General features: G+C 36.0%; 1 protein-coding gene and 1 long non-coding RNA gene across 2 annotated transcripts; both read right to left on the bottom strand.

Annotated features, from left to right (window-relative positions):
• Positions 1-56,355: 56,355 nt before the first annotated feature.
• Positions 56,356-57,323, bottom strand: LOC149566109 (uncharacterized). Its single transcript, XR_016362120.1, has 2 exons — positions 57,203-57,323; positions 56,356-56,889 (listed from the first exon to the last, which is right to left on the bottom strand). It is a non-coding gene; the product is annotated as an uncharacterized LOC149566109 (long non-coding RNA).
• Positions 57,324-66,258: 8,935 nt separating this feature from the next.
• On the bottom strand, positions 66,259-245,004 carry LOC149566108 (NAD(P)-binding Rossmann-fold superfamily protein). Its single transcript, XM_089819539.1, has 10 exons — positions 244,925-245,004; positions 214,668-214,788; positions 214,396-214,484; positions 179,054-179,109; positions 178,845-178,900; positions 150,601-150,694; positions 131,831-131,910; positions 67,255-67,297; positions 66,869-66,960; positions 66,259-66,762 (listed from the first exon to the last, which is right to left on the bottom strand). The coding sequence occupies exons 1-10, from the start codon at positions 244,975-244,977 to the stop codon at positions 66,592-66,594; spliced, it is 855 nt and encodes a 284-aa protein (XP_089675665.1). The 5' UTR covers positions 244,978-245,004; the 3' UTR covers positions 66,259-66,591.
• Positions 245,005-288,358: the final 43,354 nt, after the last annotated feature.

Raw genomic sequence — 288,358 nt, 5'->3', positions numbered from 1 at the left:
GGTCGTATTTCCCCTATTAGATTAAGACTTGAACTTTTTATTTAAAAAATAATATATATTAAATGAATATGGGAGGTTTATTTTGAAATAATAAAATTTTTATAATTTAATTTTTATTTTAAATAATTTATTGAGGGAGGGGGTTCTACCCCACCTCCCCCTTTCCTTTTATTAAAGCGGCTCTACCAGTGATGCAAGCACTGCGGTAGCCGCAGAGAGGCTATGGCCAAGGTCGATGGGCCTTTAAAACAATACGCCTTTTTATTATTATAATGTTTCTTTTAATATACATTTTATACTATAATTTAATTTAATTTTTTTTTAAATTATTTATTAAAAATTAATAATATTTAATTTTAAATTATTATTTATTTAATAAATTTAATTAATAAAGTTGTTAATATTTGTTACTTTTAATAAATAGTTAATGAAGGATTAAGATGATATTGTATACATTTATTAATTAATTTAATAAAAAATAATTTAATTAAGTTTAATTAATAAATGGAAGTTGTTCATTAAATTTTTAAAAATTTATTTAAATATTATTAATAAATCTAATTTTAATGAAATTATTAATTATTTTATTTAAAATCAATGGGGATTATTTTTAATATTTTTAATAAATAATTACCCTTAAGTCATTTGGATCAATGGACTTAAAAATTGAATTAGGGTAATTGTATAATTATTTAAGTATAAGAACGAGTTTATTTGTAAGGGTAAACTATGAATTTTATCTGCTTAAAACATATGTTAAACTGGAAACTAAAACCTTACTTTTAACTCAACCATGTGTTTTCAAAATCAAACCAAACTATGAAACCTACACTTTGTTTATTGTATGTTGTCTATGTTTTGGGTTTGGGTTGACTACAGTGTTGACCAATTTTAGGATGTCTACCAGAGGCTTGGGAGTTTTGTGATTGTGTTATTATGTTGATTTGATCTTTGATCTTTTAAACTCAACCATGGTAATGTGTTGGTATGCTCTATGATGAGTTTGACTATATTGTTGGTTATTATTTTTATTGTCATTATGGGATGGTGAGATGAATGCTATGATATATTTGACTTAACCTTTTTGAGTCTTTGATTAGTTGTATTTGGATTGTGTTCTAGTCGCTTTTATAGGACTGAGGTGTTTGTATGATTTGTTCTTGGTAATGTCGTGCTATGACATATTTGACTTAACCATTTTGAGTCTTCGATCAATATTTTTTTTAGGGATGCTTTCCAATTGCTATTGGAGAACTGATGTGTTATTGTGAATTGTCTTTTGATGCGTTCCAATCACTTGTATAGGGCTAAGGTGAAATTTTTGATTCTTTGATTTATACTTTTATGAGCCTAGGGTAGGTAATATGTATGTTAAGTCAAGAAGTGGCTTGCAATGGAGGTCGAGGCCCAAAGTGGCTGCTAGGGTAACCCATTATAATTAGTTTAATAAGTGATAACATTTCATTAAATGGGTTAAAATGAATTAATAAGATATTGTTACCATAGAAAATCACTAAGGGGCCATATGATTAAAAGACTAGCCAGGTAATGTTAGAATTGACTCATTAGCATGCCTTGTTAGTACAAAAGGATACTAGTGCCACATAGAATCACTAGGGGGTCATAGGATTAAAAGACTAGCCGGGTAACCCTAGATTTGGTTCATTCAATGACACTTGCCCACTATTAGTATAGATTTTCTTCATGTCTTTGTGTGCCTCTAGGTCTAGATGTCAATTTATCTTGGAACCTTTGAGTTAGATTACTTTTAGGGTTTCCTGGACTTAGATATTACTTTTGATATTTGGATTGATATCTTGTTTGGGACTTAAGACTATCTCCTTAGTGCAGTGGGAGTGGGCTTTTTTGGGTTACCACATGGTTGGGTGGTAGTGTTTTTTTTACTCTTACCTTGAGATCCATCTATTGATACCGTGGCTGGACATTCCTTGTCTACATTTCCTTTCTTTCTATCTCTGTCTATTACGATGGATGGTTGTATCTTTATGATGGATAGTTATATCTTTATGATGGATGGTTTTGTTTATTGTATTGTACTTGTAGCATGGATCCAAAAAGGATGATGTAATATATTTTTATAAATGTATATTCTTCTAGCCTTTCATATCCTATGACATGTACAGTAGATGATTGAGCATTTCGAATTTTATTGCCAAGTGGCATTCAGAACAAATGTATATTATTTAAATGGACTTTGGACTTTTAATTATTCTTTCATGTGGATGTGGTAATTGTTAGACTTAAAATTAATTAAGTTTAAATGTGACTCAACATCTTGGGATCCTTAAGGAATGTAATCTGTGATGTTTTCTTATTTATAATTGTATGTTATTGCTTCCGGTACTTTGTGTTTGACTTGTATGTTATTCTTTCTTTAAAAAAAATGTTTGGAAAACTTAGTAAAACTTTAGGTTAATTCTTTTGGATCCCTTGGTGGGGCATTACAAGTTAAATAATAATTTCGTAAAAAAAAAAAATTTCTTTAACCCATAATTACCCAATTACTGATATACTTTTTTTGCTTTGTACATTGCCTTTACTAATGTTTATTGCATAACTCCTTTCATACTATTTGTATAGACTTGCACACTTAGTAATGTCATCCTGACATATTGCACTATATGTCCTTAACCGTGCACGTGCCAATTATTACTATGTCTATACACATCAAAACTATTTTTTTGTACTAGATAATTATCTAATACTTAGACAATTTTCTACATCTAATTGGATAAACTTTATCTATACAGAGTGCCTTCTTCACATAAGATATATGTTTCCATAAATGACAACCCAATCACTATACCAGCTTACACTAATTAGCCATATTTCCAAAAATATGAAGTTAAATCATCCCTCTACAGAACCATATGCATTTGACTTAGAACTAGATCCATACCAATCCACACACAAAGCAAAAACAATGAATTTGGCAAGAAAACTATGTATCTCAATTGCATTCAAACTTCAAAAATTGCAACCACAATCCCAATTTGACCACCATGAGTATATATGGTCATATTCTAACCCACACAACTTCTCATAACCAAAATTTGAACCAAATTTGGTCGTTGGGGATAATTTGCCTACTTTATGCAAAAGTTTTTAATGTTGTTAGGCAACATTTTAACAACTTTTACACCTTTTGCAATCTAAATCCAACCCATTCAAGGACACCTCCAAGTGATCCCAAAATACTCAAAACCACACAAAAACACTATCCTACCTTTCTTTAGGCTCCTACCAACTCATTGACCAAGTTTAACCAAGTGTTTTATAGATTCCTATCAAGGTTAGATGGTCTTGCAAAGTGTCCAAATTTCTATCAAAATGACTTTCTAAATGATGCTTAGGATCTCTATTACATTTATTCCAACTCATGAGCCTTCTAGCTTTTATGATGCACATAGGTGCCCCTACATCGCATTCCCCAAGTAGAAGAAATTTTAAGCTCCTGTTGAGATTAGGCCTTCTAAATTGGTTTTATGCTTCTAATTATCTTTCTCATCCATCCATACTATTCTAACTCTAGTAATCCCTTCCAATTGACTAGATACTACTTGTAAACATTTAAAAAGGTCTTCTTCACAACTTTGGTGTTCAATATGCATTCATGTTGCATAGGTCGATTTGGTGGAAGGTCCTTGAGCCACTCCATATCTTCCTCTACTAGTAGACTATTTCAATAGCTACAAAAACATTACCTTCATAGGGTATAAGATCCATAGGATTAAAAATGATGAGACATCTATTTCAAGGGGTAATTCAATCTCATAGTATTACAAGCAAATTTGTTAACAATTACATTTGGTCCTATCTTTTTCATTATAAGTCTCATGAATTTCCCTTTAGGTAACCTTTCCTTCTTCAGATGTGTGCAAACGAGATCTCCTACTTGGTATTGTACATCTCTCCTTTTCATATTTGTTTGTTCCTCATACTTAAGGGAATTTTTTTGAAGTGTGTTCTTCACTTGATCATGAATATCCTTGTTTGCTTCTACAAAACTTTCTCCTTATACATTAATCCTTCCCTCATTAGATAACTCCCCAAGCTCCATTACTTTTCTAGGATCCATTCCATACACTATTTTTAAAGTTCTCTCCCTAGTACTCCTATCAACTAAATCATTATAGGTGATATTTGCTTGAGGAAGGATTGTACCCCATACTTGGCCATGTTGCTTAGTCAAACACCTCATATTGATAATTCACATTACTTGGACAAATTATTTTAGAATATTGATCATATAATTTGGCATATCATTAGATCTTCACAATCTATAAACTTTGGAAACAATACAATCATCTCTAATATATCATAAACATGCAAAGTTGGGTTGAATCCAAAGAAGTGTGTATCTTCAAGGTTAGATCAGTAAAGTTTCTAGGTTTATTGTATCATATTGTGGAATAGAGTTAGATGTTTAAAAGGTCAAAAAAATCATTAAGAAGCCTTGTAGTTAAATATTATTCAATTAATAAACCTCCAAAGGAGACTACTATGTAATAAAATTCATAGCATAATTGTAGACAATTACAATCCTATTCAATATCTACTTCTTTAGGATGTATCTTTTAGATGGGTAGAACAAGGTTGAGAAGTATTTAAGGCTCTAGAGCTCTATCTTCTATTAGAACCTATCTTAATGCCACCATAAGAATTCAAGACTCTAATACTTAATATCATATCAAATACAACTTCTTCAGGTGTCCTTTTAGCACAACATGATTTTGAAGGTAGATGGAAAGCTATCTATTACATCAACAAAACTCTTTTTGGATATGAATTAAATTATTCTGCTATTGGAATATATTTCTTAGCAGAATTATTTTCTTCTAAAAAAACTTAGACAATATATTCTTGCTCACAAGACAGTACTCATAACTAAATTTTACCCACTCAAATGTCTCCTAAGAAAATAAGCATTGGTAGGAAGGTTAGCTAAATGAGTTATGGTCTTAGTTGAATTTGATATAGAGCATGTTAACAAGTGAGCTACAGAAGGGCAAGTAAAAGAAAGATCAATTGGTCAATGTTCCTATATGTGTAACTCATCCCATCTTGTTACATTTTGGGGTATTCTTAATTGATACAGTTACACCATGACACTTATATTTTGATGGATCCTACATGTAAAACAAACTCTGGGATATACTATAATTTATCATACCTCAATATGGATCCTATAAGCCTCCTGATATGCTATCATTTTCAACACCTTATATAGAAATATTCTAGATGAAATCCTCCTTAGATGTCTTGGTTTTGAAAAAAAACAAATAATGCTAAGTTAGGTACACAAGGATAAGTATGGGGATAATTCTAGTTTGCCTACTCTATAAAAGATGATCCTAAGGATTGGGAATTAATAGAAAAAGATGACTAAATATCTAGTCCACAGAGTTCTCATACATACACCAATACAATATTTACAACCAATCACATATCCATGGTCATTTTCATAGTGGGGACTTGACCTCATTATCCATGCTCCTAAATACATTATTACTTCTACTAGGTATTTTAAAAAGTGGATAGAATCTATTCCTATGGCCTATATTAACAATAAAAAAAATCCAAGTTCATTCTAAATTACCTAATTTTTTATATGAAGTTTCACTTTTAATAGTCATAGATAGTGGTACATCATTCAAGAGTCAGGATGTATGTCACCATTGGGCCACATTTCTAATCAAAAACTACTTTTCCTCTAAATACCATGAACAAGAGTAAAGGTCAAAATTAGGCATCAAATAAAACCTTAGTCAGAATCCTAATGAAGATTATCAATGATATTAGTTGTGACTAGCACCTCCAACTCAATCTTGTCGTATGGTCCTACCATAGTAACACAAATACTCCCATTAGAGACATACCATATTCTTTGATCCATGGATCAAAATCTATTTTACAAATAGAGGTTGAGTTACCTTTGTTAGATATCTCATTGATGAGAAAAGTCATAATTATAGGTAATCATTTGCAAGCCTATCAAAATAATCTCTAAATAAGATACAAAAAGAAGGTATTGGAAACTACAATTGGAATAATTGTTATGTTGTCATTGATGTCAAACCTTGTTGGTAAGATAGTTTCTATTTGAGTAGAGTGTCATATCAAGATGGTTGATGAAGAGGATTTGAGAAGAAGAGATAACAAGAAGACCCAGTGGAAAGGTTGAGTTATGTGGAATTAAAATGGGCACTTAATCAGTTAGAAGTTGACAAGATAATGTGTTGTTTAATCATAACATTAAGTGGAGAAGATAGTTGTGTTGAAGCCTAGAAGAGATGATCAATGAAGAACAATTATTTAGACATAATCAAGCTTCAAAGTAGAAGATTAAGGAACTTATAGTTGAAGATGAGTTGTGCTAGTATTGATCGAGTTAATAGTAGAAGCCAAGAAAATTTAGTGTTGACCAAGCGCCAATAAAGATAGAGTAATAGAAAAGTTGGACGAAGCGCCAATAAAAAGACCAAGAAAAGAGAGTGTAAGTCGAGAAAGACATTTGAGTGATTATTGAGTTATCTAGTGATGACTGAGCTTGAGGAACACAATATTAGTCGAGTGACAACATTTTATAGTCTATGAAGGAATCTCAATTCCTAGCTGATAGTTGAATTCTTGGAATATGTAAAGTGTGTTGAAGATAAGGATTGATGAGCTAGAACATTTAATGCAACATAAACTATGTTTAAGCATTTCTATGCTTGGTCTCAAAGCAAAGTTTCAAGAAGAGGAAGTAGAAAACGAAAAGATGGAAGGATTCAATGAATTTGACCTAACCCTAAGATCAAAGGTGGTGTTTAAGAGGCAAGAGATCAAGCTACCTATTTAAGGAGGCATACGGGCTATAATCTAACAAGGTTGGTAGAGGTGAGTAGATTTGAAAAGGTTGGACTAGTTGTTGATTCTGTTGATTGACAAACTTGACTAGAAAGGTCGAATAGTGAAGTGTTGAGGTGAAGAGTGATTTCTTGAAGGGTTGCCAAGTGAATCAATGATGGAGATGATAATGTGATGCAGAAACATTTTGGGTGTAAGAGCAATCTTGCATCACCCAAAAATATTTTATTTTCAGTCTTTTCTATTTTAATAAGGACTAGTAGATAGGGTGGTTACTATTTATGGAAACTTATTACTTTTAGTAAATTTTTCATATGAGCTCTGAATGTTCTCATTTTCTACATGAAGGTTCATCTTAGAGTTATAAGCCTACCATAAAAATCCCATTGCTCCATCTTATTTATTAGAGAAGTTATTGCAGATTTTCAGTGGAAATATTTGTAGAAAAATCTTCAGGATCACCATTGGAGGTATTAGAGTGCCTAGATGAGGTCCGAGAAATCAATGGAAGGGCGCTTGCACCTTTTTGAGCCTATAGATCAAGAGCTAGCATTTTCAAAAAGTGGTTATAATAGCCAATCGGAGAAATGGTTCATGAGTTATGGTCTTTCAAATTTGGGCTACCCGAAATATCTAAAATAATTGTCAAAGATGTATTTGGCCAACTCTATATGTACTGTTAGTGTCAATTGGCCCTAAGTATTAACTTTCAATGTCTAGAACCTTCCCGGGCGGCATAAAATTGCCTATTTAAGAAAGACCCAAACATTGTCTAGGACAACTCTAGGTGATAGTTCACATCTTAGTCTTACAGTTTATTGTAATGAAGGTACCCATTTGGGTTAGCATTTTGTACTTGTGAATTTTGTAATTCCACATTTGCGGTGCAAATGAGAAGTCCATATTTTGTTCTCACATTTTCTATTGTTTCTTTGTTTATGTTATGAATTTATGATTTTAAGGGGAGCACCCTTCATCATAATGGAGGGTAGTCAATGAGTTAGTTGTTGGACCAAATTTGTGATCTGCATTTTCAAAGTGAGTTGTATTTATTTAGATCAACCTGTTATTACTTTCTAACCATTGTACCAATTGAAATCCTTTAATCAAGGTTTACCTAACTGTCATTTGTAAATCCTTTAACCAAGGTGACATTCTAATGGAATGTTCTTAAGTCATCTAACAAGGCCACTGCTAATAGGGTGATTAAATAAGAATTGGTCACATGTTGCTGGTGGTTTTTCCCAAATTGGGTTTTCACATTTAATCACGATGTCACACTTGGTTGGATTCTATTTGAGATGTTTTACATTCTACAAGTTTTGTTATTATTGGGACAATGGACTACAAGTTTATGTTACTGGTATATTTCTATAGAGACTGAGCTACTTAATGAATATATCTAAGTTGTTTGATGATTGATGAATAGATCTAAGTTGTTTGATGAGTAGAAAAGTTTAATTGGTACATCTAGAATTGAGGATAATTAATTCAACCCCCTCTCAGTTATTCTAAATCATTCTAACAATTGGTATCAAAGCTATTGGATCTTCTAGAGATAAGTTTGAAGGGACTTAAACCTAAAGATCAAGCTATACAAAAAGGGGATACCCAAGTTGAACAAGGAGAACTTCCCTGTAAGTAAAAGTCTGATGAAGCTGCACATGTATGGAATTGGAGATTCAATAGTATTCTATTTGAAAAATGAGTATGTAGTTGTACCTACACCTTTGATAGCCTAACAAATAAAGGAGAACGAAGAGCGTAATCAAGAAATATTGGAGATTGCATCTTCCCTAAGCTATTTAGATTGTAATGATATTAAGGACTGCAATTCTACAAAGAAGATTCAGAAAAAGTTGGCAAAGATCCATGGAGGAGATTAAAATGTACTAAGAACCAAATTAGAAAGCTTGAAAGGCAAGTTTGATGACATGAGAATGGTAGAAGGTGGGAACATTTCCCAATATGTTGAGACAATCAAAGAAGTTGTGAATTCTATCAAAGGAATTGATAGAAAGATAAGTGATGAAACTGTGATCAACAATGTATTGAGAACTTTACTTCCTATTTATGCTATTAGAGTTTTTGTAATACAACAACTAAGATGTACTCCTAGTAATGACCTAACCTTGGATAGTCTTGTTGGTAGAATTACTACTTTTGAATTGTCAAATTTTGATAATCTTAATGCCCCTTCTATTGAATCTTCTTTCAAGTCACAATTGGTTTGCATAAGTCTAAGAAGAAGAAAGGAAAGTATGAAGTTAGTGAGAGTGATCCTTCTAATGATGACCTTGAGGATCTTGAAGAATTAATGGTTAGGACTACCAAGAGGAAAGGAAAATACAAAGGCAAACTCCTTGTAATCTATTTTTCATGCAATAAAGTAGGTCATATTTCTAAAAGATGTCCTCATATGGATGACAAGGATGAAATGAAAGATAAAAAATTCAAAGGAAGAAGAGATGGAAAAGAAAAGAAAGGATACAAAGACTAGAAAGGAAAAGGTAAGAATTCTTTTTACATTGTTGAAGAAGAGAGTGATAGTGATTATGATGGTAATGATGAAGAAGTAGTTTATGTTTCTATGAAAGATTATTTTGATGAAGATGATAAAATTGAACTTATTTCATATGTGAGTAAAGGTGATAGATGGAAACTTGATAATGGTTGCTCACATTACATGATTGGTGATAAAAGTAAGTTTGAAAACCTAAAACATTATAAAGGATGTAGTGTTAAGTTTAGTAATGATGTACCATGTATTGTGAAAGGTAAAGGATCAATAAAATTGACTGATAAAATCATATGTGATAATGTTTATTGGGTTGAAGGACTTAACTAAAAAAAAATTGAGTGTGGCACAATTGAGCAGTTTAGGCTACAAAGTTGAATTTTAGCACAAGAAGACTAAGATCTACGATAGTTCAAGAGAATTGATTGAAAGTGGAGACCGAACTAGAGGTAACTTGTTCTATCTAGACCTATCTAATGAGACATGCTTGTTTGCACAATGTGATGATATATGGTTATGGCATAAGAAGCTATGTCATATAAACTTTAATAATTTGGCAAGCATTAGTAAGATGAAGAAATTAAGAGTGTTACCAAAATTGAAGAAACATGATAATGTGATGTGTAAACAATGTTAGTTAGGAAAAATGGAAAAGTCTATTTTCAAGAGAAAGACCTATACTTTTGATGTTATTTTAGAGTTTGTTCATACTGACCTTTATGGACTTATTAGTGTGCAAAGCTACTATGATGACAAATATTTTATTTGATTTTTTGATGACTACTCTAGAATTATGATTGTTATGTTTCTTAAAGAGATTTTTGATGCATTTCAAATGTTTAAGTGGTATTTGGCTAGAGTTTAAAAGGAAACGGGTAAGAGATTGAAGTGTCTGAGATCTGATAGAGGTGTTGAATTCATATATGGGGAACTCAATACATTATACAATGATAGATGAATCAAAAGATAAATGTCTGCACCTAGGACCCCTCCACAAAATAGTATAGCTGAAAAGAGAAATAAATCAATCATGGACTATGCTAGAACATTGATGATGGAGAAGAATGTTGCACCTAAATACTCAAGAGAAGCTATAAGTACAACTATTTATACCTTGAACATAGTATGAGTCAAGAAAGGTACACACCTTACACCTTTTGAGTTATGGAATGGATATGCAACTAATGTGAAATACTTCAAATTTTTAGGAAGCAAATGCTACATATTGAAAGATAATAGAAATGGAAAACTTGATGGAAAAAGTGATGAAGGTATATTCTCAGGATATTCCACCAAGAGAAAAGCATATAAGTGTTTGAATACTAACACTAAAAAAGTTGTGGAAAGTGTAAATGTGCAAGTTGATGAAGATGTAAAAAAGAAAAAAGTTGAATATAAAAATGAACCTAAAGATTATAGAAGCTTTATATACATTGAGCCCAACACCTTACCTGAACTTCAGAAGAAAAATGCCTAACAACAACAACTAGTATATGATGAGTTACAATAACAACATGCTGAGCATCGAGTAGTTGGTCCTAAGCATTAGGAAATGCATGTTAAGTGTTAGGATGAGCATGCTGAGCAACAAAAATTGAATGTTGAACAATCAGAATAACAAGAAGAGATACATGAAGTGCTACCTAAAGTAAATCTGCAAGATGAAGCTGAAGAAGAAGAAAGAAGAAAAGAGCCTACATCAACAAAATATGTAAGAAGACCTCATGCACCCAATCAAATCATTGATAAAAATACATTGGAGTTATAAAAAGAAAAATAATGAGAAGTGACACATGTTTGTTGAAGTTGATGAAAGATCAACCCCACAACTCTCAAGAATAACCTACATGCAAACACATGTCACAAAAAGAGAGAAGCAAAAGCTATGGATGCTAGAATTCTCAAATTCATAAATGAGACAATCTTGATGAGAAAAAAAAGAGATTGCTATAATCAAAAGTGAATGAATAAATTACAAAGAGATCAATCCTTAGAAAAGGAGATCAAAACCCTAACAGGGTAAAACCTAGGTTGCATGATAATAATTAACAAAATAATTAATTATTAAATGCCTAAATTTTAGCTTAAGTAAACTAGAGATAATAAGTGAATAATTAAATCAATATGATTTAATTAATAAGAAAATACTTTATTACTCTAACATCCCCCTTAAGATAAACTTAGGAAGTAGCTAAAAACCTAGAAACTACTACTAAAAGGAAATTTGGGTCCCAACAACAAGGCCTGATGAGGTACCTAAGCACAACCAAATCTCTGAAAAGAGGAGAAATAGAGAAAACCACATGGGAAAAACTCCACTCCAAAAAGAGATGAGAATAAAGATGAAAGCACTAGTGAAGGATTAAAGAAGCCTCCAAACTAGGGAAAGTCCCAAAAGATAGGAACAAAAGATGATCATGAAGAACACCTCTGAAGCATGAAGCTACAAACACTGCCAAATTGTTGATCTGAAGAACATCCACTCTATAGAACATGATCAGGTAAAGAAGACTAAGCTCGAAGAGTTGATCAATCAAAGATGGAAGATATCTTCATAACCTCCAAAAATAGGAATGAAATAATGTTTATATGGTAAATGATCCATCTCACTGAAATGCATAGGTATCCAGTCACTACAATCACCTAGTAAATAGGATCAAATATTGAATACATAGCTCACTCCATCAAACCAAGAAAGAAATAGAACCAACATAACCCCCCTCTAATGTTGAGAGGTGAGATATGGAAATTGAAATTGAATGCAATATCTCCTATAGAAAGAACTAGGAACATCGAGAGTGCAAAAAAAGTACAAACACATATAATGGTACATGCCATCGACATATCATGAGGCTAATGTTGTGGAAGGAACACTCACTTGAAAAAGGAAGATGGTGAATATGGCCAACATGAAATTCCTCAAGGCACTTTATAATGTGGTGTGAGTACAACAAAATAGAAAGATGTGCAAGATCTTGAAATGTAATAGAGTGGCACTTTATCTAAGTGTATTTGAAAAAATACTACCAAAGGATGTCAACAAAGATCAAAAGAGACATAAGGTTGATACAAGAGATAGAACAACCCATGAAAATTCAGCTAAAATAATAAAATGGATCTTCAAACTTGAAATAACCAAAATATCCACTAGAATGAAAATAATAATAATAATAATAATAATAAATTGGATGTGCCTAGAGGAAAATCTAGAAAATAGAATGTCTCAAGATATGTCTCTTGAAGTGCAAAATAAAACTCTTGAATTTGACAGCCAAAACAACCATCAAAAGAGCACTAAAATTAAAAATAATTAACACCACTAGAATAGGCTTAGAACTAGCTTTTTGGTAATATCTTGTTTGCAAAAAATAGAGTTTGAATGAGAAATTTACAGCCAAAAACTATAGGTAGGTCAAAAAAGCACTCAGGAAGTGTGCCAGTTTCGTACAAAATTTGACTTGAGTTCTATGCAAAAAATCTTGATTTGTGTGCCAAAATCATCGATCTGCGATGCCAATAAATCTCAATCTGCGTTCTTAAAAATCTCAAATTTTGTGCCAAAAATCTTGATTTTTGTGTCAAAAAATCTTAATTTCCATGCCAAAAATCATCATATCACTGCCTCAAAAAATGTACCCAATCTAGGAGCAATATGTTTTTGACTTAGAATCCAACTGTGTCCAAATTGGACAAATTTTAAATGAAAACATGAACTTGTGGGTGCTCTGAGCTCAACGATGAGGTCCGTTTGGGCTCAAAGTGGACTAGTGACCCTCCAGATCCAATACAAAAATCCTCTAAAAAATGAAAACCTTTGAAAAAAATGCACAAATCTAAATGTCAAGCCAAAGCTCTCATAAAGAGAATAGGGGCATGAAGATCTAGAGCTTTGATACCATATTGAAGTTAATGAAAGATCAACCCCACAGCTCCCAAGAATCACCCTCATGAAAACACTTGTCACAGAAAGAGAGAAGCAAAAGCTATGGAGGCTAAAATTTCTAGATCCATAAATGAGACATTCTTGATGAGAAAAAAATGAGATTGCTATAATCAAAAGTGAATGAATAAATTACAAAGAGATCAATCCTTATAAAAGGAGATCAAAACCCTAATAGGGTAAAATCTAGTTGCATGATAATAATTAATAAAAGAATTAGTTATTTTATGTCTAAAGTTTAGTTAAGTAAATTAGAGATAATAAGTTATTTAATAATTAAATCAATATGATTTAATTAATAATAAAATACTTTATTAATCTAACAATAGGTTCAATGATCTCTTCCTTCATTCCTTTCAACAATTTCTTGATCCACACTATGTTAGAATAATTAATTGTTGTAGCTACATATTCATATTAAGTTGTAGATTGTGAGATGCAATTTTCCCCTTTCTTTTTCATGAAACTAATCTCTTTCTTAGAAAGAAAGCTCCACCACTTGTACTCTTTTTGTCATCAATATTTTTAGCCCAATCTACATCATTATACACTTTCAATTCAAACCTGTCATTCTTCTTGTAGTACAATGCATAATCCTCTATTCCTTTTAGATATCTTAGTATTCTTTTCACATCCATCTATGATTCTCCTAGGGTTTGTAGAAAATCTTCCAACAATCCCAACTTCTAGTGCAATATCTAGTTTATTGTGAACAACATATTACAACTTGGCTATCATTGATCTATACAAGGTTTGGTTCACATTAGTAGAATCATCATTCTTTGAAATTTTATTTCCAGTAGCCATGGGTGTTCCAACTGGTCTTGAGTCTTCCATACCAAAAGTTTTCAATATATCCTTGATATATTTTGATTGAGTAATGTAGATACCTTTCTTCATTTGATACATTTGCAAGCCAAAGAAATTTTGATCTCTCTCAACATACACATCTCAAAATCCTTTCTCATTTGATTTGAAAATGATTTACACAATGAATCCTTTCCTCCAAATATAATATCATCTACAAATATCTCATCCAAAATTATCCATTTTTAGATGCAACCTTCAAGTATAGATTTCCATTGTCATTTTTCCTTGCAAAACCAATCTTCACCAAATATGTATGCAATCTTTCATACTATGCTCTAGGAGCTTGTTTCAATCCATACAAATCTTTGTGCAACTTACATATCATATGACTTTTGTTTGGATCAACAAATCCTTTAGGTTATTCAATGTAGACTTCTTCGAGAATTCCATTCACATTTGCAAACTTGACATCCATCTAGTACACTTTGATTCCTTTGTAAGAAAAATATGAAAGTAGAGTTCTTACTTCTATTATTACAACAATGGAAAATTTCTCCCCATAGTCAATACCTTCTTCTTGTTAATATCCCTTAAAAACTAGTATTTTTTGGTTTCTTTTTACTTCACTTGTATATAGCTTGTTCTCTACCTTATCCTCAATTTGTGTCTTTGTGATCGACCATAAATAAATTCCTGTGAAGATTAAGTGATTCAACTTGTTTCTGAATACCCACTTTGTCCCAATAACATTCTTTTCTTTTGATCTAGGTACCAATAACTAGGTTTTGTTCTTCTCTATCTAGTCAATCTCTTCATTCATTGCTTGGATCTAGTGTTCATTATCCAAAGCATCTTTCACTGATTTAGGCTCATATTCACATAGTAAACATCGTTAGATTAATAAAGTATTTTATTATTAATCAAATCATATTGATTTAATTATTAAATCACTTATTATCTCTAATTTACTTAACTAAACTTTAGACATACAATAACTAATTCTTTTATTAATTATTATCATGCAACTAGATTTTACCCTATTATAGTCAATATTGCTATCAAGTATCATTACTCAAGAAATTTAGTACAAGACAAAGAAGTGAGATTGTAGTATGTGAATAATGTAAGGAAACTTGCAATAAAGAATATAATTGTTTCCACATAACCCATAATAGATATGAAATAAATATGTAATTAAAATCCACATGAAAGAAAATAGACAACATACCCACAAAATTGTGACATAATATATACCCTGAAAAACACTCATTGAGAGAAAACCCCATCCTCCAAAAGCATCCATCACCATGTATTATTCAACAAAAATACCATTGCAATACAACCACAAAATCTTTCAATATCATCTCCACAACCGAGCAATCCATGTGAACAAGCATGAATCCCCACATCCCATGTCATGCTTCCAACCTTCACAAATGATCCCTTGGCTGACTTGTCAAGGCTTGTCCCACTCGACTCTTTCCCTTTTTGCCTTTTTCTTCTCACCAAACAACTACCCTTGTGGCTGCTTATATAATAGCAAGTCCCACAAAACCACCAAGGGGTATTACATAAACCATGTTGCTCCCTAACCCATTGACCCCATATTTAATATTCAAAATTTAATTATTTTTTCCAATATTAAATAATTACATGAAATATTATCACAATGCTACAATACAACTCATCAAGTATATCCCATGGGAATCTTTACATGTTGCACATCCATCTAGGTGCAATAGTACATAATAAAATAAAACAATACAATATAACAATATTATGCAATGTGTGCAACACCCATTATCTCAACAAATAAAAAGGAACATATAGCTGATATATTCACAAAATATTTACATAAGGATGCACATGAATATGTAAAAGGCAAATTAGGGGTGATTCCCCTAATCAAGGCTACTTAAGCTAAGATGGATCTCTTTATCAAACTTTTTGATGAAGAATATCTTAAAAATTAATACTAAAGGTCACACTTTAAGACCTACCTAAAGTTGTGAAGTGAGAAGCACAATGTGTTGAGTTAGTAATAAGAAAGATGATAGAAAAAGAACCTAGTTCAGAGAACTTATCAAGATATATCTACATGTTGAAGATATGTGAGGAGAGTTAACTAAAGATGTTGAAGTATATTGTTGATACTTGAGTATGGAAGTGTCTTTGGCATTGTTCTCAAAGAGGGATATATTATATAGTTACCATCAATAGTAAAAAAGAGGGATAATTGGTTATGCAGTTAATATATGAAGAAGAAAAGATGGGGAGATTATATAAGTCACACATGTAATATGTAAGAGGGAGAAGTTCATAGTTACCTATGCAATATTCAAAGAGTGAAGTGTGTCATCAAGAGTGACAGTGAAGAAGTTTAGAATCTTATGTATATCAACGACTATGTTTTGATATGATAGAAAGAGTCTATCTGTTATTATAACTATCTGCTATTATAAGTAGAGATGTTGCATATAAGAGATGCAAGGATGAGAACCAAAATGAAACTAAAAGGGATATTGTTGGAAAGATATTAGAATCAAAATAAAATTAAGGATATTAATGAAGATTTGATACTGAACACAGAGGGAGATGCTTGAAGCAATTCAAAAAAAATTAGATTGCATGGTAACTAGAGTTGTTTCCATCAATGACAAAGAGGGAGATTGTTGGAAACTACAATTGAAACAATTGTTATGTTGTCATTGATGTCAAACTTTTTTGGTGAGATAATTGCTACCTGAGTAGAGTTCCATATCAAGATGATTGATGAAGATTATTTGAGAAGAAGAGATAACAAAAAGACCTAGTGGAAATGTTGAGTTATGTGGAATTACAATGGGCACTTCATTAGTTAGACTTTGACAAGATAATGTGGTGTTTAATCATAACACTAAGTAGAGAAAATAGTTGTGTTGAAGTCTAGAATAGATGATTAATAAAGAAAAATATTTTAGTATTAACCAAGCTTCAATGCAGAAGATTAAGGAACTTATAGTTAAAGCTGAGCTATGCTAGTGTTGACTGAGTAAATAGTAGAAGAGAAAATTTAGTGTCAACCAAGTGCTAGTAAAGAGTAATCAAAAATTTGGACTGAGCACTAGTAAAAAGATCAAGCAAAGATAGTGTAAGCCAAGAAAGATAGTTTACTGATGACCAAGGCTGAGGAACAAAATATTAACTAAGTGACAACATTTTATAGTTTATGAAGGAATCTCAATTCATGGCTGACATAGTTGAATTCTTCGAATATGTAAAGTGTTTTTTAGATAAGGACTAATGAGCTAGAACATTTAATGCAAGGTTAAGCGAGTTTGAGCATTTGTATGCATGAATTCAAAGAGAAGTTTCTAGAAGAGGAAGGAGGAAATGAAAAAATAGAAGGATTTAATGAATCTAACCTAACCCTAAGATCAATAGTGGTGTCTAAGAGGCAAAATATCAAGCTATGTATTTAAGGAGGAAGAAGTGATAATTTAACAAGGTTGGTAGAGGTGAGAAGACCTAAAAAGGTTGGAGCAATTGTTGATTATGTTGATTGGCAAACTTGAGCAAAAAGGTTGAACAATTAAGTGTTGAGGTGAAGAGTGATTGCTTAAAGGGTTGCCAATAAAATCAATGATGGAGATGATAATGGAGGCCAATCAATGAGTCAGTTGTTGGACTGAACTTGTGATCTCTATTTGCAAAGTGATTTGTATTTATTTAGATCAACCCATTGTTACTTTCTAACCATTGTATTAGTTAAAATCCTTTAATCAAGGTTGAGCTAATAGTCATTTGTAAATCCTTCAATCAAGGTGAAATTCTAATGGAATGTTCTTAAATCCTCTAACAAGGCCACCCCTATTAGAATGATTAAATCCTTTGACAGGGTCACACCTAATAGTGTGTAGTGTAACCTTTAACAGGGTCACACCTAACAATGTGTATTGTAACCTTTAATAGGGTTGGCTCCTAACAAATCTCACTTCAGAAGAGTGAGAAATTGGTGACATATTGCTAGTGGTTTTTAATAAATTAGGTTTCCATGTTAAATCTTGGTATCATACTTATGTGAATGTTATTTGAGATATGTTAGTGTTGATGTTTTACATTCTACAAGTTTTTTATTATTGGGATAGTGGACTGCAAGTTTATGTTACTAATATATTGCTATAGAGACTGAGCTACTTAATGATAGATCTACATTGTTTGATGAGTAGAAAAGTTTAAATGGTACATCTAGACCTAAGGATAATTGATTCACCCTCCTCTCAGTTATTCTAAATCATTTTAACAAAAGGTTCATGTCAAATTCTTTGAGATCAATGATCTAGCCTTAATGAAAAGTTAAAAGAATTTGGTTGACAGAGAAACCAAAAAAGTCTTACCTAACTTGGCTAGGGCCTTATATGATTACATCATTGTTTAGTTCTAGTGCTTACTAATTGTCTACATCTAAGGGAGATCCATTCCCTAATCATATTGATACCTTCCATGTTTACAAGTATTATACATAACTCTCATAACATCTTTTTCAACATGTCTAGAAAAAAAGACAAAAAAAAAGTCAAACAAATACAAAAAATAAATAAATAATAAAATAATTTAAATACAACAGAAACAAGTTTTCCTAAGGTAAAAACTACTTTGATGCTTCTATCAATAAGTACCATGGTGAAACCTAGCAACATGCACCACATGTAGATTTTTCCTTAACTTTCTATTGTTACTCTATCCTTTTCCACTCATATTTCCTTGGTCATATGCACATTCATCTCATGTATAATAAATTCTTTGACACCATCTATGGTTTGCAATAAATTACTCTCATAAGTTACCTCATTGATCCATCACATAAAAAAAAATGTAAAATTATTCTATTTGTCATTGTCAATAAAACCATCATTTTCCCATGACAAACATTAGGGGCAGATGTTAAACACAAAAAGATCACTATTCACAAGTCGCACATCAAATAACATTTAGCAAGTAGTCCTCAAATAAATTGGCCATATTTTCTTATCTATTAGTCACATCCTATCAACATTAAATCATATGATCTCAATCTTAGATAAAGGATGGATATATTCAAAACTTGATAGGTCATTATTAAATGAGGGAACACATTCTTGGAACTAGACATCATCATCAATGTCATTGACAAAGAAAACATATAATGCCAAAAATAAAAAAATGTTCTAGTGGTTGACATGTTGTCTTGGTGAGTAATATCTTGAATCATTATTTTTATGATTTTATTTTCTTTGTCTTATGTTTGTGTGGTGTTTTTTTGAGATGATCATTTTGGGTGTCTATGAAAAGTGCATTCACACACGGGAAAATTATCTAGACCAAAAATATTACCAAGGATAGTGATACTTATGGATTTCACACATACCTTGACTCTTCACACTCATAGTCTTACATAGATTGACTAACATTACTTATTTGTTATTACTTCTTATCTTAAATGCAAAGGGAACAAAACCTACCTAAAACTTTCATATTCTGGTGAGGCATACTCATATTGCTAAATTAAAATAGCTCAATGATGAATATACTTGTAACCATGTTTGAGAATATAGAAAAGTGTCAAATGGTTAATTCTAGATATTAATAGATGGTTACTTTAAATAGATTTAATCAATTAATAGTTAACCATTAAATGCTAGTAAAAAGTGTTCTATGTCTATCCTCATTCTTTCTCATTGAGTCCTAAAAATTATTTCAACTATCCTATATAGTGTCTATAGTCTTGTATTCTCGCATATCTAGAGTAATGCATCATGCATAAATGCCACGTTAGTATATATCATATTCATAAGCACAATATTATATGCATCACATGATATCATAAATACATATAAAATAAAAAAGCATTAATTATTGTAAAGGTGTGTCACATAACATATAGCACGACATTCATTACATGACAAAAAAAATAGCGGGTATACATGTACCTCATAAAAATAAACATGATCATATAGTCGTCATCATATAAGAGTATCATGAGAATTAGCATCATAGAAATAATAATAATAAAGAATCACATAGAATCACATCATGATAAAGTATACATGAAACGAAAAATATGATATAGTCCCTCAGAAACTACAACTCATATATAGCTCATAATGTTTGTGTGAATACAATTTCATCAAAGTTTGTTAAAAAAAAATGAGCTTGTAAGCTCACTAAATATATGCAAAAGGTGTTCGCAGCATGTCAAATGGTGCTACCCTCACCCTCAGTTTTATTCATAGGTTAGTGGAGGGTCCACTTTTAGGTTTTGAAAAATATGTACCCATATCTAGTTGTGTGTTGGAATTAATGAGTGGGAAGCATCCAATTCTATCTAATGAACATGAAAGTAAAGACATGCATGAAAATAGACAATGCACAAATTTTGGTAATGCAAAAACCCTCCAAAATGAGAAGGTAAAATTGAGGTGGGGATGACACCCACAAAATATCACTGCAACAGGGAATGACACCCACAAAATATCACTGCAGCAATGTGTAACTATTCAAGGTTACAATGTTTGACCACTTCCAATGGTTTTCCCTGTAAAAAGCCTATCTTGTTAAAGACTTTACACTCTGTCAAAAGTGACCTGGTTAAAAGATTTCACTACCCTTCTAAAAGTAGGCTTGGTTAAAAGACTTGTGTACATTCACTTAGAACGCCACCCTGTTGAAGGATTTACAAATGGCTGCTAGGCCAACCTAAGTCCATAGGATTTCCATTTTCTAATACAATTGATAGAGAGTATTAGAAAGTCTTTGACCTAATAGCTTTACAATCTCCAATTGCTGATTCCAGATCCTTGTTCTGCTCTAACTGACCTGATCCTTGCTTGATCTAATATGTCACTCTTCGAAGTTTTGATACTCTATTCTTCTTCAACTAGATGTTGCAATGTTGCTCTATTCTTCTAAGTCTTTTAACATTTCCCCCTGAATTTTTCTATAGTTCACCCATACACTGCTCTCATTCCCACATACAATGGGGTTTCATCCTCCTTTTAAAAATTTCAAAGACTTAGGGTTAGGTATGAATCTACGATCCATATTAAATCTTTATTTCTTGCTCATTCCTTGCTCTTTTCTTATTGGTTGCATGCCTTCTCCATTTTTCTTATTAGCTACATGTTGATTGCATAGGTAATGCAAAAGATTCATTCTTATAGTTAATATCCTTCAAGATTCTTCTATGTTAGCTCAAAAATGGTTTACATAGGTGTTTGTCCAATTACAAAAAACTATGTCCAATCTGTTTTACTTGGTACTTGTTACCTCTAATGATCGACTCATATAGAAAAATTGGCTCACTCAACACCTATAGCAATTCTGTTCCACTTGGCTTCTATAGTGACTCGACACCTAAACTTTGGTCGGCACTTGATCTTCACTCAACACATGAAGATTGCTCGACACCTGAAGTTCTATCTGGCTTGACACCTAAACTTACTCAGCATCAACTATTTACTCGACATCTATACATATTTTACTCAATATGTGTTACTAGCTCAGCATGAACTTAGTAAACATCTTAAGTGTGTTGACACGAAATAGTCAAAACCTAGTCCTAGATTCAACAATCTCCCCTTTTGACATGAGTGTCAAAAACACTTAGCAGTATATTAAATTCTAATCTTCTCAAGTAAAATATGCATACAATTCGGCATATATACAAAACTTCTCAAAATTCTATAAAAACTATATATATATATATATATATATATATATATATATATATATATATATATATATATATATATATATATATATATATATATATATATATATATATATATACCTCAAAAGTTTTGTAACTATACCTTGTACTTTTTATCTTTGTTTCCTTCCATTCTTATTTACAACTCCCCCAAAACATTATATCTCCCTCTTAATTATTTTTCCCCCTTAACTATATCTCCCCCTTTTTGAGACTTGTGTGAAAGGGTTCTAAGGATTAAGACGATATTTAGCCAAAAATGTTTTATTGACCTCCAATGATTTATGCTAGATAGTTGTTTCTGCTACAAGATGAACAAGTCCTTCCAAAGTAGAAGGATTAAGATCTTTCTTGAGAACATTCTCTACATAGGCGTGTTCCTTATGGAGTACTTCTAGATGTGGGGTTATGGAAGACTAAATTTGCATCAATTTGGCCTTGATGTTCGCCTCCTCTGCTGTCAACACAGCTAGTTCCTTCTACATGTGAAGTCTTTGGGCAAAATGCTTCTCACTCTCAGTTGGATCTTTTGGTAGCTGAGTGCTGCAAATATTTAGATTTCTCTCCAAGCTCATTATTCTTTGGCTTGTCTCCTGTGTGAAATATGAGAAATCACACAACTTTTTGTACAATGAGAATATATTCTCAAGTACCTTCTTTACTTTTTCAATTTTCTTTGCCAATTCAACCTGTGAAAGTGTTATTTCACTGGATATTTTCTCATTAACTTTTCCTTGAAATTTCTTCTCAGACCATTCCATGAGTTTCACATTGGTTTCCTAGTCTTCATTAGTCACTTGTTCTACAATATCTGTCAGTTGTTCCAATATAGGCTTGGTTGCATCAAGTATCTGCAAGCTGAATGCATCAAGAAATATTTGTTTTATTTCTACCAGTGCTTGCTTCTGCTTATACTCATTTCTGAGTATCTCTTTTCTTTTCCTCTTTTCTAGTGCCTCTTACACTTCATACATCTATTTCAGGTTTATTGTCCTTGATTCATAGCTTGGTATGACTATTTCTTCATCTAATGTAGGGTCTCCATAATGAAGTACCCTTGTAACCTTAGTAGAGCTTGAGCCTAGTGTGGAAATTTGCAATGGCATTGCATTAGTGCTCGACGTCTTCTGAGGAGTCCCTGAGGTAAGAAAGTTTACCAATGTTTGTACTGCCTCTTGCTCCTTAGGGGTTTTCTCTACTTCTTTCTCCTCTCCTCTACTACCTTGATCAATGATGACAATTTGAGTAGGTGCACCTTGTGTTTGTGCTACAGGAACATCTTGTCCTGTTTGTTCCTTTGATTGCTCCTCGGTAGTAGTTGTCACCTTTGTTGTAGAGTCAACCTTAGCAATTTTGTCTTGTACCTCTTTCTCTTTAGGTTTCTCTAATGTAGCTATGGGAGGTTGTGTTGATAGTTCTTATGTAGTTTTATTTTCCCTTGTTATTGCTGCTACAACTTTCTGCAGCTCATCAACACTCACCAATACTGGGTTCATGCATAGTTGTCCTTGTAGTGTTGATTGGTGAAGGATCTTCTTGAGATCCTCTACAGTCAAGGGGTTGATGTTATGAGAAAAAGTGTTAGGAACATCCTTTACAATGATTGTAACTATAGGTGTTGTATGTGGAGGACTAGGAGGTGGCAATTGTGTATCTTGTACATTATGTTCAGTTTGTTACTCCTCTTCAGTTGTTGCCGTTTCTTTTTCTTTTTTTGGATCTTTTTCTCCTTCATCCTTTTCTCTTTCTTCTCCTTTCTTACTAGACTCAGCCTTATTTGCATCTTTATCCTTTTCAGTATTATTTCCCTCAAAGTGATCTTCTTCTCCATCCTTGACAGTAGTCAAGCCATATATCAACTTCCACATTCTTGTTGATTTATTGACAACTTCTTCAACTTTATTATGCAAGATGATGAAGGCTCTATATTTCAGTGCAAACTTGCTCCCATATTTCTTATTTTCCTTAGTAATTTGACCTTTACTCAATTCTGGCATTATTTGTGCCAATGTGGATTCTCTTATCTCTTTTTCAATTTTTAAACAATAATGCCACTTATTTTCAACAATTTTATAAAATTCCTTAGGCATTGTACTATCTAATTTAAGAGAAGTGTTCTTGAATTTTGCCATCATGGCATATACTGATTCTTCAACTTTATTCTAATCTTCTCTACTTAATTTATTAAAATCAATATTTTTCAATCCAAAAAAAATTGCATTCTTCCTAATGTTATCACAAATTTTATTAATATTTGAGTTAGGAGCATGGCTTACCACTCTAAATTGGTTGATATCTTCAGATCATGTCCTTTCCTCATCATCTGACTCTAGTTGTGCAACATATTTTCTCCTTGGTTTCTTCTACACAGGACTAGTCTGCTCAGTAGCCTTCTTCTTTTATTTCTCTTGCTCCTTGGCCCTTTGAGTTGAGGCTCATGTGGTGGCTCTTGTTACTAGTATAGTTGGCTTGGCTTGGGTTGTGTTTGTAACCTTCTTTTTTTTAGGCTGGGCTATAGGCTAAGTTTTGTCCTTTCTCTTCTTAGGCTTGGCTTGAGCTGGTGCTTCCTTGGCTTCTTCTTCCTCAGCACCTTCTTTCTTTTCTTCATCCTCACCTAAGACTTGTGTCAATGCAAGAGATTGATGTTCCTCTTCATCATCATCATCTTCCTTAGCTTCAACACCTTCTTCTTCTACTTCTTCTATAGTGCCTTCTCCAAACTTTTCTTTTAGCTTCTTTACAAGCTTGTCTTTATTCTTTAAAGTGGAGGCAATCTTCAACTCCATGTCTACCTTGGATCTCACCACATCATATGTTCCAAAATGTAGTGCACCCTCATCAATTTCCTCTGCAAGCAATGTCATGATTATTGTTGATGCTTCATCAATTTTTAGCTCATATCCTAATGGTCTTAGCCATCTAACCCTTGGAATTGATGCTTGGATATAAGTATAATCAATATCAACTAAGAAACAAATATCATTGATGTGTTGTTCCACTAGGGAAATTGGCATCCTGAGTCTTTGCTTCATGGATTTCTTGAAATCTTCAAAGTAACTAGCCATTAGAGACTCAAAGTTGTCTCCCATTTGCTCAATGTACTCATTGATTTGAGTAATAGCCGACCTATCTAATTTCCAGTTTAGTTTTCCAAAAGAGGGAAATTCTTCCAGAACATAAAAAAATATACAAATCAAAACTGATCCAAACTTACACTAAGCACCTTTTGATCTTCTTATTGCTCCTAGATTCTCCATGATCTGTTGTAATAACAATTCTGCAAGATCATATGTACAATCTTTCTTGACAATTTTGTAGGCCACATCCACAACAATGCATGGAACACTATTCAATCTACTTGGTTGATAAAACTTGTGAGATATGATTCTTACTACAAAGTCCAGAAGGGGATCTATGATTGTATCAATATTCATGCCCCTTTTGTTTCATTTTGCCTCGGTGTTCTTTTTAATAGCTTCCTTAGAATCACTTCGCAAGGTCTTGTACCAATCTAGGGTTGGAAAACCTATAACCGTATGCATGATTCTCTTTGTCATCTTGATAGGTCCTCCTTCTAACCATAAACAACCATTATGTATCCTACTTAGGACAACTCTTGACCATTTAGCTTTGAAAAATGTGGGGAAAACTAAGACACAAGTTAAGCCCTTTCTTTCAACTATTTGAAATTCTTCTTTTAGCACTCCATTTTCACATAGTTTATCATATGCTTGATGAATCTCCATGTCTCCTATTGCTCCTACCTTGAAATTGTAACATTTCCTAACATCTTGCACCATTATGACTTTGGGCAGAATAATGGATAGTGCACTGACAGGGTCGTTCTTATATGCAACTTCTGAAATCGGCCTAAAATCTGGTTATTTAACCTCATTGCTAACTAACTAAACCTCAAAGTATTCCTTTTCCTTAGGGTTTTTAGAATTGGAAGCCATATTTCAAATCTAGGGTTTCAAAAGATTTTAAACTTTATAACTACACAACTTGGCACTTGAGGAATACCTTGGATCGATGAAAATGGTGCTTGATTTTTGTTGAAATCCATGCAAGAGCTTCAATTGTTGTTCGTCAATCACTTATGTGCTCTTCTCATTCTTGCTCTACATTCAAAATGACGAGAAATGATAAAAAAAGAAACCTTATACTCTTCAAAACATGGCATTAAATGCTTAGTGCATATACAGTTCTAAGCTCAGCTCCTTAAAGATTTCAGCATAACTCAGTTTCCATTGACTTTCCATCACTCGGCTCCAACTAGATTTCCTCTTTGCTCAACTTCCATTGCTAACTCGGTTGTGACCAATCACTTAGCTCCTACTAGTAGCTCGACATATACTGACATTCACTCGGCATCTAAGGACGACTCGGCAATAGTGGTGAAAACTTTGAATTTCAACTTTGCATCTCTAATCATGCTGATCTCTTATTTTCAGTACTATCTTTTCTAGGACTGATGCATGATGAAACTTTGTAAATCAGTCGCATATGCCTTCTATCTTCTTAGTTTGATGAAGTGTGATCACTTGACCTATTAGGTGAAGTGATCCCTTCATTTGATGTGCTAACCTCATCTTTCTTCTTCCAAGTCTTGTTCATTTGTCCTTTGATGTGTTCAACATATACCTCCTCTTTTCTTTTGTTGACTTCTGACTTGGGTGCCTTTGACTTTGTTGGGCAATTCCTATTGAAATGACCAGTCTTCAAGAAACTTAAACATGTGGTTTGACTTAACCATTTGCTATAGTTTCCTTTGAAATGTGTCCTTATGCAGTTTTCAGGAATGTGTCCATATTCTTGACATTAATGATAGCTATACCTAGTGTTATAGTCCCAATTGTAGTGATAACCATGGTTACCTTCTCTTGTTGCCTGATTTGATGTCCACATAGGCTTTAATCTACACTCAAAAGATCTATGTCCATACTTCTTGCAATTGTAACAATGACCTTCAAATTTTGGTGTTCTAATAGTCATAGTCCTGCAGTTATGTGCTTGATGTCCTTGCTTTTTGTACTTGTGACAGTAGCTTGCATTATTAGGCTTATCATGCTGATGGGCATTCTTGCTCTTGCATATATTAGAATTATGTCCCTTTTTACCATAATAATGATAGGTAGGTTTAGTTTTCTTACCTTTGTTACTCCTTTCTTCTGCAGTCTTGGAGGACTCTCCTTGTTTAGTGTTGGTGTAACCAAGTCCTGAAGTATCCTTACTGGCCCCTGGTGATTTTAGTAGTTTCTCAAAGTACTTGATAGCCTCATTGGGTTTGTTGAAGCTCTTTGCAATCTCCTTCTCTCTTTTCAAATCATTTTGTTAAAGACTTTACACTTTGTCAAAAGTGACCTGGTTAAAGGATTTTGCTACCTTGCTAAAAGTAGGCCTAATTAAAGGGCTTTTGTACATTTACTTGGAATGCCACCCTGTTAAAGGATTTACAAATGGCTGCTAGGCCAACCTAAATTCATAGGATTTCCATTATCTAATACAATTGCTAGAGAGTATTAGAAAGTCTTTGACCTGATAGCTTTGCGATCTCCAATTTCTGATTCCAAATCCTTGTTCTGCTCTAACTGACCTGATCCTTGCTTGATCTGATATGTCATTCTTTGAATTTTTGATACTCGATTCTTCTTCAACTAGATGTTGCAATGTTGCTCTATTCTTCTAAGTCTTTTAACACTTCCCTTTGAATTTTTCTATAGTTCACCCATACACTGCTCTCATTCCTGCATACAATGGGGTTTCATCCTCCTTTTAAACATTTTGAAGACTTAAGGTTAGGTATGAATCTACAATCCATATTAAATCTTTATTTCCCACTCATTCCTTGCACTTTTCTTATTGGTTGCATGCCTTCTCCATTTTTCTTATTGGTTGCATGCTATTTGCATAGGTAATGCAAAAGATTCATTCTTATCTTTAATATCCTCCAAGATTCTTCTATGTCGGCTCAAAAATGGTGTACATAGGTGTTTGTGCAATTACAAACGACTATGTCCAATCTATGTTACTCGACACTGGTTACCTCTGATGCTCGGTTCATATAGAAAAATTGGCTCACTTGGCACCTATAGCAATTCTATTCCACTTGGCTTCTATAGTGACTCGACACCTAAACTTTTCTCAACACTTGATCTTCACTTGGTACCTAAAGAGTGCTTGCCACCTGAAGTTCTGTCTGGCTTGGTACTTGAACTTACTCGGCATCAACTGTTTACTCAACATTTATACATATTTTACTCAGCATGTATTACTAGCTCGGCATGAACTTAGTAAACATCTTAAGTGTGTTGACACAAAATAGTCAAAACCTAGTCTGAGATTCAATAGTTGTGGTGGCCTAGGTGGTGGTTTCATGACTTCTCTTGTGCCATATGATCTTTGTGTCTTATAAAGGTACATTCTAATATGGAGGGAAAAACTCTCACAATGTTGTCTCCAATATTACATCTCTCTACCCAACTAATATGTGCTATTCAAGGCATACTGGAGTTAACCTTGAACATTGTCAATAAATTCCTTAACATATATCTTTACCTATATGTCCCTAGACTATATTTCATGTTCTTGTGTCTTCATGGTATCCTTATTTATCTCCCTCCCTCCCTCTCTAATCATGCTATCTGCACCTCAAAAACCATCACCCTCCCTATCAAATAGTGCACATATGCATTAGATGTTTTCAACCTACCCTCCATTTCCACTTATCTAGATTATATTTCTATAGTCATTCCTTTACTGCACTCAACCCCCCTATCATGACATAACCTACTCTTGTAAAATCTATATATCTATCATAAGATAACTCATGTATTAATTATTTTGAACATCCTATATGAAGGGGATATCATGTAAATCTACTATTGTCTCATCAAAACTCCCCATTTCCAAATACATCAACCTAACATCCTCCTCTCTTCCTCTACAATGTCATTCTCACCATCCTCCTCCTCCTTATATTAGGTTAGCCCCTTGGAACTATCAATATCATTTCCATTATTTGAGATGTAATCTATCAAATCCTCCCCCTCCTTCTCCATCAACTAACCCCTCCTACTACCTTTGTATTAATATCATCACCACTCTCATCCTATCTCCTCTCTTCTCTACTACCTAATATTGACATTGTTAGAGTAGCTACTAGGGTATCACTTGTGATTTCCAATCTTTCTTTGTCACCTTTACAATAACCATAATCAGCCCATATCATTTTCCTCTATCTCTATCTCATCCTCCTCTACCTATACCTCCCCTATATTCATATACATGTTTATTTTATGGCTATTGCATCCTCCTTTGTATATATATAGAGAGACTGGAATGTTAGGATCTATGTAAGGCATCAATTAGTGTTGTGTCCACAATATGTCAAACTAAATTTTGTAATGGGGATCACTAGTCCCCATCCTTGGATGTCCTAACTGTAGGTAGAAAAATATGTCGATCCAAGAGGAACCCATTGTTACTCACCAAAATATTAGAGAACCCTATCCAATAAGTGTAACTCTATGGTCCTCTAGATTAAGGTCAAACACCCAATGTAATATAGATAAATATGTAAATTCATAGGTGGTTTACATCCCTATCTCATATTACAATCCTTATATATGATCTTTATGTGAACTCTCATAATGTACCCAACTAGTTTCTCCCATAAAAGGTGTGTACTACTCATCTCTATTGTATTTCCTCATAATAGTAAACATCTAGATTATCTCTAATGTGGGAGCATCTTGGGTTTAATGAGTAATCTTGCATCAACCAAAAACTTTTTTTTTCTATACCTATTTGTTGTTTGTTTTGTAGTTGTTACTACCTTTAGTTTGTATTGAGGACCTATTTTAGTCATCCTAAGAGCGTAGATGTTGATGTTCCATATTTCTCAAAATTTGTAGCATTCTTTCTAGTCTTTGTTTCCTACTAATTGTATCCTGTGAGGCATGCTATTTCATTTGACATGGTTTCCTATGATGATGTGACATCTTGTGCACTTGGGAGCTGACTCCTAGATTGTGTTTAGACATACCTTCAATAGTGCATAAACAATTGATGCATATTACTTGGGTTATGGTTTACATCTCCAAGACATGACCTATAATGATCATTAAATGTCTAATTGGATACCTCGTGGTCTAGCTGGCTATATAAGAAATTAGATTTGAGTAGGATACAAGGTAGGAGGAAGTAGTGTGATTAGTAGAAGGTAGTTAAAGACTGCACACTTGGAATTTGATGTTGTAATTCCTTGTATAACTCTTCAGCCCAAAAGGCCTCATATCCGGGCATGTTGGTTATTTTTTTTCATGTTTAGTCAATCAATAAATCTATAAATCCTATGGTCTCTTTGCTATAATTTTGTGTTTGGCTTCTATGTGTACTCTTGGCAGGGTGTTAGTAGGTTTAAGTTGAATTCATTTTTCTTACCTATCCTAACATCCCATGTGTCATGTGGTATCAAATCTTGAGATCTTTCTTGTGAGTTGGATGGTGGAGAACCTTAGTTGGGTTAGTTGTAAGGTGGAAGATCTGAAATCTAACCTATAACTTATAGAAGGTTACAATCTTGTAGGAACTATTGTCAAGATGGTTTGAGGTAGAGGAAATGCAAATAATACTATAATGGATATGTTGAGGTAGATTGCAAAAAGATTTGAAGCTATAAAGATAGCCTAGAGAAGAGGTATACATCTTGAGGATGTTAGTGATGATGAATAAGAAACAACAAACTTTAACCATGAACCTGAAGTGGAACATGATGAAGAAATACTTCTTAGTCTTGTCTAGGGGAAATTCTAGACATGTTGATGAAGTTGTTTGTTATGATGGAAAATTTGAGACTAATGTTGTATTGGATTGGATTTGTTAGATGGATAAGTACTTTGAGTATGAAAGCACTCCTAATAACAATAAGGTGAAGATATAAGTCACAGTTTTCAAGGTTCATGCTTCATTTTGGTGGGATCATTTGTAGACTGAAAGATAGGAAAAAAAGGAAATAAAAAGATCAAGACATGGGCAAAGATGTTTGGCAAGATGAAGAAGAAGTTATTTCTTGTAGATTACCAAGATAACCTATTGAGAAGAATACATAATCTAAGAAAAAAGGATATGAGTGTGAAGGAATATACTAAGGAATTCTACAAATTGGATATCAAATCTAGACATGTGAATGATGAAGTTGAAAAGGTAGCTGGATACTTGAATGGTTTGAGGACATCTATTCAAGACAAGATCGGTTATGTTAAGATGGATAGTGTAGAAGAAGCATACCAGTATGCCTTGAAAGCTAAAGAAATTTTGATGAAGAAGCAAGATCAAAAGACAAAGAGGTAGAGGTGGTAGATTTCAAAGAGGTAGAGGCATAACCTATGGAGAAGGTAGTAGATCTGACAATGCAATGTAAGATAAAGGAAAGATAGAATGGAAAGAAGAACCTACTGGAAAAAGAGGTAATTACAATAGAGTTAGTTATATTGGTTACTCTAGGAATAGTAATGGTGGTGAGAGAGAAGAGAGATCTTGGTTCAATGGAACTTGTTTCAAGTGTGGAGAAGAAGGACATAAATATTTTGAATGCAATAGTTCTGGTAAGAAAATTGGAGGTAGTAGTAGAAATACTTTGGCTTGTGAAGAAGTTACTAAAACACCTAATGAACTTGAGCATGTTGAAAATATGATAATAAGAAGAGTTTTGTGGAATAAGGAAGCTGATAAAGATCCTTTTTTTAGAAGAATTTTTTTCAAGACTAAGTGTAAGGTTGTTGGAAAATATTGCAAGTTAATCATTCATAGTAGAAGAAGATAATTTGGCATCTGAGGAGTTAGTTAACAAGTTCCAGTTGCAGAGATTGAGACATCCTAAACCTTATAATATTTCTTGGATCCAAAAGGAGCATAAATTACTTGTAAGTGAGCAATGCCTTGTTAAGTTTAAAATTGGGAATTATCATGATGAATTTTTTGTGTGATATTATTCCTATGGATTGTTCTCATATTCTTTTGGATGGATTTTTTTCAATGCCTTGTATAGAAAAGCCTGATGAGAATCATTGTACCACAGTTAGAGTATGTTTAGTTGAAGGAAATCAACTTGTTAAAGATGTAAAGGAGAAGAATGTTTTTTTTTTTTTTTTTTTTTTGATTCCTATAAAGACTAAGCAACAAGATGGAATTGAGCATGTACCTAAGATTGAATCTATGTTGGTGAAATTTCAAGACATTATTTATTTTTGATAATGTACCTAATGATTTACCTACTATGAGAAGTATTAGTCACTGTATGATCTAACACTTGGAGCTAATTTTCCTAATATATCACCATATAGATTGGCACCTACTGAAACTGCTGAATTGAATAGACAAGTGCAAGAATTTCTTGAAAACTGTTTTATTAGAGAGTTTGAGTCCTTGTGTTGTACCTATTGTATTAGCACCTAAGAAGAATAGGGAATTAAGAATGTATGTTGATTCTAGAGATATAAACAAAATCATAGTCAAGTATAGGTTTCCTAGGATGGATATCATATTAGATTGTTTGAGTGGAGCAAAGTATTTCAGAAAGATTGATTTGAAAAGTGGTTATCATCATATCATAATTAGAGAGGGGGATGAATGGAAAACTTCCTTTAATATAAATGAAGGTTTGTTTGAATGATTGGTTATATCTTTTGGTTTTACTAACACACCTAATACTTTCATGAGGTTGATGAATGAAGTTTTGAAGAAGTTCTTGGGTAAGCTTGTGATTATATACCTTAATGGCATTGAGATATTCAAAAAGACTAAAGAAGAACACCTTGGGCATATAAAAAATTATTGCAGAGGTTAAAGGAATAATAGTTGTTGATTAACTTTTAAAAATACTCATTCATGAAGGAGGAGATTGTGTATCTTGGCTTTTTAATTTCAGCTAATGGTTTGAAGATAGATCCTGAAAAGGTAAAAGTTATTCTTGATTGGCCAACACCTAAGAATGTGACAAAAAGGATTTCAAGTGGTCAAATGGAGCATGTAATATTTTTGAAACATTGAAATAGAGAGTAACATAATTACCTACAATTGCTTTTCTTGATTTCAGCAAAGTTTTTAAAGTTGATTGTGATGTTAGTGAAAATATCACTCGAGTTATTTTAAGTCAAGAAGGAAGACCTATAGCTTTCTACAGTGAGAAGTTGAATGGTGCTAAGAAAAGATATTCAATTTATGATTAGGAATCCTATGCTATTATTCAATCTTTGAAGAAATGGAGACATTACTTGATGCCTAAAGATTTTGTGTTGTACACTGACCATAAGGCTTTGCAATATTTGGGAAATTAGAAAAAATTGAATCAAAGACATATGAAGTGGTTTTAGTACTTGCAAAAGCTTTCCTTTGCATTGAAACATAAAAGTGGATAGTCAAATAAGGTTGTTGATGCTTTGAGAAGAAGAATAAATTTGCTAACAAAAATGAGAGTTAAGGCACTTGGTTTTGATGATTTAATTTATTTATATGAAATTGATCCTGATTTTGTAGAACCTGGGAAATCTTGTAAGAACTAGTTGATGAGTGAGAAGAATATGTGGATTGATTATTTCATTTGGGAAGACATGTTGTTTAGGGTAACTCAATTGTGCATACCGAGAGGATCTATGAGGGATAATATCATGAAGGAGAAACATAGTGGAGCACTTGCTAGATATTTTGGAATTGATAAAATAGTGAAGTGTATTTCTGATAGGTACTTTTGGCCTCAAATTTATAAGGATGTACAGAGCATGGTTAGAAGTAGCAGAGCTTGTCAAAAAATAAAGGGAGTTAGTTAGAATTTGGGATTGTATTCACCATTTTTGGTACCTAATAAACCTTGGGAAGATATCAGTATGGACTTTGTTCTGGATTTGCCGAGAACTCAAAGAGCCAATGATTCTATTCTGGTAGTAGTTGGTAGGTTTTTTTTTAAAGGCCCATTTCATACCTTGTAAGAAGACATCTAATGCTATACATGTTGTTGAATTATTCTTCAAGGAGATAGTGAGATTGCATGAGTATCCTAGAACTATTGTTTCAAATAGAGATACCAAGTTTACTAATCATTTTTGGAGAAAACATTGGAAGAAAATGGATATTGAATTGAAGTTTAGTTCTACATTTCATCCGCAAATAGATGGACAAACTGAGGTAGTGAATAGAAGTTTGGGTAACTTGTTGAGATGTTTAGTTGGGAATAAACCTACCAATTAGGATTTGATTTTAGCACAAGAAGATATCACATATAATAATTTTGTGAACAGAAGCACCAAGAAGAAACCTTTTGAGGACATTAATGGATCAAATCCTAAAGGAACTGCTGAACTAAGGGATTCAACTATTGGGTTGAAGAGAAGTGTTGAAGTAGAGGAATTTGTTGATTTCATCAAAATATTGCATGAGGAAGTGAGAAAGAATTTGGAGGATAGTAACCTCAGATATAAACATAGAGTAGACAAAGGGAGAAGACATAATTTTTTTGAGGTTGGAGATAAAATTATGGTTCATTTGAAGAACAGATTTCTACTTGGTACCTATAGTAAGATAAAGAGAAATAAATTTGGCCCTTTTAAAATTCTAAGGAAGTTTGATAGTGGAAATGCTATTGAAGTTGAATTACTTGGAGAAGTGGATATTTCACCTATATTCAATATTACAGACATCTTTCAGTATTTTGAAGTAGATGGGGAATTAAAAGATAACCTAGACTAACTTATGAAGAAGGATGATATCATTGAGAAGGTTTTGAATAGTAGAATAAGAAAGAATACCAGACGAAAGACTACACAGAATACCTTGTTCAGTGGAAAGATAAGCCAAATTAACATAGTTCATGGATAACGCAAGTTGAGTTGGATCTTTATGATTCAAATCAGAGCATCGAGATTTCCTAAACAAGAAATCTACAAGTTGAGTTGGATCTTTATGATTCAAATCAGAGCATCGAGATTTCCTGAATAAGAAATCTACTCTTTACTTTTCCTAGGTGTCTGATGTAGGAGCATCTTGGGTCAATGAGTAATCTTGCATCACCCAAAAACATTTCTTATTTTCTATACCTATTTGTTGTTTGTGGTGTAGCTATTTCTACCTTGAGTTTGGTTTGTGCACAATTAGAATGTTGTTGAGGACATATTTTTAGTCCTTCCCTTAAAAACGAAAAGACTAATGTGTCATATATCTTGAGTTTTGTGTCATTCTTTTTGGTTTCAATTTCATATTGTTTGCATCCAGTAAGGCATGTTATTTCATTTGGCACAGTTTCCTATGATGATATGGCATCTTGTGCAATTGGGAGTTGAATCCTAGATTGTGTTTAGACCTACCTTCAAGAGAGCATGACCAATTGATGCACATTGCTTGGGTTATGGTTTACATCTCCAAGAAAGAACCGATAATTGTAATTAAATACATGACTAGTTGAATTATGGTTTAGCTAGTTATATAATTCAAACTTGGATTTGAGTAGGATATGGAGTAGGAGGAAGTAGTGTGATTAGTAGAAGGAAGTTAAAAATTGTGCACTTGGAATCTCATATTCTAATTCCTTTTATAAGGCTGCAACCTAGAAGGCCTCGTAGTTGAGCATTTTAGTTTGTTATTTTTGATGCGTAGTCAATCAATAAATCGATAAATCCTATGGCTTCTTTGCCATAATTCTATGTATGGTGTGTGTGTACTCTTGCCATGATGCTAGTAGGTTTAAGTTGAGTTTATTCTACTTACCCCTCCTAGCATCTCCTATATCAATCTAAGTGCAATGCTTATCTATTAATAATAAGGTGGCATTGTGTGATATACTCTCATTCCCATACCAGGAGAATGTCACCTCACACCCTAATAACTTTACCATGTTGGGTAATGTCATGCATCTAAAATTCCAGAATAGCTATTACATATAATACCCCTCTATATTAGCATTTATTTGGTAAGATTTGGTAATCTAGGAAATGTCGTAAGAAACCTTATGCTTTTGATAATATGAATTTTTCTCATATGCTTGTTTATATTGTTATTTTTCAGCTATAATTAAATGATAACATAACAATGCTTTACTTGCCTCTACTTATATGTTGATGATATTTTAGGACCTTATATGTTAGGATGACTGCCTAAAAGACACGTGTAGCATTATGTGTTAGTGTTATGTTTTTTAATAGATTTTTTTTTTTGGTAAACTAATCACTTCGAACAAGGACCTTAGGATCAATGGAGGTATCTTGATTTAGTAGTCTAATTGATATTCATGTTTTATGTTACATGTTTAGGACTATGAGATCCTTAATGATTAGTTTATTTTCATATATTATGATTCTAATATGCATTATCATTATTATTTTTAATTTACTTTTACACGTTGTAATACCCTCTCACATGACCCTCATATATATTTCTAAATGCTCATTGTTATGATATTATAATCATTAATGGACTATATTTATGCCATGCTTTAGACATTGATATGATTTATAGATTATGCTTATCATATGACTATAGTTACATGTTCATTATCATATATGCTTATAGCCTTATTGTTTTGATTATCTCTTTAGTTATTGAATTCATTATGAGGCTATTCGTGAATATTTGTGTCTTCACAAAACAACTTCACAAATAATCCTTGAATGCCCAAAACAAGAAGACAAATTAAACTAACCATTGAGTGATCTCTGAGTCTTGATATGAAGGCTCAACTCCCTTCTTCGAATTTACAATGAATAAAAGAACACAATGTGTGTCTTTAACCTAAAGACTGTCATGACTCACTTTTTGACATGCTATTTATTAGGACATGCTAATATTTTGACTTTAAACTATGTTTGACTATTAATGACTTGAGTTGAGTTGAATGCTTTTATATGTTATTCATATTTATTTATTTTTTAAATTGTCGATGCAAATAGATGGGTGAACTTGCTTTATTGGTTGTTATTTAAATAATCATATTAATTTGGATTACATGAGATAGAGACATGATGTTTTGGTGTGAATATAATTAACATGTCATCTTGTGATTAGATTATGAAAATGATTGATCTTTTAAATCATGAACGAATTTGGTATTAATAAGTGATGAATTTTATAATTCATGTTATTAAATGTTAATGAGATCATGAATTCTATTTTAAGATATCATATTTGATTTCAAGATGCAAATCTTATTATTATGTTGCCAATACTAATGCTTTGGCCATTGCGAGTGTGCAGGTACTGAAGGCGAAAACATGGATAAGGTAGAGGAGTTTAGCTCCTTGGCAGGGTTGGTTCAGATGGTATGGTGTAGTTACATAGACACACGCTTAAATGAAATTTCCTTGTTTATGTTATTATTTTGCATTGATAGTTTAGTTTGATGCTTTGAAAGCAATTTAAATTGATAATAGGATAGTCTATATGTGATGTAGGTACGCTCTGATACCACTGACGAAGGGCCACACCACCCAATTACATTAACATTTCTACAAGATCTCTCAAGATCCAATCCAAACCCAAGCTAGCCCAGATCCACACTCTGGTAGAAACCTCCAAGATCTCAACTTGTGCTCGCAAGCCACCAAGCAACCTCCTTGTTTCTAAACCGTAGTCACTAGCTCTTCTCCAACCTTATCCAAGATTCAAGTGTAAATTGCCTCACATTCGGCACTTTGTCTACACACAAGTCTATCACAATCCTGATGTAAACTGCCTCACATTCGGCGCTCTGTTCACAGACTCGGGAACACTCACTCTTCACTTCCTCCTTCTCTTTCACACCTTGAAACTTTCCAAGCTTTCCAAGCTTCACCTTCCACAACTTTCACCTTTCCAAGCTTTCCTTCGAAAGCTTCTACTTCCCAAGCTTCTCCTTGAGCTTTCACCTTTTTCTCGAGCTTCTACTCCTCAAGCTTCTCCTTGAGCTTTTAGAAATGCTCATATGCCTTGCTTAAATAGGCACTTACCACCCCATGCATGACTTATCCACAACCTTCTAGAATTCCTCCACAACCTTCTACAACTTCCACAACCTTCTACAACTTCCAAAACTTTCTACAATATTCATAACTTTCTAGAATTCTACCCACTCACCTCGATAAATGGAATGACAACCATTTATTTTAGTTTATTTTTCTATTATGCCACCTATGCACCTTGAAAATAGAAATCACCTTTTCCTTTCTTTTCTCCTTTTTCCCTTTTTTTATTTTTTTATTATTTTATTATTTCTCCTCTAATTTTCGTCACTTTCTCTCTCCTCCACAATTTTTTTTTTTTTTCCAAATTTTTTTTTTTTTCCATGCAAGATCCTCCTGCATCAAACTCCCCCGGTAGATAGAAAAGTGTGTCCCACACTTTGACTCCACAAAAGAAAGATTTACCACCATCTTCATCTTCACCAAAGGTTTCCACCTCAACGGGGACAAGAAAACCACCATGCAAATCTTCCACATCTGCATTACTGTATCAAACACTAAAATCTCAACCATCCAATTAGCATGCTCACTCCCAGGAACAAACTGAACATAATTCTTCATCAACAAACCCTCATTCACATCAGCAACTAGTGAATTCACACCCATAGCAACAAACCCTGCATCAACAACAACAAACTCCATATCAACACCAACATGTAGATCACCATCAATACATGTCAAACTCTCAACAACAGCAACCTCATTGCTCACAACAAGATGCTCTGCAATACATGACTCACCTCCAACAACCGGATCATCCATGACCAAGTGCTCTGCAACATTCAAGTCACCACCAACATCAACTAGATCATCCATGACCAAATGCTCTACAGTCTCCATGTCAAACTCAACCAACTGATCATGAAAACCAACCTCTGTCCCAACATCAACAACATTAGGAATATCTTCAGCAACAATCTCTAGTTGCTCTGCAGGTTCTGCATTAGACTCCACAAACTAATCAGCAAAACCATCCTCTTCCACCTTGACCTTCTTAGCTTGATCAACCAATCTAGCATCCAACCGAGAAATCATCTTAGAAAAATTCCTCTCCACTATATCATGGATTTTTGCAATCATCTTAGGGTCCAATCCTCTTGGAGCCATCTCCCAAGATCTTCATAAACCCTCTGCAACAAATCCTTCCCACGCTCCTTGTGACAACCAAATTGTTTGCAAGTTAGATCGCAACCTGCCACCTCGCACGAACAATCAGGAACCACATCACAAGTCTAGGACCATGGATTTGCAATCCACAAGCTCTCTACAATCATGCCTCAACAAGTTTAGTCTTCCATCTCCGCATCCATCGATCAATCTGCATGTCCTCCCAAGGTCCTGGTGCAAACTGCCTCAGCTTCGACGATCTGTTTACACGCTCAAGAACTCCCACTCTAATAAACTTCACCCAACCAAGGTCCTGGTACAAACTGCCTCACACTTCGGCGATCTGCTTGTACACTCAGGAACTCCTCTCTGATACCACTTGATGTAGGTACGCTCTGATACCACTGACGAAGGGCCACACCACCCAATTACATTAACATTTCTACAAGATCTCTCAAGATCCAATACAAACCCAAGCTAGCCCAGATCCAAACTCTGGTAGAAACCTCCAAGATCTCAACTTGTGCTCGCAAGCCACCAAGTAACCTCGTTTCTAAACCGCAGTCACTAGCTCTTCTCCAACCTTATCCAAGATTCAAGCGTAAATTGCCTCACATTCGGCGCTCTGTCTACACACTCACAAGTCTATCACAATCCTACTGTAAACTGCCTCACATTCGGCGCTCTGTTCACAGACTCAGGAACACTCACTCTTCACTTCCTCCTTCTCTTTCACACCTTGAATCTTTCCAAGCTTTCCAAGCTTCACCTTCCACAACTTTCACCTTTCCAAGCTTTCCTTCGAAAGCTTCTCCTTGAGCTTCTACTTATCCACAACCTTCTAGAATTCCTCCACAACCTTCTACAACTTCCACAACCTTCTACAACTTCCAAAACTTTCTACAATATTCATAACTTTCTAGAATTCTACCCACTCACCTCGATAAATGGAATGACAACCATTTATTTTATTTTATTTTTCTATTATGCCACCTATGCACCTCGAAAATAGAAATCACCTTTTCCTTTCTTTTCTCTTTTTTCCCTTTTTTTATTTTTTTATTATTTCTCCTCTAATTTTCGTCACTTTCTCTCTCCTCCACAAATTTTATTATTATTATTTTTTTCCATTTTTTTTTTTTTTTTCAATTTTTTTTTTTCCATGCAAGATGCTCCTACATCAATATGTGTTTTATAGATAATGAATATAAAAACTTATTAATTTGAAGTTTTTCTTTATGTATTAAATTTAAACTTTGTAGTTCTAAAATTTAAAATGACAAAGTGGAGTTTGAAAAAAGAAATATTTCAATTGATAATCATAATTATTAAGTTTAGTTATTTATATAAAACTTAACTTGAGTCAAAGACCCTAAATGATGGAATAATTAAATGTTTTAGTTGATAATTTATGAATCATCCCATCAAAAAGCCAAGGATGAAGGAGCTGTAGTTGGGGAAGAATGGCTTTTCAGCGTGAATGGATTTTGTGGAGAACACACACGTAGCAGTAGACAAGGGAAAATATTTACATTGGAAGAGGGGGATATATTAAGTGTTCCAAAGGAGAGACCAGAAGAGTTGTTCTAGTTGCTAGGAAGACAACCAAATACTTTGCTGAAGGAAAAGAAAGAGCTTACGCAAGTTCCCTATTTTCTGTCATTGTAAGTTCTACACACACACACACACACACACACACACACACACATATATATTTGTTTCATTCATTGGAATGTCTTATATCTTGGAGTTGTGAAAGAATCTTTCTGATGCAAATCATCACACTTACTCATGTGCTTAATGGAGGATAATCCACTTCTGGTGGACATGTGCTTGATTGTAAGAATTATTAGTGTGTTGATTCATAGGCATTCTAGAAGCATTATGAGGCCTTTATATTCAAGCACTCCTAGTGTACTTTCATATCAATTGAATATCATATTGTTATTCGGATCATACTCTGTTGGTCTATTTTGTGCTAGTTCTTGTGCTTGTGCCTGAGTTTATGAATAATAATGGAGCCAATGGTTTTATAGTGTTGTTATGATTGTGCGATCTTTTAGTTCTAGTGTTTGTCTCATGTTAACGAATTTCTGTGACGTACCAAATTGGAGAAATGATCACCTATTGTTCTTACATAGTGTTTTATCTCACATTAGCGCACTTTCCATAGCCTCACAACTTGATGAAATATGAAACATCTTTTGGTTTATATTGAGTTCCTGTCAATGATTGTATTAGTGGAGTTGAGGAAGCGCTACTCCTAATTTCATTGGTTTCCTACCCAATCCTTTTGATGATTTAATTCACAGATGTGTCGCTACCATGGTTTATGTTTGTTAGGAATTTCCCTTTCAAATTATTATTTTTAATCTATTGTTACCCTATCTTCGTTATTTTCTTTACTAACACTTGGTTAAAATAGGAATTCATATAGTTGCATCGATAAATTGCATTCATCATAAAAACAAAAAATACCAAAAATATATCTCTTTTGTGGTTACATTGTCAAATAGCAACAGATCTAACAGCTTATCTGAATTGGTTGGAAGGAACCAGCAAAGGCATCCTCATGAACATACACATTTATCTTCAATTGAGCAAATTTTAGTAGGGTTGCAGGACCACCTGAAACCTTGGAGTTGATCCTTGATTAGCTTTTCAAGAGAGGAGTTCGAAAGGATTCATGTCATTCAACATCATGTAAAATGACAACCCATGAAATATCAAACAAGCTTTTCCTATCCTAGCCTTTTGGAATCATAAAATACAATGTCCTAACTTGCATTTCATCAAGTGGTGTTGGATTCCAATGGCGAACTTGCAAGTTAGCTACTCTCAAACAAAATATTGTAACTTTCTCCAACCAAAACCAAATTGAACCAAAATAAATGCAAATGAAAGCTAATGAAAGAATTCAACCTAACACAAGCTTTATTTGATTCAATCAATCTGTGCAAGGTTGTACAGAACAAGTTTTCCTCCAAAAAATAGGTTTTATTTCATAAAAATACTACCACAATCCATACAGTATGATGGTCCCCTATGGTAAGATGTCATATGCCTTAAAATGTCTTCAACTAATGGATTCATACCGAATTTTGGTGGTTATGAACGTTGGGAAATTGAAATGCACTTTCATGACAACTTTTCAAAAAGTTGTATTAACAACATTTTACAAAACATGGCAACTTTTGCATTATGACTCCTATTAGGTGCCAAATGGTTCCAAACCCTTAGGAATGGTTGAAAATATATATCTAAGTCAAAAAAATTGAATTTTCATTTATTAGTCTCCAAACCACACAAAAGACCAAAAAGAAAACATCCTAGTGAGCTAAGACCTCTTTTAGTTTATAAGATGACCCCAAAGATCCTTGTCCACACAAAAGGATAAAATCAACACAATACAAGAAAATGGTTGGTGCCAACATATCCTTATTACATCGATATCCAATGAAAAGACAACTCCTGAATAAGGGGATAGGTGCCCTGCACCATGCTACCAGGCTTGAAAGAAACTAAAGTCCCTTTGAGTAGAATGGTGGAAAAAGTGAATCCAACTTTCTCAATGGCTTCTTTGGTCATCCATGAAGTATCCTCCAAAGGTTTTCCTCTCCATTGAACCAAATGCTCATAGTAAGTCATCCTTCTTGTTTCCTTGACCACCCTTTTGTCCAAAATGCATTCAATCTCTAATGTAGGTGGCTTGAGAAGATTTTTCAGCAACTCGTCCTATTGAGAACTTGTGTCACCTGCAAAAAAAAATCATCTACAATACCTTTGTAAGCACAAAGGTCATAAACATTAAAAATGGGTGACAAATGAATATGTGGAGGAAGGTCACTATGATAAGCACTTGAACAACATTTCTTTAGGATCTTGTAGGGTCCAATCTTTTTCATCATGAGTTTGGTATGACATCCTCTTGGCATTCATTCCTTCTTCAAATGGACCATCACTAGATCACCAATCTGAAAATGCAACTCCCTCCTTTTTTTGTCGGCATATTCTTTATATTTCTTTGTGGTGTGTTGTAACTTATCTTTAACTTGTTCATAAATGTCCTTCATGACTGTCACAAAGTCATCATCCAAAGCACTAGGCTTCTCCATGTCTGCAACACTTCTGAGCTCCAAGACACCCCTTGAGTGAACACCATACACAATCTATAAAGGAGTTCTACATGTACTTCTATGGACAAAATCATTATAGGAAAACTTAGCTTAGGCAAGAATAGAATCCCAACTTGAACCATGCTCTTGGGTTAGACCCCTCAACAAATTACCAAGTGATCTATTGATTACCACAATTTGTCGATTACATTGAGGATGGTATGCTCAAGAGCAACTTGACAATATGTGAAGAATCATATGTGGTTCTACAAGGGATAAAGTGTGCCATTTTGGAAAACCTATCAACTACCGTAAACACACTATCATGATCTATTTTTGTCTTGGGTAGTCCTAGAACAAAATCCATACTAATTGAATCCCAAGGTTTTGATGGGATGGGAAGTGGAGTATAAAGTCTTGCATTAGAAGTATGACCTTTGGATTTTTGACAAACTACACAAGTTTCAACAAATTTTCTTACATCGGTCTGCAACTTAGGCCAAAAATAGAATCTCCTAATAGATTCCAAGGTCTTGTCCACTCCAAAATGTCCTTCTAAGCTGCCACAATGTTTCTCCTTTATGATATTTTCCCTTATGGAACTTCTTGGAACACAAAGCAATCCACCTTTTAACAAATAACCATCTTGAATAAGAAATTCAAAAAAAATTGTATGGTACATTTCTGTCATGTCCACACATACCTTTTAGGTATCTTTGAAGTCCTCATCTTCTTCATACATATCTTTGATAGCTAAAATCCCTACACTTTCCAAAGTAATATTCTAAACTGTCAAGTTTCTTCTACTAAAAGCATCAACAACCTTATTAGCAGTACCATTTTTATCTTTGATTATGAAGGTATAAGATTGCAAAAACTCCATCCACTTCACATGCCTAATATGAAGTTTTTCTTGCCTATGCAAGAAACTAAGAGCATAATTATCAATAAAGATAATGAATTATTTTGGTAAAAGGTAGTGCCTCCATTTTCTCAGTGATTGTACCATAACATAGAGTTCTAGGTCATGTGTAGAGTACTTTTGTTTGACCTCATTTAGTTTTTCACTAAAGAAAGTAACTGGCATTGCATCTTGACTAAGTACACCCTCTATGGCCTTGTTACTTGCATCACATTCTACCACAAAGACTTTATGAAAATTAGGCAATACTAGGACTAGTTGTTCTACAATTTTCTTCTTCAAGAACTGAAATGAATCATTTGCCTCTCTAGTCCATTCAAAAACACATTTTTTGCCCCCCTTAATGGTATTGATGATGGGTGTGCATATACCACTAAAGTTTCTTATAATTTTTTTATAAAAACTACACAAGCCATGGAAACTTTTTACCTCATGTGCTGAAGTAGGAGGTGGCCAATTCAATATGGCTTCTACCTTGGTGGGGTCCATCTTCAAGTTGTCTTTGGAAATCACAAAACCCAAAAATACCAATTCTTTCTGCAAGAAAGAACATTTTTCTAAATTTATCTTCAAATACTCTTCATGAAGCCTCTGCAAAACCAAATCAATATGATGAAGGTGCTCTGCCCTAATACTGCTGAAAATTAGAATATCATCCAAATATACCACAATGAACTTATTAAGAAAAGGCTTCAAAACTTCATTCATTAACCTTATAAAAGTGCTAGGGGCATTTGACAATCCAAAAGGCATAATTAACAATTCAAACAAGCCTTCAATAGTCTTAAAGGCAGTCTTCTATTCATCCCTTTCTTTGATCCATATCTAGTGATAACCACTTTTAAGGTCAATTTTGGAATAGAATTTAGCACCCCCCAGAAAATCCATGACGTCTTCCATTCTTGGCATTGTGAAATAGTTTATTATAGTTATTATGTTGATTGCTCTTGAGTCGGTGCATAAATGCCATGTCCCTTCCTTCTTAAGTGCAAGGATTGCAAGACAACACATGGAATAATGCTTTTCCTTATAAACCCCTTATCTAGAATTCCTTGGATTTGCCTAGAAACTTCTACATTTTTCTCTAGTGTAAGTTTGTAGGTTGCTTTATTTGGTAGGGTAGATCTTGGTATTAGGTCAATGCAATGACTAATCTCTCTAGGTGGTGATAGAGTTTTTGTTTGACTGTCTGCAATAATCCCTTTATACTTATCTAGAAAATTTGTAACCTCCTTTGGACCAACATTCCTCGAGGCTACTTGTTTTGTTTTCTCTTTTTCTAGGCATGTTCTCCTTAAGTTTCATTACAACAACAAAACATGGTACTTTATCTTCTTTAAGCTTTTTCAAGAATGCTTTCTCACTGACCATCATGACAGTACTAGACACATCCTTATCCTTAGCTTCTCCTACCAAAGGTGTCATAGTAAAAAAAATTCCATTATTTGTTAGGGTACATACATTGGTTTTCCCATCATGTTGTGTATTAGTGTCATACTACAAAGGCCTACCTAGAAGGATATGACAAGCATCCATGTCTACAATTTCAGACACCACCTTATCCCTATATTCACCTATTTGAATCTCAGCACAACATTTTTCATTAACCAAGGTGTGTTGCTCCTTACTTAACCATGAAACTCTATAGGGATTTGGGTGTGGTATTCTTTTAAGACCAAGTTTATTTACCATTTCAGTAGAGGCTAAATTCTTAGTGGAGCCTAAATACACAATTACTTTACATACATTTCCTTTCACCTTGCATGTTGTCTTGATAATAGATTTTCTTTGAGGAGGCTCCTTGTTTAGTGGCACCAAGAGTGACCAATTAAACATCAGACTCTCTTCACCTCCAGGGCCTGCATGTTTTAAAGATGTTGTAGTATGGAAGGAAGTTGTTCTTTGACACTCTTCATTTTGGGTTAATTGTATTCTCCTCTCTTCTTGACTATTTGTGCCCATCTTCTCTGGACATCTGAAGGATTGATGCCAATCTGATTGCAAGAGAAACACCTTTCAGTAAAGACATTTTCCTCTAGTATTTGGTTTTCTACCTCTAAAGGAACTTCTTCTACTGTTGTCATTTTTTTGCACCTTGACTGCTACTAGTTTCTCCTTGGTTCCTTGGAAAATTTCCTCTTCCATTAAATTTTCCTCTTCCCCTAAAAGAGTTTCCTCTTCCTCTATTGCCTTGTTTGCCTCTCCTTTTCTATTTTTTCTCAATACTGAGGGAAATTTGATAGCATTTATGGACTGACACTACTAATACCAAAGTTCGTTCATTTTGTATATTATATCTAAATCCTTTTATATACCTTAGAAGTTTTTGTTTCTCATTTTCATACATCTCACCCCTAAGAGTTAGGCTCATATGAAATTTGTGAGTATACGTACTTACATTCATATCCTTTTGCTTAAGGTTATGCAATTTCTTGTGGAGCATCACTTCATAATCCTTAGGAATAAATTGTTTCATGATCTATGCCATCATTCTCTTCCATGTAAAGATGGGTTGCTTATCTTCTTCCACTCTCTCATTTTGAAGGAAATTCTACCAACTTAGGGTTGGCCCTTTCAATTTGTCTTCTGTTGTCTTCGCCTTTCGATTTGTAGGTATGTCATCAGACTCAAAATAGTTTACAAGGGCCTCTAGCCACTCCATACATGCCTCCGGTTCTAGCTTCCTGTCAAACATGGGAAAGTCTCCTTCATATTTCTTTCCTACCCTTTCTAGGGCTGCTACAATAATTCTCTAATCTTCAAGTACATCAGGCAAGTCATCATCTTCCCTTTTCTTGTACCTCAGACTCTTCATGGTCTCCTTTACGCACTTCCCCCTTTGATTTTTCAATTTCTCTCCTCATGGTTATATTCTCCTCCCTGACTGCTCTACTCTTAGCCATCTACTCATTCACTATCTTTTCCAATTCAATATTGGTTATTCTTAAGGGAATATCTTCTCCTTCTACCATCTTGTTCTTCCAAATGGAGTCGTATTGGCTCTGATACCACTTGATGCAGAGTGCACACAACAGAAACTTCTATGGCCTTGGTCAATCTTTTAAGATGGACAAATGTACCATTGACTGGAACAATGATCACTAAATATACAAATCCAATATTTGTTCAAACTTTCACTTTTTCTTTCCTAGGTTTCCTCTTCACTCCTAGGGTCTGCCTTCCTTGAAAGACACAACAACACTCAAAGTGATGACTCAAGTCCTAGGGTGCCCTATACTTGTCCAAATGATGGATTTATCACAAATACCAACAATCAAAACACCTTGCAAAGTTTGGATACACAGTTTGCAATTTTGTGGCTTTTAGCCTTCCTTCCAACTAGGTCTCTCCTAGCAACTTTCCTCTAAAACAAGGGTAAGGTTGTGGACTCAAAAATTTTTGTGATGGATTCAACCTACTCAAGTGCAACACTTTCACTCCCCAAAATACCAAGAACCAATCTCACTCCTGCAACACAAACACTTACAAACAACACTTTAGCCTAATTGATCAAGTTAAGCTAGGGCTTGATCGAAATGCATCAAATTTGGTGCATGAAATCTATCTAGTGGCTTGGTGACCTTCTACCAACTTATTTTTATCCAATTTATCTAAATATTAAAACCCACAACCTTCTATGTTGATACCGCACTTAAAACAATTCATTTTAGGCTAAATACATGGGTTTAGTTAACCTAGGGCATCAAATTATAAGTAACAAACAAGATTTTCCTATTCTGGCCATTTGGAATCATAAAATATAATATCCTAACTTGCATTTCACCAAGTGCCATTGGATTCCAATGGTGAACTTGCAAGTTAGGGCCACATCTTTGTTTCAAACCCTAAATTGGAGGGTTTCAGACCTACACTCAGACAAAATGTTGTAACTTTCTCCAACCAAAACCAAATTGGACCAAACCAGATGCAAATGAAAGCTAATTCAAGACTCCAACTTAATACAAGCTTTATTTGATTCAATTAATTCGTACAAGGCCATACAGAACAAGTTTTCCTCCAAAAAATAGGTTTTCATTTATAAAAGTGTTGCCATGGTCCATACAATCTAGTGATCTCCTATGGCAAGATGTCATATGCCTTAAAATGTCTTCAACCAACCCATTCAAACTAAATTTTGTTGGTTATGAACATTGGGAAGTTGAAATGCACTTTCATGACAACTTTTCAAAAAGTTGCATTAGCAACATTTTGCAAAACATGACAACTTTTGCATTATGACTCTTAATAGATGCCAAATGGTTCAAAACCCTTAGGAATGGTGGAAAATACATAACTAAGTCAAAAATAACTAATTTGCATTTATTAGTCTCCAAAGCACACAAAAGACCAAAAAAAAAAAAAAAGATCCTAATGAACTAAGAACTCTTTTGGTTTATAAGATGACCACAAAGATCCTGTTGCTCACAAAAGGATAAAACCAACACAATACAAGAAAATGGATGGTGCCAACATATCCTTATTACATCAACATCCAATGAAAAGACAACTTCTGAATAAGGAGATAGGTGTCCTACACCACATAATATCTCACATCATAACATACTTTCATAAGAGACAAAATTCTTCCTTTATACTTTGCATTCAAGGAGTTCAAGCAGTCAAGCAAGGGGGATTTTTATCAAGCGTTAAAGGATCCTTTCTAGGCATTTTGTCTTCAAGATCTAGCATATTGTAGGCCATCAAGGGAGGATATCTACATTGATGCACAATTACATCCACGGTACCATGATGGGATTATGGTAGATCCGTTGCAAATTGTAGAGATGTCATACATTTACTTATTGAATCCAAGGTCTTCAACACTCTACAAGGAAAACTCCTTATTAAGAAGGGTTTTAAGCAAGGTGAATCCTAACATTTATCTTGTTTCGGTCATTTACATTTACATTTTTCATTTTAAGGTTTATTCATCAATCTAGGGCTTGACCAAGGCAAGCCCTCACCCACCAACAAAAAAAACCCTAAACTTTTTGTGTTTAGGAACATGATTATATAATTGTGCACGTAGTTCAAAAAATTACTCCCTTAGAGCTTTCAAAAGAAGTTGGTTCAATTTTGTTATAGTGCCCCTGATACACAGTGACCCTACTAGAATATGACTGGCCAGGTCGACCTTGACCTTTTTGGCTTTTTCGAAAGAATGATTTATGGGTTTTGTTTTGCTTTGTACTTTTATTCAAGAATTTGTAGTCAAATATTCAAAAATAGGATCAGATCCATGATTTTTGAGGCTAAAATACATCTTCTACTACATATTTTAAAGTAAGTTGCTCAAATTTTATTTCCTTACATATCTTTATCTTAGATCTATATCTTAATTGGGATAATTGTGTACACTTCGCACTTAGATCTACATTATCCAATCAGTTAGTTCAATTTTGCATTTCCATCATCACACACAGGTCAAAGAATGTATCTCCTTATAGTACATTCTCCTTTATAATTCGAATTGAGAACCGATGCTCTTTCTCTTTTGGGTCCTGCTAATCTAATTTGGGGTTATAAAGAGAAATAATATTTAAGGATTATCTCTTTTCCTCTCCATGTACATTTTGAATGGTTTAGTGAATAAAGTGGAGGCTTGCATCTCATTAAAGCACTTCCATTTTATCCCTAAACAGCCCCATTAGAAGTGAGCAATCAAGGGATGAAGATGACATCTTTGCCTCCATTATGGTCCCTTTTGAAATATACAATGTCTTGCATTTGACATGTGAAGGGAAACATAGAATTTCAAACTTCTACATCGTCTTTGGCATGGTAGATTAATGAACATGCCAAATTTTCTTTACAAAACTCAACATAATGGAAACTTGATCTATAAACTCCTTGTTATGAATTACTTACAATTTTAAGATTCACTAGGATACAGATTTACTAAAGATCGTTACTACGTTGTTTGTGAACTGAGCAAATAATACTTAGAAATGCAAAAAATACTAAGTAAGCAAACCATGCATCAAGAGAACAAGAGTCAAAGGATTCAATTTCGGAGTTCAGTAGACTCTAGCTATGTCTCTAGATCTACAAACTTGCAAGATCGATGCTATTATTATGATGCAAAACTCATACATCACCATGGTCATCCATGGAGTTACAATCTGCTTCCCACTTCCACATTGCAATGACAAGAACTTGCTAGCAACATGTTCATGTCTAGCTCCTTGATCACTTTTTACAATGCTAAGCAATAAAATTGCAACTCTCTCAATGGACATTAAGCCTTTACAATAATGACATAAGGTCATGAAAAAAATACGCTCAAAAAAAATTACTAAGTTGTTATCTCATAGTATGAGACCACTTAATTTTCTAGAGCATTCTCTCCCAAATTCTCCTCTATGAGAATTACAGAGACTTATCAAATCTCATTGTCCTTCCATGAGAAAATAATTCCCCTTTTATACAACATTATTTCTTATTATGACTCTAACCATAATATTTACCAAAATCTCCCAAATCACCCAATTTTACTACTATCCTTGAAAATAATGGCCCTTATAATTTTGGGCTTACATTATAATGTCCAAAAAATATGGGAACCCATTCAAAATTATATCCAAATAAATAACCTCCCTTTTTGGCTTTTATAATTTTAAGCCATACAAAATAAACCAACCCCTTGACAAATAACAATATATATCCCCATTTTATAAAATAATGATCATAATAATATATGGTTCATATTAGCCACATATTATATTTAGGAGTATACATTATTTTAAAACTTGTTATATTATTAAGAGCATGAAATGAGCATTATGACATCATCAAAACTTGCATTTTTCCTCCAATTTTAAATGACCGTAACTTTCACATATGAACTCTATTTTTAACAAAACGAACATCGTTGGAAAGCTCTCGATGAGCTCTTTAATTTAAAACCCATTGCTGAGAACTTTAGAGATGGTCAAGTTTCATGTTTTTAGTCAACCTATTTGACCAAACTTTTGACCAAGCATATCTTCAGAAAACAGACTCCTTTTGACACACTTCAAATTGTGTCAGGAATGTTTTGTTGTGCTCTATACATTGATGCCAATTTTGGGAGATTCTAAGTGGGCTAAATTTTTTAGGTCTTCAAGATCCCTTTGGATCAAAACCAAAGAATAGAAAGGTACTAGAAATTACTTTTCTCATCACTATTTAATTCAATTTATAGTTGAAAGGTCTCTAGTAAAAACAACCCAAGGGATGACTTTGGTTGATTTATTTAAGGTGAAAAGGGTTAAGTTAGTTAATGTGGGTCTTGTTGGGAATTTGGAAACCCTAAACCCATAGGGTTACAAGAGTTGGGGGGATTTTTAATTAACTGAAACTACTCTATAGTAATTAAAGAAACAACTCATACTTTTGACCCTACTCTAATAGAAACCTTTGTATCCAAAATCCTAACTAAAGAAAAGAGGAATTTAGATGACAAAAAAGTTGAGAGTTTTTACATTTTCAACTATATTGTATGTCACTTTATAAGTGTATATTTAGGAGAAGATTTTGATTAAATTATGATTGGGCAAAGTCCACTCTAAGCTACCACTAGTCTACTCTATTGCTGGTTGGGCTCACAAACATGCTAACTGAATAAGTTGTAGGTCCGTCACCAACTCCAGCCTCTAGAGTTTTGGTGTTTGGATACATACTTGCTAACTTGAGGTCTTATGTTCTACTCTCACCCCTCTCCCCATGTGGTGTTAATGCTGGGCTAATGCACCCTAGGACCCACATGATGGTGGGGTCCCCGCCCTATTGTCGGTTGGGCTCACAAACATGCTAATTGAATAAGTTGCAGGTCTATCACCAACTCCGGCCTCTGGAGTTTTGGTGTTTGGATACATACTTGCTAACTTGAGGTCTTACGTTCTACTCTTGCCCCTCTCCCCATGTGGTGTTAATGTTCGGCCAATGCACCCTAGGACCCATGTGGTGGTGGGGTCCCCAACCTATTGCCAGTTGGGCTCACAAACATGCTAACTGAATAAGCTGCAAATCCATCACCAACTCCGGCTTCAAGAGTTTTGGTGTTTGGATACATACTTGCTAACTTGAGGTCTTATGTTCTAGTCTCGCCCCTCTCCCCATGTGGTGTTAATGTTGGGCCAATGCACCCTAGGACCCACGTGGTGGTGGGGTCCCCAACCTATTGTCAGTTGGGCTCACAAACATGCTAACTGAATAAGCTATAGGTCCATCACCAACTCCGACCTCTGGAGTTTTGGTTTTTGGATACATACTTTCTAACTTGAGGTCTTATGTTCTACTCTCACCCCTCTTCCCATGTGGTGTTAATGTTGGGCCAATGCACCCTAGGACCCACGTGGTGGTGGGGTCCCTAGCCTATTTTTGGTTGGGCTCACAAACATGATAAGTAAATAAGATGCAGGTCCATCACCAACTCCAGCCTTTGGAGTTTTGGTGTTTGGATACATACTTGCTAACTTGAGGTCTTATATGTTCTACCTAGATATGAGAGGTTGAGGTGATAAACTAGTTAGTTTTATGTAATCCTTTATTATCCCCAACAAATCTTAGAACAGTAGGGATCGAGAAGAATATACCCTACTATCTATAGTTGTGGGCCCCACACCCTGCAGTAAGTGGGAGGATGATAAACGACTAGTTTCACCTATAGTCTCTTCAACACCATTGGTACCATATGTAGAGCAAATGAACAACTAACATATGATCCAGTTATTAACTTTGTTCACTCTAACCATATAGTATGGGCCCATAGCTACTAGCAGAGGTTACTGTTTCAATTTAGATTTGACTTTTTTATCCAAAAATTTATTTCTATTAGCAAGGTGTTAAATTGGTTCTATAGTCATTGAAGCTTATATATGCAAGTGTTCATGTAGCCAAAGCAGAGCAAAAAATGGTCTACTTACTTAAGGAATTCCTACTTTAACATAAGTTTAGGTTGATTTTTTCATAGGAAGTTTTAAAACAAGGTTATTTAGGCACTTTCCTTAAAACATTTAGTTCAAAATATCTTTGGTTAAACTATGTTTAGTTTGTCTTCCAAGCTAATTATAGCACATACTATGTTATACCATTTCAAGTATATGTACCTAGTGAAACAACTAAATGAATATTGATAGTTGAATTCAATAGCTACAAGTTACAACAACTTGTCTCGAGTGGAGGTATTAAGCTCAACTATTCACACAATTACAAGTGTTGGCTACAACTGAAAATGATGAAGAAAGGAGAGATTGCAACCGATAAATTGGTGCTATTGTTGGATCTAAGGGAGAGATTGTTGAATGATGCTAGTAAAGAACAAGGTCATAATTGAGCTAGAAAGTATACATAGAAGAGTTGGATCAGTTGTTATATTGTCATCAATGTGAACTTATTTGAGTGTACTAATTCACATGAGTTTCTAACATCCAAAGGCTGTAGTGTTGGATAGAAAAGTGGATGATAAAGATTGAAGATGTAATATAAAAGTGACGTTAAGTATGATATGATAACTTTATTGGGCAATTGATGAATCAATCTATGAAAATATAATGTTGGCTTGATTGTTTAACATAATTTCACAAATAGTTGAGATAATGTATAAGCAAGTTACTTTAGTCGATAAAAAAAGGAATGAAGGTGGAGAATGAAAAGATAAGGAATCAGTGAATTACAACAAGCTAAAACTAGAGATCGATAAATGAAGAAGTTAGAAGGTTAAAAAAGGAGGATAGTAGTCACCAAAGAAAGAAAACAGTTCATTGAAAAACAATATTAACCAAGCATAGTATTAATCGAGCAAGTATAGTGTTGACCGAGCAAGGTAAACGAACAACAATTTGTGAAAGATCGAGTTTAAGACCGACATGAAATGGAGATCTAGATGATTCTAGAAGAATCTAATTTATGAACAAATTTTGTTAGCAAGATCAACAATTGGAATAATTAAAAAAAGATTTGATGATGGAGATTTGAGGAGAGTTTGGTGATTCAAGGTGAAGGAAAAAGTTCGAGGTAAAAGTGTGTCCAAATTTAATATATCTATGTTGGAAAAGATCAATCGATGATTGTGGTTAAATGACAAAATCTATGGAGGATTTGAAGCGACAAAAACCTATCTATATAAGAGACAAGGGAGAAAGAAATCGTTGATGGTCTAGTTGATAGCCAAGTTGTTGTGAAGAACTTAGGAAAGTTCTAAGCAGATCAGAGTGCTAAGTTGAAGAAGATGTGATGACCAGTTAGTGAGCAAAGATATTGAGCAAAATGGAGATATGATCAAGCAAAGTGAGTTGTGATTTCTAACAAACCATTTCATTATTACATTCTAACCATTGTAGCGAAAAATATCTTAACTGAGTGGACATAACAATCTTAGTCTGTAAATCCATTTGTATGGTGACATTTCATTGAATGTTTGTAAGACCTTTAGAAAGGTCACTCATTGAAGGGTGATAAGGTTTAGATTATCTTTGGTGAAATCGCCTAACAGGATCACACCTAAAAGTGTGCTTGAAACCTTTAATATGATTGACTCTTAACCGAGCTCACTTCAAAAGAGTTCAAATATTTTAGGACTAGTACTAGGTGGTTTTTACCCTAATCAAATTTCCAATTTAAAAATCATGGTGTTAATGTGTGTATGAATGCTTTGGTCGTTATTTTATTTTACTAGGTAAGAATTTCATTGCTACTATAATTTGGTTAATGAACCTAATACTCACTATAGGAAGTGGAATATATTTAATCCATAAGTTTAATGTTGTTACCGAGTTGATTACTAATCAATTGAAGTTTTGATAAGTTGGTGAAAGACAGAGGTACTGAAGCTAAACAAGGAGAAGCTTCCATCTTGACAAAGAAGCATGAGGCTATACTTATATGCGACTCAAGACTCTATATTGTATTACTTGGACAATCAATACACATTGCCACCCAAATGATCTATGATAGTTGTATAGATGAGAGGGAAATAAGAACACAACTCTCTAATGATAGAGATTGCTTCTTCCTTGAATGATGTTCAATTTGATGATATCAAAGATTATGTTACTACTAAGTATATGTGGGACAAACTCACAATTGTGCATGGAGGAGATCAGAATGTGCTAAGGGTTAAAGCTGAAAGTTTAAGAGACAAGTTCAATGATATGAACATGAAAGAAGGTGAAAACATTATTAGTATAGTAACTGAATCAAGAAGTTGTTCATGCTATCAGAGGAACTGGAAGAACCATAAGTGATGAAGTTGTGGTATGAAATGTTCTTAGAACACTTTTACTTATCTATGCCACTAGAGTTTCTTCTATTCAAGAGGTTGAGATCTATACCTGGAAACAATGTTACTCTTGATGCTTTGATTGGTAGATTGACTACTTTTGAGCTAAATAACTTTGATAATTGTGTAGCACCTAAGATTGAGTCTACTTTCAATTCATCTCTAACTATTAAAGTGATAGGAAAGAGAAGAGCACTCATAACATTCAAAATGAAAGTGGTTGTGAATTAGATGATAAATCAAAAAGAGCTTGAGGTGTTGCTTGCTAAGAGGTTAACGAGAGGCAAAGGAAAGTATTAAGGTAAATAGCCTTTGATTTTCTTTAAATGCAGTAATATTAGTCATATTATTGCTAGATGTCCTAACAGGACTAGAAATGAAAGGAGTCATAAAAGAGAGAACATATACCGAGGAAATGGAGATTACAAAGACAAAGGAAAGAGTTGAGAAAGAAACTAGTAAGCAATTGAAATGTTTGAGATTTGATGGAGGAGAATTCATGTTTGATGAGTTTACTAACTTTTGCAATAAAAATGGAATTAGGAGACAGTTGTCTACACTAAGAACATCACAATAGAATGGTATAGCTGAAAGGATAAATAGATCCATTGTTGATTGTGTTAGAACACTTGATTGAGAAAGAGATTGCACAAATATACTAGAGATAAGCTATTAGTATTGTTGTTTATACATTAAACCAAATACAATTGAAGGGAGCAAACAAGACACCTTATGAACTCTGGTATAGACATACACCGAATGTAAGTTACTTTAAAATCCATGGAAGTAGGTGTGATATTATGAAAGATGCTAAAAATGATAAATTTGATTTTAAAAGTGATGAAGATATATTCCTAGGATATTCTACTAGGAGCAAGGCATACAAATGTCTAAAAAGGCTACTAATAAAATGGTTGAAAGTGCAAATGTGAGAATTGATGAATTTGCAAAAAAGAATGATGAAGAGGGCAAGAATGAAATGTCCTTTTACTGATTTTGTATGATATTTCCAACCTCTAATCAGATCTTTAAGATCAAACAACTAATATCACAAAGATCCACCAAATTTCTCAAGAAACCCCAAATCGGGTATGCTGAAAATAGTGCCAAAAGCTTCACAACTTCACAAATTATTAATAAATCTGAAAATGGACATTTTTACAGAAATTTCAGCAGGATAATAGCCTACAAAATGACATTTCCAGTTCCGTATAGCCTTTACACAATAGTTCACAAATGTAGGACAAAAACTATGCTCATCGGACTCTCGAAATTAACACAAAAATGCCCGAAAACACCACAAAAACACTAATAATCTATCTCAAAAGTTTAATCACATCCCAATACATATATTCAGCTCTATTTTAACACCTTAAAGTCTGAAATACAGCAGCAACCCAAACTGATATGAAATACTCAACTGTAAACACCAAACTCATACAAAAAACACACTCGAAAACCCACAAATCTGCACTGTTCAGCACAAAGGCAAACTCTGTATGAGCATGCACATGGAATGGCTTCAAACTCCCGTCCTTAGCCTTGTTGGAAACCTGCAAACTCCCGTTCTTGGGTCTCCCTGGAAACCTGCAAACTCTCGTTCTTGGGTCTCCTTCTCCACAAGTTTGACAGCCTCTGAAGAATAACAAAGAATGAGCAAAAATCAAGTTCTGGAACGAGCCCAGAATGCCTCCAAACCCCTTAAAAGAGGGCATAACCCTAACTCACGTCCAAGAGGGGTTAATAAAACATATTTTAATAATAATTTGTATTTATTAGTCTATTTGTTTCCAAAGATTATCCCCTTTTGATGAAACTTCACCTTTTTGGGCCTGCTTGCCTTAGCAAAGATTATTATTTTTAATTATTTGAAAAGGGGACATGGCAAAGAAAGAACCTGAAGATTATCAGAGATTTTTCTATGTTCAAGGAGGACCGAGTACTTTACCTGAGCAACAACTAGTGGTCACCAAGCAACAACATACACTACCCGAGCAACAACCTACTACCGAGAAACTTGTTGATCCCCCACTGAGTTAAGAAAATGTTGAACAATAGAGAATTGAACCTGTATCAACCAATATGTCAAAAGGAATAATTCAGTGAACTAGATTATTGGTGACAAGGATGTTAGACTTATGACAAGAAGTAAGTTGAGAGACAGACAATACATGCTTGATTTGTGAATTTAAGCCTAGAATAGTTAAGGATGCTTTGGCAAAAGAAGATTGGATCGATGCTATGAATGTGTTGGTTGTTATATGCTTTTACTGGTTGAAAATTGTCACTGCTACAATAATTTGGTTAATCAACTAGTTGATACTCGGTATAGGTAGTGGAATATGTTTAATTCATAAGTTTATTGTTGTTACCAAGTTGATTATTATTCAATGGAAGTTGTTATAAGTTGGTGAAATCATTTAAAGGGTCTGTAGGGTGACTGAGCATAACTGATTCACCGCCTCCCCCTCTTAGTTATCTAACAACAAGAACCAACAAGATGGATGAAGTTTGGTAATTTTACTTGTAATACCTACAATGGCATGTGTAGTGGATTATTTAATTCACTATCATTGCTTAGATGAAAATATGGAGAGCGTTGCGAGCAGTGAACAAATTTAAATTCTAAATTTTTATCACAAACCTATTTAAGCATCTCATGAACTAAAAAGAAGTAAGGTGGAACAAACACTCAGTGTAATATACAATCTTCATTAAAGGGTGGAATTTTTTTGACATAAAAAAAGATTGTAGTTAGTTTCAAGTTAGCACTTAAGAAACTTTCTTAAAAGGGATAAAATCATATTGCGTCACCTTCATAGTGACATGCTAATGAATTTGATTCAAAGTGTACTTGTTGAAGGCAAAAGGGAGAAATTTTAAAATCTAAAGCAAATGCTATCTAAATAATGATTGATTTCATGAAGGATGCAAAAAGGCAAGGAGAACTTTGAAAGAGTCAAACAAGGACAAAATCAAAATTAAAACTTATAAGCAGTTTTAGAGAAAGAAAAAACTCGGTATCATGATAATCAAACATGCAAAGCTAATGTCTTGGAAAAATAAGCTTAATTTGTTTTCGAAAGAGTGGTAACCAAGAAAAAAATGAATGGAAAATAATATTATTGCTTCTTAATTATTTGATTATGCAAGGCATCTTTATGAGCAGGATCCTAAGGTTGGCAATCCCCCTTAGTCAACATTTAATATTAAGCTTTCCAGTGTTCATGAGATTGAGATGGGTATCAAGAAATTAGGTGTTGGTAAAGAAAACAGACCTTGTTGATCTTTAAGTAGAGTATCTAAAATGGGATATTCAAGCTCTTGCACCTCTCATTAGAAAATTCTTCAACAACATTATCCAATAAGGACTCCCTTTAGTTGGACAACTAGTCTTGTAATTAAGACTAGCAATGTTAACAATGCTTCCAATTATAAAATCATTTTCATAAATCATTTGTTTGCAAATTTATTTTGAAGTGTGCTAGAAAATAGAATTACCATGTGTGCAAAAGAAATAGAAAAATTTTGCTAAATAACAAGCAAGTTTCAAACCTAAGCATTCTACAATTGATCATGGTATAACTTTAAGGCATGTCATTAAAAACGTTTGGGAGATAAAGGAACATGCATTTTGTTATTTTTAAGAGTTCAAAAAAGATGTCAACTTGTTCCTTCAAGACGAGATTTTGCAACAAGTTGGAGGAACTTGGGGTCCTTATACATCTTAGAGTAACAGTTCACAAGTTATATGATCACAACTTCAATTGACATCTCTAAAGTTTTCGTAGGTGCCAAACAAAACTACTCATTGTCACATACCCTTTTTGGTTTTATATATTGACAAACTTGAAGAGTGATTAAACATACAAGTAGATGATGGTGTTCATTTGAAGGAGACTTCTTTAATATGCAATGACCTTATTCTAATCTCTAATTTTGCTCCTATTTTACAAGAACATATACTTTCCCTTGAACAACTTAGTAGCTCAATGGGGATGCACGATGAAAGTGATGGTTTTCTCTAATAGAACAACTATCATAAGTTTTCCTTTGAAGGTAATACTCTTGAGGAAGTGACTAATTATAAGTACCTCAGAATAGGCTTCAATAAAAGATTTAAGTCAGGAAGAATGCAAAAAGAAGTGGACTTGGGGAGGTTGAAAAGTGTTTAATGTTTTCCAAAATAGATGCAAAGAAGTAGAGCTGTGGGATTAGAAAATTGCCCAAACTCTTTTTGGGCTTTTAGTGTTCTCTATCGTTGTGAATTGTAGGTCTATAACACTTCTTATTTACAATAGAAGGAAATTGGAAAAATAATTAAAAATTGCTTGATTACAAACAAGTTCAATCCCTTATAATACCTTGTTAAGTAAGATAGGGAGTTACCCCTATTGAAGCAATTGTCGTGGTTATTTTCAATGACATATTGTGGAAAAGAAAAAAGAATTAGATGAAACAAAAAAAAAATGGTTTAATAAATGTTCTATTTACTTGGATTCATCCACCACAAATAAGTAAGAGACAAAGGTTTTTGTGATGGATAAGTTCCACAAGCATTCTTAGGGTAAAGCTCTAATGAGGAAGAATGTTATATTGAAGAGTTTTTCACTCGCACTCATCATCAAAAAGCCTCCATTATGGTAAATATATCTTAGAGAACCAAAAATCTTATAGCTTAGTCAAGAACCAACTCTTATCAACTTCATTGTAACATTGAACATTGGAGAAAATCAAAAGACCTCGAGAAGAAAGAGTGTATTTTATGCATTTTTGGAAAAGTAAACACAAAAAGGTATTTTATTTTAGAGTGTAAACTATGTTAATATATTGACAACTAATTCTTGAATTGACTTATACAACGAGGGAACACTTGAGTAGTTGGGGCACTCATCATCAAGTTGCATAAGAAAAGGGTTGAGTTAACAAATTTAGTATCTTTTGCTGCACCAAAGTCACCTATTAAATTCAAGGAAGCATTAAAGAATAATAAAGACATGGAGAAGCCTAAACCAATCAATTGGCACATTTTGAAACCAATCATTGCCTTGGAGGCAATAATGCAAATGTGAAAGGAAATTATCCTAGAGGTCATGATAATATGACTAAAATAATCATGTAAATGGGATTATTGGGTCTAGAATAGTTTTATAATGCTTAAAATAAGGCTATGAAGCCATTGAATAAAATTTGATAGGTTAGAAGACTTAAGCTATGAATAAATAATAAGTTACAAATTCAAAATTTTGAATTGTAACGATTACCATTAGGAAGGAAAGTCTATTTTATTTTATTACGTATTTGCTTTCAACTGCTAATCTTTTGGATTCAATTTGGGAAATTGAAATATATTTTTTAATTCCCTTGTAAAGATGGAAAAGAGAGAAGAGTGAATATATACAGAACTATACGGCTAGAAGTGGAGATTTTGCAATAAACTTTAAGGTTTTCTCATGTGTTTGGTCTGTTACCAATTCTTATTGATTGAATCTCACATTCGAATTGTTGGAGAATATTAATATAGTCGTATTGTAAGTCTCTGAATGTTTTGTTGATATGATAATACATTAAAATCTGATCTATACTGGCAGGTGCAAGGAAACCAAGGTTTTAATTAACCAATTTTAGTAGAACTTTTCGTTTTGGAGTCCACTGCTTGAATGGCTTGTTGGTTCTCAAGGAATGGGCCACTAATAACATTTACATCAATGTACTAACACGTTTCATGCAAGGAAACTAAGATTTGCAGGGGTACCCTATGACTTTTGTGGAGTGAAGTGAAGGAAACTTGAGGCTAGCCTATAGCAACAAGAGTTTTCGTTGAAGAAGCCTATATTTTATGATTGGAGAAGTTGTAGGACATCAAGCACATGCTTTAGCATCAACCAATTAATCCTAGAAGTGATTGGGGTAAGTTGAATGAAGAAACTCTCATTGTAGACCCTGTTTAAGGAGGGTTTCCCGATTTTCATAGAAAATAAAGTCATAGACTGAAATTGATTGTAGAATCCTTCAATTGGGACCAAAATACAATACTATCCAAGGTTTGGTAGATTGCAGTTAATTATTTCCCAAAGTGGTGGTTTTTTAAGCTTAAAAAGGGGGCCATATTGGTATAGCAAAGACATGGTCCAAAACAACCCTACCCAGGTTTTTGTAATGTTGTAAATAAGTGAAATGGGTGTTCAAAAATGTAATTAATTTGTCAAGTTGTTTGGAACATTGTGACAAAACAAGAGAAAACAATCCCAGTCTATCATAATTTGAGCAAAACTAAGCCTATAAGGAGCAATTTGGAAATTAAGGATAAAAACCCTACCTAGAAGCCTAAAACCTATTGGAACACTTCATATAAGGAACAAACAAGTGATTCGAGTCATTTGGGGCATTGGGTAAGTGATAATTTGAGTTTTGACCTCCTAGAGCCATTTAGGTGTCATTAGGACTATTGATCAAACCTTGTATTTTCCCTATAAATCCATATATGTTTTGTCACCCACCACACATCTTTACATCATCTTTAGCCTCATGAACATTAAAATTTTCTTTCTATCATTCCTTTATTTTCTCAAAACAATAATTTGGAATGATTTTGTTTGGGGGAATTATTCATTACCTAGACTCAAATGCCATGCAAAAGTTTGGCTTCAAATCAGTGGTTTGCTCCACAGTGCAGACAAATGTGTCGTTTCTTCTCCCTGCTCACATGATCTACTCAGGCGCATATACTTGTATACTATCCTTTCTTTTCATTCCATTATCATGTTACAATCATTTTATCCATGGCATTGAGGCCCTTAACACCCAATCCAACTAAGACCTAGTATCAACATTTTCCCCTTGATAACTTGCTCATGCACCATCACTCACTCAATGATCCTTTCTTGTTAAAGAGTATATCCCCATTAAGTTGGTTGGCCAAATCGTTTCGTAAATTATTTTGACATGTAGCAAATTTGTTAGGACATCATTAAGTGAGCCATCAAATATCAATTTGGAAATTAGAACATTAGCCAATAGAACGTCATACAAATAAGAACATTAGCCAATGGAATATCGTAGGACCCTACGACACGACCATTAAGTGTAAAGATATATACAGATTGTAGACCACAATCATTCCATAGAACCCTACCACACAAGATGGTACAAGAGCGCCCTCAAATCCAAACATTGATCGAAGGCATGAAGGATCCAAGTAGGGTAGTAAGAGTATAATAAGCTCTCATCGACCAATTGGAAAAATAATGATTTGAGCAAGCAAGCTTGTAAGCCAAGTTTGGCAACATGGAAACCTATTAGCTCGGCCTAATTGGAACAAATTGAAGGAATCGGGTAAGAAGGGACCTTTGGTACCTTAAAATCTACTGAGGTTGGGTTCTTTTGACATAATGAACCTACATATAAGAGTTTTTCAAATGAATGAATGGTCAAACCTCCATATTGCAAACCAATCTAACCAAGGGAACAATGGTGAATGAAGACACTAGTCATGGAAATGTTATGTCCAAGGTCTTAGAAGGTAATAGAGACCCTAGAAGGATGTGAAAGATGTGCAAAGGAGCAAAACTATAGAGCAATTGTTGAGCGTGTTAAACTCACTAAAGACTAGATAGAGCCCAGAGGAGTATAGGATCATCCATCCTAATATTACCTCCTCATCACAAGACCACAATCCTCAATTTAGTGTTTGTACATCTTTTCAAAGAGTTCATCAGAATAACCCTTATTAAAGGTAAATACGGATTGAAGACCATCGTCGTTAATTTAATGCTTGTACATCCTTTCAACAAGTTCATTAGGATAACCCTTGCAAAATTTATGACATTAGCCATCAATCTTTAAAACTCTCAACTAATAACAAGTCCTTACCATGTTCAGGAACAGAAGGGGGTATTACACTTGGGTTACAACAATTATGTTTAAGAGTATTTAATGTTGGTTGCTAAAAAATTGCTCATATTCCAAACCCCACCTGTATTTAGATCATGTGAATGCGTTATTGTATATATTTATATTTTGTTAACTCAAAGTATCCCACTGTGCAGTGTCCATCCTCTCTACCTCGGCCTTACATATTGTCAAGATTCAAGAAGTGACAAGATAAAGAGACCAGCTCTCTAAAGAAAGAGTGCACACAGCAAATTTCTAGGTTTTAAAATATTATCTTTCAGTTATAAAGGGATTAAAAAGATCTTTCTGTATTTCTGGTTGTTTTAGATCAGTTTCTGACGCTCAGCTTTCTAGAAATGGAGATGGTGAAGCTCAGCTTTCTAGTAATGGAGATGGTGATATCTTATATTTTAAATGAGATCTGGCTATTGGCTTTCAATCAAATAGACTTCAGAGATGTTCTCAGAAAAAATGTATGGTTCAGACTTGGATTCAATTGACCATTATGCCCAACAGTAAAAAGAATGGGGAATGGTTGGAGAGATGAGGGTTGGCTGTTAGTAATACTTGGATGGCGATTCCCAGTTTCAGCATCAGAAGACGGTTGTTAGATTCCTGAAAATGGCTAAGAGTAATGTATAATCATACTTGAATAATTTGGGTCAAGGACTTTGTTTGTACGGGAGATGCCTGTTGGTGTCTCTACCTTCTAAAGAGTACTTCAAACATTAATTGCAGATAGTAGAATCGGATTTTGGGGAATGATTAAGGCACTACTTTTTTTCATCCATGACAAGCAGATACAGATTTAAACAAGGTCAAATCATAGAGATTTTCTTTAGATATGTAGCACTGAAGATGATCTCAGCAATTTAGTTCTAGGGGATTCAGAGAGAGATGGCAAAGTGAATGTACCCAACAGAAAGCAAGCACTAGACTGACGACACTACGGATCTCTAGAAGGATTATATATGTCTGGTATTCATGGTGTGTATAGGGATTTAAGGTTTGGCAGCCAGAACAGTCAGTAGGGTCAGCTTTTTGGGGGAGTGACTGATGCTAATTTCTTTTAGATCTCTGGTACTTAAATCATTAATTGACTCTAGATTATATAATCTATGTAGATGACATATTTTATATATATAAACTATTTCAGCTTAGGCAATTTACTGATCAGAGAGAAAATCACTGTAAATAAATGAGCTGCTTGAGTATTTTACTACTATAAATATTTCAATAATCCTTTCACCATTTATTTTCTACAAGCCTAATATTATTGAACATGTTTCTCTACAAAATAGAATGGATATATACTTCATATAAATATGAAGGATTTGCGATTTATGGAAGAACTTTGAATCATTTTGATCTTAGTCTTCCCATTTTTCGGAAGTCTTTCTCAGGTATAATCGTTTGCATAAATAATCATTCTATTCTAGAGCCACATATCATACTACTTGACAATGGATCAGTGATCTCAAACATTGATAAAGAATTACTATAATCACATCCAGAAGCACTCATTCTAAATAGCATGCACTGGATATATTATGTATCTGAGCTCTGTCTAGTTTAACCATAAAGATATACGCAGAAGGATATCAATGCACTGTCAGCTTCAGGCATAAAATGATTTGAAAATATTCCATGAGAGGATCAGGCTGACACACAAATAAATTGAAAATAAAAGGGTTACACTCAGAAATTGGTATCATTTGGGCATTACATACCTAAAAAGCATATACTCAGAGATTATTCTATACAAGGAGTTAGAAATTTATAAATTGAAATAAATGGTGAGTAAAAAAATTAAGAATTGGGATTCTTGCCGTGTATGGTCACTATGAACATATAATTATAGTATAAACTAAGAGTTTTGGGCATATAATTATGAACTATGAACATACAAGTTTTGGGCATATTATTAAGTTTTAATTATGTGTTCTCTTTGATTCATCATTATTTCTTATAAAAGTGAGGAGCCGCTGATTAGCAGGGCTCTCATGGTTTGTGAAAATTCTCCCAAGAATTTGGAACTTTTTTTTTGTTTGGTTTAAGAAAATTTTCTCAGTTGATTCCCTAGATCAAGATGTCATCATCAAGCACAAGGTTGGTAGGGAGTATATGGCCACCTCAGTAAACTGGACGAAGAAAACACCTGTGTATCATTTACAATTTGGTCTCATCAAATACTTTGACTGAAAATTTAAAATAGTATATTGGCACAGATTTCTCATGCTATCCCAAAGTCTGTGTACGTCCCAAATTGTGACATGTTAATCACAGCTATGAAGCTGACCCTGGCACAGGTTTCTCATGCTATCCCAAAGTCTCTGCACATTGCAAATTTTGACATGTTGATCACAGCTATGAAGCTGACACTTCCAAGTGGTCAGCCCATTATTTTGTAATTCATATTGATAAGTAATTTGAGTGACATAATTAATTAACGTGAATTTGTTCTAGTTGAGTCAGGAAGTGATAACAAAGAAATGTGGCAATGGAGGATGTCCCCAAGTTTATGAATGGTGTGATATTTATTGTTCATATTTCTCATTGTTATGATAAATAATTGAATGTGCAACCAAAATTCATGAATACAACTCTACAAAAGTTATATTGTCTAAATATCAAGAGTTCCTCTGGCTACTACAAGCTTAACCCACTTTTCTAACAGTTTTGAAGGCTTCAAAAATAGATGGGTCATTGGTTCATTATGGTTTGTACAATATAACATATTAGCCAGGTTATTCTCCAATTAAATAGAGGAAGAATAGTCCCACATCCCTTAAGCACACAATGGCTCAAAATTGTCTGGCCTAAGCTTTGCTCTGAAAGTTCTAATAGTCAAGTACAGTTTTTAACAGCTAATTCTTCTACTTAGTATGACTCTATTCTACCCATTCAAAACAATAACTGAAATTCAGATAAGCATTTCAGATTGTTAACTAAAGTTAGTATTCATTTTTGGAGATAAAACCAATTATAGATTCTCAAGTAATGTTACAGAATATATAGTTTACACCTTGCTTGAAGATAGTATAATAATTAATAAGAAAATAAATCCCCTGTTTTATTCTAATGGATGAATAAAAGATACTCCCATCTGTATGGAAAAAAAGATTGAATAATTTCATTGGCTTTAAGGAATAAATGTATGATCTAAAACAATTTATTGCAAAAGGAAGATTGTCTTAAATAGAAGTAGGCTGCCATTGTACTAGCTCTAGATCATCAGACTGGCTTTATTTTTTATTGAAGCCAACTATCAGAAAAAAGTAGGAGGGTATAAGCTATACAAATAAATTATATTGTATCCTAAACCATTTGGGCTGAGTTCTGCTCTTATGGATGGAACTTTCCAATGGCTCCATGAACTTTCAAATATATCTAGCATTTTAGCAGAACCCAGCAATAGGAATACTCCTGTTGGAAAGATTTTTCTCAGTGATCAGCAAGACGACTAATGCCCCATACATCAATTATCCCAGGAGGAAATGCAACATCTGTCGCTGCTCGCACAGCAACCTTAGCAACAGATGATGCACTAACAGGTGGCACAAACAGTGGTCCTATGACTGGGATTTGTGATGCAGATTTTGCATTTCGGAAGACCTACAAATATTTATTTAATGTCAAGCATGGCGGCCAATTAATTTAGCACTAGTTAAGCTTGAACAACAAATGCAGAGTCAACTTAACCAAAAGTAAGTGTGAATACCGTTTCAAGGGGAGCACCAACAATCCCCAGTGGAATCTTGAAGCTTCCAACCTGGCGAGTCCCATAGATGAATCCGGGTCTTAGAATAACACCTAAAATGACATTGTGCAAAGAAGTGGATTTGGATTATGGATCAAAGATTTTAATGTTTAACAAAGAGTTTTTGGAGATTGTTATTTAAAAAAGAATTATACTGAATCAGATTATTTTCATATTTAATGCACAAAAAGTGAAGGTGATATGTAATGGCAAAGAATCCCATTCCCATTTTCTATACAAGCATAACTTCTTAGCCTACTTTTTCTAGACAAGCAATTTTCCATACATGCCATGATAGATTGTATGATTCTATCTTCATCACCCCTTCACATGAACAAGAAATTTACCTCCATATGGAAATCTGTCAAGTAAAGCTTTTTCAGCAGCCCTCTGTTTCAAGTTTCAACAAAGCATATTTCACATCAATTGAAACAGAACAATGTCAACAGTAAGGAAAAGAATAACAAGCAATAAAAAATTCAATCTACAATTTGTATTAGTAATTTCAATACCCATGCTGATTCTGTTGCTTTAAAATAATTTTCAATTTGATAAGTCAAATTAGGTATCTGCTCTTATGATAAATTAGATAATGTAATCAAAGAGAAATACCACATATTTGTAGAAAAGAGCCTATATAAAAACTGCAACCTAACACTCTCAAGGATCTCTGATGTCACTTTAAGATCATCAAAGAGGATTTTCAGCAAAGAGAATGCTGACTTGCATAATGGAAATAAAATGTACTAGACTCTTAACCTTGAAGTTTCAACATTCATTTTCTTTTTAAAAATTTATGATTTCAAAGAAGATTCAAGCGGTAGGCAACGGCCTATAGCACAATGGTAAGTTGTGAGTCTCTCATCTAGGAGGTCTTGGGTTCGAGTCTTGCGAACTTAACAAAAATTAATAATTAATCTTGGCTTCGGCCCATTATTCATCCAAAAAATAAAAAGATTCAAGCAGGTACTTATAACTAGGGCCAATGTCCAATCTAAACTTCCATGCTATATTTTAAAATCTTCAGTTTTGCGCTATGTTACTAGATCCACCTTCCCTTTAAGATGTAAGATTAAAAAACAATTAATGTACCAGTCTAGTCAGCACACCCACTTAGCCTATGAGATGCACCTTGAGGGAAAAAACAAACATTTTCACCTCACCTGAAGTATATGTTGCTGAATTTTGTACCACTTTGTCTCAACCTCATCCCCGAGCTTGAAAATAAGCTAGGCAACAATGTATCACATGTCCATTAAGGATTCAGCCCAGATATGTATTTGAATACAGATATCTTCAGGAGCTACACTAGATATAATTGTTAAGGAATGCAAGCTATGACCAATCAAAGTTCTACAGACAAGAACATGATGCATAGACTCTTATATGCTAAAAGGATGTCTTGCTTGGTTGTTACCTTTAACTTTTTATATTTATATTACATGCATCGTATCCCAGCCATTATATTTTATCCAATGTTCTCAAACGACCTGCAACATGTACTAGATATTTCACCTTAGCATATCCTGTGCAACCTAACCCTTAAACATGCATTTAATCAACCGTGCTATGCACATCTTTTCAAATAGTTCATAGCCTGTCTATGAACACATACAAATGTTCCCAAAACAATAAATTCAGGGAAGAACAACACGGTGCAACCCCCAGGGATGCAACAATGAATCCTCTCTCTTATTCTTATGAGGCAATCATAGTTGGGTGTATTACAAGATTTTATTTTTGCTAATCTTCTTACAACAAATTGATTTCTTTCTACAATTTAAAAGTAACCCTCAGTTTTTTATTAGCCTTATGTGATTAACAGTACTTTTTTAGTACCGCTTCTGCAGAGTGTACCTGACTACAACTGCAAGAAAATGTAAGACAAAATAACGAATACGCCAAAATTAAGGGGAAAGAATCAGGTACATAACATTTGGTATATTATTTTTTGTCTTTTTGGTTAATAACAGAATCCTCAACAGCCTTGTCCCTTTTTCCTGATCAAGAAGCCTACTTCACTGTTCATCATTCAACGTTTTCAAAAAAGGTTGGAAGAAAGAGTATGAGGAGTTTCCCCTGGATGGAATAGGTGTCATTTGCCTTTGTGTTGAACATTACTTATCAATGCTGTGGGATTTTAGGATCGCTGCAAATGTAATAGCTCTGTCTGTATCTTATGTTTTCCAAATGCAGCATCTCTCTTGCATTTATATTGAGGATGAGGCAAGAAGAGACATGTCCCTTCATGGGATATGTCTATTCATTATTAAAAAATTAATATAATGATAATTGATTATGTAACTACATAAATATGTGTGTATGTGCACATAATATGTTTGAATCATTATTAATTTCTCCTAATAGTATATATATATATAGTTTAGTCTCATAGAATTTATCTGATAGAAGCTACAAAACATCAGCATTCCCTCTTAGCTAGAGAGGATAAACACGGGATTAGATATTACCTCAATGTAATATCAAGTTGGCATGATTAATGATATTTTTGGTCAGAAGATACCCGCCATTTAGATATCATTTCATGATATCAGGTGTGATGGCCTCTAAATATCAAGTCACATGATATTCACCAAATACTCAAAATGTCCGTAAGGATGTGCACACGTATCCTCAATAATACTTACCAGAGGAACATTATATTCATGGTATGTTTAAGGAAATTAATCCACCATGCAAGATATAATCTATCATAATCTACTTAGACATCATAAGATATCCATCATAACAGAAGATTGAGTTATTTTTAGATCATCACCTTCCAATAACTGTAATAGATACAAGTCATTATCATTTAGAAGTCGCCACTTCCTCATGATATACATAGGGGACAGGCCCATACACACATGACATCAAAAGATTACATGAACTCAACACGGATACTCTCATGTGGTGTTGTCATGACATCCACCATGACCCATATTAGAGACTAAGGGTTTTCACCTCAAACTTCTCTCTCATAGAGAAGAATGTATTGTGAGAGATGCATTTTGAACTTCTCCTTCACAAAGAAACACTAATGTTTTGACCTCCTCATCCAAGGTTACTTTTAATGACATGTCAAACTCTCTCTGAATCTGATATCAACTTTTCTGACCTCCTCGTACAAGGTTACCTCTGATGAAGTGTCAGACTCCCTCCAAATCTGATATCAATCTTCCTTTTCCTACAAGAACCTCTCTGCAAAGAAAAGAAAAGATCAAGGCAAATTGCTCTTATAGTATGTTTAGAAATACAAATAAGAGAGAGACTGTAGTGAGTAGATAAATGAAATACTTAAGGATAATAACTACTTATCTGTACAAGTTGCTCCAATGAAGGTCCATATGCATCAAATCAGAAAATGCCTCCATATAAGCATATGTCAAACAATGAGAATGAAACATTGGTCATTATTTCCCCCCACAATGTAGAGATCCCCACTTGTATCAACCTCTTGATCTCTTATAGTCAAAGAATCCTCTCAATGAAATATTAGACTTTCCACATGCACATGCATGTAACTCCTTTCAATTATAGAAAATATATATAATCTAATCACAAGATAATCAAACTCCCACTTTTATATCACTGAACAATTCTATATAACTTGTCTCCAATCTCCTCATAAAGGTTGTTGACAGTTACTACTCAAACTTTATTCTCCATAAATCTTCAATAATCTGTTTTACATGCAATCCTATCTCTGGCTGCGGAAGAACAATCTTTGATGCCCTCCATTTTCCCCACGTTGTTTCCTGCCCGGCCTTGCTGCTAACATGGACCTTCCGTCCTTATCAAACTGTATGTTTCCTTATCATTGCAAGATCCTACTCACCTTTTAATGGGAGGTCACGTGCCTTTTTGGGGGTCCTATTATCTGCTTGTCTTATCTTCAAATATCAATCACCAAATCAGATGCTGACAATCTCTAGATAAAACACTGAACACAATAACTATAAGCCCAATTCCTGGAGGTAATAGGATGTCAATTTTAGGGCTGTTTGAGCACCCAATCTTTTACACCTGGTTCAGCGTGACATTGCATTCTGTTTGGGACGTTGGCATACTAAAATTCTTGGCATCAATACCAGCTTGTATGCCTTAGTAATCTGCTGTGGTGATTGGTTTGGCAGACCTACAAATGCTTTTCTGAGGTATGCATTTTCTTGTTTGGGCCTATGTCCATTCCTGTAGAGACCTGCAATCAGCATATAAAAGCCTGCAATCACCAAATAAGGGCTTGCGATCACCAAATAAAGGCCTGGGTTTAACATTTGGGGGCCACATTACTGAAAAAAAGGCCCTGCATCAATATTCTGGGGGCTGTGATTCATTCTAAGGGAAGCTAAGTTCCCATTGACTCCACACTTGGTCTTAATTTTAATAAAGGTAGCAGCATTGGTTAAAAATAATAAAGATATTGCAATTGTTCTGCTGTTCAGTATTGGTTATAACTTATTGTTGAAGCTTGTCAATTCAATATTTCAGTATTTGGGAAAATTGATATGATATTGAGCATCCAAAATCTCATCTTCAGTTATGGGTAATAAACTGTGAATTCCTTTTGTTTACACAAGAAATCTGAATACCTTATCAATAGATGATTTATTTGGTTAGAGGAAATTCCTTCTAAAATTCTATAATTCAGTGTGTGGTATTGAAGCTTGCCTGCAAGTGTTTGACGAATTGTCAAGCGAATGTTTAATAAACAGAAATATCAAGATACATTTTGTGGGGTAGATTTTGTTATATACAATAACATGGAAATTATATTTATATAGAAAGGATCAAAGCCTGTATGTGCACCTACAGAAGATAGAACCAATATCAGGAGATAAAGATAACAAAAATATAGATGAGAAAAAGATGGGAGCAGAAAGAGTGTACACCTTATACTGCCTAAAAAGGCAAGTTATATGGTGTCCTTTTCTGCCTGGGCTGGTAATTAAAGACCCTTTTTTTTTCCTTTCTTCATTTTCACCAGACTCACTTCACTTGTGGATGGCATAGGAAGAACACTGCAATCTAAACCTATATACTGTTGAGATCACTTGGTTTTGGCATAAGTATGGCATGCAACGGGGAAAAGATCATCTTGTTCTCTTGGGATCACTATGGTGATTGACAATTTGAGGTTGAGAACAGTCACTCTTTCAAGCTTCTCCTCCAACTACTAGTGAGATGCATCAACGGGGATTGTATTGTTGTTGTGTCTTCAAAGACAGCTCCCAGAATGCCAACATTAATCGTTGCACCTGTCTTCCTAATATTGAGTTAAAGTGTGGGAAACGACTAAGGAAGAAAAACTGTCATGCCAATACCAATTTAGATAAGCATTATGTAGGCTATTTGCTGCAGATTACCTCTCATAGACCTTATTTGAACCCAATCTGACAAGCAAAAATTATCGTGCAGAAACCAATTTAGATAAGCATTATGTAGGCTATTTTCTGCAAATTGCCTCTAATTGACCTTGTTAGAACCCAATTTGACAATTTGAAGAGCTGGGGTCACCTCAATACTTTCCTCTTTGGGTTGAAGCACTTACGCCTACTCTAGGATATGGTGAGTCCTTTAAATTTGGGGGTATCTGCATGTTGTTTAGACCTTCTGCACGTATATATTATCAAGTGGTTTTTATTGGAGTGTTTGCGACCTGGATAGGAATGTGCCTTTGAGCTCACAAATATTCTCTTCTTTCCTTTATGTCCACTATTGCTACATTGTTGTGTGAATCTCATTTTAGAAGAATTTGTAAGAAAATTGTAGTGATTCACCTGCTGCATTGAGTATTAATGGAACATCTGTTGATTTTTTTGCATTTATACATCTCCCCTTCCAACAAAGATTGTCATTCCTCGATTGTTGAAGGCCGGGCCATTGAATTAAAAAAGGTGATATTCATCACTTGGGACAAGTTTGCAAAACAGGAGATAGCTGGAGTAAAATCCTTGATCCCTTCTACCAGCTGAGTCTCTCTTGATGAACCATTTAAACCTTTATAGAAATGATTGATTGTTGGGTAACCAATCTTCTTCCAAACCTCTATTGTTTGTGCAACCAGCGAGGAAATCTGATGCCTAGTTCTTCAATCTTTGGAAATGGTTGAGAGGAAATCTTTATAACAATGAAAAAATTACAATTATCACATGTCTATTGAGATGGCACCCTTCAAAGCACTATACAGGTATGAACCCCTCTCATTTATCGACATGGTCCTGGGTGATAGTTGTGCACCTAGGGCAAGGGACTGACTTCAAGAAGGGAAAGACATCCTGAGTCTTGAAGGAAAACTTACAAAGGGCACAAAATCAATAGAGGACCTACACCGATAGACATCAAATCCTAGAAGTTTCTGTGATGTTCCTGACCGAGCGGTGGGAAATTCTAAATAAGCCTGGAAGGATTTCTTCTGTTGGAATTGGTTGTCTACAAATGCAACATATGGACTACTGGAATGAGTAACCGTACACTAGGAGCAGTATGGAAGCAATCTCTAGATGTATGTACGGGGGTGGAATGGAAGCCGTATAGTGGGGAGGAAGTGTATAATGGTCGTATAGTAGCAAGAGAAGAGGTCGTATGATATCTTTAGAAGGACCGTACAGTAGCTTTAGAGGGGTCGTACGATAGCTTTAGAAGGGTCATGCGGTAGTATGTGGGATGTGATAGTGAGTCCATACAGCAATAGGAGGATACCATACAGTGATGGAGTTGAGCGTTTGGTGAGGAGATAAGTGGACGTGCTTGACGAGGAAAAGCAGTGCTTTGTAGTTCTTCCTATTCACTCAAACTAAGCCCTCCAAAATGGATTGAAAACTTCACAGCAATAATACAAAAGACACTAAAGTATATTGGAACAGTCACAGATAGATATAGATATATTTTAGATTGAAAACTATAAAGAAATAATCCAAATCGCATACCGACTACTACCTACATGTCGTGCTTAAATACACTTTGGAGGAACTTCCCGAAGGTTTACAAATATAGCAAACGGCCAAACCTACGAAAACAATAAAATAAAAATGGGTCCAAGATATACTAAATCAATTGGCTCATGAACAAATATTTGATTAATTAATTATTTTATGACGTAACATTATAGTCCTTCCATCCCAAACTTTACTTGTCCTCAAGCAAATGAAATGTCGGATGCTGCAGAATGTGTTCACCTTCCCAAGTTGCGTTGTCCAACGAAAAGTGTTTCCAACGTACCAAGTATTCCCTTAGGGTACAAATCCACCTTCTCACGTACATCAATGATCTCGACTAGTTCCAATACAAGCTTTCCTTCTTCATTCAGTGGTGGAAGATCTGTAGTTACTGCAATGTTCTACCCCACGGCTTTCTTCAGACAGGAGACATAGAAGACGTTATTGATGTGGCTCCCTTCTGGAAGTTCCAGTTCGTAGGTAACTTCACCAATGTGACAAACTACACGATAAAGAACATAAAAATGTGGCTTCAATTTTTCTTTCCCTTTTGCCTTTAATGAGGATTGCCTGTACAGCTGGAATCTGAGATAGACCAAGTCTCCCACTTCGAAACTTCTCTCAATCCAATGTCTATCAACATACATCTTTTGTTGATTCTGCACCCTTTGTAAGTTCTCCTTCAAGAATCTCAGAATGTCTTGTCCTACCTAAAGCCAATCCCTCGCCCTTGGTGAACGGCTACACCCAGTACCATGTTGATAAATGAAAGGGGTTCATACTTGTATAGTGCTTTGAAGGGTTCCATCCCAATGAACATGTGATAATTAGTATTGTAACAATATTCCCCTAGATGCATCCATTTGACCCATGCCCGTTGTTGTGCTGAAACGTAGTTTTGTAGGTAGCCTTCTAGCCACTTGTTCACAATCTATCTGTCCACCTGTGTGAGGGTGGTAGCTAGGAGTTGGTGACAATTTTGTTCCTGCCAATCGAAACAATTTTGCCAAAAAAATACTAATAAATCGCCCATCTTTGTCACTAACAATGTTTCGAGGTAACCTGTACAAATGAAAAACTTCTCTGATAAATAACTCTGTTATTTGCACGACTTAAAAGTCTGAAGGGATGGCAAAGAAGTGTACATACTTCGTCAACCTGTCCACCACCACAAAGATATAATCCTTCCCATTTACTTTCGGAAGTCCAATGATGAAGTCCATAAAGATGCTTTACCACTTCCGTTCTAGTATAGGCAAGGGCTGTAGTAATCCGGCAGGTGAAGTGTGCTCAGATTTGTTTTGTTGACAGACTGCACATTCCCGTACATACTGCAATACATCTCTTTTAAGTCCCTTGCATGAAAACCTCTCCCTAAGTTGTCTATAGGTTTTGAGAAACACTAGTTGTCTGGTCAAGGGTGAGTCATGTAATTCCTTCAGAATTTTCAACTTCAATTTGGATTCAGGTACCAGATATATCCGATCCTTATAGTAAATGATATCATCGACCACCTTGTATCCGTCATCATGAGTGTTGTCATCCATTAGCTTACATACAAATTTTTTTTTGGAATATTCCACCAATAAGTGAGCTTTCCAGTCAGTTGTGTTATCTTGCATTTTGTAGTTTCCAGTCAGCTATGTTGTCCTGTATTTTGTCACCACAAAATGTAGGTAACAGTACAAAACTTTTTCCTATTAGTTTCGCATTTCTTTAAGTTTAGTTCATTATTTAATTGGTTTGTATTGATTAACCAATCAATACCAATTGATATAATGGACTCTTTTACTGAAGGCTTTTGTGAAGTCTTTTTCGTTTTTCTGTTTGTCGAGCCTATGCTTGATTTTTGAGGCCTTCCTCGTCCTTTTCTTTTCTTTAGAGTGTGTATTTCTTGGTTTTAAATCCTTTGGTTTTGCTCAAGTCATTGCTTTCGGTTTCCCCTTTGATTTGATCTAACCTAGAGCTTAATCGAAGTTGTCAATCAAAAGATATAGCCATTTTAGTGCCCAAAAGTGGACCTTTTTGATGCAAAAGCACGAATTAAAAATATCATGTTATATTTCTAATTTGACATTCACTTTTTGAAAAATATAACTCAATTCACTTTATGTTATGTTTTTAAGTTACTTTATCAATTAAACTTTCGCTTAAAGTAACTATAGTGCACTTTATGTTATATTTTTAAGTTGAGTTTACTTTTTGATTTTTCACTTAAGTGACTATATTAACTATATAGTTCAATTTGATTTTTAGCATTTAAATCAAATGCTCTAGTAAATATTACTTTTTAAATGATATTTACATGTTATATTGATAAATTGATATGCAAAAATAATTTATGTCCCATTTAAATAATATTTTATTGAAATTAAATTGACATGTGCTAATTAAATCACTTTTAAGTCATCAAAAGTGGACCTTTTTCATGTCATTACATGTAAAATCCATCAAAAGTGGACCTTTTTCATGTCATTGCATGTAGAATTCAACTTAAAATGTAAAGTCATCAAAGGTGGACCTTTTTTATGCCATTGTATGTAAACTCACTTTAAATGTGCAATGACATCAAAAAGATGAGTTTTATAACTTAAATGTCATTGCAACAAAAAGTTGAGTTTTCACTTAAAACATGCATACACCTCCAAAAGATGAGTTTTTAAACTAACGGCATGTTTTAAATATGCAATGACATTCAAAATGTGAGCTTTTGCCTTAATATGTATGTGCATGTTTTTAAAATATGCATTCGCCTCCAAAAGGTGAGTTTTGAACTAAAGTGAGTTTTTAAAATATGCATTCACATCTAAAAGGTGTGTTTTGCATTAAAACTCATGCTCATGCCCTTCTAAAACCCATTTTGGAGAAAAATACATGCAAAGAGCTCTCAAGAACACGTTTTTGAGCATTTTGATTGATTTCCTTCATGGATTTTCTTGAAATCTTCTTCATTGGAGGCATTTTTGCAAATCTATGGGTTTTCAAACATTGAATGTTGAAGTTTCAAGCTAAAAATTGTTAGTTTTAACTCCATTCAAAGGCATGTTTCTGAGGAAATCACCAAAAATCTTCATTTTTAGCTCACATTTTAGCAAGAAGAGGAAACATTTTCGCATTTTTAGTGGTTTGCATTGCATCTTGGCTCACGTTTTGGTGTTTGGAAGCTAAAATGTTTTTGTTTCATGCATTTTATGAATCATGTTTTTTGCTAAAAAAAGGCCAGAAAATTGGGGTTTTTATGCACTTTTATGTGTTTTGAAATCACTTTTTTGCATTTGGATCCATGTATTAGCATTTGGTGAAGTTGTTTTTGCATTCATAGGTCAAAAATGACTCAAAAACTTGCATTTTTTTGCCACATTTTTGAAAAAACGGCCCAAAATTTTGCATAAAAAGTCACGTTTTTGTTCAAAAAGCTCAAAAAATGGCATTTATAGCCCATACCTTTGATCAAGAGGGGTCGTTTTTAAATATTAATGCGTGTTATTGTCTTTGGAGACCATGTATTTGGCATTTTTATGTCAAATTTGATGTAGGAGCATCCAGATGTATAAGGGCAATCCTGTGTCATCCAAAAAAATGTACTTAGACTTAGTCTTGTTTCATGTGTTTTCATTTCTAGATACCCATTTGGGTCAAATAAAAGTTCCAACCCTCACAGTTCCACTATCAATGTTCTAGGTCAGAGTATTTGAGCCCCTTGGGGATACTTGAAAAAGCCGAAAAAATAGGAGCATGTAATTAAGCCATCATTTTGGTGAACTAGGAGGTATAAATTGGCCAGATGATTGTAATTGTAATTTAGAGCATTTCAGAAAAAGAATCAAGTCAAAAGTCACCACGGTTTGAAAGTTATTGCAGTTTTCCGATTTCTGAAGACCTCCTAAGAATGCTTCAAAATCAGATTCAGGGCATTAAATGACCTCGTACAGGGCCGAAAAATGGGGGACGAGCGAAGCTGGTCCATAGGGCTATAGAGTGCTTTGAGAGCTTTCCGGAAATGTAAACAGTTCGTCAATCAGAGCTACGGTTCAAAAGTTATGCCTCTTGGAAGTTCGATTACCGTTTTTCGATTCTTCTAATTTTGCGCCAACTTCTAACGCGGCTTTTGGAACCTTCTATTTGGTCGGTGGATGCCAACTAGCACTTCCTAGAATGTATTCCTAATCCTTAACCCTTTGGGGTCTATTTAAGGACATTTCTGGCATTGTAAAAAAGCAGTTCGGAGTGGAATTTGAGAGAAGGAACTGGGAGAAGAAATTATCTCCTGATTTCTACTATTGTAAGCCCATAGGGCATGTTTTGAAGTCTGTTTTCTCTGCTTTGCATGTAATAGCATATTTTCATTGTCAATAAAATTTTTCCTTTCCATTGTGACCATTCTGTGCTGGGTTGTGTCCCCATCAAGTGGTATCAGAGCGGGTTTTCCTGAGTGTGTAGACAGAGCACCGACTGTGAGGCAGTTTGAATCAAGACTGTGTGGTTGTGGGTTTGAGTTAAGAAGATGCCTCCACGAAGAGAGCATGGTGGAAGGGCAAGAGCTATTAATCCTGAGGAGGTTAGAGCCCTCCAAAGGCAAGTCCAAGCATTGCAGGAGGAGCTCCATAGGGGAGCAAATATTCCTGCTGGTGACGAAAGTGAGGACAACAATGAAGAAGAATTTGGATCAGAAGGGGAAGTTGACAGGGAAGTTCTGAATCAGGAAGAGGAAAGGCTTTTTAGGGCCATTGCTAAGTTTGGAAAAAGACCTACAATTGATGTGGGTGTATTTTAAGGAAATCTGAAACCAAATGAATTGATCGACTGGATCAATGACCTGGAAGAGTACTTTGAATATGAGGATATCAGGGATCCGGATAGGGTTAAGTTTGCAAAGGCCAAACTAAAGGGCCATGCAAAGATCTGGTGGCAAGAGGTTCAATTGGAAAGAAATAGAAGAGGAAAGGATAAGATCACAAGGTGGGATAGCATGGTGGACAAATTGAAGAAGCAGTTCATTCCTATTGACTATGAGCTTGATCTGTTTAAGAAGATGCATGGGTTGAAGCAAGCAGGAAGATTAGTCCAGGAATATACGGAGGAGTTTTACCGACTTCTGATTAGAGCTGGGCATGCAAAAGCAAATAAAGAGAAGGTTGCTCGTTATATCAATGGGTTGCGACCTAGCATCCAGGAGGAATTAAGTCTGGTAAGAATGATCAGCGTTGAAGAAGCGTACCAGTTTTCCCTACGAGTTGAAGAGAAACTAAATAAAAGGTTTGAAGGAAGACAAAGAGGGCGCGGTCAAAGAGGAAGGGGCAGTGGTAGGTCATTGAAAGGTCGAAATAAGACCCAAAAGAAAAATGAAGATGTGGGTACCAACAGGAACCAGAGGAATGAAGGTTTCAACCGCTCCCATGATCAAGACTTTGGAAATCAAAGAGGAAGAGGTAGAGGACATGGACAAGGAAGAGGAGGCTTCCGTGGAACCTGTTTCCATTGCAATGAAGAAGGTCATCGTGCCTTTGAATGCCCTCAACGTCAAGGAAGGACAGATAGGAGAACTGAAGGCCAAGCTAGGGTTGCTCATGTGGATGAGGATGCACAATCATCACATTCAGAGGATGTAGAAAGAGGAGATACTTAAGTAAATGAAAGGGTCTTATTAAGTGGTGAGATTGAACCATGACAAAGGAGGAGTCTATTCCATACCAGGTGCAAGTGTGAAGATAAATGTTGCGATGTGATCATCGATGGTGGTAGCACTAATAACTTGGTATCAGAGGAGATGGTCTCTAAGCTAAAGCTCAAGAGGGAGAAACACCCCCAGCCCTATCGGATCGCTTGGGTGAAGGATGATCATAAGGTCCTGGTAAGTGAACAATGTTTAGTGAAGTTCAAAATTGGGACTTACCATGATGAAGTTCTCTGTGATATTATTCCAATGGATGTTTGCCATCTATTGTTGGGTAGACCGTGGCAGTTTGACAGGCATGCAGTACATGATGGTCATGCAAACACACTCTCTAACAAAGGATGGAGTTCGCCACAAACTGAAGCCCATGAAGAAGGAAGGTGAAAAGGTATGTAGCAGTGCTAGGATTTGTCTTGTTGATGGAAGGAAGTTTTTAGATGGCATGAAACATCAGCGTATGTGCTATGCTTTGATTCCTAGAAAAGATAAGGAAGGTAGTAGTGAAATGCCATATGAAGTTTCCGATTTATTAGGTGAATTTGGAGATGTCATCTCTGATAATGTTCCAGCAGGATTACCACCAGTAAGGCAAATCAGTCATCAGATAGATTTAATCCCAGGAGCTAGTTTGCCTAACAAGGCTGCTCACAGGATGACTCCTACTGAAATTGAGGAGCTAAACAGACAAGTTGAGGAGCTATTGAGGAAGGGTTTGATTCGGGAGAGCCTAAGTCCATGTGCAGTACCTGCAGTACTAGCACCAAACAAGGATGGAGAGTGGAGAATGTGTACATACTCTCGAGCTATAAATAGGATAACCATCAAGTATCGGTTTCCTTTGCCAAGGATGGATGATATTATGGACTGTTTGAGTGGAGCTCAGTACTTCACAAAGATAGATCTCAAGAGTGGCTATCACCAGATACGGATATGAGAAGGAGATGAGTGGAAAACTGCCTTCAAGACAAAGGAGGGTCTTTATGAGTGGTTAGTCATGCCCTTTGGATTGACGAACGCCCCAAACACCTTCATGCGGCTTATGAATTAGGTACTTAAGAAGTTTTTGGGAAAATTTGTTATTGTCTATTTGGATGATATTTTAATTTTCAGCAAGACTTTGGAAGAACATTTATTGCATATTCGTAGTGTCCTTGAAAGGTTGAGGGAAGAGAAACTGTTAATTAATCTGAAGAAGTGTATCTTTGCAAAAAGGGAGTTAGTCTACTTGGGGTTTGTTATATCACCTGAAGGTCTTAAAATGGATCAAGAGAAGCTAAAAGCCATCTTGGAATGGCCTACTCCAAGATCTGCTACTGAGGTAAGATCATTTCATGGTCTGGTTAGTTTTTACAGAAAGTTCATTAAGAATTTCAGTAGCATATGTGCACCCCTGACTGACACAATAAGAGGGGATAGAAAAGAGTTCAAGTGGACTGCAGCAGCTGCGAGAAGTTTTGAATTGCTGGAGAAGAAGGTGACAGAACAACCTGTGTTGGCACTTCCAGATTTCAGAAACTTGTTCCAGGTGGATTGTGATGCTAGTGGCAGTGCTATTGGAGTTGTATTGAGCCAAGAAAGTAAGCCTATTGCATATTTTAGTGAAAAATTGAATGATGCAAAGAAGAAGTATTATGTTTATGATCAAGAGTTTTATGCAATAGTTCAGGCCTTAAAGAAATGGAGACATTATTTATTGCCAAAGGAATTTGTTTTATATACTGATCACCAGGCATTACAATACCTAAATAGCCAAGGTAAATTGAACCAGAGGCATATGAAGTGGGTAGAGTTCTTGCAGAGTAATACATTTGTGTTAAAGCATAGAAGTGGAAAATCTAACAGGGTTGCATATGCATTAAGCAAGAGGCAGTTGTTGCTTACAGTTATGCAAGTTCAAGTAGTTGGGTTTGATGAACTCAAGAATCTGTACCCTGAGGATCCTGATTTTGCTGAAGCGTGGAAAGCTTGTAAAGAGCCTATTGCTGTAGACAGAACCAAGTGGCTAGACTATTTGATTCAGGATGGTATGTTGTTCAAAGGCAGTCAATTATGCATTCCAAGGAGTTCCATAAGGGAAAATCTGATTAAGGAGAAGCACAGTGGAGGGATGGCAGGACATTTTGGTTGAGACAAGACAATTGCCATTCTTAGAGAACATTATTTTTGGCCTCAGATATCACAAGATGTGAAGAAGTTTGTACAAAGTTGTCAAGTTTGTCAAGTGGCCAAAGGATTTAGTCACAATACTGGACTATATCAGCCATTACCTATTCCATCAAAGCCATGGGAAGACATAAGTATGGATTTTGTTCTTGGATTGCCAAGGACACAAAGGGGTAATGACACAGTATTTGTGGTGGTTGATAAGTTCTCCAAAATGGCACATTTCATTCCATGCCACAAAACTCATGATGCTGTCCATATTGCAGACTTGGTTTTCAAAGAGGTAGTGAGACTACATGGTCTCCCAAGGAGTATAGTTTCTGATAGAGATACTAAATTTGTGGGGTATTTCTGGAGGACATTATGGAAGAAGTTGAGAACAGACTTGAAATTTAGTTCCACACATCACCCGCAGACTGATGGTCAAACAGAAGTGGTAAAAAAAAGTCTGGGCAATTTGCTGAGATGTTTAGTTGGGGATAAGCCCAAGGGATGGGATTTGATTCTACCACAAGCGGAATTTGCTTACAATAACTCTGTAAATAGGAGTACTGAAAAATCACCATTCCAAATTGTATATGGAAATAGCCCAAGGACTGCACCAGAATTGAGGAAGATGGAGCAAGGGGAAAGGACAAGTGCTGAAGCAGAAGAGTTTGCTAAACATATCAAGCGTCTACATGAGGAGGTCCAAGCACACATTACCAAGATGAATCAAGAGTATAAAGCTAGGGCTGATCAAAGGAGAAGACATAAGGAGTTCAAAGTAGGGGATCTAGTCATGGTACACTTAATAATAGAGAGATTTCCAGTAGGTACTTACAACAAGCTAAAGATGAAAAAATTTGGCCCCTGCAAAATTCTAAAGAAACATGACTCAGGAAATGCATATGAGGTGGAGTTACCAGATGGAATTCATATTTCTCCTATCTTCAACATTGCAGACTTAACATAGTATCATGATGATGGTGCACATGAGGAGCTGATGTTAGAGCCATGTCCGATTCTTGCTTCTAAGAAGGAGGAGATAGAAGACATTCTAGATCATCGTGTGGGCAGGAGTACCAGAAATAGGCAGTATGAAGAGTATTTGGTTAAGTGGAAAGGCCAACCGATCGAGGACTCAACCTGGATATCAGCAGCTGAGGTTTCCCATTTGGGATTTCCTCTACCATCTATAAAGTGACAGGGTCACTTTTCAATCTACCCTGGGTGTCTAATGCAGGAGCATCCAGAGGTATAAGGGCAATCCTGTGTCACCCAAAAAAATGTACTTAAACTTAGTTCTGTTTCATGTGTTTTCATTTCTGGATACCCATTTGGGTCAAATAAAGGTTCCAACCCTCACAATTCCACTATCAATGTTCTAGGTCAGAGTATTTGAGCCCCTTGGGGATACTTGAAAAAGCCGAAAAAATAGGAGCATGTAATTAAGCCATCATTTTGGTGAACTAGGAGGTATAAATTAGCCAGATGAGTGTAATTGTAATTTAGAGCATTCCAAAAAAAGAATCAGGTCAAAAGTCACCACGGTTTGAAAGTTATTGTAGTTTTTCGGTTTCTGCAGACCTCCTAAGAATGCCTCAAAATCAGATTCAGGGCATTAAATGACCTCGTACAGGGCCAAAAAATGGGGGACGAGCGAAGCTGGTCCATAGCACTATAGAGCGCTTTGAGAGCTTTCCGGAAATGTAAACGGTTTTTCAATCGAAGCTACGGCTCAAAAGTTATGCATCCCGAAAGTTCGGTTACCATTTTTGGATTCTTCTAATTTTGCGCCAACTTCTAACGCGGCTTCTGGAACCTTCTATTTGGTCAGTGGATGCCAACTAGCACTTTCTAGAATGTATTCCTACTCCTTAACCCTTTGGGGTCTATTTAAGGACATTCTGGCATTGTACAAAAAGCAGTTCGGAGTGGAGTTTGAGAGAAGGAACTGGGAGAAGAAATTATCTCCTGATTTCTACTATTGTAAGCCCATAGGGCATGTTTTGAAGTCTGTTTTCTCTGTTTTGCATGTAATAGCATATTTTCATTGTCAATAAAATTTTCCCTTTCCATTGTGTCCATTCTGTGCTGAGTTGTGTCCCCATCAAAATTCAACCCTTCATTGCTCATTAATATTTGTTGAATGCAAGTATGGAAAAAGTCAAATTATTGTTTGCGAACCTAGATTTGGAGGAGAATTGGTCTTCTAAGTCTATAATTATTGCTATTTTGGCTCTTTGATCTCCAAGCAAGTGGACTTTTTCAAACTTGCTCATCAATTCATGCTTATCTTGTTATTTCCATGCATATTATGGCTTGCTATTGTACACTTGTTCATATATATGCCATGAAAAGTGCATTAAAAATGATGAAAACTCTCATTTTCACACTTTTGGAATTTCCCCGAATTCGAATTTGCATTTGAAAGCAACTTGCTTGTTGACATGTTTAAGTTTAAAACCAAAGGCACGTATTTGTTTTATGCTTGTTTTTCGTTGTTTGCTTGCTTCCTTTTTCGTTTTTCTTCTTTTAGAAGAAATTGCAAGTTCTTTCCCAAGAACTTGAGCACATCTGACTTCACTCCACTTTCTATTTCATGCAAGAGCATCATTTCATTCCATTTCCATCTTCCATATGCACTTACACCTCCATGAGCAAATACATGTTATTCCACTTCTTTTGTCATTACGCATTTCATCTCATCCGTCATCCGTACTTACATGTAAGCTCACCCTTCATCCGCATTCGCATCTCATCTCATTTTCCATTCCTCATTACATGTTGCATGTACATGTAATCCACTTTCCGTGCAATGACATATTGAAAGCCCAAGTCACTCTTTAAAAGTCAAGAGTTTTCATTCACACAGCATTCCCATGCATTCCACTTTCATGTCCCAAAACATATCCATCCTTCCAAGTCTGACTTTGGCCCTTTCCATCCAAATACATATGTTTTCCGGTTCATTTCCAGCCATCATATGTGTTCCATAAGTATCTAATCCATACTTTGAATATCCGCTCCTCATGGATTCGTCATTGTAACTCAAATCTCAAAGCTTTCATGGATTCAATCACATTGAAACTTTCATGTTGCAGCAAGTCAAGATATGTCAAGATTTCTACAAGGAATGAAAACATCAAGTAAAGAAGAGCGCTTCAAATCAAAGAAGCGAGAATTCTTCCAGTCTCCATTTTTCCAATGGTTGTCTGAGAACCCAAGTTTGTGACAGAATGCGCCAAGCACTTTACTTGAAAAAAAAAAGTGTTAAAAGGTGCTGATTGACATTATTCCGAGTTTACATCCGGACATCGTCAAGAAGGTTTTCAAAGTGTCAGAGAATCCAGAATGTGTCAATCTACAAAGGAGAATTTAGGACAACTTGAACGAGAAAAGCTTGATCACATCAAGATTTTAAATGACTATGGACAATTCATCAAAGAGAGTCAGAGGTTATCAAGAGATGCAAGAGCATGGTTATCAAGGTGAATTTAATGACACAAAATACAGGAACTCCCGATCCTATGATCATCCGGGATAGCATCGCCTAGTACAAGGCCTTTCAGGACAATCCCTAGAATTGTTTCAATTCTCTTCCGTCTTTCTTCTTCTTCTTCTTTCATGTTTGTAATTGAAGAGAATGTAATACATGAAAATGTGTAATTACATGTAATACGACTTACATGTGTAATTACATGTAATACGACTTACATGTGTAATTAAATGTAATGCGAGTGGTGCAGAGCACCACTCTCAAATTTAATATTTTAAGTCACCTTAGAATCCTATTAAAATCGTTGTCTAGTAAACTTGTAATGACTGATTATTCATCTATTCTTTGGAAAACCCTAGACATTGAATTACATGTTAAACATAATAGGATAGATATCAAAATCATTTGTATTACATATCAAATGAATCAGGTAGATGGGCAGTTTTATAACTACCCAAGAAACTCTTGTTAAAAAGAGAGACACTATTGTAAACAAAGGAGATAGAGAAGTCGATAGGAATTTAGAAAATAGTTGTCTTTCTTGGTGTACAAGAAAGTGGAGAAGATTCGGCTCTTTGACCTTTAACCAGAGAGCCATGCATATGTAAATTTGCAGATTAGTAAAATTAATAGAAGTATGTTTATATCCTATCTTCTTTGATCTGTGTTATTGTATCTGTTCTGCAAATACATTTTTGTATTTGAAACTATTATAGAACCCGAAGGAAAATGGCATCCTCAAGCATGTTTCTTGGTAATAACCAAAAGGTGGTGGCTTGTTAACAGTCCCGAATTGGTATGAGGAGAATTGGTTATGAGAACTGAAACACTCATTCTGGTTTCGAGGAAGGAACCCAAGGTCTCGTGTGGTTTGAACACCCCCTTGTATTCATAATTTAGTCTTGGAGGCTATCAAGGGTGGCGGCTCGTTAACACCATGCTCATGCACACCATGGCAACTCGGTTGCTAGTTGTATGTGGAAGAACTAAAGATCCTCAAACTAGAATCAAGGAGAAAGGTGGCGGTTTCACAAATCCAAAACCCGATAACATTAGAGGAACTCATTGTTTCTTCGTTTGTTTTGTGAACTCCTTTGTACTTGGATTTGGGGGGGCCAGCCCGACAGTACAAGAAGTTCCACTGCCACTATAACCCGGGGTAGCCACCTACCCTAGGCATTGAAACTGTTACAAATTTAGTATAGGAAAGAGGTTCAATTTAGAATGTTGCCCCCCCCTCCTACAATTCTATGGGCAGGCAAAGGTAACCCTAGGAATGGTCAGATAGCCTCCTATCCCAACTTGCAGGGGAACGAAAACTCCACCGCCCCTACTATTTAATGGGGCCGGCACGCCCATTAGAATAGTAGGGCCCTTACCTCCTCCTCCCACCCACCAACTATACAAGGCACCCAACAACTATTAAGCCGCAGGCCCCGCCATTTTAACGTCAAAGCTAGGGAGATTACTCGGGTTCTGCAATCGCCATGAGCCATGATAATAGAAGGTGGTGGGTTCGCTAGTAAGAGGAAGAACCTGATATGCCAAGTCATAGCATCGTATTAGCTTCAATCTTGAAGCAATTGTCATAAAGGTGGCAGACGATGTAGATGATACTAGGAAAAGGATGCAACATCTTCCACAACTCCAACCAGACTTGGCCTGAAGGCTTGAAATCAAGACTGTAACTTGTCTAGGGTTGTCCTCACATGTTCCCATCATTGTTTTGCAGGATGGAGTCCTAGAACATGTACTTCCTTTGTAAATGGAGGCCTAATTGCCCTAGTTGCCTAAGCGAGAAAGTGAACAAAAGCCCATTTGTTTGTGTCATCAAACCTTGGTGCCTTAGTATGTTTTGTTAAGTCCCAAATGGGTGTCCAAAACTGAATTTTGTTCCCTAAGTTGTGTGGAGATATTTCCTTTAAAATCTGATTTTCATCAAAAAGGGCTACTAGTCTTTTTGGATGACTTAACAAAGCAACTATGTGGAAAAACTTACATAGTTTGGTTTTAACCATTGTTTTAACCATTTGAAGAAGTTTAAGGTTGTTTTTACAAAATTGGTCAATTTGTGCATTGTGAGCAACTTGTGATAAGTTGTCTTGTTCATAGGGTCCCCTAGTGATTAGGGTTTTCCTTGTTTGGGTGTAGGGTTGTGATAACCTGGTATCATCCTTGTAGCACTTGTGATTGGTGCTTGCACATTTTATCATCTTTACCAAAAGATTTGGTTGAAGGACTTCAATGAAGAGGGTTTTTGGACCAATTGATCAACTTGTGATTAGTCCCACTAGGCTGCATTGCATCAACGAGTTGCACGTGCAATTGCATGTAACCCAATAATTTCTCTTTTAGTTAGACTAGGTCAAAATTGGTTGAGTTGCTCCCACTTTTTCCTCCATCTTTTTCTCAACTCCTTTGCCTATATAAAGGAGTGCCCCCCTCATTGTAAAATGATCTTTTATCATATATTGTATGTAAGAGAGCTCTAGAGAAATTGTGCCAGCAGAACTTGGTTTGTGTGGCACTATTTTGAGAGAAAAGTGAATACAAAGGAGCAATTCAGACTTAACTTTGATTGAGTGAGATTGTTACTTGTGTGAATAAGAAGCTTTGTCTATAATTTGAATACGTTATCTTTAATTCATGTTATTTTGTGCTCTTGATAATTGAATATAAAAGAGTTAAGAAGCAATTGGAGCCGAAGCTTTGACTAGGAGCAATTGTGGAAATATATAGCTAGAAGTTTTGTCTATAGCTTATATTTCTTTCTTAATTCGCAAAAATAGTTAAGCTATATTTACTTTTGGAAGTCTTTGTACCCTAATAGTAAAGCTTTTTCATATAGAAGTACGGCTGGACTTAGAGCCAAACTGATACACTTTCAGCTAGCCTTTGGGTTAGTGTTGGTTAATTGGTATCACCATTTCTAGCTTTAGATAGAAGTGTAGTTACATATTTCACCCTGCCCATTACTCGCTCCACGAGTAAGTGGATTCTTTCTTGAAAGTTAAGGAGAAAGAATATTGGTAACACCCTTTTTACAAAATCTCTCAACTTCTTGCTTACCTTGAGTTGATCCAAGGAATGGTAAGAAAGGGGAGCCTTCCCTTTGAGGTATGAGAGACTCTGTCTCACACGCTATGGCTGGTCATCCTATTTTGCGACTAAATTTTTACCCAAAACTCTCGGTTGCAAAATATCCACCCAAAAAGCTGAGATCTGAGATAGTAAACAGATGGAAGCTTTTCTTGACAGGGCATTTGCAACCACATTGTTCTTCCCCTTCACATATCCAATGTCGAAATCAAAAGCCTGAATCTTACTTACCTATTTTTGTTGCCTTTCATTTAGATCCTGTTGCTCCAAAAAACATATCAAACTATTATGATCGGTACGGACGACAAACTTGGCACCTACTAGATACTGCCGAAATTTGGTTAGTGCATGCACGATAGCCAACATTTCTTTGTCATAAATGGAATATAGATGCTCCACTTGCCTAAGCTTTCGACTCTCATAGGCTATAGGGTGTCTATCTTGCATCAATACCACACAAATTCCCTCTTCGGATGCATCACACTCTAGAATGAATGGTTGTTTGCTATTTAGTCAAGCGAGAACTAAACAAGTACTCATTGCTTTTTTTAAATTGTCAAAAGTATGTTGCACTCTTTCATTCCACTAGAAGGAGCATTTCTTAGTCAGATATGTTAATGGTGCGCTGAGCTGAGAGAAACCGTTTACAAACCTCTAGTAGTAACTGCACAGTCCTAAGAACCCTCGCAACTCAGAGAGCATTTTGGTGGGGGCCAAAAGATAGCTTGAATCTTCTCTTGGTGAACCTATACTCCATATTTACTAACAACGTGCCATGGGTATAATATTTCTGTCATTCCAAATTCACGCTTGGATTGCTTGGCGAACAAGGATTGGACCTCCATGATCCCTAGGACTTCATTTAAGTGTTGCAGGTGTTCTTCTCAACTTTTGTTGTAAATAAGGATATCATCAAAGAATACCAACAAGTACTTATGCAATTGTTTGTTGAAGAGTAGTTGATGCATTTGTTAATCCGAACAACATGACCAGGAACTCATAATGCCCGTAGTGTCAACGGAAAGCCGAATTCTCCACGACTTCTTCCCGCATGCGGATATGATGGTATCTAAAACAGAGATCTATTTTAGAAAAATAAACTGCACCATGTAGCTCATCCAACAATTCATCAATCCTAGGAATAGGGTATCTATTTTTTATTGTCTTCTTATTTAGTGCACGGTAGTCCACACATGCGCATCGTCGCATCCTTCTTTTTTACCAAAACCATTGATGATGCAAAACGGCTAGAGCTAGGACGAATCCATCCTTTCTCGAGCAACTCCTTAATCGTCTTCTTGATCTCATCTTTGAATTTCTTGAGATGACAGTATGTCATGGTGATAACTAGTTTGGCACCAGCTTCCAACTCAATGGTATGTTCAAACCCACAATAGGGAGGTATGCCCAGAGGAATGTCTATAAAAAACTTTATCATAGGCACTCAAGATATTTTGAAGATTCTCATCCCGATGGGGTGCCTGTTGTCCTTTTATGGGTTCCGCCAAAATGAAACAATGTGCAGCCATGAAATGACATCATGTCGAAAGATGGCCTTCATCCACTATGCTAGAACTTCCTTCAGTCCCTCACTGGTCATCCCACAGATAAAAACCTTCTTCCCATCAACAACAAAAGTGAAGTCCATCCATTTGAAACTTTGGGTGTACTAATCAAATGTCTCCATCCACTGTATGCCCAGAATAACCTCTATATCATCTAGGTCCACTATAAAGAAATCCTTCGTCACCATGTGGTTAGCCATGGTGATACTTAGCTAGGGAACAAGGTGCGTATAGGCCAAAAGTGTCCCTCCAGGGACCTTGAACTGGAATCCTACATGCGACTCAGTAGGTAGACCTATTCTTTTCACTAGAGATGAGTTTATGAAGTTTAGTGTGGCTCCGTTATCAAGCATGACAATGACCCTTTGTCCCTGAAGGGTTCCCCACACACGAAATACTATACATCTTGGGCTCCAAGCTAAGGCAATGGTTCCTCCATGTCGTACCAATGCAGCAATTCTCTTTGTACGATTTAGATTAACCATTTTGATGTCCTCGTGGAGATGGTGGTCTTTTGTGGCTAGATCCTCATGATCGTCCTCATCATTGGATACGACTTCAATGTAGTGTATTTTCCATTTACCGAGGCATCTGTGTCTAGGTTCCCATAGTCCCTTGCAATTGAAACATAATTCTTTTCTAAAAGCTCCAATCTGGTAGCTTCGTCCAATGACGGCTTCTTTGACAAAGGTTTTTTATCTTTGTCCCTTGAAAATACTAGCGATTTGGAGTGTGAGTACCCTCGAGAGGATGATGTTGATGATGATGCCATGCTTCGCGCTCTTATTATAGCCTTTGAAAGGGTTGCAGGATTGAAACCTTTTACCCAACCCTTTAGTGGTTCCATCACTCAATCCATGAAAAGCACTATCTATCTCCTTTTAGAAATGTTCATAAACAGAACAAGTCTCTGAAATTCTGTGATGTACTAGTCGATTGATCCAGTTTGCCTCAATTGTGTCAATTCTTTGAAATTGAGCTCCCGATCTTTACCATCAAATCGATCTATCAATCTTTTAGTGAATTTCACATATTTATTTGGTCATGCCTGAGTGTGATGGTGCCATGATGCCACCATTCATGCGCCACTCCTTCCAAGTGTAGCTCTACAAATTTGATTGCTTTTTCTAGCATTGGATTAAGTTAGAAGTAAGTATCAGCCTTCATTACCCATGCTTGAGCAGATATGGATCTGAATCCGTCAAACGGTGACAGATTTACGTTACTCAACTTTCTTCTAAGATCATCGTTAAAATATCTTAGGTTTTCGCCTCAGGAATATCTCATTCTAAGTTCTATGTAATCTTTGTAGGATATATCCTCCTCCAAATTTGCATTCTTCCAATCTTCTCTCAATTGTTCTTGAACTTCCTCAAAGGTTGTCTGCTTTCGTTCATGTGGTACCTCTGTCCGTAGAGGGAAAGACGTCATGGACAGCCGAGACCGTGTTGGATGAGGGTTATCCTTACCCGACACCAAGTTTGTGCTCTGACCATTTCGTTCACCGGATATTTTATTGTCTGTCAATTTCTTGAGAGCTTCTTCCATAAGTTATTGAGTATCACTGGTTTGTGCTTGATTCCTCCAAAGATCTCCTAGCAACGCCATGAGTTCGGCAACAATGGGTTCTTGATCCGCCATTCTATAAATTGAATGGGATCTTCTTCTCTTTCGGCTATAAACTTTCATTCACTATCCACAGGCTAGCAAGATTCTTGGCTCCGATACCACTGTAATGTTCTTGACTGAGCGAGGGGAAATTTTGAGTAAGCCTAGAAGGATTTCTTTTGTTGGAATCAGTTGTTTGCAAATGCAATGTACGAACTGTTGAATGAGCAACCATATGATAGGAGCAATACGGAAGCAGTGTCTGGATGTCCGTACGCAGGTGGAATGGAAGTCGTACAGTGGGGAGGGAGTGTATAATTGTCATACGATAGCAAGAGAAGATGTCCTACGGTATCTTTAGGACTATACGGTAGCTTTAAAGGGGTCATACGGTAGCTTTATAGGGGTCATACAATAGTATGTAGGATGTGATAGTGGGTTCGTACGACAACAAGAGGATACCATACGGTGATGGAGTTGAGCGTTCAGTGAGGAGATAAGTGGACGTGCTTGACAGGGAAAAGAAGTGCTTTCTAGTTCTTCATATTTGCTCAAACTAAGCCCTCCACAATGGATTGAAAACTTCACAAAAATAATACGAAAGACACTAAAGTATATTAAAACAGTCATAGATAGATATAGATATATTCCAGACTAAAATGGTGTTCTGGATTTGCCACATTCGAAGCAAAGAATGACAATGGATGGAATAGGGTGAGGGTTGATTCCCACCGAAACTGCGAGAGCCAAGTAGGGAAGATCTTTCACTTCCGTAATGGCGAACAACAAAGAAATAATCCAAATCGCATACCAAGTACTACCTATATGTCGTTTTTAAATTCCTTCGGAGGAACTTCTTAAGGGTTTACAAATATAGTCGATAGCCAAACCTACAGAAACAATAAATGTAATGACCCCAACAGGTTATAACTTCTTCAAACACCAAAAATCTTTATACTTCAGTTGTTTGACATTTTTGTCAAACACTTTGCAAGCAAGCTCTGATACCACTGTAATTGCCCTCCTCAAATCTGCTCTCAAAAAATGCTGATGAAAGCTCAAGGAATTTCATCAAACAATTCACATGCAAGGGACGTATGTCTGATATAGTATTTCAGCTTGCTTTAAATGACTTTTTTCCAATTTGCATCAATGAGAATCTAGTGATAGAAGATTACAATGAACTACACAATGACCTAACATGAGTGTGCTCCTAATTTTGACAATATTCAGTGCATATATTATGATCTAAAAATGGAAAAGAACACCTACAGCCAACTGGCATTTTTACAAACAGTTGGTATGCAAACTATCTAGCTGATAAATAATGAGATTGAATTGCTTAAATGACACCAGCAACTATTATCTTTTTTATTGCAATCAAATTTCTAATACAATGCTCATGAAATATGGCCAAAACTTTGGCATTTACAAGGATTACAAAATGATGATGCTGGTATAATGCACACTTACGGCTGAAAGCTTATAACACCCTAAAAACAATAGTAACAAAGAACCTGGTTGTAGATGGCTGAAATAATTTCCTTCTATGCTGCCCCTTCCACTTTGCTTTTTTCGAACTGCTTTTTCGGCCTGCTTTTTCGTACCTGCTTTTTCAGCCTGCTTTTTCGGTTCCGCTTTTTGAATTGCTTTTACGGATTGCTTTTTCCACCTGCTTTTTCTATTCCGCTTTGTTCAGGCTGCTTTTTCGTATTTGCTTTTTCAGACTGCTACCATGTTGAATCTCAAGACCATATCTCTCAATGGCGTCAAGATTTCCAGCTTGAAGGGATTTCGTCTTTCAAACTATTGAGATATAATCTCCAGAAAATTCTCCAATTTTTTTGATATTTCCAAGCCTGCTTAAAAGAAGCTCTTCCATTTCTTTTATAGTGTTCTCACAAGAGCTCAATCTTTCGTTTTCTCAATGTGGGATAAAACATAACTCCCTTTATGTAACTTATGTCTCCAATGTGTTATAAAATAAAGGGGACTCTTTTAATTTAAATATTTCCCGCAAACTATAGTTTATGCATTAATAAAGTTAAATATTTAAATTTAACTTTACAAAATAGCTTTATCAATGCAAAACAAATCTTATCAATGATAAACAAGTCTTCTTGCCGATTTTAAACAATTACCATCGACATACCGCTGCCACTGGATGTCCACCCATGCCCAAGATGACTTACTATAAATAGTAAATATGCCCAAAGTTGCCTCAAAACACCTCAGAAAGACCTGCAACTGAAACTATGTAGGCCAAATGGCCTCTAAGCCCCTTTAATGTGCTGGTTAGCCTATGGGACCGTGGGGAAATAGGCTAACGACAACATCATGCTATGAATGCTAAAAAGGGGACATTACAATAAAATAAAAATGGGTCCGAAATATACTAAATCAATCAGCCCATGAACAGAGATTTGATTAATTAATTATTTTATGACGGGAACATTACAGTTTCGAAGTGGGAGACTTGGTTTATCTCAGGCTCCAACCGTACAGGCAATCCTCATTGAAGGGAAAAGAGAGAAAAATTGAAGCCATGTTTTTATGGTCCTTATCATGTAAATCGCTGCATCAATGAAGTTGCCTATGAACTGAAACTTCCAGAAGGGAGTCGCATCCAAAACGTCTTTCACGTCTCTTGCTTGAAGAAAGTCGTGGGACAGAACATCGCAGTAACCACAAATATTCCGCCACTCAATAAAGAAGTGATGCTCATATTGGAACCAATCGAGATCATTGATGTACGAGAGAAGACTCAACAGAACCATCTCCGGAAGGAATACTTCGTACGGTGGAAACACTTGCCGTTGGACGTCACAAATTGGGAAGATGAACACATTCGTTAGCATCTAGCATTGCATTTTTTTGAGGACAAGCGAACTTTGGGATAGAACTATAATGTTCTTGTAATAAAATAAATAAATAATAAAAGCATTGTTTATAGGCTGATTGATTTAGTATATTTTGGGCCCATTTTTATGTTTAATTGTTTCCGTAGGTGTTGGTGTTGTCTATCTTTGTAAACCCTCGGGAGTTCCTCTGAAGGGTATTTAAGCATGGCATGTAGAGAGTAGTTGTCATACGATTTGGATTATTATTTTTGTATCGCGAATTCCTATTGGAATTCAATATTGTTTGTCATTTCAGAAGTGAAAGATCTTCCCTATTTGGTTTTCCAATTTTGGTGAGATTCAAACCTCACACTATTCCATCTATCTACTACTTGGCTCGGATCTGACAAGTTGGAGCACCATCTTTGTCTACAAATACAATTTGTAGTTTGTTTTTGAGATAAGTACAATTTTGTGTTTGGTTTACCTTCTCTATATTATCTCTATGCGATAGCATCTAGATATTTTATTTAATTCACAGATATAATCAGCATTGATCTCCCTCGGCATACATCTTCAGTACCATGTGCTCCATTCCCTCTTATCCCATTGTATGACCTTCCACTCACCACCACCATACGGCCCTATCACCATCACCGTACTCCACTCCATTTTGTACGACACTCCATTTCCCCACTCCCACTATATGGTATCCACACCATATGGAAAATCCCCTTCCTTCGTGCTACCTCCCCTCCAACTGTACATCATTTCATCCTACCGTACAGCCCATAGATTTCCATACCATACAGACCCCTCTTGATTTCCATGCAGACCATTCCTTCAAACTATGTAGATTGCCCTCTGTACAATGTACAGACTTCTACTGTCCACTATGCAGGCTACACAAGCTCACATTTAACCGACGAGTCTAGAATCTTTTGCATACAGACGGGAACGGAACATTACACAAGTGGCTTCTGATTGTTAAGGAACTCAAGATCTGAGATAGAGTTTTCCTTTTATTTATAATTCAATTTGTCAAAGATTTACTATAACAGATTATTAATGAATTCTTCAGAACTGTGATTATATGACTGCAGGAATGTATGAACAATGTTTGTATTTCTCTGATATTCAACTTTGTAACAATACAATCTTCTATTGTGATGGCCGTAGATATGAAGGAATTGCTGATCATTGCAGATGCAATAGATAATGATATTGCCTTGTGATTGATATGGTTTCTATTGCATTTAAATCAATACATATACAAGGTTGAGTACACATGTCAGCATAGAGACATGTCTCTATGGGACATGTCATTATTCATAACAACACATAACTAACAAATTTGTTAATGCCCGATACTTAATCTAGGCTATGATAAATGCAAGCCTGATAGCAATAATTGGCACTCATTTAAATCAAGCTCGATAATGATCTTGGGCAATAACGGCAACAAAAAGCCTTCGCAATATAAAGGTTGTCATTCGATGACATTACCGTCATGAATCAATGCTTGATGCAAGGGAAAATAATCACAGCACATAAGTATATATGCAGTCTGATCTGGACATGTTCACCAAGTGTTAAATAGCTTGTGATATTTAGTATATGAAGGAAGACAAACACATGCATATATGTATGTGTATGTATATACATATGTGTGTATACATATATATACATATGTATGTGTTAGCATGTTTCATATACAAATATCAGATCCAACCGAAGCTATATGTTAACACTCCCTCTTAGCAAGGGAGGATATGATTAATTTCTCAGCATAAACAATCTCATAATGAGTTTGCATCAAAAATGCTTATTCACAATTAAATTCTTTGAAGAATATAGACTATCTGATTTCCGGCACATTTTGAGACAAAAAATAGTCTATCAGATAGTCAGTCTTGATATCAAATAACAAGAATCATGATGTCCAGCTAACTCCAAGACTAAAGTAGTCTATGATGAATTACTTATTGCCATGACTTCCAGCACAGTCCAGGACAGCATGTTAATGTAGTCTATCATGAAAATGGATCAAGAACTCAAGAAACAACACAAGTAGCATCATGATTTCCAGCTCATTCTAGGACAATAACTTAATGGAGTCAATCATGATGCTTTTACTATCATAATTACCAGCTTAGTCCAGGACAACAACTTAATGAAGTCTTATATTAACAGGTCAATCTATTGTTAAGGTCGTCACCTTACAATAAAGACCTTACATCCAGTTCAATGAAAGATCATCACCTTTCATAAATAATACACATGCGCACAAAAGTAACTCTTACCAACAAAGACCTCCCATCCAATTCAAAGAAAGATCATCACCTTTCATAAATAGTACACGTGTGCACAAAAGTAACTCTTAACAACAACAATACATATAAAAACTGAGATTTAATCTCAAGAGTTACTATTACATCTTAGCCATACGAAATTTACCTCTAAAATATTCCACTTCAAATTTCGCAAGAGGTTTGGTAAATATGTTGGCAGTATGCTCTTCAATGTTGATATATACCAACTTGATAACATTTTTTGTCATGTCCCCTAATTTCTTATAGCAGAATTTAATAAATAAATTGATAAAATAATTTAAGTAATATTATATAATAATAAATAAATAATAAGTATTATAACATAATCTATTATTTTCATCAAAAAGATGTAATATAATATCAATTTATATATCATGGTAATACAATATAAGATGAATTTTACAATAGAGATATAATTAAATAATATAAATAACTTATATGATATATATATATATATATAAAATTCATGATTGAAATATAAGCTCTTTATAAATCTTTCAATTTAATAAAAACCAATATAAAAATACAAAGACACGAAATTAAGATGAATAGTCGTGACTATTCTCTATGCATTTATTAATAAGAGAACAATAGCATTAACGGGGGGAGGAGATGGTGCTCAATCCAGGTGGACATATGATTCTCCAACTGAAGCATCTGACTTGAAATATGGGTAGGCTTGAGCAGTGACTAAAGATAGATGGTGGAGTGTAAATGCATGTCCAACATCGGCAATAAGAAACAGGCCATCCACGCCAAGCATGGTATAGGCAGGTTATCAGTTTTTTACGGAAAGAAAAAACAAATAGGATAGAGGAGGACGAAAAGCAATGGAGAAGGGGAACATTCAATTTAGATGTCAAATCCAATAGGCAGATGTCATAAATTGACAATGCAAGGAAAAGACATAGTTAGCTCACTAAAACACGAATACATATCCGTAGCCACTACTTAGTATTGACGAGAAGATTAGACAAGGCTAGAAACCATGGAAGAAGATATAGAAAAGACTCGATGATCATAGATATTAGAAAGGCAACTATCGACGAAAAACAAAGTTATACACCAAACACTTACAACACGTATAACAGATACAACGAGCACCAGCCCACACACAAGTAATGAACATAGCACACTCACTCAAGGGATACAAAGAAAAGAAGGATTTTCAGAATAAAACAAGAATAGAAATTGATCATATCCAATAGGAGGAAGATTAATGGAAGACAGGATAAATATATGAAAGACAACATTATATTTAATCTATTTGATACCCATTAACTCTGAACAATGAATAAGAAATGTTCTAAGGAAATGAATTTACCGAATCAAAGCAGGAGAAGTAAATATACGATTTGTGATCCGGCGGCTGAGACTAGTCACGTTGAGATTAATTATAAGGAAAGAGACGATGTCCTTTTGTTTGCACAAAGTACCCTAACTACTATTCGCAGCCGCAATTCATGTGGGGATTTATAGTAAAAAGAAATTGAGGTGTCAAAGGAGATCAATTCATTCATGTAGACATGAAATCTTGGGAAAGCCTTATCTCATAACTACAAACATTTGTCAACATAAAATACCCTACTTAGCTATAAAATAACTAACATCAAATCTATATAAAGGAAACTCAATCATAAGGATGGAGACGGTAACTGAATATGGGAACTAGAATTAGTGTAAGAGAGAACAAAGGATGACCATCTATCACTTTACGAGCATTGATGAATATTAGAAATGAAATTAGCAACTATAAACCAAGGAGACCATTATATGCAGGTAGCAGAGACAGTGATTATACACCAAGTCCACCTTGGAGCTTACATGCACCGTTATCTCTATTTAATACCAAATAGACTAGATGAGCCATCATCGCTGCATTCAACAATGGTGACAAGATATGAGTTATGAAGAAGCTTTATCGAAGGTGATTCCATGGTAATTCATTGAGAATCCACTGTATGATTTAGAAATAAGGCACATACATGAAGGAGTGAATGCCACCCAATTATTGCATCATTGTAGAATATACTAATGTAGTGGACTCTATTGTGACATAGGAGTAGCTGCAAATGTTTATAAAATAAGACATTGAAGTTACTAGACAGAGTGTATAAGTAGACTACAGTCAAGACAATGATTTATATTCACGGAATATTATCAAAGGTTGGAATTGGACATTAGACATAATCACTAAGTAATTAGTGTCTCCTAATTCACAATAGGGGATATTACATTTATGTCCACCATATCTCTAATTTAGTGATAGGAAATTTCTATGTACTTGGACCTTTTTTAATGTAGCTTTGATTATCACAATGTATAACTGTGGAATTTAGGGGCTTTCCAAATAGTCCAACTAATAACTTCCATAACCATACTGCTTCTCACGCTCCAATAGATGTCGCTATACACTCTGTTTCAGTAGAGCTCTATGCAACTGCAAATTGCTTCTTGCTAAACCAAGATACCATAGCAGACCCAAGACTAAAACAACATCCTGTAGTGCTCTTCCGATCAATAGAACTATCAGCCCAGCCAGAATCTAAATATCCTTGAAGTTGTAACTCAAGATGGTCATATTTTAAAGCAAGTCCACTAGTGCCTCTTAAGTATCTCAAAATGTGCTTGGCTATCATGAGATGGATCTTATTAGGTTTACACATATATTGACTTTTTGTGTTTGTAGCATAACAAATATTAGGGCGCGTATTCACCAAGTACATTAGAGATCCAATTATTTGTTTGTAGTATGTAGGATCTCTGGCTTCAAATTCTAATGCTTCACTTTTGAGCTTATGAAGATTTGTCTCCATTGGTGTGGATAATGGTTTACAATCCATTATGCCAAATTTGTTTAATATGTCAATAGTTACTTGCCTTGGTTCAGGAAGATATATTCTTCCGTATGCCATACTTCTAATCCCAAAAAAATAGGGTAAGAGACCTAAATCTCTCATTTCAAATTCAGATGTGAGATCTTGTTTACACTTAACAATAAGGTGATCTTCCCCTGTTATTAGAAGATCATCAACATAGAGAACAAGTAGTAGCATTACCCTCTGATTCTTTGAAGTATACATTACGATCAACTTCATTTCTTGAGTACCCCAATTTATTACGGTAACTATTAATTCTCTCATACCATGCCCTAGGGGCTTGTTTAAGACCATAAAGAGTTTTCTTTAGTTTACATACATGTGTGTTCCTATCATGGATAACAAACCCTTCTAGTTGTTCCAAGAATACATCTTCATCGATGACACCATTTAGGAATGTTGTCTTTACATTCATCTGATGTATCTTCTGTCCTTTGGATGCAACAATTGCAATGATGGTTCTGACTGATATATATCGAGCAACACAAGAAAATGTTTCTTTATAATCAATTCCAGCCTTCTAGAAGAATCGTCTGGCCACAAATCTAGCTTTATGCTTTTCAAGAATGCCATCAGGTGCCTGTTTAATTTTAAATAGCCACTTTGTGCAGTCAACTGATTTGTCTTTGGGTCTTAGTACAATGTCCCAAACATCATTCTTTAATATGGATTGATATTGATCAATCATGGCATCTTTCCAAACTTGATATCTCAAGGTTTCTTCAATATTTGAGGAAAATGATTGAGTGGGCTCATTTATATGAGTGACATAACAAGAGTGACTTCTTGTTTTCTTATTTTCTCCAAAGATTTCATCAAGAGCCACATTATTTTCTTCAATCAATTTCCTTGCACATAATGGTCTTTTCTTGTTGAGTGGATTTGAGTCATACTTAGAGTTAGGGGTTGTGGGTCCATTATCTTCTGTACAAATCTCCCTCTCAATCATAGAAAATTAATCTAACTCTAGGATGGGGTCATCATTGAAATCTCTACTGATTTCAATTGTTCTTGACCTTGGTATGTATACTCTATAAAATTTGGAAGATTCACTGTAGCCAACAAATATATCTTTCTTTTTTGAGGACTCTAGTTTAGTCCTTTTCTCTTTAGGTATATGAATGTATACAACGCGCCCAAAGATTCTTAGGTGACTTAGATCAAGTTTGATTCTTGAGAAGACTTCTTCAAGTGTTAGATTTTCTAGAAATGAATGAGGACATCTATTTCAAATGTATAGTGCAATATTGGAGGCTTCAGCCCAAAATGTTATGTGAAGATTTTAATCATGCATCATGGTCTTAGTTGCTTCAATAATGGTTATGTTCTTTCTCTCGGCTACTTCATTCTATTTAGGGTTATATGGTACTATATACTCCTTCTTAATCCCAACAGATATGCAGAATTCTTTGAAGTTTTTAGAAATGTATTCTCCTCCATTGTCAAATCTTAGGATTTTAAATTTCTTGCCGGTTTGATTTTCAACTAAGGCTTTAAATTCCTTGAATTTAGATAGAACTTCATTCAACTCTTTTAGTTTCAAGAAGCATATCCAAGTTTTCCTAGAATAATCGTTGACAAAGATGATATAATACAAGTATCCTCCTAAGGAAGGTATTAACATTGGTCCACATAAGTCAATATGAATGAGTTCAAGAACAATCTTAGATTTATGTTCATAATGAGGGAAAGATGTTTTGGAGTTCTTTCCTAATGCACAGCTTGTACATGTTCCTTCATGTTCAGATTTTAGGTTTGGTATACCTTTCACAATCTTCTCTGTGGAGGGTAGAGCACAAAAATGCAGGTGACCTAGTCTTTTGTGCCAGATCTCATTGTTCTTTATAAGTTCATGATTAAAGGCTTGATTTTGAGAGTTACATAGGTTATATAGGCTTTCGTCTTTGAATCCAATAGGGATTGCATTTTTAATATTTGAATTTTTAGGCCATGATAGGACCTTATCTTCTTGGAAGGTGATGTGATACCCTTGATCCGCTAGGCCTGAAATAGAGACTAGATTCTTCTTGATACCTAGTACAAATAGAACATCTTTTAGTTGTAAAGTATTTCTAGTTTTCAGTTGAACTAAACAAGTCCCAATTCCTTGCACAGGGTAAGTGGAGTTATCCCCTATTGCGACTTCTTTGGCTAAGTGTCCTTCGAAGGTTTCAAATTGGTCTCTAAATCCAGTTATGTGTCTAGATGCTCCACTGTCAATTACCCAACAATTTTTATTGAAGTTTAGCTCGCTTGATAAAGCAAAAAAAAAACTAGTGAGTTTTTAAGGTTCCTTGACTTCAGATATGTTGACAAGGGCTTTCTTTCTTTCTGGACAATAAATGTGAGTATGTCCAAATTTGTCATATTTGTAGCATTGAACTTTTGACAAATCTCATTTCTTATAGTTTTGATTTTTCTTTCCGCTTTTCTCAAAGTGTCTCTTCCTTTTTTTTTGAGTTCACATGTAAAGCTTGAATTTCTTCTTCTTTATTAGGAATGATTCCTCTTGTAATCAATCGAGATTCTTCCTAAGAACAATCATTCTTGATTTGATCAAATTTTGTTAGAGTAGGATGAGCACTAACCCCTTCAATGAAGGATTCCCATGTAGTCGGCAACCATTTAAGAGCTATCAATGAAAATTCTTGACCATCTACCATATTTCCAAGAGTAGAATGTTGATCTCTTAATTCGGATATTCTCATGAAATATTATGGGACAATCTCTCCTTTATTCATCTTAATATGGAGTTGTGTTTTTAGGGTAAGCAATATGCTTGTATTATTGATTTCATATGAGTTTTGAATAGTCATTAACATCTCATATGTGGTTGTATATTTTGCTATAAATGAAAGAATGTGATCTTTTATAGAATCAATTATAACTTACATAGCTTTATAGTTATGCCTTTTATATACTGTTTTATTAGGCTCATTTTCAAGCATAGCTTTGTTCTCTTCCACATATTGCTCTAATTCGAATTCTCTAAGAACGATCATAATTCATATTCTCCGAGATATAAAGTTTGATACTTCATCAAATTTGTCTTCTAGCTTGACCCTGTTCACCGTGATTGCTCTTTAAATAGATTTAAATGTTTCTGAGATCTTTTGGAAAATATTTTCAGAAATTGCCTTTTAAATTCTATCTACAAACTAGGCTCAAATACCATGTTGAGGAATTTAGGATTTGAGATAGATTTATCCTTTTATTTATAATTTAGTTTATCAGAGATTTACTATAACACAATATTAATGAATTCTTCAGATCTGTGAATATATGACTACAGCAATGTATGAACAATGTTTGTATCTCTCTTATATTCAACTTTGTAATAATACTGACTATCTTCTATTGTAATGGCTGTAGATATGGAGGAGGAATCATTGATGATTGCAGATGCAATAGATAATGATATTGCCTTGTGATTGATTTGGTTTCTATTGCATTTGAATCAATACATATACAAGGTTGAATAGACATGTCATTGTAGAGACATGTCTCTACAGGACATGTCATTATTCATAACAACACATAACTAACAGAATTGTTAATGCCTTATACTTAATCTGGGCTATGATAAATGCAGGACATGTCATTATTCATAACAACACGTAACTAACAGAATTGTTAATGCCCGATACTTAATCTGGGCTATGATAAACGCAAGCCCAATAACAATAATTGGCGCTCATATTTAAATTAAGTCCGATAATGATCTTGCACGATCACGGCAACCAAAAGCCTTGGTAATATAGAAGTTGTCATTCAATGACATTACCATCATGAATCAATGCTTGATGCAAGGGAAAACAATCACAACACTTAAGTATATATGCAGTCTGATCTGGACATGATCACCAACTGTTAAATAGCTTGTGATATTTAGTATATGAAGGAAGACAAACACATGCATATATGGATGTGTGAGCATGTTTCATATGTAGATATCAGATCCAACCGAAGCTATACTTCAACATTGATATGTCAATCTCCCAACCATTTCTCTTCCCCACGCAATTCAATCTATCAATTTTAGTACTCAAGACTTCCTATATTGCATTTGTGCCCTCTGGCCTCCTTTGTTGTACGTCGTATGGTACTGGCCTATTATCTATATGCGTACATGTGGTTGCCTCCCGCCTGTACACTTCTGCCTTTCTCACGTACGTGTATCTCGCTATGGCTACCTCTCGTCCATACACTATTGCCCTCCTTCCATTCACTATTGCTCAAATTCTTGTATACGTACGATGAATGTTGTTGGATGCTTCGTTGACCCTCATCCCATTCACCCTCTGACGTACGAGTTATCTCCCTCTCTCATCCGTATGCTAAGGTACTCTCCTACTATTGGTCATATGGCACTCCCTTGTCTTTTAGCCCTGCTTGTTCGTACATGACTTCTTATGCCACTTCTTCATACACCACTTCTCTCAACTTCCAGTATAAGGGTTCCTCTCGCCTGAGCACTATGTTATGTCCACTGCTATTCGTTTTGCTTGACGACTTAATAGTTGAGCAATGCTAACTTTCACCTTTCTTATTTTTCTTTTTGTTGTTCTTTTTATTTTCCCCTCTTTTACTTCTCCAGATCTTTCCTATTTTATTTCCCTCTAGGGGCCTTCTCCCTTTATGTCTATGGAATAGATGCAAAAATCCCCCTTCCTTTCTCTATAAGATTTCAATTCAGCCCCATTTACTAGGTCTTTTAGAGGATTATTATCTAAGCTTGACAATTTTATAGCTTTGTTTACCCTTACTTCCACTATCCTAAATGGTCCCAGCCATCGTATATTGAACTTGCCAGCTTTATTTCATTCTTACCATTCTACTTACGTACCAACTATCCCGATGTAAATTTCATTTTATTCAGATGTTTATCATGAAAAAAAATGTCTCCATCGTGCCAATTTGATAGCCCATTGGTCCATTGTCCTCCTTTAGTCCAATTTTATTAAGGCATTAAGTTCACTCTCCATGTCTCGTAACTTATGTTCAAATGCTATTCTTAGACGGGGTACTGCATATTCTACTAGCATCACAGCTGTAATGTTCCCGTCATAAAATAATTAATTAATCAAATCTTTGTTCATGGGCTGATAGATTTAGTATACCTTGGACCCATTTTTATTTTATCGTTTCCGTGGGTTTGGCCATCGGCTATATTTGTAAACCCTCAAGAAGTTCCTTCGAAGGGTATTTAAACACAGCATATAGGTAGTATTTGGTATGCGATTAGGATTATTTTCTTTGTACTACAAATTCCTATTAGAGTTCAGTATTACTCACCATTTCGAAAGTGAAAGATCTTCCCTACTTGGCTAATCCTGTTTCAATGGGATTCAACCCTCACCCTACTTTGTCTCTGTATTACTTGCTCGAATCTGGCAATTCAACACACCATCTTTATCTGCAAATATAATTACTATTTGGAGATTAATTGCAAATATCTCTGATCTCTCTCTCTCTCTTGTGTACCAAGTTGTTTGTGCTCAATATATTATATATAATTCACTATGTGTTGGCGTCACCGAATTTCGTCACATATCTTCCATCATTGGCGAACTCCCCCAAGCATTTCCACTTGCTACACTCACCGTACATACAACTACCTTCTATCCCACAAAGGTACACCTCTCAAACCGCATGGCTACATCATCTACATCCATTGTACACCTTCAAACCAATGCAATACTACCCCCCTCATCTATATTGTATGACCTCTTTCCCCCCTCGCCGTACAGCCACTTCCCCATCACCGTATGGCCTCCCTCTCATACCGTACGGCCTACTTCCCATCCCATACAGCCACCCTTCATACCATCCATACGACCAACATACAACACCGTACGACCAGCTCATTTGCATCGTATAGTTAACAAACACCGTACACTTCCTTCGCATGATCCCTCCCTTCCGTACACTGCCATCCAACTACCTTACAGGGAGGGAATTAAGTATATAGAGGAAGCACATCTTCAACTACGAGGGAATTGGAACATTACAGTGGTATCAGAGCCAACAATCTTGCCAGCCTGTGGACAGTGAATGAGAGTTTATAACAGGAAGTGAAGATCCCAGTCAATTGATAGAATTGTGAATCAAGAACCCACTGCTACCGAACTCATGGCACTACTAAGAGATCTTTTAAGGAATCAGGTGCAGATCAATGATACTCAGCGACTTATGGAAGAAACTCTCAGGAAATTGGTAGACAATAAAATATCCAGTGAACAAAATGGTCACAATGCGAACTCGGTGTTGGGTAAGGAAAACCCTCATCCAACATGCCCTCGATCCTCCATATCGTCTTTACCTCCACAGAGGGAGGTACCACATGGAGAAAAGCAGACAAACTTTGAGGAAGCTTGAGAACAATTGAGAAAAGATTGGAAGGATGCAAATTTGAAGGATATATCCTACAAAGATTACACAAAACTAAGAATTAGATATTCCGGAGGCGAAAACTGCGGATATTTTAACAATGATCTCAAAAGAAAGTTGAGTGCAGTAAATCTATCACCGTTTGACAAATCTAGACCCATATCTGTTCAAGCATGGGTAATGAAGGTGGATACTTACTTCCAACTTAACCCAATGCTAGAAGAAGCAATCAAATTTGCAGAGCTACACTTGGAAGGAGTGGCGCATGAATGGTGGCATCATGGCACCATCACACTGGGGCATGACCATATAAATACTTATGCTGAATTCACTAAAAGATTGATAGATCGATTTGATGGTAAAGATCTGAAACTTAATTTCAAAAAATTGGAATATCACAGAATTTCAGAAACTCTTTGTTTTGGTCACTGACATTTCTGAAAGGAGATGGCTAGTGCTTTTCATGGACAGACTAATGGAACCACTTAAGGGTTGGGTAAAAAGGTTCAATCCTACCACCCTTTCGAAGGCTATTAAAAAAAGTGTGAAGCATCCTCATGATTACCAAGTCCATACCATTTGCAGAGCATCCCCCCACTCTGTCCTCCACTTTGACAGTCACGTCCCCATTCGTTACTTCTACATTGTATCATGGGTTTTCCCCTGGAGTCGTATTGAATTCGGCTCTTTGGAGTGTTCTTATTACTATTATTATTGCTACCCCTCTTTTTGTTTCAATACCTTCCAAGTGATGCTTCCATATTTGTGTTGTGTAAGGGAGTAGAGGGAAGTGTGGATGATTCTCCTTGAGTAAAAACTAATATGACGTTGTGTACTTTCAAATTGTAGGGAAAATCCTTGCTGGAGTGCCCCATTACTTGACATATGTTGCAAAATACCTTCCTGGGGCAAGTGTTCTTTGTGTGTCCTTCCCTCTCACAATCTATACACCATAATTTCTTTCCTTCCCCTTTCTCCTCCTTTCTTCCTGTTAATTCCTTCATCATCCCAATCGTGTATTTTTGCAATGCTTGGATGGTTTTAGATTCATCCCCACTTTCTTCAAAACTCTCGCTCCTGCTTTTGTGTCTCCTTCCTTTAGAAAATTTTCTTTCACTCTTTATATCCATCACCTGTGTACATACCTCAACAAATGATTATGGTGGGACAATTTTCATTTTCCTTCACTGGGACAGGGTTAATCCTTCAATAAACCACCTTTTCTTTAGCCCATCTAAGGTTTTATTATCCAATTTCCCTGTCAACTCCTTCAGCCTCTCACTATGCTCTTACAGATTCATTTGTTCCTTGCCTTTTGTTGTATTTCTCTATTAAGATATCATCATTATCCTCTAAGAGTTGAAATTCCTCCTCAAAGGCTGTGTGTACATTCCTCCATGCAGTCTTCTTCCCAACCTCCGACTTTGTGTACCAATCAATAGCCATACCCCATAGAGTGGCAGGAAATGCCTTTAGCAATTTATTTGTGTTATTTTCTCTATTCGTCTACCATATAGTTATGCAGGCTTTACAATGCCTTACAGGGTCTTATGTTCCGTCTCCTATGAACCTTAGAAGTTTTTTTTTCTGTGGCTTTCATTTTTCCACTCCTTTAAATATTCCTCCTATTGGGACTGTGTTTCCTCCTGCTAGGAGGGTTTCTTCGTTGCTTAGTCTAGAGACTTCTCCATCTCTGCCTAGCTCCTCCTCTCTATAACTAGAGCTTTGTTGCTGAGTATAATGGTGTTCCCTACGTGTCGGGATCTCAAGATTCGTCCACCCTTCTTTCCATTTGCATCCTTTTCAGATTGCCAAATTGGCAATGCCCTTTATTGTATTTTCAATTAGATTCTCTTCGAGTTGATTTGGCTACTAGGACTGATTAATAAATTCTCTTAAATGGCATTGTCTTTCTTCTTGTTCCCTATTCTATAGGAGTCGCCGCAAGGCAGTTTCCTCCTTGGCTGCTTCTTCTTGTATTCACCTTGGGTCCTTGTTTGGAAGTAGGGGCATGAATTAATTTATTGTCTGATAATCTTCCTTGGATTTTCCCTCATGAAGTTCCTATGTACTTCTTTCAGTCAATTGTCGAAGCACTTGTTGCCTTCTCCGCACTCTTTGTACTTTGGCCCTTTCTTCCTCCATGTGTACCAAGTTTCTTGCCAACAACCTAGGAATTTGTCCAAGGTAATACACCATTGGTGGCACCAAAATTTTGTCCCATACTGTACTTTATGAAACCGCTCTCTCAAGCTTCCATTTGCGCGTACTAGTTGACAAAGACTTCCCAGGTTACCACCAGATCTCATGTCACCTAATCCTCCCTTGTGATTTCCTCTTCTTTGTCATTGTTCGTTACTTGTATCTGTGGAAGGAATTGTCTACCCATTACTCAATTCTATCTAAAATATGACCTCCAAGATCAAACTTAGGCAATGGCACCAAAATGTGGAATGGATATTAACCAGGAAAATAAAGCATACATCCAATTTCAATAGAATCAACAAAGCATTTAATACAATTATCATGCATACCACAATTGGCGAGGGAAACCAGTATTCTTTTATTTATTACCAAAAAACACAAGTATGTCATTCAAGTTCCAATGTTCTTAAATAGAGGTCAGTTGGTTAGGAAGACCAACCAACACCATCTTTAATTACATCATTGTATTATTACACCCTATAGTCACTAATAAACTAAAGCGATCATGTTTCTAGAAGCTCAAAGTCTTCAAAAAACAAAACCGAATGCTCAAATGCTTCACAAAGCTAGATTATAAAATGAAACAAAGATAAATCGATCAATGCAACTTAAGAAAATAATGATTAATTCCAAGCCTCACAACACAAAGTTAGAGAAAACCTGCTTCTTTATTCAATTCATATATTTGTACCCAGAAACACAAAGTTTTAAAGTTACAAGCATAGCCTTCTTGTATAAAGCAAAAGATGATTATTTACAATGAGCTCTCTCCTTTATAAAGAAAAAGAAGAGAAAGGTTGAGAGGAAAGGGGAGACCCTTAACTACCTTGACTTATTGTTCTAACTAGCTTTGAATTATTCTAAGTTACATGCATAATGTTGTTGCAACTTGATTACATTAAGCATGTGTACCAGAGTATGTTTCTTGTATTTATAAAGTACAATTGCTTCTACATGCAATATGTCAATACTATTCCTACTTCTAAAAAGCATGAGACTAAAAAAAAGATGTGTCCTGAAACACTTAAAAGATCATTACAACATGTCCATGAATTCACTGAATTTTGCAACGATTCTCGTAGAACTGTCATATCTAGTTCTCTTGTCCTTCGTGCAACAATAGATAACTTGCACATGACATTTGTGTTCTCTATAGTAACATTGCTACACTCCTTATCTTATTTTGGAGATCATGAAGTGAGAATCTGTAGCTTGTGAGAGTATCAATCTCTCCAAAATCATAGTCTTCCACCCCAAGCTATAGGGAAATAACTTCCTCACACTGTATTATGGGAACTCCCTCATCAACGAGTTCTCCCTCTTCAGTGGTGATTACACATGTCAATTGTTGAAACCATTGTTGATCAAATGCTCTTGGTCTTGTAGATAGTTGATTGTTGCTTTGCCTTCAAGCACTAAGTTTTGCAACACTTTCTCTCTATTGTCCATTAGATGAAAGGTATTGTAGTACATCTCTACTAAAGAAAAAATACTATAATTACGCAAAACATCCAAGTCAACTTCACTCATACTCCTCCACATGTTCAAGTCCACATCAAGAGACTTAAGTTGATGAAATGAACTAAGAAGTTCTTTCAAACTTGTTGATATGTCTCATCCATGTTCAAGTACCCGGAAGATATTTCTGATCACATCTATTCCTTGGGTCACTAGATGATCACACGAATTGTCCATGGCCTTGGCTTTCTTTGCAATTTGCACCACATGTTCTTAAGATTCAGCTGTCAAAGAAGAAGCCTTTATCTTTTCAATAATGTCTTGCACTCTAGCATTCTCCATCTTAAGCCCCTTCTTCCTTTCCCGTAGCTTATCGTTCTTTTGTGTGAGCGCACTGAGAGCATAATAGGCATCTTGTTGACAAGACAAGTGAGATTGTTTACCAAGTTCAATGGTGGTGAACTTGTAATCACTAGTTTGCACCAATTCTACTAAATTTTCAATAAAGGGCTCAACTAATTTTGCATATTTGGTGTTATCAGCACTTACCACGATCCTTGATACCAGCTTGGCCTTCTTCCTCTTGGGAACCTTAGCCCTTGCAACTACACTATAATCATGGTCTTCAGGGGGAAGTTCCTCCTTCCTCTTTTGAGTAATTGCAATGAGCCAAGGAGGAAGAGTAAAGGAAGAGGATCCCATGTGTAATGTCCCCGTTTTCACCAGCATCAAAGTTTGAGAGATTAGCATATTATTGTAATCCTCGTAGACTAATTATTGTGGATAGAGGATCTTCTAAGGAAAAGACTTGGCTATGGGAGGCTCTTGTCTTCTTCACAATTCATTATGTTCCAGTTTGGTCTTTGTTTGACTTAGATTGTACTTCGTTTGGGCTTAGTTTCATGCACTTGTTATTTATGGCAAGTCGGGTGATGATTGAGAGGGACCCTTTCTAATTCAAGAAAGTGTATTTGCTCACATGGGTAAATAATAGGTGTGACTATTGTTTCAGAAGGCATATTTAGAAGACAAGTATCTTGGGAGTTATTATTATTTTAGCGGCCAAATTATTATTAAATTATTAATGAGGCTTTATTATTATGAAAGCAATTTATGTTATTTCATGTTATAATTTGATGTTGTGAAGTTGCAGCCTCTTAAGTGAAAAGTATTTTCATGAAGCCATGTGTCAAAAAGTTATTTATTTAAAAGAATTAGATGGGAGCTTCTAATTAAAAGATGTATTGATGAAGCAACTTTAATAAAAGATGTATGAGTGAAGTCAAGTTGCACTATAAAAAGAGGGCTTTGTGAAGATAGACCATCTCTTGTTTATTGCTTTTTGATAATTTTCTTGTGAGGGTTTTGAAGTTTGAGAGTTCTTGAGGACTAATTCCTCTTGATCTAGGAGTCCATTTGCTCTTGTTGTATAGCAAATTAGAATTGAATTCTAAGTATGGAATTTACGTTCAATTCATTGTTGAGGTATAGTGTGTTGAATTAATTATTCAATCTGAATTTTGGAGTGTCTTCCTCACCATATTACTATTTCTAGAGGACAAATTCTTGGTGTTGAGAGTTGGCGATTCATCTCTGTTATTATTTGCAATTTGCATTTGCAATTCAGTCATAATATATCTGCTATTAGGCATCATTATTCTCAATATTTTGGCATCATAAATCCTTATTATCATCAGCAAGCTGGTTGATGATTTAATTCTGAAATCTGTTTATGATTGGGCATGTCATATTGTTGTAAATCACTGCAATATTATAGAGAAGCGTTTTTCATATCTATAGCTGCATTTGTTTGTTGAAGAATTCTTTTGTTATTGATATTCTTTGTTGCAAAGGGTTTCAAAGCATATCTTACTTACAAGTTCACGGAGTGTAACTTCTAAAATTTTTGGGTATTGTTGATTTAGATAATACGGGATATTTTATCAACTGGGTTGTTGATATTTTGTGAAAATACTGAGTATCTAAGTTGATATTAAAATCTGGGATTTTCAGCTATGTATTCCCTATGTAATATCCAAATTTTCAGTTGAAATTATTATTGCAATATTTTAAATTTTGTTGCTATATTGTTGCATCAAAAATTGCAAAACCTCAAAAACAAAAACAAAAATCAATTCTTCAGCACAGATTGTTTGAGATCAGCAGGGCTCTTTATACCATGTCAGCAGTTGTAACCAAAGTGGAAATGGGATCAGCCTGTGCAATTGTAGCTACAATATGTTGGGCCTTGAAATTAATCACCACTGAAGTTGGGTTGTTATGTGTGATCTCTACAATGAACTTCTCAAATTGTGTCGATGAAGTATCCATCAATGCCATGGAGGGAACCACAACATTTGAGATAGACGGAGTGTATGCATTGAACACACTCTCAAAGATGTGATATTGCTCCAATGTTAAGACTACAGAAGCAACCGAAGAGATTGAATTGGCTGGTGTGATTAGAGTCAGATCCTTGTGGAATGGTGCTTGCTCAGAAGGAAAAGTGTCCATGGCAGCATGCAAGGGTGAATCTACGAACTCATCCGAGGCTAGTGCAAAATCAAAAAGGATAGTTGCAACCAAGACTTCTGGAGGAGGAGATTTCTTTGGCGAGCACTTTCTCAGTGGAGGAGGAAGCTCATCATTGTTGAGGATAGTGTGAACCTTCTAAGGTTTAGCGGACTTCACTTCATGTACATGTCCCTTTCCTTTGCCACCCTTAATGGTGAGTTTTGCAATGGTTGTTGTCAAAGACTCTCTGCCATCCTTTTGTTTACCCCTCATTGTGACCCTTAGACCAATTGGACCAGTTGGATCAAACTCTTTTCCCCACTTCACCTTGATGGCTTTCAACCCCCTTTTCTTCAACCAAGTGTTAGTGTTGGCAAGATTAGGCTGAAAGAGGTCCCAAATAGAGCAGCCTATGAAGGTGTTGCTCATTATAAGTTGGATATAGGATTTGATCATCATCTTCAACCCTTGCACAGAAAACTACGAGGTTAAAGACTACAATCTGATTTAAGGTCAACCGACAATAATCCATCTTGTGGATATCAAGCTCTATGTGCAAATCAAACCAAATATCTTCAAGGCGATGAACATGAATGAATGATTTTCTGATTTTATCATTCACTCCTTGCCAATCAAAGAAGGTACGTTCCAAGAACTTCAAGGTCATCCTTTGAAGTTCAAATTTCATGTTCTTAGCCTTCGGTACTGTGTCCAGTTAATAATTGCCAATCCTTAGAGGATTCTTTCATGAAATATCAACGCCTAGCCTATGCAATGAAGATTGATATGATTGCACCACCATCAATTGTCTAGCCAACTCCATGAGAATGATCTTGTCAATGGGATATCGTGGAAAAGTGTATTGGGTCTTATCTGAAATACTCAAATCTCATATAGGTAAAGTTGGGAAACAAGAGGAAGAGACAACCATATTCAATCACATTCGCTCATCCTTCATCCAATACCTGCTTCTTAGGCATCTCTTTGTCGAATAAGCACATATTATGCCCAAAGAAAGCATCATGTACCCTCCTATAATGCATGCCACTGAATCTCGGAGTGTTGGTTGAAGTAATCCCATACAGGCATTGTCATGCAATCACCGTTGGTTGAAAAACCTAAGAAAGATCCTAGGGCAAAAGCAATGTATACTAGATATGAGTTTATATAGAAGGTAAAAGTAGAAGAAAGTTGAAATAGTTGCTCCAATATCATATCACTTATCACCTTTCCCCAAAAGACCTTTTGCTTTGAACGGACGATGAGACAGATGTACTTGTACATCCATAGCTCAAAGACATTAGACTCGTTGAGTCTGGCAATGCGACTGAGCAAAGTAATGAGATTGTTGATCCTTTCCTTGAAGTCAAAATGGCGTACAACCTTTACCCATCTAACAAGATTTGGCCTTTTGTTGATCAACCAGTTGGCATTTACATACCTACTGCATTCGGCCATCATAATGTTCCATCTTTCCAATTCTTTTTGTTTGGTGATGCTAGTCAGCAATGGAGCAATGGAACTCGGAAGATCTGGTCAATGGTCTCTGGATCCAAGTTGGTGATGGTCTTCCCATCTTGATTTCTAATTGTTTTTGATGAAACATTCAAATTCTTGGCACATGCAAATATGAACTCAGGTTCATGAGATGCAACTTTGTTTGATATACAACATATCGCTTGTGGATGCACCATCTACACTTTTCCGAAAATCTTTGATATCCAAGTGTGAGATATTGGTGGCCTTGACACCTTCACAATAAAAGGAAACTTGTGAAGGAGGAATGGAGTTATGATATTGTAATGTCCTCATTTCTGTCAGGATCAGAGTTTCAAGGTTAGCCTACTATTGTGTTCCTCGTAGGCTAATTATTGTGAATAGAGGGTCTTTTGAGGCAGTGGCTTGGTTTGGGAGGGTCCTATCTTCTCCACAATTCAATAAGCTACAAGTTGGTCTTCGTTTGACTCAAATTGGACTTCATTTGGGCTTAGTTTTGTGCACTTACAATTTGTGATAAGTCGAGTGTTGATTGAGATGGACCCTTTCTATTTTTGGAAAGTGCATTTGGTCACATGGAGAAATAATAGGTATGACTCCTATTTCAGACGGCAAAATTTAAATAATGAGTATTTTGGGAGTTATTATATTTCTAGTGGCTAAATTAATAATCAATTATTAAATGGCTTATTATAAAGTTATAATTTAATTATATAATTTCAGTTAAGTCGAGGGTTGAGTTATCATTGGAAAGTGTCATTTATTAATTAGTTAAGCCAAGTGAGAGAATCTAATGGAAGCTTCTAATTAATGTTGTGTGGTGAAGCTTCTTGAGTGAAGTTACATTTTGGGAATAGAAAAGTGATTTGGAGGTTATAAATACAAGCCCATTTGTTGAGTAAAGCATGCTTGACTATTTATTTGCTTTTGTTGCCTTTCTGGCTTTTTCAGAGTTCTGATTTTTGTATCCTTGCTGAAGTATAAGAGTCTGAATTCTGAATTGTTCCATTGGATTTATAATTGAAGTATTGTAGAGTCAAATCTAAGATTTTGTTCTGAGTTGGCATTGGCAATTGTGCTGAGGTAAACAATTGGCCATTTCTCCTATTGTTTTACTGTGGCTAAGGAGAGTTCTACGTTGAAGAATTTCACTGGCATTGGGAAAAATTATTAAATTTGTACCTGCATTTTCTGTTCAAAGGGATTGGCTGATTATTGAAATCTACAGGCAGCATTTGGTTAGATGAGCTTCAGATTTGCAAAATTGGGAGGCTGTGATTCATTTGGCTATGCTAAGATTAGAATTTGAAGAGATTGGCATCCATCCTAGCATTACATTCCAAGTTGCGTTTGATGAAAAAGCTGGTTAGTTATTGGATATTTCATTTCCATGTTTATTGTGTCTACTTGCAACACTATTGTGTCATGTCCAATAAATGAAATTGTGCTAAGGCATTTAATAAAGTGGGGAGTAGCTCATTAATTGTTTGCCAATATTCTGATATCAATTTTCAGTCAATTTGTGAATGTATCAAATTATTGAAAGAGTGGAGAATCAATTCTCATATTGGTATTATATATAGTTATGTGCATCTATCCATCTCCTATTCATTTGCTTGAGTTTTGAGTTCACTTGCCAAGTGTTTGACGAATTGTCAAACATCTGAATAATTGATGTATTTTGGAGTTATAACCAGCTAGGGTTATCACAGATATTGATCGTACTGGGACTTCATTTCCTGTCTTTCTTTACCCTTACCTGGAGCAATGTCCTTTGCCATAACAAGTGTGTATGTTCAAGCAACTATGATATGGAAATTCCAAAGTTTAAGTCCATCTTCAAGTGAAGGACCCATAGTGGATTTTTGAGCATTCAAGAGAGGAATATGAGACTTTTGCATAGAAGGTATGGCTAGAATATTGAAACAGCAAACGCAATCGATAATTTTAGATCAAAAAGCATGTGTTTATGTGGTACTAATTCCCAAAACTGAGTTTTCAAAACACAGAAGCACATGCGGACAGCAAGGGTATACATATGGGACAAGCATGAAAATTAATGAAAGGATGTTTGTTTATGATGAAACTTTGTATTTTTGTCATAAACAAATGTGTATACACATACAAGGATTATGGATTTTAAAAGATATGGCAGCAGTATGCAAGATGTGAAAGGAGCACATGCAACCATGGAAATGGGGCTTCTTTTCAAAGCATGTGGTAAAAGCGCTTACTTCATGAGGATTATTTCCAAAAACGGGTTTTTTAAATCCTGACTGTACATACAAGCAAGATGTTGTGCTTGCACATGCAACTTGAAGAATGTACATGGAAATAGAAAGAGTGCATCATATATACATGTGAATTTGCAAATCGAAATGAAGAGTCTTGCATAAACAAGACAACAAAATTATACAACAAAAAGCCCTATGAAAAATGACAAGCAATCGTACCTTTTCCTCAAGAAGCAAGAGAAGAAGTCTTTTAAACAATTGCAAAAAATCTAAAAATGCAATCAAAGAGATTTCTTGGATTTAGAAAAATTGCAAGATGGAGTGTTAAACAGACTTCGGATCTGTTAGCCAACTGGATTATTCCGGCGGTATTTTGTATTCTGTAGCCGACGGTCCGACGGTGTTTTTGTATTCTGTAGCCGACGGTCCGACGGTATTTTTGTATTCTGTAGCCGACGGTCCAGCGGTGTTTCTGTATTCTGTAGCCGACGGACCGGCGGTGTTTCTGTATTCTGTAGCCGACGGTCCGGCAGTGTTTCTGTATTCTGTAGCCGACGTCGTCGGTACATAGTTTGTAGCGGATAGAATATTTGTGGCCGACGGACTCCTTCTGGAAGGTTCGGCGGTAGTATTTATAGCCCGTCTGGGATCTTTGTAAACCATCATTAATCTACGATTGCGAATATAATTCTACTATTATGTTCCATTGTCCGTATGTGTTGATTTCTTTTACCTATACGGTAAACATTTGGTGTCGTTGCCTTATGAACCTGGAAGGTGGGAGGAATGAAGATTAATGCCAAATCAGCTTAAGGATCGGAATAAGGTCAAGGGAAAAAAGATGGAATCCGTACTGCGCAAGAGAATTTAATTCTGGCACAGCAAGCCGAACGCCGATGGAGATTTCAAAAGATTGCCGACAGAAACCGAAGCGCGGAGGAATTGTTGGAGGAGACTCGGCAGCAGGTGGAATTGGTGGAAGAAGCACGGGAGGAGTTCTTGAATTTGTGTTCGCCGAGGGAAGAAAATTCAAACGGAAGAGCATCAACTCGCACGGCTCGCAGTGCCGAGGGAGCACGAGCGTGGAGTGACCTCTTCGTCCGGGATAGACTTCTGCGGGAAACAACTTCAGAAGATCCTTCTTCTTCACCAAGGTTCGTAGCTGTCGAGACCTCCGGTGTGGGAGAGCAGTCTGTCGGTGTAGGAGAGCAGTCCGCCGGTGTGGGAGTGCAGACCGCCGGTGTGGGAGACCAGTCCGCCGGTGTGGGAGGACAGACTGTCGGTGTGAGAGTGTAGACCGCCGGTGTGGGAGTGCAGACCGTCGGTGTTGCAGAACCAAGCAACGCCTGTTTACAGAAACCAATTGTGATGGCGGGACCAAAAGAGAAACTGCCGAAGTTCAATGGCGATGGTACGGCCGATCCCATTCGACATTGCAAAACATGTAAAACGATCTGGAGGGCAAATGGCATAACTGATGAAGACGACTGGATGAGGCAATTTCCGGCAACCCTACGGGGTGTTGCGATTGATTGGTTTTCGGATATGGATCCGCAGAAGCTGGATACCTAGGATAAGATTAAAAAGGAGTTCCTGGCGGAATTTAAACTCTTGCGGGATGATAATGAAATTGTAGGGGAGATTTTCAATACCAAACAGGGAAAGCACGAAACTGTCCGCGTCTATGCCAGGAGATTAAAAGACTTATTAAACAAAATGGAAAGCAAGCCAGCGGACGGATTGCAGAAAAGGTCGTTTGTGGACGGCCTGCGCTCACAGATGCAGAGGAAAATGAAAATTGTACCACCGTCGTCATATGTCGATGCTTATAACAGAGCACTGGACCTTGAAAGTGCGCACAAGACAAAGAAGAAGAAAACTAGCTCCTTTGACTCTGATGACGACGAATCTGTTGGAAATGATAGCAGCGACGACGAAGGTAGTAACAAAAAGGTTTGTGCCTTACAGAAGGATATGGTTCGAATGATGGAGTTTAAAAATATGCAAAAAGAGCCAAAAGGTAGTGAATTGTGGTGCACGGAATGTAAGATCGACAGTCATACTAAAGGATCGTGTCCAAAAAACCAATTTTGTGACATTTGTCAGATCATGGGTCATTCAACAAAAGACTGCCCCTTTAACATGAAGACAAGAGGATCTCCGCAGGTGTTTCTCACACAGGAGGCTTCCCCGTCGGGTAGTAGCGGAAACACGAATACCGCCGGTGCTACATCCGCAGGGTATAGGAATAATAGCAGAGGGCAAAATAACAACAATGCAAACAATAACAATAATAATGGAAGCCGAAGTCGAACCCAGTATGATGCAAACGGACGGTCGATCGTTCAATGCCGAGCATGTAATTTGTGGGGTCATTTTTCGCAGAATTGTATAGCGGCAAACACACCGAAATTATTATGCAGATGGTGCGGACCCGGCGTTCACGAAGATTCCAAGTGTTCAAAGGCTGGAGTAAACTTGATCACTATTGGCACAGATGTAGAGGAGGTTCTGGCAATTACACGGAGGCAAGCGGAGGAAAAGAGAAAAGTGGGGGAAGCGCAAGCGGACATTGCAAAGGCATCATCAGCGGGGACATCTCAGTTGAAGGACATCACCGGCACCTTGGCAAGGAACTTCGTAGAACAAAACATTGTACGACAGATCTTACAAACGGAGATACCAGTCAAGATAAGTGACCTCCTTCTCACAATGCCCCAGTTACGGATGGCCATTCTGAATCATACACCGTTTCCGAAAGCACCGGAGGACACAGGAAGGGACAGTAGGGAAGTGATGACAACAGACCCAATGCTGCTAGCACTCACATCCGGACGGCATCCGGCGGTCGTCGAGATGGGGATTTTGGGAAATGTTTTGACAGAGACAATTGTTGACGGAGGGTCCAGCGTGAATGTCTTACCGGAGGATACCTGGAAGAAGTTAGGGAAGCCGACGCTGTGGCCACCTACATTCCAGTTGCTCACGGCGGACCAGCACAGGATCAAACCGTTGGGAACCTTAAGGGCGCAAACGGTAACTATTGGTACGCAACCATTTTTATTGAATTTTGTGGCTATTCCATTGAAAAGAAAAGGATATGATGCTATTCTGGGACGGGATTGGTTGGTGCAAGCAAAAGTAAGGCATGACTGGAAACGAAATACCCTATCAATGGAGGGCGGAGGCAAAAGATTCACAATTGACCTGCACACACAAATGGTCGGCGAGGAGGCAGCATCGTCAGATTCAGAAAGCGACAATGAAAGTGATGATGAAGGAAAGAAGAGAATGGAACCGGACGAAGAAGGAATATTGAGACTAGACGAAAGATCGAATGACGATGACCTAGACTCGGTGAATGGCCTTTACCATTGGCAGATAGAAGACTACGAACTGTTTCCAAGTTGCAATATGTTAACGGTCGACGAACGTGACAAAACAAAGGAAAATGAATGTCTGGAGGAATGCAGGGAAGCGGAAGAAGGAAAAGCTGCCATGGCTGAAGCTGAGGGGAAGAACATACAGTCTGAACACAGAAAAACGAAAGATCCCACTGTCCGGTACATGGTGAATGGACCACGCGGAAAGAAAAGGTTACACCGTAGCATAAAATTAGTGGAAGGGCACCGACAGCAAAGAAATAATCTAGTTGCGCGACGACCGCAGGCACATTGGGCGACGGGGGTGGCACAGAACAAACATAAGCCGTGCGGTGGTCAGAATGAAATCAAAGTGAAAAAGTTTAAGGGCAGATGGGTTGGACCATATCAGATTCGGAAGGTCGGCAACAATGGAGCACTCAAACTGGCGACCTTGGATGGATAAGAGATGGCTCAGTCAGTTAACGGATCTAAGTTGAAACTATATCGCGCAAGAAAGTTCTCGCCGTTGTTGAATCCTCCATCGTCATCATTACAGCACTCTCTGGCGGTGACGTCGTCTGAAGGTACCTCTGTTATTTGATGTGTTCAAATTTCAAAAAAAAAAAAAAAAAAATTTGAAAGAAGAGAGCGAGCCCCGCGGACTGAAAAGTCCCGCCGGCAACTGCCTGTCCGCGGGCAGGGAAAGTCCCGCGGACAATTGCCTGTCCGCGAGCAAAGAGACAGAGGTCCCCGCGGACAGTCTGTCCGCGGGATGTTATAAGCCCTACGGACAGATGTCCGTGGGCATAAGATTTTTTTTTTTTTTTTTTTTAAAAGCATTTTCGCCAAAGAAAGCCCTGCGGGCATAAAACTTGTCTTTCTCCGCCGGTAACAAGGGAAGGTCCGCAGGCAGTCTTCGTCGGTAAAAAGAAAGGTTGTGGGTAAAAAAAACATTCCCGCCAGACTCCATTCCCTCCTCCAGCCAGATTTCTCCGCAGGGAAACAGAGACATAAAGAAGAGTGCTTGTTCTGCCAGAAAGAGAAGCTCAGGGTTTTGTGAGGAGTGGGAAAAATATGGCATATTTAGTTTGGGCGCTTTTGAGTTTTGTAAGGAAGGAGAAGAATTTGTGTGCAGAGGGATTTGTGGTGGATTGTAGAGGAAGCAGTAAAAAACCAAAAAAAAAAAAAAGACGACATTCAAGTTGTACGGAATGAGCAGCAGATGATGCCAAAGGGAAGGGGAAGCATCAGTGGTTGTCAGAAAGAGTGCAGAATCGGCAAAAAATGACAGAAATGGTGTGTTCCGTGCATTTCTGTGTGGGTTGCGAAGTGTTAATTTGGTCTTGGCGTCGAGGGGCGCTGCCCCTCGACCCTGCCGGGGGCATTGCCCGCTGGACCCCCAGTCGTTGGGGATATCAGTCGTGGGAGTCTGACCAGTTGAGAAGAGTTGAAGTTGCTGCAGGCATGGACTTTCTATGTACCAGAGGCAGTGAGAGCAGGTGTTGGCTGTGAGGCTGTCTTGGTGGATGCGTAGAGAGCTCGGGAGGAGCTGATCATCCAGTTGGAGGCAGTGCAGCGACACTTGGCTCAGGGTACCGAGAAATTGAAAACAGAGAAAGCAGCACAGGTGGCTATCAAGGTCAGCTTCATCAAGGAGGCAGTATTGTGTTAGCAGAGGCTACAGGCACGGAACGAAGGTGACAGTGATGTGTCAGAAGCAAATTTCTCTTGTTGTAGTCACTCTGTTAATGTATTTTGTTTGTTAATTTGTCTCAGATATTTTGTCAGTCATCAGGAGACGACTTTTCTTTTTGGGAGGGATGGTGTTAGCCGACTGGATGGTTCCGGCAGTATTTTGTATTTTGTAGCCGACGGTCCGGCAGTGTTTCTGTATTCTGTAGCCGACAGTTCGGCGGTGTTTTTGTATTCTGTAGCCGACGGTCCGGCAGTGTTTCTGTATTCTGTAGCCGACAGTCCAGCGGTGTTTTTGTATTCTGTAGCCGACGGTCCGACGGTATTTTGTATTCTATAGCCGACGGTCCGGCGGTGTTTCTGTATTTAGTAGCCGACAATCCAGCGGTGTTTTTCTATTCTGTAGCCGACGGTCCGACGGTGTTTCTGTATTCTGTAGCCGACGGTCCGCCGGTGTTTCTATATTCTGTAGCCGACAGTCCGGCAGTGTTTCTGTATTCTGTAGCCGACGTCGTCGGTACATAGTTTGTAGCGGATAGAATATTTGTGGCCGACGAACTCCTTTGGGAAGGTTCGGCGGTAGTATTTATAGCCCGTCTGGGATCTTTGTAAACCATCATTAATCTACGATTGCGAATATAATTCTGCTATTCTGTTTCATTGTCCGTATGTGTTGATTTCTTTTACCTATATGGTAAACAGGATCTTGACTCAATTCTTGCAAGAAATGAGTCAAAATTCATAGCTTGCCAAGTGTAGGAAGTTGGAGATTAAAATTACATCATTTTAACAACTGTTTTGACCAAGCAATGTGCAACATGCAAAGAATTTGGAAAAATGGCGTCCAAAGCATAATAGGTGATTTAAAAGAGTTGAATGCAAGCTAGGAAGGATAGGAAATGCTTTGGAACTAACCTTGAACAAAGCACTTGTTGATTTGACGATGCAAAATGTTCAAAACTAAGATGGGTTGGGAAATGAGCAAAAACCTCAAAAAAACTCCTTTTTTGAATAGCCCAATGTAATCTTGAATGAATTTAGGCAAAAACAACCTATTGTTCTTTGAAAACCACTAAGCAATTCTCAATGAGTGTTTAAAGGCTTCTAATCCTTTTTTTGGAGAAAAAGACTCAAGAAAGTGGAGTTCTCAAAGCCAAAAACATGTGTTTTTGGGCTAAAAATTGCCACTTTTGGGTATTATACCAAAATGCCTTATGTTTTGAAGTAAAGATGCACTTTTAGGTTGCAAAAGCATGTGCTTTTGACCAAAAATCACCACCCTCCTCAAACGCATGTATTTGTGAGTAAAGACGTGGTTCACACTTGCAAAAGCATGTGCTTTTCAGCTAAAACCCACCATTCTTATGCCTTGTAGTTATAAAACTAAGAACAAACTTTTTCATGATCAAAACATTGCTTTTGGCCTTAAAATTGTCACCTTAAGTGATTATAGTTTAAAATACATGTTATAAAATTCATGACGTGCTTTTGAGTGGCAAAAGCATGTGCTTTCGACAAAAAAATTGCCACCCTTGTGCATTTTAACACTAGCATGAGTAATTACGTGTTTTTAGGAATGAAAAGCACGTGTTTTGGAGTACAAAAAGCCCACCATATGCGTAAACACATTCAAAAACCTCTTCTAAAGAAGTAATGACATGTTTTTGAGAAAGAAAAACACATGTTTTTGCAATTGCATGTGCTTTTGAGTTAAAATTCCCCACCTTATGCAATTTATAACTAACTCAAGTTAATAAACATATCAATAAACTTTAAAAACACAATAGCACGTGCTTTTGGGTCCAAATTCCCCACTTATAATCACTTAAATGTTTAAATAACATGTTACTGTATTTGAAAATTCCACTTATACGCATTTAGGCTTATATTTATTGGTAGTGAGATTTTACCAAGTGTTTAGCATGTTGATATTTTCTTTGAGTGATTAAAATCCCACCTTTATCAATTGTTTAATGTCTCATGTAATTAAATTTAATAAAGCAACTATAGTTTTCAATAAAGTAACATGAAATAGACTTTAAAAGGCTAATTTTCATAAAACATTAAAAAATATCGTCAAATCAACTCAGTATGAGTTATAACTGTAAAGTGGATGTCAAAATCCACTTTAAATAATAAAATAATTTTGTTTCATGCTTTTGCCAATAAAAAGCCCACTTTTGGAGTTTTTTAATCAGGGCCTTCTTTTGGCTTTGAAAATCCCATCGTTTCCTTCATAACTTGAGCTAGGCAACTCTGTTTGAGACCTAAGTTAGCTCGAGACGAGCGAGATTGCAAGAGCTGTTAACATAAGGAAAAAACAAGACATAAAACTATTTACAACAAGAAGAAAAACACACAAAAGGCGTGAAGGTTAACCAAAAATCAAGTGTTTGCAGCCAGAGAAGAAAAACTCTCTTCTGCAAACATTAGGGATTAAACTTGATGGTAACTCCCAAAAGAAATGCACTAACAAAGTTACATAAAGTACAATTCAAGGTTAACAAATTGTCTCAATGATACCTTACCAAAATGTTAAAAACAAAACCGAATTCATGAGAAAATTGCACAGGGTTTCCTCAATTTTGTGAAGTGAGAATTGAGGAGAACTTAATTATTTTTCCCATCTAACTTGTCTTCTAACATATATTATGCTGTCTCTAATGTGTATGATCAAGAAAATACGTCGCTACCAGAATAGATGCTCGTGATGTCAATACATAGAAGGTTTTTACAATCTTAGTTTGATTATTTCCTGAGTTTCATTTCCAATAACACCAAACACAGTTTGCACAAACACTGATTGCCTTATTTGAATAATATTGTGATTGATAACTGATTCTCCCTCAACCACTCAACTTTTGCATGAATTCTTTCGGAGTCGCAGCCTTCAAAGATTACTTATAACACCATGCATCATTTATACTGGAAATTAGCAAATGATAATCTTGGTCTGCTGGAACCACTACTTATTTAACAATTGTTTTCTTATAATAGTCGCCAACTTTATTCTAACTGATTAAGACTGGTAGCAAATTTTAATATGCTGCAATACAATATTGTAAACACAATCGCACCTTCCATTAATTAATAACTTGGCCAATATGTTAATGAATTCCACCTTAATATACTACCTTTTCTACTCGACTTGTTTGGATCTCAAACCATCATGGTTTAAATGGATTTTGAACATACTCAAGGCTGCAGCACTGAAAGACAATTCAAAATTTTACTTCAATATTGTGTACATCAGATTCAGTTTCATTACATACACCAGACTTAGGATTTCATTATAAAATCTTCAAGATTACCCTCTCCCGTGAATGAAGAATATTGTCACCTATGTTAAATAATATAAGGTGAGTCCTTTTTATCATTATCCTCTTTTATTGTCTTTGGCTAGCTGGCATAGTCAATTCTATGCATATATTTGAACTCATATTTATCAATAGTCAGCACTACGATTTCATTTGTATTCCTGAGACAGGATTGAATTACCATTGCAAGTCTTTGGGTCTCCATGATAGCACTAAATTTCCCTTATCTCAATATGTCGATAAACAGATTGTATTCACTGTCAGTTGCTTAGTGTATAGTAAAAATTGCTAATTGCTAAGTGTTGATTGGATGTCTAAGTGCTATACTCTATTTTCCTCCTTTTAAATCGCTGCTTCCCGTCTTTCTCTAATTGTTGCTTATTACTGAGTTCATTGTCTTTTGCCTTTAAGGAATTTGTTCGTTCATTTATTAACATTAATCCCCATTTGCTAAGAATCACACTACACATGCATAAACTGCTGTGTACTATACAGCAACAAGTCATCTGTAGGTTGATAATGAAGTCTTTTATTAACTTATCAATGCATTGTTGTATTTTTTATCTTATTTTAATCACCAGCTGTAGGTAATCTTTAATATGATCAAGCCATGCCACTCATAGATTTTTCAAACTTACATCTCTCATCTGACATTAATGACAATGACAACAAAACAGGACTAGCTCATTGTAAGAATCTAAACCCGGACAGCAATAACATGAACCAACCAAACTTAATTAATCGTTAGAAGTGAAGATGAATGATTAAACCTCAGAATTTTTATTCACCCGCAACATGACCAAACAACAATGCAATGACGTAAATATTCAAGGAAACTTGTATGTTGCAGTATGTTTTCAAACACATTCAGTCAATTATTTAGTTTTCCGAATTTCATTCTAAAATGGATTTTAACAATAATATTAGGAAATGTCTTATACTGGTCTGAATTCACAATCTGGGACTTTACATTAACAAATGCAAGTTAAATAACACTGGCACCTGGTTATTGTAGTAGGTGTCTTGTTTCTTCACGCGTGCATGATAATGGTCGAGCTCTACTTGCCAACCCGGTTAGTCGAACTTGTATGGCCTGCGGTTATGACCACTGTGGCACCCGACTCAACTACTGGAATTAACCTTGGGAGTTTGTGTGCCTGGCCCACGATCTCCTTAATCTCTTGCGGCAACTAAACCGTATACACCCGCTATTTGGTAGAGCTTGCGGCTTGCCATTCCATCATTGAGACACCGTGTTAGTCCCTATCACCTTCACATTCAGACCTCCAACCTAGGCATGACTACTAGTGAAGGCTGTGAGTGCCACCCAAATGAAACTGTTATTGCTTGTGCCTCTCACTATTGCTACACTTCCCATGGAACCTGCCGTACAATCCACTGTCTACCTCAGGGATGGCCCAACTAAGCCTGCCCTGTCTACGTATAGATAGTAGTGTTTATCACTCCTGCCACTGCACAACTTCTCACCCTTGCGTATATAGCAAACCCTTGATCATACTTCCTTACTAATTATATAGAAATAATGCACAAATACTTCCAACCGACTACTACTAAATGTGGGAACTAATGGAACACTATTACTCTACACTTTCCATACCTAAACCTGGTGCGATCTTACAAGGAATACTGGGGCTACGTCCAGTCTCCCAAAACTTCTTAAGGGGTTTTGTCCTTAAGAGAGCTAGTCACATTTAAGCAACCTTCTTGTATTTTGAGTAAAATCACATTTCATGGTGCCAATCCCAAGGAAGTTCGTTGCTTTTATAACCTCAATATGAGTGTAATGTTCCCAATTTTAATTAATTTGGGGCCCAAGTTATTAATGTTTGTATTGGTGGGTTCCGATTGATTTAGTATATCTCAGACCCATTTTTAATTAACTGTTCCGTAGTTGTTGACCGTCAGCTATCTTTGTGCACCCTCGAGATGTTTATTCAAAGGGTATTTAAGCATGGCATGTAGATTGTAGTCAGTATGCAATTTGGATTATTTTCTCTGTATTGCAAATTCTTGGAGTTCCCTATTGTTCACCATTTCGGAAGTGAAAGATCTTCCCTATTTGGCTCGTGCTATTTCAGTGGGATTTGACCCTCACCCTATTCCGTCTATGTATTACTTGGCTCAGTTCTGACAAATTGGAGTGCCATCATTATTTGCAAATATTTATCTTTGATTATTATTCTATGCTAATACTGGCTTTTATTAGCATCTCTGGCGATTATTAGCATCTCTAGCGAAGGCGATTACTTGTACAGATCATTCTCAATACACAAGCGAACCAACCTACAATATCTTCCATTCCCCATGGCATTAACCATTCGTACACACTCACACTCCAGGTCCATCATCCATACAACTTCTTTTCCCCATACTATACAGCCTCCTTCCTCTCCTTTTGGCATCCCCCCCACCACCATATGGGCATTTCCTACACCACCGTACGGCTTCTCCCATCCATACTGCATCTCCCCGCTAACCATACAGTCAACTTCCAACACACCATACAGTAGCCTAGCCATCACCATACGACCATAATCCCTCCAACCGTACGATCCCTACCCCCCCCCTATCGTACAGTCGTCCATCATTCCTCCACTGTACGGTCCATATTACCTCCCCATACGGCTCTATCTACCATACCATACAACCACCAGACATTTCCCTACAACACCCCATGCAGGCAATCTTTGGCACATTCGCTTAGTCCACCATACAATCTAAAGTCAGTACACAATGCCAGTTATGCCTCTCAGATAGGGGTTCGAAACATTACAGTGGTATCAAAGCTAGTGATCTTGCCAGCCTGTTGGGATGATTGAGAGATTTTGGGATTGGGTAGTGTTATGGCGCCAAGCAGCAACGCAGAGTGGTGGTTGAAGTCACTACATGGAATTGGCAAGGAGCTCAGCGAAGGTGTTGATCTTCCATTAGATTTGTTGGAAGTATGTTTGTGTAAGATTAACCAATTACCTTCAAGATTTATACAGAGAATCCTCTCACCGATTAAAGATGGCTTAAGTCAACCCAGGCTTTTAAGACACCATGACAAGGGGAAAAGGTTGGCAATTGTAGCATGTCTCAGTGAGACCTTGAGAATATCAGCTCCTAGAACACCATATGATGATAACACCATGATAGAGATCCTACATTTGATTGTTGACATCTTTCAGAGTCTAAATGACATTAGTCCTGATCCCTTTTGCAGAAAATCTACAATCTTGGAGAATTGTGCAAATGTTAAAATGGGTAACCTCCTCTTAGATCTCGAATTTGCAAAATCTAGTCGATGACATGTTTCATCACTTTTTGGCCACAATCAAGGAAGATCATGATACTAAGGTTTCAATTGCTATGGATGAAATATCCCAACCCATCACATCTATGTTTTGGGCTATTTGTAATCTTGAATGTGTCCTCTCTATGGCCGCATGAAGATTGGTCAGTCATATTTTCAAGCATTGTAAAGAAAAACTAATATCTCATTTGCAAAAGTGGGAGAAAACAGATGGCAGTAATAAGGACGATGCATTACACCAGAAGGAAGGCATTATTACAGGGTTGTTCCAAGAGGAATTATTAAATCCTTCTTCTACACCAACTTGGGAAGAACACCAAAAAACTAAAGAGGTCGCTTGCATAGATCTTGTAAAGACATGTACAGATCAAGTTATGCCCATCACCAAGGTTGTTGCCGAGATTGTGTGTCCATCACCGAAGCTATGTCCATTACCGTGGTCATGTCCGTCACCAAAGTTGTATGTCCGTCATTGTGGTTGTATCCATCACCATAGTTGTGTCTATTTTCGCCACCATCACCGTGGCCATCGTCGTGACTATCATCGTCACCATGTTTGTTGCAAAGTCCCTCGCCATGTCCATCACCATCATGTCTGTCATCATTGTGTCCATCACCGTCGTCGAGTTTATGTCAGTCACCGTTATGTCCGCCACCATCGTGTCTGTCTTTTCCATTGTGTTCGTCACCGTCGTTGAGTTTGTATCTGTCACTGTCGTTGTATCCATCACCATCATTACCGTCATATTCATCATTGTCATTGCGTCTGTCACCATCGCCATGTTAGTCATCGTCATTGTGTCTGTTACTGACACCATTGTATTCATCGTCGTCATTGCGTCTATCACCATCGTTGTGTCAGTCACCGTCGTTGTGTCTGTTACTGACGCCAAGTCTATGCCTGTCGTCGAGCTTGTGCCCGTCATCGTCGTCGTGGTCATCTATGTCATCATTGTTTGTCCACCAGTGTAGCTACAACCGTTGAGACATTGCTCATTGTCGAGGCTCTATCCATTGTCAAGGTTTCAATCGGGGTTCTATGTGTCGCCAAGGTTTTATCTACAACTAGAATTGTTGGGTTTGTACCAACATCGACTTCTATGTGTATGACCATACTTGAAGAGATTAATGAACATGATGACATTGATGTATGTTATGATTGGCATCATTGGGATTCCGGTGGCTCAGAACACGACAATGTTTATATCAGAGTGGCGCAACGAAAGTTCAATTAATATTTACTCTCCTTTCCTAAGTGTGTATGTGATCGTGATGCTACATGAAGACTTTAGAAGATACAACTATCGACATGCACACATGGTTTGAGATCTTAGAGTTGCGAATTGCTTAGAGGACAAGCAATTTTTGGGCGGTGAGGATTTGTAATGTTCCCAATTTTAATTAATTTAAGGCCCAAGTTATTAATGTTTGTATTGGTGGGTTCCGATTGATTTAGTATATCTCGAACCCATTTTTAATTAATTGTTCCGTAGGTGTTGACTGTCAGCTATCTTTGTACACCCTCGGGATGTTTATCCGAAGGGTATTTAAGCATGGCATGTAGATTGTAGTCAGTATGCAATTTGGATTATTTTCTCTGTATTGTGAATTCCTGTTTGAGTTCCCTGATGTTCACCATTTTGGAAGTGAACGATCTTCCCTATTTGGCTCGTGCAGTTTAGGTGGGATTTGACCCTCACCCTATTCCGTCTATGTATTACTCAACTCAGTTCTGGCAAATTGGAGTGCCATCATTATTTGCAAGTATTTATCTTTGATTATTATTCTATAGTTATACTGGCTTTTATTAGTATCTCTGGCAAAGGCGATCACTTGTACAGATCACTCTCAATACACAAGCGAAGCAACCTGCAATATCTTCCATTCCCTATGGCATTAACCATCCGTACACACTCACACTCCAGGTCCATCATTTGTATGATTTATTTTCCCCATATTGTACAGCCTCCTTCCTCTCCTTCCAGAATCCCCCCCCACCACCGTACAGCTTCTCCCATCCGTATTGCATCTCCCTACTAATCGTACAATCCACTTCCAACACATTGTACGATAGCCTAGCCATCACCATACGGCCATAATCCCTCCAACCGTACAGTCCCTTCCCCCCCCCCCCCTCATACGGCTGTCTATCATTCCTTCACCGTACGGTCCATATTACCTCCCCATACGGCTTTGTCTACCATACCGTACGACCACCAAACATTTCCCTGCAACACCCTGTACAGGCAATCTTTCACACATTCACTTAGTCCACCATACAATCTAAAGTCAGTACACAATGCCAGTTACGCCTCTCGGATGGGGGTTCAGAACATTACAATGAGCGAAAGTACAAACAACTAGGCAATGTGGGATAAAAGTCATTTTCGTCTTTTAGTCACTTAAGTTACTTTTGTTATAAAATGACTTTAAGTCATAAAGCAACTTTATAATTCCGCTTTATAAAATAAAGTGACTAAACTTGATGCAGGAGCATCCAGAGGTTTAAGGGCAATCCTGTGTCACCCAAAAAAATGTACTTAGACTTAGTTTCTGTTTCATGTCTTTACATTTTTGGATACCCATTTGGCTCAAATAAAGGTTCCAACTCTCATAGTTCAACTATCAGTGCGTTTGAAAATCCCGAAAAAATAGGAGCATGTATTTGGGCCATCATTTCGGTAAACTAGAAGGTGTGAATTGGCCAGATGAATGTAATCATGATTTAGAGCATTCCAGAAAAAGAATCAGGTCAATAGGCCCCACGGTTTGAAAGTTATTTCAATTTTTCGGGTTTTGGAGACCTCCTAAGAATGCTTCAAAGTCAGGTTTGGGACATTAAATGACCTCGAAAAGGGTCGAAAAATGGGGGACGAGCAAAGCCTGTCCGTAGGGCTATAGAGCGCTTCGAGAGCTTTCCGAAAATGTAAACAGTTCGTCAATCGGAGCTACGGTTCAAAAGTTATGCCTCCCGGAAGTTCGGTTACCGTTTTTGGATTCTTCTAGATTTGCACCGACTTCTAACGCAGCTTCCGAAACTTTCTATTTCGTCGGTGGATGCCTACTAGCACTTTCTAGAATGTACTCCTAGTCCTTAACCCTCCGGGGTCTATTTAAGGAGATTTCTGGCATTTTAAAAGGCAGTTCGGAGTGTAGTTTGAGAGGAGGTGCTAAAAGGAGAAATATTCTCCAGATTTATGCTATTGTAAGCCCTTAGGGCATGTTCTGAAGTTTATTTTCTCTGTACTATTTGTACTAGCTTATTTTCTCAGTTAATATAATTTCCCTTTTATGTTGTGTCCATTCTGTTCTTGTGTTGTGTCCCCATCAAAACTATAGAAAAGTTCCACAACTTTAAATACTTCCCTCAAGAAATCAAAATAACTCCTGTGACTGGTTGGCATCCTCGAGATAATGTCATTAGCCTATCCGGATGTAAAGATAGACCAACAAGGCAACAGTAAGGTGTAGTTTGCACAGGACATTACACTCGTACATTTTCACCAAACCTCCCAACAATTTCATTATTCTTTCTTTGGCATTAATGATCGCAAACTTCATCGTTTGTATCTTTGGCACCAATGACAACTTCTTTCTTCCTTTGACATCAATAACAATCTTTCATATGCCATGTATGGCTGTGATCAGAGGACTGGAAATGGAACTGTATTTAAGCTTTGGACAGTAATACTGTTCATACATTTAAACTTGATACTTTTATAGTGCATTTAGACCAGATATCACAGTGTGTAGCATAGACAACCAGCAAATATGCATTAATCTAGAATGATATATGCCGGATAGTACTAGTACGAATAAAGTAGTAATTGCTCTGTTCAATTAAAGAAAGTAATTTTACAAACATCCATAAAGGACAAATGTTCGTCAGTGGGACTCAAAAAGAACATTCAATTACAAAAGAAAAGCGCTCACTTAAAAAGAATCTCAGGTTTGTAAAGCATTTTAAAAGTACCTAGAAAGCAATATATTGCTAGTTATCTCTACAGTAAACTGCATGAGATCAGCCAGAAAATATAGATGAGAATGTTCTCACACACAATTAGACCTTGATCAATGTAGATTTGAACCATAAACAAGTTGTTTTCTAGAAAAACTCAGCCAGAACCCCATTGGTCCTCAGAACTTAAAAAATAAATTAAAATACATATCATAAAAGTGTTGATTCTATCCAATTCACGTCTATTATTAACCTCACTTTTTGAACAAAAACCATGTCATTCTCCACTACTACTAAAATTCTTCTCTCCAATTTTTTTCTTGTGGATAACTGCACTTGTTCTACTATTATTATTGTGGACAGGGTAAAAAAGTGCCAAAAATATTGTGGAACATACCTTGCCTTCATAGTAACCCCGCAACAAGAAATTTGCAAAGCCAAAATCAGCAGCAGATATGTATGCAAACCGTTTTACACCTGTAAGCATATTACATGAAATTAAACCATTAACTATGTTATATAGGCTTAGGAAAAAAAACCTATTTACTAATCTTTAGTAACAGCAGAGCTGATAGAAAATTGTCAAAGTAATGTAAGGAGCTTAAAGCAACACACAAAGAGTAAAAGAAAATGACTTAGAGTTGGGTACAACTAAGAAAAAGGTCATTTTCAAGACTATTGATCAACAAAGGCTAGAATTATATGTTTATAATGGGGTCATATATGGTGTAACCGAACCTGACAGTATCCAAGGATTTCTAATTTGCTTCCATATCCATATTGGGTACTGTAACCTTCCTAGATGCTATACATGTAAGTACCTGTATCCTATCAATGGGTCTTATTTTTGTAGCTAGTATCTAATGTGATACAGTCATGCTTTAAAGACACTTGTATAGAAAAAAGCAGATGCATCAAAATAAGGTTGACAATGAAAAGAATATTTATGGATGATGGCAGTGAGAAATGACATGACTCTACAGATGACATCAAGAATGTGAAAGAACAGTCCATTAAACACTAGGAATACCCTCTTAGCATTCATCAACTACAAACATCCTCTTTGTCAACTTGCAATCATCTTGAAAGCATTTCATTCACCTCTAATGGATGCCAGTATGGTCAATCATGATCTTACCATATTGATTTCTACGAACATTTGAAACTGTGCAAATTTTGGCTTTTTTATGATGAAGGCAACCTTGTTTTCCATGCCCTTAGTTAGACCAGGTGCAAAATCCCTTTTGATGTAGTTTAGGCTCCCAAAATGCATTGATTCAATTCATCTAGCAATCCATAGAAGGCATAAAGCATTTTGTACTTTTGGTTTAAGTGCTCCCTTTAACTATCCATCGTAGTAATCCAACAACCCACATGAAGTCATAGAAGTAAATCCCCATTAACATTGGCTTCTGTGATTGGCTAGTTTCACTTAATGCTAGGTACGTCTTCATTAAATTATATTGGCTTGTGGGGAAAATATTGACAAGCTGTAAATCCATTGCTCATGCAATGGTGTGGCATATCTAGTGGTTTGCAGGAAATAAGTGAAATATTGTTTTTTGAACACTCTGCTAGTCGTTGGATATTCTATTGAATGGCTTACGGTAGTTGATGGGAGATATAAGGAGGAAATGCTATAAGAGCAACCTGCCATCTAATTGGATTTGATTAAAAACCCACAATCATTTGATGTTGAAGCCCAATAGTAATCAAGGCAAGAGGGCAAAGACCATCATATACGCTACCCAGTGATCCATGAATCTTCGAGGGAGCATGCCAAAGAGAAATGAAAACAGATTGAAAACAAGATCAGATGTTAAAAATAAAATAATTAATTATGTGTTTAAAGCATCACCCACTTCCTTGTAGATTCAAAGTAGGCAACCATTCCTTTAATGGAAGTCATGTTCCAGTAGTAGCATGTGCCTAACACAAGGTACTCTTCAAAACTGGATTGTCTACTGCTATATCTGATACAAAAAATACATATATTAATAATAAAGATGCCAATGGATACCAGATACAGGATTAAAATATATATTTATTCACACATGAAATTATTAGATAAGATCAGAGATGGTCAGCAAGGGATCAGAGTTGAGACTATATCAACTACTTTCCTTGACAATGCACAATCTATTTAAAGGCCCCAATGATTGCCAAGAGCAACACAACCATCAACCAACCAATGCTTATCAAAGCCCACAAACAATTAATAAATTGTTGTATAGCCAGTATTGTTGAAACATGATAGACACTGTATGCTTAAGCATAGATCTCCAATATCCCACAAATCATTGAGGAATATTTCAATGTGACCAACAACACATTGATTGCCACCTATGTTTTAGTTGTTTGTCTCTCCCATTTTGTATAAATGAGAGCTTCATAGTCATTGTTTAAGGTCAAATGTTGCAGCCTTGTGCTTAGTACCATGTATTAACCATAAAACTTTTCTCAACATTTTTGTTCTATTAGTTATGTATGAAGTTGTGACTATCTTATTTCTGTCCTACTTCTGTTATATGCATGGATGAGTGATGAGGGCAATGACCGTAATAGTCCATTTTACACACCTATATGAATGATATCACACTTTTTGTTTAAAGCCTGCTGGCCCATAATAGGTATGCACTCCATTATCTGATTGCATACCTTAAACTCAAAACTCCATTATCCCTTTAATAAGTGTATTCCACATCATTCAAACTAGTTATTTTTTTCCTTCTCCCACAAGTCCTCGTCTCCATATTATAACTAAATTTCCTTTACATGTGCATATTTCTACCTTCACGAATTCATGTATTCAAGTCTTAGGAATTCTTTTTTATTGTTAGATGTGCACACAACTATACAAACACAATTTTTTTGTTTAATGAATAAAACTTGTTATTATAATATTTTTCCTATATTTTAGCATGTGCCATACATGTCCATAATTTTAATAAGAAAATTTGTTTTATGCTATTCATCTGCGCACTTTTTTGTACGGTTGTGACTTAGCAAATAAAATTTGCTTTATGTCTTGCATATGTGCACAAGAATGTACCTGTTTTTTATTTCAATCTTTAAGCACAAATCATTTGTCATCTATGGAGAACAGCACAGCTACATGAACAATAGAAAAAAAAATCTATGTAAATTCCCTTTCATTATGAGCAACTCTATATGTAACTGCATTATTTATTAATTCAACATTCTGCATTATGTTACTTCTATCCCTTCTCTTTCTTTTTCTCACCTGTTTCTTGTATGAGAAATGTTTGGGCCCTACTAGCTTCATTGTTCATGCCACATCCATTGTTGCCAATTCTATTAGCTTTGGACGAATATCCACTCAGTTCTTGCCTTCTCAATTCTATGCTTCACCAAATGAAGGTGGTTGTGCGATAGGAACCCACATTGCAATTCTACAATGAACATATGCAGCCAATCATTCATCAAATATGGAAGAAACTCCCTTGCACATGGTTGTCATTGAACCCCAAGTCAAACATGTTGTGAGGTTTTCTCACCATTGCCCCATTGAAAACAGGGACCCCCTCTTTTCTCTTGGTAGTGGGGTAGCTATCTCAAGTAGTCTCAGCTCTATGAGAGTTGAACCAAGCTAATCAAGGATAGGGAATCAAAGTCATGAGATTTGTGATGAAATGAAATGGTCAATGCGGAAAAAAGATGAAATGAAGATGCAAAGAAGAAGAGATGAAGTTTTAACCTGGAAGCATCAGATTTTATGAACATGCTTGATGCCAATCCAAGAAAAGTTGTGAAAATTCTTGGAAAATCCTTGTTCTAGTTATCAACCACTAGGGTTGCCATAGCACCAAAAGATTGACTTGCCAATGCCCGATACAACCACTAGATGTATAGAAGACACAAGAGGTTGTTAAACCATGTCGCAATGAGGGATGTTGGCCCACTACCAATAATCCCCTCCCAGCATAACTCGTCATGGCCTGCAAGGATTCAAGCCTATGACCTGGCTCTAATACCACTTATTAACTACTAGGGTTGTCATTGCACCAAAAGATCAACCTATGAATGCCTGATACAACCACTAGACTTATAGAAGACATAGGAGACTGTTAAACCATGTCACAATCCAACGAGGGATGCTAGCCCACTACCAACACTAGTATCAAATTTGTCTTGGAACATCAAGAAAATCTATGGAAAAGAACACTGATGAAAGTGTGTTGATTACTAAAATTCGCCTGAGCAAATAAAAATAGAATCTCCTAAAATATATAATCTCCATTATAACTCCTACCGATCTAACACCACTCTCAAGCATCCTGATAATATATATATTAAAGTATTGTTAGCTACCAAAATTTGCACCTTATACTGAACTCAGAGAGTTTAACAATTCTGGTGTTAACATGGGAATCACTTCAATGTGGGACATTTAATTGAAGTGACACCTCCAGTTTCTAGACTGGTTCCTATAAGATGCTTCACTAAAACTCACAAACTTTAAGAGGAAAAGATATAGAAAGATGACATGAAATTAAGTCTAAACATATGTGGATGTACCTAAACTTAAAGTTGCAAAAATGCAATAAACTACATGAAAAACCCTTACATGCATATGGGTACGACACAAATCACAGCTCCGTGCCTATGCATAAATATTTCACATAAAGGACTGAGAATTTATGAAATAGAGAGGAAAAATAAATCTTCGCTACAACAAATTATAATGAACTCTGTTGTCACTATCTGCAACCTACAACAAGACACTGAAAACTGCATAATAGGCACTTCTATGAGACAAAAATGAAAAGAAAATAAACAATCACTAACATTTTTCATCAATCATTACTCAATACACTAATTCTGCAATGCATGAGAAGGTTTGAAATGCAAAACAATGGCTCCCAATATATATAGTTGCATATGCAACAAGTGAGATACAATACTAAAAAGAATGAAGAACTAGACTTAAACAAAAATCACTAAGGGCCCGTTTGGTTGCTAGAATACAACCAGAATAGTAATTGATAACTAGACCATGATTTTTATTCTTTTTTTGGTGCACGGAATAGAAATGAAGAATAGGATTACATATTCCTATTTTAGCCCCAAAATGAATTTTTATCCATTCCAAAAAATAATTGTTATTGGATGGGCCATTCCCATTCCCAGTCTGACTTTTCCAAAATTTATAATTCATCGGGTTCGTGCTTGCGTTTTACTCCCTCGACAAAAACTCTTGCTCATACTCCTTTTTGTTGTGATCAGGGTTTCCTTGTGAGCAGTGTTTCCTTCGTTGCCTTCTTGTGTTCTGCGATTGCATCTCTTCCGCTCATCCGTCAAAGGTATCTAAGAAAACCACTAGGTTTGTAAATAGAATCTATTTTCACTATAACTTGCATTCTTTTTCTGCTCTAAATGCTATATCTTGTTAATGTTATCTTGTACAGCTGTATAAATGCTATATATCAGTGTTGGCTGGTGTACCAACTGCCACTTGTATTTTTGTTAGTCGGAGATTTCCTTTGGCATGGGTGCAGCAATTGCAGTTCAAGCCTAACTATCGTCTTTTGAAAAGGGTTTTTCTTTACATTGGAGAAACACTGTTGTTTGTCTTCAAGTTTGGCCTTTGAATTGTATCAGATCCAGTGCAACCGTTTCTTCAGATCTCACTAGCGAAAATCTGTGAAAAAACTGCAGCTATAGATAAGTGTTTTTATTTTTTGTAAATAGCAAATAGTTGTATTGTTTTGTGCCTGTTAAGTGTCAAAACACTGGTAGGGTAGCTGGATATAAAGAAAAATGACTATCCAATATCTAAAATACATCAAACATCATCATGGAATTACAATGAATGAAAGATGTTGATATCTTGATACACTTAGATGTTAGGTAGACATTACTTTTTCCAAATCAGTTCATAAGAATAGAAAACATATATAATTTGCGACCACAAAACTGATTGAATGTTAAACCATATTTCATTTCTGAATTTGCTTAATCCCAAATTTTTACAAAAAGCTTTGATTCCAATAATGTGAATGATTTGCAGTTCACACCAACGTCTCTGCAATTTGTTTTATAAGACATTCAAGAAACTAGTAGTCTCTTTTCTGATAGGAATATTTTGATAGTAGTTATTTTTTTTCTATGAAACCAAACTTATTTACAAGATTTTCTCTTGTTATTTATTCTCTGTGTCTGATTGAGTATGTTTTCATGACTTTGTGAGGGTTTTACATGATTTTCTTTCTGTAAGAGTGCTTTTTTGTTCAAAGCTACTTCATGGGTGGACCCTTTGTTGGAGATTGTAGTCCCAACGACCTAAGCAGAACCTCTCACCTCTGCCTCATCACATGAAGATCACCCTGTAGTATTGAGAAGCATTGAATTTAGATTTTTAATAGTTCCCTATGAATTTTCATTTATTTTTGTAAACCGTGCACTGTTGCATCAACAAATTACACCCTTTTTGGACTATCTAGAAACAATTATTTTATGTTTGCTCTCTATCTTCTGTAGATGCATAGGGCTCTCTATATTATTGATTGATAGAATAACATTAGTATTCTTGTATGGGAGAAAGAATGCAAGTGAGCAGAGTATGTCAGATGAGATTTCAAAAATTCAACTTTCTTAAAGTATTCAGTGACAATTCAAGTTATCGGTGAAGTTAGAGCAGATTGATAGAGTGTCCCATGAATCTTTTTCACAAAAAAGTGAACATAGGCAAGTCCTTTGTCTTCAAAAACTATACCTATGACATTTTATTTTTTAATATGTTTTAATAGTTTGTCAAGTTGGGTTCCATTAACGGAGATTTTCTTAAAACTAGAGCTGTGACTGTTGAGATCTTAAGAATATCAAACATATTCATCTAGTTGTTATGTGAGGAAAGACAAAAACTCCCGTGTATATTTTCTTAAATTTACAGCGAATTAAACACAGAAAAAATTAATTTACAGAGCATCTAAACTAACTACAAACCAATTGTAAACTTAAATCCATTTCTATTGTATAAATGCTATAATTTTGTGCTTTCATGTGTGTGCGTTGAGAATATTTTTTTTGATCTCTGCTGCGATATATGTTTTTGAACATTACAAGGTCTACATAGTTAACTCCTACGGTCTAGATTTTGTCATAGCTCTCAAGGAAAAACCTTCATCTCAGCGAAAAACCTACATCTCACTAGTCCTTGAAACTTGACTGCTCTTTTTTCAGCCAAAACTATCAATAGATTTTTCTCTGAGAATGACTTGTTTATGAGTCCTACAAATGTACACGTTACCACCTAAAAGAGTTTTGCAGAGCAAACCCGATCAGCACTCCCCAAGAGTTATTTAAGCACCGACACTCCTCTCTTAGGAATGTGATAGAGCAGACATTTGGTATTTTCAAGCAACGTTTTCCTATCCTGAAACATACGACATCCTATAGCATATTTACCCAAACAAAGATTGTTTTGGCATGCGACATACTACACAATTTCATTACGATGGAGGATGGTCTTATATCCGAAGTGGAAATTGAAGAGGATGATGATCATGCCAGGATAAATGTGCCAATTCTTGAGACTTATGAAATGAATCAGCAAGATAGAGATGACTGGGGGATATTTTGAGATGAAATAGCCTGAAGGATGTGGGAAGATTACAGCTCTTGAACTTAGTTGTACCACAAAACATGAACATTTATTTGCACTTTGTAGTGAATAGGAATTGCACTTTGTATTTTCAAGGAACATTTTATGCTTCACTGTTCCATTAGGCACTCTCAAGAATGTCTGCTATATGCATTATTTCAGGAGATGTTGCAAGAAAGGAGATATTGAACTGGTTGAGGGATTTTACATACCCTAATTTGCTACTTCCATTTATCCAATTAAGTTTAATATTGCAGCTCTGGTCTTTGAAATATTATTTGTGTATTTGATTTTAACTCAAGGCTGCAAATGCTGCTAGGCTATGACTAATATTATTTGTGATATTTGATTTTAACTTAAGGCTGCAAATGCTGCTGGGCTATGCCTAAACCAAAACCTATTCAGGCAATGATTCAATATACTGTCCTAGGTGAAATCTCATTAAATAAGTCATGCTTGAATTCTGAGAAGTGGTGTAATTTCTATAAAAATGACCCAGGCCAGGCCTCCCATATGCAAAAAGCGGTCTGGAGCCAATTCAGGCAATGATTCAATGGAATGGAAAAAATATAAGTGCAATGCACCCACATTCATAATTTCACACATAAACACACCCACATCTTTTTTTCTCAGAGTCCAGTACTCTTTTGTCTGCATCCCTATTACTCCAGGTAAGTAAGCTATCTATTTCCTTCACATTTGTTCCCTCTCATCTTGCATTGTTAAAGTCAAGTTTTATCCTCGGATCTTTTTTAGCTAGGACATTGTTGATTCCATTACTGGTCGGATCATAGTTTAGTTTTGAATAAGCCTAATTATGAGTTAGATATTGTGTAATAGTTTGCCTACAGCTCGAACCCTTTTTTATGGGCATAAGTAGAGTAGGTTTTGATGCATATGGGAGGCCTGGCCTGGGTCATTTTTATAGAAATTACACCACTTATTCAATGAGATTTCAGCTAGGACAGTATTTTGTCATCTAGTTATAACAAGGGTTTAATGCAGCAAAAACCTTCTGAGATCTCAGCATTGAAGCTGTAGAAGATCTTTACATGTTCAGAAAATCAGTTATTAGATTCCTGTTATATTACCTATTCTTGTAATGGCAACTGTGTGCACGATTCTTTTGAAGTGTAATTTGTATTAAGGTACAATTTGGCATCTTCGGAAAAGAATGACATGGCATGTGAAAGGAGCATCCATGATCAAAGCATTTGAACTACCGGTTTATATTCTTTATTATGAATTCAATGATCATTTGATGTGTAATTTACATTGAGAATATTTGTGCAATTCGTGCATAGAGTCTTGAATAATATTTGAACAAGAACAAGAATAATGGTCACTCGTTGTAGGATGTTTTGACTCTGCATATTTAATGTATCCAATGGTTCTGTTGTACATTGAAAGATTCTTGAAAAGAGAATGGTATGGAATGTAAAAGAATAATATAATGTACACACTGGTTTTGTTATACATGTGAGAAAAGTATTCAAGAATAATGTTCATTCATTATTTCGAACTGCACTGATTTTCCTGATTAAATGTTTGAACTAAAAGCATTGAAGCTATTTGTAATGTTCGCGTCAATTGTTATCAACATTTTACTTTCTACGTTATGTTCCAATTGTATCATATTTCATTTTGTTCAATGAAAATATAAATCTGAAAAAGTACAGACCTGAAACAGAATAGAGTATTATGACCCAAGTTTTGGAATATAGTTTTGAAGTGCAGCAGCACAGTACAGTTCTTTATGTCAACCATTATATTGGATGTGATTTTTGATAAAAGACCTAGATAAACAACTTATAGTACGATACTTTCATGACATGCTGACTGTTTTTTTCGAAGTTTTGCAGCTACCTATTGATAGCAGAAGATGTCATTCACCAATCTCTTAAACAAGCATGGATGAGGAGATACGTGTGACTGCTGTTCCTACTTTGGCTACAAATGCTAAAGTGGTGTGGTCAAAAGAGATGGAGCGTAAATTGCTAGATTTGCTCATTGAGCAAATTCAGTTAGAAAGAAAAGGTGATGGAGGCTTTAAAAAAGAAGCTTGGACTGCAATAGAAAGGAAGTTCAATGAAGAAATGAAACTGAATCTTGGAAAGGATAACTTTAAGAACAAGTTACAAACATGGAAACAAAGTTATAGAATGATGAAAGAGTTGAGAAACATGAGCAGTTTCGCATGAAATGAAAGTAGCCAATGTGTGGACGCAGATGATAGAGTATGGGAAGAGTTGCTGAAGATAATGTTCTCTAAACAATATTTTTATGTAAGTAAAGTATATCTTAATTAATTGAAACGAAAGTCATCTAATTCCTAAATCTTGCCATCATGTAGAGAAAAGATTTCAAAAATGCTAGAGTCAACAAAAGGCAGCCGTTCACCTATTTCAATGATTTAGCAATCATTGTTGGGAACGACGTAGCTGATGGAAATGGAGCAGCAACAGCTCCAAAGACCGAAGATGGGCATCTATTCGAAGAGGTTGTTGATCTTGACAGTGATGGGGGCTTCAATACGCCCATGGATGGTACTCCTAAATTTGATGAAGAGATCCTTCATCCAAACAATTCCACCACATCCGTTAGACAAAATCCATCTACGCCATCAGCAAGAAGACCAAAGAGGAGGAAGCCAAGCATGGCTGCTTCATTGAATATCATATGTGAAAGTATCCAAAACATAGATCGGGGCATGACTAAGGCTCGCAATATCAATCTTGAAAAAAGGGAAGTCAAGCAAGATATATCAAGTGCATATCCTGCCCTCAAGACCATGCCTGGAATTAGTAGGGCGACTTTGATTGTGGCATAGGACTTTTTTACCTCAGAACCTACAAAATCCTAGGGGTTCGTAGAGATGACTGAAAAGGAGATGGAAGAGTATGTTAGATATAAGTTTGAAGGAGCTATGTGATATATTACAATCTTTATGAACTTACAAACTTTTTGAGACTATCAATTAACTTACAATCCTTTTGAAGCCAGATTTGTAACTCTGGTGACTTAAAATGTCATTTAAGATTAACTATTGGGGATTTTTTTCAAAAGAATACTAAAATTCTATGTACAATTCATTCAAATTCCTGAAATGGATGAAAAATACACTTTGTTTACCTTAATTTCTTCCATATAGAAGTATACATATATATGAAATGTGTAAAAGAAATCCATTAAATCTGCTGTTTGTATTGTTTGTATGATCTTGCTTAGTGGTTTGATTGCTTGATTAATATTTTATCTCCCTGTACAAAATGCAATTGTTAATGTGTTACATAATTAGCATTATCAAATGAATTACCTGTGATAAAGCACAGTTTGCTGGGGCTGTGGGAATTGGATTTGAGATCAAATTGTAAGAGTTGGTCTATAATCTCTAAGTCTGCCCTAGATTTGTTGGAAGCTGCTGTGTACTCATCAGACGGTACAGATTTTTTAGTTGTATCAGATGGCAGGGATGGAATTTGGTTTATGCTTAGAGGAAGCACAAATCTGTTGAGGTTTAATTTGAGTTCCATGGAGTGGAGTTCTTGTCGGGGTGCCCAGGTGAAGATATAATGGATACCAGTGCAAGAAGGGCATTCTCTACACCCTTCAGAATATTTCCCCATTATTGAAAAACTCTGCCCCACTACACCACATCGTCAAAGAGTTAAAACTTATAAGGAGAGAGAGGGAGTTTGCTTTCATTAATTAAAGATACAATGGATACTAGCTAGAGAAGAATATTGTCTACATGGTCCACACTATCTTTTCATTCTTGACACAATCTGCTGCATCACATACCATCAGTGAAAACTGAGAAGAGAAGTTGGTTTTGGTTTTGGTTTTAGTTTTACTTCCTATCTTGTATATAGTGTCCTGATTTTACAAAATTTTCATATTCTACATACACTTTCCAGATCAATGCAATTTTGACCATAATTCTAAATGGCAATATTGCTCTAGATGTATTGTTTTCTTTGTCTACACTATTCAATCATCCATTCTTTATTTTTAAATTTTTCTTAGACATGAATTATAATTAGTTATTTTCAAGTGCATGCTTCTAACATGCTTTAGAGTTATGTTTGCATTGAGCAGAAGGAATAAATTGTTTATAATTTATAATTATTCATTACCTTCCCTTTTACAGTTTGTGAACACTTGTGACTTGTCGATTATTTGTGTAGTCATAGATAAATTACACAAACCTTTTGAAGTGTAGTTTCATTTAGAAGGTGCATATTGCTTATGCAAGTTTGATAATGAATGTTAGAATTTATTTGCTCTTGGTTCATTTGTTCTCATTATATTTGTTCATTATTTATATAGGGTTAATGCCTTTCGATACTTTGTCATTGTGTGACTATTTTTGTGGCATTGGCACTATATTAATGAAGAACTGACGCATAGAGCGTAATCCTGGGTGTAAATTTTTATGTTGTCCAAATAGTTGAAAGGTTCTTACTAGTTTTTTTAATGTTTATTTTTTATGTAATAAATTATTGTGGCAAGCACTTATGTAGTTTTGGAATGCAAGAAGACAATGGCTACAATTTCTTTTGGTGGGTCGATTATGGCCCATCTATGCCAACTGCATCTAACTATACAGAAGATGAAAGGAACAGTTGCAAGCTGTGTAAAGTTTGAGAGATTGTTGCCAGGGAGATTGCTTCCATGGTGAAAGTCGAAATCATGTTTGAACAATGTGCTATTTGCGTTCTAATTGTTATAATCACAGTATTGATTATGGTGGTTTGGGACCAAATGCGTAAATATGGTTAAAAGACAAATATTGGAAATGTAAATTTTATTATGACTTTGTATACCTGATGGTGGACAAATTTTAGTAATGACATGTCCATTTTGTTGTTTTGAACTTAATTATGATCGTGGAGACTATTTTTTTATGATTTTGTATATAAATGATAAATATATTTTACTAGTTTCACGATTATTTATTGTGTATAACATTTTCATGATGTTATATATTTGTTTAAAAAGAGTTGAAATAATCTAAATTCCTCATTAACTTCAATGAATGAAACAAAAATAAAAATAAATTAACTTCTTTACAATAATTGAAAAAATTAACCAAAAATAATAATAAATTAAAACAAATAAAATTAAAAAAATATAAACTTAACCTTATTCCAGTTCCAATTTTGTACAATCAAACAAGGGATTAACATATTCCCAATCAAATTCCAAGTGAACCAAACGGGACTAGAATACATATTTTCCATTCCCATTCCCCATTCCCATTTTCAATTCTAATCTTCAATTCCTATGCCTACAACCAAACGGGCCATAAGTGTCTTCTCTCTCAAAAGCATGAACTGATGACAAAGTGAGAAAAAAACTCACTAAATACGACTTTTCAACAAACTAGGGTCGAATGCAAGAAAATGGCCCCAAAAATAGGCCTCTCCACTCACTTAAAATGAAGTCATATGCATGAAAAAGTCTTTCCCAATCATAAACAACCATATGACTCACCAAAACTACACCTAATAATGCTCCAACTCATCATAAACGCCTTCCAAATCTTAGGAGAAAGTCAAATTCGACCCTAAATAATCTCAACCATCCCTATATGCTCTCCTCATGTCTGCAAACTAATTCAACCTCTTGAGAAGAAGTCTTTGAACTCATAAAGTCACCCTTATCCGCTTTGGAAAACATTATTAATTGTTTCCATTGAAAGAGTTTAACAATTATTAATTGATTTATAAGATTTATTAGTTAATAATCCTTAAATTACAACGTACTTTTTCATTTTGTAGATCTGGTGATGTTAGAAATCATCTATTCAACAATTCAAATATATGCTTCAGCACCTATTTTAAAGGGTCAGTTCCCAAAAAATGAACTATAGGAGCACTGTAATGGCAAAATAAACTTCGTTGGTAAGAACATAATTTGTTAATAAAATCAATATCTTACTCCTTGCCAATTTATAGGGTCATATCAGTCCATGTGTAGCCATAATAAAATTTTCTCTTCTGGCTACCAATTGTGGAAATTTTTCTTGGCAAGGAGTACTCACTAAAATGGACACAACTCTTCAATTTCTTCATGAAAATGTCTCAAACTTGATTTAAATGAAAGTATATTCAGATTTCTTTCATTTTAAGTATGTCCCATAATCATCTATGCATATAGGACTGTACCATGCATTCAAAGTAGTTGTAATAGTCAAAAATCAGAAACTAGTAAAATTGCACATTAACAAAGTACAGATTTTTCATTTACTTCCTGTAGCAGCATATAACTTTGGATTTCTTGTAGAAACAACATTTAATGACAATGGTCATTACTTTTATTCACTCTTTAAAGTTGCATATTCCTCCGGCGTGTATTTCTAGTCTCTTCACACTGTCCTGTAGCAGCATATTTGTATCTCCGACTGAGCGCAGCTTCCTGCAGCATAATGTGTCTCCTATAGCATATCATCCTATTTTCTCCTGCAACAATATTATATATTTTACTTTAAAAACTTTTTGGTTATACCAAAATCAAGCCTTGTCAAGATTTTGGTAACAAGTATAAGAAATTAGAAATATGTGACATATACTTTAACATTATATTTTATGTTCCAAACTGTTGAGAATGCTTAATCAGTCAACTTGGAGGATACAAAGGGAAGTAAACTGAGTGTGAAACCATGAAAGTTTGTTGATTGTTCCAAGAAGGAAATGGGAGAGAATGAGCAAAATTAGAGGAGTAAAAACATGAAATGATTTCAATTTGTGTCCATGTTGGCTAAAAATTTTGTAAGTCACTAAGACTACAACTTACAAAATGGTAACTTTAGGCAATGGTGTAGTGAGATAAATCTCTCCTCTCCACAATGGGGGAGGCTCCCTTCTTATCGTAGGTACATGAAATATTGAATTTGTGTCCATGTTGGCAAAAAAATTGTAAGTCACTAAGACAACTTACAAAATGGTAACTTTAGGCAACAGTGTAGTGAGATAAATCTCTCCTCTCAACAATAGGGGAGGCTGCCTTCTTATTGTAGGTGGCTTCAACAAGAAATCAACTGAAATTACAAAAGTGCAGTTCTCTTGATCGAATCCTATTTTTTTCAGGAATAATTTGCATGCAACTACAACTTTTCAACTTAACAAAAAGTGCCTCATTGCTATGATAATACTAGTGACCCTAGAATTGACATAAGAACGACACTAGCGGCAACAATTTACTTTTAATATTTTGTGAAATAAGTATAGGAACCCAAAGTCTCCTGCAACTATCTCGACTTAAGATTCAAGTAGAGTATCCAATAAGACACAATCTCTTTGAATACTCAAACTTAATTATTTTTTAAAACACTTATAACAGAAGCCCAAAGTCTTCAGCTCTGAGTAATTGCAGCAAGTACTATTTATCACAATTTGTCCTCATCTAGCACAAAGTCTTCAAAAGTTCAAATTGACTCTGAATGCAATAGGCAGCTTGAAGTCTACAAAATTGAATTCAAATCCCGAGTTTGGATTGACTCACAGAGTCCCGAACCCAAGAATCGGTTGTGGCAGGGAGGCTTTATAGAGTGGAAAAACACATTTTTTAATTGTTTTGCTTTGATTTTTTGAGTTTTTAGGTTTTGCTCAAACACAGAAGGCAACATTCTTCTATTCTCAAACATAAGAAAGAGATGAAATAAGAGATTAGAGGAAAGTGTAGGGGTTGATGATGATGAAGGCTAGGAATGGGTAGATCAGGCAGATCAAGAGGCAGAGGCAGTACCGATGCTAGAGGAGGCTAAAGTGCAAGGAGGCCCATTGAAGGATCTTGAGGCTGAGAGTGAGGAATCTAAGGATGAGGATAAGGATGTGGATGTCACTAAGGCTAAGCCTCAGACACAAGTAGAGAAGATGGTTGCAAGATCTTCTATGACCTATCTTAGGTGTACATGTAGGAAGATTGCAGAGTGGACTGGTCTCCATATTCCGGTGAAAAAAATGGCTCATCAACGTTGACAAGGAAGAAACCACAACAATTTTGTCTCATCTTCTATCCTTTTCCAAACATCAAGAAATCTTATTTACCCAAGAAATCATACTAATGTATCCATTGGCTTCCATCCCTGCAGGATTGGAGATGATCATACCAAAGCCTACTCAAGTGCTTAACTTTAGGGAGCTTTCCCAACCCCACCAGTGGAACATTACATATCCTCCATCGTTTGTTGCTTTCACTACTCCAAATAAACCAAGGGCTTTGCACAATTCCCCTTTGCAAGATTATTGATGTTGTAGCTTCAGTCGGATTGAATTGATCTAGGGACAATCCCTCTATGATTATATTTGGTTAAAGACTATTCATTTGATTAATCGTCAATTAGACTATATATATATATATATATATATATATATAGTTGTTGTTGTTGTCACCATCTAATGGCAATTAACTTACAATAACCAATATTGACTAACATAGAGACATGTTTCTTCTACTCCTATATACATACATTCAGATCTGCACTTGAAAAACACATACTTTACAAGCAATGCCATTACATTTTCACCGATTCTCATATATCAACATGGTATCAAAGCTAGGCTATGAATATAAGAAGAGATTGAACATTCGGATCAACATCCATCCAGACAAAACCAATAACGAAGGATTCCAGTGAAATATCGATTTATATATTTTCAATTTATATGAATTCAAGCAACAAGGAAGTCGAACAAAACTGGCAGCGTCTAATAATCAATTAGAGGATATATGCTCCACGTGGTCTTATATTGAGGATATATATATGATATAGATAAACACATAAATAAATATAAGCAATCAATGAAGGGGAGTATTTTACTAAAAATGGCAATAAGAGGGAAAATAATGAACCTTGATTGGAAGATTATACAATTCCATGGGTATTGTATTCATCGAAGTATACAACTTACACTCAACCATTGATTGCAATACTAGAGGTTCAAGTACAGGAACTAAATGGACATATGGACTCTCATTGGAGCAATTTGCATCAAGGATACTGAGTGAGATTAGTATTTTTTGATTATTATATCTTCTTAACTAACTTTATTTACTTTTTTCAGTTAATCTCTTATTTGTATTTCTATATGCTCTATAAGAGATATTTGCCTTGATCTTTTCCTTTCTTTCCACTTTGTAGGAAAAGGAAGATTGAAATTAGATTCAAAGGGAGTCTGACACGTCATCAAAGGCAACATTGGATGAGGAGCTCAGAAGATTGATATTTAGAGGGAGTATGAAAATCCATGTGTGTGACTAGAAGATTTTAATGGGTCTGCCCCCTGTGTACATCATGAGGAAGTGACGACTTTCAAATGAATATCACTTGTATTTGTAGAAGTTATTGAAAGGTGACAATCTTACAATAACATTATCTTCTATTATGGTGGACATCTTATGATGTCTAAGCAAATCATGATAGACTATGAATTGCATGGTGGAGTAAGTTCCTTAAATAGACCATGGCCTCCTATAGTGATGGACATCTTATGATGTCTAGGCAAATCATAATAGATGATAACCTGCATGGTGGATTAAGTTCCTTAAACATACCATGAATGTTTCTATGGTAAGAATTATAGAGGATACATTATCTATGGACATTTTTTGAGTACTGGTGAATATCACGTGACTTGATATTCTAAGGCCATTACTCCTGATATCATGAAATCATATCTAAATTGTGAGCATCTTCTGATCAAAGATATCCTTAATCATGCCAACTTGATATTACATTGAGGTAATATCCAACCATGTGTTTATCCTCCCTAGCTAAGAGGGAGTGTTGATGTTGTAGCTCCAGTCAGTTTGAATTGATCTAGAGACTATCCCTCTATGGTTATTGGTTAAACATTATTACACTTGATTATATATGTGTGTGTGTGTGTGTGTGTGTGCGTGTGTGCGCGTGCGTGCGTGCGTGTTTATATTGTTGTTGTCTAATGGCAATTAACTTGAAATAGCCAATATTGATTAAGACAAGTCTCTTTTACTCCTATTTATGCATTCAGATCTGCACTTGGAAAACACATGCTTTACAAGCAGAGCCATTACATTTGCACTGATCCTTATAAATCAACAAAGGTAAATCTCCTCCTTCCCATCAAGCTGGGCTGAGAAATTATGTTGCACCTCTTGTTATCCCAATACACCAGCCATTTCCCCAAACTCGTAATTCCTGAAACCCCAGAAAGTTTTCTATGAAGCAGCTGCATCTAAATCTCTCCAACTTTAGACTTCCCACTTGTATTTTCTCAAGGTACATATTCCCAAAACAAAGATAAAGATACATATGGAAACCTCATGAAGATGATAGCAAACCTACCAACCTCCTGCACCCAAAGTCTAAATGTATATATGCCAACCTCAAAAAAGCAATGAAAAGGCTTCTAGCCTGTCTCAACTATTGTTTTTTGTCACAGTAATTCGGTAAACCAAACTGAGGCTGTTGAGACTATTTTAACCTCTGGAAAAAGAAAAGGCGAACAAGCTGGCTGGCAGAAAGAAAGCTATGGCTGGCAACATTACCCAATTGAAAAACCATGACTCTCGAAACAGACTCTTCAAGTTGACTACAAGGGTATCTACTTCAGCTAGAGATAAACTCACTGAACAAATGAGCCAAACAAAGTAATGGAGGAAATATGGTGGATATGTCTTTCCGGCTTGTCTATCCTTCTTTTTACAAGTAGATATTTTACTGTTTTCCAGTGTATCAATCTCCTTTTCTTAATACTTCTGTGTTTATCCGATATAATCCTTGTAATTCCTATGTAAATCTGTCAAGATCTTTTGATATTCAAAGCTATTTTCTTTTTGGTATGCTTGATCAACCTCTACCAACAAATGGTTATGGCTTTTTGTAGAAAGCTACAAATATCATTTTAATTTAATTTCTGTTTTACCAAAAACAAGATCCTTCCCTCACATGATATTTGTGAAGAAAAAAAAATTGTATCTGTATTTAGGTCACGTGATTTAGGATTTAAATACTTCCGGTTTACCCATATTAGCAAAAAAATCACTATTTGTTTACATTCCAATATGGTTCTATCCTAGCCCTTTCCAATCCTAACTGTGCACTTTCAAGTCTCATTGACCAACTTTGGTCAAATGTAGATATTAGTTTACTTTCTTCATGCTATTACCTTCAGTAAATTTCTGACAAAAATATTAGCATGCCCAAATTTTTTGTTTCCGCAGTGCTTGAGATCAAGATACAATTGACTAGATATAATAAATGTGGTTTGACCTTGGCTCTCAACAGAGCAATGGTTTTCATAAATTAACATATGAAACCACATATAATTTGAAGGAAATTACAAGCATTAAGCAGCTTTTCATTGAAAAGTGAAAAGTGAGGCTAAACATAACAGATTTACAGCTAATACAAACTTGTAGACAATAATAATATAAATCTAAGAAATAAAAGATGCAACAACATATCTGGAACTAGCCACAAAAGCAAAAAGCAGCTCAGTTGTATGAATTGAGATGTACTTGAATATTATTTGTATGGCTAAGAAGATAAAGCATACCAGATTCAGAAGCTTCTTGAATTGCTTGGATATTTGCCCTTCCATTTATTTTAAACATAGCTTCATTTGATCCAAAGCCACCAACGCATGATATCTACCAATATTACTGAAACTGATTAGGTAAAGTACACCAAATGACCAAAAGCATTAGGGTGCAAAAATTCTGACTTCTATCAACCAAAGTTTGAGTAGAAAGCTATGCTGGAGGTATAATTTGAATTAAAATGAAAATGTTCATAGTAATTCTGGATATAACTGTATCACAGATTTTTTAAATGCAATAAGAAACATTAACAATGCAAAATAACTACTACAAAGTTAAAGCCACAGCCACTGTCTAATACTATTATACACTCAAAATTTTATGCATCTAATTAAAAAAGCATGGCTTTCATAATATATGAAACAGATAAGAAATACAGACCATGCAAACTATAAAAAGCCACCTTACATTTCATATTAAACAAGAAAAATCAACTTAGATTTTGTTGTCCTGCATTTTGTCACCTCAAAATGTTGGCAACAGAACAAAACTTTTTCAAGATAGTTTCGCATTTTTCTAAGCTTGAATTTGATATTCAATTGCTTAATGTTGATCGATCAATCCATTTCAATTTGTATATCAAATCATTTTACTAAAGGCCTTCGTCAAGTCTTTTTCGTTTTGCTTTCTGTCGAGCCTTTGCTTGATTTTTGAAGCCTCCATCATCCTTTTCTTTGCTTTTGAGTTTGCGTTTGTTGGTTTTGAGTCCTTTGGTTTTGCTCATGTCATGCCTTTTGTTTTTTCTTTCGATTTGGTCTAACCTGGAGCTCAATTGGAGTTGTCAATCAAGAGATATGCCCGTTTCAATGCTTCAAAAGTGGACCTTTTTGGTGCAACATCACAAATTAAAAATATGATTTTATATTTTTAATTTGATTTTCACTTTTTAATAAATATAACTTATATTCACTTTTTATTATGTTTTTAAGTTACTTTAACTTTAAATTTTTAACTTAAAGTGATTATAGTGCACTTTATGTTATAATTTTAAGTTGAGTTACTTTTTAATTTTACACTTAAAGTAACTATATACCTATATAGTTCCAATTTAATTTTTGGTTTTTAAATCAAATGTTTATTTAAATGTTACTTTTTAAATGATGTTTATATGTTATATTTTTAAATATGATAGATAAATATTGTTTATGGCCTATTTTGTTACATTGTTATATTTTTAAGTGAATTAAATGACTTAAAGTCTTCAAAAATGGACATTTTATATGCAATTACATGTAAAATCCATCAAAAGTGGACATTTTACATGTCACTGCATATAAAGTTCACTTTGGTGGACTTTTTTTATGTCATTACATCAAAAGTCTATCATAAGGGGACCTCTTTGATGCTACTGCATCAAAAATGAAGTTTTTAAGCTTTTACATCTAAAAAGTGAGATGTATTTTAAAAACATGCATCCTCCACCAAAAGGTCTGATTTTGCTTATGTGCATATTTTAAAACATGCAATAGCACCCAAAAGGTGCAAGTTTGATGCGATACATATTTTAAAACATGCAAGTGACCCAAAAAGGTCCAATTTTGATCAAAAACATGTCTTAATATATGCAATAACATTCAGAAAGTCTGATTTTGAAGAAAATGTTTTTGCCCTCCAAGAACCCGATTTTTATCATAAGTAGAGATTTTCTCAATGGATTTGCATGAGATTTCTTCTATTGGAGGCGTTTTCGCTTAGCCATAGATTTTCCAACATTGAAAATGGATTATCTTGCTAAAAAACAATTTTTCAAACTCCTTCCAAGGGCACGTTTTTGGAAAAATCTTCAAATAAATCCATTTTGAGTGATTTAAATCACGTTTTTGCAAGGAAAAGAGGAGTTTTGGCATTTCCAATCATTTGCAATACATCTTGGCTCACATTTTTGCACTTAGAAGCCAAAAACGAATTCATTTCATGGCTTGTATGAATCACGTTTTTGCTAAAAACGCCCAGAAAATTGGGGTTTTTATCCACTTTTTTGCATTTTGGAGTCACGTTTTTGCATTTTGATCCATGTATATACATTTGGGGAAGTTGTTTTTGCATTCCCAAATCAAAAATGACTCAAAAACATGCCTTTTTTTGCCACGTTTTTGCAAAAACGGCCCATATTTTTGCATTAAAAAGTCAACTTTTTGTTCAAAAAGCTTTAAAAATTACTTTTCAGCCCATACATTTGGATCAAGAGGGGTTGTTTTTGAGTTTTAATGCATGCTATTGCCTTTGGAGACCATGTATTTGGCATTTTCATGTCAAATCCGACCCTTCATTGCTCATTTATATTTGTTGAATGCAAGTACGGAAAAAGTAAAATTATTGTTTGAGAATTCGGATTTTGAAGAGATCTAGCCTTCAAATTCTATGATTCTTGCTATTTTGGCTCTTTAACCTCTAAGTAAGTGGACATTTTCAAACTTGCTCATCAATTCATGCTTATCTTGCTATTTTCATGCACATTATTGCTTGATGATTGCCACTTGTTAAAATCAATGACATGGAAAGTGCAGTTTTTCTTTAAAAATGAAGAAATTGTTCACTTTCTTGTTTTTGGTTTATCCCCAATTTCCAAATTCGAATCTGTGTGTTGAAGTGCATTGCATCTTGACATGTTTGAGTCACCCTCTGAAGGTACATTTTTATTTTGTGTTTTTTGTGTTTTGTATTTGCTTGTCGATTTTCTCCACTTTGGAGAAGTTGCAAGTTATTTCCCAAGAACTTCTTGTTGCTTCACTTCATGCAAAAGCATCATTATGTTTCACTTCCATCTACCATGTCACAACACTTCGCATCGCATCCGACATCTCATTCACCATCCACACATGCATATAATCCCATTTTCCGCTTCCATTTTCACTCATCTCACTTTCCACATCCATTCACACAACAAGATTACACAAAATGCCTTACATGTAATTGCATCTCAAAGGTCCGATTTTGATTAAAAGTGATTTTTTGAAAAGTCAAAAAGATGTCATTTTCATCTTCCATGTACTTTGACTTCCCCTTTTCACGAAAAGTGACTATAAAGTTCATTATCTCTTTTCCATTTTCCATTTCCCTTCCTCCATATGCATTTGCGCCTCCGTGAGCAAATACATGTTTCCGCATCTTTCCATGCTTTGTGCCTCATCCTCCATTCGCATTTTCATGTAAAGTGCATCCTCCATCCGTATTCACATCTCAACTCACCCTCATCTCCCGTTACATGTCGCATTTACATGTAAACCATTTTCCGTCAAATGACATCTCAAAAGTCCAAGTCACTTTTTAAAAATCAGCAATTTTCAACAGCACGCATTCCCATGCACCAAGCACTTTACTTCGAAAAAGAAAAAAAAAAAAAAAGAGTTAAAGTTGTTGATGGAAAGTTATTCTGAGTTTACATCCGAACATCGTCAAGAAGGTTTTCAAAGTGTCAACAGAATGTGTCAATCTACAAAGGAGAATTCACGACAACTTGAGCAAGAAAAGCTGGATCACATCAAGTTTTCAAATGACAACAGACAATTCATCAAAGTCAAAGGTTATCAAAAGACGCAACACCATGGTTATCAAGGTGAATGCAGCGGTACAAAGTACAGGAACTCCCAATCCTGTTATCATCCGGGATAGCATCATCAAGTACAAGGCTCTTTAGAACAATCCCTAGGATTGTTTCCTTCTCTTCCGTCTTCTTTCTTCTTCTTTCATATTTGTAGTTGGAGAGGACGGACGATTTGCATGAAAAAATGTAATTACATGTAATGCGAGTTGCATGTACATGTGTATGTAAAAGATGTAATGCGAGTTGCATGTGCAGTTGCATGTAACTCTATATTTTCTCTTGCAGTTAGACTAGGTCAAAGTTGGCTGTGTTGCTCCCACTTTTTCCTCCACCTTTTTTCTCAACTCCTATGCCTATATAAAGGAGTGCCCCCTTATTGTAAAAATCATCTTTCGTTGTATGCAAGAAAGCTCTGCCACATTGTACAAGCATAACTTTGATTGTCTAGTATGAATTTAAAAGAAAAGTGAATAAAAGAAGCAATTGAATTCGAAGCTTTGACTGGAAGCAATTGTGATAGAGCAAATTAGAAGCTTTGACTATAATTTGTGCCTATTGTCTTTGATTCATGTTATTATTGTGTGTTCAATAATAGAACATAGTGATTTAAGAAGCAATCGGAGCCGAAGCTTTGACTGGGAGCAATTGTGGAATTATATAGCTAGAAGTTTTATTTGAAGCTTATACTTCTTTCTTAATTCGCAAAATAGTTAAATTACTTTTACTTTTAGGAGTCTTTGTGCCCTAATTGTAAAGCTTTTCCATATAGAAGTACAACCAGACTCAGAGCCAAACTAGTATATTTTCAACTAGCCTTTGAGTTAGTGAAGGTTTATCGGTATCACTATTTCCAACTATTGATAGAAGTGCAGTTAGAGATTCACCCTGCCCATTACTCTCTCCACGAGTAAGTGGATTCTTTCTTGAAAGATAAGAAGAAAGGATATTGGTAACACCCATTTTATAAAATCTCTCGACTTCTTGCTTACCTTGAGTTGATCTAACGAACAATGAGAAGGGGGAGCCTTCCCTTTAAGGTAGGAGAGACTCTGTCTCACATGTTGTGGCTGGTCATCCTATTTTGCGACTAGATTTTTACCCAAAACTGTCGGTTGCAAAATATCCACCCAACAGATTTTGCAGGATATTTCTTAACCTATGTACATCTCTTAAGATAGTATAGGAATTTTGTCAATCTCCTATTGGAAATCTATGGCGCACATCTTGGATTTGCTTAACTGCTTTAAGATGAAATTGATTTTACAAATCAATCAGCTCCAACTTCTACTTTTGTTATCATACCATCAAGGAGTGTGTTACAAAGTGCTTATGAATGGAGCTAGTACTACAATACTTACATTTGATGCAGGTTGTTTCTTCATGTAAACACTGAACCATTACTAATGTTCGTGAGTATCCATAAGCGAGAACAGTATTGCTGGTGGCTTGTAACAAGGAGTAGAGACTTGTGATCTCCACTGCTTAAATCCCTTTGAGTCACTTATTAATCTCTCCATCGAATTCCTCTAGTAAATGTTTGGGACTACCAAACAAAAAGCCTCTGTATATTGTATTGTAGGCACTGAATTGTTGCCCAAATTAGAGCGTAAATAATCCCCCCCATTTACTTGCACTTTGCCAAACCATAGCAATATGTTAAAAATGGTCAATGTGTTACAAAAAAATTTATAACCCGCGACAAGATTGAGTTCCCTACAAATCTGATTTTTCATGAGCTTTTCAAGAAAGCCAATAAGCTAAGCTATGGAGAGACCCCAAGTGTTGGTTTATGGTGACTAATCAAGCAAGTACTGTACACTTTTCATTTGTCATGGGGTTCAGGGAAATGCCCCCCAAAAAACAAGGGCTTAACTTGTCAAGCATTTTCGCATTGACTCCTCAACTATTTCCCTAGGTTGACTCGTCAAAAAAATTAGGGTTTACCTACTAACAAATGTTGGTAAACAAAGGGCTATAAATAAGCTGCAGTATAATATAAAATTTATTAGACTACAAATTGCTCTTCGCTAGGTAATAAGATTGGACTCCTTGATTGGTAAACGTTGCCCAAGATTGGGTGAACCATGTTAAATATTTGTGTCTTCTTTTCATCTTTTGTGTGCTTTATTTCTTTGCATTATTGGCTATATTTGCATGTGACTATTAGATTTTTGTCTTCTAATCCTAACACCATGCTGCAAATCCTTTGCCATATTCTAGTGAATTGGAGTCTCTCGTAAATGGAGACAGCAAGTGTTATTTGCAAGATAACCAATGAATTCTCTAGCAAGGTTGTAGTATCTATGAAAATGAATGGTATGATTTGTAGGTGAACTGAAGTCCAAATAATTTTCACCCAATATTGTTTTTGTTTCCTGTCCATATTTCTAGAAATTTCGATATTCAAGGCTTGCCACTCGACACTTTTTGGAAAATACTAATAGGTAAACATAGGCAACATCTTTTCAACATATTCTGATTGTTGGGAAGCATCTCAATGACAAGGAGGCTGTCTTGAGATGTTTACCTTTGAGTTGATAGGGGTTTTTTCCCCTTATGAGTTTGACTAATATTGGAGAAGCAATGGAGGATTTACGAGGGATCATTTCCCTTATGAGTTTGACTAATGTTGGCCAGGCAGTCGAGGGTTTACAAGGGGTGTTAATAGCCACTTAATATTACTTTCTGATCCTTAAGCAACCAATACCCTAGGGAAAACCCTAGGATCCAAGTCCAGTTCATCCCAAGTTTAGGCTAAGGTTCAATTCACAAGAGCCTGAATATAGATGTACAAAGAAAGTTGCCATAACTACAAGTACAAAACCGATAATGCAATATGCAATAACACAAGCTATTTCAAAAGACTAGAAATCAATAATAAGATCATATCAATCAAATAAATGACTGAATTAAATAGGCTAGCTAAATTCATGACTCAAGGATAAGACATGTCCAATGGTCATGAAATTAATTTTCGAATAACGGATTAACTAACTCAACCTAAGCATGAAACTGATGTAGGAGCATCCAAGGTGTCAGAGCAATCTTGCATCACCCAAATAATATTGTCTAGTTTTTCAATAAGGGCTATCTTTGGCACATTCACTATTTTTGGTACGTTGACTATTTCTAGCAAGTTGTTCATTTCAGCATGGATTGTTTCAATTGCTTCCTTGGAGAATCATTTTTGATATATAAGCATGTTGGTAAAGTTTTGTGGCATGATCAAGTTAGGTTTTGAAAATATTGGATTTTCTATTTTGACAGCGTGTTTGAAAAAACTTTGAACTCAGTCTCGAAGGCCTTAAAGGCTCTGAAACGGGTCTAACAAATAGCATTTTACCATCCTAGGTTATAGAGTGCTTCAAGGAGTTTCTGAAAAGTGGTTATAATAGCCAATCAAGTACATAATTCATGAGATCTGGCCTCCAGAAGTTGTGCTACTTTAGGAGAAACATGAAATCTCTTCAATTAATCCAATGAGGCCCAAAACCTGTTAGGGCATAATCTCAACACATTTCTATGTAAGGGAAACTAATATAAAGTTGACTGTCCTCAAATGGGGTATTACAAATTTCGAGAACCTTCTAGGTCAGTAAGAACTTTCCACTTTAAAGAAGACAAATAGGAGTCACCAGGGAAGTTCTGAAAGTGCATATGGGGCTCTAACTTGTAGATAATTGTAACGAAAAATGCCCATGTAGCTATAGCATGTTATTTTTTAAATATTGTAATGCCATTTCATTGAAGATAATAGAAAGCAAGTGTTCCTATTCTTGCATAATTTGGTTCCTGCAATTTGTTGTTTATTTCTCTAGTGTGTTGTGTTTGTGTTAGTAAGGGACTGCTCTTCATCAAAAATCTATTATTAAACTTCTAGTCAATGGATTAGATTACTAAACTTGACCAAGACAAAAGCGACATTCGCTCAATAGAGAAGGTACCTCCTAACTACTATCAATCAAGAATTGATGAGATGGTGGCACTTGTACTTCAAGTTAAGGTACACACCTGTCATTACTAGCTTCTAAAGTGAGTAACTAAATAATAAATATCTTAATTAGCCTAAGTAACTCATCAAATAGCTGCAATATCACCAAGAGGATAAAATGTTACACCCCCCATAAGTGCAATTTAAGAAAAATGAGAAATAAGAAATGGGTCCCAACAATTAGGCCTAATGAGGTACCAAATTTTAATGATAGAAACCCATCATTAGTTGAAAATTAGAAAACCCATAGCAAAAAACTCAAGCCTAACGATGGAATGAAAAATGCATCTAGAAGTTGCTTGCATACCTCAATGTCAATGTTGAACCATGAATTAAACCCATCCATAGGAGCAACCATTATTAAGATTCAAAAGCCTTAACCATAATGAATGGCTCTCTAATTGAAATGTGATCCAATGTAAATGAGATGCAAGATTTAGCATCGTTTACCATAGGATCTCAATCTAAGACCTGGCCCACGATGAATCAAGATGTAACAACTAGAGATTCGGATGCAACTCAATGTGAGATTTCATCAAGTAGAAACACAATTCATGATATTCAACTACACTTTCATCCCTCATTGTGTCCTATTGTTTAAAACAATACAGACCTATATATGAAGGCCCCCAAGATGGAACTCAATTGTAGCTCATGATTACAAAATGCCCATGTGTAAGCCCCCCAAAAGACCAATACATGATTACATTTGCCACTCGCCAAATAAATTAAGTATTCTTGATCTCAGTAGATTACAAATGACAAAATAGACCACAAAGCTGAAATTACAGTTATTTCATTGTATGTACTATCCAGTATCAGCCAATAAAATATAATTTTTAGTAAACCCAAATAGCAAATTTAGGAATCATCTATACCACTACAAAGCTTGCAAAAAAATAAGCTCATGCCAAAAAAATTGCTTCAAAGTTGCAACAAAAATGAGCACATACAAAGCCCACAAACATCAAATAACAAAATTAAAAAGTCAGTGAGGAAATCCTACTAGACCAGTGGAGGGCAAGAGGTGCTTAGATATCAAGGTGAATACTTGTCTTGTTAACACCTAGGAAGTGTCAGCTAAAAATTTTGTATGTCACTAACTATGACTTACAAAATTGTGACTTTAGGCACTCCTCTCAGCAATAAGGGAGGCTCCCTTCTTACCGTAGGTTACTTCAATAGGAACTTAACTGAAAGTACAAAAAGGATGGTTCTCTTAATCAATTCCTCTTTTTTTAAGAATAATTTGCATACAACTCTAACTTTTCAACTTAACACAAAGTGTCTTATTGCTAAGATAATACTGGCGACCCTGGAAATGATGTAAGAACAACACCAAGGGCAGCAGTTTACTTTCTATATTTTCTGAAACAAAAACAAGAACCCAAAGTCTACTGCACTTGTCTCGAATAAAGATCCAAGTAGAATAACCAGTAAGGCACAAAGTCTCTTACTGGATACCCTCAAATTCAATAACACCACTTACAATTGAAGCCCAAAGTCTTCAACTCTAAGTGATTACAGCCATTACTATTTATTACAATTTGTCCTCCTGTAGCACAAAGTCTTCAAAAGTTCAAATTGGCTTTGAATGCAATAGGCAGCTCAAAGTGTGCACTATTAAATTCAAATCCCTCTTGATCAAAGCTCCAAAACTCACAATCAATATCTAGAAACTGTTGTCGCATAACACCTTGATTCTACACAAAGTTTGAAAGCAAGTTGCTTCTTTTATTGATAGCAATTTAGATTTACATCCAAGCACAAAGTCTGAGTGCACGTATAAATTGACAGAATTTTCTTGCCTTGCCAAAAGATGATTATTTAAAATGAGCTCCCTCCTTTATATAGGAAAATAGGAGAAAGAAAGGTGGAGAAAAGAGGAAATCTTCAACCACCTTGACTTATTCTCTAACAAACTTATAACTAACTAATTTGACTTATTCAAAGTTGCATGTATAATGCGATTGCAACTTGATTACCTGTTACAAATTTGCACGTGATACTATCACATGCAATTACATCTTATTTTTCCACTCCATGTAATATTTCGATTACAAATACATGATATGTGATGAAAATAATCCAAGTGCCTGACAAGACACAACTTTTATTGCATCATCATTTTTCTGTCTACATGTTGCTATAGGATGCTCAATGGTCGACGTGCTCAGGTTTGGTGGAAGCTCTTGAACTGGAACATGAACTTACATCCTTGCTTGCTCTGTGGTGTAATAGTGATTGTCTCTTGAAAAACACATTTGTTTCTTTTCATCCCTATTTTGAAAATATTTTATGCATTCAATCATTCTCTCATCTCATTGTAAGCTCCATTATGTAATTGCTCTTGCTTTGTGTTCCTCTTTCTTCTTTGCATGTCTAGGGTTATGCATGTTGTCATAGGGCGAAGGCCCCTGTAGAGGTTAACCAAAATGGCAAATAGTATAAATGAATTGCCTATAACAATCACATCTAGTGCACTTATTCAACTCCCAGTGGGTAGAAATAAGATGAGGGGGTGCATCAAACGAGTATTGGAATGGGGGAGGCAATTCATCTCAATCCCAACAGAGCCAAGAAGGGTAGAGGTCTCAACAAATGAACCGCAAGCCCAACCAAAAGGGAGAGTGGAAGCAACAACAAGCTTTGAAGAGCAATAGGCTAGGTACAGGTATCTGTGATGAATTTTCGAGATATCAACAAAACCCCGAAGGCGGTGAAGGTACCAAACCAGATTGAAGATAGCCTTAATCCTGAAGGAACGAGACCTAAACTTTGCAATTATAGTGTTCTATGGGATGGATAGCTTGCACTAGATAATGCACTAGATTAGGAGAATTTGAACCACTCAACAAAAGCCCAAACATACTCTAGCAAAGAAAGACCCCACACAACTGAACCATAGAGGACAGTAGTTTTGATAAGTGTATCCATAAATGTCATCTTGGATAGAGTGTCCTAAAAATAGTATCGAAAACCATCTCTGAGAAGAGTGTGATCTTGAAGATAGCTTTCAAGCTCGTTAATGTAGATATCAAAGAGGGTAAGCAACAAGAGTTAACCCTGCTTAACCGTAGTCTTGAGACGACCCAAAACCATCTAATAGAATCTCATGAATCTTGGAAATGCCAATATCATGAAGTCTTTGAAGAGGGTCATCCTAGGAACAAGCAAAGGCTTTGCGGAAGTCCACAAAGAAACAACACACCTTCAAGGAATGACGATGCACCTCCTTAATAATGCTCTAGAGCATCAAGATGTGATCCATGGTCTAATAATCCTATCGAAAAATTGCATGCCTCTTGGCACAAATATAACGATGATCCGACTCCTTCAAAAGAAGAATATGAAGAGTTGTGGCATACAAACTTGGAGGTGTTCCCAACCATGATGGTCATGTAGTTATTAGGATATGGTGTAGGACTTGCCTTGTGGATCAAATGAATGATTTGATGTGACCAAGAGGGGGGAACGCGTGCAAACAACCTAGTTGAAGAAATAAGCCAAGTAGGACCCTAAAACTATGATGTCATGTTTGAAGAACTCAACTGGAAAACCCTCATTGACAGTCCTACCAAAATGCATAGTTTTGATCACCTCCCTGATAATGGTGTACGAGAAGAGGTGACAATGAGAAGGGGGCATAACCTAGAAAGGTTATTGGTCAGGTAAGTAGTAGATCTTAGAGGTATGGAAAACAAACACACCGTAATCAAGAACAAGGGGGAAGAGGTACAACTGGAGAAGAGGGTATGCTAGAAGAGCTTGGGCAAACAGTAGAGGAAGGCAAAAAGGAAACATTTACACTAGGAAATATGGAGGCACTTCTTATGGTTTAGGAGTTGGCTGTGAGAGTATTGAAGGGAGGTGTAAGAGGGTGATGGGATATGAAGGTCGGCCAAAGGGTTTGATGAGAGACCTTAGAATCCTCATCATACACTTGTTTATAGGATAAGTATTCTTAGGCCTAGAAAGGGGTAGTTGGGTGGAGGCATGAGGGAAGACATGGCAGCATCCCAAAATGAAGTGTACAGAGAAGAGAACATAAAGGTGACACACCCCAACGTAGAGAAGAGGGGATGAGGGGGGAGAATCTACCTAAGATGGTGAGCAAAAAAGTCGGGATCACTGTCGTCAAAGCGAACAACAATGCGGGGAGGGGGTCAGGGGAATGGTGTGTAAAGGAAGGAGTAGAGAGCATGGTGAGACAAAGCAAAGCCTGGCTGACCAAAGGGAGGGAGGAAATAGAGAAGTAGTTAATGAAGGGGATGAAGGATTGTCGGGAAAGACTGTGATCTACCATCATGAATCGTACACATGAATAAGTGTGATCTGTAAAAGCAAGATAACCCATTTGAAACCACCAAGACTCATTGAGCTATAAAAGATGTCTTCTATACTTTGTCAGGGGACCATTTGCATCCTCAGAAAATCTAAGGAGCCCCATGTGAGCCATATCTAAGTCTTGTTGATGGAATTTTGCTTCATGCACTGCCAACAGAGCAACAATTGTCACCGGACTTGAATGTTCGGCCAATAGATCCCAAGCTCCTGTAGATTGGATCTTGATCGTGCAAAAAATAGTGAAAGTTGGATAAGGAGGTGATTGTATTTATAATAAGGTGGGCGAAGATTCAACAATTCTTCATGCATATTGGTTTCGACAATGGGTCACTTGAACTAGGTTGGGCAAATATCATAGTACGAAACCAAGGGGGTTATAGAAAGCAAATAATAGGAAGTAAAGAGCTTACAAAGTTAGAGATTTACTCTATACCTATAGTCTACTTTTGCACTGTTATTATCAACAGTACATGCTTGGATGGAAGGATAACTAAAATAAATGCTCGATCAATCAATCTTACATAAATAAGTATTGTAAATGAATAGTACCGAAGTAAACAAGATCATTTACATTTATCTAAGCCAAGTAAGATAATAGTAACAAAATAGAAAGACCTCACTACTTTTGAAGATACATGAATCCCATAGCAAGCATTCCAAGATTCCTTTACTCTAATAATAGCTTATAAATACCAACATACACTGGGTGAAACAAAGAGAACGCTTCCAAGAAGCTAATTTTGTATTAATTCTCTCAACAGTGGTACTACAAATGTGTATAGTTGTCAAAGGTATGCAGCAATGGACACTGGACGGCAAAATCAGCAATTCGATTGAGCCCTTTAGAGTCTTCTATTGACATATTTATTGTAAAGATTATAGCTACAATCGGATTGATTTAATCTTAACATACAATGTTGATATAATTTATTATATATAATATTATAATTGTACTATATATATATATATATATATATATATATATATATATATATATATATATATATATATATATATTGTGATTTCTATTGTCAATATATTAACTAATAATGATTAATCATAGAGACATGTCTCTTCATAAAACATGTCTCCTACTCTTATATTTATAAGAGATTGGGATCTGCATTTGGAAAACACCTATAACAATGGCAGTGTAAATACATTTGCAGAAACGATCCTTACAATATTAACATGGTATCAGAGCCAAACTACAAATGTAAGAAAGAATGAGTGCTCAAATAACCTTCATATATGAGATTCATGGAGTTGCCATCCTATTGAGTATAACCAGAACTATTGCAGAGTTTAAAAATACTTTATCTGATTTAGAAATCATTTAGTCAATAAATGAATGCATAGGAAGTTTCGGATCATCCTATTTATTGAAGACTCAAATAAAACCTGTCGAGTTCACCCCCCAAACTCGTCAACAAGGCACACCATTGATGGAGATTTCACATCAGGCATTGATCATACATTGCTGGCATTTGGAGCCAACACAACAGTCTCTGTGCCACATCAGACATTGGTCACCTCGATCTATGACATTCCTCCTTTCGATAGTCCAAGTAATTAATCGCGGAGCCAGATATTCACTGCATATTAGATGTGATAGTTCTTTCACAGGTACCAATTATTAATCGTGAGGCTTCAAATGTATTGAAATAGCAAACAATTTATCTGACAAACAAAAGCTTGATTATTATCATTCTATCACCCCTATATTGTTCAAACAAATTATTTGCAATATCATTCAAGGAGTACAATCGATTCTGTTTTAAGATTACTGTATTTGAATCCCAGATGATATCATTTTATAGCAATCAAGATTGAAATTTTTCTTTACGAACAGAAGAAACTTTTGTAAGGGAAGTTTAGACAGAGGAAGAAACAGTTCAAACTAAACCACTATAACCATGAAGATTCAACTCCACCCTTTCTATTCAGGCAGACAATATATTTGGGCTTGAAATGAAGAATCCTGAGTCAAATGTTTAGTTACTGTTGCATATTCACAGGTAGTTACAGTTAAAATTGCACTGACGTTATGCCAATTATATGGTATACAGGTTGCAGATCAAGCTGTGAAGGGTATTACAAGTTACTTCTGAAAGTACACATCACTCTTCACAAAATGGCAGATTATATGTGAACTTCTAAGTATAGGCTTCCCAAAGAGTTCGTCAATAACTATGCATTCCATGGCAAGGATGTCTTATAAAATCCAAATTGTTTACTGCTAAAGCCCAAGATAGATTATATTTGCACAATGCTAATACAAGTAGCATTTGACTTTGTGAGAGTTAAAGCATTATTTTAAATCTATGAAGAGACATCACTATGTAAATTGTCAAGTTCATCTTTGGTGACAATATGTAAGACAATGGAGATTGGGATTTTGTACCTGTAAATTTTAAATGATAAGGTTGTTAAATGGAATCGATATAATTCTCTCAGAGATGGTTCCTACGATGATTGATCACAGGTGGTCTAATTCCATCCCTTCTTTTGATCATCCTATGAGTCTTATACAGATCACTCTTGTAATTTGGAAGCATTATATCATATGCAGATCATTTCATGAGTAGAATTTGACATAGTCAAGGATAAATTGATCTAAGGTCAGTGACATATCATCTACATACTCATCACAGCATTGGTGATCTCATACTCACTGTAGCATCTCGGTCATCCATTGCTATCTAGGATCTCAGTCTTCCATTACTATCTTGTGAAAGATATTTGCAAATATTGCAATTTGAGGTAAATCAATATGAGGAATTAAAAGACAAGGAATCCTATTAAGAAGTCAAGTGATATGAATGTATTATGTCAATACACGTGATAAATGAATCTAATCAAATAAAACATATTCATATGAATAAAATTGTCAACTAAGGCCACTCTTAAAGAGGAGAGATCCGTTTTAAGAGCAAGCCCCCTACTCCCAGACCTCGTCTTTAGTTCCAAATCTTCATGTTTGAAAGCTATAGTCTAAGAACTTAATATCATATCTGAAACATATGGTAAACATAAATCTTCAGCAAAGATGTATCCAAAGTTCTATTACAAGTTATAACAATGACAAAATGATCCTACTTTAATCTATTGAGAACATTATAGTTCTAAATGGAATGGTACTTATATTAGTAAAGATATCCTAGATGTTGTTTGAATTGAACACCAAAAGCTTGGTTCTCCAAAGAAAATAAAAGAAAATACCATCTCTTTCTGCGTACCTAAATTCTGCAATCAGGAGGGATGAGGCATAGAATGTCTCAAGGAGCACACAACATTATAAACTAGAATTAAGCCAATAAATAATGGTGGACAAAAATTTATATATGGGAGACACTGAACAGAAGATCAATGAAGACTTTGGTGATGACTTGAAATGCTTGCAACTGATACTCCACTTGCTGGCTTCAAATGAAGAGAGTAAAATTCAATCAGAAAGTCACATGTATTAGTTATCCAAACTAGAGATATACATATGATAGAGCTTTTACATATTCTACATATTACACATCTTTGAGAACAGTTTCGAGAGTACTCTTGGATCTGATTAGATAGGAAGAGATATGAATGAAATCAGAAAGATATTTCAACTTCTTAATGTCAAGACAGATCTAATTCAGTTGCTACATGGGCTACTAGATGTAGCTGGTTCAAAGAGGAGATACCCATATGATGCTTATGGCTAAATTTTTTTATATTTTTATTTTTATTTTTTAAATTGTCAACTATGTAAGAGTGAGAATTTTACATTGTGGAGGGGGAATTAACCAATGTTACATTCCCACTCGAACCATCTTAGAAAGGAAATGTTCCATGAACCTCATGGGCAGATACGTATTCTTATCCTTGAATATTACATTTATCTACGCTTTGTAGTATCTCTCATATTTGTAGTTCTATACATTCTAGAAGAGTTATTTGCCTTGATCTTTTCCTTTATGTCTGAGGCTGTTCTTGCAGGAAAAGAAGGCTGGTACACATGCTACCAAAACTGTGCAAACTCAATCTTATGACAGTAGCTCTAAAAGAAGTTGTGATCAGGCTGAATAAAGTGAGGCTCTCAAAGCAAATATCTTTGATGATTGAGATTATGAGTATCCTTCTCCATTAAGAGGGAGTAAGACACTTCTTCGAAGGCAGTGCATGAAATTAGAAGATTGATGCTCAGAGGGAGTCTAGAATACATGTGTGTGACTACATGATTTTGATGGGCCTACTCTTGAGTACATCATAAGGTTGTATTGACTTATCACTAGAAAATCAAAAGATTGATATCTGATTCAAAGTGAGTTCAACAAGCATCCTTGGGTGAAGAGAGCTTATGAGGAAGTAACTAGAGGACTTGACTTCCCACGATCATTGTTCAAAGGGAGAATTTTTTTGAGGTGCAATCCTTTGTGAATGATATCTTCTCTATGAAGAGAAGTTCTAAGTGAAACTTCTTGTAATGCATTCTTCTCTGTGAGAGAAAATTAAGATGAAAGTCTTTTTACCACCCTCTGATTGGGTTCATGGTGGTTACTATTTCACATATGCTATGTAATGAAAGATGAAGAACTTTAATGGACATATATAAACAAAAGGTAACCATTGTAAGGTGACGATCTTATAAATGGTAGACCTGTTATCATGACAGACTTCATTAAGTTGTCCCAGAGTGCTAGAAGTCATGATAACGAACGTATCAACTAGAAGGTAACCATTGCAAGGTGACGACCTTATCAATAGTTGATCTATCTCCTAACACCAAAATATGTTGGAGCAAGTGTAATCATGGTTCTTTGGGCCGAATTTTTCCGGACACCTTGATAACCAACTCATCATGTTTCTTCGGGCCAGATTTTGCCGGACACCATGAAAACCAATTTGTTATGGTTCTTTGTGCCAGATCTTGTCGAACACCATAGCTTAAATCTATCATAGACCACACTTAAGGTGGTGTTCAAATCTTGTATTTCAATTGCTTTAATTCTCTCTTTGCTAAAGAGGGAGTGTTGAGAAATTTAGCCTCATAGTGAATTGAAGCAAATTCCATTTGTAATATATGTTAATATATATATATATATATATATATATATATATGTGTCTATGTGTGTTGATAGATTTATATTGATATCCTTAATTATACTATTCCAAGAATATCATACTGAGATGATATCTCTTCATATATTTAAGAGCATAATGTGTTCTATATCAATCCTCCCTAACTAAGAGGGAGTGTTAAGATTATAGCTACAGTCGAATTGATTTAATCTTAACATACAATGTTGATATAATATATTATATATAATATTATAATTATACTATATATATAATATTATAAATATATCATATTAGATATATATATAATACATATACACTATATATAATACATATGTTATGTTGTGATTTATATTGTTGATGTATTAACTAATAATGATTAATCATTGAGACATGTCTCTTCAAGAGACATGTCTCCCTACTCTTATATTTATAAGAGATTGAGATTTGCATTTTGAAAACACTTATAACAATGGCAGTGTAAATACATTTGCAGAAACGATCCTTACAACATTAACATTTATACACCAAATATTCACACCTTTGCAAAAGATCTATGTAGATCCGATATATCTAATATCTACAACTACTTTTTGAAATAAAACATCCTTATCTATCTACCCTCCTTAAGACTCTTAACGCACAAGTACTAACTGTGGTATTTACATCATTACAAAGATAAAGAAAGATTATCTTGGGGGAAACGAGGAGGAAACAAAATCAGATATTATTTTCTATTCTGAAGGGGGTGGCAACTTTTCACAGATCTATTAAATTATTTTGAACCACCCCTATCCCATTTGGTAATTACTTCTCTAACAGCATCAAGCAATGGTGTTGTGGGCGGCAAAAGAAATCCACACAACCTTGCAAAAATAACAACGAAGAAAAGATATTTTGCCCCCTTGGGTCCCTTTTTACCATTCTGAGGATGACAAGAAAAAATTCCATCATCTGGTTCTCTCTTGAGCCTTCTAGAACTCTTCAATGAATTCGGAGACTGTAGCCCAAGCAAGGCTTGTAATGCAACAGAGCCGACTTTTCAATTCTTCCAGATGGAACTTTGTATCCTCGGTGGTTGTCTCCAAATGTTTACCTCCTCTTGGGCATCATGGGAGTTAAGTACCATTTCAATTAGAGCTTTCATGGACTTTGTACCAAAACTTTCAGATCTTGACACTATTTCTTCCACATGCTCATCAATCTGGCGAGCATAGAATCTATAGGGGTACACCCCCTTTCTTCCCATGGATAAAATCCAGTTATTGCCTTTACTAATTTTGAGAAATTCTCCAGCCAGTTCTGGAGTTTGGCATTCTTTGGTCTCATTGTGACCAATAGAGGTTTTATTTTTTTAATTCGGCACCTGATCAACTCGTAACTAAAATGAAAATATTCACACAGTATATCTAGGTCCTATATGACCTCATCCCCTAACTACAAAACATTATTAAAAGCATCCCTTTGCCGAACTAATTCCTACTCTTCTCTGCCCCAATCAACTAAGACATTCCCCACTTTCGAACCCAAACTGGCCCTTTGAAAAATGTGACCAAGGAAGAAGATACAGCCTCCTTTATTTCTTTTGCATACTCGGAGATCCAACCATCTACCACCTTAGCCTTCTCCTTCATTATCCTTAATTATGCAAGCTCCTCTGATGGCATAGGAGCATCTATATGTGAAGGAGGGGTCGGAGGTGCAACTACAATCAACAACGCCAACTCAACCAGAAAAATTTTGTAACCTTTGATCTCTGCTTCTAACTCAACTATCCTCTGACCGAGCTTATGATATCTGTCTCATACATTCTTCTTGATACGGCCAATATCTGACAATTCGGTGGTCGAGGTCCAGCATTCTAGTGGTACCTTCATAATTACATATTCTTTGGGTCGAACCTTACCTCCATTACGTCCCTCCAGCAAGATGGCCAACATAGCGACCACCTCCTCGTCGAGCTCATTCTTTATTCTAAACATCGTTTGGGCTTTCTTCTTTGGCCTCTTAGTTTAAGCAGGCTAGGCAGTGGTCATCACACCCACCATATCTATTAACAAAATGACGAATGGTGGGCCCGCTAGCTTCCTACTTTGTTCTTTTATTAACCACTCCGCGGACTCTGTTCTAGTAATCCTCGGTGCAGTAATTGTTGGTTGCTCAGCACTTGATGCTTTCAGGGCTACGGACACTCCTTGTAAAGTTTCCTTTGCACTTATTACCTCCTTCGGGGTCGTCCTTATAATAGTCGCCCTTATCTCCTCAGGCTGGTCACTTCCTACCGTGACTACTCCCGAGAAGTATCCTTTTCATTTTTTGGGTGCTTCGGATCTTTGGACACCCCTCTAACCCGTACCTTGATTCCCTCCATCACAGGTGTACTAGTCCCTTGTGTGGCAGCCTCAGATCGACTCTTACGTGCTTTTTCTGCCCTCCAGACTTGTTCTTCCATGTAGTCATGCTCCTTTTCTAGGTACCAATAGAGGTTGTCCTTTTCTTGTTCCTTGTAACTCTAGGAGCACAACTCAACTTCTCTCTTCTTTTCTTCTTCTTGGAGGCGTAAGTCAACCTCCCCTTGTCTTTCCTCTTCTCGAATGGCCTACAATATTGCCTCCATTTCCTCAATCCTTTGAGCAAGATTTGCCTCTCTTACGAGACTAGACTCCTCCTCCACTAGTACTTCCTAGATGTCCGTCTATGACGGGTCCTCCAAGTTCATAACATCATGTGGCTTTGGGGTAGGAGAGTCTTCCTCAATTTCTACCAACCACTGAAGTCTCTTTTGTTGAAGAAATACAAGGGTTGCCCCTTTGGCCTTTGCTCTTCAAATTCTGTCACCTTCTAACCAACTAAGGACCCTCGTCTTCCACCTCTTCCTCCTCGTCCACCTGAATGGGTTTCACTCTTGGGGCTTCACGAGCAGGTGCAAGAGTGCTATTGAGAGGAACAAGAATTCCCACTACCCCTACTTGCACAGCTTCTCTTAATCTTTAAGATTCCTCGAGTTTGTCCTTTAATTGCTCAGCTAGCCTGATGACTGGTACATTACATTCTTCAGGCCAAACCCATGATTCGCCATACTTTTGCTTCCCTCAATCCCGACCTTGTGGCTGATAGGATGAGGATGAAAGCTCTTCACGTTCCTCAATGAAGAGTGCACTTCTAGGACACGTCACCTTAAAATGCTAGTGGCTCTGATCTATTACCTATGATGTTAATTCTCTTAATGACACGGGTTCCACCATATCCCGGTCTACAGGAGGGAGAGCACGAAGGCCTTCCCCTAATTTTTTGTATGCCTCTAGAGGATCCCCATGGTCCTTGAAAGTCTTTAAAAATGCCCGACACTGAAATCGTCCATTTGTTTGATGATCCTTCGACTGCATTTCCTCTCCCGCACCTCAAATTATATTGGGAGATTGGCCCAGTAGTCCTCCAAATTCGTCATGTGAAACATGGTGCTAACATTCGAGTGAGTCGCTCGACTTGAGTAATCAATATCCTACCTCCGCAAGTAAAACTTGTTAAAACCATAGGTTGTCAATTCCCTCTTAGTCTCCCTTGCCTGGACCAAGGTACATAAATATATTCTCCACAGTGAAGGGGGAATGAGATACCCGTTACCTTCATTGTTGCACAAATACTATGAAACTTCCCATTCTTCAACTAATACTTTGGTAGCATTCAAGATGCGGCCCCCAACATCCTCTAACAATAGAAGGGATCAGTCAATAGTAAAGCAATCATTCACCCTTGCATAAAGCCTAAAGCATTCCCCAAATGGCAACAATGGGTAATAAACCCATAGGGGTTGACTATCCACATTTGATGTTATTTTCATTGCTCCATTCTTAGTCAACCCAAAAGCCCTAGTGTCTGTCAACAATTAGCCACACCATGTAGGAAGTCATCATGAAAACTTTCCCCTTTCCTTTGATCTAGCACGGCGAGGTAAGCTTGCAACACCCTAAGCCAAACCTTGATTGATCGTGAAATAAGAGCGGCCCAATCGAATTGGGTGGCTTGTGTAGTAATGCCAGCTAGGAAATAATACATCCAGGGGGCAAACTCTCAGGCATAGGACTTTCCATGAATTTTGCACAAACAGCAGATGCAGAATTGTATTGGTTCAACAAAATCCACTCGACAGATGGAGAGGGTCATCTTTCTGCCATCCTTCCTCTGCTTCTATAGCCAATTTGCATTAATGAGCAATCTGACCTTACCCTCGATGGCATTGAATTGCTTCATTGGCTCATCAAGGTCTAAGAGCTGGACGTTGGGCAAATCCACACATTGAAAACATTGAGCCACTACCATCCTATCTATGGCCACAAAAGGATCACCCAAGACTCTGGTAACCATCTGCCTTTCCCCATCAAATGGTTGGGCTTAGATCATCATCATTTCAAGGCATTGGACTACATAGGGGAAGAGCCCAGCTTGTATAATTCCACTAGCAATAATCGCTTTGGCCATGGCATCCCCACTTCTCTTCCTAACTAACAAGTCATTGAAGAGTGCCAGGAAATCCTTCCATTCCACAACATCCGTGTCAGTGATATATTTCAAAGAGGTGTCCACCTTGGAGGGACGTAATCCGGTGTCGTCTCAATACTTGAATACTAGCGGCAATTTCTCAAATTCCATGTCCGCCTTAGTCTTTCTAGATGAGGAATATCCTACCTCCTACATGCCTATGAGCTTGTCAGCGAACGGATCCATGTTTTCCTGCAAACATAGGACAAATGTCAGAAGCTCCTGTATAAATTAAATTGAGCACGAGCTACCTTTTCAAGTTTCGAGGTCATCCTTCCCCCTTCCTCATGTCTGTACTAATGATAATGGGGAAGATATTGAAATCCGAAAGATTACAACGCCCTCACCGCAAATGGGATTCAAAAAGATCATGCTTGATAGGAGGGCTACCTCTAACGAACGGGCAAGGTAAGCACACACAGATCCATAGACCTGTAACATAATGAACACTCATTAAAGGGTGAGCCCCTACCTTGTGGAAAAAAATTTATCATTAGAATCCCAACCACATGTCACTGGTATAAGAAACCTAATGATAGAGATCACCATGTCATTCTATAAGTTCCACACGGAAAGATGAGCATTTAATGCCCGCATGTGTCACACAAAAATAGGACAAAGTGCATATCTGGCAAGTCGTAAAGGACTGATGTGACAATCATTTAAATTGAACGAGAAACATAATTGAAGTGAGGCTGCAAGATGCCCTATCAGGAGTGGAGCAGTTGTGAAACTAGTAAAATGAGAAAGGGAACCCCTGCTCATTACTAGCACCACCCAAGTATTTCAAAAACACCACCAAAGTAACACTACCTGACTGCCACTTCACCGCTAGAGCCGAAGTTAAAAAATAGGATCTTCAAAACATCATTCCCAACCCTAGCAGAAATGAACCCTTTAAAGTGACAAAATTATACCCACGAAACCACACAAAGGACATGTTTATAATTTTGAACTTCACTACAGGGGCTAAACCACCTAGTTGCTCAAACTCAACCCACGCAAAGCCGAATACTTGCAACACAACTGGCGAAAATGAGCAAAAATACCTCCGCGACAAAGACCTAACAAAACTAGGTTTAAAAGGACAACGTGACAAAAAGAAAAACCATCGGACAAGGAGAATTACCTTCTTTCAAGCATAAAAACCAGATACCATCCTTGGGGCCAAAAAGGCCATGAAGTGGAACCTATTTGAATAACAAAGAGAAGGTAACTCCACCCACCCTCTTGCAAAACAAGAGCAGGGCAAAAAGAAGTCGAACCTCGACAGGACAAACAATAAAGCCCGCCAAAGAATACGACATCGAACCACAGAGAACAAAAAATAAGCACAACCACACCAGACACAAAAAGGCACAAACCAAAGAAGGAAAACCACACGAGCTAACCACAAGAATGAAGGAAAGACCTACCAACTTGAAAAACACCACACATGAGGCTAAGTGCACCTGCAACGCCCACACTACCTTCAGAATACATTTTTCCAAAAGCAAATGACCTTGACGAATAAAGATATCACGTCTTGGGAATACGAAATTCACCAAGAAATGCTTGCAGAACACAATTTTAATCGCACAGTAAAGGTGAAAATGAGTTGTTTATTGTCTTTAAAGAGCCCAGTAATAATTATATTTAGGGTGCATTATTGCTCCCTTTTACCTTTTGGGTAAGGTTTCGCCACATGTCCTCTTAAGGGACCCTAGAAATTCCTCATGTCATGTTGAAAAACACAAGGAGAGGGGAACTCACAAATCCTAAAGTCCAAGCCTTACTTAGTTAACCGCTTTATTGATCTTTCACATGAATAGCAAACCCAAGCTCTTCCAATTTCCACGACATAAGAGGGTCCCACTTCCCAGATGAAAGACAAGGAACCCTGAACGCTAAAAACGAAACAAAGAAACTTACACCAAGCAAAGTAAGGAAAAAGCGAAAAGAGAGGAACCAACTATTTTTGCTCACAAAAAGTAGGGACATGTATGCAGGGCATAACAAGTCCTCAACACATAAAGAGTCAGTCGCATTAGAGTGAAGGGGATGTTGAAGTAAAGCATCAGTCAAAGTGATATACTCATTACATTGAGTATTTGTATTCATGATTTATATGAACATTGTCACATATTACTTATAAGAATATATATATGTATGTATGTATGTATGTATGTATGTATGTATGTATGTATATGTATATGTGTGTATGTGTGTCTATGACTTACATAAGCTACAGGACATGACCTTGTTGTAGCCTCTGTTGAATTGATTTTATTAAAGCTGCCTCATTGATGATAAATTGTCCTTAAGATAAATATCTTATATATAATATATATATGATATATCTAATATAATATGTATTATATATATTATGCATTATATATTATTATATAATAATATAATATTACATTACATATATGATTAATATATTAATATTATATATATGTTAAAGGTGAGTTATACATATAGTTATTTATAAACTAAATGGTAATTAACTATAGAGATATGTCTCTTCATGTCTCTTGAGGAGACATTTCTCCTCCTCTCATATTTATATGAGATCCAAATCTGCATTTGGAAATCATCAATTACAATGGCAATGATTATACATTTGCAAAAACGATCTTAGTTACTTTAACAGGGGAGTTTGTGTCATTCAAGTCCTAGCATTAATTTCCCCAAGAAGGAAGACTTCCCCTACTGCAGAAAATTGAATGATGTTGACATAAAGAATAGAGAAAGAAAGCATGTCACAAGCACTATGGATAGCAAAGGGGGAGGGCACCAGACGAAAATAACAAACCCCAACATAGATAACCCTGACACACAGGATGGTGCGACATAATCGGACCCAAAAATCTAGCTTAGGCAGTAGTAACTATATTATGAAGCTTGTCCCTAACAAGACAAGCAACACCCCTAGAGCTATGGACCCACTAGAGCTCCTAGTCTCATTCCTAAAGGCTGACTAGTGAAAGCTAACGAATGTAGGAAGAGGAAAAACAAGGCTCTCATGAGGAACACCGAATCCGAGGAATTCATAACACCAAGGAGAAGACCAAAAGAGGACCAAGTTGAGCCAATACAATTCCAATAGCTGACCCATCAGGGCATACCCTAACGCATAAAGCATCATTTATCAATCGCAACCATGGGTCTAGCTTCCCAACTAGGAGGAAAATCATCACAAATCCTCGGAATAGAGTGGAATCATATCCAACCTAGGCCCTATCAAAAGACTTGTCAGGCTGGTCACAAGCTTGATGGTAATAAGCGCGGGGCCAAGGACCTTCAAATTGAATTCTCTAGCTCTTCTTGCTCTTTCATCAACAAATTTGGGGTGGAGCAATGCCTCTACCCCAACAAGAGGTGGGATATCACCGCTGTTACACATTGCTGCCCATGATTTCAACTAAGACCTAATTTCAGTTTTCAGCGAATTATGTCTATCATCTAATTCGCGTTGTTTTTCCTTAATAGACTTGATCTCTGTAGACATGCTCAATGGTTGAATGCATCAAATGTTTGAGGCCAATGATCTCAGTTATGGAATATGTTAAGTTTGAGAAAAGCGTCAATGATCTCGGTTTGGTTCACGACTAGTTGTTGTTTGGTACTAAGTCAATCTTGTTTCCATGAAATGCGGTGTGTCAAAAAAGAAGTGATCTTCTCAGACAGGGCAATAATTGTATCTCTAAGGAGTTGGCTTTTCTTTTAAAGTCTGTCAACTCATCTTAGAAACTCTGAGAACGGAGCCCCTTCATGTTGATTGTGTTGATAGGTCTGCAAAGGAGTCGATGCCTGCTCAATATCAATGGGCCCCATGTTAATGTAACAATCCAGACAGCCCAAAATAACAGCACCAAGCCCTTGTGAAGCAGTAAAAAGTCTAGAGCAGTGACCAGGAATAATGTATGAACAAACAGACAAGAAGTGACAACAAAGGTGTATACAAAGAACACACCTAGAACGTTGCAGCAAAGGACAAGAGCTAAACAGTAGAGAGAATGCTACTAAAAGACACGGAACTACTACCACTGGATGGAAGCCAATAATAAGCCACAGGAGGTCCAACAAAATCAACTTGACAAAGAGAACTAGCTCACCACAACAATGAACAAAAGTAAAACACAAGCAATAGAAACATCTGGCATGTAGTGTACAAACAGCAGCTAGACTCCAACAAGAAGTTGCAAACTTGCGAGAACACGTAGGGAAAGAAAGCATAAGAAAAAGCGATGCAAAGCCCACTCAAACCAACTGCATGGGAAGGAAAGAAAGACCAAATGGCGCACACAAACGCAGAACTAAGAATGCGACACTAGAGTTCTAACAAAAACAAATGTGGCACCACAAACGGACATGAGAAAGTACAAGCACTCAACAATGACAACAAACCAGCACGAGCAAGAAAAACACAAACAAGCCCATGCCAACAACGGAGGACAACCAAACCTAAACCAAGGAAGCAGCACAAAAGGAAGCATGGTCGCGACAAGCCAAGTTGATCAAAGCGCTATCGTGTGAGGTTGCAAAGGAGGCTATAGCGGAGAGCAAATATTAAAGTTAATTCTCTTGGTAAATTTAAGTTATGCTATTAGAGATGAACTGTCCTGGGAGCAAACATATGTAAGTTATAAATGAACTTCCTGGTGACTTATTCTTGGAGGGATTTCTAATAAATGGTAAACTTTATGCTCAAGTTAAGTCACCTGAAAGTCAGGATATATGAAGTTTTCTGCTTTTTGGAATGAGAGACTTTATAAAGGGGACTGAGGACAATTAGAAAACATCAATTTTTCTATTATGTATTATTTGTGATTTTGATCTCATTAATGCCTTTGGTATTCTCTGTGATTACTAGAGAGTTACAGGCCAGAAACCTTATAAGCCGCAGTTTGGACGTAACCCCAGGTCTGCAGTAAACTGTTGGTTCTATTCAGATGGCAGTGTAGTTATCATTTGTGATTCATGATTTGGGGCTGCTGAGGAAATCTCCGGCAGAAAGTATTAAGGCTGCCATTACTACATATTTAGATAGAACATCAGCTACAAGAGTGGATCATACAGCCAAAATTGTTTTGGGTCCGATTTATATCAGAAGTTATCAAATATGTAGGTTTGGGCATCATGCAACAAAATGGGTACGCTTTGTCTCCATCATTTGGAATTAAAACATTAGTTGAAGTCTCTGGTTGAGAATCATTTACGAATTTGATTATTTTGGTGCTCTTATTGTATGAAATAAAGTTTCAATCAGTCTATAGAAACCTCATGAATAAATTGTCTTTTTGGGTTTAACTGTCATTTTTACCTGCTATTAACAAAAAGTTTTAAGGAAGGAAATTCAGTTAGTTGAAAACAGAGATCCTCATACATCCATTTGCATAGACTTGTAACGATCACATAATATCACAAGCCGAGAACAATATGTAAGTGCTAAACCCCACAATCATAGTAATGAGAATCACGGCGATTCACGCAATTCGATTCAAGCCAAACAATTTTTTGTGAATCGGTGAATCGAATCAGCAATAAAGGGTTTATGAAATAAGTTACTATCTAAAATTCAAGAGTTTTTTTAATTTGCCGATTCGTGGCTGATTCGTTTGCAATTCATGGCCGATTCACGATTCGATTCAGCCTTGCCAATTCCGATTCGATTTCAATTCTTGTTACTTTGCCCACAATGACAGCAACAGGCAATTTAAGGATGAAATATAGTCAGGAACATAATTGTGACTCCTTGCAAGCGTTAATGAGGCCCATAATGCTTCCATTGAGTGGAAACGTGATATAAACTAAATTAAGTATTCAAGGTACTATTCCACAAGTCCCTGCCAAACTAAATGAGGGTACACAGGATTGCCAATTTTTACACTACCTCTCAATGAAGATATATGCAATACTGCAGATATAAATATTTATTGAATTTAGTCTAAGATATCTCTCTTCAAATATACAAATTAGACCTCTCAAACCTTCCGGGTTGCACACCAAATTTATCTCTACTTTTATGGAATACAGAGTAGTTTTCTCTCATGTCCCAGTCTGCTTCCTGACAAATGGTTATGGATCTCAACTTCTTGATAATGTAGAATGATTTCTTGTTTTTAGTATTATTACTTATACATTCAGATATGACTTTTACAGTAAGACAAGGCTGTTATACTGGTTCCTCTTCCTTTATCAGAGTCTATGAAGTTAGATAACCTCTGTTGGTTACCACATTTCATAGGGCTATTTTCGTTGTTGGCCATCTATTGGTGAGAACTTGAAAAAACTGACATTTAACTGGCTGTCCATCAGCTTAATATTCATCTCATCACCATTGCTAGGCCTGGATGATCATAAAATAGCCAAAGGCTTCAGCAAGGATCCCTCCTTTCCATCATCAAATTTTTGTGTGCTGTCTCATTTGACATCTGGTTGTTGCACTATGCAGTGCTTCTTGGAATCCTCGCACAGCTCCTGCAGTTTTCTATTTCAAGGCATATGCAGTGTTTCAAGATTGAAACGTTATGGAGACCATGTACCTCAGAAGATTTTCCGAGTAAAAATATGTTTCACGCTATCACAACAGCTTTACATTCTAACACAGAAAATCAAATGGATCATATGTGTTTGCATAATTGCTTATAAATATTTCTGAGGAGCAGCCATTTGCAAAATCAGTCTGACATCTTATTCATTTTCAAATTTAGCAAATGTTACACAATGATTCCTACCACTGCAGATACTCCATCTAGCACATTTCTCAGGCTTTCTGGATCCAGTAGGTTTCCTGCCATTACAATATGTGTGAGAAAACCATTTCATGTGAAGCAATATCATAGAATTAACGAATAAGAACAAGTTCTCTCACAGAACAGGCAATCATGCATGCCCATAGAGTAAGACTAAATTAATTAGCTTTAATTGAATTTATGAAGGAAACCTTTATGCCAGATGACATCATTTATCCATGGCTCCTGTATTGATGGCCTTCCTGACCTGGACCATTCATCAAAGACAACTACACATTTTAGCATTCCAAAGCTAACCAGTTCCAAGCATTCTATAGGTCAAACACAGCATAGTTGAATTTACTATGGTTGTATCAAAATTCTAAAAACAAAGTCCACCAGGAAAAGCAACAATTCATCAGCATAACTAACAGGTATGAACACTGAATTTCATTCAAAAGCAAACAGATCTACAGTGACTTTGATTATAAAAAACCTATTAGAGCTAAATCTCTCTCTTTTTATTTCTCTCTCTTCCATAGATTTACTTCTATTTCTAATGGTCACTCCTCTTCTATATTTCCATATTCTCTATAATCAATATGAAAGCTCTCTTTCTCTCTTCAGTACATTTCCATTTCTCTTTGTTCGTTACAGAAACATTCTTGTGTATACTTGTATATATAGATCATTTATGATCTCTGTTTAATAACACATTGATTATTTTACGATGAAAAAACAACGACCCGATACTGGAATGGCACACCAAAAAAACAAAGAGCCCCAAACAATTGCAAAAAAGAAGGAAATCACTAGAAATTAAGTAAAAATATTGAGAAAAAAACTGTGGAGATTTTCAGCTCACACATAAGAGGTAGCCATGACATACCAACTTTTGGCAATAACTAAATAATGGATAACCTCCAAATCGTATATAACAAGAAAATTGAATTAACTGCTATTATAATGGCATAAAAGAAGGATTCATGGTAGTGTTCACCTCTAGTGAGAATTCCTTTCCACCATGGAGAAAAATTAGGCATACAGTAAGAGTCATATATGCACATACTGAAAAGAGGACCTGTTTAAGAAAAAACAAAGATGCTGGGAGACCGGGCCTAGTACTGGCACAGGAGAATGGTAACAGTACCAGTACGTCTATTTTTAAAAAATAGGAGACACATACTTGAAAAAAACATTTTTCATATATAATTTATTAGTTACAAACATCTAAGTTGCATGATTCACTCCTAGACCCCTCCAAGTTGGGTTTCTTCTGCACAAATTCCAGTCCCTGTCAAATTTCTTGCCAGAGACAACTAAATTCGCTGCAAATTATAACAACAGGACCCAGAAGGAATTTGCAGCAAATTCAGAGTGAAATTGGTTTCCAGCAGACAAACACGGGCTAAATTTGGTCCAAAAACATTTTCTTTTTTAGAATATCCTAATTTGGTCTATTTGACCCTTCAATCCTGAAATTGACCACTAAAAAGGCAAAAAAAGGTTGTTCTATAAGTCATTTGTGCATTTGCGAATGAAAAAAGAAAAACTTCTTGCCTCCACCACTAAACTTTATTGTTTAGTTATCATTGCTCAAGGAAAGTTGACATGATTGTTGCATGCTCTAAGCTTATATGTGAGCTATTCCAACGTGGTTGCAAGTGTGTAGACCTAATAGACATTAAAGAAGACAATTTCAACAAAGAGGTAGGTTTTGTTTTGTTTTTTGTTTTTTAAAGTTTATTTTGCCTTTTTGTTACTAAATGAAATGAGTTCTCTAATTTATTTTCTTTACTCACTTTGGTGTGTGGCTTTGTATGTTGTTTGTAGATTCAGAAAATCATAAATGTTTCTAGAACTAGGAACTCCCAGTTCAAAACAGACTCATTCTCTCCACTATGGAAATATGTGGAAATGGTTCAGGAAATGCCAAATGAAGGTTATCTTTGGATTTGCAACCATTACAAAGAGGAATTTAAAAACTCTTATAGTACAGTGAAAGCACACTTGTGCTTTGTCCCTCAAACGGCATTAAGGTTTGTACAGGGAAGCTACGAGTTGTGGGGTATTATCTAAAACCTTTCTTACAAACCATATTGTGAACAATATATTCAAGAGCAAAAACAAGCAGATGAAGTAGCTAGAAATGCACATGTTCATCCATTCTTGCATGTTCCTCAACAACTAGTTACAAATAAGAGAGAAAAGTGGCCTTTGGAAATGTCATTTCAGAATGAAGCTAGAGCCATTGCCAAGTAAAATATATTGAGATGCCTCTATGCAAAAGGAATAGCAAATTATTTTGTTTTCTTACAATATTGGCAAAAAATGTGAAATAAACTAATGATCAAACGCCCGAGTTATGAGAAGGTGTGCACCACTTTATTGGACAGAGAAGTGAACCATGTAAAGGCTTCCGTGCAGCCCACCAAAGATTCATGGATCAAAACAGGTGTGTCCATAGTATCCAATGGACGAAAAGATGCAATAAATAGCCCTTTGGTCAATGTTATTGCAATGTCCACAAGACATGCAATGTTTTTGACAATCGTGGATTGTGAAGGGAAGGTGGAGGACAGCCCATTCATTGCAAACATTCTCATCCAAGCAATTAAACAAGTTGGCCCTCAAAATGTCGTTCAAGTAATTGTAAAGCTGTCAGGTTATTAGTTGAGTGCTTCAAACACATTTTTTGGACACCTTGTGTTGTGCACTCACTCAACCTAATGCTGCAAAAAAATGGCAATAAAATTGAGTGGATCCCAAAAATGTTTGAAAATGCACAGGATACCCACATGTTCGTCACAAACCACCATATAACGCAAGCTCAAAATTGTTGCTCTTGAAGGTAAGTTGAATTATTTAAAATTCAATATGTTTTAGACTCTAGTTTTTACTAAACTTTCTATGTTTTTATATTTATATTTTGATTTTAATTTATTATTGTTTTGACTTTAAAATAGGTTGTTGAAACCTGTTTTGCCTCCAACACTATTGTTTTGAGAGGCCTTGTCAAGCTTAAACGAGCATTGTCTAGAATGGTAATTAGTCCTAATTGGAGCATATGGAGGCAATCTATTAGTACAAGGGTAGTTGTCATTAAAGAAATGATACTAGATGACTCTTGGTGGGGTTCACTAAGCCTATATTGAGAAAGATCCAATACGCTAACATGGATAGGCCTTGCTTGGGTGAATTATATGATGGCATAGACTCCATGATTGACAATATTAAAAAGATCATAAATGAGAAAGAGCAAGATCCTGAAGAAGCATTCTTCTACAAACTACAAAGTTACAAACAATCATGATGGAGAGATGGAACAAAATGACTTTGCATCTATTTGCCATTGCATTGAGCACTAGGTACTATAGTCAATTGGTCCTCAAGGAGAGTACCACTAGAGTTGCTCTATATAAAGGTCTTGAAGTTGTTCATGTGTACAAGGAAGCCCTTCATAGACTCTATCCTGATTGTTACAGATTGTAGCTGCGATAGAGATCTTTATCTCTTGAAATCTAGATGTTACTATTGTTATGGTCACCTTCAACTGGAAATGACATTTATTGTAATATTAACTGTAAATGTCATGTGTTGTTCACATCTATTGTTTTTATGAAGATCGTTGCAAATGTAATAGCACTACCGTTGTTCGTTGTGTGTTCCAAATGCAACATCTTCTTAGATTTATATATAGAGAATAGGCCTTGAATAGACATATCCTTTCATAGGACATTTCTATTCATTAATCTGATAATTGATAATTTGATATAATAACAAATTTAATCATTCATATATATGTATAGATAACAATAAGCTCATATCTAAATATAAAGAACACATATAATAGGTTTATCTGACTAAAGCTATCAAACATCAACACTCCCTCTTAGCTTAGAAACATAGCCACATAAGAATAAATATTACTTCAACATAATATTACAAATAAAAAATTTTAAGGATATCTAATTTGATATCTCAAAAAATTCCCACCATTTGATATCGCATTCAATATCAACACATAATATTCACCAAGTACTCAAAAGGTTTTGATATCACATATGATATCAAGAGCATTGGTCTCCCAAAATATCAATGACATTCACCAAGTACTCAAAATGAGGCTTGATATTACATCTCATATCAAGAGTATTGGCCTTCCAGAATATATATGATATTCACCAAGTACTCAAAATAAGGTTTGATATCACATCTGATATCAAAAGTATTGGCCTCACAGAATATCAATGATATTCAACAAATACTCTGAGTAATGGCCTTCCAGAATATTGAGATGCAAGACATTGACCATATACTCAATTTATTTGATCTCATAATACAAGATATTGTAAGATCATCACCTTACAATAACTTCTGCAAATACAAGTGACATTAGTTGGAAGTAGTCACTTCCTCATGATGTACACAAGGGGTGGCCTCATTAGAATCACATAGTCACGAGGTATATTCACAAATCACAATCCTCTTGACTACTATAATTATTTTGATCATTGGGGAATCCATCTCAATATAGTTTACTCCCTCTGAATCAATATGGTCAAGATCACTCAAGGTTGACTGAATCATAGCCTATATCTGCTCCTTCTCTTTCAAGGTTGCCTCTAATGAATGTCAGTCTCCCTCTGCATCCCAACCTCCCTCTTTTTTCCTGTGAGAACATTCTTTGAAAAGATCAAGGCAAATAGCTCGTATAGAAATAAATAAGATAACATAATACTTAATATTTTACCTATCACACTCCCATAATGGATCTCACAACATTATATCAAATTATACAATATCATTATGAATGAATGTTCAAATGCAATTATACATATAGATAATTTGTTACCATGTATATTCTCAATTATAATTATGTCATATGATATTTATTAACATAAGAAATAATATAAAAGAACGTTTATCTGTAAAGCATACCTTATTACTTGGCTCAATACTCATACCTCTATCTTCCTAAAGCCTTTGTTCACATCGTATGAGGTCGGTATCCAAGTCCTTACCTTACTCTTTCTTGGTATATGCAGTTCAGTCTCATAACATACTATGCCAATACTAGTGATTAGTTCTCCTACTTCTCTCTACATAAAATCATATTATATTCATAGGTGAAACAACCTAAATAATAATAATTCTCATGTCTTATTAATGCTCGATCCATTCCTCTCCACCTTATATGACAAAAATGTATTTGGTGTCATGGTCTATCTTTGAGTGGATTGACTATTAATCAAAGTTCCTCCTCTTAACTCAAGCGAATGGGATATAGGGTTAAGGTGCCCGATGTCCTACAATTTATTACGCCTCCCTATTTCTCATGCTTATTTCAATTCTACTTTTCTTCTTTCTTCAGCAAGTTTACCTTATCTAACCATTGACAGTGGGTCAAATCACCAATATTATCACCTTTCTTTTTGTACTCTTTCCCATCAAGTTTCATCCAACCACATAGTAAGGTGGTCCCACTGTGATTAAAGGCTCGCCCTTTTCATTTTCACACATCGGATAGTTGAAGGAGTTTTGCACTTTTAATATCTTTCATATATCTTTTTACTTTTGTTCTTATTCCTCCTTCTGTTGTACATATTTCCTCAGATCCACATCACTTGTTCTTTTTGCCCAATCGTATCCCTTCTCTGGCTAACATGATCCCATGTAATATATGGGACATACATTTCCGTGGCACATTGTTCGGGTGGATCATGGTATTCACATAGGAGTCTCGGATGGGTCAATCCTTTGAGATTCGTCCTTGCAATTTTATTTCCTTCATATTTTCTTCTTTTTTCAGTCTTGATACGATTGTTAGGTTTGCTTGCCTTCAAGATATGTTGCACCTTCTTTGTCTACATATATGCTGGCCAAAATTATCAATGTGTTTATAAGTATATCAATACATAAGTGTATCCTTATTTGATTTCTAACCATTCTTTGTGATAAATTTCAGAAAATTGGGGAATGAATTATCTGAGGAACTACATTTAGGACAATTGGCAATCTTTTCTCCATATACATGACTCCATGCTTTCCTTCCTTTGCTTGCTAATGAAATTATCTCTTTGTATTTGCATCCACGTTACACCTTGGTGCCTTTATTATCTCTGACTCCTATCGATTGAATTATATAAGGATCTCCTCTACTTTATGCGATAAACCTTATTGTTTAATTTGCCCTACACTTGTTATTAAAACCGGTCGCCGTTTGATCAACGAGTTTTCTATGTTGTAGACTATGTGACCATTCTTTTGTTCATGGTTAGTTGATAGTTTTATCATGAAGTATATGACTTACATTTACAACCTGGCTTTGAAACAATGTTGTTTTTCTGAAGATCATTGTAAATGTAATAGCACTATCATTGTTCGGTATATGTTTTCCAAATGCAACATCCTCTTAGATTTATATATAGAGAACAGGCCTTGAATAAACATGTCCCTTCATAGGACATGTCTATTCATTAATGAGATAATTAATATAATAACAAATTTAATCATATATATTATTATATTATATTCTATTAATTTTTCTCATATAACAAAAACCTTATATCTCAAATATAGCGAACACATATAATATGTTTAACTGACTGAAGCTATCAAACATCAACAACAAGCATTGAGGCATGAATATTTGAAGAGTTGTATTTAATTATACAAGTTATGGGAAACTGAAGAGACTTTCAATTGTTATGTAAAGGGTTTCTTTATTGGTTATATATTTCGCTTCAAGTGAAAGGAATGTACACTGGAATTCATATTATCAATGAAATGATCTTTTGTTGTGTGGCTAGGTTTTTCCCTTCATTCTAGAAGGGTTTCCCCAAGATATCTTGTGGTGTTGATGGTATCTCTTTTATGGTTTCTTTATTGTTGTTTTTCATCTTTAGTTTCTGGGCTATAAATTTAACATGGTATCAGAGCCTATTTAGATTTCAGCAATGAAGGAAGCTTGTACGTATTGACAATATATATTCTGTGGGATACTGGTGTTTGTAGCAAGCATCGAGCATTTTGTTATTTTTATCACCAATGGAAGGAAAGTGATGGCAGAGGTCATTAAAGTCAGTACTGTAAACAAATATGTATCATGTTTGGGAAAGAAACGATTGGATTCTTTCTCAAACTTGAACAATAATGATATTTAGTTCATTGTGACCATCCAAAAGCTTTCTAAGGTTTTTCACAGTGCAGCTTTAGTTCAAAAGGATTCCTTATGATAGGATTGTGACACTTTTTGTTTGCATCTGTTCATAGTCACCTTTTGTGGAAGTCAAAGCATGCCATGCACGTTTTGTTTCATGGCGAAGTGATCAACAATATTGGCCCTCTTTTGATAATGGCAATCCCCTTCTAATCTTCTCTTTTACCACTGAACTTGAGAAAAGAGGGAGAGTTGTTGAATGTTGTCGGGCTCTTGTGTGTATGTTGACTTGGTGTCAGTTTTCTTCTCTTCTAGCATATGCATCGATAACTTTTGATTTCCTTTGTCGGTTTCTTTTTATCATTGCAACTTTGATTTATATCGTGATTGGACTCCACTTGTGGACATCCCTATCACTATTTTCTTGTAAAGACTTTCATTTTGCAAGAGTCATCATTTCATTCCATATTCATGGAGTTTTATATTTCTATCCCTGGAGCTCAAGAGTAAAGAAAAAGTGAGTTATCACTAACTGAAAAGGAAGGGAAATAAATTACATGCATGGGGATGCACAATCTAAGCTATTAAAAGTATTGGGAATTTCCAAGATGTCATGTTGCTATAACATTTTGTAACACTTTTTCATTCTTGTAACTGTCGAATATCCAATGGTCACCGTGTGGTATTTGAAAGATAGCATGCGTCTATTATATCTCTCTTTCATCGTACTATCTCTATGTCTAAAGTTGTTGGGGATAACTGTGGCATCTTGATTCTATACCGTAAGTATTTTGGTGTGATTTCTTTTATAGCATGCTAAGAAGAGTCTTTTGCTAGCATTACCTTGCATTCGACACTAATGATTATTTTCAAAATGAAGTTTCTAGAAATTACTATGCGCCATTGGATATGAATGGAAGATGACAAGATGTGGATAATCGTCCTAACCTTACCTAGGGCAGTGTTGAATTTGTTGCACCAATTGAATATACAGTGCGGCCACAATGATGTCATTGTATTTTTCTCTCATTAACGTTTCAATGTCAACGGTTAGAAGTGGTATGCTACAGGCAATCACGTGAGATGGCATCATTTTTTTAAGTTATGGGAACTATCAGTTGGAAGAATCGATTGGAGTCATTGCATCCTGACATTCTATATAAGGAACCTACATAGTAGCAGTGATAAGAAAATTAGTTTTGGATGCCCAACAACAGACATATACATCAATCAGGTTGTCAACAGTTACAATGGATTCTAAATAGAGGAATCATCTCTTGTTGGGCTCAGACAATCACTCAAATAAGTTTTTTCTATACCCTTAAATAAAGATCTGTTACTAGTACTGGCATTAATATTTATCAAAATTTATCTTTCTTGGTTGCAGAAGATATGGCATTAACATTTGTGAGTTATTATCTCTTGTGATTGAATGACATTATGGGAACATTGCTTAGGATTGTTTTGATGATCCATGATGAAGTGTACTCAATTTTAGAGGGAGGATTGCTATCCAAATTCTTATTGCACTAATCAAAGTAATCCTTGATTGATCTTTATGAAAAAAAGATGTTAATTTAATCTCTATTGGTTGCAAGATGTGACAACAATGAAATTTTGAGGGAGATGTTGAGCTTTAGAGGATGATTTTAGCTTCAAAGGGAGGCTCCATAATTAAGAGGGGGTACTTATAGAATCCTCTTACTTCTCATATATGCTTGTGATGATTGTGGTATTTGTATAATTTGAGACTTAAGTGGAACTAAGTCTTGTTTTTTATGCCTATTTCTAGTCTTGTGTGAATAAATGAGATTGTATGATCACAGAACTCTTTCACTACATGATAGTAAACATCATGTTGAGAGAGTCCATGTTGTCATCAAATTGAGAGATTCCATGATGGGAGTTGGAAACTTGGATGTCATGTTGAGAGATTCCATGACAGTTCACATTGAGAGAGTCCATGATTAAAGGCTTAGCTATGAGTCTTAAAATCTATCTTGTTGAGTGATTTCATGGTTATTAACAATGAGTAAATTGTTCTCTTAGTGTCATGTTGAGAGATTTCATGACAACATCTTGAAAATTGTTTTTGTTTCCTCCAGCGTTTTCATGTTGAGTGATTCCATGAATTATTTTTTGAATCTATATGATCAGAATTTATCATTGACATTTTTGGTTGCAGCCTTGTGTGACTGTTCAGCTAGAGATTTCCCTTGCTAAGAGGGTGTGGTAAAGATTGTAGCTGCAATAGAGATCTTTATATCTCAAAATCCAGACATTATTATCGTTATGGTCACCTTTAGCTGAAAATGACATTGTTATATTAACTGTAAATGTCATGTGTCATTCACATGCGTTGAGGCATGAATATTCAAAGAGTTGTTATTAATTATAGGAGTTATGGGAAACCGAAGAGACTTATGATTGTTATGTGAAGGGTCTCTTTTTGGTAATATATTTCACTTCAAACAAAAGGATTGTACACTAGAATTCATATTATCATAAAATGATCTTTGGCTGGGTTTTTCCCTTCATTCTAGAAGGATTTTCCCAAGATATCTTGTGGCGTTGATTGTATCTCTTTTATGGTTTCTTTATTGTTGTTTTTGATCTTTAGTTTCTAGGCTATAGATTTAACACTTATCACATACAACCTACAGCAAGGTCCATATTGATGAGTTATGCAAGTGCCAATGATTGTGGTCATGAGGTGCTAGAAGACGAGCGATGTTGGTGCTCACAAATGGTGGTACTTCCATGGAGAAATGTACTAGCACCTACAACACATTGCAATCAAAATTTAATCATGAGTTCACTATAGTAGGATCAACCAACACTAAGAGGAGGTGTGAATCAATGTTCAAGCGCTTTAAAACCAATTAACCAATTTACAACTTAACCAAACGCAACCATAAACTAACAAAGCATAAAGGTAAAGCATACATCAAAGGAGAACTAATAACACCATAACTTGTTCTTGAGGAAACAATGGCCAAGGGAAAACTCAAGTGGTGATTGAAAGATTATGCACTAATATTTAAGTATCTCTTTTAGGAGATCTAACCCTATTAGAAGTCGTTACATAGAACTAGTCAATGTGTCCCAGTTAGGAGACTTCACTCTATTAAAGGTCTAAAACCCTATTAGGAGTTGTGAGAACAAAAAGAGAGCTCACTGCTTGAGAATGAAGGTTATAGCCACCTCCTGGACTCATTGTCCAAATACAATAAGAGTATTACATCAAAAATGAACAATTACATAGCATCATAATGCCTAATTAGATTCGTTGAATCTCACATCTGCTCTAATTTGTAATTCAGCATCAAGACTTGCATATTACATCAATATATCATCACACTACATCTACACATGCTGGCAAGCCATGAAGTCTTTCTTTTATAACCTTATCATTTTTATATTTTTCGAGGACCGCTGAAAATGTACTAAGCACTGCCATAATATTTCGTATGTGTTTTCCAAATGCAGCACCCTCTTATATATATATATATATATATATATGAGAGTGAGTAAAGAATAGACATGTCCCTTCACAGGACATCTCTGTTCATTAACATAATCAGAATCTTATAGTTAATTTTATATATATATATATATATATATATATATATCTTTGCTACAGTTTATCTGAGAGAAGCTACAAAACATCAACACTCCCTTAGCTAGGGAGGATAAACACGACAAATATTACACCATTGGTAATATTGAGCATGACAAATTTTAAGGATATCTTTTATCAGAAGATATCCACCATTTTGATATCACATTTGATATCAAGAGTATTGGTCTCCCAGAATATCAACAAATGATATTCACCAAATACTCAATAATGTTTGATATCACATCTAATATCCTGAGTATCGATCTCCTAGAATACCTGATATTCACCAATTACTCAAAAATGTTTGATATCACATTTTATATCATGAATATTAGCCTCCATGAATATCAATGATATTCACCAAATACTCTGAGTAATGGCCTTCCAGAATATTGAGATGCAAGATATTCACCAAATACTATGAGTAATGGCCTTTCAAAACATCAACTCGTGTGATATTCACCAAGTACTCTATGAGTAATGGCCTTCCAGAACATCAAGTCGCATGATATTCACCAAGTACTTTGTGTAATTGCCTTCCAGAATATCATAACATTCAACATGTACTCAAAAATGTTTATAAGGCATGTGCACACGCATTCTCATAATGCTTACCGTATAAACATCTATCATGCAAAGTATAATCTATCATGATCAAGAAAGAGTCCTAGACATCGTAAGATAGTCATCATAATAGGAAATTAAGTTATTGTAAGATCGTCACCTTTCAATAACTTTTGCAAACACAAGTGATGATCATCTGGAAGTCGTCACTTCCTTGTGATGTACATGGGGGGGTAGGCCCATTAAATCATGCAATCATATGCATGACACCAAAAGTTTACATTAAATCAAAAAAACTCCCTCTTATTCTAATATGATCAAGATCTTCAAACATCAATTGAAACGTATCCTCTATCCACTCCTTCAGATGGATGTGTCAGAGTCTCTTTGAACATCAATCTTTTGAGCTCTTTTAATTTTTTTTTAAAAAGTGTCCAACTCCCTCTGAATCTAATATCAATACTCTTTTTCCTACAAGAACATTCTCGAAAAAGATCAAGGCAAATAGCTCTAATATAGAAATAAAGGTAAGAGAGATTAATGTAATACTCAAGAATAATAATATTCAAAATGACATTCTTATTTATTATTAATTCTATTCCATTACATTTGAACTTCATTCAATTTTACATAATACTAGAAATTTATTTCATAATTATACTAACAATTTGTATTGCCATGTCACTAGTCCCAAATTAATTAATTTCAATATCCTTTATTTGAAATTTAATAGTATATGCATACCCCTCACATACCTTATTCCATACCTTTAGCAGGTGTGTGGAACCCGGTGCCTCTACCTTCCCAAGGCCTTTGTTCACATTCCCATTGATGCCACGAAGGTGTTACCCATGCGGATAATCTTTCACACATAATACCTCCTTTTTCCCTATCAAGGTTGGTGGGCCCATCACCAAGGTATCATTAATTTTTATGGTTTATAAGCGATTGGTTAAGGGGTCGAGCCTATTCAACAGCTGCCTCTTATTTTATTGCCTTTCATAAATTATTTTCCCTAGTCTTTGCCAGTCGAGAATATTCCTACATGCAATATTATTTTCATTAGCAATCATTGTCTGATCAAATATGTGGGGCCACTTCTTTCCCTTGGTCACTTCAATCTCTTGTAGCCTCTAATCACACAACAAGTTACTTTTCTCTTTTGTGCTGAATGAATTGTTTATGATGTTGGGTGGATATTTTGCAATCGACAATTTTGAGTAAAATCCAATCACAAAATAGGATGACAAGCCACAACATGTGAGACAGAGTCTCCTACCTTAAAGGGAAGGAACCCCCTTCTCACTATTCCTTAGATCAACTTAAGGTAAGCAAGAAGTTGAAAGATTTGAAAATTTACAAGGGGATTACCAATATTCTTTACTCTTCAGAAAAGAATCCATTTACCCGCAGAGCGAGCAATGGACAAGATGAAACCTTAAACTACACTTCTAACTAGAGTTGTAAATAGTGATATCGATAAACTAACACTAACTCAATGGCTAGTTGAAAGTGTACCAGTTTGTTTCTAAGTTCGATCTTAATCTACTGTATAAGAATAACCTTTACTATTGGCGCACAAAGAGTTCCAAAAGTAAAGAATTCTAACTATTTTGTGAATTAAGAAAGAGATACAAGCTACAATCAAAGCTCCTAATCTATATATCTCCTCATCCACTCCCAATCAAAGTTTCGGCTCCAATTGCTTCCTACTTCTTTATACTCAATTATCAAGAATGCATAAACACATGAATCAAAGATAACAAATGCAAATCACAATCAAAGCTTCCAACTTGCACAAGTAACAATTGCACTCAATCAAAGTTCAGCTTCAATTGCTTCTTTGTATTCATTTTTCTTTCACAATAGCACTACACAACCAAAGTTATGCTTGCACAATTTCTCCAAAGCTCTCTTGCATACAATAAAAGATGATTTTACAATGAAGGAGCACTCCTTTATCTAGGTAAAGGAGTTGAGAAAAAAGAGGAAAACCTGGGAGCAACTCAACCAACTTTGACTCGATCTAACTAACAAAAGAAATTAGTGGATTACATGTCATTCGACATGTAAATCGTATTACATGTAACTACACATTTTCATGTAATACAGCCTCTTTAATCTACAAACATGAAAAAGGAAACAAATAACGATCTTAAAGATTGTTCTTTAGTGCCTTTAATTTGATGATGGCATCACGCACTGTACGAAGATCTGATATCTCCATTGTCTTTGATATAGCTTCTATTCTCATTGTATCAGCATATGCTGATTTCACAACCTTGGAATTTGCCGCAAAAGAGGACCCTGCAAGTGCTTTGCTAGGGATTTGTACAAAGCAAACTTTTGTATGAGAACTAAAATCTTCAAAATCTAAATCAGCATTGACCTTGATTGTATATTCTAAACTCATCTCTTCAATTGCAACCAAGCTATCATGTTCACCAAGAACTTGACATCCCATTTGTTCTCAGTCGCACATGATTCCAATCCTATTGCCTGACAATCTGATAAGATTACCTGCAACTTTTTTACAAGTTTTCTTAATGTTTCTTCTTTATAGCCCATGGGTCCATGACATTTGTAGAACATTTTGCAAGATGGAACATCACATGTGACCATGGCGTCCAAATCAGATTTGGCAATCTCATCCCAATCATTTAGAATTTCTTTTAGAGTGTCAGCTTCCTAACTTAAAGATACAATCAAGTCATGTAGCATTTCTTCAATCTCTCTAATACGTTCAAGAATTCTAACCGCATCTGTGATCGCCCAAACTCCTTCAGAGACAACTTCTCCGAACCATATTTTTGCTGCTTCCATTATTCATTTCTCTTGAGGTTTCTGAGATGTAGTGGTTGTATGTTGCGAAGGTTATTGTTGAATAATCTCATTCAGGCAAGCTACTTCATGCTTAAGTTGATTCTTTTCCTCCCACAACTCGTGATTTCTCTTTGATACATTAGCAAGTGCATCATGAGCATCTTGTAGACAATTCAACCGAGATTGCTTACCAAGTTCAATTTTGGTGAACTCGTAATCCAAATGGTTAAGTTCTTCAACTAATTTATCTACCAGTAGTTAAACAACCTCCACAAACTTAGTTTTATCAGAATCAGCTACGATATGTGAAGCAATTTTATCTTTCAAAGATTTAGACTAGGCTTTCTAAATAGGAAGATTATCTAGGGACAACATAACCTTCCTTCTCTTCATAGTAATCTCACCTAACCAAGTAGGCAAACTAAAACCATTATCCACTGATTCAGAAGCAATAACAACCATCGACATTGATCCTGATTGTATTTTTGTAGGAATTGTACAGGCTTCAATTTGTATTGTTGTACCAACAGGTGTTTGTTGAGAAGACTTTGTCATGAATGCTTCAAAACTAGTTATTGAAGTATCAAGTTGGAAAACTTAACCTTCTATGAATGTCAGGATATTGTCAAACATAGTCCCCAAGTTCTCACATTGTTCAACTATGAGAATAGGTGTTGCTAAGGAGATAGTGTTAATGTTTTAGCATCAGTAGAAGTAATTATTTATCTGATATAATAATTTGTGTTCTTGTGTAACAGATAATAGATAAAGTTATTACTGCTAAATATTGAATTCAATGCATATATATATATATATATATATATATATATATATATATATATATATATGCTTTGGATAATATCAAATTGCATTATAATAATCATCAGCAGGTATATGTATGTTATCGGCAGCCAATCATATACAATCACATTATTATCGAGCTCCTTGATATTATTATCATCGACGGACAAAGTTGAGTTATGATTTATTATAATCATTCGTAACAAATCATGCCTCCGAAGAGGCATGACTCTACGTGGCCAAAGGCCACCTAGAGCCATGACTCTTCGGGAATCATGACTCTTCGCTTCCTATATTAAGAGTCTTGCAGAACGTTGATAATACATCAATTAATAAACGGCATTCTTGTATCAGCAGTCTGCACCTTGTGTTATAAATATTCTCCATTACATATATATAACTTGCAGGTTAAAGTTGAAGCCATTCCAAAGTCAATAACAATAAAAGAAAGGAAGTCGACTCTATTTCACAAGTCCCAAAAATCTGCAACAATCAAATAACAGACTGCTCAATATTATCAAGTAAGAATCACTTTGCTCCTGTGCTAATTGTTTTATCTATCAGACATACAATTAAATCTAACAGATAGGAAGTGCCAATGTATTCACCTTTGAAGCAAAGATGGTAAATGTGAAAATAGTGTAGAATGAATCCACGTCATAATCCACAACACCAAGAAAAGGTGTTTCCTGAATGGGTGTACCTTGTTGATTTATTGGTTACAGAGGAGATATGATCATAAGCTCTCCCTCTTCATTGGATTCTTCTTCAGATGCAGTTTCTTCTTCAACTTCCTCCTCAGATTCTTGAGCCTGCACAGGTGCTTGTGAAGGTTTTTGAGATGACTTAGACCCATTTCCACCTTTTAACTTGAACTTGAGGAATTGCATTGCAATGGAAGAAGATGCACCATCTTTGTTTGAGATTTCCAACTAATATTTCCTTCCAGGCGGTCCAAAACTTCCACAATCTAACCCAAGTTTGGGATTCGCTCTCTTGAGACCTTTGATCTTCAACCATCTGTTGGTATTCACCAGGATAGATTGAAACCTATCGAAAATGGATATACCTTATTTCTGTTGCCATTGTATAGGAAAAGGACATTGCTTATCAAAACTAGCAAGATGGTATTCAGCATCAAGAATATCGCCATTATCTTCTATCTAAAGATTAGATGTAATTTCAAGCATGTTAAGATCAATGATTTGTTGTAGAGTAAGCTTGCAGCAATCCATTCTCATAATATCTACTTCTATGTGCATGTCAATCGATACATCCTCCATGCAATAAACATGAGTGAACGTTGTAATGTCCCCGATTTAGCAGGTCTCTGGAGTGTGGGTTTGTCAGCTCATTGTCGCGAACCTCGTGAGTTGATGTCTGGTTTAGGAGGTCTTCGTCGTGAGATTGCTATTTTTGGACTTACTATTTTTAGTAAGTCACTCTCAGTTAGTTGCTATTTTTGGATTGAGCAATACAAGCAGGATGGTCCTCTAATTTTGCATATTTGATCTCTTTGGGATTTCCCTATTAAAGTTTTTATCGGTGAGCTTGTTGGCTAATGATTCATATCACATTTAATAAGCATAAGTACTTTATATTATAAAGTGTCATAACTTTATATTATAAAGTTGCCTTTTAAGTGGAAGGTGTGAGAGTGAAGCTGGATAGCTCAATTTGTGTTATAAATGCAACTTTTTCTTGTGAAGTGATCATCTTGAAATTCATATGATATTTGCTCATAACTTTTGTCTGAGGGTTTGAAGGAATTTGGAGTTCTTCCATTGATAATTGTGTTAAGGTAAACAATTATCTTCTTTCTCCAACTATATCCACTGTGGCTCTGGAGATTTTGTTGTTCTAAGGGATTGTTAGAGATCAATTTCCAGCTGGGATTGATTCATCAATCAAGTCGTAGTATTCGGAGGTGACCTCACTACTCTACTTGGATACACCTGGAGTCTTGACACCAAGAAGGGAGGCAAATTGATTGAAATTACAATTGGTTGAAGCTTAACGCAAGCCACACTATACTGGCCCATATTTTTGTTGCCGCATCTACAGGCGTCATTGTTGGGCGTTAATATTGGCCGCTAGTTTACACATGGTGTGACTCTCCTTTGCATAGGGACAGGCCTGTTATTGTTTCGTCTGGGACAATAATCTTTGGCAGCGTCAAAATCTGTTTTGCTACTTTTCATGGCCACACCTTCAAGCAGCTCAAGCAAACCTATGGTTTGTAATTTATTCCAGGTTCTACTTAAATTACAACTCTGGAAATTCAGCTGCATTAATTTTGTTTTCTCTTTCAAAACAATAACACTTAATGTGAAGGGGAATTGTTAGAATCGAATTAGCTTTGTACTCTCCCTTTTTTTTCTTAAGTTAAAATTAAAATAAGCAATCTTGTTCCTTGCCACAAGTAATTCCTTTCGAGTCGACTTTGGTTTTTTTCAGTGGTATCAGAGCGATTTCCTGCCAACCTACAGGAATTGGACTCAGAATTTTCAAAGGCATTTTCCTGTTGTTTTGCATCTTGAGATATGCATGTTGATCGAAGATTTGTCCCAGGTATGCACTACACCCAACAGAATCAGAATGTACCTCCTAGAGTAAGAGAACCAGAGATTTAGTTTGGCTCAATGGGTAGTCTGAGTGGTTCTAGTGGCATCAGGCAACGTACCACAAACGCTCAGGTTGATAGAGATGCCTTGCAGGCATTTAGGAATATCGCAGTCGGGCGACAGCAAATGATAGGTGTTCTCCAACAGTTGTCTAACACCCTACAGCAGTTAGCTTTGCCTCGGGATCGGGGTAGAGAAAGAGACCAAGATGTTTCTATGAGTTCCTACAGGTCAGGTGTGGATGCGGAGCCCAGGGCTAATGACAGGCACAGGATTGAGGATCATGTCCGGATGGATGACAGGGTGGACAGGACAGGCTACATTGGCGCTCAGGACAGGCCACAGAGAGCCACTTTTCTGAGACCTGAATTAGATGCAGTTAGCACTACTTCTGACACTGCTCCATTTGCTAATGATGTATTGACTCATTTTCATGAGTGGGATGCTCTCCCTCAGGCATTAAAGGATAACTTGAGTTTTGACAGATATTTGACACAGAAGCGTGAGCATTCCAAGCGTAGACCTGCTACTAACAGACATCAGCCCAAGTATACTAAGCTCCAGCAGACAGCCAGTAAGATGACATTGGCTCATTCTGATGGAAGTGGTAGAGTAACTAGTAGAGCTTGGGTCCACAAGCTCAACACCTACCTTGCTTTGCGTCCTATGATTGAGGAGGACGCCATCAAGTTTGTTGTGCTACACCTTGATGGAGTTGCGCATGATTGGTGATATCATGGTTTAGTATCTCTCCATTATTGATCAAATCATATCATACCAGGAGTTTGTTGACAGATTGATAGAACGTTTTGACAAGAAGGATCCTGAGGTTTATTTTAGGGAGTTGGCTCAATTACGACAGACAGCTGGCTTGGAGGCATTCATCAGTGAGTTCCAGAGGTTGTCAATGATGGTGTATGACATATCTGAGCAGAGAAGAGTTGTGCTTTTTATTGACGGCCTTGTTGAGCCACTCAGAGGGTGGGTTAACTCATTAGATCCCCCATCATTACAAGAGTTAATAAAAAAGGCCCGTAATTTAGAAGCCTCTACACCTAGAGGCAAGTTTACCTCAAAGCCTACTACATCCTCCTATGATAGGACACCTCCCAAGAGAGAGGAGAAGACTGAGGGTAAGCGTCCTACTGTAGCACCTTTAGAACAAGAAACAATTAATGATTTGCAAAGGGAGTTGTGTTTCTATTGCAGGGGTTCTTATGATGTCAACCATGACTGTCCCATGAAGCCTAAGGGTAATAATAGGATGGAGTGGTTCTACGATGATGATGGCAATACTGATTTTCAAGAGCAGTTTGGGGATTGTGATCAAGATCAGCATAGGAGTGATGATGTTGATGATGAGATGGATGACTCCAACCTCAAAGTAGATTATTTATCCACTATGAGGAAGGAGGGAGCTTTCAAGATGCATGGGCTCATAGCTGGACAAGGTATTGTTGCTTTAGTTGATATGGGAGCTACTCATAATTTTATTGGTGCTCGTTTGGTTACCAAGAGAGGCATGCAGACTATGGATTTTGAGGACCTATGGGTACAGGTAGCTGATGGTTACACCTTGAAGTGTAACAAGATGATTTCAGATCTTCCTGTGAAACTTAATACATATGCTTTCACTGCAGATTTTTATGTGGTAGACATGGGGGGACAGATATAGTTCTTGGTATGGCATGGTTACACACACTTAAGGATATCTACTTGAGCACAAAGAAGATGGAGGTTCATTAAGGACGGGCAGCCAAAAGTTCTTAAAGCAATCTGTAATGATGAGCTGAAGCAAATTTCACTTAGGTGTATGCAGCACTTGGTTCGTCATAAAGATATTATTGATTGAGCAGTGGAGTACAAGATTATGCCAACTCAAAAGAATATTGAGGAGGCAAAATATCATCCAAATATCTAGCAGTTGAGAATCAAACACTCTAAAGTGTTTAATGATTTACTCCCTAGTAGGCCACCAGATCGTGGGATATAGCATATTATTGAGTTAGAGGAGGGCACTAAGCCTATTATGATTACTCCTTATCATCATCCGAAGAGGCTCGAAGATGAGATTGAGAAGACCATACAAGGGCTACTTGATCAAGGGCAGATTAGGCCAAGTAAGTCCACATTCGCTTCTTCAATTGTTCTGGTAAAGAAGAACGATGGCACCCTTCAGATGTGCATTGATTATCGGATGTTGAATAAGAGGACTATTAAAAACCGGTATCCCATTCCACAGATTGATGAGCTCATTGATGAATTGCATGGGGCAAAGTATTTTTCGAAAATTGATTTGAGGTCCGCCTATCATCAGATCCGGGTTAGAGAATAGGATATAGAGAAGACAGCATTTAGATGTCACTGTGGGCATTTTGAGTTCTTAGTCATGCCTTTCAACCTTACTAATGCTCCTGCCACCTTTCAGTCTACCATGAACAGGGTGTTCCAAATTCAGCTTCATACATTTGTGCTAGTCTTCTTTGACAACATTCTGATTTATAGCAAGACTTGGGATGATCATGTTGTTCATTTGGATAAAGTTTTGGGTATTCTGGATGGGGCTTCCTTGTATGCCAAGGAGTTCAAATATGCTCTCGGTATGACAAAGTTGCTTTACTTGGCGCATATTATTAGTACTGATGGAGTTCGCATGGACCCAGATAAGATCTGTGCTATTGTAGAATGGCCTACACCTAAGACTCTAACACAATTAAGAGGGTTTATTGGACTTTGTGCTTTTTACAGGAGGTTTGTGGCCGGTTTCTCACAACACACCGCTCCTCTTACTGATTTGACCCATAGGGGTGCTTTCCAGTGGTTTGCGCAGGCACAGGAATGTTTTGAGAAATTCAAGATTATTATGACTTCATGTCCAATATTGGCTTTACCTGATTTTTCTAGGACTTTCGATTTGCATTGTGATGCTTTTGGAGAGGGTATTGGTGTCGTTTTATCCCAGGATCAACATCCCATAGTTTTTGAAAGCAGGAAACTGCAAGGTCCTGAGAGAACTTTCAGTGTTTAAGATAAGGAAACATTAGCCATCATGCATGCTTTGGCTAAATTCAAGCAATATTTGGTGGGCAGTAAGTTTTGCATTAAGACTAATCATAATAGCTTGAGACATTTCTTGGGACAAAGGGATTTGAATGAAAGGCAGCAGAAATGGGTCAGCAAGCTATAGTCTTATGATTTTGCTATCTCCTATATCAAGGGGACTCAAAATGTAGTTGCAGATGCTCTTTCACGGAGACCTCACCTTTGTGTAGTTTCTGATATTTCAAAGGATTGGAGGTATTTAATTATAGCTGAATACGCCAGAGACCAGTGGGCGATAGGTATTGTGGATGGTAGTATTCAGGATGACAGGTATTCGCTTTCAAAGGAGTTGATTATCTACAAGGGAGGATTTATTTGATTCCAGAGTCAACTGTGCGTCAGATTATTTTACAAGCATTCCATGATTTTCCTATGGCTGGTCATCTAGGGTTTTTCAAGACTTATAGACAAGTTCGGGAGAGATTTACTTGGAAAGGGTTGAAGGATGATGTTCATCACTATGTCTGGGAGTGTTTGGTTTGTCAACAAAACAAACATGAACACACATATCCTGCTGGTTTATTACAGCCACTTCCTATCCCTAAAAGGAAGTGGGAGGGAATTTCTATGGACTTCATGGTGGGTTTACCCAAAACCCAAGTGCAGGATTGTATATATGTGGTGGTAGATAGGCTCACGAAGTATGCTCATCTCTTCCCTATTACCACTACTTGTTCAGCTGTGCAGTTGGCTGAACTGTTTTCAAAGAGATCTTCACATTACATGGTTTATCTAAAACCATTGTGAGTGACCGTGACAGTAGATTTATAAGATTTTTGTCAAGAGGTTTTTAGATTGTGTGGGACTAAGTTGACTCCTAGCACTAGCTACCATCCGCAGACTGATGGCCAAACGGAAATAATAAATAAGTGGATAGAGGGATCTCTGTGGAATTATGTCTCTTCTCAACAGAGGGCTTGGGTCAAGTGGATTCACGTATGTGAATATTGTTACAATTCCAGTCATGATATGACTATACAGATGTCGCCTTTCAAAGTTTTGTATGGATATGATCCACCTAGTTTTGTAGACTTGTTATGTGGTGATAGCAGAGTAGAAAGCGTCGGGAAGTTGCTACAGGACAGCCAAGATGTAGTGAGGACCTTGAAAGATAATATACAAAGAGCACAGAATCAGAAAAAACAGTATGCTGATCAGAAGAGAACAGCTCGGACTTTTCAGGTAGGGGATGTGGTCTACTTGATGTTGCAGCCATATTGGCAGTGTTCGATCAAGAAGAGCGGAGCTGAGAAACTTAAGCCACGATATTATGGACCCTTTCAAATTGTGCAGCGGGTTGACGAGGTGGAATATGAGTTACAGTTGCTTGATGATAGCAAAGTTCATAATGTGTTCCACGTTTCACACCTCAAAGGGGTTTTGGGTCGTCATGTGAAACATTCTCCTATTTTGCCTCCGTTGGATGATGAAGGGAGATTGGAGTTGATTCCGGAAGCAATACTTGATACTAGGGAAAGGAAACTGCGACGGAGAACTATTCGTGAGTTTTTGGTTAAATGGTAGAATCTTCCGAATGAGGATGCTATTTGGGAGCCTGAAGATATTCTACAGCATTTTAGACTTCGATTGCTTGAGGATAAGCAATCTTGGGGAGGAAAGACTGTAATGTCCCCAATTTAGCAGGTCTCCAGAGTGGGTTTTTCGGCTCATTATCGCGACCCTCGTGAGCTGATGTCACGTTTTTAGGGTCTTTGTCGTGAGATTGTTATTTTTGGACTTACTATTTTTAGCAAGTCACTCTCAGTCAATTGCTATTTTTGGATTGAGCAATGCAGGCAAGATGGTCCTTTGATTCTGGATATTTGATCTCTTTGAGATTTCTCAATTAAAGTTTTTATCGATGAGCTTGTTGGCTAATGATTTAATAAGCATAAGTACTTTATATTATAAAGTGTCATAACTTTATATTATAAAGTTGCCTTTAAGTGGAACGTGTGAGAGTGAAGGTGGATGGCTCAATTTGTGTTATAAATGCAGCTTTTTGTTGTGAAGTGATCATCTTGAAATTTATATGATATTTGCTCATAACTTATGTTTGAGGGTTTGAAGGAATTTGGAGTTCTTCCATTGATAATTGTACTGAGGTAAACAATTATCTTCTTTCTCCAACTATATCCACTGTGGTTCTGGAGATTTTGTTGTTCTAAGGGATTGTCAGAGATCAGTTTCAAGCTGCGATTGATTCATAAATCGACTGGTAGTATTCGAAGGTGACCTCACTACTCTACTGGGATACACCTAGAGTCTTGACACCAAGAAGGCAAATTGATTGAAATTACAATTGGCTGAAGCTTAACGCCAAGCCACACTATACTGGCCCACATTTTTGTTGCCGCTTCTACAAGCGTCATTGTTGGGTGTTAATATTGGCCGCCAATTTACACATAGCGTGACTCTCCTTTGCATGGGGACAGGCCTGTTATTGTTTCGACTAGGATAATAATCTTTGGCGGCATTGAGATCTGTTTTGCTACTTTTCGTGGCCCCACCTTCAACCAGCTCAAGCAAACCAATGGTCTATGATTTATTCCAAGTTCTACTTAAATTACAAGTCTGAAAATTCAGTTGCAGTAATTATGTTCTCTTTCAAAACATTAACACTTAATGTGAAGGGGAATTGTTAGAATCGAATTAGATTTGTACCTTCCTTTTTTTTCTAAAGTTCAAATAAAAATAAGCAATCTTGTTCCTTGTTACAAGTAATTCCTTTGGAGTTGACTTTGGTTCTTTTCAAATGCCCTCTTAATTATTGAATGGATCCCTCGATAATCAAAATCAAACCTAGCCTTGAACCTTTTTAATGTGATAAGTTGAAGTTCTGCCTCCATATTCTTTGCCTTGTAGACCAAATTGATCATATATTGACCAATTACTAAGGGTTTGGCTATAGTAATACCAAAACCTGGCCTATGCAAAGAATTCTAATAAGACTGTACTTTCATGAGCTGTCTAGCCAATTCTATCAATATGATCTTATTTGTAACATTTAACCAAACCTCAAATAAGTGAAAGTTGGAAAATGTAGAAAGCTAGCACCAATCTGATTAACTCTATTCCAAGCTTCATCTGACACTCGCTTGGTTACCAGCTCTTTATCAAACAAACACCAAAAATATCCAAAGAATGCATCTTGGACTCTCTTAAAATGATATTTGTTGTGCAACAAGGTGATTTGATCATAGTAGTCTCAGATAGGAGCTTTTAACATATCCCCTTTCGTCGTGAGACACGAGAAAGATCCCATGGATGCAACTGTGTAAACTAAGGAGGAATTCATATAGAAAGGTGTTGAGGTTCCTACATTAAGCAACTGCTCACAAATAGCAGTGATAATAAGTTCTCCCCAGAATATAGGTTCTTCATTATCAAAGATTTGGAGAATGAATTTATGCATCCAAGGTTCAAAGTCACTGGAATCTTTGAGGCCGCATATCCTATTGAGAAGAGTTATCAAGTCTTTGAATTCTGAGTTGAAATTTGACCTATGAACAGTTTTAGGCTATTTGAAAATTTGCTTCTTCCAACCTTTAACCAATATGTACTTACATACCTTTGATAATCTGCCCTCTTTTCATTCCACAACTCTAAAGACATATCTTTAGACAAATCCACACACTCTGCATTTTGAGGAACTCTAAAGATTTGCTCAATAACCTCTAGATCAAAGCTAATGATGACCTTTTCATCTGCATTCATTATTGTCTTGGTTTTTGGACTGAAATTTCGTACACAACTCAAAACGAATTCCAGTTCCAAGGCAGCCATGGGAAAAGCAGATACCAAATGAATATTACTTTTCTTGATGTGCCTTATTTCATGTGTTTGAAGGAGATTCAACCCTTTCCTTCCAAAGAAGAGATCTTCCATTCATCCATTCAACTTCTATCATCCATTAAGATATGGCATCAACATTCCCATTCATGTGGTTTTGGCTTCTATGGTTTCCTTTTGGTTACTTTGAGTCAAGACTCTTACATTTGCATACTTGATCACACATCAAATTCAATTGCTTCTACAAAAGTAATTGTATTTCTCATTATTGATTCAATCCTACTACATGCTAGCATTTCCTTTATCATTATCTACAATTCAATTTCAAGGTTGATTCCTCAATCTAGTGCTTGACCAAGGCAAGTCCTCGTCCAATTTTAAAAAAAAAAAGTCATGTGTAGGAACAAGTTATCGGAACTATGAATTTGGATCCAAAAACTATCAATCGAGGGCTGCTAGAAAATCTAGGTCAACTTTGTTCTGATGCTTTGGGAACATGTTCATCATCCTGTAAATCTACCAATAGATGTTACCCAAATTGACCTGTACTTGGAGATATGGGATTTTCAAGGTTTCCTGAGTTTTTTGTCCTAATCACAGATATGCAATCAAATTTTCAGTCTCAATTTCAGATACGCAATTTTCGGAGCAAAAAAGCAATTTTCTTTGCATATTTCAAGGTCAGATTTCTACCCTTCTTTTTATCTCTTGGCTTAGACCTATTTCCATCTTTCAATTGGGTTGATTGCATATATATTGTGTAATGGGCACCCTAGAAATGCCCAAAAACTAAACAACTACTGATAGGAATTTTGTCAAACAATTTGCATCCAACTTCTTACTCCTCCATTTACTAATTTAACCTCTTATGACTTCGGAAATGAGACATTTATATTGTTTGCTTGCATGGAATTGAAAATCACTCAACATGAACAAAAGAAAGTACAATGATATGCAGACTAGAAATTGTATTACAGCTAATAAGATGTTATTTTCAGAATTAAATCAAATCAAATACATGGCAGATTATCAACCCACTAATTGCTCCACTATTATTGACATAATGCTCCAGCAAATGTTATTTAAAACCGCTGCTACAATGACATGAATAGTGCTGCGTGACTAGTGCCGCATGAACAGTACCTACGTGAATAGTGTTGCTATAGTATTTTGTCTTCCAAACAGTCCAATATCTTCATAAAATCATTCCCTCAAAGTAGCATAAGTGTCGGATGAGTAAAGAAGAAGATCTGAGCAAAACATCAAATTTGCCTGTAGCTAAAAACACACCCAATTTGCCTAATAATGAAGCTGATAACAATGGATTCCAAAGGCCAAACCCCAAGGGAATGATGTCTAGAATGTCACAAGAGAGGATAGATGTCCTTTAACATATTAAAACATTCTTAAAATATAAGAGAATGACATCTAGAATCACACAAGACGTCTAGAATGTCACAAGAGACATATTTAATAATTAAAATATTTAATAACCAATATTAAAACATTCTTAAAATATTAAAAGAGTGAATCTGCAATGTGGGATAAAAGATGTGCAATATAAAACATATTAAAATATTCACTTATGTCTCCCTTAGGCACCCCTTTGATTTGCACACATTCCCATAAAATTTAATAATAAAGTAAAAATTTAATATTTTACAACTAAATTAAATGTTACTTTAATGATACTTCAGGCATTAAAACATTTAAGCTATCGGACTCCGAACAACACGAGTGATAGCTCGTCGAAAAGCTCTTGCCAAGTATCAAATCCAATCACCAAAACTAGCGTCCCCTGTGTCCTGTTGACTTACTAAAAATAGCAAGTATACCTAAAACTGAGCAATTCAACTCCATTTTGGCCCAAATTAAAGATGACTAGGCCAAAACACTCTAGGATCCCTTTTAAACCCTTCGTTAGCCCCTAAGACCATGTAGAATTAAGCTAACGCACACGCACTTGGTCAACTGCTAAAGTGGGGACATTACATATTGCTCCTAGATCTATTTTACCTTTGTCACTTAATTGGTTCCATTTGCATATCTTAAAGTTAATCAACATTGCATGAAAGAGGACTTGCTTGCTTGCTTCCTTAGTATAATTTGCGTTTAGTATTTGCATCCCTTCATCTTATTTGGTTTTTGCTAATCTAACTTAAGTTATATTGAGACTTATGTTTAGAAGCCCCTCTTTCTCTTGTATTGAATGGTTTAGTGTGAAAGTGAGTTGTTAATGAATTTATATGATTAAATTCATTAGCTTCCATGTTCACCTTAAACATTTTGGTGAGCCCAAATTGTGCCCCTTTCTTTTTGGACATAGGTTCTTTCTTTACATTAGGTGTTCATCTTCTTTTGGCGAAATCGATGTGTGACAAAATCTTCTTACATTTTGGAATTTTAGATTTGGATATCTTGTGAAGTTAGATCTTATTTTTAAACTATAGCATTCTCTAAAATAAAATCATATCTATAGTAACTTGTGTTCATGCATCTATTTATCATGCTTATGATGTCTATGCAAATTCCTTTCATTTCATGGTGTTCATGCCCTTACATGCTTTTCTTGCATATGGTATTATGAGGATAACTAATAGAAGGTTTCCCAACAAAGCATATTCCAAGACCATCATTAGACTTTCATGTGCATTCCATATTCATCTTTTAGATGGCATTAGAGGTCTTCTTAATGAAGATCCTAACCCTTTATGCCTAATCCTATGCCACCTACTCATGATCAATCTTCTCACATCCCTCCTACATTCCAACACCTTCAATGTATGGTTCGTGATCCTAATATTAGACAGTTCCTATATGAGCCATCTTCTTCACCATCTCCCACAAATATGCCTTGCTCTCCATAAACAACACTCCTCATTCTATTCCTCCTTGCACTACATATGCTCATAGACCTCGAGACGAACCTTTTTCTCCACTTGGCCTTCGAACTACCTATACCACGGGCTATAAGATTATCACTAGACAAGGTTATAAGGGTTTAGGTCTTGGTATCAATGAACATGGCATTAAGATCCCTATTTACCTTCCTCAGCACCAACATAAGTGGGGCATTAATTATTTTTCCCCTCCCAATGTTCCCCCGACTTTCCCTCCTCCACAACCTCCTCTTCATCTTCTTCTTCCAACTACATCTTTACCTCCTAATGGTACTAAGGAAGCTTTAGCATTGAGAGTCTATTGTTACCTTTTGCCTGCACCTAAACTAGTATATCAACCTTATGAGAAGAATGATATTAATAGATTTTGATGTCCTTTTTTGGTACAATAATGAACATCTACTTTGTGATTGTGTTGAATTTGTTCTATATGTTCATGATAAAGTTGAAAATGGTGAGATTTCTTATACACAAGATACTTTATCCCTTCTTCATAGAATCACTTAGCGTTTATAATCCTTATTGGGGCCACTTTCTATTAGTCTACATAATATGGTTAACAATGGCACAGTATGTCTTTCTCTTTGTTCCTCTCAACTAGGGGGCAAGGTTCATCTTTTATTGGAATCTATTTTTGCTCTTTGTTGCATGTTTTTCTATACTTTAATATCCTTTCTAGAAAGTGTATATTTGGTATCTAGGATACATGTTTTAGGGGGCTTATATGTTATCCCTCTTTCCCTTTCTCCTCTTGTGCATTTATATTATTTTGTGGACGTAAAGTCTTTGTGACGTACAGATTTTCCATTGATTTGTTGTATTACGTTTTGTAGCAATGTATGTTATAAGGGATCAATCCTAGAGGGATTATCTTTTCTTCTCTTTTCTCCTTTGAGGATCCATTATCTCTTTGTTGTTCCTCTAATGATCACTAAGTAGGCATAAGATGGTATCCTTTCCTTTTCTTTATCGTTCATTTATAGATTTGCATTGTTTTATGATACATTCTTATCTTCGGATATGTAAGGTTTTGTTTCATGCAAGACGTGATTGTTGCTGCCTCGCAATTCTTTTTGATGTCTTGGATTTGAGAGTTTGTCATTTAATAATCATCTATAGTATCTTTTCCTTTGCTGTAGCTACTTCATATGTGATATCTTTCCTAGCATAACATTATGTTGCTTGGAATTTCATATCCTATAATGTATCTTGCCTTTCCTTCTCTCTATGGTGTTGCATTACTCTATGATGCATCTTGTTTGACATAGGCTGGTTTGTTTTGTGCAAGGCTAGATTATGGTCGCTGCTTACAATTCTTCTTTATATCTTACAAGCCTTTATTTATCATTTTATAATCCTCCGTTGTCTTTTCATTCTTCTTATTGCTCATCTATGGCTTCTTGCCTCTATACTTGGGGGACAAGGTTGTTTCTAGATTCTTTATCTCTTTGTCTAAGGATCAGCTTTCTCTAGTACAGTGGCATTTGTTTATCATGTACATTCTTTTCCTATATAGAATTGTTGTCTTGATCATGACTCTCTCATATATAAAAGGTGTATGTCTTTGATCGTCATCTCTTTCTTGTTTGCAAAATAATGTTCATTATAAACATTTTCCCTTGTTATGTCTTTCAAAGTTTGTCATCCTTCATCCAAGGATCCCTATTTTTCTACCTACACACACAGGTTTAATAAGTGCATTCTTGTTCTCCTCCCCCTCTTTTGTCTTGAAGTTATTATCTTTGTTCAGACACTCCCCTCTTAAAGGTAGATATCTTGCCAACAAGATCTTTTCCTTTCAAGGGTCTCTTCTCATAAGTGGCATATCCTTTCATAATTATCTATTTTCTCAGTGTACAAGAGCCCACGCTCTTTGCTAAGATTGTGGCATAAATTATCGCTTAAAGGATATCTCATTGTTACTAGAAGTAGTTATCCCTGACTCTTTTCCTTATGATGTCTATAGCTACATAGTCATCATAAGGAGGGGGACATACATACACCATCCTTGTACTATAGTTTACTTTTTATGCACTTTTACTATTACACTGCAACATGCCACTCTCTAATGGGTATAAATGACACTTCTCCATCCTAGGGAAACGCATTCATAAACACAAATATTTCTACAGATAATGGACATTTGTCCATTCACAAAGAGCGCAGACATATTTACACTCTATGGGATACAAAGGAATTGATCCATAGGTGTATACACATGAATCCAAAAGTCATTGACAAGCACACAAGATTGACTATAAGATAATCTCTCTCTCTCTCTCTCTCTCTCTCTCTCTCTCTCTCTCTCTCTCATGCTAGTAGGATAGAATCATAAGGTATATCATCCTTTGTGGTGCTCTTCTCTTTCCTATGTGATCTCTTATGCTTTGAAATAGCCTTTCAAACATGATATTAGTGGGTGAGACGTTTTCTTAGCCAAGGTCTCCTTCACTAGTTGATTTGGGTTTTAGTACTAACCCCTTTTGAATCCTTTTGCTTTTGTTGTTGTTTGCATTTCTTTTCCTTTGTTTCTTTTTCTTTGTTTTTGTGCTCTTATGCACATGAATGGACTTAGGATCCTAGGTTTGGCTTGGTGATGTTCTAACTCGTTGTGACTTATCACTTGTCTCTTTATCTCTCTTCCTCTTCCTTTATTGAGAGTACGACTTGCCTCATACTTCCACCCTTCACACATACAACATCATCTTGTCTTGTCTTCTAGCCTACACCCAATGCCTTTCTCTCCCCTATGGCCACCCATTTTGTCACCAACATTTGTTTTCAAAACTCCGTAATTTACAGCACTGTTTCTGTCCTACCTACACATGATTTTCAAATTTCCCTTCACTTGCAATCAGTCTATCTGATATTTTTTTACCTGCCCACCCATAATTAGTTTTTTTTCATGTACAATTTCTAGAAATATTAAATTGTGTTTTTTGAGAATTACAAATTTGTGATTTCAAGGTATTTTCCCAATCCTCATTTCCTAATACTGTTGGGTCACCATTTTTTGGGGATTTTTTTGAGGCTAAAGCACTAATCCAAAAAACTGAATTTCAGCCACAAGGTTTCCCAACTTTGAGGAATATGGGTTTTCTGCCTTGAACCGGATTGTTGTGTTCTATGTTTTCTGGGGAAAAAAAAATTAAAGTTCATCCACTTTTTTTTCAAGTTTCAGCCTTTCCAATGTGTTTCGTGTTTTGTTGTTCAGAAGGTTGACCAGAAACTTGACAAGAACATTTGAATAGATAAGGATCTTTGAGGTTAATCTGAGGCAACAACAACCACTCATAATTGTCTAGAATGACTCGCAATGCTTGCAAAGAACATAAAACATCATTCTAAACACAACAAAGTCAATATTTTTGTACTGTAATTATTAGAAGATTCTAATGTTTCTTTGATGGTCATCTTAGCTAGTCTTTAGTTTATTATGTAGTTTCTATTTTCATCTTTAGTTCACAATTATTTCTTCTAAAAAACAATTTAAATTGTCTTTGTAAATCTATATAAGGAGCTTTCATCTCCTTTGTAAATTGTCTTTGTAAATCTACACAACTACAACAACATCAATTTACTATAACATGGCATCATAGCAGGTCAATGAGATTTCATAAAATTTGGCAAATTTTTTAAGAAAAATTCAAGCCTCTTTTGATCTAGATTTTTTTTCTAGAAATTTGTTTTTCGATTTTTTTAAATAAAAACTGTTAAGAGGTATTTTATGAAATTTGTGGTTTGTCTTTGAAGATTTTCACTAAAAATCATGAGCCTAGTTGAGGGTTTTGATCGCACGATTTCGTGGTTTGGGCAAAAGTCTCTGATCTTCGAAGTTAAAGTGAGTTGCATGTTGCTTGCATGTGCATCTTGTTACTTGCATGTGTTGTTTTACCATGCAAAGTCTCATGTTTTTCTGCATGAACGTTTCTCTGATAGTTGTCATAAAATAATCCTTGAAACATTTATGATTTTGTAATTCACAAAGTTGTGTGGGATTCCTTTGTGGGTTTATAGTTTGTTCCTCGAAAATTATATGTTAGGTTTTACCGTTTTTCCTCAAAAATGAAGCTTTGTATTCTCCTATCCATGTCTCGGATTTTATTGTTTGGTTTTGATCAATTATTCACCTCAAAAATTGTGTCTGATTTTTCCAATTTTTCTCCTTAAAAAAATTGTGGCTTTATACAATCTGTTTTGGACCATCATGATCATCCGTAAAGATTAGATGATTAGCTGATTTTTCCTCAAAAATGTGCTAGTCGTTCTCAATGTTTGTCTCTATCTCTGGGGAAGTGTAATGTCCCCACTAGCAAGGACAATAATATCTACAAAACCAATGTTAGAATTTATACAATAATAAAATATATTTCACTATTCTACCCTCTATCTTAACCCAACCTTAAAGACGTCTCCGCATCAAAATCAATAACCCTCTTGAGGATCCTTAGATCCCTAGTTACTTCTCTGTCTTCTATGAAGTTTTCCCTTTAAGCTCCTTCCTAGAAGAGACTTTCTCTATCTAGGGCCCTTGACACATATGTATATGTTAACATTTACAAAATATTTTGGCCTTATAACTGAATTAAGATCACTCTCTTCCTAATGAGACTCTTGATCTTAAATAATTAACCATATTAAGATCACTCTCTTCCCTCAAAAGGGACTCTCTTGATCTTAAATCTTTAACTATTAAGTCATGTGTGTTATCCATTTCAAATTCCACCTTTCATAATAGAAATATTTTTAAAAGTCATAAAACTTCATAGTTATAACTCTTTTGAAAAGTCGCAACACTTCATAATCAAGATCCTTTAGAAAAATCCAAATAGTTTATAATTAAAAATATTTTTGAATAGTCACAACTATTCATAATTATGACCCTTTTGAAGGTTCACATCCTCTTAATATTCAACGATACCTTTTCAAAAAGTCACTTTCTTATTTTCTTCATATTATATTTCTCTTTCATTTTTTCCTTTTGAACTCCTCTCTTCTCCTCTTCTTTTTTTCCCTCTCTAAAATAAACACTCTTGCCGTTTATATCTTAATTTTAAAGAGTTGTGTCTATTTGTTAAATATCTCTTGACTTTTCATTAGATTTAGTTAATTTCTATTATCTATGTTATATTATTTATTTTCTTACTTATTTGTGTTTATTATTAATATATTATTTATTTCTATTTAGAAAGTTAACATACTTTTTACAATATTGTCTCTTGTATTTAATTTTATTTATTTATTTATTCATTTTGATTTTATTATTTTTAATCATTTAAAATATCATACTAAATATGATTTCATTCATAATATAGATTAAATAATAATTATCTCCTAATTTTATATTTTAGTATTAGTTTTAATATAACTCTACTATCATTATTTATTTACGAACATTGTATAATCTAATTATTATTAAAATTCTATCTCAAAATAGGGATATGACAAAAAGAGCAACTCTGTCATCTAACATCAGGTTGGATGTTTTGTGACGTCTTTTGGTTAGATGTTTTGCTGATTCTGGAGGGTTAGTGGCAGAGGTAGTGGAAAGCTCTTGCCCTTTTTTGCAAAACTTTCTAAAGAAGGGGGCAGCCTTCTCTGTTCTTTTCTAGATGGATTCTTCTTGGTCACTAACATTTTGCAGATCCAAGGAGGGTCTTAGCAGCAGCGAAATGTTCTGTAGAATTTGTGACCAAAAGACAACAGTTAGACTATGACCATTAAGGGAGGTGTTAGAAGATTGTAATGTCTCTTTAATGGTCATCCTAGTTACTCTTTACTTTATAATGTAGTTTCTATTTTCATCTTTAGTTTACGATTGTTTCTTTTTAAAACATTGTCTTTGTAAATCTATATAAGGAGTCTTCATCTCCTTTGTTTAATACAACTAGAATAACATCTATCTACATAACAGTAATTTCTCCTTAGGATCTGCAGATCAATATAGTATATGTTAAAAGATTTTGAGGATCTCTTCTGATTTAAAGGCCAAGAGTACAGCAGGACTTTTGATAGGTGGATAAGGTCTTTCAAAGACCACTTAAGCAATCTGGGATGCCAGATTAGTTATTTTGAAGATCAAGAAGATTTGTGTAGCGAACCAGCCAGGACCATCTCGATCTCAGCAATACTTGTTCTTCGGCAAATCCTTAAGGAACACAGGTATGCATGATATGCTCTGTCCATTATTCAAGTCATGTCTTTGCTTATCACGCATAGTTTAGTAATCCTTATTTCTAACATTTATTAAACTAGTGTAAGGTTTACCCAGCCTTGGAGGGTCTCTATCAGCTGAGTTTTTCCCTGGGTTATTATACCATCCAAGTATTGACTAATCTGATGACTCTTTTATTATATCTTATGCTCAGGATTGAGTCTTCAATGATTCAGGTATATATCTTTTCATCCAAAGTTTGACCTAGGTTAAAATCCCGAGGTTGACCCTGATTGAGGACCCTTTTATCATAACCCACTCTCAAAGTTTATTCAGCTCTGGGCATCTCTAATAAACTAAAATAAACTAAGGTTTGACCTACATTAATATATGTCCAAAAATTAACCCAAATTGCAGATTCTTTATCATTATTCATAATCCAGTCTAAGGTCTCATCCAGGTAAGGTATCTCTATCATCTAAGATTAGTTTCGTATTAAGTACAAACAACAGTTAACTCTTTATTGATGACCTACAGTTTGACTGGGATTAAAATCCCATCCCAGGCTTGACCTGGCTAGCAGGCTATTTTATTGATACTGAGGTTTTGAACATTAAACTCTTCGTTATGGTTAAAATTAATTATCATTACTTGATGAAGGCCTGTGGACATGACAAGCAATCAGAGAGATCTAAAATGCTAAATTAGCGAGCTTCATTCATAGTGGAGGAATAACTATTAAGATCAAAAGGTTGCAATGGTTACGAGTGTCAATTTTCAAAGAATGTTAATTCAGTGATTGGTTTGGTGTCATTAATCCTTCATATTAATCCTTATTGCTTAACGGGAATAACTTAAACTATCATACTTGCAAACTAACATGTTTGCGTGTGCTTGTCATGTCTGCTGCTTATGTTTGCAGGTACGTACAATACTGTCTGTAACATATAAAGTGACATGTGTCTCTCTATGGTTTCAATAATTATTAGAAAATAGGGATAGCCGTGATGGGGTTGGAGCTACATGCAATCAACCACTAATGAAAACATTACTGCCAAAGCTAATTCAATTTAAGAATTCTTAGAAAGGGAAGCACAACTAAGATTAGTGTTCTCGTCACTGAAGTGGAATTAAATAATGATAAAAGCCTAAAAGTTCAGAAAAGCTTCTACAAATATTATTGAGTGTCCATTTCTAACCAAAACAATTACAGCAATAAAAGAATATCACTAAAATGCCATATGGACACCTACAGAAAAACAAAATCCCATAACGCTAATTATCAATGTAACACAAGGACTCACACCCACCTCCCAAACCTTGAAGTAGCAGTCCCTGAGACATCCCCGCACTAGGTACTTGTGCACCCAAGTACCCCCACCTCTGCCATTCCACAACGATGCTTCTGCTGGAATCGGTACTTGGATTTCTATTTGAAATTTGTTTTTTGAATGTTACTATTGGGTATGTAATATGTTACTATGTTGAATGTTTAATTGTTCTAGTTCATGTTGCAATTTTGATATGTTTAAGTATTTTAATTTGGTATGTTCTACTGAAACATCATTTCCTAACAAGCATTTCAAGTTCTATGTATACTATACAACACCCCTCCCGGCCCCATCCTCCCCTTGCGACCGTCCCCTAGCTGCCCCCCGCCATCCCAAAAATGAGACCCATTTTCTCCCCATCCCCAAAACTTGTCCTGACATCTCCCCGTCCCAACGCACTCCAGTACTAGGGTTGCATTACTAATTATAGAACCAATAAAGAACAATCTTTTCAGATCTAGAAAAATAAAGTACACAGATTTGCCCCCAATATAGTTATAAATTAACCCTTACAAGTACAAAGGGAAATTATTTGGGAGTTAAAAGTATAATATTCAAGTGTTATAATATAAGATTCAAAGCAAATAAATGGTTCAAAAGAGCTTTAATTTCAAAATATGTCTTCGGAATTAAAATACTAAAACAATACCAAAAATGAATTCCAATAAAAAATTGCTACCTGCTAAGACTTGATACAATAAGACCACGTTGGATGCCTTCTTTGCATACATGCGTACCAACAAAACCATTTCCACCTAATACAAGTAACTGCCCAAAACCCTTTCCATTTTAGTATTTAAAAATGCAAATGCAATATAGACACCATTTAATAAGACTCACATATGTACACACAGTGAAATAGTTAAGCATAACAAAGTGAAATAACTGATGCCTAATACGTAAGAGTGTATGCAGCAGTTCTGATAAGCAATGGACTCGCATCCTTTTGACCTTGTCTCGATGAGATGGACTTTCATGCACAGTCTCAGCTTCCTCAACTTTTGGTGGTTCTTTGTAACCATCAGTAGTTGACGTGCATAGTTGTCGAATAGATTTTGATGACATAAAACCCCTGAAGAAGAACAAAGAAAACAATAATGTATATGGAAACTAAAATAACTTAAAGCAATAATCCTATTCATGTGTGACACAAGAAAATGGCTCATTGTTAGCCCATCATGTTATTTGTAATAAATAACATAGATTATCATAAAAAGTATATAAATGCAAGCTTCTTCACACTGACGACCATTTTACGAAAACACAGCATTTGCACAACATCGACAGTTACAAAGAATGGATTCGTAAATATCATAAGCACTGTAAGCAGCATTTATTGACATGTTTGAAACTACAAGATCAATTTTCACAACCACTAATTGTTGCATATTAATGCTACATAGATCTGTAAACCATATTGTAAGATACACCCTTACTTTTTTTTAAGTTTGCTAAATGCTGGATGTATAGTTTAAAGATAAACCAGAATATAGAATAGGAAATGCAGAGATAATATTTACAGCAAAGATGTAGAGGGAATATGATCAATATGCTTAATATTAAACAAAACCATAACTCAAAATGTCTATCAGACTTGTTACAATTTGTGGACAGCAGTATAAGATCAATTTCAACAATACCCAGATAGCAATGTGCATTAAAATCACAATTCAAGCATACCCATTTGCAGCTGTAAATGGGATTGATGTAGATTTGAAACAGCAAAGTGGAAATCCAAGATGAAGCCAAAAACCCTAAAACCCCAGCTGTTCCTCCTTTGAAATGTCAATCAAAAATAGCAAACACCAAGGTGCCTAAACACTTCAAGAATCAACTCCAAACCCTAGGCATCCTAGCCTAGAATGCTCACAACCCTCCTATAGAAGTGTATGGCCAGCGAGGAAATGAGGGTGCCAGCATATAGAGTCTAAAAAATCAGTTTTGTCACCACAAATCCGGTAATAAAATCCTCACTAACTGATCACTGAATCCCTTCGAAAATTACTGAAGCGAACCAAGATATCTTTCCAAATGAAGCTAAAATGTACTTCCCAAATGAAACTACCAATCAATCTACTAGAAAGAATCTTTCATCATTGAAAAATAGATGTCCTTTGTGAAGGTTTTTGAATTTTTCAAAGCTTTGGTTGAATTAAGTCTAAAGCAACAGAATCACATTATCAAAGTCTCCAAAACAAGAATGGATGAAAGAAGCTCAAGGGACTTATTTATGCTCCTGCAAAACCCATGCCTCTCTTTAGGGTTCCCATTATTTATTTTATTTCATAATCTTCTTATGTCTCCCATGTAGGCACCCACCCCTAGGAAGCACTTAATTTAAAATTTAAAAACAACTTATATCCTGTAGGAACCCATGTAAAGTTACTCTATTGAATTAAATAATGCTAAGTTAAATATCATTAAAAAAATACCTTTGGGCTACATTAATTGCCAAAATAATATCATTAAATCCAATCACCAACCATCACAAAGTAGAGTCACTTATAACAAACCAATTCAGTCCAAACTGTGACTTTTAAAAAGTAAGAATGAACAAATTGTGTGAAACCCCTATAGAAATAGTCATTATGCAATTTTAAATCAAGCTCAATGCAACATATGTTATCGTCAGATTAGCTGGACTGAACTGCCACTGAACCCCCAAGAGTTCCCTAACCCTAGTTCTTTAGCCTAGGAAGCTTGCTGAATAGGTTAACAATCATCATACTGCCAATGCTAGGAATGGAACATTATAAATATCTATCAAAACAACATCATTGACTCCATAGGCATAAACACTGGTAACAATGTTGTAGACAGAAACTCCAGCTGATCATCATAATTATTAATAAACTGAGACTATACAAGGAAATGCTAATATCAAAGACTCAAATAAGCTTCACAGTCAGAAAAAATGGACGAATAGTTGCTCCTTTGTTTACATGGTGAACATAAAAGCTAGTTTGTAGATGTATTGTAGATATGTACAGTGTTTAAGACATAAACATAAACAAGTTTTGACGGAGAACTATCATTCTATGTATACAGTTAAATGTGTATTAAAGCCATGTTTCACTAATGTTCAAGCAGCAATCTTGGAGCTTGCATTGGGAGCATTTAATAGGAGATTTCAAAGAAGTTTGAATCCAATAAAAAAGAGATAACTTCCTAGAATTGCCAAGACTGAAGACAATGTGGACGGATGTTCACAAGTTTTTCCAAAGGTAGGCTTGATCATAATGGTATTTGATCTGCTTTGGTTGTGTTCCTAGGGTGACCATCCAAGCGAATAATTGTTAAATGGAACTCGTTGGTTGAGTAACACCAATTTGATATAGCTGGGATGAGGATCAGTTGCAACTTGCAGAAGGCATGAGCCACGAGCCATTTTAAGTATGGTTCCAAATTTTAGATCTGATGTCCTCAACATTTCCAACACTCCCTACACTTCCCTTACAGCCAAAAAAGATTGTTCAGTTCCATTGCAGGTAAGTTTCCAGCCCATTATTGTTGAGGTGTTTGCAGCTACTACAAAATGATTTCCAACCATTACATTTCTGGTTCTGAGCAAAAGAATGCAACATTTCAACCAAGGTATGGAAACTGTCTCTTGGTTTAATGTTGCGAGTAGAAGGTTTCAGCTGAAGGGAACAAATATTTCAGCAATCATACTTTTATTTTGGGTGCGATTCCAAGTGATTTGCGACTATTGTACTTTTCCAACCCAGCACAATCTGATTTGCACTATATTTTGAAAGGTAAAACTGACCATATCATTTAAGATTTTGTTGCAACTCAAGGTTTTAATTTTCTAGGTGCTTCATTTCATAGAACCCTACAGATGCAACACAAATACACAGTGAGTACATGTGGCAAGCTTTGTTTTGGTGGGAGTTTATGGACATCTTCATGCATCATAAAATCAAAGAGGAACATCATGAGATGAGGCTATTTTTCAAAGAGATGATCATTAAATAAGTTGTACATAGATGATACGAATGTTGTAGATATTATGGTAAGTAATCGTAAAATATTTGATGTACTAACAAATGATCAAAGAGATCATTATAAAGAATTTTACAAATGTACAAGATAGAAAGTTTCTAATAACTTAATAAGAAACTAAAGAAAATCATAGATACGATCTTAAATTACTTTATGTACAAAAGATGACCATTAAAGTAATTAAATAACAATATTCTAATACCCTCCCTTACTATGGTCAATTTATCCACAAAACCAAGTCATCCCCTAAATTTAACAAACTTATCTAGACCAAGAGGATTGGTAAGAACATTTGCAATCTGATCCGCAATTGGAACATACTGCAAGTGAACTGCTCATCTGCAACCAACTGCCAAATGTAATGACAATGAGCATCCAAATGTTTGGTTATTTCATGGAAGACCAGGTTCTTCGCAAATTTGAGAGATCCCTGACTATAAAAGAGCAAGGGAATCGGGCCTACTTGAGATAAATACCTGAACTGCCTCACAAGATGCCTTAACAGGTTCTCAATACTTTGCTTCTGCAGAGGAGACTGATACTGCATGTTGCATCTTACGAGTCTGAGTGATTGCACCAAATCCCAAGCTGAACACACATCTAGAAGTTGATGTTTTATCATCAACAGAACATGCCCAATCTGAATCTGTGAACCGTCTGAGTCTAGAATCATGACTCCTAGTGTAAAGAAGTCCACAAGCAAACGTGCCCATCACATAACACAACACACGCATAGTTGCTGCACAATGATTGGCCTTGGGGGCTTTCATGAAGCATGAAATGTAGCTCTACTGGCAATGAGATAGATGAAACTACCCACTAGTTCCATGTAAGTGATTTCAAAACAGGAGGAGAATCAAACATGGCTGACAACTTCAGTCCTTTCTCCATAGGTTTGGAAGCAGGTTTACAATCTTGCATATGAAACATGTCATCCAAGTTCATGGCATACTTAGACTGAGAAATAAAGATGCTACCATCAGTCTGCAAAACCTCAATACCTAAACAACAATGGAGAAGCCCTAAATCTGTCATATCAAAATCCTTGCACAAATCTTGTTTGGTTTCTACAATCAAATGTGCTGAGCTACTATTAATGATCAAGTCATCAACATACATTGGGAAAGAGAATATCATCAGTAGAGTGTTTTCTATACAGATGTACAGACTTAAAATGGACGCACCCATTGACTTGGAGGCTCCTAAGACGTTTTAGCTCCTCTTTGGTTATCTCCTAGACCACTTTAAAAAACCCCAACCAGTTCTAACTCCAAGAACAGCAAATTACCTCGCTTTTGGATGTTTGACATTTTGTCAAACAATTTGCATGAAACCTGTCTTTTATTTTCAAATTACTATTGCTTGCTTGTAATAGTTTCAAATTTAGTTTAGACAATTGCAAATGGTTATTAGACATCCAAGCAAAGAACTTAATTATGGATGAAATCTGTTTTTTTTACCATTCAAGTGCATACATATGATTTCTACATGTAAAATGTGCATCCACAACGAGTAGACATTTCTGCAAAAACTTGGCATGCATACTAGTGATTTATTTTAACCAAAACAAATATAGCTACAACTTGGCATTTTATCAAACAATTGTAATGCAACCTTATAACTCCTCTTTCCAATACCAACTATTTACAATGGACACTGATAATGCTGAAGTTAACAGTGCCGATTATCAATTATTAATGTTACAATTCATTGTACCATCTCTATGGTAATTACAATTAAATTAAAGTACCTGTATATAGCTGCTGTAGGGATCAACTTACAGCAGATTAATACCAAGGACCACATATAGAAAGTGTTCTTACCAGCTCAATGCAAAATGCTGCTATGCATATGTTAGACACTGCCTAAACAAGGAAACGCTAATCTCCCAAAACACATATCGCAGCTATCAGGAAAAAGCCGCAGCAGTGATGAAGTCTCACGCCAATGGCGTGGTTATTTTACAGCAGGGAAACGTCCTCAATGGTTTCCAAAATCAGGAAACCAGTAGGGAAAGTTGATGCCCAATCAAACGCCAAACAATAAGGTTGCCCAGCAAGAAGAATATAGCAAAAATTAATGAAACCAAACAGAAACACGAGACTCACCTTCAACTCAGAATTATCACCGTATTGAAGGCTGAGACATACAACACCCAACTCAGTCCAGAATACTGAATCAATTTGCTATACAACAACAAATTGATGCACAAGTCAAGAGGAATCAGTCCTCAAAAAACCCTTGTTGAAATCCTTCAACAATTTCACAAAATAATAAAATCAATAGCCAAGAGAATGCTTTCTTTTTCTCCATGAAGTCTCCTTTATAATGCAACTTGGCTTCTTCCTTACACTTTTCATTAAAGAGCCTTCATCAATATACCTCTCAATTAGAAGCCGTCACATAATAATTTAAAAATAATTTGGCCACTAAAATAATAATAACTCTCAAAATACTTAGCCTTTAAATATGCCATATGAAATAGGAGTCATGCCTATTATTTCCTTATGTGACCAAATGCAGTTTCCTAAAACAGAAAATTCTCTCTCAATCATCACCATACTAGTCATAAACAGCAGGTGCATGAAACTATGCCCAAATGAAGTCCAATCTAAGTACAACAAAGATCAAATTGGAACATACTGAATTGTGAAGAAGACAAGACCCTCCCATAGACAAGCCTGTCTCAAAAGACCCTTTGTCCACAATAATTAGTATAAGAGGATCACAACAATAGGCCAATCCTTCAAACTCTAATGCTAGCGAAAATGGGGACATTATAGTCCACCTCTAAGATTGTTTGTCTCAATCAATTTCAGAAACAAATAACACATTAGTCCACCCAAGTCTCAAGGGTAGAATCATGTAATGTCCCTATGATCACCAACTAGCTCATATAGCATCATATCCAATCTGACTGACAGAACCTACCAAACTGAAATGGATCTGACTGTAGATGTCACAAGAGTGAATATCTCATAGAGAAGCAACTCAAAAAGCTGATAAAGTTGTTTCACCAAACTGCACAAAGTGAGTTGCCATACACACTATTTGACACGTGCAACAAAATTGTGCACCTGAAAAAGATCATGCACATGACAGTCAAAAGTAAAACCATATGTACTCAGCACCATATACACATCACAAAACTCCTTTGCAAGCCCTATTTGAACTCTAGATGCACTAGAAGGATCCCAAACACTAAACAAAAGCCCGCCAAGAAGAACCTGCTCTGATATTTGTTTCTCAACTTTGAACTCAACTTCACCAAGCCCAAAGTGGTGAAGCCAATCAACAAGATCTAACCAAACTTTAGTGCTAACCATGTCAGCGCTAGGGACCCAAGGCACACTGAATGCGAGATCTGAACATCTAGAAGTGGTTGAATCACTAGCACCATCTTTATCCTTGGCAAGGCTTTTATGAATATGCTCACTCTACAAGTAAGCCAACTTGCAACCACTGATCCCATCTACTGCAGATGGTGAATATTCACCCCCTAGAGGTGGTATACTCTTGAAACCAATCCACACAAATGCATCATCAAATCCTCTATGTGTGGATTGTGTGGATTTGATAAGTTGTAATGAATACTTCTCTCTATGCAATCATAATAAAAAACCCCTACCTTGGTCAAATGTTGACTGGCACAGCTCTGAATGTAACTCCTATCATCTAGCTCATCAACAACATATGCAGTGGATGTAACCACAAGAGGACTCAATGCAACATGTGGGTTTTTGCTACTCTCTACAGATGCACTAATCCCCACTGTATCATCTACACCTCTAACTGGGATATGTGTGACCATATACTCAACCTTCTCACAACTATAACCCGTGGATATACAATCATCACCAATCACCACTATGTGTAGCTGAACTTGATTTGGGGCTAGTGTCAATTCTACATGTTCTAACTCCATGATAACCTCATCCAAAGGTGGTTGTGATTCCTAGTAAGCCAACTGATTATACTACAAAAAGTCCACAATCACCTCAAGCTCATGGTGAGTGCAACCACCTCCTGCTCTTTCCCTAACAATACCTCATAACAAGTACTACCCCACTGATCCCATCTACTATAAATCGCAAATACTCACCCCCTAAAGGATGGTATGTTTAGCCCGTAGGTGAACAGGAAAGAAACATATAACTTAACAAAGTAAATATTATTAATTCATCAAATGCTTTCGTACATAACAACAATGTTCAATACCAACATGATGTCAATTACATAAGTGTATGCCACATTTATAACATCTGACACAGTGCCAATGAAGCGACACAATTGTGCCCGTACCAGTAACCGTCTAACTGCCCAGTTTGTCGAACAACATCATCCCCCACAAAAAAGAAAAGTCGTCTCCTGGCAACCCAAAACTGACAAAAGTAAGAGACAACATACAAACATAAAAACATAGACTAGGGAGGAGTTTACGTCCCTGAAGTGTTCAACAGCTAGCGCAACTCGTAAACATGATCAGTGAATATACATAAGTCCTTCAATGTCCGTGTGTTAACTTCCACCACCTCCTTCAGAAGAAGTGTTGCCTCCATGGCCTGAGTCTGGGCTGCTTGTAATCCTTTTTCAGCCTTTTTCTTATCTTGCAAGAGCGTTGCTCACTCGGCCGCCCATGCTGCCTGCTGACTAGCCAATTCAGCAACTAGCTTCTCTCGAGCTTTTGTCTCGACTACCTTGGACCTCGCAACTGCAACCCTCTCTGCTTCCCTATCTACCTCTGCACGTCGATGAGCATAGTAGACGTCTTTATATGCCCCTACTATCTCATGTGCAAGCTTCTCCATAGCAATATTGCACGGTCCCAATTCAGACTCTATAGTCCAATCAGCCAACATCTATGATGTTTCCACGGCTTGTCATCCTCTAGCCTCAAAGCAAGAGTGAAAACGCTCCGCGCAGCCCCTCTAGATAGAGGCTCAGACCATCTGCAACTCCCTTCTACGAGTCAAAGCATGTTGCCCAATAATTCAACCTCTTTCCAACACAACCTCCATAGCCCTAATGTATGCCATGGATCTCTCCTCATCCGATCCATAATTCAGTCTCTCCTCAGTGTCAGCATCCTGCTCCATCTCTGCCCCTTCTATGGTAGCCAAATCCACCTCCGATTGCGGCCTCCTCATCTTCAAGCGCATCCTCGAACTGTGGTACTCTCGACTCTTGTGGCACTAGAATGGCAGCTACTTCTGTGAATACCTCTCCTCGCCTCGAGGACTGAATGGAGGAACCGACATCTACAAGAATGAGTCGAAACTATTGTCTCAAGAATGCACTAGCTCAATCCATCACCTCAACACACTTGTCCTCTAGTTGTGTTGGTTGGGCCATTCCAACACTCTCGACCTCTGTCTGTGATAGTTGTGTTGCACTCATGGGCTCAACCAACAGAGATGAAGCTAGGTGACAATAGCCTCTAAGCCAATCGTGTCTAGTCAAACTTGAGGCTCGAGCTCTGATGCCTGCATTTCCACGAACCTTGTCGTTGGCACTGCTACTACTAGATCTGGGGCAACTGAATCTACTAAGACTTGAGTTGATGCATTTGTGCTCTCTGTCATGGTCGTGGGTGGAGTCATAACAACGAGTGCATGCCTCCGGCCAAAAGGAGGAATAAGTGGCATGGGGGTGGCCATCAAGTGTGAGAAAGTCGGCAACTGAGGAGTGAAAAGTGTGGACCCTCCAACTACATCATCGTTCCCAGCCTTTGCCAAGGTACTCTCTCCCTCTGAATCAATCCCACTACCCTCTATGGTATCCTCTCGTTCGCTATGAGTGTCACCGTATACATCTAAGCCCTGCAATACCCTCTTCTAGTGGCCACTATGCCACCTATGTCCAAATGCCTCCAGTAGAATATTGGGGGTTCTCCTAGCGCCAATCTTCCTCTTGGTGGGACTTCAAACTCATCCGCTGGAATTTGATGGAGTGTTGCTTCAAGAAACAACCCAATGGCATGGTGCAACATATAGAATGTGCGATGTTGCAAGGTCATGAATTCCTCCATTCTATCAGCGAGGACAGTCACCCAATCATATACCGTACCATTCATAATGCCATTCATGAAGGCAATCTATGGCAAGGTGATATCTGAAGCCCTACTCACCCCGATTAACTTGCTCTTTGTCACATCCATAATACATCGCCAATGGCCTTCCTAGATGAAGTCCCGTCGTAGTCCTCGACTCTTAGTCCCCTTTATGAAGGACTCAAATTCCTCTAATGTGAGGTCGCGTCCCACCAACTTCACCCAGTACTCCTTACGTTCTTGCAGCAATTTGTGGTTTGTGGTCACCACTTTGCAGCCTCCTTGGCTAGGAATGCCAAGAACCCTACTAAAATCTCGAGCTTTGAAGGAGACCGTGAGACGATGCTTCTTGTATACAAATGTACTTGTTCTATTGTGCCTGTTGTATGTTTCGATCATAGTTCTTAATATCGTCTCAAACAATCGTATGAAAAACACCAGAAGTTGTATAGCCCAATGTACTTGCGCACGGATCAAAATTTGTTTGATGAGGTCTGTGTCATCCGTTTCTTGCCACCATCTATGGCACTCGCTGCCATTCAGCCCTTCAAACTGTACTGTGAGATAAGAAAGGTCGGCCTTCTATGCAGATGGCTGCACTTTAGGACGCACCTTCTGCTTCTTGCTGCTCGGTGCTCCTGACCCTACAACATGGACTCCTGAGGCCAACACTCTCGCATTCTTCCCATCTCGGCACTATTTTCCTTCAATTGATCTTTTCGCTATCTCCTTTTCCCTGCAAACTACATACTCCAACTGATTAACCGTCCCTTGTTTTGTCTTTATTGCAACAACAACAGTTAGGGTTGCTCCATGTGGGTGCTTCACTTTTACTTCTCCACAACACATCTTGCTTCAACCCCTTTTCTGCTTCCACGACACCCTATTATTTCCAGCTCTCGCGGAATGCTTCCTTCTTCCCCATGGCAATGCTTCTCCGGATGGCAATGGCTTCCTCTTATTACTTTCGTCTTCCCCACGGCTAACCCTTTTTGGCAAAGCTTTTTCCTTCTCCTTTCTGCTTCCATTTCTTTTCTATTTCCTCGCAGAATGCAGAGATGGATAATTAGGAAGACAACAATCAGGCAATCAAGAAGATTTATCAAGAGAAGCAGCGTCTTCAATTTTGTTTATTGCCCGCCCTTCAATTTTGTTTATTGCCCGCCCTCAATAATTTCCTCCAAGGAAATGAGGTGTTCACAAGGGATGCCCTCGCTAATGACTTGTCGGATTATAATTTGTTTTACTTCTCTGTGGACGTTTTGCACTTCTCCACGGACGACGGACTTTTTTCCCTAACCGCACATTTTCCCCTCACCTTTTTCCTTCTCTGTGTACGCTCCTTACACCTTCACTGCGAGAGTTCCTTTTCCGCTTCATGCGGCCACAATAAGTCCACGGCCAAAATATACCCACGGGACCCCAATGTGTTCGCGGGACATATAGTGTTCGTGGCCACAATGTGTCTGCAAAACACATGGCGTCCATAGACCCAATGTCCGCGAGACCCAATGTCCGCAAGACCTATGACATTCGCAGGGTTTTTTTGTTTTGTTTAATAATTTTTATTTTATTTTTAAATTTAATATTTTATTTTTTTAATAACTTCATAAGTCTATCGCCCTCTTGTCGTTAATGATAGATTTTTAGCTTTGATCCATTAATGGCATCAAGAATTTCTCGCCCGTCCAAGGTCCATAATTTTTTTAAACCATTATCACCCACTTCTCTAATTTTATATGGTCCAAGCCATTTGACCTTGAATTTACTTGGTTTTATCTCATTACGGCCATTGTACCAAAACACCAGTTGGCTTGGCTAGAACCTTGTCCTTTTCAAATGTTTATTGTGGCATGCCTTTCGACGAGTTTGCGCCACCTTCATCGCTGATTGCGTTGTTAATCTTCATGCATCCAATTTGTTCAGTTGATATAGGCGTTCTCGTAGATTTTTCATATCTCCAAGTCTATTTTCAATTGCAATCTAGAGGCTCAGGACCATGAATTCAGCTGGTACCACAGCCTCTTGCCCAAACATTAACTGGAATGGCGTCTGTCCAGTTGTAACGTTGAACGTTGTGTGGTAGGCCCATAGTGCCGAGGGCAACTTTTTCTCCCAATCTGCCTATTCTACTCCACATGATTTATATATGACGTAGAACTTTGTGTCCCAATTTGGGTATGCCAAGATAGGCGCCCCCAACAATCTATTCTTCAACTCTGCGAAGTCAGCCTCCTGCTTGGAGCTCCAGACGTACGGTTCTCCCTTCCATGTGAAATTGTCAAGGGGAAGAGCAATTCGAGCATAGTTCTTTATGAACCCGTCTATAGAATCCAATGTGCCCGAGAAAAGATTTCACTCCAGTTACCTCTGTCGAGGCTTCCATTTCCACAATCACCCGCACTTTGTCTAGGTCGGTCTTTAATCCTGACTAGCAAACAATGTGCCCAATTAATTTGCCTTGAGGAACCATGAACCGATGCTTTTTAGGGTCAGTGTCAACCTTGCCCGCCTACACCTCTCCATACATTCCTAGAGTGCCTTCAAGTGGTTGTCCTGTCCACTGAAGATGGACCAATTATCCAAAAATGCTCAGACGTTGCCTACTAACATTTTGTCAAATATGTGTAAAATGATTCTCTGAGATGTAGCAGGTGTGTTACACAATCCAAAGGGCATCCAATTGTAAGTGTATACTCCATCCTCCACCACAAAGGTAGTTTTCAATTTATCTTCTTTAGCAATGGAGATCTGGTTATAGCCAGAGAATCCATCCATAAAGGAGTACATCTCGTGTCCTGCCACTTCTTCGAGAATTGTGTTCGTGAACTAGATTGGGAAGGGATCTTTTATTGTAACAGCATTCACGCACCGGAAGTCCACACATATCCAGATTTGGTTCCTGTCCTTCATGGATATCACGATTGGTGACACCCACGCACTTGTTTGGACTTTGAATATTATGTCGACTTCCAGCATTCATTGTATTTCCTCATCTACATGTGCCACGTAGTTCTTATTCATTCTGTATAATCGCTTCTGCACAAGTATGGCTTCAAGCACCAAAGGTATGCAGTGAACGCACATCTCTGGCAGGACCCCTTTTAAATCCTTATAAGTCCAGGCAAATACATCTTTATACTTCGTAAAGATTTTAAATGTTGCAGCCTTCAGTACGGGGTTCCAGTCATCTCCGACAAGTATATTCTTCAGGTTTTCCGCGTCACCAAGATTGGTGGCCTCCACTGACGGCTCTTCGTATCTAATGGCTTTCCTTCAAAGCAATAGGCAGGACTCTAGTTGATCTCTGTGTTGCCTTCTTTGTATTCCACAAACTTTGGTGGGAATACCTCCTTCTCACCTTTCGGTTCCTTGATGCCAAGAATGTCAGAATGGAAGAGCTCGTAGTCTTCCATCTGCCAATGAAAAAGTCTACTCATTGAACTAGTCTCATCTCCTAAACATTCCTCCAATTCCAAAATGCCCTCTTTGTTTGGATCCATGCAGGCTCTTCCCTCATCCATTCGATGTTCCCCGCCTGACTCGGACTCCAAAGACGACGCCATTTCTTCACTTATTATCTGTGTTATTATTTTTCCAATTGTGATTCACCATGGCTGCCACCAACCATCCTCTTCCAAGAATGGCATCGTATCCCTTTTTCTTCAAGAGAATCACAATGAAATCAAGCACAAAGGGTTGTGTCCCGATGGTTACCTGTTGAGCCACCAGGGTCCCCAACGGCTTTATCACCTGCTAGTCGATGTCGAGCAGGTTGAATGCGGTCAGCCATAGGTAGGCTTGTCGAATATCTTCCATGTTTCCTCAAGAAGGACGTTCACCCCAAACCCACCATCCACAATGGTGTCCGTCAGGATGGTTTTGAGGATTCCCATCTCAACCATCATCGAGTGATAGCCATTGCTTACTACCAACAACATGGGGTCTATGGCTGATCCTCCTGGTAAAGTTAGTTGTCCATGCATCTTTAGTACCGTTGGAGGGTTTGTGTAAGTGTTTATTAATGTCATCCTTAATTGCGGTACTATTTGTAAGAGGTCTTGAAGTCTGATGGACACCTCCATTTGCAACATCTGGTTCAATAAGTTGTTCTCCTCTGTTTGTCTAGAAGTAGTTTCTTTGATATCTTTTATACCCTTCATTGCCCTTTCTATTTCTTCTTGTGCCTCCCGCAGTCTCTGCTTCTCCGTGCAGGGATCTGGATACGTTGCCTACTTGGCCTAGTTGCAAGTGAGCACTAGGACCTTCTCCTTGTCAATGATAAGGAGGTTCACTTGTTTTGGGCAGTTGGAGTCTTTGTGGTCCCCTGGACCACACCATTGACACAATTTTTGAGTGTCACCCTTTGGAAAATCTCTAGCAAAGTGGCCCCATTGGCTACATGCACGGCAATTGATTATGGGCATTCCCTTGGAGTCGTACTATATCCGATTCTTATTATTCCCCTACATCTCATTATTAGTGCTAGAGGTAGATGGTTGTTCCTACGTGAAGAGTATTTGTTGGCTTCATGTCTTCAAGTTATAGGGGCACTCCTGCGTAGAATGGCCCAAAACCTAACAAAAATTGCACATTGCCTTCTTAGGACATCCTTCCTTTGTGTTTCCTTTCTCTTTACAATCAGTACACCATTTTTTTGCCTCCTCTGTACAGCTAGTGGTTCCCTTCATGGACTTGAACTCCTTTCTCATCCGCTCCATGTCCTTTTGGAGGGCTTGTACCTTCTTGTTGGGTTCTTCATTGTTGTCAGCACTGCTGACCTCTTCAAAGGACTCATCACTCTGAGAGGAGGATGAGGATTTACTCTTCTTCTTTTTCTTTTTCTTTGTCATCTTGCCCTCACTTTCCAAGTTCATGGCACAGTCGTAGGCATCTGTGTACGATGTGGGTGGGACTATCTTCATCTTCCTTCTCAGTGCCCCACGGAGTCCTACAAACCACCGCTTCTTTAATTCATCGGTGGGTTGAGTACCCATCCTGCTAAGAAGATCCTTGAGCCTTCAATTCTAGGCTCCTGTGGTTTTATTTTTCCCTTGTTTGCAATGTAGATCTCAGCAACGACCTCGTTGTCATCCCGTAGCAGTCAAAATTATGCTTGAAATTCTTTCTTTAGATCGTCCCATGTGGTGATCTTCGCCTTGTCCATATCAAAAAACCAATCCACCGCTACTCATCGTAGGTTGGTTGGGAACTAGTTTAACCACTTGTCTGCATCTGTGACCAAGTTGGCGGTCCTTATGGTTCCACATGTACGGCAATGCCATACGGGGTCTTCCTTCCCGTTGCCTATGAGCTTCAGGAGTTTCTATTTCTAAGAAATTGTGTTTCTTTTCCTTTAATGACCACTCAATTGTGTCCCGAACTGTTAGGAATTGGTCCCAGTGGGCTACTCTAACCACCATGCAATGTCCCTCCAACACTTTCTTGTGCCCCGATGTCCTTTGTTGGCCTCGCCTCCTTTCTTACTTCTTCACGAGTTCCTTCTCATAGTGGTGTACGGGATGAATGTAGAAATTGTTCCCTTGTCTCCTCAAGCACAGTTAATTTATGTCATGTTTCCTCTAGCAACACCTAGTTGCTCCGTACTCTCCTCGTTGAGGAAAACTATGGCACCCTTCGATGGTTCCTGCGCCCCTTGTGCAATTGCCTTCTACCACACTCGGTGATTCCTCCGACTGCCCCATAGTCCATTCTTCAACAAGTTGTCTTAGTCGCTGCATTCGTTCCGCTTAGATTAAATCTCCAAACACAGATTGTAATTCATCAATATCCTCCCTCAAGTTCCTGTTTTTATTTAAGGATTAGGCATTTGACATAAACCATTATATTAAAAAACAAAACAAAACACTCTTTTATTTATTTAATCTGTATTCATCATGAAGTCAACTCATGCAACAGTTACAGACTCTTGAGTTCTCTTGGTACCATGGCTCAAAAGCTCATGGTTCAGTTTTGTGACGTGCTGCATCTCTCTCCTCATAGAAATTATTGAAGGTTTGTTGACAACATTCCTCTTGTTCAACTTCTTCCGTGTGTCTCTTCTTCAACAGGTGTGCTTGTGCAATTGAACAGGGAAGTTGGTCTAGGAATCTGTTCATTGTTGGGCTTGCGTGCATGGCATCCCACACAATGTCCTGTGTAACCTTGTTCTCCACGGCTTCTCTCCATACGAAAGTTTTGAGGCTTACGCAATACAGGATGTGGAAGTTCAGAGTTGCCTCGTACTCGCCTTCCAGGAGTTTTGTCTCGTCCTCGTTAGTTTTTCGATTGTCTAGTACAAGTATTCCCATTTATCCTCGACCTTCTATTCGCTACCACTCCGGATTCGAACTGGCAACGGTGCCAAATGTTCAGCCCGTAGGTGAATAGGAAAGAAACACATAACTTAACAAAGTAAAATATTATTCATTCATCAAATGCTTGTGTACATAACAACAATGTTCAATACCAACATGATGCCAATTACATAAGTGTATGCCACATTTATAACATCCGACACAGTGCCAATGAAGCGACACAACTGTGCTTGTACCGGTAATTGTCCAACTACCCACTTTGCCGAACAACATGGTATACCCTTTAAACCAATCCACACTAATGCATTATTATATCCTCTATGTGTGGATTTGAGAAGTTGTGATGAATAGTCCTTCCTATGTAGTCATGATAAAAAGCTCCTACCTCAGTCAAACGTTGGTTGTCATAGCTCTGAATATAACCCCTATCATCTAGCTCATCACCAACGACATTGACAATGGATATAACCACTAGAGGACTCGATGCAATGTGTGGGTTCTCTCCGCTCTCTATGGATGCACACATCCCCATTGTATCATTTACACCTCTAACTGGGATATTTGTGACCACATCCTCCACCTTATTGTAACCACAACTCATGGATATCAAATCCTCACTAACCACCACTAAGTGTAGCTAAATCGGATCTAGGGTCGGTGTTGATTGTACACACTCCAACTCCACAGTAACCTCATCCAAATGTGACCATGACTCCTAGGAAGCCAACTAATTATACTTTGAAGAGTCCACAATCAACTCAAGCTCATGGGTGAGTTCAACCAGCTCCTCTTTCCCTACCTACCAATGCCTTATAACAAGTGCTACCCCACTCAAGAAGGTAATCCCTGTCAACTAATCTGCAAGTAATCATGCTTCAAGATCCTGGCAGCCTCTCAAAGCGAATAAATCTCTACTAGTGAAAAAAAAGTACCACTGTGCTCATATGTCTAGGAGCACCCCAACCAGATACAGTTAAGAGTTGTCGAATTACATCATAATGCTCAAGAGATGAAAAGGTGTCACTATCACTCACCTTCAATTGTCTAGTCATTTAATGTCTATGCATACCCTAGCCCCTACATAAGCTCTCAGACTCACTAACTGCACTATGATAGAAGATTGTATCTACACTACTCACCACAACATCACTAACAACATGTGTGTTATCATCCTCGCACACATCAATAACCGAGGTACTGCTACTTGGTACCTCTACCAGTACCTCCTTTTAAGAAGTAGAAGTCACTATTGTATCAAATTCCTTGCATGTCTCTACTTCCCCCTCATCAATAAGCCCCTATAAATCACGACCATGGGACCTATCATCATCTAGTGACTGCTCTAAGTCATCACCCAAAATCTAATATGATAAATCAGATTTTCTACAACATAAATCATCCTCATACAAATAATCAGAGGTGCCCATCACACTGGTATTTGCATCGTCTAACTAAGACCCCTTTGGTATCACCTAGTGTTGCATATGTGATTCAATGTCAACAAGTAGATCAGCATCACTAGGGCATAAATCTACATCACCTAACTTCTTCATAACACTCAAATCATGAGCATCATAACTAGGAAGCTCCATGCCCTATCCATCCCACTTGTAAAGATTGTTGTCTCCTGCACTGACTCAACACTATGGCAGTTGTCATTAAAATAAGAATTATCAGTGCTCATATCCTCCACACAATCTTCAAAAAAAACACCCTCGTCAAGACTCTAAACTATCAATGGTAACAACTACATCATCTGCACTCGCACTATCCACAACATCATCAACATCCTCACATAAGAGACTAGTGTCCTGAAAATCAGACCTTGTATCACCCATATCCCCACTACTACCTACTGATGTAAGACTACCATCAAAGGTAGTTAGCATGTCCTCACAATCTTTGGAGCACTAACTTTGGAATCCTCAAACTGTTGGAACTCAATGTCGTTGTCCTCTAATGAAACGAACACATTCACATGTCCTTGTGTAGAATCTCCAATGTCATAACAATAAATAGGACCTTTGGCTGCCCTATTAAGCACAAGATTATCTTCACCACAATCACTAGTCATTGGAAACTCCTACTGAAGACTTCTAGATGTTTCAATTGTGAAAATCTCCAATTTCTCTTCCTGTATTCTTCATGAAGACCTTTGAAAATGGAAAATATATATCTAGCTGCCCTGTCAACTATCACCGGATTTGAAAGCATCCATCCATCTTTGATGTTGTCTAAGTTTTTCCATACTTTCCATTAGGGCATTTGTTTGCTTCCTGAGATTTTCCTTGCTATTTGACTAGTTCCCATATTTATTAGATTTCCTGTATCTATCCACAGCTGAAATAAGTGCAAGAGTGTTAGTCACTCAACTATCAACAATACAACCAAAATAATAACTTTTCCCCTACCCCACAGGATGGCAGGAAACTACTCGGATACCACTGTAAAGAACCCCAACCGATTCTGACTCCACAAATATCAAATTACCTCACTTTTGGATGTTTGACATTTTGTCAGCCATTTTGCATGAAACCTCTATCTCGTTGTCCTTTATTTTCAGATTACTTTTGTTTGCTTGTAATGGTTTCCAATTTAGTTTAGATACTTGCAAATAATAATTAGATATCCAAGCAAAGAACTGAAGTATAGATGCAATCTTTTTTTACCATTCACGTGCATACATATGATTTCTACATGTAAAATGTGCATCTACAGCCACCAGACATTTCTACAAACACTTTGCATGCATACTAGCAATTTAGTTTAACTGAAACACATATTGCTACAACTTGGCATTTTAACAAACAGTTGTAGTTGAAGTGCAACCTTATAACTCCTCTCTCCACTACCAACTGTTTATAATAAACACTAATAATGTTGAAGTTAACAACACCAATTATCAATTATTAATGTTACAATTCATGTACCATCTCTATGGAAATTACAATTAAATTAAATAACGTGTATATAGTTGTTGTAGGCATTGTGCTAGGCTTGTGCATCATCTAATCTTGGGGTGAGATTTGTCTAAGTCTTGGGCACAACACAAAGCATGAAGGCAAAATATGGTAGTCCCTTGGGAGCAACCTTTATAATACTAACCACAATATGACTAATGTTTAGTCTAGATCTTCATATTGAATTGGACAAAAAAATACACATAATGGGCACTTTGGTTTAGCATTTATAAAAAGCATTAAGTTTGGGGATCCTTCATGAACCAAGAGGAAAAAATATCCATTAATTTTCAGAAATTGGCCCTTCCTTGGGTAAGACCTCATGTACATGGAGCGGAATGGTTGAAGCGGTGTTTTCATGACTTGCGCTTGGGCAACCTAATACATGCCTTGGGTAACCTAATACATGCCTTGGGTGACCTTTTGGGAAGTCTTGATGCCTCGCCTCTGTGAGCATCGCCTAGATCCAATGAATGCTAAGTGTTTCATTCATTCTCATGAGAGGGGTTTGTGTAAACCATTGCTCATGAAACATGGATCTATGAGTTTGACTCAAAAACTATACAGTTAATCCCTGATAGTAATATCGCAACCTAATACAAGGCAGAAGATAACTTATTGTTGGGCTCCAAGATATGCTTGATGCCAAAAGTGCTCACTTGTGGAACTCAATGAAAGGGATGCAAATCAAAACTTAGCAAGCCCTTGGATTTGCACATTGACTTACCTACAAAATTCAACAAGCGTTAAGCTTGACTTGCCTTTTCCCCTGAATTCCATTCATCCAATGTGTTCTTTGTACATCTTGATCGACATTTCATACTCAAGCCCCAAGTTTACGAGCTTTGCAAGTTGAGTGAACATCATAATGTACTTCAGCTCTTCTACGAAGTTGGTGAGGGATTCAGCTAAGGGTTGGAATCTTGACTAACACTTAAACATCCTTCATTTCCCATAAGAATTTGATTCAAGACAACTCTCACACCAATCCTTCCTAAGACCAAGACTCTAAAAACTTTATGACTCGAAGCATTGCCAACCTACTCCAAAACCAACACCAACCAACTATGACTAACCACTAAAGCAAAAGGAAGGGGTCCACATTTGCAATAGGACAATGATTTGAAAATGCCACAACATTTGGTGATTCCACAAAGGAAATGCTCATCAAGATTTGAGCAATAGAACCATAATGGAATTTAGAATCTTTGATCATTTCCCTTTTCCCAACCAAACAATAAGGAAATGCACTTGGAATGGAAAAAAAATTTGAAAAATCTCCAATGCCCTTGCATAGCTGAAAACCCCTATTTCAATTGCACAAATTACAAAGTGCTGAATTGGCAAAAGCAAATGATCATCAATAATGAGTTTGAATTGCCAATCGTGTCTTTAAATGCTTCTCAACAAGAGGTCGAACCACTTAGGCATTTAATATCATTTTATTATATCTTATTATTACTTCGATGTTATGGCACCAAAGACAAAGTCTCATTAAATGCCTTCTTAATATCATTTAAATGATATAACATGTCCACACAATGACTATAAATTACTTCAATAATTGGCCCCATAAATTATAATTTAATGCACTTTTCCATCACTTCAATTGAGGATCATGGCCCCATTGTGTTTAAAGTGACTTTATAATTTACCTTTAATGATTAATTATTAATAAGGTGACTTTATTAATAATAAAATAATATAACTCACACTAATATAATTATTTTACTAAGCCAACTAAAAAAAAGATAACCACTACATATACCATGTATCAAATGGCCATAGGGGGGTGGCTGACTTGGTTGTACGGGGTGGCTAAATTGGTCATATGGTAGGCACTTAATGACCGTACAGTAGTGGTGCAATAAAACGACCATATGGTGAGGAGGAAGATGATGTACAGTCAAAGCGGAAGATGATGTACGGTCAAAGCTAGAAACCGTATGGTGTGGTATGGGGGAACAATATGATGTCCATACGGTAGACTCGAGAGGTTGTACGGTAGGAGTATTGCAAGTTCGTATAGTCAATATGCAGTCTGTACGGTAATGCTTGGGAGACTGGACGGTGGTGAAGGGAAGGTGTCGTGTTGTGCTAGAGATGTAGGATGTGGTGTACGGTGACAAAGGTAATGTAGTATTGCTTCTCCACTAATGTTAAGACTTGAAGTAAATGTATAGAAGACACCACAATATATTGAGATAGTAACAGATAAATATATTCTAGACAAGAATAGTGTTCCGGATTTGCCAGATCCGAAGCAAAGTAAACAACAATGGAATAGGGTGAGGGTGAATCCCACCAAAACCGGAATAGCCAAGTAGGGAAGGTCTTTCACTTCCGAAATGGTGAACAACAGAGAATCCCAACGGGAATTCGTAGTATAAAGAAATAATCTAAATCGCATACCAACGACTACCTACAAGCCGTGCTTAAATACCTGTCTAGAAAACCTTTCTAAGGGCATACAAAGATAGTCGATGGCTACACTTATCTATGGAAAAAAAAAAAAAATGGGTCCGAGATATAATAAATCAATCAGCCCATTAACAAAGGTTTGATTAATAATTTATTTTATGACGGGAACATTGCAATCCTCTCATCCCAAATTTTGCTTGTCCTCGCACAAATGCAATATTGGATGCTTAAGAATGTGCTTGTCTTCCCACATCGCATCATCCAACAACAAGTGTATCTAGTTTACCAAAGATTCCTTCCCTGTGCGGTTCCACAAGGTCTTCTCACGTACTTAAATGATCTTAGCCACATCCAATATGAGCTTCCCTTCTTCATTGAGCAGCGGAAGGCCTGCATCTACCACGATGTTCTATCCCATAGCTTTCTTAAGGCAAGAGACATGATAAACGTTATGATTGTGACTCCCCTCTGGAAGTTCCAGCTCATAGGCAACTTCACCGATGCAGCAAACTACACGATAAGGGCCATAAAATCGTGGCTTCAATTTTTCTTTCCCCTTTACCTTCAATGCGGATTGCCTGTATAGCTGAAGTCTGAGATAGACCAAGTCTCCCACTTCGAAACTTCTCTTGATTTGGTGTCTGTCAACGTACATCTTTTGTTGATTCTGCACCCATTGTAAGTTTTCCTTCAAGCATCTCAGGATGTCCTACCCCTCCTGAAGTCAGTCCCTCGCCCTTGGTGCGCAACTATCACCCAGTACTGTGTCGATGAATGAAAGGGGTTCATATCCGTATAGTGTTTTAAAGGGTGTCATCTCGATGGACGTGGTAAGTGGTATTGTAGCAATACTTCCCTAGGTGCATCTATTTGACCGACACCCATTGTTGTGCCAAACTGCAGTTCTAAAGGTATCCTTCTAGCCACTTGTTCACTATCTCCATTTGTCCGTCTATCCATCTGTCTAAGGGTGGTAACTAGTACTTGGCGACAATTTTGTTCCTGCCAACCAAAATAGTTATGTCCAGAAGATACTAATAAATTGTCCATCCCGATTACTAACAATGTTTTGAGGTAACCCATGTAGACAAAAGACTTCTTTGAAAATAGATCGGCTACCTGTGCGACCTGAAAATATAGTCCTTTCCATTCACCTTGGGAAGTCCAATAATTAAGTCCATCGAGATACTTACCCACTTTTGTTCTGGTATAGGCAAAGGTTGCAATACCTGGCAGGTAGAGTATGTTCGGATTTGTTTTGCTAGCTAACCGCACACTCACTTACATACTACAAAACATCTCTTTTAAGACCTTTCCATGAAACCTCTCCCTTAGTTGTCTGTAAGTCTTGAGGATACTTGGGTGTCTAGCCAAGGGTGAATCGTATACCTCCTTCGAGATTTTATGCTTCAATTTGGATTTAGGCACTAAGTATATTCAATTCTTATAGTAAATGATGTCATCCAACTTTGTACCGATCATCCTGAGTGTTGTCATCCATTAGCTCACAGGAAAATGTGTTTTTGGAATATTCCACTAACAGATGTGCTTTCCAATCAACTAAAATCCAAGTCAGTAAGCAGATGGCGGATTTCCTAGACAAGGCACCTACAACCACGTTGTTCTTTCCCTTCACATATTCCATGTCAAAATCAAAAGCATGAATCTTGCTTACCCATTTTTGTTGCCTTTCGTTCAAGTCATGTTGCTCCAGAAAATATCTCAAGCTATTATGATCAATACGAACGACAAACTTGGCACCCACCAGATACTGTCTGAACTTGGTCAGTGCATGAACGATGGCCAACATCTCTTTGTCATAAATGGAATACAGACGCTCTACTAGTGTAAGTTTCCGACTCTCGTAGGCTATGGGGTGTCAATCTTGCATTAGTACCGCGCCAATGCCTTCTCCGGATGCATCACACTTTAGAATGAATGGTCGAGTGAAGTCAGGTAAGGCGAGTACTGGACAAGTGCTCATTGCTTCTTTCAACTTATCAAAAAGTGTGTTGCACCTTTTCATTCCATTGGAAGGAACCCTTTTTTGTCAGATCTGTTAATGGTGCGCTAAGCTGAGAGAATTCTTTTACAAACCTCCGATAATAACTACACAGTCCAAAAAACCCTCGCAATTCAAAGAGCAATTTCGCAAGGGGGGCAATCAGGGATAGCCTGAATCTTCTCCTTGTGAACCTGTACTCCATATTTACTGACAACATGCCCAAGGTACAATATTTCTATCATACCAAATTCGCACTTGGATCGCTTGGCGAACAAGGACTGACCTTCATGATTCTTGAATCATAGGACTTCATTTAAATGCTTCAGATGCTCTTCCCATGTCTTGCTATAAATAAGGATATCATCAAAGAATACCAGTAAGTACTTAATTGTTTGTTGAAGATGTGATTCATGCATAACTGGAACGTAGCAGGTGCATTCGTTAATCCGAAAGGCATGACTAGAAACTCAAAATAACCGTAGTGACAACGAAAAGCCGTCTTCTCTACGTCTTCTTCCCTCATGCAGTTCTGATGGTATCCGAAGCTAAGATCTATTTTTGACAAATAAACCGCACCATGTAATTCATCCAACAGTTCATCAATCCTGGGAATAGGATATCTATTTTTTATTGTCTTTTTGTTCAACGCATAGTAGTCCACACACATGCTCATCGTTCTGTCCTTTTTGACCAATACTACTGAGGATGCAAAAAGGCTAGAGCTCGAACGGATCCATCCTTTCTCAAGCAATTCCTGAATCATCTTTTCGGTCTTATCTTTGAATTTCTTGGGATGGCGGTAGGGTGTGGTTATGACTGGCTTAGCGCCTGCTTCCAACTCGATAATATGTTCAAACCCCCGATGCGAAGGTATGCCAAGAGGAATGTCTATAAAAAATGTATCATGCGCATTCAAAATATTTTGAAGATCGTCATCTTGGTGAGGTGTTCGTTGCCCTTTTACAAGTTCTACCGAAACAAAACAGTGTGCAACCCATGCAATGTCATCATGCCAAAAAATTGCCTCCATCCAATGTGTTGAAACTTCCTTCGGTCCATCATTGGCCATTCCACGAAGAACAAACTTCTTCCCATCGACAACAAAAAGTGAAGTCCATTCATTCGAAGCTTTGAGTGTATTCATCAAGTGTCTCCATCCACTATATGCCTAAAATAACCTCCATATCATCTAGGTCCACTATAAAGAAATCTTCCATCACAGTGTGGTTAGCATGGTGATACTTAGTTAAGGAACAAGGTGTGTACAAGGCAGAAGGGTCCCTCCCGCAACCTTGACCTGGAATCCTGAGTGCATCTTAGTAGGTAGACCTCTTCATTTCACCAAAGATGAGTTTATGAAGTTTACAGTAGCTCCACTATCGAGCATCACCATGACCCATTGTCCTTGAAGGGTTCCCCGTACACAAAACATCGTACACCTCGGGCTCCCGACTAAGGTGATAGTTCCTCCGCGTCGTACCAATGCTGCAATTTTTCCGTATGGTTCAAACTAACCATTTTTGGTGTCCTTGTGGTGATGGTTGTCTTCGGAGGGTGGATCTTCCTGTTCATCCTCATCATCAGACATGACTTCAATGTAGTGAATTTCTCCTTTCCCAAGGCATTTGTACCCAATTCCCACGATCCCTTGCACTTGAAACATAGTTTCTTCCTTCGAAGCTCCTGTCTGGTAGCTTCGTCCAACAACAGCTTCTTCAACAGAGGTTTATTATCTTTGTTCCTGGGAAACACCGGTGGCTTGAAATGTTGGTACCCTCGAGAGGATAATGTCGATGACGATGCCATACTCTAAGCCTTCTTAATGGCCTCTGACGGGGTGGCAAGATTGAACCCTTTTACCCAACCCTTCAATGGTTTTGTCAGTCTGTCCATGAAGAGCACTATCCGTCTTCTTTCAGAAATGTTCGTAACCAAAACAGAGAGTTTCTAAAATTCCGTAACGTACTAGTCAACCGATCCAATTTGCCTCAACTATGCCAATTCTTTGAAATTAAGTTCTGGATATTTACCATCAAATCGATCTATCAACCTCTCAATGAATTTCGCATAGGTGTTTATTTGGTCATGCCCTAGTGTGATGATGTCGTGATGCCACCATTCATGCGCTACTCCCTCCAAGTATAATGCCGCATATTTAATTGCTTCTTCTTCGGACATTGGATTAAGTTGGAAGTAAGTATCGGCCTTCATTACCCACATTTGCACAGATATGGATCCGGATCTGACAAATGGTGACAGATTCGCATTCATTGTTAAAATATCATCAATTTCCGCCTCCCAAATATCTCATTCTCAATTCTGCATAATCTTTGTAGGACATATCTTCCTCCAAATTGGCATTCTTCTAGTCTTCTCTCAATTGTTCTTGAACTTCCTCAAAGGTTGTCTGTTTTGCTCCATGTGGTGCCTCCATCTTTGGGGTGCAAGACGGCATGGAAGGTCGAGAGCGTGTTAGATGAGGGTTTGCCTTACCTGACACCGAATCAACGCTATAACCATTTTGTTCACCGGATATCTTATTGTTTGCCAATTTCCTGAGAGTTTCTTCCATGAGTCATTGAAAATCATTAATCTGCGCCTAATTCCTCACAAGTTCTCTTAGTAGCGCCAAGAGTTCGGCAATCGTGGGTTCTTGTTCCATTGCCATTCTATCAACCGAATGGGATCTTCTTCTCTTCCGGCTATAAACTCTTATTCATTTTCCACAGGCTGGCAGGATGGTTAGCTCTAATACCACTATAATGTTTTGTTTGTCGCGTGTGCCGAATAGCCAATCATAGAGCACTGAATGGCCATGCGGAAGGAACTGTAGAAAGGTCGTACAGAGTCTAGGGAAAGCAGGTAATGTGGGTAGTACGGTGGAATAGGAGGATATGTGTACGTCGTACGGTGACTGCTGAATGGTCGTACAAAGGTGGTTGAATTGGCTATAAGGTAGGCACTTAATAACTGCATGGTAGTGGTGCAATACAAGGACCGTAGGGTGAGCAGGAAGATGATGTACGGTCAAAGCGGAAGATGATGTGCGGTTAAAGTTGGAAACCATGCGGTGTGATATGGGAACAATATGATGTTTGTACGGTAGGCTCAAGAGGTCGTATGGTAGGAGTATTGTAGGGTCATACAGTTAATATGCAATTCGTATGGTAATGCTTGGGAGACTAGACGGTGGTGAAGGGAAGGTGTCGTGCTTTGCTAGAGATGTAGGATGTGGTGTACGATGACGAAGGTAATGCAGTATGGTATTACTTCTCCACTAATGCTAAAACTTGAAGAAAATGTATAGAAGGCACCAAAATATATTGAGATAGTAATAGATAAATATATTCTAGACAAGAATGGTGTTTCGGATTTGCCAGATCCGAAGCAAAGTAAACAACGACAAAATAGGGAGAGGGTGAATCACACCGAAACCGAAATAGCCAAGTAGGGAAGCTCTTTCACTTTCGAAATGGCGAATAACAAAGAATCCCAATGAGAATTCACAGTACAAAGAAATAATCCAAATCGCATACCAACAACTACCTACAAGCTGTGCTTAAATACTCGTCGAGAAAACCTTTTTGAGGGTGTACAAAGATAGCTGACGGCTACATTTACCTACAGAAACAAAAACAAAAATGGGTTTGACATATACTAAATCAATTAGCCCATTACCAAAGGTTTGATTAGTAATTTATTTTATGGTGGGAACATTACACTAAGGTTTTAAGATATATTAAAAAGGAAGAAGTTTCCCATGTTTGAAGAGATCTAATAGGAGTGGGAATTTTACATTGTGGGGGGGTGAAGAATTATCTTAACCAATGTTTCATTCCCCATTGAAGGCATTTTCTTATTTGATGCATATGGACCTTCATTGGAGCAACTTGTATCAAGAATGTCAATGTGTAGATAAGTATTCATTATCTTTGAGCATTATATTAACTTGCTTATTTGTAATTCTATGCATACTATAAGAGTTATCTGCCTTGATCTTTTCCTTAGTGTCTAAGGATGTTATTGCAGGAAAAGAAGGTTGGTACTTTACCGAATATAGTGCAGAGTCGATTTTATGGCAGCAGCTCTAAAGAAGTTATGATCTAGAATCAATTAGTCATCTGATGATCTGGCTAGATAAAGTGCGACTCATGAAGCGAATATCTTTGATGATTGAGATTATGAGTATCCTTTCATATCAAAAGGGAGTTCAATACTTCATCAGAGACAATGTTATACAAGGAGCTCGGAAGATTGATACTTAGACGAAGTCTAAAATATATGTGTATGTCTGCATGATTGTGATGGGCCTACCCCTATGTACATCATGAGGAAATAATGACTTATCACTAGAAAGTCAAAAGTTTGATATCAGATTCAAAGGGAGCCTGATAGGCATCCTTGGGAGTAGAGAGCCTCTAAGGGAGTACCTACAAGACCTGACTTCCCAAGGATCATTGTTCAGAGGGAGAATTTTGAGGTGTAATCCATTGTAAATGGTATCTTCTCTATAACAAAGAAGTTCTAAGTGAAATTACTCGTAATGCATTCTCCTCTGTGAGAGAGAAGTTGAGGCAAAAGCTTTTGTTCCGCCCTCTAACTTGGTTCATGTTGGTTACTATTTTGCATATGTGGATTATGTCATGAAAAGTGATGATCTTTCGTTGATATATATATATATATATATATATATATATATATGGAGGGTTGCTATTGTAAGGTGACGATCTTATCAATAGCTTGACCTGTTATCATGACAGACTACATTAAGTTGCTATCCCGAAGTGCCGGTAGTCATGATAACGAACGTATCATGATCAAACTACATTAACTTGTTGTCCCAAAGTGTTGGAGATCGTGATACTTGTCATGATATAGTTTATGACATGTTGATTACTAGTTATCTGATTGACTCCATTAAGTTGTTATCCCAGAGTGCTGAAAATTAGATAACTCATATTCTACAAGGATATAACATATTCTTTGGGTAGAGATCAAGGATTTGATGCCAGTGCACATACCAAAAGAATATAAGTATGGTAAATATCATATGATTGATATTTCTTGTTGAAACATACTTCGGATTATATTGAAAAATAACATCTAAGATGATGGATATATGTTGATATCCTTAAATATGTTATTCCAAGAATATCATATTGAAATGATATCTTCATATACTCGAGAGCATAATGTGTTTTATAACAATCCTCCCTAGCTAAGAGGTAGTGTTATGTTTGTAGCTTCAATCGAATTGGTTCGATCATGAGATACATTGTTGATGATAAATCATCATTTAGATAAATATTCTTATATAGATAATATATTATAAATATATATATATATAATATTATAATAAACAATATATATATAATATATATATATATATATATATATATATATATATATATATTATATTACATTATATATTATATTACATTAGATATTATATAATATATATTATATATATGGTTATTTATATTATTAATATATAACTGATGATGATTAACCATAGAGACATGTCTTTTCCTCTCATATTTACGAGTCCTAAAATCTGCATTTGGAAAATACTGATAACAATGGCAGTGTTAGTACATTTGCAGAAAGCGATCTATGTTACTCAATAGTATATGTTATGTTCAACTATTCCATTTATTTGTCTGAGAAATTGTGTTCAACAAAGGTGCATTCATAACAAACCAAACTAAATTAAAAGTTTTCACAATGAAATAAGGCAGCCAATAAATCCCACAAACATATAGTGAGGGTATTCTATAACAACTGTGTGATCCATATTAACATATCTTACAACTATAACACAAAATTGTTTTTAGGAAAACATTGTGTATAAAATCTTTTAGATCAGCATTTCATATCACACGAAGCGATCAATCATCAAAAGCAATCTATTTTGTATTATTGTTCCTGATGATGGATCACTATCATTGAGTGTGATCTGAAACATTGATCTAAAAGATTCCATGCACAGTGTTTCCTAAAAATAATTTTGCTTTACAATATATGGATTGTGGAAAGTTAAAAGCAACAAATACTATGATTGTTGTAATGTGTAATTCAATTGGGATTTCCGTGCCAGAATGAGGCGGCCCATTATTTCTACAAGTATATTGTGAGGTTATCACGTAACGACCATGTGACTATTGTTTACGCATCTTCTAATTGTGATCAAGCATGGCTCAAGTGTTGGAGTTAATGTTCCAACAGTAGTAAATAAATGATTGTTGCACGTGTGGCAAACCTTATTTGAGTTGCTGGTAAAATAAGTTCAATTCAGGTACGAGTCATAGAGTTTTAGTTTGAATTAATAACCAGTTGTAGATGAGTTTTAGTTTGAATTAATAACTAGTTGTAGATGAGTTTGAGTTAGGTGTACATAAGTTCCAGTTGGCTGTCAAGTTTATGTGTGTGTTGTCAATCATGAAGTAGTTTGTTGTCAATCTAATTAGCAGTCATTTAGGAATGTTAGTGGGTCAAGCTAATGTATAAAATTGCATCTATTATTCAATAAAATAGAGCTGGAAGTTCCTTCTTTCTCTGTGTTAAATCTGCTGTTCTATTTTTCTAATATCAAATTCAATCACTTCCTCCAACTCCTCCAACTCTTACAGAAATGTGCTACAAATATTCCACAGTCGTTTACAAATCTAAATATTGTGACAAAATGCAGCCCAACTTCAAATTCCCTTTGCCACAATACGAAAGTGCTAGAAACATTACACGACAATTAGGCAACCAATGTTTACAATGTTAAATTTCCTTTCCCGCCGTCTCATGCCTGTCCCGCCCTTGCCCCCACAAATTAGGAGAGCTAACTCCAACGGACATACGGTAATATTGTTACACAAGAATTGTGTAACACGTAGTTACAAATCTTAAGAATCTGTTAGAGCATAATTCAGCGCCGAATTCCCACAAGAATAAACATACAGTGAGATTGTCACGTGACAATTATGTGACACGCATTCACAAATCGTAAGAATGTGCCAGAGCAAGATCAAGGTTCAAACTCCAGTACCACAATAAAGCGGCCAATAATTCCACCAAAAATGAAGATAAGATTATTTGGCGAAAATTATGAGATCGTTGTTTACAGATCCTTAGAATGCGGTACAAATAATCTAACCAAAAATTTAGCAAGCAAATCTATAATAATCCATAAATATTCGATTGCGCGGAATTTCATTCATACTTCGACAAGCCAAGAAAGCCTATTCCATACAAATTTCATGAAGATCATTGATCCCTTTGCACTGAGAACAAAATTCAATTGCTAGCCTTGAATCAAAAAAAACAAATCGAAAAGTCCTTGTTCTATCTCTCATTTTTCTTTTAAAGGGGACTGTTTAGGGTTTTTAACGAATTATATCGGAAAGTGCAACAATGTGCATGTTATGGAAGTATGAAAGATTGTAAACTTACAGAGAGCTTACCAAAGTTCAGGCGCTCGAGAGCGGAGGCTCAGTAACTGAGATACCATCTTCATTTGCTTATTTTCAAATCAAGTAAACGTGGGCAAACCTTCAGTCACAAATAAAATATATGACGTGATTTTGCGACAAGAAATAACTGATGCGTGTAATTCTCAAGGAGGTGTAACGTGTCCAATGGCGGCAACTTTTTTTATAATCAATGCAAAAGACTTCAAAAGGCTTTTTGCTTTCGACGGTTCGTGGCCAGCTTTTTCAAGTTTTGCCCATTAAATAGAGTAGTGTTATCCAATAAAAGAGGAAATGATTGGGATTGCATTACAATTCATTTAAACTTTGTAATAATCTTTTCTTCATCACATGTAAATATTTTTAATTTGGGATTGACAAATGTATTTAAGTGATTGATGTGGAATTATGTGTAGTGTATCTTGTGCATGATTCATAATATTTTATAATATTTTAGCCAATAGACTATTATGGGTGGAAAACCACCGGTAAAATCTCATTGTCTCATGTCTGAAATTAGTTGAAAGGTTAGTATTCTTATTTCAATTGTGAATTTTGGCAACTTTCCAATGTCTAATCCATGGGTTATATTGGTGATTGTCGATGCATTCAACATGACTAACCTACTATCACTGACAATATTATGCGTACATGCAAGAGAAAGTGCAGGGAGGCAGATGGATTTCTCGAGATCTGGACAACAAGCTATTTGATCTTACCTTTGAGTTGTATCTCAAACCGGGTTAGTCAGTTGTTCTAGATCCTCTCAACAGTCATCCATGATCGATTTCTTCTCTTCGCCCTCAGATGTATTCAAGAGGTGAAAGCATTGGGGGATTTATATGTGTCTTTCAACCAAGGCATCACCCCTCTTAGGAGTTGTTCTTGAGATATGGGTTGACTGGAATCCAACTTTTCTCTACCAATAGCATATTGAATCGACTAGGGAGCAATTGGCACAGTGGCAAAGGCATGAGTAGCAAAAGATACAAATGCAACTTTCCTTCCCCTATTTCAGAGTTACATAGGGCTACAGCCTGTTCCATTTCTAAAAGTTGCATATTTGAGTAAAGACATGATATTTTATCTCTGCAAACTCTGTGATTAGAAACTAAAATCAATTTACTGTCCCTGGGTTCTTTTCGATGGCAAGTTGCCTCTATTAATAATCGATTATAGTTCCTCTTACAATAAGATAAAGTCAAAGATTGTTGAGAATGGGCTTTTTCATACCACTATGCATAGGTGCCTTTTCATACTCTTATGTTGGTTTAAAATCTTGGTTGCCTCCTTTATTCATGGGTGTCGATAAGTGGTGCTCAAAACAACATTGGGCAATATAATTTTCCCATCTCATTCCTCAGAATGAAATTTCTTGATATGATATTTAAATTTCATGTTTTTTATATAAGATGTAAAGAAGGTAAGGCTCTGGTAGTGAGAAAAAATGGCTATGGCACTAAAGTCAACTAAGATGACCACTTATTCATGCACCATTTGCTTGCAAGACCTACCAGAAACCAAGGACACTTAACCCTGAAGTGACATGAATGAGACATAAAAAAGCATGCCTAATGCTTTAGTGGCTGCAAAAACATTGATTGTAGGATGAGTGACTAAAACTTATTATTTTAGCTAGGAAGCTACCACTGGCACATCCAAACAATTTTAATATTCCCATATAACCTACTGCAAGTTCACCAGTTTCAATTGGCACCTACACTAAGCCCTGCATAAATGTGAAACGTTGACATGTGGATATGTAGATGCAAAATATTAGCCAATATATGCATAGTTACATGAAGGCAACAATTTGAATATGCACTATTAGTTGTCATCTATGATTCAAAATATTTAATTCACACTTGCAAATGTTATTAAGGTACAATGGTTGTGAGGATAGTAAAATATGTTGTAAATATTTTATTAATTAATAATATTGAAATGTTATAAATAAATAGTGTGAAAAAATAAGGAATATTTTGCATGACAAGGAGAATATTTTAGAGTTCCTTGAATCATGGAGGTCTACAGGGAGAAAATACATAGCTTTGTAGGTCTAGAGGGGTATCGCCATGCTTTGAGTGGGGGAGGTTGTAATGGTCATGAATTGTTTACATCACTCTTATGTTTGACATCAATAAAATCATACAGATCACTCTAGTATTATTTTTTTGCGTTTAAACCTTATCCTCTATGATTAATTATTCTTCTCCAAAGATGAGTTTTATGGAGAGAAGGTTCTCAATTTTCATTCATATGCAAACTAAGTATAAGTGTCACTAAAGAGGGTAGAATCAAATCATGAGTAATTTCAACGAGGCATCCTCTCGGAGAACAAACAAAGAGCCTGACTCTGGAAAATTAAAGGAAGATACCATTAGCCCTAATTTAAGGTCAATTAGGAATACTTCATACCATTATATGTTTAAAAAGAAAGGAACTCAAAAAGAATGAAATTTATAGAGATGCACAATTAAGACATGTTGAGATGTTATTTTGCACAATGTTGAATGACAAGGATCCTTTCGAACCCCTCTATTGAAAAGTTGATTAAGGACTAACTCCAAGGTTCTAGGCAGTCTTAAAACCTACCGGGTTTGCTTAATTGAAGATAAATGTGTATGTTCATAAGGAGGCCTTTGTTGGTTCGAACCAATCTAATTGATTTGTTGTTGTTTCAAATGTAACCACAAAAGAGATATATTTTTGTATTTTATGTTTTATGATGAATGCAATATATCGATGCAACTATATGAATTCCTATTTTAATCAAGTGTTAGAAAAGCAAATAACAAAGATAGGGTAACAAGATATTAAAACAAATAACTTGAAAGGGAAATTCCAAACAAATATAAATCAAGGTAACAACACGTCTATGAATTAAATTATCAAAAGGATCAGGTAGGAAACCAATGAAATCAGGAGCAGTGCTTCCTCAACTCCACTAATGCAATAGTCGATGAGAACTCAATATAAACTGAAAGATGTTTCACATTTCATCAAATCACAAGGCCACAAAAAGTGCACTCATGTGAGACAAGATGCTATGCAAGAACAAGGATGATCCTTTCTCTAATTCATCACAACAATAGAATTTGTTAACACAAGGCAAACACCATAACTAAAAGATTGCACAATCATAACAACACAATAAAATCATTGGCTCCATTATAATTCATGAACATGCATTCACAAAAATAACACACTCCAGGAAGAATAACTACACTCAGAATGAGAGCACTAATATCATGTATTATTACATCAAAATAATGGCCTAGAGTACATATTATATCTATGTATTTAAAAAAAATCCTCTCCTCCCTTTATGCTAGGAGTGAGAGCTCTTCTAATGCAAACTCATGTTGAAAACTAATAAAACAAATCTAATTATATACAAACTAACTCTCTAAATGGTGCTAAGTAGGTCTCCACCCTTATTTATATCAATTAATGGGTGCATGAGCCTTTACACGACTTAAAACAATAAAAGAATGAGAAGATAAAAAGATAGAAGCCATGAGATGATCTCGGAGTCTCTGGGAGTTCTAAAAATGGAAGCTCAACCTTCTCTAGGTGTTTTTGGAAGTTAAATTATTGTTAAAATGTGTTTTTGGTGCATGGAATGCTCTAAAATAGTAACTGGTATTTAACTATTGGCGCACTGCTTCTTCTTCAAAAACTGTCGGTGCACCTCTAAGAAAAGCGGACCTTCAAAAAATGTACATGCACACCTGCGCACCTTGGTGATAGGACCCAAAAATCCAAAAATTCTTCTAAGTGTTAATTTTCCAAACTGAAAACTCTTCTAACTCCACAATTTTTCCAGAGTGAGAATTGTTCTAACTCCACAAATTTTCAAAGTGAGAATTTTTCTAACTCCACATTTTTTCAAGGTGAAAGTTTTTGTAACTCCATAATTTTCAATCCATCATCTAGGTCTTGTTGACCTTCAACCAAAATGACGTGTGGATGTTTCCCTTTGAACTTTTGGATGACAGAGGTGATTTTTTGAGGAGCCAATAAGTCTAAAGATTCATACTTTTCCCTCACTTCCCTATGGAAATCATGAAGTGTGACTTCTTGGGAATTCCTTGGAACTTGAAAGTCATAGGTTTGAGTATGATCTTAGCTATTGCAAAAGACAAGGAAGCCATGGTAATGTTAGGGACCTCAAGGGGCCTCTAGATGTTTTAGATATGTGCACCTCTAGATACAACTCATTCACCAAATCTTTAAATTTCACACATGCGCAGGTGTGCACCTTCAAGGAATTGTGCAAGCTGCTCAATTCACCAAAAAAATCAAAGTTCTTAGTTTTGAAAATGATTTATGGGTTTTGCTCAAATGGGGTTTTAGATCACTCTTGTATACTTCTTTTTATATTTTTGATGATTAAGGCATATTCGCACACCTATGTACTTTTCTCTTCAAAACCTGTAATATTGTGTACCTACGCACCTGCACACCTTCTAAAGTCCTTCATCTTATGCATATCTCAAAATTTCAATGCATACTTGCACACCTTGTGCACTTGTGCATGTTCACGCCTTCTAGAGACAATTAATTCAACAAATCTACAAATTGTGCAAGGTGCTCAAATTCACCAAAAATTTGAAGTTCTCAGTTTTGAAAATGGTTTTTAGGCTTCTCTCGGACAAGGTCTAGGAGCACTCTAGTATACTTATTTTTCCCTTTTTGATGATTTGTACCCTCTTTATAACCCAACATTATCATAGACTTGAACTCCTTTTGCTTCTTCTATCTGAAATCTCAAGGCACCTATTTTCAAAATGCACATGCAATACCATGGTAATTGTTTTTGTGCTATGGATGATGAGGATGTCATGATGACCTACACAAAAGATAAACATCAATAGACTAGTGTTAGGGGTAAAAATGACACTAATTGAGAAAACTCCTAAACCCAAACTACAAAAAATCCACTTCTTGAGGTGCCTTGGAAGATAACCTATTCTAACGAATGAGCTTTTGTGAGCCAAAAAAAGGGGGTCCCCATTTTCAACTTCAAAAATGGGGCGTGTGTTGTGGAACCACAATAGGACCCCTTAGACTTTACTACTTAATGAATGGAGACTTCGAAATTTGATGTGTAATTATTCAATTTTTAAAAAAATATATTTGATAGATTAACTATTCAATTTTTATATCTAATATTAAAAAGATTGTAAGCTCGTATTAGATGTATAATGGATTTAATTAACCCAAATAATTATTTAAAAAAGTTGGACAAAAGGACAAAATACACACTTTGACCTAAAAATTTATATAAAGCTTCTTTTTTAATATTAAATTTTGTAGTTAGTCAAGTGCCTACAACACAATAGTAAATTGTGAGCCTCTTAATTGGGAGGTCTTGGGTTCGAATCTACTCAAGCCTAACTAATAATCAAAATAATTAATCACAAAAAATAATAATAATTAACCTTGGATTCGACCTCTTACCAATCCATAAATAATAATTTAATTTTGTAGTTGTGTTCAATGGTGGATTATTTAGCAAGATGAGTTAATGTTTAAATCTTAATAGTTGTATGATTTTGGTGTCTTTCAAGGAAGGTGAGTGGACATAACAAGATTGGCATACCGTGCTCTTTAAATAAATTCAACTTTGTCGCATTACAAAATGTCATAACTAATTGCCTAATAAATAAGAAATTTCTCACGAACTCCAATAAACTATGATATCTTTTCCTCTAGGTTTTTCCTTTCATACAAGAGCATTGGTGCCAATATGATGTATTGGTAAGCCTTTTACTCTCAGATAGGAAAATTTGATGCATGTGCTTCGATGGTGCTTCTATAATTTTGGTTAGAGAACTTGCATGATTACCAATAGTGATGGAAAAACCTATCTATGCAACATATTCAATTACTAAAATGTTGTGGGAATTAAATAAAATAGTAATGACATTATAGACAATTTGAGAATCTACAACATAGGTATAATTTTACTATCAATTGTAGAACGTACAAAATGTCAAACCAAAGCAAGAAGATTGAGAGCTCCTAAAGACACATAACTAGCTCACATTGACCAAGAAGGACTAATTTGACCACTCGAAGCATTTGTTTTCCACTAATTATTTGGTTAATCTACACAATCAAAAAATGCTAAGAATGTTGAACTGTCCAGTTGCATTAAGCTTTGTACCAAGCACTGTGCATAGTAGAAAATATGGCTAAAATTGATGAATAACTCAAAAAACAAGTGCTACTATGTAGAGGATAACATGTTATGCTCAAAACCAACATATGGACAAAAGCATGACTTGTCAAAGGAGCTCTTGATGAGTTAGTTGAAATTTGTGATGGTCCTGCTTAGAAACCACCTGATATCCTAATACACATTGTGATATGGTTCAAAAATTATAGTGGACCAACTTGAAACAAAGAAGACCCCAAAATTGTAGCTATATTCCCTATATCTTTGGGGACTCGAAGGAAGATACCACTCACAATGGTGTGGGCTATAACCATGCATAAATCCAAAGTTCCAACATTGAAGAGAATAACCATCGATGTTGGTAGGGAAGGCAAGGCCTGGCATTCACAATAATATCTATAGTTAGGTCTTTAAATGATCTATGGATCATAACAATTTACAGCTACAAAAGATACTCCAAATTCAAGACAATTCATATACAATTCTAAGGAAAAAAGAGGAGGTTCGCCTACAAATATGCTCTATAACAAAACACAAGTAATAAATTTTATCCTATACATCTTGAACATTACCATTGCCCATTCACTCTACAAAAAAAAGGTCTCAAGTTTACTCTTCCTCTGCCTTGTAGAATTCAAGTTGCATTATTCCTATTTTTGCTACCCCAATGCATAACATTGGACTTTTAAAATAATGTTTTGTAGATATTGATTTCCATTTGTTCAGCTTTTGTAGAAAAAAACTAAATTGTGGGAGAGCCAAAGAAGTGACTCATATTATGAAATAGATGTGATAGGTCCTCTTATGCTACCATCAACAACATGGAAGCACCATTTAAATTTTTATTTCCAAGTTCCTTATAAATACATTGTTTGTGCTTTCATTGATTGAAAATTTCCATATAAATAAATATTTTTTTGTTTCCATTATTTTTGTACAACTTTTATCTTTTTAAAGTTCTTAATATTACTTCGAGGCATGGGATGCATTCCAAGTCCTATGGAGGAATCTTGGACTATAATCTTGTATGGGATCAACTTTACCCATATTTATTAGAATTTTAAACATAGGTCACACTTTATCTTCCACCAAGTTTTAGGCACAAGGATTGCAAGGGACAACTATATGTGTTTCGAGTGTAGGGGTGTTTTTTCATATAGCTTTTGCTTTGGTAGAATTTAAAATAATCTCTCCTTATTATTAGACCATCATAACCTTCAACCACCAACTGTAAATGATTTGGCGAGTATGAAAAGCAGGCATCTTCAAGTGCATTGAGATTGCTTAGATCTATTCTTCTTTCAGCTAAGCTCCAAAAGGAAATATAACCTTTGCATGCCTATGATCTTTAAAAAAGGGTTGAGAATAAAGTTATCCATTACTACCAAATTTATGCATACACATTTTCAGCACAATAAACATATCAAATTTTGGGGCCATATCTCCTCTATTTCATTCTTAAAATTACTAGCTATACATTATGAGAGTCAATACATTGATTAATATAATGAAACATAAGCACACTATTTATAATTTAATTCATTCTATACAATTGTAAATATATTATACACAATTTTTAATATAATCTATGCATGATAACGAGGAAAACTTATACAAAAGAAATTATTAGTATATTGGGATAATCATGTGATTAGCTTCTAGATTCGATTGTGTCTATTTTTAGCATCAATTTTTTGGATCACTCCCTATGATCCATCATCATTTCTTTATTTTTTATCCTTCTCTTTCATTTAGATGATGGATCACAGAGTGTGATCTGAAATGTTGATGCTAAAAAATAGACATAATCAAATCCAGAAGTTAATCACATTACTAATGGGTTGTGAAAATCAGATGTTGTTAATATTTGGATAATAATTAATGTGTCTTATAAGATTTATGTTGATTTTCCTTTCTCATTAAATTTAAATTATGTGAAAAAATTTCTCTCTCCTTTAATATGTTAACTAGGTATATCTTTCTATCACTGTAACTATTACACCTTGTTGAGGTGTAATTTCTAGTATTTATTGTTTTGTATGATATATGAGATCATTTAATTGTTTACTAAACAAGGTAAACATAGATTTATTACATTCAAAGACTAATATAACACAACATAAGATAGTATTATATTCATATAAGAAGAACATACAAAAATGATTGTGATGATAATGATGATCCATTGTTCAATAGGATGATATACATATATATATTTCAAAGGGGTGACTCAACCGTCACACAATCATTTGGGTACTAACTAATCCCATCTATTTTTATTTATTTTTGTCAATAACATCATCCCTCCCAAAAAGAAGAGTCATCTATGGATGACAAAATGGAGACTACTAAGTACATCAAAACATGACTAGGTAGGAGGATGTAACTGTGCTCGTAACCCATGCACCTATTGGGTTTGTGTCTTCAGATCCACCTTAGCCTGCATCTTAATCTCTAAAGCTTTCTTCATCATCTCTGTTATATTCCCAAGCTCCAACTCTTTTTCTTCTGACTCCTTTTGTAGTTGACTAGTTTCTTTCTTTTCTTCTTCGAGTTGAGATAAGAATGTTGTCCTCTCTGATTCCTTTTCCTATTTAACTGCCTCCAACTGGGTAATGAGTGTTCCTCATTCTTATTCCCAAGCTAATTATTGTGTAGCCAAACTTTCTTCTACTACCACTAATTGGGTAGTTGTCTCCTCCTGGGCCCTCTCTACTACTACCCAATCTACCTGACTCCTCCATAGAGCATAGCAGGCATCTCAACATACCTACACTATCTCTTAGGTAAGGTTCTCCACTCGACTCTCTACTACAGATGCCCTAGCAACCCACTCTTGTTGCATCTTCAAAGTCTCTATATTATGCCATCCTTTTACCTTAAAACATATTGTAAAGCCAATAATGCAATGAACTTTTATAAAGGATAGAACATGTTGTAGCTCCTGCACAACTATCTCTAGTGTGTGTGCTACACAAAAATCACCACTTGGCAACCCCAAGTCACCATATTAGCCAAGTATGCTTCTACACCCTCCCCTGTATCTGTCGATGATCTTGATGTGGGCTGATCTTGTGTATCCATTGCTATCACAACTATCTCTAACATCTTCTTGGCAATATTATTTGTTGGAGGTGAAGGTAGTAGCTCATTTGTACCAGTGGGGTGACTCTCCTCCTCTATCAAAACTATAGGGTCCATCTCCTAGGGCACTTCCTTCACAGGTGAGAGAATATTGGATACCCATGTTGCTGGCCTAATGTTAAACCTATGACTCAGATAAGCACTCAAGTCTTATGTTGTACTTGCCCTACTAGTATCACCACTGGTTGGACTGGCCAATGCTGCAATATCTATGGTAACCACATCATCTAAACCAACTATGTCCTATTGAACCTGTAGTGCTGTTTGACTTTCAAGAACCTCCTCCTTTGTAGGTATCTTCATCACCCCTTCATGTGTCTTCATCACCTCTTCTAATAAGGTTGTAGGTGGCAATGTACGAAACTCTATTTGTGATGTAACGACTACCTCCAGAATGACTATAGGCTCTGGGATCCCTGTGGGTACTGATTGAATTGGTACTGTAATGGGAGTCATAACTATGGGCTACCTAAACTGTCTAAAGCCAGGAATGTACACACATACAAGAGCCAAATGATATGTCACAGAGAGGGTATGCTATGGAAATAGTAGCAATATCATGATGATTACTTCAACCTCCTCGTCATCCTCCATTTGTGTGCTATCTTCTTTGTCTTTATCTATCACACTAGTATCTTCAGATGACATGTCATGCATGTCGCTATTTGTGTTCCAAAGTTCCGAGCCTGTGTCTAATTCCTATCTAAGTTACTCATGTCCAATCATGGCCTTCTACCCAACTGATGTGTCTAAATGCTTCAAATGCATAATGGGGGGCTCACCTAGAGTGAGTGGTTCAAGCTTGACCTCCAACGTGTCAATGGGGATCATTTGTGTTGTAGCATCAAGGAATAGTCCAATAATATAATGGGGCATATATAATTTCTTGTGTTGTAGCATCATGAATTAGTACATGCATTTTGCAAGTGTTGTTGCCCAATCACACACTTTCCCATTCATGATTTTGTTCATCGTTACTACTTGTGGGAAAGAAATATCTTACACACAACTTGATCCTGTGAGCCTAGTCTTAACCAAGTCCATCATGCAGTGTTACTATCCCTCTTGAATGTTGGATTTTTTCAATCCTTTGCCTTTAGAATTTTATATCAACATTTTTTCTTTGTCTAAGATATTTTGTTGCACACTAGCTCTATTAGACAAGTCTTTATCCCACGATTTCATTTCTTGGGTTTTCCATCAATCTTCTTGCCTCCCTGTGCATGCCTAAGTATGCCAAATGCCCTTTTAAATTCTATTGCCCTAAAAGAGATTACCAAGTCCCATCCCAAATTGGAAAATGAGCTTGTTCTAGAAAACCTATCATAAGTGTCTATCATTGTTCGTAAAAAACCGTCATACTCCTGAATGCAAAATATCGACATTTGAATTGCCCATTCCACCTTTACCTTCTTTATTTTGGTGTTAGGATTAAACCATGGATAGAAATAAAAATTAAATTCAAATATAAACAATATTAGAAAATAATAGATCACACAGAAAAGAACACAAGACACCAAGATTTAATGTGGTTCACCCAATCCCTAGGCTACGTCCATCGAACAGCAAGTCCAATATTATTATGATCCAGTGATTACAACCTGACTACAATCCACAATTCCTTATAGCTCAATACCACCATAAGAACCAATTTTCACATCACCACAATGAAACAAGCCTTAACCCTAAGCCCTTTTATACAAGTACTCTTATTGCTTTAGGGATATAATTAATAATTATATGTTAACCCAAAATCCTAATAAAATATTGGAGTATGTACAATACTTCCCTAATTAGTCACCACAATCTAACAATCTCCCACTTGGGGACTGATCAGGCTACACACTAGACAACAATCTCCCACTTGGAGACTAATCCTATGGCAATGCCGCTACTCCATGAGACTCCCACTGGATCAAGTCACCCTAGACTTTGTTGTTCTTTTATTCATGTGCAATCTAGAAAACCAACCAAAGCTGAAGAGGAGTTCAACTTCTCCCTTGTTACTACCTTTGTAAATATATCTGTTGGATTATCATCTATAGGTATCTTGTCCAGCATTAACTATCCATTATCCAAAACTGATCGAATGAAATGGTACCGTAGTTGTATGTGTTTGGTCTTTAAATGCACAGCTAAATTCTTCACAAGATGAATGACACTCTGACTATTTATAAACAAATTAGTATCCCTTTAAGGGTGTCCCAATTCTTCCAAGAAGAACTGAAGCCATATCATCTCCTTCACTACCTATATAGCAACAACATACTCTACCTCTGTAGTGGATAAAGCATTAACCTTCTATAACTGAGAAACCTAGCTCATGACTGCCCCACCAATAGTAAATACATAACCTGTAGCACTCCACTTGGTATCAATATCTCCTACCAAATCTGAGTCAACATAGCCCTGTAAATCAGTATAGAGCCCCCAAAGTGTAAACACTTATTGGATGTTCCTCTCACATATCCAAGAATCCATTTGACTACATTCCAATGCTCAATTCTAGGATGACTCATATACTTGCTAATGACTCCCATTGCATGTGCAATATTTGGCCTTGTACATACATTAGCATACATCAAACTTCCTACAGTTGAAGCATAGGGTATCTTTGACATCTTATCCTCCTCTTCTTGTGTCTTGAGATACATCTCCTTAGTCAACTTCAAATGGCCAGGTAAAGGTGTGCTGACAGCTTTAGCATTCTCCATAGAGAAACATTGCAACACCTTCTCAACACAATTAGCCTGAGATAGCATCAATTTCTTGTTCTTCCTATCTTTGCAAATCTTCATACCAAGGATTTTTTTTGTTACCCCCAAATCCTTCATAGCAAATACACATGCTAATTGGCATTTCAACTCCTTAATTTGATCCATGCTAGACCCAACTACAAGCATATCATCAACATATAACATAAAATAATGTAGCTATCATCATCCAACCTCTTAAAATAAACACAATGATCTGAATGGCACCTATTATATCCATGCTCATGCATAAAACTATCAAATTTCAGATACCATTGCCGAGGCACTTGCTTCAAGCCATATAAACTTTTCTTCAATTTGCACACTAAGTTCTTCTTACCTTTGACCTCAAATCCTTGTGGCTGAGCCATATATATCTCTTCATCCAAAACACCATGAAGGAAGGTTGTTTTAACATCAAGCTACTCTAAATGAAAATATTCAGTAGCCACAATACTTAAAACAATATGAAAAGAAGTCATCTTAACAACAGGAGAAAATATCTCATCAAAACCAATGCCCTTTTTCTGTGCAAATCCTTTTACAACTAACCTAGCTTCAAATCTTTTCTTACCTCCTTCCTCTTCTTTCAACCTGTAAACCCATTTATTCTATAAAGCCCTTTTACCTGTAGGCAACTTGCATAAATCCCAAGTCTTATTTTTCAGCAAAGAGTCCATTTCATCTTTCATTATAGACTCCCACTGAATCTTAGTATCCACCTACACAACTTTATCATAACATTCAGGCTCACCAGCATCAGTAAGTAAAATAGAATACAAAGAGGGAGAAAATCTTTCTGAAGGTCTAATTTTCCTTGTTCACCATCTAACATTCACTGGTGTGTGTGGTATTTTTTTTTGCAGTTGTTGCACATCATGAGGAATGGTTGGAACATCATCTTTTGGAGTATCATCCAACACTACATAATCATCTTCTTTCTTCTCATGTTGCTACAACAAACTTTGTACAACACTTTCTGATTGAATACAACATCCCTGCTTCTTATAATTTTATGATTTTCAAAATTCCAAACCCTATAACCAAATTCATTAATGCCATATCCAACAAATAGAAATTTCTTTGACTTAGCTTCCAACTTGGTTCTATTTTGAGAATGTATATGAGCAAGTGCTTCACAACCAAAGGTTTTGAGAAAAGACACCTTCTTACTACTCCATGCTTCCTCTGGAATACCATAGCCCAAAGGAGTAGAGGGACCTCTATTAATAAAATATACAATAGTATTGACAGCCTATGCCCACATGTGTAAGGGCAGCCCAGCATGCAACCTCATGCTCCTTGTACGCTCCATTATAGCCCTGTTCATGCATTTAGCCACTCCATTTTCTTATGGAGTCCTTGGAATAGTTTTCTATCTATGAATACCATTAGTGGAGCAATAATATTCAAATTCATGATTGCAATACTCACCACCATTATCAGATCTGAGACATTTTAATTTCTTACAAGTCTCATTTTCAACCAAGCATTTCCATTTCGTAAAAGTTTGAAATATATCAGATTTTTGTCTAAGGAAATAAACTCATACTTTTCTAGTTGCATCATCAATAAGTGTAACATAATAATGAGAGCCACCAAGGGAAGATACCTGAGCCGATCCCCATACATCTGTATGCACAAGTTCTAATTTCTCCCTTTTATTTTCCTTCCCAATCTTCACAAAACTCACTCTCTTTTGTTTTCCATACACACAACTTTCACAAAAATCCATATTAACACATTTCAAACTTGGTAAAACTTTCTTTGAATGAAGTATTTTCATACCTTTCTCACTCATGTGCCCAAGTCTGTTGTGCCACAACATTGTATTAGAATCTATAGCAACTATTTGTTCTCCCTGCTCAACTGCAGCAATTGTTTCTGAACATTCATTTTTTTCCTGAAACAATTAAAATAGAAGGAACAATATGACTTGTACAAAGATATAAGGTGCCTACTTTCACACCTTTTGCTACTACAAGGGAACCTTTTAAAACCTTTCAATTTTTATCATTAAAAGTAACTACACAACCCTCATCACTGAGTTGCCCTGCTGAAATTAAATTCCTACTCAGCCTTGGAACATGTCTAACCTCATGTAGTAGCCAACAATTCCCATTCCGCAACTTAATCTCAACTTTTCCCTTTCCAACAATCTAACAAGGTTCATTATCCCCCAAATAAGCAAGTCCAAAATCCCCTTGGACATAATCAATGAAATAACCTCTATGATGTGTAGCATGAAATGAAGCACCAGAATCTAAAACCCATGAATCATCAACACTTTCTAAAGATAGAAGCAAAGCATCCTCTTCAAATTTTTTACTTACCACATTTGTCTCCTTGTCTCCGTTTGGTTTATCTCCTTCATTTTTCTTTCGAGTCGAACAATCTTTCTTTTTATGTCTTGGTTTCCCACATTACCAACAATTGTTTGGTCCTCTCGACGAGACCTCCTCTCCTTTGACTCTCCTCTTGATTTCCCATGATTTTTGGAATTACTTCTTCTCTCAGTCATTCTACCTTGATTTTGTGCATTCAAAGCACTTCCTAATGTAGATCTACCTGAGGATTTCCTACGAGTTTCCTCACTCAAAATAACGTTGATCACATCTTCATATTTTAGGGTACTATATCCAAGAAAAGGATTACTCACAGCCATTACCAAGCCATTCCAACTTTCAGGCAAAGAACAAAAAATCAAGAGAGCCCTAATTTCTTCATCAAAATTGATACCCATAAAAGATAAATAACTAGTAATAGTATTAAACTCATTTAAATTATCTACAACAGATCCACCTTCTGTCATTTTCATATTAGGTAAATGCTTCATGAGAAATACCTTGTTTGAAGCGGAGGGCTTTTCATATAGTTTCGCTAGGGTTTGCATCAACTCTTTTGTAGTCTTTACTTTTGTAATATTAAATGCCACTAATGGTGCCAGGCATAATCGAATGCTTCCAAGTGCATTTCTATCCAAAAGATCTTAGTCATCATTTGACATAGATCCATGATTCTTGGTTTTGTCTTCCAATGGCTTTCATAAATCCTTCTGATAAAGATAATCTTCCATTTGCTTCTTCCATAACTGAAAGTTTTTCCCATTAAACTTGTCAACAATTCATTTGCCATCACTCTCACTCAATTGTGAGACTTTCTTACAGAGGATAACTAAAAAACAACTAGGCTCTAATACCACTTGTTAGGATTAAACCACGGACAAAAATAACAATTACATGCAAATATAAACAATATCATAAAATAATAGATCACACAGAAAAGAACACAAGACACCAAGATTTAATGTGGTTCACCCAATCCCTTGGTTACATCCACCAAACAACAAGTCCAATATTATTAATGATCCAGTGATTACAATATGTAATCCCTTACAGCTTAATACCACTGCAAGAACCAATTTTTGCATCACCACAATGAAACAATCCCTAACCCTGAGCCCTTTTATACAAGTATTTTTACTGCTTTAGGGTTATAATTAATAATTACATGTCGGCCCAAAATGTTGCCCCTAAACCCTCGCTTGGGGCCCGGCCTGACCCTGAACCCCACTGAGAAATTATGGAGTATGTATAATACTTCCTTAATCAGTAACCACAATCTAACATTTGGTTCTTACCACATGATCATTCAGGGTATCCTGCCACCATTTCTTGCACTCTAAATCATTAAAACCTTCAAAGGGTATGTTCGGAGGCATGAGATGCATTCTTCCAAACATATGTGCTTGCGGTTTGACCTTCTTTTTGGCCGAGCTCATGCCTCCTACAATGTGGACTCTTGATGGTAATGTCTACACATTATTATTCATCTTTTTACTACTAGCTAAATCCTCCTCCAACTTATTTTTCAGGCTCTTTTTTCAGCCGACTACATCTTCTTATTTCTAAGGAATGGTTAAGCAAGCTATTTTACATTGGCTCTTTCAAATCTTTTGATTTTTGAAATAAATTCAAAGATATCATTTCAATGGTTAAATAATGGAAAATTCTATAGATATGAATGTCATGTCTTTCTAGAGTTATGATAGCTATTGAAAATAGGGTCAATAATTGGTTGCAAAGTGTGTATGACTCCTAGAACAATGCCTTCTTTGCCAAGGTACAATGTCTTCTTTGCCAAGGTGCAATAGTGCCTTCTTTACCAAGGTACAACATCTTCTTTTCTCTTGAAAATACGTACAATTTCTATGTTTGGAAGAATCAAAGACAATCATGTGACCCTTTTGCTAAGTACCTCAACATGTTTATTTTCTATACCTTGTCTTCATACCTCGGGAACATTGAATTAAACTTCTAGTATCCAATTAACTATCTCCTTGAACCCAACAGTCACTAGCCTACTTAGGATGCCTGGAGAATAGTTTGGTGAGTGTGATAATAAGAAGTAACAACTTATTATCACAATTTTCTTTATTATTGACAATGATAATCCATAATACACTCAAATCCAATGTTGAATTGATGATATCAAATTCATATACTAGGGCTACAAATTGGGAATACAAGGAACACAAATATGATATAAAATCCCAAAACAAATTACAACTAGTGCTTAAATCACCACATCACACTCAAATATGTTCATATCACACTCACATTACAACATATGACCGATACATTAATCCTAACCTCAAAATCCCTAATTATTAAGAATGGGTATCACTAGATTCTGTTGTTAAGGTGGAAAACCTAGTTGATCCTTCTATCAAGCTCAACAACACAGTTAAAAAACAAAATGAAAATGATAGATCTATTTGATCTAACCCCTTTCAACTTCCTAAAACTGGTATTCCCACTGTGCCAAGCTTTATCAGATCTTAGTACCAAATTGCAAAAGCTCTTTAAACACACATTCTAGTCTTTGATCAAACACCTCATTCAGCAGCCCGTTGGGATCCTTCATTTCACAAAAGACATCCAAAACCTCGTATGTTTTATTTTTTGATTATTAATTATTAATTATCCATAGGCATTTATGAAAGGTTTGTATGAGGTCTAATGATTGAGCGATGTATTTTTTGAAATGTTGTCTTGAGTTGGTTGCATGATATAGTATACGGTGTCCTTGTGCATTGATTTTTGTGCAATGTTCCTTCTTAGGTTGTACGACCTATTATAATCCCTTCTTTTCTTCCAACCATACTGTGTTTTCCCTTCAAGATTATACTACTATCGTACAATGTTTTCCTTCAAAATTGTATAGTCAGTATGGTTTTTGCTTATTTTTTTTCAAAATGATGGGATATCATATGGTCTATATTGTGTGGTGTGTCTTCTTAATCATATGGTGTTCAAGTCCAAAGGATGGGATATCAAATGGGATGTCAATTGTCTCTCATTTTCTACCAATTCTTATTATTGTTATTTATATTCTATTTCTTCAAGACATCTCATTAACATTACATAAAATTTTGATGACATATTTAACCTTTGCTCTCCATATGCATATACATCATAAATATATAATTTGAATCTTTTATACTCCCCTTTTTCCTTCTTTGCACATTTATCTTTTTCTTATTCTCTTCACATTTTGACTGCACATAACTATGCTTCTCTTATAATCATTATTACTACTATTATTATTATTATTTTATTTTTAGCACACTCTATCTAAATCATTCATCTGGGTGTCATTATCTCCCCATGCTTCATTCCTCTAATGATAAATTTATAACTTTTGAGTCATTCACTAGGTTGACCACTTCCTTCCCATCCAATGTCCACAATTTGATTACTCTGTTATCACCAACTTCACAAATCTTATATGGCCCAACCCACTTCACCTTGAATTTACCGGGTTTGATCTCATTATGCCCGTTATATTTTAGTACTAGTTGACCTGACATGAATTGTTTAGTTTCAAATGCTTGTCATGATAGGTCTTGTGCCTAAACTATGAAATCTTTGTAGCCCATTGTGCTTGTGGTCTTCATTTGTCAAGCTTATTTAGGTTGTATAGCCTCTCCCTGAGACTCTTCATGTCTCCCAACTTGTTCTCAATTTCTATTTGTAAGCTTGGTACCATGAACTATGTTGGTACCATAGCCTCTCGACTATACATTAACTAGAATGGGGTGTGTCCTATGGTTACCTTGTAGGAGGTACGGTAAGCCCATAATGCTGATGGCAACTTCTCTTCCCAATCTCCGCCTTCAACATTGCAAGATTTATAAATCACTAAAACCAAGTTTTTTTTGTTGATCTACCTACCCATTCGCTCTTGAGTAGTATGGTCTCGTGAAGGAATAACAAATTTTAAATTCTGTTGTAAGTATTCTAATGACATGGTTGACAAAGTGCCCTCCACAGTTGCTTATTAGTTGGATTGAGTTCTATGCATCAATCTTCAAAACACATATTTGATACCAAGTTCTACAAGCAATAGGGCCAAATGTTTATTGAACAAGGTAAATGCAGATTTATTGCATCCAGAGACTAGAATATAACACAACATAAGATAGTATTGTATTCATATAAGTATAACATACAATAATGATTACAATGATAATGATGATCTAAAGTTCAATAGGCTAATATACATATATATTCTGGTACTAACTAATCCCGTCGACTTTGTTATACTTTTTTTGATAATAGTATCGGTCTTATTTTTATGACATGTAATTTTTTTATTTGTAATTGGGGATGGACAAATATGTTTAGTTGTTTGATACAAATGTATGTGTAGTGTATGTGTGCATGACTCGTATTATTTTATGAAATTATTTATTGTTCTTTATGATATATGAGATCTTGTTATCTAAAAGATAGTTGTTGGTCTTAGAACCAATGACCCTTTATGTTGTCATACTAAAAACATCGTACACTAGCAGTTTAGAAGGAGGAAGTAGTTATGAGGATCTTTTTTTCTCCAAAAATTTAAATTTTGTTTGACTTTATACTTGGGTTAGTAAATAGTACAAAATCCCTTTGTAAGAATCAAAGCAAACAAATATTCATTTGTACTAGATAGTCCATTTGGAATGGAAATTTATTTCTAATCAAAATATAAAAAATGCTAAAGGGGATAGAAATAAGTTGAAGTAGACTATAGGAGCATTCGAGAGTTTAAATATGTTGAATAAGAAAGTCACTAAGCAACATGTATTTGATAGTTTTGCGTGTCAGTAAACTATTTCATGTAGATTAAGTTGTTGGTAGGATTGTCATGGAAGTGGTTTTGAGTCAGGAAAATGTGTTACCTATTTTAGTAAAAAGGTTAATGGTGTGAAGAAAATGTAGTATATATTTGATCAAGAGTTATCTGCTACAATTCAAGCTTTGAATAAATGAAGATAATATTTATTTCCACAAGAGTTTGTATTACATAATACTCATTAGGGTTTATAACATCTTGATAGTCAAGGAAAGTTAAATCTAAGACATCTATACTAGGTTGAGTTCTTACAAAGTTATACTTTAATTTTAGGCACAAGAGTGGAGGGTCGAATAGATTTATGGTATTCCTAAAATTAGAAGGCAAAAAATTATTCCCAAAGATGAAGATAGAGGTTGTTGGGTTAGGTGAAATCAAGAATTTGTACCTTGAAGATGTAAAATCTACATTGGCTTAAAGGGAATTCTCTTAACTTATTACTTTTGACAAGACAAAATGGTTGGATTTCTTTATCCAAGATGGGATTTTGTCTAGAGGATGTCAATTGAGGATCTTCAATAGCTCTATGAGAGAGAACTTGGTTGAGGAGAAGCATAAAGAGCATTTGATGGACACTTTAATAGATATAAGGTTGTTTCTCTTGTTATTATATTTATTACTATCCATAGTTACAACAAGATGTAAATAATTTTGCAAGATTGTGGACTATGACACGTGGCCAAAAGAGTAAGTCAAACATTAGGTTATGTTAGTCATTGCATTTACCATAGATATCATGGGAAGGTATGTCATGAACCCTCCTTCAATAAACCTAATTGATGCAGGAGCATCCTGGGTGTACAAGCAATCTTGCATCACCCAAAAATATTTTTGTTTTCAATGTTTTCTATTTTAATAAGGACTAGTAGATTGGGGGGTTGTTATTTCTGGGAACTTTCTATTTTTAGTAATTTTTTCATACGAGCTCGAAATGTTCTCATTATCTACATGAAGTTTCATTTAGAGTTGTAAGCCTACCATAAAAACTTTATTGCTTCAGCTTAAGTATCAGAGAAATTATTGCCGATTTTCAGTGGAAAGTTTAGGAGAAAAATCTTCAGGGTCACCATTGGAGGCTTTAGAGTGCCCAGATGGGGTCTAAAAACTTGATGAAACGGTGCTTGCATGATTTCGAGCTTGTAGATCAGGAGCTAGTATTTCTGAAAAGTGGTTATAATAGCCAATCATAGCAATGGTTTGAGAGTTATGGCCTTCCAGAGTTGGGCTACTCAAAATCTTTAAAATAATTGTCAAAGATGTATTTGGCCAACTCTATTTGTATTGTTAGGGTTTGTTGGCCCTACGTATTAAGTTTGAATGTCTAGAACCTTCCTGGGTGGCATAAAATTGCCTATTTCAGAAAGGCCCGAACATTGTCTAGAACAACTTTGGGTGGTAGTTCACAGCTTAGTCTTACAGATTACTGTAATGAAGGCACCCATGTGGGTTAGCATATTGTACTTGTGAATTCTATAAATTTGCATTTGTGACGAAAATAAGAAGTCCATATTTTGTTCTCACATTTGCTAGTGTTTCTTTATTTCTATTATGTGTTTATGGTATTAAGGGGAGCACACTTCATCACCAATGATTATAAATAGTTAAATATCAAATAAATATATTGATAATAAGGGGGCGGGGGCCCTAGCTCAGTTGGCTAAATCTTCCCTGTTGAAGGGGGTTGGTCACAGGTTCTAGTCTCCCCCGTCCCTGTGGTACCAGTGGGTGTGTCGTGCCAGCGCTACCGGTCACGTTAAAAAGTTTACCCGACGCACTGCAGTTTATAGGGGGGACCGTGTTGCACCCGATTTCTGCAGTCTAAACAAAAACAAATATATATATATATATATATATATATATATATATATATATATATTGTTAATAAGACTGAGATATAATTAAGGCAAGAGCCTACAACATAATGATAATTTGTAAGCCTCTTATGTAGGAGGGTCTTGGGTTTGTATCTACTCAATTTTAATACACAATAATAATTAATTATTAATTACAACAAATTATAATAACAATTAATCTAGGCTTTGATCCATTACCGATTAAAAATGAGACTAAGATATAGTTAAATAATATATAGTTGAGTGTTATTATCTCGTATAGATATATAGCATGATTACTACCACTATTAAGATGAAATTATATACCTAATTGAAATTAAACTAAGAAAAATTGATAATAAATGGAATAGACGAATAATTCTAATGGTCTTGATGTTGGTAGCGGACCATTACAAGCCATCCATGGCAAGAGGATGTGAATGTAGAAGCCTTCTCTTGATGACAAACTCTACTATCACCAACGAAGGAAGATAGATCATGAAAGGTTGTGGCATGAGCATGGAAGAGATGATTAATTCCTCAAATGAACTCCTTGAAGCTCCTTGAAAGAAATTTGAATGCAAGATATCTCCACTCCAATGGCTTGCAAAAGGATCTACTTGAATGTACTTGAAGATGGTTTGAATGTTTTAATGCTTGAGTGCTTGCACATGTGAATGATGGATAGATGAAAAAATGGAGAAAATTAAGTACTTATTAAGGATTCATAATAACCTTTCCCTCATCAACGACCAGGCAAGAAATTAATGCTCAGATCAACTTCAACACATGCATCGTGAAGGAGACCCAAAATAGTTCATGGGAAATGACATATTTCATCATCAATGAAACATTGTGTTCCTAACCTTAAGGCCCAAAAATTCGTAGGATTTCCTCAAGGTCTCATAATAGGCTTAACAAAAGGGGGGACACAAGTGGATAGGTCCTACCTCGAGCTCTATGTCATGAATAGGAATACCAAGGAGAATCCATTACATGATCTCACAATTCCATCTTGGAGGAATACATGAGATAAGAATAAATAGGAGAATGCAAATTAAATGCAAGTCTAGAATTAAATCTCACTAAATAGGTACTAAATCATCATTAAATTGAAGTGCTTCCAGTATAATATGATACAATATCTTCTCATGATGAATTTATTTGTGATATTATATTGATGGGCTATTGTCATATCTTTTTTGGTAGATCATGGTAATATGATATGAAAGCAATGCATGATGGTAGACTAAATCAGTATAAAATTATGTCTAGTAGAATGAAGCAAGTATTGTTACCTTTGGTAGGAGTTTCAGAGAGTAAGAATTAAAGTATACTGAGAGTTTTTATTTTTGTTAAAGGAAAGAGATTTATAGGTGATTTAAAAAAGGAAAGCATGTATTATTCTTTGATTCCTAAGAAGCTTAAAAGGGGAATGGTAGACGGATAACCATTAGAGATTAAGGAATTATTAACAAAATTTGAAGGTATTATTTTAGATATTATACTTGATGGAATTCAACCTTTTAGGAGAATTATTCATTGCATATGTGTGGTCATCTTGGATATTTATTTTTTTTTCTTGCTAGATTTCTTATTGTTCATACACACTATTTGTGTTAGATTCCTCTTTATAAATCACAACTTCTTATCACAAAATGAAAAACCTAAAAAGTTATCCCACTCAATTTGTAGTTTAAAATTAAACTCCATAGTGGGCATAATCACAAGATACCTATGATTCCATGTTAATAGATTCTCATGCTTATAGGTTGACTCAATTATCTAGATATCTATAGCTAGCATTGTCATTGTGCAAGCTTTTAGCTTTATACCACCACACAACTATTATACATGTCTTGTTGTGTTCAGACCTTCTCCTGACCTGTCACATTGGTGGTGATTAGGCTACATCCATTCCTAGTTTCCTCCACATCTTGTGTTATGTTGCCTAGACTGGTAAGCCAATCTACTGGTAGTTGCACTTGCAACATTTTGCTACTTCTTGTTAACTGGTTTCCAATCAATGACAACACATTATTCTAACTCATTTTTTGAGTTCATTACTCATTATTTTCCCAATTGATATATCTTAGTGCAACAAATATTACATTACACATATATGTAATTTTTCTTCATACCTCTTTCTATATTAGGGTGTTTAGAATTCTTTGCATTCTTTCTCCAACCCTATAATCATTAGATCTTTGTTCATATTAGTGCTCATTTATCACATGGTTAATACTAATCCTTTTGGATCTTGTTACCTTAGAGTTTGGATTTAAAGGATCAATATCCTTAACTTCCCTTTGAGGTACAATGTTAATCAACCCTCCTTGATGTGTGAAGTAGTTAAGACCTTTTCCAATTGCTTCACATTTCACCTTGTACATTTTGGTGAACCTGACACACAAGAATCCCACTTTTGATTTTGGAGTAAGATCATGTCATGCTATTTTGTATTCATATTTCTTTGGAGTGATATTATTTCATTCTATTCTTACATTTTGGGGGTTGGACTACATCTACTTATTTTTCTTTTGTAGTACATGTTTTATCTAGCTTGAAAGCATATCCTTCATGTTGCAAAAGTTGTTTTGCACAATTTTCCACCATTCATCTATCCCCTTTTCCATTAAACATCAACCTTAATTAAAATATGTTTCCACTAAAAGGAATAAACTTTGTGTATGTGATATTTCCTTCTCTTCTTCTATATTCCTTCCTAAGGAATTATTAGCACAAGAAGATCATTATTTCCGAGGAACAATTAAGGATTGATGTTAACCTTTCTCCTAATGTAGACTTTATCTATAAGGATTCTTTTGGTAAGGATAATTTTATACCTTCTTTCAATTGCTCTCCTTTTTCTTCTATAGTGTGATTTCTTAATCATGATACTCTTACCATTGATGATTCTCCTATCTAGGATGAACCCTTGGATGATGAAATTGATTTGTCATTTCCTCATGAAATATCCTTAGTTTCTAAGGACACTGTCATATATAAACATGGAAAGCTTAATATTTTATAACAATATGAAGATATTATAATTATTTTCTCCATGTGACCTTCGCTTCATTTGATTCTCCTAGTAAACTAGAACTATTAATGGTAATTCACAATCCCTATTCTACGTATTACTTAGGAAAAAGGGATAATGGTTATCTCCTTAATGTTCTCCCTTATATTGAAAAATATTGTTGGGATTATAGATGGAGTAATTTAGGGTGGGGGGGTAGGTGGTGAATCAGTTACCACAAAAACAAATCCACAGATCCCTTAGATGTCTTAAATAACTAGTTACTGTTGATACTCGATAAACACTGTAAAAATGCCATAACTCAGTAGATTAACTTGTTACTGATCATCTAGCATTCATAATTATTAACATGCATGTAAAAGTAAATAAAATGAACACGAGAGATACTAGATTTAACGTGGAAACCCAATATGGGAAAAACCACCAAGTAACTAGCTACCAATTTTCACTCGTCTGAAGTGAGCCCAGTTAGGAGCCAACCTTGTTGAAGGTTACAATACACACTGTTAGGTGTGAACTTATTAGAGGATTTAATCGCCCTATTAGGAGTGGCCTTGCTAGAGGTCTTTAGAACAATTCAACTGAACTGTCACCTTGTTAGAGGATTTACAAAAATGGTTGTTAAACCAACTCTGTTAAGAGATTTTGAAATCACTATTGCAATGGTTAGAAAGTAACAATGAATTGACCTGAATAAGATGCAACTAAATTTTTTGATTACAGATCTCTATTCTGCACTATTAGATCCTTTCGATCAAATATAACTTTGCTTCTCCTCAATGATCTCTGATCATCCTTCAAAATTGGCTTTCACAATAATTAATCTTCCTTCTTATTCACATTACATCAAATCCATCACTTGCACTTAGAATTTGCAACTTGACCTCTTATATATACCATTCAGATTATCAAGTTGGCTCATTCATAAGTTACATTTACCAATAAACCATACATTAGTCAGCTGCAAATATTACTTTAAACAAATAAACTTTATTTCACAAAACAATGAAATCCTTCACTGGCTAACCTTGCTTGGTAAAAACTGCTTTTAGAAATAATTTCCTGAGTTAACCATCTTAACTCGGTTAACACTGCAAAAGTTGCAAAATCCTTTGGCTGTCGAGTTAACTCGGTAAGAACTAAATTTCCTTCACTATCCATGAAAGCTCGATTAGAACTATTTCCTGCACTATTTTCTCTTGATGACCGAGTGAGCTCGGTAGCAAATGAATTTCCTTTGCTAACCTTGAAAGCTCGATAACAATTGAATACACAAGGTAAAGCTTGAGAACGATCGACAGACATTGTAAACCTTCTTTGCTAACCTTTTGAGCTCGGTAGACTTTGTCTGATGACTAATATGACATTTGTGTAACCTTCTTTTGGTTTTGCTAAGAATCTTGCTACAATTACTACTGCAAGGGCAATGTCTAGTCTTGTGTGCACTACATACTACAACTTTCCAATCATAAATCTATACAATTTTTGATCCATTTCCTTTGATTCATCATCCTTAGTAAGTTTCAATCCAGTACACATAGGAGTTCCAACTGGTTTGCAGTCTTCCATACTAAACTTTTTCAGTATCTGCTTGATGTATTTAGATTGGTTGATGTAGATATCGTTCTTACTCTGATGAATTTGAAGACCAACAAAGAATTTGATTTCTCCAAACATTGACATTTCAAATTCCTTGTTGATTTGTTCTGAGAATTCTTTGCAAAGATCATCATTTCCTGTGAACAAAGTATCATCTACAAATATCTTTGCCAAAACAATCTTATTATCTGGTCCTTCCTTTATGTACAAACTACTATTATCATTAGTTCTTTGAAAACCAATCTAAATAAGATAGTTATGCAATCTTTCATACCATGCTCTAGGTGCTTGTTTCAGACCATACAATGCTTTATGCAATTTGCAGACCATGCCCTTCTTGTCTAGATCAACAAAACCTTTAGGTTGTTCAGTGTAAACCTCTTTATCCAATATGCCATTGAGAAATGTTGACTTGACATCCATCTGATAAACTTTGAATCCTTTGTGTGCAGCATATGCAAGTAAGGTTCTGACACCTTCCAATCTTGCAACAGGAGCAAAAGTCTCTCCATAGTCTACACCTTCTTCTTGAGAGTATCCTTTGCATACTAGTCTAGCTTTGTTCCTTGACACCTTACCATCTTCATTTAACTTGTTTCTAAATACCCACTTAGTTCCAATCACATTTTTTATCTTTAGGTCTAGGTACAAGAGTCTATGTTTTATTTTTCTCCATCTGTTCTATCTCTTCATTCATAGCTTCAATCCAACTTTCATTTTCTAATGCATCTTTGACATTTATAGGTTCAAAATCATCAAGTAAACAAGTGCCTTTCAACTTACTTCTTGTCATTGTTCTTTTTGATTTATCTCCAATGATTTGATCTGGTGCATGATGCTTCCTAACATACTTGGCTAATATAGGCTCCTTGCCTTTTGAATGACTTGCATTGTTATCCTTCTGTGCTTCAACTTCTAGTTCTAGTTTTGGTTGCTCGACCTCGGTAGGTGTTGATTCGGTAGCTTCTGTTTGCAACTCGAGTTCTTGCAACTCAGTAGGTATTAGCTCGGTTTGAACTTCCTGCGACTCAGTTACTGAAGACTCGGGAGTTAAAGATTCCTAATTCATAGGTGTATTTGGCATTGTATCAAGTTCAATGTAAAAAAATCTCTTGTAGTCTTCAGGTTCCCTTTTGCTTTCTTCTTTAGTTCTTTCTGCAAACTCATCAACTTTCACATGTGCACTTTCTATGACTTTGTGAGTAGAAAAATTCAAACATCTATATGCTTTACTTTTGCAAGAATATTCCAAAAATATTCCTTCATCACCCTTTACATCAAATTTACCTTTTCTAGATTCTTTCAAAATGTAATATTTGCTTCCAAATACTTTTAGGTAGCTTACAGTGGGTTTGTAGCCATACCATAACTCATATGGGGGTTTTGAATGAGTCCTTTTTCAGTTGTACTCGATTCAAGGTATGAACTACAGTGCTAATAGCTTCCTTCCAGTATTTGATAGCAATGCTCTTCTTAATCATTAAGGTTCTTGCATAGTCCATGATAGATCTGTTCCTTCTTTCAGCTATTCCATTTTGTTCAGGAGTTTCAGGTGTTGAAACCTATCTTTTGATTCCCCTTTCAATGCAAAAGTTATTGAACTCATGTGAAATGAATTCACCACCTTTGTTAGACCTTAAAAATTTTAGTCTTTTTCCTGTTTCCTTTTCTACTATGGCCAAAAACCATTTGAACTTTTCAAATGCTTCTAATTTCTCTCTTAGGCACATGACAATCATCATTCTTGAATAATCATCAACAAAAAGAATGAATTTTTTTTTCACTAGTATAACTTTCAATGCTAATAGGTCCACACTAATCAGTATGCATAATTTCTAAAATTTCTTCAGACTAATAGTTCTTGCTTCTAAAGCTACTCTTTCCCATTTTGCCAATTTGACAATTCTTGCATAGAACAACCTCAGGTTTCTTTATGGTAGGAATGCCTCTTACTTTCCTAAATTTACTTATTTTTACCAAGTTGTCAAAGTTTACATGACATCGCCTCCTATGCCATAACCAAATTTCTTCAACTTGAGCAATAAAACATGAACATTCACCAAGTTCAAGATAAAACAAGTTACCTTTTGTTTGAGTGCCTGTTCCAATAAGCTTACCTTTGCCATCTAGAAGTCTTGCTTTTCCATGCATGATTTCTACTTTGAATCCATTATTGAGTAGATGTGTCACACTCAACAGATTGTGCTTTAGTCCTTCTACCCAATATGCATTATCACATACAAGCTCCTTGGTTAGTGAGATTCTTCCTTTTCCTTTTATACAACAAGGTTCATTGTTACCAAATCTTATACTGCCACCATCATAGTCTTCAAAATGTTCAAACTTAGTTTTATCACCAGTCATGTGATGAGAACAAACACTATCTATAATCCATGTATCATTTCTACTCATATGAGAACTGAGTGCTATTTCTTCATCATTATCAGATTCATCTTTTACAACGATGTAAACAATTTCATCTTCTTCTTCATCATCAGAATCATTAGAATCTTTAGCCATAAAACATGTTTTCTTACCTTTATCCTTGAATGATTTGAAGTCTTTCTTGCGATTGCACTTGTGACCTTTCTTCTCATTCTTATTTGGGCACCTAGCAGCAATATGTCTAATTTCTTCACAAGAAAAATAGATTAGAGGAACCTTACCTTTGTATTTCCCTTTGCCTCTTGAATATTTCCTTGCTAGTAGAGCTTCAACCACTTCAAAATCACTGTCTAAACTTTGTTTTGATTCTTCATCACTGTCTGATTGTGGATCCTTCATCTTTTTCCCTTTTTCTTTGAGTGAAAGCTTGGCTTCAAATGTTGATTCAACGTTCTTGGCAACTAGAACATAATTGTCATAGTTGTCTAGCTCAAATGCAGTCAATCTTCCAACTATGGCTTCTGAATTTATTTTTTGATTTGCCTCACATCTTCTTTCTTGAATTGTAGAGACTCTGATTGAATAAATGGGAAGTAGAGTTCTAATAAGTTTACTTATAATTGTCTCCTCACTGATATCTCCTCCAGATGCTTTGATTGCACTAACACATGCTTTAACTCTTTCAACATACTTTGCAATGTTTTCATCCTCTCTCATCCTCATTTGATCAAATTGTCCTCTCAAACTTTCTGCTTTGGCTCTTCTCACATTATCATCTCCTCCATAGATCTCTTTCAGCTTGTTCCACATTTCAAAGGTAGTTTTACAATCCAATGTCATCAAATTCTTCATAACTCAGAGCAGATGCTATATCTATCATCATGTTGTTGTGAGTCTTCTTTTCAGCAATATCATTGACAGATTATGTACCAACAGGTTTTGCATATTTTTCATCAAGGTACTTCAGTCCTAAATCACTAATAAAAGCTAGATGAAGTCTCATCAATCCCTGCCATGCTGAGAAGTTGTCCCTATTAAGTCTTGGAATTTCCCTCTTGTAAGACATCCTAATCTTTAGCTTAGATCCTTGAAATCTTTTCCTGAAAGCACCAAGAGCACTGATACCAATTGTTGGGATTATAGATGGAGTAACTAAGAGGGGGGCGGGGGGGTGTGAATCAGTTACCACAAAAACAAATCCACAGATCCCTTATATGTCTTAAATAACTAGTTACTACTGATACTTGGTAAACACTGTAAAAATGTTGTAACTCGGTAGATTAACTTGTTACTAATCATCTAGCATTTATAATTCTTAACATGCATGCAAAATTAAATAAAATAAACACAAGAGACATCATATTTAACATGGAAACCCAATATGGGAAGAACCACCAAGTAACTAGCTACCAATTTTCACTCTTCTGAAGTGAGCCCTGTTTGGAGTCAACCATGCTAAAGGTTACAATACACACTATTAGGTGTGACCCTGTTAGAGGATTTAATCACCCTGTTAGGAGTGGCCTTGCTAGAGGTCTTTAGAACAATTCAACTAAACTGTCACCTTGTTAGAGGATTTACAAAAATGGCTATTAAACCAACTTTGTTAAGAGATTTTGAAATCACTGCCACAATGGTTAGAAAGTAACAATGAATTGACCTAAATAAGATGCAACTAAATTTGTTGATTACAGATCTCTATTTTGCACTATTAGATCCTTTCGATAAAATATAGCTTTGTTTCTCCTGAAATATCTTTGATCATCCTTCAAAATTCACTTTCACAATAATCAATCTTCCTTCTTATTCACATTACATCAAATCCATCACTTGCACTTAGAATTTTCAACTTGACCTCTTATATATACCATTTAGATTATCAAGTCAGCTCATTCATAAGTTACATTTACCAATAAACCATACATTAGTCGGCTACAAATATTACTTTAAACAAATAAACTTTATTTCACAAAACAATGAAATCCTTCACTGGCCGACCTTGCTCGGTAAATACTGCTTCCAGAAATAATTTTTTGAGTTAACCATCTTAATTTGGTTAATACTGCAAAATTTGCAAAATCCTTTGGCTGTCGAGTTAACTCGGTAAGAACTAAATTTCCTTCACTGTCCATGAAAACTCAATTAGAACTGTTTCCTACACTATTTTCTCTTGATGACCGAGTGAGCTCGATAGCAACTAAATTTCCTTTGCTAACCTTGAAAGCTTGGTAACAACTGAATACACAAGGTAAAGCCTAAGAATGCTCAGTAGACACTGTAAACCTTCTTTGCTAACCTTTTGAGCTTGGTAGATTCTATCTTCTTTGCTAACCTTTCAAGCAAAAGCCGCAAAATCCTTTGGCTGTCGAGTTAACTCGGTAAGAACTAAATTTCCTTCACTATCCATGAAAGCTCAATTAGAACTGTTTCCTACACTATTTTCTCTTGATGATCGAGTGAGCTCGATAGCAACTAAATTTCCTTTGCTAACCTTGAAAGCTCGGTAACGACTGAATACACAATGTAAAGCCTAAGAATGCTTGGTAGACATTGTAAACCTTCTTTGCTAACCTTTTGAGCTCGGTAGATTCTATCTGATGACATTTGTGTAACATCAAAGACAACACACAATTGAACAATTGCATCCAACAAATATATGGAGATTAAAGCTCTTAATCAAGTTAATGTTTCTCAACCCATCCTCAGTGTTAAAGGTTGCTCTCTTTTCATTGTTAAAGATTGTCCACCTCTAGCTGTTAAGGGAAAATCTAGTCACCCATTGGATACTCAAAAAGTGTCTCACACCTATCATGCAAGGAATAATACTCATCCTACTACTTCTCTTACACCTTCTCAACCTATTCTTCCTCCTCCACCTGATCTTTCTCAAAATCTTGGATTGGATTATGATTTAGTATCACAATTGTGTAATACCCTACCAAGATTTCTCTTTGGGAATTTTTTCAAACATCTCCAACATACCATGAAACCTTGAACAAATATTTATCCAATCTCTCACTTCCACCTCCTAATAAAGATAACATCAATTCCTTCTTACAATGCATGCATGTTATCCCTATGCCACCTCCAATTATGTTTACTCATGATGATTTTCCTCCTAAAGAGATTAAAAATCATTATGATCCTCTTATGGTAGTCATATCTATTAATAAAACTACCATACGAAAAAATTTGATTCATAATGAATCTGGTTTGAATGTTTGTAGTATGGATATGTTAAAGACTGTGGACATGTTAAAGACTGTGGACTCTGGCCTTTCTACTATTCATCATGGTAACATTCCTATTCATGGATTTGATAACATTGCTAAGAAAAAATTAGGTATTATAAAGGTACATGTGAAAGTTTGTTCATTGATCTTGGATACTCCTATACATGTGATGTTTGGATCCTTCACTTATAACTTTCTCTTAGGAATACAATATTATGTATACCCTTCATGCTAAAGATGTGCCTAATCCTCATTTAAACACAATTGATGCTTGTGTTTCTCATCCCATAGGAAGTGACAAAACCCAAACCTAAAGAAGACCCTTCTTTTTCTCTATTTGAAGATGATTGGAGTACATTAAATTTTACTCTAACTTTTATGGGAGAATATAGAGTTAATGATCTTCCATTCATGAGGAATTGAGTTTCTCCTCTCTTTACTAATGTTTTTTCTACTTTTTGTCATGATGAATCTATTAAACATAGTACACCCTTAGGTGATGGGGGGCATAAGAATTTCTTCAATGCCATTGTCTCTCATACATTAGGATGTGTGCAAAAAAGTGATCCTTTGTCCACATCCTCTCCTTTATCATCTTTTACCAATCAAGAACTAGTTTTGCGTCAGCTTCTTTGTGCTATGGTCATTACTAGACCAAAACATAGAAATACCAATATTCAAAAACTTATAAATCTTCCATTTTGCATGTATTATCATTATCATGATCACTCTACTAATGATTATCAAGCTTTACATTAAAATATTTAATAACTTATTGATAATAAGGTTATTCACATATATCCTTACAATGAGATTTATATTAATAGACCTTTTTCTAAATAAAATTTAGGTCCCTATTATGTTGCTCTGTTCTGTGCAACATTGTTGGCCTTTCTATCGGGGGCTCATTGCCATAAATGGTTTGCTTTGTGAGTAGGATAAAAGGTCCTCTTTTTTCTTTGTTCCCACACTTGGGGGGTAACGAAATTTTATTCATCTTTTTGATTCTTTCAAGGATCCACTATTTTCTTTAGTTGAGTGTTATTTGTTTATCATGTCACATCCAACCTTATATTACTAGCAAGTAAGTTTTCATGGTAGATAGATCACTTACCTTGGAAACTCATAATAGTGTGATATCCTTTCCAAGGGTTTTCTTTTTCAATTTTTGCATGGTTTCTCATTGAACTCTATCCTTCCGCGGTCTCATAGGACTTGTGACTTATTTTGTTTGAACTAGGTGTTGCTTGTGGATAATATATTGATGATGAAATTGATTTATCCTTCTTTATCACTTCCTTGAGATGCCAAAATAAGAAAATATTTTCCCATCTTAAGGGGGGAATACATTGTCCCCTTATTTTCATATGTCTTGGATTTGGTTGACTAGCACGATACACACACTTGCTAGACCATTTGACCTATCCTTGTACATTCTCAAATTATTCTCGTGGAATAGTAAACATGGATATTGAACATGGCTTAGGTTACTTTATATTTGTGGGATTCATATTCTTCCTAAGTTGTCCTTAGGTACATTAATTACTACTTCATCCCTCCTTTTCACACATATTTTCCCTTTATGGATTAGGAATAATCCTAAAACATTGATTCTTCGTGGGAAGAGGGCATGCTCCATCTCTCTCTCTCTCTCTCTCTCTCTCTCTCTCTCACTCTCTCTCTCTCTCTCTCTCTCTCTCTCTCTCTCTCTCTCTCTCTCTCCCCCCCCCTTTGCACACATATTATAAATATCATCTATGGGTAATGCATAACAATTTGCTAAATTCCATACATGGGTAATGCATTCTAGACATATATATGCTAAATCTAATATATGGGTAACATGTACAAGCTCGCTAAATATTATATCTAGGTAACACATTCAAGCAAAACATGTTGAGTCCCATACATGGGTAATACATTATTAATCTAGTTATAGTTTTTGTGATTCAAAATGAGATGTACATTTCTCATTGAGGAACTAATCACACCCCTTCTTTCTCTACTTCTACCAAATAATGATTTCTCTCTTATTATGATCTTGGAGTTATTAGGGTTCAATCCATTGGGGGCTTGGGTGATTCTTGTCTCCTTGATTGTAATAATATTATCTCATGTCTTGTGTTCTACCTTACTAAATATTTGGATCAAGCCCTCTCTCTCTAGAGTAGGGGATAAATGTATTGTCTTGAGTCAGAAGCACTCTAATTTAATGAAGGTTTAACACCCATTTAATATGATTCTATCATTTAGTTTCATCTATCTTCTATTTTTCTTCCATTTAAATAATTCATTTAATCTCATTGAACCTTTCTATTTATTTAAAATTAATATAAATGGCTTAGACCTTTTTCCATTAAATATTGTGTCCATAGTTTTGTTTTTTTATATCGGTAAATGATCAAAGCCTTATGAATTATATTAAATAAGTAAAGTTACAAAATCTTCGTTCAAATGGGCACTAGTAGGAAAGAACATAGAAGAAAAGCTCTAGTCTAGCCTAGGACTTAAGTCCTATACAAAATACAATTTTAAGAGAGACATACCCTAGTTTTAGGACTATACAAAGGACATTCATTTCTTTACTTAAATATCCACCTTATGCTCTTTATTCTGGTACTATCTAGTTTATGTAGTACACATCTTTGAGTTCTATCTTTAAACATTCTGTTCCTTCTACTTCATGATTTGGTTAGAGGGATGATATGATCTTTCTATTCCTTGTCATACAAGTCATCTTTGATATAAAACTCCTCTCAGTCTTCCTGTATCTTAAGAAAAATTCAAGCTTACATTAAACATAAGTCCTTAAAATCATTAGTCTAAAAATAATTATAAACAAACTTCCTATTTAAAATTATTACACATTATCATTTATATTTCCTTCATTATTTATATTTCTTATATCTCTGATTTACTATAATGATACGCACACTTAAGTCTGCAAAGGTGGTCATTCACTATTTGGTGTTCATTTTCATTCGTTCATTAGGGTAATAATTTATGTAAATATTTTTATTTCATTATTTTATGATTTAACAATGCAAACAAAATTTTAAGGTTACTTGGCCTAGAAATGCCGAGTAGATTTACTATATCTCACCCATAACTGGTTTATAGTATCTTTCTAGTCAGTTTATAATGCTAAAGAAATGCTTAGCTTCTGATTTCTTAAGCTTTTATTGAATCAAAAATAATAGCTTACTGTCATATTCATGACAAAATATAATAGTGTTCTTAGTTATTCATCCTTATAAATTAGAGAGGACTTGATCTTTTCAATCACATTACTTTCTTTATTGTTTAGTTTCCTTTACATTAATACTGATTTAAATTACTAACCAAGTTTTAGACAAAATATGGGGAGAAGTTGAGTCCTTTTCCTCAATTCCTTCATCTCTTTCTTAGATTGGTAATTCAAGCATACTAGTGTCTAGTATGGATTTGCCATCCCAAACTTCTATCTCTTCTTCTGCCATATATTATCCCATCCAATTATTACAATTAGTTGGTCGTATATGGAAAAATATGAATAAAAAGATAAGATTTCTCCTTACAATTGAGAACCAACTAATCAGTCTATTATAATCAAGAGATGACACAAGAGTACATAATGGGATGAGTTGTTTTTTATCAACAAAGACATCATAATGGCATGGTCTGCAAATATAGATATCATTTCTAATACATGCTATCACTTTGTTGGTATTTCCAATATATTTATGTTTGAATAAGCATTTACATAAGGTCAAGATACTTGATTTATCAGTCTCTAAAAAACATTCCATAATTGAAAACATAGACAGTATGTCACTAAGAACTATGTACGAATCTATGCTACTAACAAATTATTTTCCTAAGATTCTATAGACTATTTTTTAATCAAGAAACGAGATTTTTGCAATACTATCAAAAGATGATAATAAAAAATGGGTTCATTGAAGGTGATTTTTTAGGAAGGTTCCTTCAACTTGATGATGAAATTCATTTTAGGAACCTTTGTGAAGATTGCGACTCAATCCAACTTAAATAGATTCCACTTCGATGGAACAGGAAGTTGAATGGACATAGGCACCTAAACATTAGGCCAAGGAATGTCAAAGGACATAATAAAGGGATCGTAATGAAGAGAGCCATGTTGTTAAACATTAATGATCAAGAAACTAAAGTGATTGAGATCAAACTATTGCAATTCTTATTAGTAAATGAAGCCAAATAAAATTCTTGTACCAAAGGGATGGAAAAAGGGGGGAAAAAAACCACTAAGGGGAAGGGCACTAAACACCTATAAAATAGAAAAAAACTGAAAGGATAATAGAACAACTAATACTAATGACAAATCCTATAACCTAGTTGCCAATCTCTACACTAGGATGAATGACAATCAACATTTAGACTCCTAAATCATAAAGAAAATAGAAAAAGAATGAATGAGGGAGCTCACTACAAAAGGATTATGAGAGAACACAACCTAAGATCATCATGAAACTTAATATGATTTTAACAAAGAACCATTAGCTTAAATTAAACCAACTTTTTTTATTAACTCATTAAAATAATATAATCCATCTAATCTTGCACCACATAATCTAACAGCTTAACAAATTTCTAATTAATCACAAAGAAAATTAATAATCGAAGAGAAATCTAACAAAATGAATTAAAAAAATTGATAAAGAAAATACCAATTAACCATAATATAGATAATAATAGCTAATACAATCCATTAGATATCATTATAATCTTTTTACATATTGTTGGGAAATGCTGAGAAAAAGCCCAAAAAAAAGGAGGACCTACCAAACCAAAAAGAGCACCACACCAAGCTAACCCTCAGACATAGATATGAAATAGGAAAAAACACAAGACCTATAATACCAAAAAATTCAAGCAAGGGCCAAAAAGGGAACCAAAAACATCACCATACTAAGGTAGACCAAACAGGAGAGACTAGACCAACTAACACACTAGAGAAATATAGAAACATGATTAAAAAAAACATGAAGCCGAGATGCATAAGGAATGGAAAGAGGGAAAAAAATGACCAGAAACATTCAAGATTGATCTTTGACTTTCCAAAAAACCATTATAAGATCTTCCACTTCTTCTAAATCAAATTCCTTCAACTCTGGAGACAGAACAAAGACAATTTTCTCCTGACTAGATTTATTAAAATTTGGAAGAGAGAAGTTCAATTTGCTTAAATAAAAAAACTCAATTCTTGGCTCAATGAAAGAGTCAAAGGCTTTGAGATAATTAAGGAGCCAATCCTTACTCTAGTATTCCATAATAGCCCTCCATCTAAGCATAAATGTTATGCTTTCTTTCATCTTTGATCATTCCTTATTGAACATAATGTGGATCCTTACATGTAAAATGGGATGTCTACGCAAAATTGCATGAAAAAAACCCCGTGGAGGATGAGACATGTAATATTCAACATATGGGACTTTTAGATTTTTGTCAATACTAAGAACCACATGCTCTAGTCCCTCCAACCAGGTTGGGTCAAACAAGTTGTAACATAATCGAAGCATATCCCATTAATCAACTTGATCTTTAGTTATGCATGCTATGAATAATCCTAGAATCAAACTATTAGTATGCCAAGGTCAATCATAGTTAAAAACCTTTTCCCCTAAAGCTCTATTAACAACCACCCCAATCATATAATTAATAGGATCTAGAAGTCTATTCCATCGCTCTGGCTTCACCAATACCCTAAATGCCATAGTTCTAACTTTGAATGAATGGAATGGATTGATACAAGACTTAATTCTATGGACACACTACTCAAATCTTAGAAAACAACTAGTGCTACTACTGGACAGAGTTTCTAGATGATAAGATATGGGTGAGAGGCCTCATTAGTCGACTATATGTAGCTACACTCTAGAAATCCCTAGTTTAATCTAGAATATGTTGATACAATATTTTGAAGTGGAATCCTTTCTTATCAAGCTATGAGTAGAAAATAGAGGAAAAATCACATACTTGGTGGAGGAAGGAGGCAACAACATTTAATGATTGATCATTCTATATGGTGGTGTAGCTCTGCTAATTAATATGATTGTAGTTACTAGAATGATTCTTACCAAAAATTGTTGGAACATTTTAGAATAACTAGGAGGGGGGGGGGGGGGGTTGAATTAGTTATCCAAGGTCCAGATGTATAAATAATTTTTTTCATAGCTTAGTGAACCCATAAAACATTTATTGTCATGCATGCATCCATAAGATTATGCAATCACTTAAATCTTGTAGGTTACTATCAAATCAATTTGCAAAAATGTAAACATGAAACATAATAGATTCAACAACACATTTGACACAATGATTTACATGGAAACCCAATTTGGAAAAAACCACCAGTAGCATGCTACTCTTTTTCACTCTTCTGAAGTGATGCCCTGTGAAAGGCCAACCCTGTTAAAAGTTATAATACACACTATTAAATGTGACCCTGTTAAAGGATTTCAATCACCCTATTAGGAGTGAGATTTGTTAGAGGACTTTAGACCATTCACTTGGAATGTTACCTAGTTAAAGGTTTTACAAATGACTGTTAGGTCAACCTTAATCCAAAATATTTACCCTAAATTGATACAATTATTAGAGAGTAATAGTAAGGCTTGATATGATAACAACTTACAACTTTATTTTTGGATTACAGATCTCTATTTTAGTCCTCCATTCTACTTGGCCTTCATACATTTCAACTTTGATAGCTTGTTCACCCTTCAATCATTCATACCCTTAAGCCTTCTTTCTTAACATGCCAATGCAAAATCTTCTCTTAGGTCACTTGATGAAGCAAAGCCGTTGACTTCTTGTCTTCCTTAGGTTCTCACCCATGAAAACCTTTGCTTCTGACCAGCCATTCCTATAAATAGGAAATTAAGATGTTTTGCCATTCATTCTTCATCATCCAATTTAGGATTAGGACAAATTAGGTAGGATTCAATGAATCTACTCCTCATTCCATATTTCTTCTAGAAACTTCTCCTTGAATCTTCTTTGAATTCACCTAAAAATGGTTGATCTTAAATTTTGTGCCACCAACTCATCAATCTTTTCTTCCACCTAGTTCACACAATCCAAGAAAATAAGCTTGTTAGCTCAGATTCATCAAATTCAAGATCTTTCAGATAATTTAGTCACTCGACATTAAGTAGCTTCTGATGCTCAACACATAATACATTGCTCAACATCCTCTGTGGAATCATTCAGCACAAACTAAAGTTTATTTGTGCTCGACATCAACTAAACTTTACTTGGCATCCACTATTTTTCTTGGTATACGCTAGAATAGTCTTTTATTTGGTTCTAACGGATTTTTTGCTCGACTTGCACTGAATTTGCTTGACTCCTACTATCCACTTGATCAAGCTTTATAGAAAAACTTTTTTTAACTTTTTCTTCTAAACTTGCTTAGTGTAACCAACCTTTGTAACCATAAGTAGATTATCAATACATCATGTTATCACTATCTTAGCTAATTCTTGTACTCCTTTACATAACATAACTCAACCTTTCCTCTAGGGGCTATTGCTACATCTTTTGATCAAATCCTCTTCATCAATCAAATAAGTGATAGTACTTAAATAATATAAGCAATTATCTTACCAAAAAATAACAGGTTTAACATTAGTGACAAAACAATGATTGAAGTATATTGATCATACTTGTATTAATCTATTCTCAACAATTTCCTTCTTCAACAATCTCCCTCAATCTATTCTCAACAAAAAAAAAAGAATTCCTACCTTCAGTTTAGGGATACTTATTAGACATGAGTAGTAATATTAACAATCTTTAGCTTAGGACTACTTGCCCCTCAACCTTGGAAAATATATTAAAATTTTATATTTGTTTATAAGTTTTCGGTAGAAGAAACATTTTTATAATGCTTAGATTTTCCTTCTTTACTTCTCTCTCAGTTTTTCATATTTGAAGTCAACTACTTATCTTATTAAAGTGTATTCAACCAATATTATTAGTGCATTTTGTTTATCATAGTCAAGCCTCAAATCTCAAAGGAAAATTCCAAATTAGGTTGAGAAATAGAAGATAAAGTTAAAAGAGTTGTAATGTAAGGCTAAGCCGTAGTTGATTAGGATATAATATTAGAAATTGTGATAGATAGGAAAAAAAATCCCCTGAGATGCATATGCTAAGGGTCCTGTAATATGATATCCTTGCCATCCACTCCTTTATTAACTAGTTGGTTTGCTACTTTGTTCCCCTCATGGTATATGCGTTGAATTCTAATTTCTTCAAACTTGTATATAAGAGTCAAAATTGTTTCTAGTTTGGAGTTAATGATGCAGTAAGGGGTAATCTATTTTCATAATGCATTCAAAATAATCTAGGAGTCTCCTTTGATAACTAGTTTCTTTATGCCTCGTTCTAGACTTAGTTTAAGACCTTCCTTAAGAGCTTCTAGTTCCACCATGTTGTTTGAAGATCTATTGGTTTTCTTGCTTTACAATCTAGTTTCCAGTATCTGAGCATATTATACATCTTATTCCTACCTTGCTTAGGTACCTCTAGATGCTTCGTTAAAGTTCTTTTTTTTTCCCCATCCTATTGGGGGTGGTTCCCATTTATAGTCCTTTCATTCTTATAAATTTTTCTTTGTGTACATTAATGGTAGTGTATATGTGAAAACCTAACATGTTAGGAGCATGTGTAAACAAACAAACATTAGTTGTACATGTATATCAAGATTCAAATAAAATCAAAATACAACTATTTTATGAATCCCTTCAATGATGGAAGTATGAAAATGAGAAATGAACCTATGCTATATGAGTGAGGAATGCTTCAAGAGGAGGCTATGGAAGAAGCCATTCTTAAAACATTCTATGAAATGGAGGTTAATGCAAGAAAGTAAACTAAATTATCAATGCAAGAAATGAAATCTAAAACAACTACCAAAGAGTTAGTAACAATACATGAAAATCTATAAGAAGTTCTAAGCATAAACTAACATGATAACAATGCATATAGAGGAGACGAAGAATGCTTGAGACAAGGGCTTTATTTATAGGCTTGAGAGAGGCCTTGAGGAGGTGGCATCTATGTGGCATCCACATAGGTGCCACAAGGGAGACACATGGGCTAAGGAGACAAGCCATGCAAATGTCAACATAAGCCTTATTGTGATTAAGATGGCTCAAGGTGTGCTCACACATGGGTGAGAAACCTTGGAGAAAGGAAAGGGGGACAAGTGTGTAAGAGTGTAAGAGGCTTTTTGGAGGAATTAATAAAAGGGGGGTTTTCTTGGATTTTGAGTTGCTCACACATGTGTGAGCAAACACTTAGGGGCTAAAAGGTGTTTAAGAGGGTATTTTCTATAATAAAGTGGGATTAACTAGTGGGTAGGCTTAGAAGGATGAGAGTGATGGGTGGTAGACTAGAATTTAGGTTGGATTAGGATTCAATTTAATCATAGGATTACATAATTTAATAAAGTGGAGAGAAATGAACTAAATTGGAATTTATTTAGAAGGGGATTTATGGAGTACTGTGCATTAAATAATTTTAACACATTAAAGGGAAGTATTCAAATTAAATTTAAATACATTAGGGAAGTGAACCTATTTAATTAAATAAGTAGAAGAATATGAAAAAATATAATTAATTAATTATAGTGTTAGGAGAGATATTAAATCAATTAATATAGTGTTTAGGACAATTTTAAGTGTCTACATTTTGCCCCTCTTTGATGTAGTGTCAAGAATACATTGCATCAAAGAAAATAAAATACAGGTTGCCCTAACGAGGAGAGGAGTGGAAAGAGTCATGCCATAGCGATAACAAGGGAGGAGGGTGCCCCCTCAAGGAAATGGGGTGAAGGAGGAATATATTTTCCCCCATTTTCTCAGGGAATAGACACATGAAGGAAAAGGAAAAGAAAAAGGCTTAAAAGAAGGCCTTGCATGAATTTTTGGTAAGATCGAAATGAAGCGGGGTGAATTGGATAATGATTAATCTAAATGCATCCTAACCACATGAATGCATGGGATTCAATTGTATTCATATGGGAGAGCACACCCTAGTTTGATATTGCAAGAGAAGTTATGCATAAATGCTATAGTAGCATAGATGAGAAGGTTCCTTTGTGTGGACTAGACTCAAATACAATAGAGACTTTAGGAAAATAGATGTAGGTTTCATAGTCATGAGGGGAAAAATGAAATATACACACTAGACAGGTCTGAGCACACCCAAATTCTTGTTAGGGATCTTGGTGGAAATTGTGTTAGTTCATTTCTCCCAGTGAGAAATGCATAACCATAACTCAAAAACTAATAGAGATGTGCTAAAGAATCATGAAAATATATCATATTACAAAATGACCCATGCAATCAAGTTAAGCCATTCAAATGATACCGAGATGTTGAAGATTGGGGTACACTTGAGGAGGCTATCGCTGTCACACAAAGATAAAATCAAAAAAAGACCCTATGACCAAGTAGTCATTCAGTCCATAATTCTTGCCATGAACATTATCTTGATGGTGAATTTGTTAAGCTTGTGTAGGAAGGATGTATCTTGTAAGGCAAAAATTGATTGTTTGATTGAATTGTATTGAAATGTTTTTGATTGTTCATTGGCAATTGTATGAAATGAAAAAGGTTCTCAAATCATGTAGCCTTAGTGTAAATTTGTGTAAGTTTATTTGTAATTACTATTTTGATAAGCTTAGTTTGATGGGTTGAAGCTCAATGTCATGAGATTAGATGATGAATAGAAGAATTTGGATAAGATGATGGATGAATGAGGAACTTGATTGAATTATAAGAATGGTTATGATAAGATTGGGTTAGAAGAAAAAAGATACTTAGGTAAGATGGAAATTGATTTGTAGGAAATGATTGGAAGAAAGGAATTTGATTAGAGTAGAGGATAAATGAATTGATTGAATTGATGCAAATGACTAGATTGGGACCACTGACAAGGGACATCCAAGGAATGGTAAATGGATGAAAAGGGTGGGGAGGCTTTTATGGATGTAATGATATATGGATGAAATGAAAGGTGAAAGAATATGGGGGACCAAAAGATATTCAGAAAATGGGGAGCCAAGGACCATGTTTCAAAGGAGTTAAAATTCCGCATACCAAGGATAGGAAAATGGAAGGAAATATGGTGGGAAAGGATGCATGGAAATGGAAAGATGGTGTATAAAGGATACACATAGAGGAAATGGAGGTTCATGAATTGTTTCCAAGGCATACATGGATTTTATTATTTTTTGTTAGTTATTTTTGGTTCCTCTAGTTTCAATCTCAAGCAAAGGTATGAAAGTGGAAGAGATATAAGTATAGGAAATAAGAGGGATGGTATGAATATGAAATAGAGTAAATGCATGGGATAATCAAAATCAAGGATATATAAAAGGATGATGGGATTATGTAGGACTATGGATGGAGGATGGAAGAAATGAATCGAATAAGGACAAGGGATACAAGATATGGATAGGATGTCAAGATCAAATATGTGAAAGTGGATGGAAATACATAGCATAATGGATGGATATGAAAAATGATCATGAATAGATGAAAGGAATAGGATAGTCAAGATCAAATATGGAAAAGGATGACAAATGGTAGATGGAAATATGGAGGATATATAAGGCAATGTAGTATGGATGGAGCTTTCCCCTAGTGTAGAGTGCAAGTCGAAGAGGACAAGTGAATGAATGAATAAGTGGAATTGGAAGACACGAGATACATGATAGGGAGGACTCAAGCATGTAGATACATGGATGGTATCACTTTATATTTATTTCTCTTTCTTTGTTATTTTCAAGGAATTTTTTACTATTTTCTCATAGATGTTGGTAGAATGGTGAAAAGAAGGATGGAGTGGGTTGGTAAATGGAGCTGAAGGACTTATGAAAAAGTTTGGATTAAGGGGGTAGAGTGGTGGGGAGGAAGACATGGTTGATGGATGCTAGGTTGGAAGACTTGTGAATGAGTGGATGAAAGAGGTGGAAAGATCATCATCAACACACACATTGAAGAGTGATGGAAAGGAGGAAATTTCAGAGGATATGTAG

Source organism: Cupressus sempervirens, chromosome 3 (assembly GCF_028749045.1).
Source record: "Cupressus sempervirens isolate cs-2001-9-10 chromosome 3, ASM2874904v1, whole genome shotgun sequence".
NCBI classification, from domain to species: Eukaryota; Viridiplantae; Streptophyta; class Pinopsida; order Cupressales; family Cupressaceae; genus Cupressus; species Cupressus sempervirens.
Note: the sequence above shows the minus strand (reverse complement) of the source record. Positions and strands in the feature narration are given on the sequence as shown.

Excerpts from the sequence above, each read along its gene's own strand:
- LOC149566108 (XM_089819539.1), bottom strand. The coding sequence starts at position 244,977 with ATGAAGATGGTATCTCAGTTACTGAGCCTCCGCTCTCGAGCGCCTGAA. Across the intron at positions 214,789-244,924 it reads TCTCGAGCGCCTGAACTTTG|GGGTTTTATGTCATCAAAAT; the intron begins GTAAGCTCTCTG and ends GTTCTTCTTCAG. Across the intron at positions 214,485-214,667 it reads GTCCATCTCATCGAGACAAG|TTACTTGTATTAGGTGGAAA; the intron begins GTCAAAAGGATG and ends GGTTTTGGGCAG.